This window comes from Urocitellus parryii, chromosome 6 (assembly GCF_045843805.1).
Source record: "Urocitellus parryii isolate mUroPar1 chromosome 6, mUroPar1.hap1, whole genome shotgun sequence".
In the NCBI taxonomy this organism is placed as follows: domain Eukaryota; kingdom Metazoa; phylum Chordata; class Mammalia; order Rodentia; family Sciuridae; genus Urocitellus; species Urocitellus parryii.
The window spans coordinates 184,448,809-184,664,082 of record NC_135536.1 but is presented as its reverse complement, the minus strand read 5'-3'; the positions used below and the strand labels follow the sequence as shown (position 1 = coordinate 184,664,082).

General features: G+C 50.1%; 1 protein-coding gene across 4 annotated transcripts; it reads right to left on the bottom strand.

The window, feature by feature from the left end:
- Window positions 1–10,387: 10,387 nt before the first annotated feature.
- Window positions 10,388–135,134, bottom strand: Tox2 (TOX high mobility group box family member 2). 4 transcript variants are annotated; one of them, XM_077800044.1, is made up of 9 exons: window positions 135,021–135,134; window positions 87,348–87,413; window positions 56,518–56,763; window positions 18,756–18,995; window positions 16,357–16,584; window positions 13,975–14,055; window positions 12,891–13,286; window positions 12,192–12,319; window positions 10,388–10,454 (listed from the first exon to the last, which is right to left on the bottom strand). In XM_077800044.1, exons 1-9 carry the CDS (start codon window positions 135,132–135,134, stop codon window positions 10,388–10,390), a joined length of 1,566 nt encoding a protein of 521 aa, XP_077656170.1. The 4 variants fall into 4 exon arrangements, with proteins under 4 accessions (XP_077656170.1, XP_026239057.1, XP_077656171.1 ...); XM_026383272.2 differs by having other exon boundaries at window positions 135,036–135,134; XM_077800045.1 differs by lacking the exon at window positions 10,388–10,454 and adding an exon at window positions 10,615–10,651.
- Between the last annotated feature and the right edge of the window lie 80,140 nt (window positions 135,135–215,274).

Genomic DNA, 215,274 nt, shown 5'->3' with positions numbered 1-215,274 from the left:
ACACACACAACTGGCTGCATTTATTAGGATGCACTGGTGTTGGTGGAATTTTTGTTCATTTCTGATCGGTCTGAGGGGGCTACTGGGATAGATCTTAGTCAATCAGAGAAATAGCTGCAGCCACCTGGATTTGGGAGTGGAAGGGGTGCCTCTTTGTTGGACAAATACCAACCACAGAGAAGAGTTAGCCTTGGACTGCTTGCTTCCCACCCAGGCTCCCCCACTATCTAGCCCTGGGCAAATCACTCACCTTGGGGAGCCTCAGTGTTCTCACCTGTGAAATTCAGATAATCATTTACCTATGACACAGGGATGGCCAGATGAATAGGTGAGATGATTGGTTTATAGTGCCCAGCCCAGGAGCCAACTGGAGGTAATGACAAGAGTGTCCCCCATCCCCAGTGACTCCGGGCCCTCCTCTCTGGGGGGGGGGGAATAGATGATGAATTCACCCTTTCTTGGTCTTTGTGACTAATACAGGCATCCTTGTAGGGAACTTTCTTTTATTTATTTATTTATTTTTTGAGACAGAGTTTGGCTATGTTGCCCAGACTGGCCTCAAAATTGTGATGGCCTCCTGTGTTATTTGGATCCCAGGCATTTTTAATTTAAAAAAGAAGCACTGATAGGGCAATCCAAAGGAATATCTTGCTCCATTGAAGCTCCAGGTGCCTTCAGGGGCTCTATATTTTAGGTCAGGGGCTCCAATCCAGAGTGAGCCCTCTCTGCTATCTCCCAATAAATTAATAATAACTGGATGCCCACCCGATTCACCTGCTCAGCAGAGGAAGGGACATTGGTAGTGAGGGACCAGGGAAATTCTGAGCCTAGGAACATGCTGGAGGCCTGCTAAGGTCAGGTTAGGATCGTAGCTAGCACTTATTAAGGGCTCACTGCGTGTCATGTGATATAATCCTGTCATGTTAAATTGTCAGTGTCACTTAATGAGGCCATAATCATTGGTAAGGGTGAATATGGAGGCTGAGTATGGAGGTGTTGCTTGCTTGTGTCAGATCTGGATACAAACCCATAGTTTGACCTTGAAGGTTTATTGGGCTACTAACCTGTTAGGCCAGCTGCACTGCCCTGCAGTTCTCACCTCTGACCACCAAGAGGTGCCACTGCTTCACACATGAGCGCTGTCATAAATTTGCACTAGAAGAGACGACTTCTTCAAAATCATTGTCACTACTTCCTGATTTCTCACAACAATAATAGCTACTATTCATTTAAGTGTTTGCCTGCATGCCGGACCCTGCACCCTGTATTTCACACACTTCATTTCATATCTTCCTCACTATAGTTCTAGGAGTTGAGACAGGACTGCATCACACAGATAAGAAGCTAAGGTTCAAAACCAGGTCTGAGTGTCTGTCTTCAAAGCCCACCCCTCACCAGACACTTGTGGGGGATCACAATGGAGATGCTCAGAGGCGGCATCTAGCTGGCCCGTGTGGGCTTTTGTCTGTTTGTGGTGAGGAGGGTGGTTTTGAGCACACTTTGTTCCTGTCACCTGCCCGGCACCGATGACATTTGAATTTGCAACTCTACTTGGGCTGATAATAGTTTCCTGGTTCCATTTATACTAATGACATTTTGTGGACTGGAGTCAAAGGAGCTAAGGAAAATACCTGAGGGGAAGCTTGGAGGTACGGGAAGGCACCTGGGAAAGGTGACACAGGGGTAGGGGTGTGGGCAGGTGGCCCTCCTTGCACTGCCCACACTTGATCTACCAGGGGATGCCGTTTCTGCTCTGGAAAGCATGCACAGCCCCTGACCAGATGCATGGATTCCCTGGGATGAGCAGTGGCGGGCTGGAGGTGTGGCACATTCTATTTCACAGGATCCTCCCAGAAGAGGGACCCGGTGACTCTTTGCACCCATACAGAGCCTATCCGTCCTGTTAAAATGAGGCTGTTAGAATAGGCTGAGTCCAAGCTGCATGGTTTCCTTGTGAGAGGAAATTTGGACACACAGCCACCAGGGGTAGGTGCCCAGATGGATGACCAAGTGAGGACACAGTGAGAGGGTGTCATCGGCAAGCCGAGGAGAGAGACCTTAGAAGGAACCGACCCTGATTGGCACCATGATCTTGAACTTGCAGCCTCTGGAACTGAAAGGAAAGAAAGGAAATTCCTTTAGTTGAAGCCCAGAGGGTGCGGCATTTCCTGACGACAGCTCGAGTAGATGAATAATGCACTGTCTTCATGAAAGATGGACTGGGCTGGGTGTCAGCAGGACTGAGCTGGGAGTCTGGGGCCTGGAGCCAGCCTGAGGCAGGAAGATGCAGGGGTCTGGGCACCTCCCATGCCCCCTTCTCCCCAGGGTGAGACAGGAGCCCAGAGGGAGGTACTGATGCCCTAGTTTCCTCGAACGCTTACTCTTAGGGATGAGGACTATGGCTTCTTCATGAACAAGAGCACACAGAAGCCAGACTCTTGGTTTTTAAGTTCTCAGCTATGGTCTAGGAGTAAAGCAGCTGGGCGGGAGCAGCCATCGGAGGGGAAGAGGCTGCGTGTCCCTGTAAGGCTTGAAGGCAGAGAGGATAGACAGGAAACCCAGAAGTTCCCAGAGAAGGGGAAGAAAGCCACGTGCCAGGAAATAGGAAAGATAGGACCTTCGACACTTGGCGGCCACCTGGAGCCTGGAGCACAGTGGAGCCGTCTGTGAGGGTCCAGACATGGCCCAGTCAAGCCGGCCATTGGCACAAGGGAGGGAAGAGGCATCTGCAGAGCCCGGCACTGATTCCCTGCGCGCCCTTTCTCATCCACCACAACGAAGAAGCACAGCAAGAGAGAGGAAGAGATGGACCCCGAGAAGAGAGGACCCCTCACCACAGAAGGCAGAGGACTTTGCTCAGTAACAATGAGGGAGGCTGGCAGGTGGCAGCTGGGATGCCCAGAGAGGAGACCTGCCCACCTTCCCCCATTGCTGACTCGGCCACCCATTCTGCTCACAGTCCTCGTGTGGCCCTTGACATTGCTACAACTTGCAGTCTTAAGTGTATTTTCTTGGTTAATGTTTGTGTCTCCTGCTAAGAGCAGGTCCAAGGGGGTGGGGACCGGCCTGCTCTCTTCTTTCTCCCTTTGTCTCGGCATTAAGTACAGCTATTATCAAACACCTGTTGAGTGAATGCCAACGAACCCCTGTCCATATTGAATGCCATCCTCTGGGGGGCAGCCTTCCTCCATGGCTCTCATGGCAGAAGGGCAAGCCCCGGAAATCCAGGGATTAGAGACAGACAGGTGGGTGGTGGGGTGGGGGGCTTTCTAGAGCAAGACCACAGGAGAGGGCAGAGGCACCTCCACTCCCGTGTGCAGAGCGAAGCAGGCCAGAGAGACTCAGGGTTACAGCAGTCTCTGATGCTCAGCCCAGGATCTTAAAAAAAAAAAAAACGACGACATAATAGTCAACAAGCATTGGGTTGTTGACCCTCTGCACATGCCATCCCTTGGCAATCCTAATGCCCATTGTGTGTGGTATGTAATAGTATCCCCATTCTTCAGATGGGAAGAGCAAGGCCTGGAGAAAGACAAGCACACAGCACTGATTAAATCGTTCCATTTAGCTCGTCCCGTTCCCCCACTCGTTTAATTGTTAGGCTGAACTGTGGTTATGACCAATACAGGTTTTCACATGAAGAGAACCGATCTTCAAGCAGACGGTTTCCCAGGTGTCACAGCCAGGAAGTGAACCCACAGTCTGTGCCACAGTCTGGGCTTCTTCCCAGACACTGTGCAACCTCCATTGTGTTTAAAGCCTCTCTGGTCCTGCCCTGCTGGAATTCACAGTGAAAACGAAGCCATCCTGTCTAGAACTGTGCCCACAGCCCACCACCCTTGATTTCCTTCATTTAAAGGACAGTGATCGTGCCCCAGGTCCACTTTACGGGGTAGAAATCATTTTGCAGAAATAAATATGCCCAACAATTCACCATGTTCTGTATAAACATTGATACTTTGGCTCAGGAGGCTGAGGCAGGAGGATTGGGAGTTCAAAGCTAGCCTGAGCAACTTAGGGAGGCCCTAAGCAACTCAGTGAGGTTCTGTCTCTAAATAAAATACAAAAAAAAAAAAAAAGGGGGCTGGGGATGTGGCTCAGTGGTTAAGTGTCCCTGAGTTCAATCCCCAGTACCAAAAATACCAACCCCCCCCCAAAAAAAAACAAATCTTAATACCTAGAAAACTGATAAGCAGGTGGGACAAAATCCTTTCCCAAATGCTGCATGTCCCTAAGGTACATGGAGCCAAAGTCATTGCGTCGATGCCTGAGGGGCGGCCATTGTGTGTAGGACACTTTGGCCCTGCACCAAGCATCCCCAGGCCTCCAAGTTTCCCAAAGTCTCACCAAGGCCTCAAATCTGCTCCTCCCCATCTCCCTGCCTCCCCCCACTGTCCAGCCTAGTGTTTCCTGACCTTCCTGAGATGCGGGAGCCTGGGGGATGAGGACTTCGGGGCTGTGGGTAGAAGGCAGATCCGGGCTCCTGTGAGTCCAGGCCCGGAGCTCTGGTGCCCGAGAGCTCGGCCTCAGGGTCTCGTTTCCTGTGTGTGTAAGAAACTTGGGAGGGAGGCCATCGGGTTCCGACAGGTGTCTCCTTAATTCTCAGCGCCGTGCAAATGATGTAACCTCCGGCAGGTACCCCACCTCTCTGGCCATGTGTGGCAGGAAACTTTGCCCTGGTGAGTGCCACCCACTTGCATTTCCCCCAGGTGCATTTTCTCTGGGAAATTCTATCTCCTCACCCTGCAGACTCTCAACGGCCACCAGAAAGTGGGAAGCAGGGACCTGTGAACCTCCAGGCCTTGCTCCCCAGAACTTCCACATGATCCTTTGCTCACTCGCCACTGGCTGACTGGCCGTTGGGGACCCAGCGGGGACTCCAAGGCCTGAGGGGTGGCAGAGCCACTAGGGAGCAGAGCCCTGGTTCTGAGTTTCCTGGGGCTTTGGAAATGGACCGACCAGGAGCACCAGTACCAGGGTGAGCCAGGTGCAAACTTCCACGAGGTGGAGGAACTGGTGCTGCCACGTGGCCTGGCCCCTCCTGTCCAGGGCACCGCACCCGGAAAGGGCTTCGGTGTGGAGAGGACATGGTGGTAATGAGGGTTGTGGGGGAACCATCTAAGGACCCAGGTTCATTGGCTCCCGGTGCCTACTCTCCCTGAAGAAGAGACATGATGGCCACGGCCATCCCCCTGTGAGGGCAACACCCTCCCGCCCCGCCCACTGCACCCTCCCTCTGCACCCACCCTCCAGCCTCTGGTGGGCTCCTGGTTTGGGACAATTTGAGAAGCAGAGTCGAGTAATACCTGGCATGTAGAGTGATTTTTTAAAAAATCCCAGCTCTATGCTAGCATGTCAGAGCTTTTTCTCAAATGAGTTCTTTCAAACTCTTAAGGCCTGAGAATCCCCTTGTTGACACGTGTGTGCGCGTGTGCTGTACACCAGTACGTACGGCTGTGTGGAGCGTGTGTGGGCATGTGTGTGTGCACATGATGGGCATGTTTGTGCAAGATGCACTTATGTGTCCTGTGGGTGGGTGTGTAGGGCATGTGTGCACGTGGGATGTGTGTTTACACACGTAGTGCAGGTGTGAACACAGTGTGCATGTGTATGACGCCTGTGCATGCAGCTACGTGTGTGGTGAGCCAGTGCAAGGTGTATGCGTGGAACACATGCCACCGTGAGCTACATACACATGTGTACTTGTGTGTGGTGTGAGTGTGTGTAATGTGCCCTTGTGTGGGTTTGATGTGAGTGTGTTTGTGTGGTGTGTGCATTCATCTGTACATGCCTTGGGTGGTATCTGTGTTATCACACATGCACACCAACCACACCTGTGCACCAACACACACGTACATACAGACATGTACCTTGCACCCCCTGAACACACCGTGCACAGCCATGAACACCATGCACATGGAGAGGTACCCACCACACACGTATGCACACGTGCTACTCACAAACACAGGCATGCCACATGTATGCACCCCATCCCACACTCGTGGGCACTTTACAAACCCCCGCCACTCTCATGCTGTCCGCACATGCGCCATTTCACTCCATCTGTGCTGGGCGAGGGGACAGGGCAGGCTGGGTGTGGGAGAGGGATGTCGAGGTGGTGTTTGGATAAGCATCATGCATGAACCTCACCTTCAACCTGGCGACAACCAGTCCTGCTCCAGATTACAGAGGTCCTCACGCAACCACTGTGGGGGTTCTTTGTCTCTCAGATTCTTCCAGGAGAATCCTCCAACATTCTTCAGGAGCTGCAGTCAGAGTGCCAAATGCTCTGGGGGTCCTGGGAATGGGGAAGCCTGGCGTGCTGGGGTCAAGTGTCAACCCCAATCTTGACCCCAACCCTGACCTCTACACTGACCCCAACCACGACTGTAACATTAACCCAACTCTAACCACCGATGGGGCACAGCCCAGGTGTCACCTGCCCCAGGAAGCCTTTGAGACCCCGGCTAGATCGGGTGCCCCTCTTCTGCATCTCTTGGCTCCCTTTTGGCAAGGTCTCGTGGTATTTTTAAGTTTATATGTTTATGGTTTAGAAAATAAAGTTATAGTCTATAATTAATTAAATATTACTGCTTTCTTTCCCAACCTCCTCAATGACCTTCAGCTCCCAGGGGCAGACTCTGCCCGACTCCGCCTGGCCTCCCCAGGGCTCAGCCAGGGCCTGGAGGACAGTAGCCCTTCAGTTTCATGTTCTTGCTGAATGAACAAGTTGAATTTTTGCATCTTGGGCTCTGTCTGCAAATCCACTGAACATCTATCTGTGCCTTTTTACCCCAGGTGTGCTCCCTGCTAGGACTTCCGCATGTCTGCGGGGGAGGAGTGGGTGGAGGAGTTGGAGAAGGACCTAGGGGGGAAGGGTGGTGCTGGTTCCTGGACCAGCTCTGTGGACAGTGGAGGGGGCTGCAGGCAGCAGTTGAAGGTTTTCACAATGTCAGGCCACTGCTCAAGGTCCAGGCCATAGACTGGGCCTGGTGGATGGAGGGAACTGCAGCTGCAGGACTCTCGAGCCCATGGCAAGGCTGTGGGGTGCAGGCTTGGCAGATTCAGGCACAGAGACGGGGGGGGGGTGTGCATCCAGGGCAAAGACACTAGGGCTGCCTCTCGGGCTCCATGGCGGAGGCCGTCACTGCCGGATGAAATAGAAAGATGTGGATACCAACTGCCCTTGGGTGAGGCTGGGGTTGGTGTTCAGCGACTGAAAGTCTTGCATTTGCAGTTGGGCCTCAGCTGTCAGCTGAGGTGCGTTTCCCTAGAGACGTGCAGAACCTGAGGGGGGATTCTGGCCAAGTGGTTTATTGAGTGGGGGCTTTCTGAGGGGTGGGGAGTGGCCAGGGCAGGCAGGAGTGAGCGAGACCTATGGGCTGGAGATTTGCCCACGCCTGATCTCCCGGGGAGATCTGAAACGCAGATGGGGCTTTTCCATGTTGGTCACCAGCAGTGGGCAGCTCTGGGGGATGGGACCTAACCTCCCAAACAGGGGAATGACAGGGCAGGGTGGCAGCTGTGTCTGAGAGCAGAGCAGCCACCACTCCCACGGTGGGGAATGGGATCTGGCCACTACAGGAGACCTGGGTGGGGCATGACCATGTCTGGAGACCAAACATATGTCCCCCCAAATTCATGTGTTGGAATCCTAAATCCAAAGTGATTTGGAAGATGCTCAGATCTTGAAGGTGGAGCCTTGATTATAGGGTTTCAGATCCTTTAAAGAGACCCTCTGCTATGGGAGGACACGGCAAGAAGATAGAGATCCGTGAACCAGGAAGGAGGCTCCTTCTGGACTCAGGAATGGCCAGCACCTTGATCTTGGATCTCCCAGCTCCACAGCTGTGAGAAAGACTCCCGTTGCTTATAAGCTGCCCAGCCTCTGGTGTTCTATTATGGTCACCCAATGGAAGAGGACAGTTGGTGTCCACTCCATGGCCTGTCACTCAGCCTTTTGCACCTGACCCACTGACTCTGTTCCCATTCTCTGGGGCCACACGTCACACCCATGCCAGAGCCCCCTGATATCATCGGGCAGTTGCTTAGACTCTGTGTGGGGGTTTCGGAGCAGCCTGGACAGTCAAGAGGCGGCTTGGGCAGTGGTTGCTTCCAGATGACCCTGAGCAGCTGGCGCGGTGGGTGATGGCATGGCAGGAGGGGCTCTCCCAGGAAGAAACCAATGACCTGTCATTCCTTATTTCGGGCTGTCTGCGTGGATCTCCACAACGCTGTTCTCTCCGTGGTGAAAGCGAGAGCGGAATATTAAACCACCCAAGCCGTCGCTGTGTTTCCGACAAGCTCCATGCAGGGGAGGAAATTGGAACCACATGAAATATTTACGCTCCATGTTGCGGAGCCGCTGCTGATGCGACAGGCAGCGTGTTGTTTTGGTTTGTTTGGGGTTTGCTTTTTGCCTTTTCCAGAGTGGATTACCATATGCCTTCCAGGGAGGACACTGCACACGGTGAGACTGTCCCTCCGGGGCATCATCTGGAAGGAGGAGGCCACTGTGATGGACAGGAAGAGGCCCTAAGAGCCCAATGTCTAGGTTGTGGGCCTGAGCCAGAGCAGGGAGCACCAGCTCCCACCTTGAGAGCCGTGTCACAGGGGGTGACAGCCTCAGCCTCCCAATCTGCACCCCCCCAACCAGGTAGACTTAACCTAGTCACATCACTCTTCCTTTTGGTTTTAAGGACTGCCGCCTCCCAATGTCTGCTGGGAAACCTGGTTTAAGGGGTCCTTGGCCTTGGTGCTGCCTGCAGACAGTATTGAAGACCCCCGTCCCCATTCCCACCACTCACCTCCATCACCTGCTCATGAGTGCCCTCCCCAGAGTGGACTGCACACCAGAGCCCCACGCCGTGGGTCCACACTGTTATTGTCTCACTAATTTTCTCCCTAGGCCTTATGTTGGCTTGCACACCACACAATCAGTTCTATTTGAAGACTTTTTCTTTTCTTTTCCTTTCTTTGTTGGAAAAGAATCAAACCTAGGGCTTTATAGATTCGAGGAAAGCGCTCAACCCTGAGCTACAACTCCAGCCCCATACTGAATTCTTATTTTAAAAAATCTGATTGTACGAGTGTTTCCTAAGGATGTACTTACATGTGGGTACTCTTCGGGGCAGCAGGAATTTGATGGACACTTTTCAATTTCTGGAGGGGCAAGTTTTACATGGTAAGGCCTGTTTAGCTTCCCATGTAGCCACAATTTGGGTGTGGTATCCCCCACACAGCCAACACATGTTTATCGAGCATTTATTATGTGTCATGAACTGGGCTAAGTTTTGTGTCTTCCTCCTATCATCCACATACAGAGCTTGCTTTTCTCTTTCTCTTCTCTTCTTTTTTTTTTCTTTCTTGGTTACTAGGGATTGGATCCAGGGTGTTTTACCACGGAGCCACATCCCAGCCCTTTTTAATTTTGTGACAGGGTCTCACCAAGCTGCTGAGGCTGGCCTGGAACTTGCGATCCTCCTGCCTCAGTTTCCTGAGTCTCTGGGATTGCAGACATGTGTCCTCACGCCCGGCCCAATGAGCTGCTAAGGAGCAGATAGAACTTTTACCAGAGTCTCTCCTCACAGGGCTCATTCCTGCTGGCCAAGCCACCACCGAATGCCACCTCACAGGAGGCCCAGACTGGCTTAACAAAGTGCAAGAAGACACAGACTTATCTGCAACTTTTCAGAAGTTTTATTATAAAGAGAGTTTGAGAGAAGGACCGGGCACCAAGACAGACATTTGCCGGGCCAGGATACAGCTGCAAACAACGCCAAGAACCAAAACCAAAACCAAACCCCAAACCACGCACACGTTAGGATAAACTGCAACTTTGTTCTCAAGTTTTCTTCATAAATAGCTAGACAAAAAGAAATAAAATTGCTGCTGGCAATTTGAAATAGGTGGACATATGGTTTACAAAAAAATCAAGGGGAATGCTTCCCGGTGGGGCTAGACATTGTCCGGTTCTCGGGTGCGCATGGAGAGACCCTGTGACAGCTGCTGTGTGCACGTCTCCCTCAAGAGAAAACTGAAAAACGATGCGCTAAGGGTCATATAAAACGCTTTGTACCTTAAAGGAAACTACTTTTCTTCCCCACAAAATAATCTTACAGATGTCTTCAGCACAGTTCTAAAACACTTAGTAGACTACTTACACGGAGCCCACAGTTCGTGGGGCTCGGGATCTTTAGTTCACACTGGAAAACCTGCGCGTCTGTGGCTGGGCCGGACCCTGGCCGCGCATCTTGGGGCGAGTTTCTGTTGGTCAGTGACCCCGGCAGGGCGGCCCAGTGAGCTTGGGCCGGGGTCAGACGTCCAGACAGAGGGGACTGTGTGCAGGGCGAGGAGCGGGGTCCGCGGTGACCCTGGAGCAAGCAGGTCAGCGGGCAGAAGGTTCCTGCAGGTTCTTCCGGCGGGCGCCGGGCAGCGGGCTGCCTCTGCAGAGTCTGGCGGGAGGTCGGGGAAGAGACTCAGCCCAGGGCAGGGGTGTGTCACTGCTATGCTGGCCGGTCACCCTGCCTCCTGCCACGGCCTCTCTGCTGTGGGCAGCCCTCCTGGCTCTGACATGCCCTTCCAGCCAGCCTCGGGGAGGGGAGGGAGGCGGGATTAGGTGAGGTAGAGCGATTTGTCTCTGGGGAGCAGGCTGTGGAGAGAGAGGGGCCGTCAGAGCTGCTGGATGGCCCCCTGGCACTGTGACACGGGCCAGGGAACCCCAGGGCCCTGGGCTCTGGCCCTTCGCCCCTCACCCTGACCAGCTGCCCCTCTGAGGTCAAATCGGGGATGGCCAGGGTCCTCCTGGCTGTCCACCCAGCTGGACCAAAGGGCCCTCCTGGATCCTCCCCGGGGGGTGCCATCCTCAGCTCCAGGAAGAGGGCAGCGTGCGTCTGCCCTTCAAGGAAGCCCATCCCAACGTCCCCAGGGCTCTCATGGCAGCCTGTGACCACCATGTTCCATTTGTATGCTTCCAAACAGAAGTACAGGCGGCAGGTGGTTTTTACGGATTTAGAACAGGGACCAACATCTGTGCTGGGCACAGGGTGGGCCCGGGGGAGGCTCGGACAGGGTCACATCCCTGAAGGACCTCCTGCCCCCGGCACCCTGACATCGGGGAAGGGAACTGCGGTGAGGGGAAGGGGCTGATGAGAGGCGGTCCAGGGGAAGGGCCACCCATGCAGAAGCCGTCCTGGGTGTGTGGGGTCACTAGTGCCCGGCAGTGCCCCACCTTTCACCGCGTGGGGCTCTGCAGGGCATCTGCCTGGGCCCAGTCCCCCCAAGACCTGCGGATTCGCTTTTGCTAAGGGCACGGGGACCGGCTGGCAGGGTGGGGGCTGAAGCTCCCCGTCCTGTCCCGGCTTTCCCTCTTGCTGGCTGAAACCAAGTTCCTCCACCTTAGAGTTGGTGTGGCCTGGCTCCAAGGGGGCTTTCTGGAGGAGGGGCAGTTAGCGAGGTGGACCAGAGAGAGCCGCGTGGTTCTGGGGAGAGGATGCGGCTGCAGGACTGGGGGGTTTCTAAGGTGGAGGCTTCATGGGTTGGACAGTTGGCCCTTTCTCCCAGGGGACCGCATCCAGCTCCTGCACACCCCGACGTCCCCTTCTCTAGGGAATGGCCCATGGCAAATAAGACCTGCCTTCCACAGGGGGCCCCCTGGGGCCTGTGGGCAGCCCAAAGCCGAGGGCTGACTGACAGGGGCTCTTGGTGGGACCTGCATTGTGCCACCAATCCTGCTTCAGGGTTCCCCTGGGATCAGGCAGTATGGAGTGTCCAGCTGAGGGTGTGTCCTCACCGACCCCTTCCCCTGCCCCGTCTTGCCTTTCTCACCCACTTCTCCCATAAGCCCTCCAGGCATCTCCAAGGACCACCTTAGGCTCTGCTTCTAGGGAGCCTGGCCTAAGGCATGGGGCCTACCTGGGAATGTCATATGGAAGAATTTTTGGAAAAAACAGGACAGAAGGAATAAAGGTGGCCTCGGTGTGCCCAGTGGGCCGGGGCGTCAGGCTGGCTGAGTGTGCTGGGCCCCTGCTTTGCTCTGCACTACCTGCAGGCTCCAAGTGTCCCCTGGGCAGGGCTGATGACACAGCTCCACGTCTTCCTGAGCCACTCCTCTGCCCCTGGCTGTCCCTATTCCCATTTTCCCTGGGTGGGTGGACAAAGGCAGGACCCATGGAGGCTGACCGGACACTGACCTGCAGGTGCCGACGCCACACTCCCCGCTGGGGTAGCTGCTGTCCCAGTCCCCGCTGCTCGTGGAGTTGGATGGCCCAGGTGAGCGGGGTCCCGAGCCGCTGGGGAACTCAGAGATGTGCGGGAAGTCCTACGGGGAAGGAGGGATGGTGAGTAGAGAGAGGCCCAGGGGAGGCCTGACTCAGGAGGCCAGGGCGGTGCAGTCACCCTGTGTCTGAGGGCATCCCCTCTGCAGAGGCACCTCCTGGGGGTCACAGGAGGTCCACTCTGCTCCCGCGGGGCACCTTTGGAAAAGTACCTCCGTCTTAGCTGAACCAGGGGGTGACTTTCCTGTCCTGAGCCTCAGCTTCCCCATCTGTCAATGCAGGGACCGGGCTGAGCGTGAGCCTTGGAACAGACTCTGGGGCACTCAGTGGGGCTCAGGCCTCGAGGGCTTGCAGGGGAGCCAGGGGCTGGGCTGATCTGGCAGAAGCAGCGGTGGCCCCCTCAGGCTAGGAAGCTCAAGTGGACGGAGGGTGAGAGGGGCCGTGGGAGAGCCGAGGGATCTAACTGGCAATGTTCACTGCATCCCACGCCTTGCAGGCACGGCACAGGAGACCCATTTCAGATATGGGAAAACCGAGGCCAGTACTGGAATTCTGCAACCACCTCCCCTCTTCTGAGGGGTCACAGAAGACGGGGCCATACTCAGCCCTGCTTACCTGTGGCCCTGGAGGCGAGGGGCTCATGGCTAGCTGCACCTGGAGCGCCATGGGTGTGGGCAGGACGGGAGGCTGGGGGGCCGGGGACATGCTGACAGGTGGGCTGAGGAGGGCACCCTGTGCATGGGGTGGCAGGGGCAGCTGCTGGTGCAGGGGGGGGCTGAGCGGGAAGGAAGGCGGTGGCGGTGAGGACGCGCTGAGCCCGGGCAGCAGGGACTTGGAGCCCAGTGTCCGGGCGAGGCTGGCGGGAGAGGCCCCACTCCGGAAGGCCTGCAGGTCAGAGGGCGTGAGGAAGGAGGCCAGGCCCGGCATGGAGTACATGGGCTGCTTGGGGGGCAGCAGCTTGGCGGGGGGGTTTGCCTGAGTGCTCTTGGTCTCGCCTTGGTCTGGGGGGCTCTGGAAGGAGAGGAAAACCAGTTACTTTGGAGAAGAGGTGATGACAAGCCAGGACTTGGGCTATGAGACCAGGGTGTCCTGGTTGGCCTTTGGGGAGAGCTGTGAGCTGTGGACTAGCCAGCCACAGCTTTGACCAGGCCACCTGCCACCTCCCCCACTTTTGTTTGGATGCTGGGGATTGAGCCAGGTGGAGTTCAACAAGTACATCTCCAGCCCTTTTTAGTTTTTATTTAGAGACAGATCTCACTAAGTTGTTTTTTAGGGCCTTGCTAAGTTGCTGAGGCTGGCCTTGAACTTGGCAATCCTCTTGCCTCAGCCTCCGGAGCCCCTGGGATTACAGGCATGCACCATCAGCTCCTGCCCACACGTTTATCCCTGCATGGCCCCCCGCCCCTGGGGGAGTTCCATGGTCCTGGGTCTTGCAGCCAAGCCAGGGTTGTGGCAAGCATCCTCTGGCTATGGCCCTCCCCAGCCTCTACGCCCCTGCATGGGCCCCTCCCTCTGCTGGGCTCTGGCTGGAAGAACTACGCAGAACACAATGCACATGAGGCGTGGGCCGGGTGCACTGTGGTGCACTACAGGTGTGACCTAGAGGTCTCACCCAGCCTTTCCAAGCCCCTGGAGCCAGCCGTTCCCATGGGCCCCAGTTCTGGGTCATCCCTCGTCAGTCACCTAGGCATCCTGTTACCTTGGAGACGAGGCTAGCCCTGTAGGCTGCCAGAGCTTTCAGATACTCCTTCTTGGCTGCTTCAGTCTTCCTCTTGTAGGCCTGGAAAATCCAAGACATGGGCAACACCCGGGAGAATGTCACAGAGGGGTCACCATGCAGAGCCCAGGTTGAGAAGGCATGGATTCTAGGGCCATGTGTGGATGAGGGCAATGTGATCAGAAGATGGGTCAGTCACTTGCTGGCCCCTCTCTGGGCTGTACAGAGAGTGTGGAGGACAGGGAAACATGCTTCACCTCTCTGGACATCGGTACCATTGGCTTCAGAAAGACGAAGCTTCTGGAAGCCCTCTCTTCTGACCCAGACTGATGCACATTTCTTAATGCTGCATGCTGGCATGAACCCTGCTTGTTCAGTGTCTTAGTCTGGATTTATATTTGCTCATGTTGTTATTAGGAATTTTGGACCTAGGTTCACATGGAGTATTGAGGCTTGGCCAGTGGTAATGCTCAGCTGATAGAGCACTGGCCTAGCATGTGCAAGGACCTGGAGTCAATCCCCATCACTGAAACAAATAAACAAATAAATACAAATAAACAGGACAGGGTGGGAGGTCAGACTCTCAACAACCTTCACTTGCCCCTGGGCTGCACTGGATGGGTCGGAGTAGTGGGCGGAGCCTTCAGAGACAGGGGACCTGAGATCCCTATCCCCCTAAGACGGCTCAAAAGGGAGAGGGCCCACTCCCCCTCACAAAGTGGCACCATAGGAAGGGAGACGCAGGCCAGAGTGTGCCAAATGGAAACTATGGTCCCTATGGCAGAAGTGGGCAGGGCCTGCCATGCCTCTGGTCCTCGGCATTGCAGAAAAGCCCAGTTAACGCCCAGCGCCACCAAGCATCCCCTGGCCCCAGGGCTCTCGAGCAGCAGGAGCCTCATCGGCCACTTGTGTGGAGGTGGTGGCTAGAGAGCTGGAGAGTCCTGTCCCCTGGAGCTGCTCCCACCCAGTGATTGACAGGCTGGCGCCCCGCAGCCTTGCCGTTAGCCAGTTCACCCTGCAGGTTCTACACTGGCCAGAGTTCTGGGGCAGGACTGTGCTCCAGGAGCCACGGCGGGATCCCCGATGACAGCCCTTTGTCACTGCCTTCCTCTCCCTGTTTCACCTCCCAAATAAACTTCTGCCACTGCCCTGGCCTATAGCCCAAAGGTGTTTTAAATTTTAGAGTCTGATAGAGAAAGCATTTCAAATAAATTCATCGACGGTCTCTCTCTCCGGCCCAGGCTGCTGCTCCTCTCCCCATGTCCCTGTCTCAGCGTATGGCGTCTCCACCCACCCAGAAAGCAGAACAGAATCCCCAAAACAAGTCCCCACAAAGCTCTGCATCCACCGCCCCATCTGTCTGGTCCCAGCCATTGTCATCTCCCACCTAGTTGACAGGGGCCTGCCACGTCCACTCTACCAGCCTTCATGAAGCCAGACAAGGACCTGATCCCTTCCCTGGCCCCGCCCACCTCCCAGCTCCATCTCTGCATTTAGCCACCCTGGACTCCCAGGGCCAGGCACTTGCTGGACCAGGCTTTGTCAGTACGGCTCCCCCTGCTGGAAAGCTCCCCTGGCCAAGGGAGCCCACCCTCCAGGTCTCACCTGGCAACGTAGTCCCTGCCCCAGGTCTAAGTCTGTTCCCTCCCTTTTTGTTCTCAGGTACCCTCCTGGCCTGTGACACAGTCACCATTGTCATTTTACATTTACTTATCTGATTATTGGATTAATTGCTCTTAGGCCAACAACCCAACGGAGCCTCCTGGTTCTACAGACCTGGGTGTGAGTCCTGGCTCCAACCTGACTCAGGACAGGTCAGCCTCTGGTGTCTCCATCTCCTCATATCATAAGAGGCAAGCGATGGCCACTCCAAGGGATGTTGCAAGGATGCAGTGAGGTCATGGGCAAGGGGCCCAGTAGAGAGCTCAGCCCAGACATGCTCAGAGAATGGGAGCCATCTTCCTTGTTTTACAGCTCAGAGAGGTTAGGTAGTCACTCTGAGGTTGCACAGCTGGTAACTGCTCTGCTTATAAGCTAGCTCTGTGCCCTGTTCTCCAGAGGCCTTTAGAGGGGGCCATAGGTACATGGCTAGGGGTACAGGAAGCTCTGGCCTGGACTTCAGACTTGAGTTGGATGGTCAACTCTGACCCTTTCATGGACAGGAAGTAGAGTATAGAATGGTTAAATCATTGGTGAATACAACTGCAAAATAGTAGAGCTGGAAGGGACCATGCTTCCTGGCTTACAGATGGGCAAGCTGAGCCCAAGTGCCTTCTGCAGGAGCCTCTGGTCCCAAAGGCTGGTTCTGGCCTCACACCTTCAAAGTCTGCCCTGAGTGTGGCCCGGAAAGGGATGGTGGCTCACCTGCTTTTGCTCCTCTCCCAAACTGTCCCACATGGAGGCCACGATTTTGGACACATCTCCGAAGGTGGCACTGGGGTTCTGCCCCTTGATGGCAGCCTGAGTGTCTCTGAAGAAGAGTGCATAGGCCGACACGGGCTTCTGGGGCTCATTGGGGTCCTTCTTCTTCTTTTTCTTTGGGTTCTTGGCCTTTTTTCCTGGGTCTGCAGAAGGTCTCTTCTCTCCTGAGATCTGCCCAGGTGACAGGAGTCAGGTTCACACCAGCTGAACCTCCTGCCCGCGGCCGCCCCACCCAGCTCCAGGGGCTGGACCCTGCTCAGCATCCCACCGTGGGCCAGTCCAGCCTGGCTCACACCCGGGGAGCGACAGACAGACAGAGACACACAGCCTGGGTAGGAGGCTGGGTATTGGTTTAACTCATCAAAGAGAACCAGGACAAGTGGAAAGTTGATTTGGAGAAATCTAGACACCTCTGTGGTCCCTGCAAAATTGACTGCTGATCCAGGTGACTAAATCGCATGGGAAACTGGCTAGTGACCTGGAGACTTTTAATTTTGATGGATTTTTAATCTCTTCTGTTGATCAGAAATCATTTGTGTTCTTTTTATTTTTTATTTTAAGACAGGGTCTTGCTAAGTTCCTTAGCGCCTCGCTAAGTTGCTGAGGCTGGCTTTGAACTTGCGATCCTCCTGCCTCAGCCTCCCGAGCTGCTGGGATTGCCCACGGCACCTGCTTTTCTGTCCCTCCCCCTCCCCCAATTAATGTCTTTCTTTGCAAAATTCCCTCATCAGCAAGGAACAGGAGTCAAAGCAAAGACACATTCTGCTGGAGAAGCAGGGGTTCCTGAGTGGCCTGTTAGACCACGTTTGGGTCTGACCCTGTAAGGCTGTGCTGTCTTTGGGGCCATCTCCAAGTTTCAGATGTGTTTTTTCCTTAACTGCTCTCCTTCTGCAGCCCCCTCCCGGGTGTGATCACGAACACTCTCCAAAGATTCCCTTGATCATAAAAGGTCAGTCTCCCCCACCTGTAGCTGCTGTGCAACTCTGGGCCGGTGGCTCTCCCCTGGCCCCCGGGAGGTGGTAGGAAGGGATGAAGCTAATGGGACATCATCAGGCCAGCCTGGAGCTGGGGACCATCCAGAGAGGCTGTAGGATCACAATCCCACTTAGGGTTTCCAGGGTGGGGAGGGGTGGAGATGCTCGCCACAGACCTAAGTGGATCAGTTAGGACCCTCAGGCCACACCAGGACAGGAGCCTTGGGTCCACGGTCCTGGCTCCTGCTGCAAAGTCTGTGACTCAGTGGGTCAAGAAGATGACAGTGACACCATGAGCAGGTAAGAAAACCGGAGGCCAGAGGATGAGACTTGGACCTTCATGTCTGAAGGTCAGGGAGGGAAGGAACAGAACACAGCTTCTGTCCTGGAGTCCCCTCTGCAGCCACCCACCACGCCAAGCCTCCGTCCTTCAGCACTATGTGGAGAGGTCCTTATGAGGAAGAGAGGCACAGGGCCATGGAGGCAGGGTCACGGGCCAACTCTTCATTCTGGGAGATTCTGGATACAAACTCCTGCCTCTGACCCTCCTGGGCCTCTGTGCCTAGCAAAAAAAGAAGCTCTCTAACCAGGAGGAGGCTTGGGGTCCCTGCAAAGGACCAGGGCGTGGGCAGGTGGCGGCTCTCATTGGTGATATTTTGAAGAGGCCTACCACCTGTGGACTTGAGGGGTGCTGGGAGAGGGTGCATCCCCACCATGGGACCACCGATTTTGTGCCCCATCCTCAGTCAGTGTGGAATGCCCTAGGCCCAGAGGACCTCTGTTGGACGACACATTTTTGTCAGAATAAATGAGGGCTATGTTAATTAGCTTGATTCAATCATTCCATGTCACATATCCACACGACTGTGCACCCCATAAAAATATACGATTAATATCTCTCCAAATATCTAAAGGTTTTTGTGAGCAATATTTAACAAAAAGTTCCCTCAAAGGCCAAAGTGGCATGAGACCAGGCCCTGAGGCTCTTGCTGATGTCATCGATGCCACGGAAAAGACGCGCTGGCCATCAGGAATGAGACTTGGCCCTGTTTCCGCGACATCTCCTCCCGCCATCCTTCAACACGGTTAGAGGGGTCTCTGCTGCGTGAGTGAGGGTTGGGATTGAGGCTGAGCTTGCCAACAGTGCCTGGGAGATCTAGCACCTGAAGCCTGGTGTCCCTAGGTCCCCTGGGTGCTCCCCAAAGACTAACTGCTCCTGTCCACCTGACCCATCTGCTGATCTCTTCCTCCTTGGTTTCCAGCAAAGGGCACGGCCCCCCTTCCTGTCTTTTCCAGAGTGAAGTCCCCACAGGGCCCGTCCCCACAGATGGGAGGGCATCTGACAGCATTGCTGTCCACCCCGCCTACCTTGAAATGTGCTTCAGACTCCTCCTCCTGCGTGGAGCTGGAGGGAGAGGGGGTCGCCGACTTGCTCCCTGGGGGTGACGGGGAGCTGTGGGTGATGCTGCTCCGGATGCCCATCTGGGAGATGAGCTGGGACTGGCTGAGGGCGCTCATGTGGCTGGCCAGCATCGCGGGGCGACCCAGCAGAGGTCCTGGCCGGCTGGAGTCATAGGCAGCGACCTCCGAGTGCACCATCTCCTGGATCTAAGAAGGACAGGGCATCTGTGTTAGAAGGACCTGGCCTGCGACACCCTCACATCTGCCCTGCAGGACTCGGAGGGCATTCAGATGAGATGGTGGGGGTCCCGGCTCTGTGCGGAGGGGGAGTTCCGTTCTGCTTGGACCTCTGCATGATTTGGAGCACGTGTGGGGGAACGAGGGCTCCCTGGCAGCTGGCCATTTTGTTGACATTCACCCTGGACAGACAGCACTTGAGCCCTTGCCAGAGAGTTCCGCCCAGCTGTGAATGATCATTTTACGGTATGGATCTTCCCTCCTGGAATGCATCTCTGCATCAATTCACTGTGCAACATAATAGCAAGGAGTGCAAATGTTGGATGCCATTGTCTCAGCCTGGCCCTAGCCCTGACCAGCAGTTAAGTGACTTTGACCGACTAACTTAACCTCTCTGTGCCTCAGTTGTTTTCAACCGTACAATGTAGATAAAATCAAACCTATCTTCTCAGGTGGTTGAGGATCAAATATGTCTGGCATGTCATAAGCCCTGGGTTACAGAAGCATTTGTTCAATTCTTTGAATTAATAAATCTCATGGTAATGTTTAGCACTTTTCTTCCTCTAGCTAATTTTCCTATTAGCTTCATTTCTAGTGATATTTTCCAACTGGTTGTTTTCAGAATTCAAGAAGCCACTGAGGGTACATATGAGAATTTCTCAATACTAAACACAGATCGGTGGGTCCTCTCCCCCCATGCATCGTATAGACACCTGAGCTTCCGTGAAGCTGGCCGTTCGCACACTCATAATTAGGTTTATTTCCTCTGCATCTGCGATTGTTTCCTCTTTCTAGTTTCTAATGTTAAATATCTGCATTTTCTGTATTAGGCAAACTAAACAGGCTTTCAGGTTCAGGTATATCGTTCCCCGCCTCAAAATAACCAGATCTCAAATTCATCCCTCTGATTCTCTGTCTTCTGATGAATCTTAATATCCATTTTATCTTTATTAATCCCCCCCATCTGCTTTTTAACAGTCTGTTAATTTAAAATCATCTCTTCCCATTCTTTATTTTTAGTAATATGTTTAATGCTGTGAATTTTCCTTGGAGCATGGTTTTAACATCTCTCACAGACTTCATCATGTAAGGATTGTGTTGTTGTTCTTTATTTTATGTACAGGTATTTATTTTATGATTTTTTTCTTTGACTCAACAGTTGTTGAAGAAGAGTTCTGAGATGTCTAAGTGGTTTATTTCATTTTGCTACTAATTAAGTGAATTATTTGCCCTTTTAAGAATTGGTTAAGGGGCTGGGGATGTGGCTCAAGCGGTAGCGCGCTCGCCTGGCATGCGTGCGGCCCGGGTTCGATCCTCAGCACCACATACAAAGATGCTGTGTCCGCCAAATACTGAAAAATAAATATTAAAGTTTAAAAAAAAAAAAAAGAATTGGTTAAGGTTTTACTTGGGATCCAAATACAGTGAAATTTCACACATGTCCCATAGTTCTTGTAAGCTGAGCGTGGGCTATGTTGGCAGATGAACATAGCAGAATAACATTGCCCATTTGGTCAGCAGTGATTATTATTTAGACTCCTTTCTTACTTTTTGGCTCTAATCTGACACAGGCTTGCCTAGTTTGCCCCTGAGTTTTCTGCATCCATCAGAATCTCCCTTTAGGGGCTGGGGATGTGGCTCAAGCGGTAGCGCACTCGCCTGGCATGTGTGCAGCCCGGGTTCGATCCTCAGCACCACAGACAAAGATGTTGTGTCTGCCGAAAACTAAAAAATAAATATTAAAATTCTCTCTCTCTCTCTCTTTAAAAAAAATCTCCCTTTAATATTTAAAGTTTTTGTTTTGGTAGAAGTTGGGTCTTATTGTAAGAAGATGGCTAATTGCATCTTCCTTATGCATCAAATTTCTTTATGATTATAATGTATCTAATTTTTGGTCTCACTTTTTCCTTGAATTCAGTGGAGTCTGATATTGCTATTGCTGCCCTTGCCTATATATTCTGTGAATCTGGAATGTCTTTATTTCTGAGAGAATGTCTTTTACATATCTCTTAGTTTTTATTTGTTAGGATTATCTGTATCATATGTTGGTGTTTGTATTTTGGTCAGCTTTAAAAAGACAGCTGAGACAATATTTCCCTTTTTCTTTATACCTTGGGAAAATATATAGCATAGATATTATATTTGCCGTAGAGAAACGTTAAGTGTTGTTTAGATATAAAACCATCTGAGGGGGGCTGGGTTGTGGCTCAGCAGTAGAGTACTCGCCTAGCATGTGTTGGGTGCTGGGTGCAATCTTTAGCACCAAATACAAATAAAATAAAGGGATTGTGTCCAACCACAACTAAAAAAATTTTTTAAATATTAACAATATTAAAAGCCATGGGAGGCCCAGTGTTTTTGTTTGTGTGTTTTTGCAATATTTTCCATGGATAATAGGTCTATTGTAGTTTCCATTTTTTCTTGAGTCAGTTTTGGTCATGTGTGTGTGTGTGTGTGTGTGTGTGGACACACACACACACACATATCTCTCTAATATATAATTATCCATTTCATTCAGATTTTAACACTAGACTATTATATTTTTAGTCCACTTTATGGTTTTGTAGTTAGATCCCTCAATATTACAATATTACAATTATAATTCTAAAGTATACTACTGTCAAGGTACACTGCTTTTTCAATTTTTCTTTCTCAAAAGTTTGTATATCTTAACTGTCAATCAAAAGAACCAGTTCTTAATATTTAAAAAAATAAATTTGGCAACTTCTTAATCATTATCAGTTGGACTCTGTTTGGATCTCAGGTGTCCTTTGCTGTTTGTTTTTTATCTAGCTTTTTCAAATGAAGCAGTTTATTTCTTTGCTCGTTGATTTTGTGGTACAGAGGCATCTGGGGCAGGGTTTCAAACAGGAACCAGGGTACCACACAGGGGAGGCTGGACAATGTCTGCAGACACTTTTGGTTCTCACAACTGAGGCTGCTCCTGGCATCTGGTGGTGGTGGCCACGGATGCTGCTCCTCTCTAACCTGCCCCTGAACACAGAACTCTGTACCCCCAAATGTCAACAGCACTGAGGCAAGAAGCCCTGCTCTCAGGCCATGATTTTTCACAGGAGGAAAAATTTAGCTGCATCATATCAATATTTTAAAAATATTCTACAACTGAAAAGTTGGTTTTCTTTTTCTTTTCTTTTTGTTCCAAGTTTATTTGGAAGAATGTTTTTCATTTAATGTCTCCTTTGGTTATTGTGGTCAGAAAATGTAAATTTTAGAAATTTTATTTTATTTTTTTTTGAAAATAGCTTCCATTATTGCTTAGAAGATGGCCAATTTCTGTAAAATTTTCATGCACATCTGAAATGATGTTCCCTCAGTCACATACGAATTTCTCCGTATGCCTACTCAGTGCAGTTTTGACTACTCTAGCTGTGAAATCTCAAGAAAAACGAGGGAAAGCCTACCATTTCCATTGTGTTCCCATTAGTATCTCCACCGAATTTAAATAGGTTTTGTTCTTATATATTGATATAAAATTATTCATCCCTTTAATATATGAGAACATTGTGCCTTCGTTAAGCCTTCCCCTTGTTTATTAAAAAAAAAAAAATCTTTGTCTCAATTCATCTTTGTCTTAAATCCCACTTTATCTGTTGTCATTACCACTTCCCCCCCACTGTTTTATTTTTGTCCTGCATGATTTGAAGAGTGCCTTTGGTAAACAGCATCTAGGTAGATGTTGATTTCTAACATAGTTCTTAAAACATTGTGTCATACATATTTTATTATCAACCATAAAAAGACCTGAAAGTCAGACTTTAAAGTGAACTGTTTTAAAAGGTAGAGGTTTTGAAATCTTCTTTCCTCCCTAACATGCAACGCACTTTTCCTTCCTTAAATCTTGCATAAGAGACTGGCATTACTTCCTCAAGGGAGGATTGGCAGTAGGGCTCTGTGGTAGGATTTGCTGTATTTTCTTCCAAGCCGAATGCTTTAGAATTCTTCAGTGAGGTACTCCTGACTCTAATTTAATATCCTGCCAACTCTTGATAATGGCAGATTTTTGAATTTCTGCAAAACTGTTAAGGGTGAAATGCTCTTAAAGTCATTCCAATTTGCACTGTTCTGATTACGAGCGAGGCTGAACACCTTTTTATAAGTTTACTGGGCCATTTGGGTTTCTGCTTCTGCTGCTGTTTCGAGTGTAAAGTAGCAGAGTTCTCACTTCAGCAAACAATTTGACAGCATCCAGAATATCAAAGGCATACACATCTGCAACCTGGCAGTTCCCCTCCAAGGTATAAAGAACTTTCCTACATGCACAAGAAGAGAAATACACTGGAGTAAACGTTGGGAAAGGCTTTGAAATGGGCAGATGAGTGTCCTTTCAAAGCACTGCAGGGCATTGTCTAGGGGACTTCGGGCGTCATCAGATTCTGTCAGAGTGCTGTCTTTGACTAGGTTATTTTACAATTTTGTCAGCTGTAGAAAAATGATAGTAATGCAATTGGTTTTGTATTATTTAAACACATTTCAATTCTGGTGAAATGTGGATCACAAAATTTTCCATCTTAACCATTTTTAAGTACAGTTCAGTGGCATCAAATGCATTCAACCATCACCACCACAGAATTCTTTTCCTCTTGCAAAACCGAAAGTCTGTACCTGTTCAATAATAACTCCCCATTCCTCCCTGGTCCTGTCCCTCCAAGTCACTGTTCTGCTTTGTGTCTCTATAAATTGACCACCCTAAGGGCCTCGTCTAAATGGAATCATATCATATTTTTTTTTGTGACTCCTGTATTTCACTTGGCATGATGTCCTTAAGATTCACCCACGTTGAAACATAAGTCAGAATTTCTTTTCCTTTTTAAAAGTTGAATTATATGCCACTGTGTGCATATTCTCAGGAGTGGAACTGATAGATTATACAGTATTTCTAGTTTTAATTTTTGAGACATCGCTACACTGTTTTCCCTAGTGGCTGTCCTGTTTTACATTCCCACTATTAGAGTTTGGATATGGACGTCCCTCAAAGACTGAAGGACTGAAGGCTTGGTCCTCAGCTGGTGGCACTCCTGGGAGGTGGTGGAAACTTTTTTGCAGGGATAGGTGTCCTGGTTGGAAGAGATGGGTCACTGGGGGCCTTGCCTTTGGAGGGTATATTTTGTCCTTCTCCCCTTTACTCTCTCTCTCTCTTTTTCTCTCTCTCCTCTCTCTGCTTTTCTGGCTGCCATGCGGTGACAGCTGTGTCTCATGACACCCGCGATCACTCCATTCCTCACCACAAGCCCACAGTGATAGGGCCAATAGACTGTAGACTGAGACCTCTGAAACTTCGAGCCAAAGTAACTCACTCTTCCTTTTAGATGTTTTTCTGCCTCAGTGGCAGAAAGGTAACAAACACCCACCAATAGTGTGCAGGAGTTGTAACTTTTCCACATCCTCACCAACACTTGTTGGCTTTCTCTCTCTTTGCTGGAAGTCATCCAAATGAACGTGAGGTAGAGCGTAACTTATTCTTGTCCACAAAAATGCAAATAAAGGGCTGGGGTTGTGGCTCAGTGGCGGAGCACTTGCCTAACAGGTGTGAGGCCCTGGGTTCAATCCCCAGCACCACATTAAAAAATAAATAAAATAAGTAAATGAATTTATGATGTCCATCTACAACTAAAAAATATTTTTTTAAAAAATGCAAATAAATTTTTTCTGGTAGAGATATAATTGACCCCACTCTATTCTATTGCTGAATAGATATTAATCAGTTTGGCATTGACTAGAAAATTTCTTGCAACATTCCTGATTATTTATGTACATGTCTATTCTTTAGCTTCCTCTCTGAAAACAAATTGTAATATTGTACAGACTTCTTCATTAATAATGAGTTGAATAAAATGTTGACGTTTTCATTTTATATTTGTCTGAGAATCATGATATTTTGAAAATTACACATTACAACAAAGATGATCATGGCAGCAATTTTTTTTTTAAATTCTAGAAAAACTGGAAATAATCTAAATGCCAACTGGGAAATAGTGAAAACCTGGTACTCACAAAATGGAATTCTGTTCAAAGGGAGCTAGTGACCTGGAGCCACATCTACCCAGCAGATGCACTTGGAAATAGCAATGCGTGGAATGTTCCAGAAGGACACACACAGTCCAGTACGTTTATGTGCAAGTTTGAAACACACAACATTTCTTTAAAGTGCTTAAGGGTATATAAAAATTCAGTAGAAGCATAAAAACACCTACTCCAGAGTAGAGGCAGTTTCCTTCTGAGAAAGAAAGAGAGACGGAAAGGGGGGTGAACTCGCATCTATAATATTTATTTCTTCAAAAGCAAAAAAATCTAATCACAGATGGGGGTGGGGGCAGCTCTTCAAAGCGAAGCGCAGAACTCAAACACGAGGGCTCTGGGGAGTCGGGGTGGGGACGCGCTGCCTGCCTCATCACTTACACGCCCACATTATGCACCATGAAATGTCTCAAATAAGGCAAGAATGATCCGTGCATCGCCTGCCCGGGCTCCAGGCTCCATACTCAACGGCCTAATTGACATCGTCACCTGATGCCCCACAAGCATATCAGACGAACATGCTGAAAGGGAACCCTTCATTCTCCCCTCCTCCGGCCCACTGTTTTCACCCAAACTGCAAAGGGCATGTTCATTCCTGCAGCTGCCAAAGCCACAAACTGGGGCACCTGCCTCGGTTCCTTCCTTTCCCTGACACCCCCTGCCCAGCCTGGATGCGCCCTGGATGGCCCCTCAGAAAATTGTGGAGTTTCCCCACAACTCTCCCTGCAGGTCATTGTCACCCTCTAAAATATGTAAATCAGCTCAGACTACTCCCCCCCCACACACACACACACTCCTTGAAATCCTTCATGGGCTTCCTGACCTTCTTAGAATAAAATCTTGTCTATAAAACCAAAAATAACAATAATAATGGCTTTCTAAACCTCAAAGTTCCTTTGAAATAAAAAATTGCACAAAGGTATTTTTACATGGAGGCAATACTTGACCCTCACAGGTTCCTGTGAGCCGAACACTTTCTACTTTCTTCAGGTAACTGACATTTTCTATTGCCATTTATTTAACTGTTGCCTTTTTTTCTCACCTCCCATTGAAAACATACCAAGTTCTCAGAACTGAATCTTTTCCGTAGTGCTTTTGAACTCTTAAAACTTCTTTCTTGGAGTTTTGGGAGACAAATCTTGGGCTGATCATCTTGGCTTGGCTGGTTCTCAATATTGTCGCTCACAATTTTCACTGCATTTTAAAATCCAATAATCACAAATTTGATCAGTCTTTCCCCATTTTGAATTTTCCTCATCATGTGGACACCTATGTCATCGAAGTTTGTTAAGAACGAGGTTTTTTTTTTCCTCCTTTGGGGGAGCCGCAGCAGGCACTTTCTTTACAACTCCGGGTTTTGTACCATTGTCCAGTGACAGTTCTTTATAATCCTAATTCCTGGACGAGGACCTTCACATGGCAAGAGCAAATGCGTGCTGGATCTCAAATAAAAGCAGCACCGCAGGCCACCCAGGAAGGAGGCCGAATTCTCCACGCAGGTGCCTAGCTCCCGCCATCATCAAAACTGTATCTTCCACAACTCTTGCCAGACCTTGAGGAGCCTCTGCGTGATGACAGACATGATTCTGGGGACCAGAAGCCCTCAGGGTCTCTGGGTCAACTAAGAAGACAGAGCCCTGCGTAAGACAGTATGTGACCACTAAGTCAGGGGTACTGCCACTCTGAGTCCCAGATGTGCCAGGGCATTTTAACAAACTGGGTTCTAATTTCCTCTAAGTGAAAACTAGGCCCTGAGTCGGGGGCCTGCTATCCAAGGCTACCTTAGACCCATCTGTGTGGACACTGCCGGTGCCCAACCCCCACTCCCTGTACCATGAGGCTGGATCCATCCCTCATGTGCTGGGAACATTGGAACCTGTCCCTTTCTCCAGAGAAGTGTCATTGGCCAAATGGGAGCTGCTGTCCCCTCAGGAGCTAGGACACCCCACCAACCCCAGGCCTGCAGCAGAGCACATCATGGCTGGACTTGTGATGGCAGAACCAGACCTGGCTGTGATCTCTAAATATTGCAAGAAACTGTGGACCAGGGCTCAGAATTTGGAGTTTTTTATTTCCCAGAGGCGGAGAAGAAAGTTTGGCTTTCTCCTCTCCGGGTGCTGCTGGCTGCTGCTCGCCCAGTCTGTTTCCCGCGACAAACTGGCACAGGGCTGCAAAGGCGGCCCTTGGTGTGTGGTGCAGCTGGGCTCTGGGGCTCCGGCTGAGGCCACATCTCGGCTCACCCCTGTACACCGGTGTCCCACAGCTGCTTCTCCAGAGGGAGCCTTCAAGAACCAGTCTCTCAGTGGTCCCTGTGACCCAGTTTTCACTTCCAAGGAGCCTCACCTAAGCTCCTCCTGGTGATACTGAGCAGCAGAAGGTCACCAGCAGTGACCTCAACCTGGGAGGGACAGGAGTTTGTGGAGAAATCCTCCGCCCCTCTCTGGGTCGGCTGCCACAGGTCTCTCCAGGGCCCCGCAGGCTCGGCTTCTCGGGGGCCCCAGGAGTTACCGCCAGGAGCCCACCCTCAAGTGGCTCTCTCCAGTCTCCCTCTCTCCCTCCCTCAAGGGGCTTCCTGGGTTCAACCCCCAGCCAAACCACTTGCACCCAAACCCCTGCGTCAGGACCACATTTATTTATTTATTTTTGTGGGGGGTGGGTACTGAGGATTGAACTCAGGGGCACTCGACCACTTTTTGGGGCACCCAAACAATGATGCCAGTCTCCTCCGAGTCCCAGGTGGCTTCCTCAACTCCAGGGGCCATGCTGGCCGCTAGCTAGAGCCAGCCTCCTGGAGTAGAAGCTGCCCCTCCTGCAGACTCCCAGCACTCCCACGGGCCTGCTTAGCAATGGCCTCGCCTTTAAAACGCCACACCAAGACCTGCGCCACGTCGCTCCTGACCTCTCCAGCCTCTTCCCAGAGCTCCCTGGGGACACAGGGCTTCTCTCCACATGGGGTCTTCCCTCTGTGTCATCAGCCCCAGAGGCTTCCCAGATATGTCACATCAGAGAAACCTTCCCGGCCTTGGCTTTCCTCCCCACCCCTAGCTGTCCCTCTTCGTGGGACACCAACTTACACCAACTGATAATAAAGGCACTGCAACTCAGAAAGATCAAGTGGCTTTCCCAGGATCACAGAGTCGGGAAGCGGGACAGCCCAAATTCTGCCTGTCTTCCCACCTGAGATCCTCTCTGCACCACGCAGACTCAACGGCTCTGATCGAAGCCCAGGGCAATAATGAACCTGCCCTGGAGCGGGCAGCAGGAGGATCAAAGGGAAAGAATTTTTTGCAGTGCTAGGCGCATAGTAGGTACTCAGCAGAAGTCTCCCTTCATCCTCCATGAACTCGCCCAAGGTGTGAGTTTGTATGGTATCTCACCTGGGATAAAAAGAGGCTAGAAAGAAGAGAAGGTTCTGAAATAGGAGAGGAGATGGGAGGCAGGAGGGGACTCCCAAGGCCTGGCCCAGGGCTGCTTCAAGAGTTGGCAAACTTCTGTAAAGGGTTGGATATTAAATATTTTAAGTTTTGTAGGCCAGATGGTGTCTGTTGTCACTACCCAACTCTGCGATTCTAGCAAGAAAGCAGCCTCAGATACTATGCAAATCAATACCTGTGCCAATAAAACTTTATTTACAAAAAGATCTGGAGGGCTTCTGACCCATGGCCCTAGATTGCCAAGCACAGTGTTAATCGATGTTGATAAAGATAACGGTAAAAGCCTAGGAGCCTTCATTTGGCAGTTACCACTTGCTGTGTGCCAACTGGCTTTCACATTGAACTTGTACCAAGACATGGGAGGAGGGTGTTTATCGTGAACGTTTTGCAGATGAGGAAGCTGAGGCTCAGAGTGGGAGTCATTCAGTTGCAGGTGGTAGAGCTGGGACCACGTCAAGGTCTGTGTGGTTCCCAGGCCTGTGTCCTGAGCCTGAGGTCGCCAGCCCTCCACCTGCTCAGGTGCTCTCCCACCACTGAGCCCTGCCCTGGCAGCCACCGGGGCTCTTGCTCTGACCTTGCACTGCAGACTGTCTCTGAAATGAGCATAGCCCTGGCCCCTGCAGGACCACTGCACTCTGTTCCCCGGAGGCTGGGTCTGCTGATCCTGAGGCTACAACTCTGTCCCTCTCTAGGAACTGCCTTTGGCTGATGGAGCTGCCCCCCTCAAGACCACAGCCCTTCCCAAGGGGTGGCTTTGCATCCGGTGAAGTGGGACTTCAAAGGCCCAGTCCCCTTGACTCAATTTGGGACATCTCAAACAGGAACATCTAGCTTCAGAGTTCACTTGGGACTGGCTGAGACTTCTGCAGCAATACCTTCCGGTTCATGATCTTTCTCTCACCAACTCTGCTTTCTGTACTCCTGGGGGTGATGCTTCTGAGAATGCTCCCCACTAAACTTGTAAATAAACTCCACTTTGGAGTCTGCTTCTAGAAGCCTGACCGGCAACAGCCCCTGGGCAGCCCCATCTCTCTGCACCTCCTGCACTGGGCTGGTCCTACAGAGGACACAGCCAGCCTGTCCCTATGCACTGTCCATGCCTCTCTCCAGCCTTCAGCAAGCCTAGGTGGCAAGTGCAGACAGTGGGTCAGAGGACACAGGGGTGGCCGCAACTCAGTCTTTCCTTCAGGATGATCCGTGCACACCCATCCCCAGCCAGGAGGTTGGGAAGAGGGGCAGACTCTGAACTGGGCCTTGCAGCTGGCCTGGGGAGAGCTGGTGGAGAAGGGGTGATGTCCAGGAGGAGGGGAGCCTGGGCAAAGCCCTGCCGCTGAGATAGGCCTGGTCTGGCCTCAGTGGTGAGGAGGGTTGGACTGTGGGGGACCTGAGGGCCAGGTTGGAATGCTTCTCCCAGGCCAGTGGAGAGCTGCCGAAGGGATTTAAACAGGGGAGGGGTGTGCTCAGGACTTCCCTTTGGAAAGACCATCCTGGCTGCACACGGATGGCTCAGGAGGGGGACAGTGTGGTGGGGTCCATGGCAGTGACCGGTCTACCAAGTGCCTGAGAGGTACTGAGGAAGGTTGGTAGGTGACCGAGAGGGATGTGGGGGAGGAACAGTGTCCCAGAGTCAAGTGACACTCTTCGGTTGAAACAGTGGTAAGTCCCTGAGGTGAGGCACAGGAGTAGGAGCAAGACGGAGAGGGTGTGAGCACAGGTGGAGAGCCCCCAGGGTATTTATGGGCTTAACCTGTTCCCAGGTTGTGTAGATTGAGCGGTGGGCACTTTTGTGGTATTATTCACCCTACCACCCTTGGATTGAGGATGTGAGAAGTCACAGCCACAGCTCCCCCAGGCCGATCTAGGAGGGAGAAGAAGAGGTCACAGATCCAGGGTCCAGCCCACATGTCTGAGGCCTGGACTGGTGCCAGAGGTCTGGAAGTTAGCCACGGTCCTCTAAGCCTGAGCCTTCACTGCTGCCTGGAGCCTCTTCCTCGGAGAATGCTGGCTGAGGGAGTAGATGGATAGCACGAGCAGGGGTGGACATCCAGAGGACCAGACAGCAAGTGACCCCAGAAGCAGTTCTGATGAGCAACTCCAGGCAGAGATCTGCCTCCATTCCCATCTCCCTCTGATAAGGAATCGTAATCACATGGTTGGATCCATCCAGATAACCTAGAGCCAATCTCCCCATTTTAAGATCTTTGACTTAATCACGTCTGCAAAGTCCCTTCTGCTATACAAGGTCCCATATTCATGGTTCCCGGGGGATTGGAATGTGGAAGTCTTGGGGTGAGAGAGGCATTGTTCACCTGGGAATTAGCGATATAGAAGTCACCACCAAAGCCCCCCCACACCAACTTTCCCATGGACACTCTGCTGTTGGAAATATCCTCAGATTTTAAGAGCCAAATATTTCGAAAATTATCTCCTTTTAGAACAAAAAATTCTAAGACAAAAGAGAAGAAAAGGCAGCCAATGGAGAGCCCGCTTCACTGGCAAGCCTCATTGGTAAGTATTTCTAATAAACTTTCACGCTTGGCGGGAGATCCTTTGCATGCTGACAAATTTCTCCTGAAATTTAGATGTCTTGTTCAGAGTAATAGCTATAGCACACAGGTGCCCAGCTGCTATTGTAAAATCAGTAAGCATTTAATTGAAACAAACGACTATAATAATAGTACATTATCCCTGCAGGCCGAGCGCCATCACAGTTTTAATTATTGAGTTAAGAGTCAGACTAATTTATCCTTTAAAGCAACAGCCCCGTGCCTGGTTAGACTGATCATCCTGTTATGAATATGGTGTCTCCAGCAGAGAAGAATGTGAATGGAAGGCAATTTGTTCCCTACAAAGATGGTTTCGTCTTTGAAGGCAGATTTGTAGACACAGCCTGCTGAGCTGCTGGACCTGGGACTGCCCAGGTGAAGGTGTGAGGTTTCTGTTCAGGAGAGGATGGGGCCATGGTCCTTACACCTCTCTGGGATAGAGGCCCTGCCTCCTCTGTTGGCTCCCTGCTTCATTCCAAGTGGAAGCCAAAGTCCTGACTGAGCACAAACCCCTCTAACACTCCCTGCTCCCCACCTGGTACCTCTCTTTCTCCTCCCCCTGATACTCTGCCCTCACCCACCCAGCACATTCATCTCCTGCTGTTCCTTGGATGCCCAGGTGGGCCTTTCTATAGTTTGGTGCCTTTTTGCCCCCAGGAGACATTTGACATATTTGGAGATATTTTTGGTTGTTAAAATTAGGAACATGACTGGCATAGACTATAGTTGGGGCACCTGGTGAGAGGAGGCCAGGGAAGCAGAGAACCACCTTCAATGAGAGGACAGCCCCCCATGGCCTACAGTGACCCACCTCCAATGTCAATCAAGCCGAGGCTGGACGAAGCTGCTAAGTCAGTGATGGGCACTCTGTGGAATCTTCTCCCCATCCAGAGAACACTCATCCTGCACACCTTCTCTACAAGTGGTGTTCAAGCCTCGCCTCTCCCAGGAAGCCTTAGCTGCACCCCAAGCTCAACACACAGCAGGCCAGCATCCCGGTCCCTGCTCACATGCTGCGGGACTTGCTCTAGTGTGTTGTCCACTGTCTTGCTCCCCTGGGGCGGAGGCCACCCCTGTTGCCACACTTAGTAAGTGCCACCTGGACACAGGTCTTAGTTGTGTTCACAGAATCGCTGCCCCAACTGGGACAGCACTGGACACCTAGCCGCTCAGTGAATGCCTGCTGAGTGAACGTCCACAGACTCCTGCCCTCCCCTCTCCTGTCCATGCCTTGGCCGCCACACAGAGCACATGCAGCCTCCTTGTGGCCCCCAGCCCATCCCTACTGCCAAGGTTGGCAGCCGTTTCTTTTTCCTGGACAACAGCAGCAAGTCTCTTCATGGTGCTCAGGCATTTCTCCAAGGAGATTTCTGCCCGACTCCCTCGTGTTCCTGGCTCATTCTCAGCTACTTCGGGACAGAAACGGGGGCCTGTGAACAGTCCCAGTTGTGGGGTCCACACCGACAGCCACAGGTCCCATACAGAAAGGACCACCACACTGCACACAGCACACAGGCCGGTGAGTGGACCAAGGCTATGCAGAGTGACAGGCACCGATGGCTGGCTGGGTTCCCTGTGGAACTCCCCGGCTGAGCAGACCGCGGGCTCCCTGGACTCCGTCCTGCCTGGGGATGGGTGAGGTCACTGCTCTTGGGAGTCCTGTTCCTGCATGAGATGGACCCAGCAGGCGCCAAGACAGTGAGACTCAGCAGGCAGTGGAGGGATCAGGCCACCCCTGTTGCCACACAGCGGCCTCCTCCTCCTGATCAGCGTCCTACGAGGCTACATGTTCCGGTGACCACAGGCTTCTCCCAGTCCCTGTGCCTTTTGCCCGGATTCAATAACCCAGGGCAGGAGGGAGGTCCTCAACAGCCCGAGTTTCTTGGTAAGCAGTTGACGTCACCGGTGCTGGCACACGCTGAAGGACAGTCAAGGCTGTCTGTGCGTGCTCTGCTGGTGTAGGCAGAGTAGTTCACCCCAGATCTCTTTTTCTTGTAAATTCTGCTACTTTTAGGAGTTAGCAGGGTTTTCAGGAAGGGGACTGTCCCATTAGAGTAGACACCTCCATAGTCATCTGCTATGTGCCAGGTACTGGGCTGAGCATGGGGGTTCACTGTGACTGACAGGTGGCCCTGCCAGTGGAGCCAACTCCACAGCCACAGCAATCCACTGCACTGAGGATGTAAGATGGAGGGTCAAGGGTGGGACAGGGGATCAGCAAGGCCTGTGACTGGCTGGAGTGGACGACAGCGCGGAGGGGTGAGCAGGGCTGGGGCCCAGGCAGGGTCCAGGCTGGGTGGGCCTCGAGTGCCGGGCAAAGGCCCTGGCCTTCATCCTGAAGGTCGCAGACGTGTAGACAGGAAGACCAGCTTGGTGCTGAGGGCAGGTGAGGCTCGGTTAGATGACGGGGGCATGGCGGATGCCAGGGGAGGGAGGCAGGATTGGGGACTGGCCAGGGAGCCGGGCCAAGGATGACAGCAGACCGCTGCTGGTACTCACAGGCTGGTCGCATGGGAGAAGACGCTTGTCTGAAAGGTGGGGAGGGGTGGTCTGCTGTGAGCAGACTGGGCTCAGGAATCTCCAGGTGGGGACAGGCTGACCCTGGAGAACTGGTCTAGTGCCCAGAAGACGGGACTGTGCAGTGGAAACTGGCCTGGGCTTCCCATAGTACCCAGCCAAAAGTGAAGACGCAGGGGAGGGAGGGAGGGAGGGAGGGAGGAGGGGAGGGAGGGGGAGAGAGAACACAAGTAATTACTGGTGCACATGTGGGGAGGGAGTTTCAGGGCAGCGAGGAGTGGCCAGCTGGTCCAATACAGCCCAGATCAAGTATGATAAGGAGGCCCGTACCCAGGGGATCTGGCCATGTGGGCCACCAGCTCCCCTAACCAGAGCAGCCGAGGAGCTCCAAGGGGGCAGAGGCCCAAGTGAGCGGGAGGGTGGGTGACCCCGTCCTGGGACTGTGAGGGGAAGACCGTAGGCAGGTGGCAGAGGACGGCTTTTAATTGGATGTGGAGGGAGATTGCTAGTGTGGAGGGTGTTGTCCCCATCCTGGCAATGACCCTCAATGCAGAACTGATTGACAATAGCAGGGACCACGTTCTCGCCTTCTGTCCCGAGCCACCCTTTTAACAACCCTGTGAGACGGACGCCGCTATTTCCACTTTCCAGTGGAGTCTCAGAGAGGCTAGATCCAGCAGTCTGTCTAAGCTCATACGGAGCAGGGCTGGGGTCTGAATCCAGGTCTGGCTGACCCCTGTGTGAGCTCTGGCCACTGCTGAGGGCAGAGGGGTCAGCGTGGGCTGGGCCGGCCCCGCCACATCCTCTCACCCACAGCCACAGACTGCCTCAAAGGGTCTGGGTCTTGTTATCGCTGAGCTGGGAGTCAGCACAGAATTATCAGTCTTGTTTTGACTAATCTTTGCAGCTAATCTTTCTGTATCTTTAGGAGGGAACTGCTGGACACAAACAATGACGGATCTCCTTGGAACCGCAGAGACTGCAGCAGACCTCAAGGGCAGGTTTGGTGTCAGGGACCACACTGCCAGGGCCAGGGCACTTTTAGGACCCTGTAGTTCACTGAGGCCACCATGGCTACAAAGCTGGGGGAGCCAAAGACAGATCACCAAGGGGTGAGGGCTCTGTCCTGCGGGCCTCGGGGAGCCAGGGTACTATGGAGGATGGCCCCGCCATCTCCTTTGCTCAGGGTGAGGGGCTAGAGGCGGAGTCAGGAGGCACCTGGGGCAGAATGATGGGCAGGGCCGGGCAGAGCAGAGGAGATGGACCACTGTCCTTGGTCAAGGGTGCCAATAACTGAAAATGTCCCATCCAATAGAAATCCTCCATCTTCCTGAACATGGTCTTCAGTTCCCATTTGGAAGGGGGCCTAATGCTCCTGCCCACGACCCGGGGCTGGAAGGCTGTGTCGTGGGATGGCAGGGAGCCTTCGTTCCCGTCTGAGGACAGGGCACACTGTACTTCTTCAGCTGTCTGCCTGTCTGTCTGTCCCACTGGAATAAGTAAGCTCTGGGACCAGGGGTGGCCACCTTCTCTGCTCCCTGCACAGGGCGTGGCGAGGGCCTGGTGCACAGGAGGCCTCCTGGATACGCTGGATGAACAAGTGCACAGAGGAATCCTAGTGGAACGCTGGGCAGCCCCACGGGTCTTCCATCAGAGTCAGGGTGACGTCCCCTTGCAGTGACGAGATGCCCGTGAACTTCAGCCTGTTCCCAATACCAGCCCAGCTGCTATGGGGGCTCTGCGGACCCCATCCTCGGCTCCTCCCTGTGGGAATGTGGCAGCTCCTGGCCCAGCCCTCCCCCGGGGCCAGTCCACCTCCCTCACCCTGACTGCTTTTCTGCTTAACTGTCCCTGCCTCCAAGGGGCCGTCCCTGGTTCTCCCACCTGAATCAAGGTCCCTGTTGATTCCTCTGGTGGCACCTGTTACAACTGTAATGGCACGTTCACACAGGTGTACACAGGGTCGTATTGGACGTGCGGATGGCGGCCACTTTGCTCTGAACCATCTCCCTGCTCCTGACTCCCAGGCCCCGCATACAGCAGGTACTCAGTAAATGTCCAGGGTTGAGCCAGTGAGCCCAGGAGCTCTGAGCCCCAGACTGGCAGCTTCCCCACACCCAGATGTCGTTCCTCTCTAAGCACTAGAGGGACAACACACCCCAGTCCTGCTTCCCCTGTCCTGCTGGTCACCAGAGGCCCCACACTGTGTTCCTGCCTGAATTTGCACCTAGATGCTGGCCCAAGTCAGCTGGCCCTGGTGGCCTTGGGGACCCACAGGAGCTGGACTGGCCACTCATCTCTCTGGGTTCCCTCACTGAAGGGGCAGAGATGGAATCAGCCCTGCATTTAGAAAGCTCGCCCTGGGGATGGGCGAGAGCAGGGGACAGGTCAGGCGGCCAGGTCTGCCCCTGCCTAGGCCCCAGGGGAGCTGGGAGTGGGCAGGGTCTGCAGGGTGGGCGGAGGCTGGCTGAGCATGCTCAGAGGCTCCTGGCAGGTGGTGGGACCCCCATGTGAGAGAGAGACAGGAGAGGGCGACCCGCCCCCTCCTCCTCAATGCCGAATGCTCCACACTCAGAATCAGCACGTGGGCTAATTAAAACCATCTTTCCAAAGAATTTATTACAGGATATTCTGAGCTAATTATAAATTCTCTGAGGCCGATCCCGAGCCGTTTGCTAATGCAGTGTTGAAATCTCTTTGGCCACCCTCGTTTCAATTATTCATCAGGCCCCACAACAGTTGTGAACTGTAATTTAAACAGTCAGCTCATGAATATTCAATTAACACAACAAACACTCGTGTGTTTTACTGCCTCCCCGCTCAATATTTTGTCTCCTCGTCCGTGTTTACATGTTTTTATGAACTCTCTAGGAAAGTACTGCTGCTGGAAGTCCCTAGTGAAGCGGGGACTGAAGTGCCAGGAGGCGGAGGAGGCAGAGGCTCCCACGCCCCTTCTTCCAGCAGCAGTGGGTGGTCAGGCTGGAGGTGCTCTGCCAGAGCACAGAGAGGGCAAGGACGAGCCCTGAGGCCACACAGTGGATCCCAGGCTCAGAGAGGACTTGTAGTTCTGGGGAGGTTCCCACTGCCAACTCTGCCACAAATTAATTGGCAAAGGGGGATGGGGGACATCTGGCCTCTGAGACCATGTCCAGAAGGCAGAGCCAGCCAGGCGTTCCTTGATCCCCAGCCTCCGTGGGCAACAGCCAAATGGTGCCTGACCAGGTGGTGCTGTTCAAGGCTGGTTCTGGTCCCCTCCGCAGCCACGTGTCCCGTCCTCCCCCTGAGCTTTCGGCCTCCCAACCCACGGGAAGCTCTGAGGCCCCCAGGACAGCGCCTTCCGCCCTGGCCAGGTGACAGTCACCAGGGTGACTCCCACTTCTCCAGATGGGGAAACCGAGGCTCTGAAGGACGAGCAGTGGCCCTGGGTACAGCTGGGCTGGGGCCGGGCTCCTGGCCCCGTGGCCCCTCTTCTCCTCACTGGATCCAACTACTCCTCCACTGAGGACGGACGTGCTGTCACTCATTCCTCGTGAGGATCCAGAAATGTGGGTGTGGGAAAGAGGGACATTTTCCAGCCATGACGTTGATCGTAAAAACTTCTGCAATCTACACAATCCAGTGGTGACACGGCTGGGGAACGCGGTGTCTGGGTGCTGTTGGTCAAGGGTGAGTGACGAGCCCCCTTGCTGGGCAGTGTGGAGGGAGTGGAGCAGCGACACTGGACAGACAGACAGACCTGGCTGGAGCACTTCCCCACTCATCGGGTAGTCCATGACCTTGAGTAGTCCATGACCTTGAGTCACGTCACCTTAAGCCAGGGCCTGGCTCAGGTGGCTGTTTGAAAATTCAGTAATGCATAAGGATGCCCCCTGCCCAGAACATACCACAACGGTCCCCGTCACTACCACGTCACCCTAATCTAAAATACCTGCCAACGTGCATCAAAATGCGCAAGCCTCCCAGCCAGCCCCCCCATTCAAATTTATTAAACACGGTTATTGAGCACCTACTATGCGTCAGGCACTGACTAGGTGCTGGGGATGCAGCAGGGAATAAAGCAGACCGGGCCCGCTCTCAGGGCACACAGAGGAACATGTCACAGTGACACAGAGGAAAAGAAAGCAGGGAAGATGAGTGAGAAGGTCCAGAGGAGGTGGATGCAATTTTAGAAACTGGGGCCAGAAAAGGCCACATGGAGAAGGTGACATCGGCCTCCCTGTCTAAGACTCAAAAGAAGTATGGGAACATGCTATTCAGACACCGGAGAAGAGCATTCCAGGCAGAGGGAAAGAAGTGCAAATGGCCTGGGGTCAGGCACATCCTGGCCCAGGGAGGAGGCCAGGCATAAGCAGGGCAGGTGAGGGGCAGGCTGTGCAGAGGAGGTGGGCCTCCTTCTGAGACAGGCGTGAAGGCACCGAACGGCCCCGAGCCAGAGCCTCACTGAGACTCAAAGGAGTCGAGGAGGACCCCAGCGTAACCCAGATGAATCTGAGAGAAGGGAGCGGTCACACATGGAGACCAGGAGCAGGCAGTGGAGGACGTACCTGGCCCTGGGTTGGTTGGTTATTTATTTATTTATTTATGATCATGGAGACTGAACCCAGAGGTAGGGGCTCTACCCCGGAGCCACATCCCCAGCACTTTTATTTTTTTATTTTGAGACAGGGTCTTGCTAAATTGCTGAGGCTGGCCTTGAACTTGCCATCCTTCTGCCTTGGTTTCCCCTGTTGCTGGAATTCCAGGCTGCGCTACCATGGCCGGCCCAGGCCCTGGGTTTTGAAGAGTTACATATCCGTAGAGACCTTCGTGCTGGAGATGAAAGCCTGGAAGTTATCGGTGCCTATGGGGCACTTAACGCCACCAGCCTGGATCCGACGGTGACATGAAGGATCCTGAGGGCGTGAATGGAGAAGCCCAAGGTCTGGGCTTTGGTGCTCTTAGGGGCTTCCTCGTGAATGGAGAAGCCCGAGGCGGAGGGAGGGGAGAAGCCAGGAGAGGGCACATTCTGGAAGCCAGTGAAGAGCTGAGCGAGGATGAAGAGTGACCGCGTGACGGGCTGATGACCAGGCGAGTGAGACGAGGGCTCAGGACTGCACAGAGTCAGCCCCAGAGCCACAGCCGACCACACGGAGGGCCATTTCCACCCAGAAGGGGCGAGAGGGGGACGTGGGAGGAGGACGGCCAGACGACTATTTCGAGGAGTTCCAGAGCCCTGAAGGAAATGGCCCAGAGACACAGAACCTGGAAAGGCGAACCCACCGGATCTTGATTTGAAGACTTTGCTGAGTTGCTGTGGCAGAGGGTCTCTCCACCGGGGCTCTGATATTCTGGGATGATTCTCAGTTGTGCGGGGCTCACCCGGCCTTTACCAACTCCAGTTACGACATTCAAAAAAAAAAAAAAAAAACCTCCAGAAGTCACCAAACGTCTCCTGGAAGACAAAACTGTTCCAGTTCAGAACCTCTGATGTAGTAGAAGCTCTTGGGGCCCTGCCCAGGTCTCCTTCACTGGGCCGGCTCCCCACCCCCCAGCCCCTGGGAATGCCGGCTGGGAAAGTCTCCCAGCTGTCCCCTTCCCCAGAACACTGGTCAACTGATGCCACTGACCCCAGGGGGCTACTCAGCCCCCAACCTATGGCCAGGGACCAACCAACACTGGACCCCTGGAGGTCAACCCCTTTGCCCTAAGAAGCCAGGGGCTGGGGCCATTCATGCTCCAGAGCTCCCTGTGGGTCAGGCTGAGGCTCCTCTCCAGCTGAGGGACACGTGATCCCCTGTCCTAACACACTTCCCACTCCCTCTCCCGAGACCCCATGCCAAGGGAGAGGAGAGAAGAATCCGCATTTGGCCAAATGTCCGTCAACAGAAGGTTAAGTTCAGAATGCAACACCCAGACAACGGCAAGAAGAAGAAAAGGACCTACGGTTATGGACAGAGACCCGTTACACTCTGTCACAGGAAACCAGCCATAGAACAGCTCGACAGAACAGACTAGAAATAGAAGAAGGCACCGTACCATGTTCCCCTTCATGTGCCTAAATGCAAGGAAGATATGACTGAAAAGAGACTCAGCCAATGGTAGGTGGACAGTAGTTATTTGTGCATAGTGCAATTTTAATGAATTTATTTTTCCTTTGTATTTGCTTGTGCAAAATACAAAAGATAATGAAATATACATAAAATCCACAAAGCTGTGCTTTGGGAAGAAAGAAGAAAAAGATGTGAGAACATTTCATTTCAAAATTTACAAGACACAAAGCCATACTTGGGGAAAAAAAGTACAGCAATAAACTTTTTATTATTAAACAATAAACAATAAAAGTAAATGAGTTAAAGAATCGAAAATGAAAAATTTAAACTTCTACAGAAAGAAAGAGGAAGAGATTAATAAACACAAAAGGGAAAAATGAATAGATTAAGAGAAAGAAAAGTCATAGAATTGAAACATAACTCTTGAGAGGTCTCTCAAGAAAATGCATAAATAAAAATAGATAAGCCAATAACATGGGTAGGCCTCCAGGAGAGATGAGGCTGAGGAAAGAAAGAACCAGATGCATACAGCTGCAGGGTGGGAAGGGGTGTGATTACAGGGATCAAGCCTACAAAAATGGTAAGAGAATAACATATACAATCAATGGTAATAATTGTCTAGATATTGGTGTAATAAGCTGTGTATTTAAGAAGATGCTGTAACCTTAATACAGAAGGATGTGGAAAATGTCGTGGTTTAGATGTGGTACCCCCCAAATGCTCACATGTGAGGCAATACAAGAGGTTTGGAGGAGAAATGATTGGGCCCTTGCCTTAACCTAATCAATGAATTGATCCCTGATGGGATTAACTGGGTGGTAACTGGCAAGAGGAGTGTGGCTGGAGGAGGTGGTTCACTGGGGGCGTGGCTATGGGGTATATATTTTGTATTTGGTGAGTAGTTTCTCTCTGCTTTCTGATCACCATGTGAGCTGCTTCCCTCTGCCACACTCTTCCGCCATGATGTCCTGCCTCACCTTGAGCCCTGAGGAATGGAGTCTGCTGTCTATGGACTGAGACCTCTGAATAAACTTTTCCTCCTCTACAGTTGTTCTGGTTGGGTCTTTTAGTCACAGCTGTGAAAAAAAGCTGACTAAAACAGAAAGCCACAGACCCGTGTTATTATAAAAAAGGCATTTTATTAAAGAAAAATCCTAAGTAAAACAGTAAATTAAATCCAGCTTCATTAAAACATCCGTGTTTGTCTGTATGTTCACGTACGCCAGTATCCACACACACGGTCACTAGCACTGGGGAAACGATCGATAAATTCATCCCCTCCCTGTACCAAGGAAGGAGAACCATTTGAGTGTTTCAGTGCAAAGTTAGTAGGACCTGATAAAACTCCACAGAAATTATGAGTAAATGGAAAAATGAAGAATTTTTTAGAAATATGCTAAAGAAGGGCTGGGGTTGTTGCTCAGCAGGAGAGCACTGGCCTAGCACATGCGAGGCCCTGGGTTTGATCCCCAGCACCACATAAAAAGTAAGTAAATAAATAAAGTAAAGGTATTGATCCAACTACAACTAAAAAATAAATATTTAAAAAATATATGCTAAAGAAAATGACTTCATGCCAACTGTGAATGGCAGTGCTGATAAACTGGGGAGAAGACAAAAGACAAAGGTCACTTGTCCCTGCTATCCATCACTCCAAGTGACAGTTCAACTCAATGCAAGGCAAGAAACTGGAAAGCAGTTTCTTGGTGGATGTGAAAGACATTCAGAAATCCCCAAACCTCAAATGCTAAGAAATTCTAATTCGAGGCAGTCAGACAAAAATTAAGGCAAGAGCTGGACGCAGTGGTGCATGCCTGTAATCCCAGTGGCTCCGGAGGCTGAGGCAGGAGGATTGCAAGTTCAAAGCAACTTGGCGAGGCCCTAAGCGACTTAGTGAGACCCTGTCTCTAAATAAAAAATAAAAAGGGCTGGGGATGTGGTGCAGTAGCTAGGCGCCCCTGGGGTTCTATCCTCATTACTGAAGGAATAATAATAACAATGATTCTACAAGAGAGACTATGACAGTTCAGAGTGGCTGCTTCTGTGACGTTCTTTGGGGCACAGTAGAAGTGAATGACAGATGTCTGCATCTTGCTTCCCCTACCGCAACGACCTCCCACTTACCAGCGAACAAGTTAGCGAGCGTAAGGCTCTAATCGTGACGGCAATTCAAGCATATGAAACTGTAAAGAAAGTGTGAAGAACGGTGTGTGGGGGGGTGTGGCTCAGTGGCAACTGCCAGCATGAGCCAGGCCCTGGCCCCTTCCCCAGCACTACCAAAAATTTTTTTTTAAATTAAAAAAAAAGGAAAAAAAAAAACACAAGAAATATGTTGGATCCACATACACGTGCAAATATCTATAATATATCTATAATATATAAAACTAGCAGGAGAGCCAAGCATTAGTTATACAAGTGGAAATTCACATGAATAATACAATATAAAGATATAAATTGTCCCCATCTTAATTTGTTGATGAAATTCCAATAGTCTCATAAAAGCGACTTAAGAATACATGTGGAAGAAGAAATGGATGCACTTCACCGGGGGGAAAAAAAAAGAACTGTGGGCAAACTGTGTTGCCAGATGTTAAAACGTACCATAAAGCCAAAGTAATTTTAAAAGTGTGGTAAGTGCTACCGTCATTCTCTCTAAACAGAACTAATAAGAAAGAAAGTGCGGCAAGGACGTGGGGGCAAACAGCGACTAACAGACGGGGAAGAAGCCCCTCTGTCCTTGGTCCCCCCCAGGGCCAGCCCTGCACTGAAGCCTACAGTTAGTTGCCCCCACAGATCTCTTCCTGGGCCCAATCCTATTCGCAGGCTGCTTCCTGGTGGACTTGAACTCAAACCACCAGACTCCTCTGGGAGAAAGCTGTACTTATTTGATAGAAATATATTGACAGTTTGCTGAGGGTTGGGGGACCCCAAGGATGCTCAGTCAGACCCGAGGGTCCCTGTTATGGTTTGGAGGCGAGGTGTCCCCCAAAACTCATGTGTGAGACGATGCAAGAAGGTTCAGGGGAGAGATGACTGGATGGCGTAGTCGTGACCCAGCAGTGAACTGATCCCTGAAGGGATCAACCTGTCACTAAAGGCAGGTGGGGTGTGGTGGAGAAGTGGTTAACCGGGGGCGCGGCTGGGGGCATGGCTTTGGTTTCTGGAGCTCCAGCCCTCTCTCTGCTTCATGGTCACCGTGATCACTGGGAGCCGCTTCCCTCTGCCTCACTCTTCCACCACGGGGTTCAGCCTCACCCCCAGCCCCGAGGGAAGGAGCCGGCCTTCTCTGGACTAAGAGATCTGAAACTGTGAGCCCTCAATAAACTCTCCCTCCCCTGCAGTTGTGCTGGTCAGATTCCTTTAGTCACAGCAGTAGAAAAAGCTGACTAAAATAGTCCCTCAACCAACTTCTAAGTCAGGGGGTCCTGTAAATGGGGGTCCTTAGCTTTCCAGGGGGAAGTCTGGATCCTAGGTCCAGAGACCCCCAGGCTGTGGGATCACCACGGGCAACAGAACCTACAGGAGCCCCACCAGGCCCAGGCCATGGGCAGTGACGGGAGATGGTTGCCATGACAACCACAAAGAGTCTTGGAGACACAGGAGCGTGCAGACGGAGGGGGACACCCCACCACTTAGCTTACCAACACTTGGGCAGGGGGGTGTTCTGGGAGAGCCAGAAAGATGGAGTCTTCCGTGTGGGTTAGCAGAGAGAGAGAGAGAGAGAGAGAGAGAGAGAGAGAGAGAGAGAGAGAGAGAAGAGGCTCACACAGAGAGCGCTTGGAGACAAGCGGCAGCATTTTTATGACCACCGAGCTGAGCACTTTATAAGCATTTAATTTTCCAAACGACCCCATGCGATATGGATTGTTAACACACTCATTTTCCACCCAAGCAAATTAAAGTTCCACCCGAGCACCTGTTCCTCACGGCAGGTGGCTACACAACGCCGGTCTACACCCAGGTCTGTCCAAGTCCAAAGCCAGGGAGGTGAGTCAAGGCCGTGTGGCAGCCCCTCTGGGCAGGGCAGGGCACAGAGACACAGAGGGAGTGTTGAGGTTAAGGGGCTGTAGCGGAGGCCAAGCTCCCGTCCCCAGAGGACAGTTCTGACCCAGTGTAGCTGGCTGGTCACTGCTCACTCGTGCCGTCGACGCCTATCTGGGGAGCAGGTCTCCCATTGTGTGCAGGGGAGGGGGCTGCTCCCTCCTGCATTTGGGGACCCCTCTGCAGGTAGTTATGGGAAGACAGCTCCAGTTTAATGTGACCAGGGTCACCCCAGTAGGCGCATGCCAAAGGACAGGGGCCATCTGCCTGCTGGAGGTGATTTACTTCCACGCGGGGACACAGGAGCAGTGAGTAAGAACAGTCAAGCTCACAGGCAGACAACAGGCAGGGCTGACGGGAGTCTTGTGTGCTCAGACGTAGGGTCCTGAGCCCTGGGGTTCCCAAGGGAGAGGAGGGGTGCCATGGGAGGGGCTGGTAACCATTTCGGGCTGACCCTGTGGTTCAAGGATCTTAGCTGAAGGTCCTGCCATTTGTTGTCACTCTGTGCTTTTGACCAAGTCCTGATTCTCCTGGTCCAGCTGCTGCCAGTGCTACAGATGTCCAGCTCGAGTCCTTCTGTCCATCTGCTCCTGCTCTGTCCTCCCATGATCCTGAAGGTGGGCTTTGCTGAGACGCCCCACCGGAGCCCCACACACGGCCCTCAGGAGGAGCCAGGGGAACTTGCCTCCTGCTGGTACAGAGGCCCCTGGCCCCCCCACCTGGTGGGGAGGGGCGCTGGCCCAGCCCAGAGTCCAAGGCCCTGGGTGTCCGAGGGCCTGAGGATCTGCATCTCTAACGAGGGCCTGAGGATCTGCATCTCTAACAAGCTCCGGGGATGCTGGAGCCCCCGGGCGGAGCAGCACCTTTAAGAGCCAGTGGGTGGTGAGGGCTGCTGGAGCCCCATCCAGACACACCCTGGCCGTGCTGCCCGCCCAGGGCCCGTGCTGCCCTCTCATTGGGGAAACGGCCCCTAGCCATGGGAGTCTCGTTGCCCAGAAGTTATGCACTAGCTCTTCCCCCTCCTTGTCTGCAACCAAACACTGACTCACCCTCCTGCGGTGATGCACATGTCAGCCACACGGTGGTCTGGTTCACACTCCAGCGCTCCCAGTGGGACCAGGCAGAAGCCCTTCAGCACAGATTGGATACATCTAGAATATCTCATTCACTCCTCATAACAACCCGTGAAGAAACTGTGGCACAGAGAGGTTAAGGAGTTTGGCTGAGGTCACACAGACCCATGACTGATCTTCAACCTGAAGGACAACAGCCTCTCTCTGGCCCATTCACTCATTGACTTAGAGATGCACTCTCCCTCCACCCTGGCCACAATGCCCCCGGGGTAACTTGGGTTCTGTCCATTCTGCAGAAGAAAAAAAGAGAGGCTGGGAGAAAAGTGACCTGCCTCAGGCAGTCCATCCTAGTGCCAGGGACAGGAAGAGGACCCAGGCTTCCCGCCTGCTGGCCTGGGTATCAGTTTCTGGGGTGAGGAGAGGAGGCTGCTGGCCTGGGTATCAGTTTCTGGGGTGAGGAGAGGAGGCACTAAGAACGCCTCCCTCACTGGGAGAGAGCTCCCTCAGAACACACGCTGCTCACCCACTTCCTTTCCTTTTCCTCTACCTCTGGGCTCCAGTCCCAGCCTGTTTTATTTCTTATTTTATTTTTTCACTGTTGCTCAGCCTGTCCCTGAACTTGACAATCCACCCGACTCAGCCTTCCAAATAGCTGAGAGTATACACATGGGTCAACATGCACGGGCACCCCCTGCCCGTCTGAATCCCGGGTATATATATGAAAAACGAGGATAATTCAATCTCCCCCCAAAGTCGGGATGAGACACAGTGGACCACACTGTTAGAACAGGCCACGGGGCCCCATCTGACTTATTCTCCAGCAACGATGAACTCAGCACTCTAAATTTGAGAGGTGTTTACCCAGCACTCAATCTTCATTTCATTCATACAGTCAATCAACAAACCCTCTCCAGACACCTGCTGTACCCCACCCGGGAAGCTAGGCACCAGGAACTGGCCCACTGGATTCTCACAGTCACCTCCTGCGGCAGCCGACATTGGCTCCATCTTACTGGGGGCTCAGAGCAAGTGCCCAAGGTCACCCACCAGGCAGAGCAGGGACGGCAGGACTCCAGGCTCTCAGCTCAGTGCTGCGCGTGGGCACCAGGGTGCCACCAGAGCAGCTCACGGCCCGCGGTCACCTCACAGGGAGCTTTTCCTGGACCAGCCCCGCGCCCTCCCGGAGCGTGAATATTTAGATGAGTTTTATTTGTCTTTCCGTCCTTTATGAAGACTCCGCCGGGTTCTAAATGGACAAAGCCACAAGACAGAGAAGCCGCCCGAGAGGGACTTTTGATTATCCAGCCGGAGCCCGGGGAAATGACTCCAATGAATCTCCCGCTTTATGGGCTCCCGACATTCCGCGGAGCCAGAGACGGCTTCTCAGAAAGCCGCCGGTCCATTAAAAGCTCATTTTCCCCAACATGGCTCTGAATATGCGCTGGGAGGAAAGGGCCATTAGAGGAGTCGCGGGAGCCGGGCTGACGAATGGGCTGCGCCTCCCCAGCCCTCCCTCCCTCCTGACTGGGAGCAGCCAGGAGCTCCGCTGCCAGGCTTGGCCCCCTGCCTGGAGTGACGTTAAACACCTGGCCCCTGCACTCCCGGAGGCGGGAGGTCAGGGCACCGATTAGCAGCCTGGCAGCGGGTGGAGAGGGCGGTTCCGAGGGCAGCCAAGGGGCCATAAAACATGACAAACTGTTTCATGAATTCTAGCAGAAGAGGTAGATGGCTCTGAACAGGAAGGTCCGTACAGGGGTGGGGATTACTTATTTCTGGTTTGGGCCACTGTCCTCTGGTCCCCAGGGCTCAGCCCCAAGGCCACCACCTCCAGGAAGCCCTCTCTGCCTTCACTCACCTCTGAGCCCCGCAGAACTTCCACTGTGAGCTCTGAGCCGCTCAGCTTCACGCTGTGGTCGCTGATGAACGTGACTGTCTCGGTTGGGGCTCGATACGGCCCGCCCGTGGGGCTCAGGCCTGGCTCATTGTCTCACCCTTGCTCATTCGCTCACTCCCTCACTCATCGGAAGCCCTCGTAGGTGAGATTCGGAGCCCAGGCTCCTTCCCAGGGCGGAGGATTACAGCGGAGACAAATATAGAGCGCTTAAGTGGAGGCCAGGCACACAGTAGGTGTTAACTAAGTGTCAGCAGACCACAGTTACAGGAAATGCATCCATTCATTAAGAAAAGTTCCCTAGAGGGTCAAATGAAGTGTGGCCCATGCTGTCCAGAGGCCAAGACAAGACGTCTGGCCACATGCGTGTGCAGGGGCAGTGCACCAGGGCTGGCTGTCCCGGTTCTGCCATGGAGGACGCTTCACCATGGTGGGTTGTCGTGCCAGCCCCTGCCTACCATAGAAGATGCGAAGCCCTTGGCTCCAGAGGAAGTCCACTGGCTGCCATTCTCTGCTCCCCTTCCCTGTCCAGACGGAGCACCGAGGGCCTCCTCCAACCTCCCCTGGCCCAGGTGTCACTCACAAGCATTCTGCACACCCTCTACAGGGCCAAGAGCACGGGGCTGGAGTCAAGACCTGGCTGCATGTTCTGGCTCGGCCCTGTTTCTAACCAGGGTCAAGTTAATCTCTCCTTCTGTTCATTCAGAACCAAACAGATATCGAAGCTGGGCCCCTGGCTAGGTGCTGGTGCCAGAGAACGGTGCAAAGCCCAGGCCTGGCCTTCAGGCTGTCTCAGGCTGACGGAGAAGATGAGCACATAAATGGGCAGCCACAGACATTCATGAATTTAGACTGTTCCCACATTTAGGTAAATTTTTGATACATTGTTTATCATGTTTTTTTCTTTTGTGTGTGTTAATTGGGTTCTTAAAATGAACTGCTGCATTAAGCCAGGTTTGGTGGCACTCACCTACAACCCCAGCAACTCGGGAGGCTGAAGCATGAGGATTGCAAGTTGGAGGCCAGTCTCTGCAACTTAGCGAGGCCCTAAGCAATTTAGTAAGACCCTGTCTTGAAATAAAAAATCAGAAGGGTTAGGGATGTTATTTAATGGTTAAGTGCCCTGGGTTTAGTCCCTGGTGCCCCAAACAAAAACCAAACAAACAAAACTATTGCATTAAAATATTATTTACTAAGTTTTGGGGCACTACCTTAACTTTGATGATTGAGGTAAGAACCGCACATGCCTCTTCCTCGTTTCAGCCAGGAGGGTCCAGAAAATCCCAGGGAGAAGACTTCTGAACTGGGTTCTAATGCAGGAATATGAGTTCCCCAGGATGAGGCGGGAAGAACCTTTTAAGCAGAGGGGAGAGCATGCAGTGGTGCCCGACCAGGGTTGATTCTGTCCCCTAGTAGACATTTGGCAGTATCTAGAGAGATTTTTTTTTTCTGGGCGGGGATACCAGAGATTGAACTTTTGGTCTCACTGAGTCGCTTAGCACCTCGCCATTGCTGAGGCTGGCTTTGAACTCGAGATTCTCCTGCCTCAGTTTTCCTGAGCTGCTGAGATTACAGGTGTGCGTCACCATGGCCTGGCTACAAAGATTTTTAAATTTTGATTTTGACTAGGGAAGAAGGACTAGAAGCCAGGAATAATGAGTGGAGGCCAGGGATGTGGCTAGACACCTGCCAATGCCCAGGACAGCCACCTGCAACGGAGAGTCATCCATTGTCAGTGTGCGGAAGTTGAGAACCAAGGTGGCCACGTCACGGCACACAGAGCTGCCTCAGGCCGACCTCATAGCCCTTCTAGGCCTCAGTTTCTGCTTCTGAAAAATGGGAATCATAATGATGCCTTGTCACAAGGCCACCAGGAGGAGGCAAGGGCTCCATTTTTGCATAATAAATAAACATGTATGTGCTCCATAAACGTCCAGGCCCACATTGGAAACCTCTCGAACTTCAGAGCAAATGGTTCTCAAAAGAGACAACGCCCCCAGGTTCCAAAGAAAACTTCCACACAGAAGAGAACATGTTTTGTTCTTTTCTGACCTTCCTTCTGGAGAAAACCATGAATCTTATCTCCCAACCAATGTGATCCGGAGCGTGGAGAGCCAGCCCGCGCGGAGTCTTATCACTGGCTTGAGTTTTAACAGGGAGTGAATTTTTATGACCGAGTTGTAAACCTTTGCAGAAATCATTTTTAAACTAAAAAACGCTGACAGATTCTTAACTACCATAGCTGCTAAATTAAGCATGAGGGATGGGGTGGGAGGGGTGTGTGTATGTGTGGAAGAAAATAAAAGTGGCCTAAAAGAGTTAGTGGAGGTAAAATAATGTTCATTAAAAATAGAAAAACAAACACACGCGCAAAAATCTTTTGTGTTCAACTTCACACTCGTACATCATAATGTTCCAGTAAAGGGCCATTTCCCCTGAGATAATAAAAGAATTGAATTTTTCCTTATCGGTCATCTATTTTTCTAGCCCATGCTATTACTCCCGCTCTGGGGTTGCTAGGCAACAAGAAATATTAATAGCAGCTTTTATTAGCTTAGCTTTTGCAGCCGAGTACCAGAATGAGAAAATGGGGAACATAAATGTGTTACATAAATCTTTCAACCTTTCAGAGCTGGTGTTAGTCTCTGTTTTCATAATGATTTATTGAAGTGATGGTTCATTTATAAGAAAAAGGAGTGCAGGATAAGAAAACGAAGCAGCCCCGGCAGGAGTGTTGGAAAATAAATAATTATAGCAGGAGAGCCAAAGCTGTTTAAAGCCATTTTTCTGAGTTTTATAAAATGTAAAAAGACATATTTCTTTTGCTTACTGCCTCTGAAAAACAGGGGGAGGGGTTTTTATCCGTACACTGATGCTTACAAAGGAACCTTGAGCCTCTAGTCACCCCACTGAAGACCGTCGGAGGCCCATTGCGGAGATCTCCCACACCCAGAGGGAAATGAGACAAAACATGGCACCCCTGTTTTTACTCTGATAGATCCATCCCCTGGTCACAAGGCCAAGAGGAGTTGCCTTGGGGCCCTGCTCTTTGGCAAGTTGTGGAACTGTCACTTTTCTGTTGCTATTAAGCTCCAAGTCCTGACCAAGGTCCCAGTGTAAGTGATATGCTCTCCCCTGCCGGCCCCCAGCTGCCCCGTCTCCACCCACCAGGGCCTTTGATCTGTCTTCCCAATGCCCACTTCTCGGACCCACCTGTGTGGGCAAAGCTCATGCCCAGCAAGTCAGAGTGGACAAACAGAGAGACGAGGCTGAAGCCACAAACCCTGTCAATAAAATGAATGCGTGAACAAACACAGCGGCTTGCACTTCTAGAAAGCCTTCTGTGCCCCACGTCACCTACAGCTGTCACTGAGACTTCCTAAGTTCCTATGAGCAAGGAATCTTACCTCTGTTGTGCAGATGAGGAAACCGAGGCTGAGGGAGGCGGGCTCCTTGACTCTGGGCACAGGGTGGGGAGGTAACGAGTCGGGGGCAGCTGGGTTTGAACTTGGGTTGGCCTGAGCGCAGAGCCTATGCTTCTCAGTACTGGATGATACTAAATGTCACAACAAAAGCTCACAGACAAACAGAACGTCACCACAGCAGATGCCAAAAGGGGCCACACAGTCCCGCCTCCTTGCATCCACCCCTTCCACAGTGTGACTGCCAACTCTCCCTTCAAGGGGCAGGGTCTATTTCGACACCATGGACTCTGGTCACATGGTGTGGGTTCATGGTCACATGGACTCTGGCTTTGGCGCATAGGACCGCAGCAAATGTGATGCCGACAGAGGTTAAAAAGTGCCTGTGCACTGGGGCTCACCGAGCTGCCACCATCACCGCCTGAACAAGCCCAGGTCCCCGTGTGATGAGAGACCCGTGGCCAAGTCACTCCATGAGTCCCAGCTGACATTGGGCCAAGTACTGAGATGTCCACAAGAATCTTGGACCATATAGTCCCAGGTGAGCTGCAAGCTGACCCCAGAAATCACCTGAGCCATGGAGATCAAAAGAACTACCCCGCTGGCTCACAGAGAACTAATAAGAATTCATTGCGCTAAGCCACCAAGTGTGGGGTGGTTTGTTACACAGCAAAGCTGACTGATGCAATCATAAAACAAAGACACTTATGCATTGAGAATTATAAAAAGAACCCATTGGACTAGGGGATCTCTACTGCCCCCCCTCTGTGGCTTCGAAGTCCAGAGGAACAAAGGTTGGGGGGCCTTTGGTCCCTGTGTTTCAATTCATGTGAATCCAACAGGGACAGATCAAGCCTCCTCGGGGGAGGAGGGAACAAGCAGGGCAGGGTTGGCAGGAAGGGAGATTGGAGGGGAAGAGGGGAAGAGCTCCGAGCAGGAAGAGCAGGCGGGAGGGGTCAGGAGGTCTCTGAAGGACCCCCCAGAGTCAATACACAGGCCCTGCCCCTGAGCTGTGGACTAGCTCATGGAAACCATCTTTCCAGCCAGTTGCAAGTGGTCACTAAGGTACTGTCCCCCAACAGCCCACCCCAGAACACTAGCCCAGGACTTAGGGTGGGGGGTCCCTGGGCCTGGCCCCAGCCCTGGGTGTGCTGGGAGAAGGACGCGTTCTGGCAGGATGCTTTGAGACAGGGATCTGAATTCAGCATCAAGATCTAAAACTCAGCACAAGGGACTTTGATCCAAGTTCACAGGATGTGAGCCTCTGGTCAGTGGCCTGGGTGGCGACGGCGGTGGGGAAGTTTACTGAACCTCAAACCCATAAGCTTGTCCTGTGTGGCTCAGCTGACAAAGTGATGTGCCCATTTTCCTGCTGGTGATTTCCCTGGAGCTGGGGTCCCCATCTCCATTTCACAGATGGGAAAACTGAGGTTGAGAGAGAAGCCATCACCTAAGTTCCCCAAGAAAGCTGGGGGCAGAATGTTTGAATGACCCCTGTGTCCACCTCTGTGTTCCCTGGGGCCTGCGACTGGACCACAAAGCCCCAGGGATCCAGAGAAGTCAGCCTGGGAAACCCAGATTCCTGGGCCACCAGGAGCCACTGCAAGGGGGACCTGAGCTTTTCAGGAACCCATTGCCCCTTGGCTCCGGCCTCTACGCGCCCAAGCCCCTTCCAGGAGCTTCTCTGGCTTGAGGGAAGGTCCAGGCTCCCCGGGGAACTCGTCTGAGAGCATCAGGCTCCATCCCTTCCCAGGACAACCCTCCCCCGGGAATCCAGGCCCGTCAGCGGCGACGTTTCCCAAGGACGACTCCCAAATAAATGATTTCAGACTTAACAGAAGCCGCTTAATAAATTCCACTCTTGGAGTTTCTTTGGGTATTTTAGAAACTGATTTATACATGCACTATCTCTCTCAAAATGAGACAATCAACACGGGATGAAATTATTGAGTTATGAAAATAGGGGTCAGATGGAGGTGCCGCGCTTTAAATTAAACCGGCAAAATATATCTTTCATACTAAATTGACTCTTTTTGTCTTGGAAATGAATGTTTAATCAGTTAAGACGCCCAAGTCGAGGGAGAAGCCTTGAGCATATTTAATTTTGTAGAGGGACCCGATTCCAGTACTGCGCATGAGTCCTGCTGGCAGCCATATCTTTAAGGGAGAAGGGCCGACGTCACATGGGCCAGTGAGGCCGAGCCAGTGGGCAGGGGACCGGAAGGAATGGGTGGCCTCTGCGGTCTGAGCCAAAGGGGGTCCTGGCATTTATGAGATGACTGGCCTTGTCCCTCTCTGCAGGAACAACATCTCTGGCACATGGCACTCTGTGTCATACTACCTGGCACACCTTAGCATCAGGGCGTCCTCTGAGCCACCTGCAGCAGGACTGCACCATCCCTCAGACACCTGGTGAAATTAGAAAGTGGCCAGGAGGGGACCCAGCTGGGCTGGAATTCAGGTTTTACTGTTTAAGAACCCGATGGCATTAAATCACTCATAAAGTACTTCCAGAACCCATTCTGTGTCAGGCGTCACCTCCTGTATGGAGTGATAATGACAGTTTCTAAGGGGTACCTGCTGACCCTTGACTATGCTAAGCACTCCCAGGGCCTACTAGTACTCATGGTACTGAGTGTTCCCACTGTACAGATGAGGTGGTAGAGGCACGGATTAGATTTTGTATCCTTGAACTCATTAGAATACTTGTACTCCTTTGATCATGTTTCCTCCCTGCAAAAGGCAGAGCCTCCAGTTAGGAAGCGATAACCCCACATCTGAGCTGGCACCCAGAGCACCGTACCCTGACCCTAGTACAACATTGCTTCATTTTTTAGAAACAGGGTGTATTAGTCAGCTTTGCATCACTATAACAAAATACCAGACACAGGTGACTTACGAAGAAAAAAGAGATTTATTTTAGTTCACAGTTCTGGAGGCTCAAATCCAAGATGGAGGGGCCACATTGGTTAGGTCTCTGGCAAGGGCAGCCCCTCAAAGTGGGAGGGGGCACAAGAGCAGTGGTTACATCTTGAGCCAGGAAACAGAGAAAGAGAGGAAGAGACCAGGGTCCCACAATCCCTTTGGAGGGCACACCCCCAAGAATGTAAGGACCTCCCACTAGGTTCCTTCTCTTCAAAGCCCATAGCACCTCCTAATATGCCATCTTGGGGACCAAGCTGGATACTGCCTGGGGCCACCATCCATACTCAAACCATAGGGTAGCCTTCGCTTCATCTACACAGAGTTCCTCTGACGTCTTATAATAGCTCCTGAGCCCAGAGCACTGGCTAGTACCTTGTAGGTGCTCAATATGGAACAATGGCTGGTACCAACCTAGTAGGTGCTCAATAAAGGAGCCTGTATTAGGTTTAAAAAAAGTTCCACTTCCACTAAGATAACAGGCCCTAATCCTGGGAACCCATAAGTGTCACTGTATTGGAAAAAAAGGGTCTTTGCAAAGGTGACTAAGTCAAGGATCTTGAGATGGAAAGATGATTTTGGCCTAGCCCTAAATGTCATCACAAGTGTTCTTAGAAGAGGGGCAGAAGGGCATCCACTGACAGAAAAGAAGGCAGTGTGGGGTGGAGGCCGGGACCGGAGAGACCTGGCTGCAAGCCAGGAGTTACAAGAGGCGAGGACAGATTCTCCCCCAGAGCCTCTGGAGGAAGTGTGGCCCTCCTGGTACTTCATTGCAGCCCAGGGTCCTGATTTGGGAGCCTGTGGATTTGCAGTCATTTGAGCAGCTACAGAAAACACACTCCCCTGCCTCCTCCGAGCCTCCGTCCCCTGGGCTGAGCCCTCCCGGCTCCCCGCTCTCAGTGGAGCAGGCCTGCACTGGCTCTTGACACCCAGCAGGTGCTAACACAAATCCCACATCACCCGGGCAGCAGGCGTGACACCCAGGGACATCCCCTTCACCCTGCAGTTCCCACGAGTTTAACAGTCTGTCATGAGGGGCCTCTCGCCTCTTGGCCAGACAGACCCAGCGTTCAGCCCCATGTTCTTATCTGGCTTCCCAGTTGGCGCAGGCCTCTCCCGGTAATAGGGTCGGCTTATCTTTCATTACATAACGAGCGAGTATAAAATCCAGCGAACCCTTGCAAAGTCAGGCTAATGGAAGAATTAAGGCCATCTGAATGGAGGAAGCATCCGAAACGTGAACTCGTTATGGAGAAATCTGGAAACGACTACCAAGTGCCTGTTTGGATGGAGCCCAACACAAGCATTTCTCGAAGGAGGGGTTATCTTTGATAAATAGATGACATGCTTTGTAATTATCTGAGCTTCTATTACCTGGGGTCCTACAAGTGCACCTGGGAGTTTCTGCAACCTGTTCCTTTGGGTAAAGGAGATTAAAGAGGGCTGGGGCCACTCCACTACAGCAGGAGCTTGTTTTTATTACTAATAATAACAATAGCAAATACTCCCTGACTCTTCACTCCCCCCAGACATTTACTAAGACTTTGCAAAGTACATTATCTCAGATGGGCTTCAGTAGGACCTGGGGGCAGGGCTGTGATCATTCGGCCCAGAGGTGCAGCCAGGATTGATCTTCTGTCCACGCACTAACCACACCCCACGCCGTCTCCCTGAGCCACCAGCACGTGAGCCGGCAACCAGGACTGCAGCCGTCCCCACCCCTGCACCGCAGCTCTCCTAACAAAGGTGTCCACCTGCTTCTGTCCTTGTTTGTGTGACCATAAATCCTGAACAGAGGTGGTCTGGAGGAGTGAGGGTCTTGTGGGTAAGTCAGCTGGACAGCAGCTGAGGTGTCCACCTGCGGCTGAGGTGGAATTAAGGTTGTGGACCATGGAGTCTGAATGGGAAGGTCTCTTAGAAGCAGCAGCCGAGGAGCTGCATTATGGAAAGTCCCCAAAGGAGAGTGTCCCCTGAGAACAGAGCATCAGTTTTCACTGAGCTCTTTAGGGAGAGCGGACCCAGAACACGTGGGTCTTGAGGGGGCTCCCCCTTCTCCTTTTACCTCTCACCTGGCGTCACGAACCAAACCAAACCAAACCGTGAGTGGCTTCAACCCAGAGTCCACCGGGAATTTGTTGGCAATAAAAGAGTCAACGATTAAGAAATGCAAGAGAGTTCAGATGGTCAGCCAACGAGCGGAGTCTAGAGGTCCTAGACCACACTGAGCCACAAACTGGGCTGTGGCTTCTGAGCAGCCACTACAGAGGTGGACCCATCCCACCCGACACCGCGGGGCTCTGAGGGGAAAGTCAAGCAAGCAGCCCCTCCTCCTGCCCCCGGGGTGTGCGTGCGTGCGTGACCCAAGCTGACAAAAGCCTCCCAGGACACAGTGGCAGGTCAGTGTCGCTCGGTCATGGCGGTCCCTGGGAGACAGGGGCCTTCCGGAGACATGAGGACTGTGCTGGAAGCCATCAGGCCTGCTGTGTGGACGCAGGCATGCAACGGGGCCCTAAGGACACAGCTGGAGTTCCTGGATTGAGCCATGCCTGAAACCCTTTGTCCACCCTTGGGTAGTTCAGGCTTTTTTTTTTTTCTTCAGTTAGTATGAATTTGGTTCCTGTTGCTTAAAAATGAATATACAAGAGTTCTGACTAATATATAGATATACCTACTGTTAGCTGTGAAATGGGGGGAAAAAGCAAAAACAGACTCAAATAAGTTGTTCAGGAAAAGTCCTAGAATTCCCTTATGGAGACTTTTCCATTGGACCAAAAAAGACCTAGTGACATTCTATCCACCTGGATGGGTGAAGGCAGCATTCATGCTAAGGAGACACAACCCCAGAATCCAGGCCATGGAGACCCAGGCTCTGCTCAGCCTTCACCTCCTCTTTCCCTCCTCGACTTCAGGCCTTGCCCTCCACCCTGAGGAAGAGAAGGAGCCACAGGCTGCCCCCGCACAGCACACGCACCTAGTCATCTTCTCTGGTGCGTGCTGTTCCCCCAGCCTGGGAGACCCCTTCCTGCTAAGACTTTGCGTATATGAACTTTACTTTGGTAATCACCCTCTTTCCTGGCTGCTTAAGCAAGATACAATTAAAAAAAAAAAACACAAACACCAAAACCTGATTCCACTTACATAAAATGTCCAAACTGGGCAAATCTATTGAAATAGAAAGTAATCAGTGGTTCTCAAGGACTGGGGGTACAGCTTTCTTTTGGAGGGTGATTGTCTAGATAGTTCTATGACCATATACACAGGAAGAGCTACACTTTAAATGGGTAGATGATATGGTATGTGAAATGTACTCCAGTAAAGGCTGTTAAAAATTGTTAAATGAGATCATAGTATTAACGAATAATAAAACAGATCCCAAGGTGTTATAAACAGAGCCCAGAAGTGAGCCGAGTGATGAGTAAGTTTCCCTCGGTGCCGCCCCGGCTTCTGCAGACTCCCATAGACGACCAACGGCACCCACACCCTGCCAGGGAGCAGGACTCTCATCACAGCTGGATATTCTGCTTCTCTCGACCGGTGTCCCTGCCATGAGTGAAGGAAGCATGGCAGGAGGTAGGACTCACCGTGGGCAGCTGGCCTGAGAGCAGGTGGCCGTCCTGGGCCAGCATGTTGGACACCATGATAGCCGGGAGGTCCATGGCCTGGTAGGAGTAGGCAGGGAGAAGACCGTTGGGTGTAAGCCCGTGGCACAGCGAGTGGTAGCTGGCTTCGTGGTCCCCCAGGTGCAGGAGAGATGGCTCAGGGAGGTTGGGAGGTGTTATCGGAGGGATCTCATAGTCTTCGTTGCTCTCACTCTGGCTGTTATAGGTCTAAAACATCAAAAGGGCACGTTGGCGGGGGGTCAGTGTCTTAAAACTGCAGAACACACTCAACACCACCATAATAACAACCCCTTGGCAGAGAGAAGGGATGATTCTTCTGCAAGGCAGAGGGTCTAGGTGGCCCCCTGACTTGGAAAGACTCCTGCTCCATCCCAAGCAGATGCTCCCTCCCACCAGAGGTTCCACACACAAAAGCCTGCTCTCCTGGAGAACAAGACTGGCTCCTGTCACCTGCTTCCTTCTGTTTGCCCCTCAGAACCAGCCACCACAGCCCACCCAAGATCTACCTTTCCACAGTCACCCATTTTACAGACTGGGACCCCAGGCTAAGAAGGAAAACGGACCATCCAAGTCAGCAGAAGAGCTGGGAATGGAGCTGAAGCACCCAAGCCCTGTCCAGTGGGCTTTCCAGGCAGCTGGATGCTTTTCTCTTACAAGTTCCCAACAGCCAGCCCAACCCCGGCCTCTCTCACGTGCCCCTGTCTTAGCAAATGGGACAAATGTTCCTCTAGAAGAACAAAGGTGGAGACTAGGGGCAATGCTGGCCACCTTCTTTCCAGTCCTTATTTGTGTATTTTTCTGGCCTTGCCGAGCTGACCAGGGACACCCAGGACACTGGTGAACAGAAAGGCTGAGCGTGGACATGCTTGCTTCTCCCTTGTCGTTATGGTCGCGATATTTTACTGAAAAGTACGATGAGTTTGCACTTCTGTTTTTTAACTTTGAGACGAGGTCTTGCTAAGTTGCCGAGGCTGGCCTCTGACTTGCCATCCTCTTGCCTCACCTCCTGGGTCACTGGGATCATGGACATGTGCCACCGTGCCCAGTCTAGCTGAGTTTTTTTTTTTTTTTTTTAATTGTGCATTGCTTTTTAAATTTTATCAAATTCTTTCCCTCTGCCTCCACTGAAAGGCCCAAGTGACCCTCCTTTTTAAATTCAGTTAACTTGGCTGGCAAATGACTTTTTCTCCTTCGTTCCTCTTAGGTCAGGAAGCAGTATTCTTTCTATGCACTTTAGATTTTGTTGGCTGACAATCTGTTTAGGACTGTTGCATCTGGTTCACAAGTAAAATTGGCCTCCATTGTCCTGTCTCATGATGCCCTTGGTGGGTTTGGGTGTCCTAGTTGGTCTGGGGATTTATTCTCCCTTTTCCATTTTTTTTTTAAATATATTTTTCTATTCTTAGACTTAGCAGAAAAGGGATGTCTGAGTTGGAAGACAGATCCCGGAACCATCCAGAATTCAGCATGGAGGGACAAAGAAGACACGCATGTCACAGAGATCACATGCAGACATGACAGGTAAGAGTGGGTATGGTCATCCGTTCAATTGACATTCTGGAGAGAAGAGAATGAGAAAATGAGCCAGAGGAATAGCTGAAGAGGCATGAGAATATTCTGGAACCAAGGAAGGACACCAAAGGTACTGGTGAAGGTGAGGATGAACCTCAGTCAAAAAATATACATTTAGAGAAAGAAAAACTACAACAGCATGTAAGGAATAACATTTCTAACGTCTTGTGTGGTTAGATGCATCAAGTAAGTGTGCTCCCCTGGTGAGGTTACTGGAGTCGAACGCCGTGCCTGGTTCCCGGTAGGTGAGTCCTCCCTGTTTGATGGATGACGTCATGCGCGGTGATGTCATGAGCGGTGACGTCATGAGCGGGGACTGGTGGGTTTGGGCAGAGCCAAGCGAAGAGCAGAGAGCACAGGACGCCCACACGCCTGATCAGTGTCCAGGGCTTTCTCCTCGGGAACCCTCACAACCCCATGGGGAAGAGCCCTAGATTGCCCTTCAGAGCCACAGGAACCAGCTCTGAGAGGGCAAGGCCCTTGCCACACTGGTACCCACCTCGGGACCCAGAACCCACCAGAGTCTTGCTCACTGGCCCCCTCTGCAGGGCTATCGTGGGATTATCCCACAGCTGGGCAGACTGCGCCGGGGCAAGAGGCCACCTGCCTGCCTTCTTGCTTCACCACCTTCTTCTAGGTTCCCCTGTTGACATTTTATGGGCTCAGGCCTGAGCTCTCCTCTCTTCCTGCCCTACACTCTCTCCCCAGGTGGACCAATGGGTCTCAGCTCCAAGTCCCATTCAGCAGCCATGTGTACACCTCCAGCCTCGGTCACTCATTGGAGCTCCACAGGTGGGCATCTCAACACCACTCCACATTCCCTCTGATGGCCAGGGTGCCCCTTCTCCTACCTGCATCGGTGTCCTTCTGTCCCCCAAAATGACACTCTTCTCCAACTGTTAATAAAACCACAAATTTGGGACTCACACTGTCACCTCTCAAATCCAACGTAACTCCTCCAAAATGTCTTTAAAATCTGCCTGTTTTCCTCCGTCTCCACTGTGACTATCTCATCCCAGCCACATGCACACTCCTGTCCTGCCATCTTCTACCTTGACAATGACAAGGGCCTCTCTTACTGGTCTCCTGTGGCTCTTTTTTTGTCCCTCTATTCCCTTCCTGTAGTCAGAGTGGTCTTTAAAAAGATGAACATCTCACAATGTTACTCCCATTCTTGAAATGCTGATGGCTCTCCCTGCATTCAGGATCAAATTTCTAGCTCCAAATATAACTCTGTATGTCCTCCATGGCTGACCCATTCATTACCTCTATAATCACAGTGACCATTCCTGGCTCCAGGCCCTTACATATGTGTCCCCTCTGCAGTACTGCTCTCTGCCTGCCCCACACTTTCCCTTCATCTGATTCATTGCTGCTCATCCCTCACCAAGAGGTTGGTTTCAATGTCAGAAAGAAATCATGAAAGCAATCCCATTTATAATAGCCTAAAAAATAAACTAGTCATGAATCTAATCAAAGAGATGAAAGACTTCTACAATGAAAATCACAGAAAATTAAAGAAAAAAGATTGAAGATACAAGAAGATGGAAAGACCTCCCATGTTCATGGATAGGCAGAATTAGTATTGTTAAAATGGCCATATTATCCAAAGCCACTTACAGATTCAATGCAGTCCTCATCAAAACACCTACAACATTCTTCACAGAACTAGGAAAAACAGTCCTAAAATTCATTTGGAAGGATAAAAGACCCAGAATAGCCAAAGCAATTCTAAGCCAAAGAAACAATGCTGGAGGCATCACACTATGACTTCAAATTATTACTAGTGAGCTACAGCAATAAAAAGTGCATGGTACGGGCATAAAAACAGACACACAGACCAATGGTACAGAATAGAGGACAGAGACAAACCCACACATCTACATACACTGGAGAAAAAGCAGCCTCTTTAACAAATGGTACTGGGAAAACTGTTTATCCATATGTTCAAGAATGAAACTGGATCCCTATCTTAAGCCTTGCATGCAAATCAACTCAAAATGGATCAAAAACCTTGGCATTGGGCCAGAAACTATCCAACTCCTAGAAGAAAACATAGGGTCAACACTCCAGCATATAGGCACTGCAGTGCACCAACTTTCTCAGTAGGGCCTCCGAAGCTCAGGAAATAATGCCAAGAGTTAATAAATGGATGGCGTCAGATTGAAAAGGTTCTGTATGGCAAAGGAAACAAGTGGGAGTGTGATGAGAGAACCTTCAGAGTGGGAGAAAAATCTTTGCTAGCTACTCTTCTGACAGAGGCGTAATATCAAGAATATATAAAGAACTCAAAAACCAACACCAAATAACCAAATAACCCAGCCTGAAAAAATGGGCTAATGAATTAAACAGATACTTCTCCAAAGAAGACACACAAATGGTCAACAAATATATGAAAAAATGTTCAATATCATTAGCAATTAGGGAAATGCAAATCAAAACTCCACTGAAATCTCATCTCATACCAGCCAGAATGGCAGTCATCAACAATACAAATAATAATAAATGCTGGAGAGGATGTGGAGAAAGGATCACTTTTTACACTGTTGGTGGAATTGTCTGTTGGTATAACCACCATGGAAATCAGTATGGAAGCTCCGCAGAACACTAGGCATGGAACCACCATACGACCCAGCTATTCTGCTCCTCAATATTACACTAAAGAATTAAAATCATCGTGCTATAGCAATATGCGAATACCCATGTTTATAGCAGCACAATTCACAACAGCCAAACTAGGGAACCAGGCTGGGTGTCCACCGATAGATGAATGGATAAAGAAAATGTGGTCTATATACACAATGGAGTTTTATTCAGCCATAAAGAAAAATGAAATTATGTCATTTGCTGGAACATGGATGGGACTTGAGACCATTATATGAAGCAAAATAAGCCAAACTCAGAAGGTCAAGGGTCATGTGTTTCCTCTCATATGTGGAAGCTAGAGAGGAAAAAGGAAAAGGAAGGCGGGCGGTTATTGCATGAAAAGCAAAGGGAGATCAGTAGCATAGAGAAAAGGGACCAGCGGGTGGGAGGAGGGGAAGGAGGGCAAAGTGCCAAGGGGAATACTGGGCGAGTCATATTGTGGCATGTACGATGTGCCATCACAAATCCCACCAGCCATAATGCACCAATTAAAACAATCGAAAGTAAAAACAGAATTAAAAAAATAAAAGAGGTTGGTTGAACTGTCTTCCCTGATACTCTAGAGTAGGTCAGACCCTATACGGCACCCCAAGATTTCCCAGGATTTCCCCCTGGAAGTGCTCGTCAAACTTGTAGTTCACTGACTTCTGATGAACCTGTTTGTCACGAAATGTGACTTCTGCTTGCTGTACCCCATGCTGAGGCCAGAACCCAGGGTAAAGTCTGGCACCAAGATGAGCTCAAAGGCAATTCATTGATGAGAAGGCAAGGCCAAGGGCTGACCTTCAGGACCGCCCGGGGCAGGGGGACTGTGGTCTCTATCACACAGGAGGCAGGGCTGGGTGGTGGTTAGAGCCGTCTGAATCCCTGCTCTGGCACTTACTACCTGTGTGATCCGGGGCACATAACTCACCCTCCCTTTGCCTGGGTTTCCTCATCTGTGAAAAAGAGGGTAAGGACAGTAGTACCTAGAGGGTTGTTGCAAAGAGTGAGCAAACGAACAGTAAATGTGCAGGACAGGGCCTCCCCACAGTGAGCCATCTCCTGTTAGTTATCGCCACTGTCCTGACGTCCTCGCCTGGAGTTCAGGAGATGTCAAGTGGTATCCCAGGTACACAGGGAGTACAGAGCAGCTCACTGGCTCAGCACCCTCTCTGTGAATATCCCTGAGCAGGTGCCCCGGGTCTGTGCACAAGGGTTGATGTCTCTCTTCAGCAACTGGCTGCAGGTGAGAATCAGCTGTGGTGTCATGTTCCCCATAAAGCAGAGTCTCCCTGCCAGCCTTCCTGTCCAGAGTCACCTCCTCCTGGAAGCCTTCCCCAGTCCCCTGCCTATGCTAAATGACTCCCCTCCAGCGACTTCCCCTCCACTCCCAAGTAGCTTTGACTCCTTGACCTTTTGCTGCCTCCCTCCCCCTAGATCCCGGGTTTTGTGAGGGTAGGGGACGATCTGCTCCTAGTGCCTAGCACAGTGCTTGGCACCTGGCAAGTGCTCGGTCACATGCAGTAAGTGAGATGGAACGGCCCGGGCTGGGTGAGTGGCAGTCAGCAGATCTGAACAATGGGTAGCAGAGGGACTTACAATCTGTTCATCTGTTGACTGCCACCTCCCTCCCTGTCCCTCAGCATCCAGAACAGGTGCTGGCATGTGGCAGGTGCCCAAGGAATGCCAAGTGACTGCCCAAGTCCATTCTTTTCAGTCAAAATCTGAAACCTCCATCCACTGGAACTGGCCCAAGCAACCAGAAGCTTTTTGAAAAAATAAGCATATGTTGTATCAAAATATTGAAATAACACAATTATGACAATTCATTTAAAGAGGCAATTAGCACACTTAAAAATAAGCATGCAAACACACACATGCCTCCTCCAAGTGCAATCAAATCCTAAGCCCCTGAACACCCACCAACCTGTCCTGCTACTGACTCACCCTGAGTACCTACTGTGTGCCAGCCACTGCATCCAGCACTTGCATGCTCTTCCCATTTTATTATGAGTTCTACAAATCAGTGCCAATCATCTCCGTATTGCAGACACGGAAGATGGAGCTCAGAGAGAGGAGGTGTCACATAGCTAGTGAGACTAGAGACCCAGGACTTGTGACTCAGAATCCAGCATCTTCCCAGTCATCTCCAGGATTCCTATTTTCAGAGCTTGGCCACTCAACGGGGCCTCATGTGCTCTACAGAAGGATGCTGAGTTGTCCAGCTGCCAGAGCTCTGGTGTGTCCACAAGGACGGAGCATCTGTCGTGTTTTTCACACAGCAGTTCCAGGAGGGGAAGAAGGCTGAGGGACCGCTCTTGGGTCAGAGGAGGGCCAAGCCCCTCTCCTGGAACTCCTGGGAGGAGGCCACAGAAAGCACTGAATACAGTAACTTTCCAACGCAGCAGAGCAAAGGGGCAGAGGCAAGGCCTCTGGGCTTGAGGGTGAGCCTCCCCTCAGGAGGAGGGGAGCTGGAGAAGGTCCAGCGGGTCAGCAGCCAGCAGAGCCAGGAGCTCACGATCCGGCAAACAATCAGCATGAACTCAACCCTTACCACGGGAATGTACCATGTCAGATTAGTGAAGAATCCAATCACAAAAAGTAAAAACAAAAACATTCCTTTAAATAATCCTTAGTGGGAAAGTACTCATAGCTAGAACCTAGAGAATGAAGAGTGAATCTGAGAGTGGGATTCTAGAAAGAGCAGCAAGGTGCAAAACCTCCGTGGTGTATAGACTCCAAAATGGTCACACATGAAGTAACTGCAGAACAAGGATTCCTAAAAGAGAAGAGGTACCGGGCTGTCATGTTCACACTGACCCCAAACTAAGAATGGCAGAGTTTCAGCTAGAAAATGTGTCTTTCTGAGCAGATACAGCTTCATTATTTACTTAGAAGGAGATATAAGCATATTTGCTATAATATAACAAAAATATTTAATATTTATATTTGCTATAATATTTTAAAATAATGCATTGAGGTTTTCACATAACATTGATCATTTTAAAGAGAACAATTTGGTGGCAATTATTACATTCATTGTTGTGCAACACCACACCTCTATCTAATTTCCAAATATTTTCATTATCCCAAAAGAAGACCCTATACCCATTGAGCCGTTTCCCTGTGTTCCCTCAACCTCTGGTGACCACTGGCTTTCACTGCCCCTTTGAACTTACTTATTCTGGATATTTTCATGTAAATAGATTTTTTTTTAAGCACTGGGGACTGAATTCAGGGTTGCTTTACTATTGAGCTACATCCCTGGCCTCTTTTATTTATTTATTTATTTTTATTTTGAGACAGGGTCTCACTAAGTTGCCCAGGGCAACTTAGCAACAACTTGCTAAGTTGTTGAGGCTGGCCTCCAGCTTGTGGTCTTCCTGTCTCGGCCTCCTGAGTCACTAGGATTATAGGCAGGTGCCACTGTGCCTGACAGACGGAATCCTTGAATACAGGCCCTTTTGTATCTGGCTTCTTTCACTTAGCATATTTTCAAGGTTGATTGACATTCTCCTTAGTGTAATGTACATAAGGTTCAAGTGGCATAATATTTCTGAGATTTATAGCATGTATAATACTCCATTCCTTTTTATGGTCACGAAGTAGTCCCCTGTATGGAGAGAACATAATTTGTTTATTCATCCTCTGGGGACCATTAGGGCTGTTTCCATCTTTTGGCTCTCGTGAATGGGGCTGCTGTGAACACCGGTGGCCATGTATTTGTCTGAGTCCCTGTTTTCAATTCTTTGGGGTATATACCTGTGGCTGGAATTACTGTCAGGATAATTCGATGTTTAACTTTTTGAGAACCGGCCAAGCTGCTTTCCACAGTGCTGCCCAGTGTTACAGTCCCCCTGGCAAAGCCTGAGTGTTCCGACGTCTCCATATCCTCACGGCCAGCATTTATTCTCAGTTCTAGTGTGAAGTGATATCGTGTTGTAGTTTTCATTTGTATTTTCTGAAGTCCTAATGACATTGTGCGTCTTTTCAGGTGATCCTTGGCCATTTGCATATCCTCTTTGAAGAAATGTCTCCTCCAGTTTCTGTCCTTGCTTTCAATGGGGTTGTCTTTCTGTTCCTGACTGTGGCAGTTCTTTATGTCTTCTAGGTACTAGGCTTTGCAATTATCTTCTCCCATTCTCCTTTTCTTGATAACATCCTTGGATGCACAAAACATTTTAATTTTGATGAAGTCCAACTCATCTACTTTTTATTGCTCATGCTTCTAACAACATATCCAAGAAGGTATTGACAAATCCAGGATAATGAAAAGTTACCCCTAAGTCTTCATTGAAGAATTTCATATTTATGCTGTGGGTCCGTTTTTAAAAATATTTTTTATTTATACATGGACACAATATCTTTATTTTGCTTATATATTTTTATATGGTGCTGAGGAGGGAACCCAGTGCCTCACATGTCCAAGGCAAGCGCTCTGCCACTGAGCCACAATCCCAGCCTCCGTGGGTCCATTTTCAATGAACTCTTGGATATGGCATGAGGTAGTCTAATTTCTCTTTTCTTTAAAAGCATGGGCTCTTCAGTTGTCTTAGTGCCATTCGGTGGAGAGACTCTTCTTTCCCTACGATTGTTTCTTGGCACCTTTGTCAAAAGCCAACCAGCCTTAGATGTATGGGTTTATTTCTGGACACTCAGCTCTAATTGTCCATATGTCCGTATGCCAGTACATACAGTAATTAAGTGCCAAAGCTTTATAAAAATCGGGAAATGTGAGTCTTTTGACTTGTTCTTTAAGATTATTGCTGCTATTTAGGGCCTCTTGCAATTCCATATGAACTTGTGGATCAGCTTTTCCGTTTCTGCAATAAAGGTGAGTGGAAATTCGGCAGGGACTGCGCTGCAGCTATAGATCTCTAGAGCAGTAGTGCCATCTGAACAACATTAAGTCTTCCAATCCACAAGCACAAGGTGGCCTTCCAACGACTACTTAGGCCTTCTTGAGTTCCTTTCAGTCATGTTTTATAATTTCCAGGGTTTTGTCTCCTTGGGTAAATTTATCCCTTCACATTTCCTTCTTTTAGGTACTCCTGTATACAGGATCGTTTTCCTAGTGTCCTTTCTGGCACTGATCAATGTTGGTTTGTAGAAACGCACCTGATTTTTCCATGTCCATCTTATGCCTTGAAACGTTGCTAAATTCATTTGTGAAGCATTTGTCATAATTTTAAGGGGATGCAGAAATTACAAACCATTAAAGAAACAAAAGATAAAATAAAATGAAAGGAAAAAAGACTTTGACCAGACTTACAAAAACCATGAAAAAACAGGAATGAGCTATGAAACATGTTACTAAAGAACTTCTTAAACATGGCAGTATTAAGACCAAATATTAGGAGTTGCAATATATATGATTTCAATTGCATATTAAAAATAAAGATTTATATTTTGATTAAAATAAATGAATCCAAGCTGGGCACAGTAGCATATGCCTGTATGTAATCCCAGTGGCTCAGGAGGCTGAGGCAGGAAGATCATGATTACAAAAGCAGCCTCAGCAACTTAGCAAGGTTCTGAAGCAACCCATTGAGACCCTGTCTCTAAATAAAATATAAAAAAGGGCTTGGGGTGGCTCAGTGGTTAAGTACCCCTGTATTCAATCCCTGGTAGCAAAAATAAATAAACAAACAAATAAAAGAATCCAGTATATAACATTTACAATAGACATGCTGGGAATAAAATGTCATGGGAGGTTAAAGATAAACATGTTAATAAACAGCAGAGTAGCAAAATTAATAACAAATTAAATATAATTTAGGGGAAAAGGCACTAAAGAGACAAGGAGGAATACTTAAGTTGATAAATTATGTAACCTACTGTGAAGAAATGACAGACATCAACTTTTATGTAGATTGCTAAACCAGAGAAATTCAGAATGTAAAAAAATATCAGAAGTACAAAATCATAAGCCAAGTGAGACACGTTAACGTGTCTCTTCAAAAATCGACAAGTCCGTCCGATAGAAATAAGAATAGCAGATTTGAATGGAATAATTGACCTTGACTCATCCTAATATTTAAAGGATACACATCTGTCCCAAGTATCCACCAACACTACCAACACGGTCATGCATTAACTGCAAAGATGATCTCTAGCTTTCCAAAAGGTAGAAATGATGCAGACCACATGCCAAGATCTAAAGGCACTGACCTAGTTATTAACAAAAACAAACGAAGGAAACAAAGATGGACCAGAGCAAAGGCTGGGCGGCAAGGAGCCCCTCCCAAACACCAGGACACTAAGAGCCACCGTCTAAGTGACTTCTGGGCTAATGAGGAACCCACAGCTGAAATTTTATGAGAATAAGAGCTGACAAACCCAGGAGGAGAACAATGGAAAATGTATACCTTTTACCTAAATAAGTTTATTAGGAGACAAGAAAGACAAAATAAATGAACTTGGGAGTCAACTCAAGAAGGTAGAAATAGAATAACAAAATAAGCCAACAGTCAGTAGAAGAATCATAAAATAGAAAATGCGTTTTAGGTAAGAAATATAAAGTAGAGCTTTTTTTAAAAAAAAAAAAAGTTGGCAAAATAGCTAGCCACCAACAAGAAAAAAGAAGATACCAAAAAGGAATGACAAAAATATTGATTCTTTAAAAGCCATTGAGAATTCTTCTGTGACCCAGTATAAGACTGATTTTGAAAATGATTGTAATTTCCAATTTATTAATGCTATTGTTTAGTTCTTCTGAAGAACTCTTACTCTTCTTTTTCTGCTTAACCATTGGTTTCTGAGAGAAGTGGGTTAAAATTTTCCACTGTGATTTACCAACTTCTTGTATTTCTGTCTATTTTGCTTTATGTATTTCAAAGCTATGTTGTTAAGTATTTACATATTGACTGAGCACATCTGCTTGGTGAAACGTCCCCTTCATTATCTGACGGTTCCCTAGGTTAGCCCACTTCATGCTTGCTCAAGAGTCTCCGGCTTCCGTTTCTGACTACCATCTCCACTCCCACCCCAGCGAGGCATAGAGAAAGGCAAAGATTCGCTGAGGGGGCAAAAGGAGATATCACTATTTTCCAAAGCTTTTGGGACTCAAGATTCCAGCATGAAGAAGGACACAGCACCCTTCTCCCTGGAGAAGAGATGAGAAAGTTCTGAGAAAACCCCACGTGTATCCCCAGAGTTGAGAAGTTTAGAAGGACACTTACTAGTATTTGCCTGTCACTGAAAGATTTGGGGAGATGAAAGGGACACTACACTTAGTGTCCTGGACTGGCAGGGAAAGGAAACAGAGACAGAGAGAGGGGGAGAGAAATAGAGGGAGAGGGAGGGAGGGAGGGAGAGAACAAGAGAGAGATTATAGAGGGACTGGAGGAGCAACCTGCACTACATGGTTCGGCAAGGCAAGGCAATATGGGTTCTGGGAGGTCAAGAGAAGCCTAAAGACAGCGGCTGCCAAAGGGGTCTCACCGCGGTCTGATAGGACAAGGAGACCTCAGCAGGTGGTGTGACGACAGGTGAACCAGCTGCCGCGCGCACGGGCCACAGAGGTGAGCTGCAGGGTGATTCCCAGCTCACCTCACCTCCACCTCACCCTGTCCTGATCCGAGTCTCGGGCAGCCGCAGAGGAAATGGGCCCAGACCACCCCCCTCCCCACTGTAGGTTCCGGGGGCCATGAGCTACGGGGAAAGGTAGGGGCTCGGCCCTGAGACTGAAGTTATGATTCTCGTAACTGAAAATGCTCAAAAAGCTGCAGGATGGGGTGTGTGTGTGGGGGGGGGGGTTAGCCCTTGTTTCCTTGCCCCCCGTGGGGCCACCTGCTGAACCAACCCAGTCACAGCAATAGTACCTGATGCTGAGCCGGGACTCCTGGGTTCCAAATGCCCTCAATCTCCCACTCACTCCCAACACCCAAGGGAGACAAGGAAGGATACAAAGGCTTCGAGAAGGAAGCAGACCGTGTTTAAAGCAGCATTTCCATTTACAGAGGGGGAGACCGAGGTTCCAAAGGGCAAAATAACTTTAAAGTCCCACCGTTGACATTTACAAACTGAGCAGTACTGATGGCCTGAACCAGACCTTGCCCTACAATGTCCATGTCCATCCAGAGACCACACCCGTGAACCCTGGTCAGCCCGGGACGGTACTACCTCACCTCCTGTCCCAGGGTAATGTCTACTTTAGTGTGCTCTTTCACTCTATCACCTTTTTTTCCAGTGCTGGGGACTGAACCCAGGTCACCACACGTGCCAGGCCAGCACTCGACAACCGAGCTACACCCCCATTTTAACAAGAAAAACCCACGCCCTTTGAAGAACATTTCCACTGAAGGACAGCGGTACAGTTCAGTGTTCCCCAAGTCTGTCTTCAAAACAAGGACGACGGTATCCCACCCCAAACCCCAAACCCCGTCAACTGGAGCAGGGCTCCCAACTTATCACGTGGGCAGGGGTTTTATGAATTCTTCCAGGAATGAAATGCAATTCTGTCAGACTTGTCTGAGTCCATAATGACCGAGTCACATTAATCATCTTGGATAACACCCCTGTGTCACCCGTCCCAGAGACGTTTAATAGAATCTTTCTGATTCCAGTCGCGCAGTGCATGGGATCGGGAGGATTGCTACCCTCCTGACAATCAGCACAGTGACACTTCCTGATTGGCTTGGCCTTTGCCTGGACTGAAAATGCTTCTTAAAAAAATAATAAAATAGTAAGAGCCCGGACCTGGATAAACCCAGCAGGAGTGGGAAAAGCCATGGATAAAATCAAACTTGGGCTCTGGGGAGGGTGGGGGAGGGGCCGTGATCTTTCTACGCCCTTCTTTACAGGCAGAACCTCCAAGCCAGCAGGGGAAGCCCTCCTCGGGGGTCTGCCGGCCACGCTGCCAGCGGCGGTTGCTCTCTGGTGGCCCTTATCAGGGCAGAAGCTTCGTAGTGAGCCAAGGACAGCAGTCACGTTCGATATGAGCTTTGTTTACCAAAACCACATCTGGGAATAAACTCCGTAATCCCCACGTGTTCTTGCTCGGGACAATATCAGACTCACTCCAGGGCTCTGGCAGCTTTCTGGGGCATTCCTCTTGGGGGAGGAGAAGGTTCTAGAAAGATGAAGGCCTGGTGAGTGGGCTTTTGGGGGTCCTTGTTCATCAGGAAGGAGCAGTCCCAGAAGAAGTCTGGAGGTGACCAGGGGCTGTGGCGTCGGGATGTGACGGGATGCCGCGACCCAGGCCTCCCCATCCTGCAGTGGGGGGAGCGCCTTTTCCAGCTCATGGGGGGGTCGCTGTATTGGTTTGTTAAACAACATTTTGAAAACCACATATCCAGCTGCCTCTTGGACACTTTCCTGGGGCAACCCTCCTAGAGGAGGGCTCAGCAACCTTTTTCTGCAAAGACCCAGACAATAAACAGTTCTGGCTCTGTCTCGGCGACTCAGCTTTGCCACTGAAACATGAAAGTGACCGTCTGAGGTGTTGGCGCTAAGAGCACACCGGTGCGCAATGAAGCTTTATCTGTCAAAGAGGAAGGGGGTGGGGCGGGAGGCGGACTTAGCCTCCAGGCCATGACTTTCTGACCTGTCCCAACTGAAGGAGGAAAGTTAAAATGTCCCAAACCCTGTTCGCCACCATTGTTTCTCCACCTGGTGACTCAAGCAGAATCCTAGAAGGAGATTCATTCCGCTCTCGCCCTCAACTCCAGCCCCAATCAGCCGAAGTCCTGCCGGCCCTACCTGCCAACTGTGACCTGCCCACAGGCACAAATGACACTTCCCCCCAAGGACGTCCCCTTGGCCCTCAGGACACAGCGTGCAACCCTCAAGACCCTGTGTGAAGCACCCTGCCGCCCCCCAGCCTCGCTGACACCCCTTCACCTTCCCACTCCTGACCAGGCACAAGTCCCAGGACTCCGCTGACCCCTCCTCATCTTGCAGGTGGCAGCTGCAGCATCAACTCCCAGAGGGGCTTCCTGGCCCACCACAGGAACAACCCCTTTTTCCCATCACAACACTCTGTCCCCCTTGGGGCACTGCTCACTCCCGTGGTTGGTTTGCCTGATCCATACCTATCTCCTAGACCAGAGTGAAGGGTCCAGGAGGGTGGGACATTGTTCCATGCTGAGCCTGCAGGGCCTAGAGAGGTGCCCTGCCCAGCGCGTGGCAGAAAATAAAAAATATTTGTAGTGTGAAGAAGCAGGCATCGTCTGCAGCCACGCTCCCCTTGGCCCACTAGAGCCAGTGACAAGGACTCCCTCCCTGACATACTCAGCCAGGCTCCTGGAGTCCTCTTCTCTGCACCCATCCTCAGAGTGCCGCCTTTGGCCTGATAAGCCTGGGTCAGCATCCCCTCTGCTGACACCTGACCAAGTACCTCTAGGCAACTTCCCACCCTGACTCCCTTTTCCTGCCTTTGGCCATAATTCCCCAGCTGCCCTGGAGGAGCTGAGTTCAGCCCCCTCCCCCATTGCAACAGTCCCCACTGAGTGCAATGTCCTCCTGCGGGTTTAACTCCCCATGGTGCTATTCAGACTCCTGTCCCTCTGGGGCCCCAGTTCCTCTGAGGCTCCAAGGGCATCATTGCAAACTCAGGGTCTTTGCGGGAGGCTGTTCCCTCTGCCCAAGGTGCTTGGTTTCCCGGGCAACTTCTCATCTTCAGTCTCAGCCAGAGACTGTCCCTGAACGCCCAAACAAAGCAGGTCCATGGTAAGTTGTGCTTACCCAGGCGGGTACTTCTCAGTCATGGCACTTAGCACAGCCGGAATTATTTGTGAAATAGGTGTATATGTGTATGCACATGCAATTTGTGTGTGTGTGTGTGGTCTCGGGGATTGGACTCAGGGGCACTCCACCACTGAGCTACATCTCCAGGCCTCTTTTATTTCAAGGCAGGGCTTCACCAACTTGCTGAGGCTGGCCTCGAACATGCACTGCTCCTGCCTCAGCCTCCCAGGGAGCTGGGATTACAGGCGTGCACCACCACATCTGACCCTGTAAGATTATATTTTTAATGCTTACCTTCTCCACCCGACAGGAAGATAAAATTTTTATATCTCCAGGACATAGCCTAGTGCTGGGTACAGAGAGGAACCAAGTGACACTACTACAATTTAATTATTTAGCTTATTTATTCAGCTGATCTGCAGTGGTGGACGTTCTGCTTGTCTTGTCCAGTTTTTCACTTTGCAAACCCTGCAATGAATATTCTTGCTCTTACATCTTTGCACACTGCCAAGGGCTCCGGAGGGTCTATTGCTAGAGCAGAAGTGCTAGGTAACCACACATTACCCAGTTTTGAGCATTTAGCCCATCTGAGGGAAGCAGCTCTGGCTCGAGTCACCAGTGTCAGCCCTCTAGTTTTTAATGAAGCTGTACACGGGCTCCTGTTTTTATGCACAATACATATTCTGTGTTCTGAAGCGGGCATCCCTTTTGCCATTGTTCTATTGTCTTATTCTATGTATTTGAAAGTATGTTTTGCGTAGCATGTGCTACAAGTGTTTCTGCAGTTTGTTACTTGATCTTATGTTTTTTGGTTTTTTTTCCATACTAAGGGTTTCACATTTCAGTTAAAATTAAGTGTTATTATTGGATGATTTCCAGCTGTCATATCATGCTGAGAACTTGGCTTCCCCGTGCTGGTATTACCAAGATATTCAGCCATCACTTTTCCAGATATGGGCTTTGAACTTGGGACTGGCCGTGAGCCATCCTGGTACCACAGTGATTCCCTGTGGCAGCTTGGGAACAAGATCTGCTTTGGCTAACGTGCTCTAAGATGCTGGGATTTCCCTTTAGTCACTGAGGACAGTCAGGTCATGTGCAGCCAGAGGCACCCCTCCTGCCCACGCCTCAGGGCTGGGACCTTATGAAGGAAGGTGGCTGTCCTGCCTCATACACACTAACCCTTGACCCCGGCTGGGCTGCCCTGTCCGTCCACTCCCCATGTGGCTGGGAGCTGCTCTGGACCATCCAGGCCCTCACAATCTCTCCCTCCCTCTATTCCAGCCACATTCCTCAAACATGCCAGGCACAGCGCCCCCCCCCCCCCAGGCCTTGCTCCGGCTGTTCTGTCTATGGGAATGGTCGTCCCCCGACTTCCTCCCTCACCCCTTCAAGTCTTTGCTCACATATTCCCTTCTCGGCAGGGTTTTCCCATCACCTGTATTTGCAACTGTCCCTTGCAGGTAAGCTGTCACACCTGGTCCCTCTAGCCTGCTCTGTTGGTTTCCCCATAGAACTCTGACTTCCTAACATACAAGAGACTTGACCCTTTGAAAATAATCATTGAAGTTGGGCACGTTGTGCAAGCTCTAATCCCAGCATCTGGGGAGGCTGAGGCAGGAGGATCCCAAGTTCGAATCTGGCAAGAATCTGTCTCAAAAGTTTAGGAAGTTGAAAGAGGACTGTGAGTGCAGCTCAGAGGTAGAGTGTCCCTATGTTCGATCCCTAGTGCTACAAAAACAAACAAACCAAGAAATAAACGACAATTTTTTAAAATTATTACTTTTGCTAGAAACTAAGTTTCAGCATTTGGTCACTGACAGTGACCTTGCCCGTAGTAGGCCCTTAACAAACAGTTGCTGAACACAAGAATACGAGGCTGAACAAGGACTGGTTTCTTCCTGGCTCCATCTCAGCACCTACGCCATTGCTCAGCACACAGTAGGTTCTTAGTAAATATGTTTTCCAATGAAGACAGGTATGGATGAGTTCACTGACCAAGGTGCTGGGCCCAGCTCCGCACCTCCCTCCCTGCAAGCTCCAGGAAGTCAGCAACAGCCTTCCCTGAGAGCTGCTGCTCAGCACATCATTCTTGCTCAGTCCAGGAAGGTTTCCTGGCTCCTTGTCCTTATCTTGGAAATTGTCTTCCCATGAAGGTTTGAGCCCCAGCTCTGCCCCTGACAGGCTGTGCAGCCTTGGCCGAGGCGCTGACCCTTGCTGGGCCTCTGTATACCACCTGTAGAAAGAGGAAGTTGGGCCAATGGACTTTCAGACCCACATTGGACTCCAGCCCATGCCACCGGTTGGCAGGTACACCGGCAGACACCAGGCGGTGCTGCTTTTAAGAAATTTCCAAATTGATGAGTAGGCTCTCAGTGGTTTTTGTGCTAAAATAGCTTCTGGGAAAATTATGTCTATTTACAGCTTTTTTTTCTTTTCCATTTCTACCTTTGAAATCTACAGAAGGGGCATTGCCTAAAAACGGGCCACGCCAGCCGTCCCTGGAGGCCGCACTGAGGTTCTCAGAGAGTGGCTCTCATGAGGGCCCTGAAACAGCTCGGCAGGGAAGTCCCTTGGTCTGGGATGCTCTGGGGACACTGCCCTGCTCAGATTCTTCCTTTTGGAGCAGGGTCTCAGCACTGGTCTGGCATCAAGGTCTCCTGGGCCAGAGCCTGCAACCTCATCTGACACCAGCCACAGGGAGCCCCCAACAGCCCCCAGACACCACCTGCCCCTGAGTGTGCTGGCCCCTCTGCTCAGGCCACTGTTCCCCCAAGTGACCCTTGCATATCAACGGGACCTCCACAATACACTCCTGCCTTGCCAGGTGGTGGCACCAAGGATTGGGCCCAGCATGCCAGGTCTGCTCTGAGCAGCATGGAGCAAGGCCTGCTCCTTCTGCAGCATGGACCTGGTGCTCCCACTAATATGACCCAAACATCATCCCACCAGGGGGCTGTGACTCAGAGCTCATCCCCTCCCACAAGGTTATTGGGCACACACCCTCAGCCAGGCTTGTGCCAGGACTTGGAAAGTTCCCAGTGAGAAGAGGGTTCAGCCCCAGCCTCACATTGGTCTGTCCTGCTTTTCTACAGCTTTGTTCCAAAGACAACAGCAGCAACGCTGTGTAGCACTTACCACACTTAACACGTGTTCTATGCACATTTATGCATGAATGTGTCAGCCTACGATGCAGATGCATTATTAAACCCAGTTAGTGGAGGAAGAAACAGAGACGCCTCACTGTGGGCAGCAAGGCCTGGGGCATGAACAGCCCAGACTTCAACCCAGACAGACCATGGTCCAAATCCCAGTTCTGTCACATCCCAGCTGCGAGCCCTTGACCCCTGAGAGGAGGGGAGACTTCCCAAAGGTCACATAATAAGTTAGATTTACCTGGAGCCTCACACAGAACTTGTGTTCTGACTTCCAGTCCAGAGCCCCCAAACTGCAGCCACGTCCACCCTCCTGAGCACCAGGTCTGGCTGTGTCTGCATGGGCTGGGGTGTGCATCCCTGTACCTGTCCACACACAGTGCATGTGCTGTAAACGTGCACAAGTGCCTGTACAAACCTGTTTGTGACTGTGTCTCAGCATCTGTCTGTGTGTCTGTGGTTCATAGGAGCTGTTCACTCCCCCACTCAGTCCCCCGCTCCCTACTCCCACAAGACCCTCAGGGGCTTCCTAACCAACTGCGAAAACTCCATGAACATCACTAAGCAAATGCAGAGAAAATATTCCATTCGTATGCATGCACACACATGTGGGTATTGCCACAAAAGTCCAGGAACCAGGTGTGACTATTATCTCCATTTCTTCCCAGAGTCACACTGACATGCTTAATGTGTGGAGAGTGCACGTCACTAGGCATGCCCACGTGAGCACAGGGGCTCTTATACTTGTGTTTGTGCAAGAATGTGTCTGCAATAGTCTGTGTGTGTGTGTGTGTGTGTGTGTGCGTGCTGGGAGAAACTTTCACAGGCATCTTCAAGTTGACTATTAATAAGACTTTCTGGCACCAGAGCACAGCAGCACCCAAGCCACATGCACATGCACACATAGGCACGCACGCAAGCATGCACGCAGGCACGGGCTTGGAGATGCTTATGTTCTAACCATTTCCTAAAACTGCCCACAGGGGAATGGGAGTGAAGGCTGGAGCCTGCAGCTCGGAGCAGACCTGGGGAAGCCCCTGCACCTGATCCCCTGGTGCAAGCCACCGCCACTGCCACCGCACTCTCACCGCTCTCCACCCATTATGGAGCCAAAACAGTCCTTCCCCTCCCAGGAAGTTAAATGAATAGCTTCAAGCCCTAAAAGGCTGCTGCATCCACACTCCCAGGGAGAACACACTTCCCTGGTGATCTGATTAACACGAGATACAAATGGGACCTGGCTAGGCTCCTCTCCCTCCCCACCATGGCCTGGCTCTAAAAATGGAGACATCTGTGCAAACATGACAGCATGAATTTTTTCTCTCTTTATTGAAACAGAAGAAACCAACAGAAACATGCATGTCCTAAGAGTACAGCTCAATACATGTTCGCAAAGCAAACAGATTTGTGTAACCCTCTCAAAAGAAGAGAGAAAACCTTCCAGGACCCCCGAGGACCCTCAAAGCCCCTTTGTCACTACCCATCTCCTCCCAGTGAAACTGCAGTTCACACTTCTATCACTACCGATCAGCTGTGCCTGTTTGTGTGTGGTGTGTAAGGAGCATCATATAAAATGCCCTTTACTGTCCGGCTCCTTTTGCTAAAGAAAACGTTTGGGAGATGGACCTGAATTATTGCAGGTAGTTCCAAGTTGTTCACTGTTGTGGCTGGAGAGTATCCTGCCAGGTAGGGCTAATCTGCAACATTTATCCAGTCTACTACTGGTGGACATTTGGACCATTTCCAGTTTTGTTCTTTTGTGGGGGAAAAAAAAAAAGCTGCAAAGAACATTCTTTGACATGTCTTGGTGAACACATGAAGGTGTGTGTGTGGAGTGGAATTGCTGGTTGGAGACATAAATATTCAGCTTTTGATACCGAGCATTGGTTTTCTAAAATGGTTGTACCGATCTATGCAGCCCTGTATCAGGAACCAGTTCCTCCAGATGTTCACTTGATTTTTTTTTTTTTTGTCTTTTTTATTTTCTCCATCTGGTTGGAAAATTTTTAAAATGTTTCCCTCCCCCTCCCCCTGCTGTAGTCCTTCTCGCTATCTCCAACAATTATTTCTTCAAGTCAGCAGCAAGACATCACACAGTTAAACCACCAGCCACAACCCATCCACCCACGGGGCCATTGCAAAACGGAGCCTCATCTAAACGCCCTTCTGGTTTCTCTTCAGATTGTATAAACCTTTCACCTTTTACTAAAAGCCCTTGAGCAATTACGAGGGACCTTGACCGCAGGTTTTCCTGTGGTACTTTGAAGAGGAAGGTTCCATCTCATGATGCACAGCAAGATTTTCTCCAATCCCTCCCATCCATTTGCTCTCCAACGCCAACCTTGGCTCACTCGGCCCCCCCTGCCCTTCCTCTTCTCCAGGACCTACACCCCTTCCCCTGACCTGGGAGCTGCCCTCGACATGGAGCTTGGTGCCCCTGGGCATTTGTGTGGCACAGACTCTGCCACCTGGGAAAAGTACACATCTGTTGAGGCCCACGGTGCTGAGGGCTGGACTTCTGTTTGCCCAAAACACCAGCCTCACCTCCTCTCTCCATCCCACCCCAATTACAGGCACAAATATTCACAGAAAATGGAGTGAACGTTCCCCTAGCTCCTTTGCTACTTCGCCTTTCTTCCCTAAACTTCAAAGTCTAACAAAATCGCTTTATCATGCTCCGGTCCTCACCCACACAGGCCCAGCCAGGCCCCTCGCCCCTACTTCTGGGTGTGTGCACTGACCTATAAGGTGATATTACCACTCCCACTTTTCAGAGGTGGAAAGCAAGGCTAAGAGGGGTTTAGCCATCTGGCCAAGGTCACACAGGCAGAACGGGGCAGAAGCAGGAGCACTGGAGCCCAGAACCACCATCGACTCACCAGAGCCCTGCAGAGCCAGGAGGAGGATGCCAGGCCTGGCAGGGCACTGCACCATCAGGGCCTTGGGCAAAGTGGGTGAGACATGGAGACTGTCTGTGTGGACCCCAGAAGGCCTGTTAGTGTTGTGAGCCGTTGAGTCAAGAGCCTGGGCAAACCAGGCTGGTCAGAAGGTGGCCGTTGCTGGGTGAGGAGGCTTGCTGGTCTCCAACAGGCTAGAAATGATCCAGAGGCATCTGTCACTAGTTTTGTGATTTCATGGGTTTTTTTTTTTTTTTTTTAATATTTATTTTTTAGTTCTCGGCGGACACAACATCTTTGTTGGTATGTGGTGCTGAGGATCGAACCCGGGCCGCACGCATGCCAGGAGAGCGCGCTACCGCTTGAGCCACTTCCCCAGCCCCTTCATGGGTTTTTTATTGGCACATTTTAAAGCAAGATAGTCCCTTTTCAATCTCAACCCTCAACCATCTGATTTTCATTGGCTAAGATTGCTGATTGCACGTGACATCTGACTCCTGGGCCCACCAAGTCCTGGGCGTGTGACCTGGGTTTTTCCATCTGTAGCAAGGGTATTAACAGCACCTCGGGCTAACTGCCATTTGCCATGTACCAAGCACCCAAATAATCACTTTGGGTATAAATGCATCTTATTTACTCTAACCTGAATCACTGCGAGGGATTTCTAAAGTGAAATTGAAGTCTCAGGAAAGGGGGATTAACTTGCCCAAGCTCTCCCAGCCATGAAGGGTCGACGAGACTAGATTTTCTATTTTCTCAGGTCATTCCCCATACCCAGCCAACCAACAGCATTTTCTTGTGACTCTGGTTGACTGGAAGGTCACTCAGTCATTGTCCCCACCTCCGGGCTTCTTCTTTACTGGTGGGACTCAGTCAGGTGAGGAAGGTCAGTCTCTGGCCTTTTGAGAGGTTAAACAATCTGGTCAAGGTCATACAGGCACTTGGGCAGGGGTGGAGGAGGCCAGCCCTGGGCCACCAGCCGTAATCTGGAAGGTCCCTCAGAGATACCTGTAAGAGCCCATCGACAGACACAGAATCCTGGACCCAGAGAGAAGAAATGACCTGATCAAGGGCACACAATGGGAAGGGCTGCAGAAGGCAAGACTCAGCCTCCTGACCCTCCAGAAGCCAAGAGCCAGTGCCATTCTAGAAAGTTCCTCGTGTCAACTCATTTCTTCTTAGTTATGGCTGTGAGCTCACAAATATTGATGGACAGATGTGTGAATTCAGGGCTCTCTGACTCTCCCCAGCCAAGAGCCAGGCCGCACAGAGGATGCGGAGTTCAAGGTGGCCAGGAGAGGGGGAGGGATGCTGGATGCTGTTTTTACAAAAATCCTTGAAATTGTGTTTCCAACCCAGGGCTGGCTCCTCCCCCAGCACGTACACTTCCCGCACTATCCTCATTGTTTCCATCCCTTCCAGAGAGAGTGAATGTTTCCTGGGATTCAATTTCTCTTATAATAGTTGGAAGGAAACAAAACTATAGGCTGTAAACACGCAGGGCATTGTATGAGAAACATCTTTATTACGCAGGAGGCACAATAAATGCAGACCAAGGTCCTCCCCCAAGTCTGCCCTCAGTGCCTCCGTGACTTCTCGCAGGCAGGAATCCGGGGTTCGACAATAAAATACGCTTTTAGCCCCTGGGATGCAAAACTTAAGATCGGGGAGATGGAAGTACCAATTCCTCAGCGGTTTTCTCACAATGAAAACAAGAGAGACTTGTGCGTGTTTTTTCTGAGCGTGCTTTTAGGCAGGTGGGGAGGGCTCATTAGTGCAGTGTGACATGTCCCCGACTCTCCATGTACACGGACGGGGTAGGGTTTTCCCCCCACTTTGCATTTTATTCTCCAGCTGTGAAATGATATTAAATTTCATCAGATTTGAACAAAATCTGTGGTCTTGAAGCAGGTTCCTTTAGGGCCCCTCATATTTATGCAGAATTCATGAATCATGTTCCGATAACACAACCATAATTATTTTTAAAGTGTGATGTTTGTGGCTTTAATAGGAAATGCTTGCAAAAGGCCTTTTCTCTTTGATTGTTTGTAATCTTAGCAGTAATCGCTGCTCTTGCCTTCTCCGCACCACAGCAGGCGAAACAATTTCATTTTCATATGAATCGCAAGCTCTTCACTCAGGTTTTAATTAAAGCAATAAAAGCCATGTCATCTTTGCCCTTTACAATGTACACAGACTCAGAGGCCAGAGTTACTAAAGCCTAGAGTCTTGGATTCCAGGAATGGTCTCCTGCCTCCCATGCATTTATTGGAGAGAGGTTTTGTTTTGAGAAGCTTCAACCACCTGCCTCTCCAATTTACAGTTTCCTCATCTGCAAAATGGGGACAGCAACAGTTCCCACCTGAGAGTCGGTGAGACAGAAATGAGACTAGCCAGGCAAAACATTTGGACCTGGTGCCTGCGCCCCAGGAAGTGCAGTGCATGGGAACTAAAAAATATAATCAATGTCATCGTTGAGGTTGTTTAGGGAAAACCCAACAATCCTTCCTGATTATTAGTGTAGGGAAACTGAGGTTCAACAAGACACCAACTGACCCAAGAAAAGAGTGGGACACAACTTCAGACTCAGCTTCTGGCTCATCCCTCCTCCCCCTATGTTCTAGGCATCCCACACTGCCCCCTCCTGGAGGGAGGCCAGCAGTTCACGATCATAAGGACTTCAGTGTCCAGAGACTGCAGGTCCCAGCTCCCTCCTTCACAGGCTGGCCAGCCCCATATCTGGCCTCCTGACTGTGCTATCCACCCACCCTAGGTCTATACCTGATCTGAATGGCAAGGAAGACCAAGCATCCTTGGGGATTTACAAAGGGATCTGCTGAGCTGACCTCAGGGGTGCTGGGAACCAGGAGCAAGAATCTGCTGAGTCAAAGTTCTTGCAGCCTAGTGAATGCAGGTGTGTGTGAGGCACAGGAAGCCTTTGCCATGAGGCGTACTGAGCAAGGTGCCGGAGGAGCCATGGTGTGGTGGGCGGGGCTGCTCCTACTGGGTGATGCTTGCACCTGGCTGCGCTCATATTTGGTGGTACTCACCTAGCTCTGGAGACCCCAGGACTCCTCTGTGAGCACCTCAAGTTGAAAGCACCTCCCCCACAACCTCCATGCCCTACTGTGCAGTCTCTGTCTTGCAAATAGTTCCTGGGTCACTTTTGCTCTTGCTGTCGAGAGAATAAAATCCCCTATTTCCCATGGGTCTTAGAACACCCCTTCCACCCACCTCCATCCACCTTCCATCCCTCCCTCTCCACTGCCCCATCCAGACCACCATCCAGGTCCCTACGGATCCCCAGCTCCTTGCTCACTGGCTCTGGCAGCACCAGCCCCTCATGCTGCACCTCCAGCTCCCAGGCTTCAGCTCCCAGCTCCAGCTTCCCATCCACCCCGCCCAGCAGCCTCCCAGGTCCCTTCAGCTCAGCCACCCCATGGACGCTGGGTTCTGGGCTCTTGTCTTCCCAGCTGCCTCAGCTCTCTGCTCCCAGAATGCACCCAGGAGCCTGTCAAAGCACCTGGTCGCTCACCTTCAAGACCATGGGCCCCCTTTCCCCTCTGACTAGGCGTCTCCACTGCCCGGTTGGTCCCTGTGCCCAGCACTCTCTGAACCCCGGCTCTCTCATCTTCTCTCAGTACCCAGCTTAGATTTCTGGTCCTTCATGTCTCTCCTTGGGGGTGGGTGGGAATCAAGTGTCCTTCTGCCTGTCTGTCCACCTACCTGCCTGGTCAACTCCTTGTCCTGGTTTACCCGTCTCTGTGTCCATCCCACAGCAGTGCATTCTCCCATGTCCCAGGACAAATACCCCAGACCCTGTGCCCCTCTTCAGACCACCCCTCCAGGCTCTGACCCTCCAGAACCCTGCCCACCAGCCCTCCATGAGGACAGAAGCCTCCAGGCTCCGGGTGCCCAGCCAACCCATTTACAAAGCCACTCTTCTTTCTCCTCTGAGCCTCGATTTCATGGCTCCCAGCTAAGGCCTGGTCTCCCCCTCTGGGCAGGATCCTCCCCACCCCCCACCACCATCAGCTCTGAAAACTTAAAGCCTGGATTCACATTCCCTCTCTGAGCCGTGAACTCCACTCTCCCCCGGACACCGTCCACTGATGTCTGGACACTCTGAAGACTTTCATCTTTTGAAAAGTCCCTCTCTGAAGTCCTCATCTCATTGAGCTCTGGCCCTTGGCCTGGCCCTGCCCGGCTAGACTCACAGGTGTTGTCTGTACTCAGTGTTGACACATCCTCACCGCCAGCTCCCTCCTAGGGCCACCCATGGGACCCGCAGCACGTCCCCTCCCATCAACACCACTTCTTACTGAGGTCCACAATGGCTTTCTTTTTTCCTAGAACTATTGGACCCATTTCAACTTTTATCTCCACCCGTCCCCCGGAGGCACGTGACTTGATGGGCCTCCCCTTCTTGTCTGGGCTCCATTGAACTTTTTGAAGTTATAAAAGGTTTAAAGCCCCTATAGTTTGCTAGAGTTTGGATCTTGAATGTCCCTCAAAGACCCATGTGCTAAATACTTGGTCAACAGCCTGAGGTAAATTGGGAGGTGGCCAACCTCGAGGGGGTGGAGCCTAGTGGAAGGACATTAGGTCGTTAGGCCAACCCTTGAAGGGGATATTGGGACCCTTCCTGTCTATCTTTGCTTTCCAGCACCATGAGGTGACCAGGCCTCCTCTGCCATATGCTCCACCAAAGCAACAGGGCCAAGCAGCCATGAACTGAAATTTCTAGAACTATGAGCCAAAATAAACCTTTCTTCCCTTTAAGTCTATTATCTCAGGTATTTGTTACAAAGATGGAAAATGATTCACATACCCCTAAATATTAAAAGGAACAGTGAAAAGTCTCTGTTGCCCCTCTATAACACATACACACATGTGCGCGTGCACATGTACAAATGCCACACACACACACAGTGCACAAAATCACTTGTACTGGTTTCCATATCTTTCCAGAGTTACTTTAATCAAATATAAGCACCTAGAAATATGCCTTTTTTTAATAAATAGTAACCCACTGAACCTACTGTTTTATACCTTGCTTTTTTCCATAAGTAATGCGTCTCAAGAACTTCTACGTCACTTCAGGGTCCTCGTTCTTTCACTGGGCTGTATGGTGTACTACTTGATAGATGCACATATTTTATTTAACTAGATCCATATTGTTGGCCATTTGAGTTGTTTCCAATCTTGTATCAAAATAACAAAATGAATGATCTTGAATATGTCATTTTTTTTAATGGATGCACATATATTAGTGGGACATGTTTCTCAAAAGAGAATTGCTGGGCTAAAGGTCAGTGCATTTGTAACTTTGATAGATGTTGCCAATTTGCCCTCCTTCGGTGTTACATTAGTTTATTCTCCATAGAGCAGTGTGGAGAATCAGTTTTCCCACAAGAACTCTGACAGAGTGTGTTAACAAACCTTTCGCTTTTTATAGGTGAAAAATGGCCGTTTTAATTTGTTTCTCTTATGCACTATTCTTCACACCTATTCATGTATGTAAGTTCCATCAACATCACCTTCACTGTAAACTATTGAATGTCTTCTTCCCATTTTTCTACCAGGGTCTTGAATTGATTTCTAGTAGCTCTTTGTATGTTAAGGAAGTTAGTCCTCCAACTATGTTGTGAGTTGAAAATATTCTTGTCCAATTTTCCATTTTTATTTTACTCATGCTGCTTGGGCCATACAAAAGCTATTTTATATTAGTTTATGGTCCAATTTTTAAGCTTTTTCTTCTAAGGTTTATAGTCATAGAAACGTCTTCCCTGCTCAAAAACTGTAAAGTATATTAAAGCTTGTTTTGCTGGTGCCTTTACATTTTCTTTGAGTACATTTGAATCTTTGATCTACTTAAAATTTATCTTTTGATAAAAACTGGATCCCCTGTCATTTTTTACCCAGTTTCATCTTTCTTGAATTACTCTGCCCTTGGCTTTCAAACTTCGTGTTCTACCACTTTCCAAACCTCTCCTTCTCAAGCTATGTCAGACTCCCCTTCTTCTGTTTGCCTTCAGATGTTGGAGATCAGCTTTTAATGGTCACTGATCCTCTGCTCTTCTCACTCTTCCTCCGGTCCCTGTACCTCCCATTCACTACCAGAGCTTTGATGCCTGGTCGGAGGACTTCCAATTTACATCTCCCCTGAGCTCCAGACTTGGACCACCATCCACCCATTTGGATTTTTCCACTTAAATGAGAATCTCAAAGGCCAATTGTCCAAGTCTGACCTCATACACCTCTCCAGCTCTTCCCCAGCTCAGAAAATGCTGGAAAATGGGCTCGTGTGAGAAGCCTGGGGGGCAGCACCACTCCCCCATTTCTCCTTTCCTCCACGTCCATCATCATCAAGACCTGCTGACTTTGTTTCCAAAACACACCTCAGATCATGCACTTCTCTCCATCTCCTCTGGCTCTGCCACAATCTAGGACAACATAGTCTTCCAGTGGGCCAACGAGCACACCCTCCCAGCTGTCTCTCGTGTCCACTCCTGCCACGGGGAACTTCTAAAACTGTAAATCTGATCACATCATTCAATCCCAATCTCCCCAACTCTGTTACACACACACACACACACACACACACACACACACACGTTCTTTCAATAATCCTTAGGAAAAGACATGAGATCTTTAGCAGAAACGGTTTTTAGAGCCATGAGTGGAAAATTACCCGTGGCAGGAAGATACATGAGGAGCTGACATTTGCAGTGCCCCCGAAAGGAACAAATAGGCATTTACTGGGTGAAAAGGGCTCGGGGGTTCCCACCGGAGGAAAGAGTGTCTGCAGACACACAGGGGTGAGCAGAAACTCATCTTGTGTGACCAAAGAATTATTTATGGTAATAAAAACAATAAGAATGAGTCACAGCTAGGTTTTCTGAACAGTGGTGCCTTGCACACTCGGAGGCCCTAGAACTGAAGTCTGGGGTGGGGATTCCTGCAAAGGTGACAGGGAAGAAGGGCTCTCAGGCGAGGGGAGAGAAGGGAGCAGAACAGGCCAGGACGGGGCCGAGCACGGACACTGTCTCAGCTGGGCTCCATGGGGAGTTGCAAAGTCGGTCCCCCTCTGAGGAAATGGGGTGGGCTTCCAGACCACTATCTCTGCTTCCTCTGGTTCATGGATCCCATGGGCAGAGGCCTCTATTCCAGAAAAGAGGCAGCTACAAGTAGTTGGCAGTCAGCCCTCACAATAGCTGGACATGGGTGCCCTGGCCTGCTAAAGAATCTACTGAGTCACCCACAGAAGCCCTGCCTGCACCTCGTTTCCTTCTCCTAGCACCCCAAGAGGCAGGCTGACTCTCTTCTTAACAGGAAGGTGACAGCATTTGCATGCAATATCTATTCCATGCTGGGGCATGACAGAGCTAGAATTTGAATCCAGGTCTGCAGAGGTCCAAGCCTCCTTCCTTTCCTCTTCATCTCTTCCCAGGAAATCTCCTTCTTCCTGAGCCAAACGAACAGGAAATAACAATTCCTGCAACTCCCGGATATGGCTGCTCTCAGCAGGAGGAGAGCTGGTCTCTAACAAGCCCTCCAGCCCCGAAGGCTGTTGGTGGGGCTGCAGCCTTAGTGAAGGACCAACCATCTCATTCTCAGGTCACCTGGGAAAGATGGCACAAAAGAAATGCAAGGTCCAGGGATGGGGGAAGTGATAATTTATGAAAGTGAAGGCAGCTATGCAGGAATTTTGTGGAGACTTGCAAAAACCAAACAATGGAGTGTGCGTTTGCAAAAGCAAGTTCAAGCCCACAAGGGCTGGCTTGAAAATTTTTAAAAAGGGGGACAGTTGGCTAATACACACCCAGGGGAGCCTCAGTCCAGGCTGAATTTTCCAAGTAAACAAGATGTTATTTCAGGAAAAGTTTTACATTAAAAAAGCAAGTCTTTAATGTAAAATGATAAAATAGGACTTTCTAGAAGGAAATGTTTTCCAGAAAAGGCTTCCTACTCACATCCAGAGCCTCGTCCATCACAGATGCCTGACATACATTTGCTGGATGGGTGGATCTACTAATTAACAATATCTATAAAACAATATCTATAAAATAAAATACATTTTATGGCATTTAGCGGGTTCAGTCTCTGGACCTGCTATTGGCTACGAGAGCTGTATTTTACCCACACATTTGTCACCTTCAGTAACTGGGACAGTTTAATTCCTGCAGTCAGTGAGACGGCGCACAGAGAAAGGGTGCCTGTGTTTGTGTGAGTTCAAGTAGACGCTTCAGAGAAAATACTGGAAGGCAATACACAGAACTCCTGCCATTAAAGAGTAGAGGCTGGTGGAGTACCCCTGAGCCACAGGGCACTGTAGGTCTGGGAAGAGTCGGAGATATTCTTTAGCAAAATCAGCATGAACTAATCCCCTATGTCTCCTAGATGAGCAATTTTATATAAAGACCACAAGGCTTGGCACCCCTCCCATCAACAGGTGGAGTCTACTTCACCATTCCTTGAATCCAGACAAGACTGTGTCTGGCTCTGGTCAATAGAAAGAGCTGGTGGTACAGAGGTGCCACTTCAAGTCTAGGCCTCAAGAGGTCTTACCACTCTGCCCTGGTTGCTCTGGGAACCCTTCCCCTGCTTTGTGAGTGACCTCAGGCTAGCCTGCTGGAGGATGAGAGGCCCCATGGAGCAGAAGCAGACGCCATACCAACCAGTCCTTGGGGCTTAAAAGATCCTAGGCAAAACAGAACAGCCACCCAGCTGAACCCAGCCAAATTGCCAACCCATGGAACCAGAAGCTACATAAATATTTGTGGTTTTGAGTCACTACATTTCAAGGAGTGTGTACAGCAAAACTGATTCCGTGTAAGATATCGAGAATGCATTTGCCAAAGTTGCTCACATAAGGTTGCCTCGTGCCACTGGACGGATTTAGTTAATCTCAGAGGATCTTGATGTCTTCATCATAAAGTCTCTGGATCCTGAGAGTCTCCCTAACTTGAGACTGGGTGGCTCTTCTGGTCTTGCCTAGAATCTTTTAAGTGAGCTGCATAGACAGAGCGGGGAGGTCAGCTCCAGGGCCAGGCTGTCCTCCAGCTCCCCAAGTCTGTCAGCAGCCAGGAAACTCCAGCACCCTGAGCGAGTGCCACCCTGAAGGCACCACTGCCTTAGGGAACATCCTCTGTGATACCACAGCCTGTGGTGAGGACTCTCCCTGGGGTCACAGTCCCCAGCATCCTGGCCTTTAGTGAGGACAGTCCCCAGAGTCCCACTTGGCAGTAGGGACGTTCCCAGGGAGGAGAAATGTTAGTTTTCAGCTCTCAGTGGAAACTCTGACTCCAGCAGGCATGTGAGACCCCTGGAGGACTGGGCATGGGTTAGGACAGCCGTGCCCAAGGAGTGCCCCACAGGAAGCCTCTGCTCTCCTCCCTTTGTGCCACATCACAAGCCTCTCCAGTGGCCTTAGACAACTCACAGGGGGTGAGTCAGCCTTGCCACCCTGTGCCTGGGCTTGGGCACGTCCATACACAGCAAGTCCCCCGGGAGCCGAGCCCCAGGCAGGCAGCACCAAAAACAGCCACTCACTGAGCGGACATTTGCCATGCGCATGCGGAATGTGGGAAGTGCACTTGATTTCCAGCAAGTTCTCGATGATGTCCATTTCAAGTCAACAGTCACCAGGAGGTTGATTTACAGCAAACACTACGGTCCCAGTTTGCCCCTTGTAAGGACTCAACTGGTATCTGTAAAGATTCCGAGAGGGGACGGTAGAGAGCCAGGCCCCCCAGCTCTGTACCGCTCCAGCCTCTGTACCCCAGGAGCAGCTGGGCTCCAGCCAGCCCAAGGTTGAGACCCCCACTCAAGGGGGACGCGCACCCACCTGGCTGGTTGACAGGAGCTCTGGGTTTCCGTCACTCATCCCCACGTAGGCACTGTCACCATCAAACTAGAACAGAGAGAGAGAAGCAGCTCTGATTAACATGTTCTCAGGTGGCACCCGGAGAAGCAGCCAGAGGAGGTGGGGGGACGGTGACCAGTGGAGGGGCTGTGGAGCCTGCAGGTGCAAACCCTGGAGCCCAGGACACCCCAGGCCTCGTTCCAGCTGGGCTCTCTGGGGCGGAAGGAGCAGCCCCTGCTCTGTGGCCCCTGGAGGTCAGTTAGCCAGTAATCACCAGGAGAATCCAGGCAGGAAAAGCTCTCCGCCCTCCAGACCTTGTCCACAGGCACAGGGGCCGCCTGGCCAGGCTCCAGCCTCCCAGCCCTAGAAATCCACAGGAGTCTCTCTCTGGGCAGGCGACCAGCTAGGTCTGGAGTCCTGGGTCCCAGGTCGAGGCCAAGATCTCCAGAGCTTTTGGGTCCTGACAGCCTGCTCCAGACAGGCCCCCAAGTCATCCCATCCAAAGTGACTCTGCCCCTTCCCCCTAAGGCCACTAGAGGCTGCAGGCAGCGAGGGCTGAAACCATGCAGAGGAACAACAATCCCAAGTCAAGGAAGCTGCAATAGAGAGCAGGTGCCGGGGGAGAACCCTGACCTTGAGCTGGCTTCTGAACCTCTAAGGTCCTGTGCACACATGGGTGGCAGTCCCCTCCTCACAGGGTGTGGCCATTCAGAGCACGGGACACATATGGCGCTTCACTGAATTCCAAGTGCTTCCCCACCTCCAGGGGGTGTCTTCCCAAGAAGCAGAGCCTGAGGCAAGGGTTCAAAGCCCTCACCTGTGAGGCTGGGAGGGAAGGGGACAGGGCATGGTGGAGCTAAGTGAGGTCAGAAGGGGCTGGAGACTCACTTCAACTTGATCCCTGGGCAGCTCTGGGCTGTGGACTGCACTGCAGAGTTAGGGGTGGCCTTTTGTGGCCTCTGCAAATTGGTCACTGGCTGTGGGCTGCCCTTGGGGAACATGGGGAAGTATAACCTTCTGAGCAAGGTGGCCCCCACTGGGCCAGGGACAATATTCAGAGGACCCACTGTGAGCCATTTGCAGTCAGCAATCATAGCACTGGGGATAGCTGGCCATTTTTTAAAAATTGAGCAATTTATTAGGATATATTCACACGGTCAGAAATTCCAAAAGTACAAACGGCAACACAGTGAAACGCCTCCTTCTTCCTCCACCCCATCACCTGCTGCCCTCCCCAGAGAGTCCCCTCAGAGACCCTCTGCAGTCTGCAGGCATACTGCTCATCCCTGACTTTGTGTGTAGCAGTGCGTCCTGGAAAGTGCTTTATGTCGGGACGCCGGGACCTGGAGTGCCGTAGTTGGGAGGCAGCGCACCCCTGGCGGGCAGAGCACAGGGCAGCCGCGTGTCCTAGCCTTTGCTAGTCCAGCGCGGTGGCTGTGAGTATTCCTGTGCCCTCGTCAGTGTGCGGGAGTGTGAGTTTATCTGCAGGATCCACTTGTGCAATCTCTGAGTCCAACAGCATGAGCCATGGTGCCTGTGACAGACACCACCAAGTGGCCCTCGTGGAGGCCGTGAAAGGAGCTGTCCGTGGCCGCCTTCCCTCAGAGGCCTCGATGCCAGCCCGGCCTCGGCCGCCACCAGGCTCTGAGCGCCCACCTGCTGCCCCCACTCCCCATGCTTGGCCTTGCCCTGCCTGACCTTGCTCTTTCTTCCACAGCCCCTGGCCTTCTAGCATTCTCTGTGACTATTTACCAGGTGATGGGGCTTGGCTATGAGGTGTCCCCCCAAAGCTCATGGATGAGGCAATGCCAGAAAGCTCGGCGGTGCAATGATTGGGTTACGAAACGCGCGGCCCCAACCAAGGGCTTTATCCATGATATGGACTAAGTGGGTGGTAACTGCAGCAGGTGGGGAGTGGCTGGAGGAGATGGGTCACTGGGGACATGCCTTTGGGGGTTGTATTTGTCCCTGGTGAGCAGAGCTCTGCTTCCTGATTACCCTGTCCTGAGCGGCTTTCCTTCTCCACGTCCTCCATGATGTTCTGCCTCACATCTTGCGCCCAGAGCAAAGAAGCCGACTATCCACAGACTGAAACCTCTGAGCCCCAAATAAACTTTTCCTCCTCTAAAATTGTTCTTGTCAGTTCTTTTGGTCACAGAGGAAAAAAAAAAAAAAGACTAACTACCACGTTCATTACTTAAAGTTGGATTCCCCTTTTAAATTAGAGACTCCCGAGAGTCAGGAATCTTAGTCCGTCTGCACACTGATGCCTCCCAAGCTCTGAGAAGAGTGCCTGGCCTGCAGTAGATGCTCAATGAATGCGTAAAGGAGTCAATTCGGAGGTTCGGATGGTTTCTGACAGGCCAGGCTTCCAACTAGGCAGTGGGACTGGCTGTCTCTCAGCAGCACAGATGGGCAATGTTCCTTGGTGACTGCTGGATTATCCAAGGGAAAGATTGGGTCATTCCTAGAGTCTGGGCACTGGCCCCAGGTGCAGGGCTCCGCCCACCACATTGCTCCCAGAGCTCAGACTCCAAGGCACTGCTCACAGGCTGCCTCCAGCTGTCCCTCTCACAGCCCAGTCTGTCCCACATCTGTCACATGCCCCAGAGTAGAAGCAACATGGGGGTTGGAGCTGAGTCCTGGTCATCTCTGAACATCAATGATGGATAGAGGCTGGCATCAGGAAAGGCACTAGGAATTTGGCAGGGTAGAAAAACTTCCAACAAAAACTACTGGCTAACACTTGATTCATCACCATGGCCACTGAGCACTTTGATAAAAGCAAAATCTTTTCAAAAAAGATACATAATGTGTGGGCTGGGGATGTGTCTCAAGCCGTAGCGTGCTTGCCTGGCATGTGTGGGGCGTCGGATTCGATCCTCAACACCACATAAAAATAAAATGAAGATGTTGTGTCCACCTAAAACTAAAAAATAAATATATATATATATTTTAAAAAAGATAGATAATGCATAACTCTATCCTAACAGAATAACTGGAAATGGAGGAGGACGAAGTTTAACTCAGCACGGGAAACATTTCATATAGCAGTAGCAACCAAATGGTAAGGTCTGGCTAGAAGCATAACATGAAGTGACACAGGAACAGAGGAGAAAGGTGTCCTCAAAACCTGTGACAGTCACCACCTGTAAATACTCCGGACATGCACAGAGGGCCGTGGACACGTAGCCGGCGAGTGCGTGAACACACCTGGCGATGAGAGTCGGGCTTCACATGGAAGAGCTCATCTAACCTGTGCGACAGCCCAGGGGAGAAAGTTCTTTTCCCTGGAGGAGGGTCGCCTTGTCAAAAGTCACACAGTTGCGGGAGACTCGAGCAACATTTCAGGTTTTGCTTTGTCCTTACTCTACCTCCCCAGGAGGCTGTGAGCCCCTTCACAGCAGAGACAGAGGCCTTTCTAGATCCTTCCATGTAGTCAACCATTAGCTCAGGGCCTGGCACACAGCAGATGCTTGACAATGCAGGAAGCTCAGGAGAGGGAGGAACTGCCCACAGTGAGCCGTCTGGGCTGTGGTCTCTCAAGAAGACCCTGATGGGGGGTTGCAGGAGCCAGCGGGTGGAACAGGCGAGGCCAGTGGATTCCCAGAGGTCTCCAGGGCATGACCCAAGTGCTGATCCACTCACTTGTTTATCCAGCTGTCATCTAAGAAGGAGTTGCTACGGGCCAGAGCCAAGCTCGCTTCTGGCTTTCTGTGAGGACTTGGTGGAGGTCCCAGGCCAGGCCCACGGGATCCTTGCCCAGTGCCCTGGAGCACGCTGGGCTGAGCCCTGTGAGCAGAGGCCCTGAGGTAAGAGGTGGCCTGTTGTCTGTCCTCTGCTGTCTGTGCTCCACTGTGGCAGAGCCCCTGGGGTGGGGAAGGGAGGAAGGAGGGGACCCCACTCACAGGGTCCGTGCTCCCTCTGGCTTGGCCTCCAGGGCACCGTGGCCTGAGGATTATGCCCTTAGCCCTCCCCGCATGGGACTCTTTCTGGGAAAGAACTTGTAACCAAGGAGGAGGTCACAGAGTGGCCTCTTCCTGCAGACACAACAGGGCGGCCCCCCTGCACACGTGCACAGATGGAAAGCAGGTCGACACCCACCACCCAGTGGATGCTGAGGAGAACACTGCGACCTCCTCAGTGTGCACGAGCGTGGGCACACGCACCACAGACCTGTGTTCTTGTGGACTCATGTCAAGCAGAGCCCTGTGTTCCAGAGAGCACTCAGGCACACATGTCCCTCGTCCACAGGCGGCACCAACCAGCACATACCAATGCCAGAGCAGAACAGGTGTGCACCAGAGACGCTGTGCACACGCAGGAAGGGTCAGCAGGCACCCGGAGGTGCACCAGGCATCCGAACTGCACGGGGTAACTCACACCGTCGTGGACACAAACGCACACCTCACGTCCACACAAGAGATGGGCAAAGCCAGGGCACAAGGGACTGAAACCCTGCGCCTATTCACAGTGTATCAATCCCTCAGCCAAAAGTCTTCCACGCCACACGTATTTTAAAACGTGAAGAAAAAACTGTAGGAAGAAACAACAGCTTAAGAATTGCCACAAAACGTCAGGAGAACATCCTCTTACCACTGACTGGAATAGATTAATTTTCCCCATTTCATATTCTAATTATAATTCCTTTTCCCATTGCCATCTTCAGTCCTCATTACAGCTGGAAGATTGTTCTGCAAAAGCCAGGCCTTCATCTTCTCTTCCCAAGAGTTTTGTCATGGAAATGAGTTTTGGAATCTGAAAGAACCCACATTTTTGCAAATATCGAATGTGTGAGGATAACCCTTTCATGACGGCCACCAAGGACACGGCTCACAGAGACTTCTAAAACATCTGTCTCCGCCACATTGTGTGGCTCCCCTCAGCGAGAGGGGCTCCGGGCCCCTATTCCAACAGTCACCCTCCAACTTAAGCACCATGTTCTCCCTGCCCCCAAGAATTTGTTGTTGTTTTTTTGTTTTGTTTTGTTTTGTTTTTATCTTAAAGGAAACTTAACAAATACATGGCCTAAGTGAAGAGTGAGGAGCCCTCATCTTAGAGTCAGATCCCAGCTCCCTCTGTTCCCCGTCTGGCCAGTTCCTTAGTGGCTCCAGGCCTCCGTTTCCCTGTTCTTCTCACCCACAGAGCCACTGATTCAAGATGGATTTAAACTGAGTATCTATGGGATGAACACACGGTAAGTGGTGGGATGAAAGGGATGATGGGAATAGATGACGGGATAAATGAGAGGGTGGACAGGTTGACAAATACGTGGATGAATGATGGGTGGATGGATGGATGATGGATGGATAGATGACGGATGGATGGATGACGGATGGATGGATGGATGGATGGATGGATGATAGATGGTATAAATCAGCACTGTCCAACAGAAATGTAATGCAAGTCATAAACGTAAGCTATGTGAAATTTGAAGTCTTCTAGTATTTATAGTTTTAAAAGGAAATATAAACAAATGAAGTTATTTTTAATGATGTATTCTATTCATCCAACATATTTACAATATTATGATTTCAACATGTAATCAACATCAACTACTAATTATGAATGGGATAGTTTATGAATGGGATGAAGGATTGGATGGATGGATGGATGGATAAATGGATGGATGGATGGATGGATGGATGGATGGATGAGTAGATGGAGGGCTGGATCAGATGGTTGGGATGAGAGGAAGGAATAGATGAATGGATGGATGTCAGGAGGGCTGAATGAGTGTGAAGTGACGTGTACAGGAAGACGACTGGGACGGTGGATGAGATCAACAAGTGAATGGCTGGGCTGGGCATTGGGATGCGTGGGGAGATGCCCGGATGGGCAGGTGACTGGGTAGATAGAGCGGGATGCATGAATGAGTGGGATGGTGGGCAGATAAGTGGGTCTGGTATTTTCTCTTACTCTATTTACACTTTCCCTGGAAAAGGTCATGGCTTTTCAGGGTTGCCACATGTCACCAACCCTTAAATCTTCATCTCTAGGTAAGTTATTTCCAAATTTCAATGTGCAATTTTCCCCCAGACATTCCCCCATTTGGCTTATGAGCACCTCAAATTTAACACATCCCACCCTGAATTCCTGACCCGTGCAGGGACTTGCTTCTTCTCCTGCACTCCCTCGTCCTAACAGAAGGTCAGGACACCCACACGACTCTGGACTCCTTTCCTCCTGCATCCCCAGATCCAATCACCTGCAAGAGCTTTCTGCTCAGCTCCCCCACCACCCCACCCTCACCCCGACTTTGGCCCGTGGTCTTTGGGAAGTTGCCTCACTCCTCAGATCCTAACCCCACCTGGGACTGTGCAGTCACTTAGCCTTGTCTCCAGGACCCTCCAGGGCAACCGGTCCTGAGCCTCGGCTCCCAGAGTCCTCAGCGTGGCCCTTTCCCTGGCCCACTGTCCTTCACCGGCCCAGAACACTCTCCCCCAGTTCTCTACGCACTGAAATCCAACTCTTCCGAGGTTTTTTTTTTTTTTTCCCCTGGCAAAGCATTCTACCTCACAGTCTTGCTTTTATAAATCCACATTCTTGGGTCCATCTAAGATCGGCTTTGGACTTAATCCACTTCTGCGTGGTGTGACTGACCACATCCCATGTGGACTCCCGAGTCTGAGCTTTGGTTCCACCACGTCCTGGCTGTGTGACCTTCCTGCCTCAGTTTCCTCACCTATGAGGCAGTGACGATGGCAGGCACTCTTCCTAACTCCCGGGTTCTCAGTCTCTGTTTTCAGACATCTGACGTGAGTTGATGTCTGTAACAACCTCTCACAGAGTTAACTATTTTGACAAGTGCTGAGTGTTATCTATTTTATTTATTATTTGCTAAACTCATGTCCCCTTACAGCCCCCATCCCCTCCATCTGTCAGGCAACCTTGTCTCCCATGTCACTGAGAAACCCAGGCCACCGGCCGTCCCCCTCCGCCCCTCAGCCTTCCCCAGCAATCAGCCTCACACCCGCCTGACGTCCTTTTCCTTCGTTTGAAAGGTGCAACGTCTCCCTCCGGTTGGAGGTCAGCCCCTCTGCCTTCACCTCCTCCGACTCGTCCTCCTTCTGGCCTGGGCCTAAGATCTAACTTGAACATGCTGAGGCACAGTGAGACCAGCCGGTGCCTTTGTTGGATCATGTACAAGGACCCGTATGTGCCAAGGAGCAGGTTCCCAAACACCGGGCATTTATAATAAGTGAATCTGCCCCCCTCCCCCGAATCCAAAACTTTGAGTAAATAACCACAAGGCACTAAAAAGAGAGAGAAGCAAAGGGATTAGGAGGCCACAGAGTGGACAACAGCCGTCCGTCGAGTGGTATCTAGTGGGTGCTGGGCCAGGTGTTGCGCTAGATGCCAGGTGCACCATAGAGTTTGGGACATAGCCCTGCCTTCACGGAGCGCCCAGTCCTGCAGCGACGCCGACAGCCCCCAGCTTTCTGCCTGTTCTCTAAATCTGCAGGAGAAGATGGGCCTTTCTTTGTCCACTGTCCTAAGTGACAAACAAATGATCCCCAAACCAGGTTAAGGTCCATTTTGGCCAGCAGGAACAGCTTTCAATCACGCAACCTCTGAAAATCAAGAGATCTTCCATAGTCCCACTCCAATAGCCACAGGTGCTCAGCTGGGGACAGCCAGCCCCAGAGCCTCCGGCTTCTGGATGTCCTATCTCAGGGCTCAGGCTTCCAAGACCCTGCAAAGACCAGCTCGTGCTTGATTTAGAAAGACACGCTGTGTGACCTACAGCAACGAATCCAGCTTCTTGATCCCGACCCTAAACGTGGCCTCATCTGACAGTCGTGACAGCAGCCAGGATGGGCTAGCACAGCAGACGGTGACTTGGAGGCTCCATGACCTAGGACGTACAGAGAGTGGACAGCAAAGAGCAGGGACCATGACCTCAAAGGCTGCTGTGAGATGGGCCAGTGAGCACCTACTGTATACCAGCCCTGATCCCGGAGCTGTGCCCTGTCATCTTGTTGAAACCCCAAGGCTACCACGACCAGCCCCACAGTAGAGATGAGCAAGGCAAGACTCAGGGTGGTGGGGAGCTGCCAAAAGCCAGTCAGTCCTTCTGAACTTGGCCTTGACCCCAGGTACCAAAGCAACAGTTGTTCTGAAGAAGCTGCTGCTCCTCCCCTCTGCACAGAGACCTAGATCAAAGACCAACGATGCACAGCCCTCAGCCCAGCCCTCAGCCCAGCGGGTCATAGACACAGAGAGATGCACCTCACAGAGATCTAAAGAGGAAACAATCAAAGCAGCGGGCCCTGCTCCTGCCGGCCCCTGGTGGGCCGTGAGAACACTCCCTCTGCACAGATAAAGCGCGGCTCAAAAGACAGAGGCAGTGAATGTGGCAGCTGCAGCGTGGGCCCCGCTGAGAGTGCGGTTTCACGTGAAAGTCTCACGTGAGATACGCATCAGGACCGGGGAGCCGCTGGGGGCGGGCGGGGCGAGAGGCTGCGGGATGAAGAGGACCAGAGTAAGGCACAGGCCTGGGACAACTCAGGCTCCAACAGACCAGCCCCACGTGCCCAGCTCCAGGCCCACCACCACCGGCCAAGTGCGAGAACACCCTGGTCACAAGCTCAGCCCGGGGCCAGGCTGCCAGGTTCCAATCCTGGGCTTGTTGCTTTCATCCTCTGGAATTATTTTTTTAACTAAGTGACAGCGTCTCACTTTCCTCATCAGGAAAATGGGTATGGCAGCCTATGGGAACAATTTCTTACTTTATTATTTAATCCTCACAACAAGCCTGTCAAGTTGCTAGAACTCTCTCTCTCTTCTGTGGATGAAGAAACTGAGGGGCTTCCCATAAGTCCCTGAGGTCTTAAGCCTAGGAAAGGGACCTGGGCCCTCTGCCCACGCTATGAGAAGGTTTGAAATTCAGTGAAGGTCGGTAAGAACGTCCAACTGAGGGTTTCTTGTATCCCATGCCGAAGGCTTTCATGCTTTGTTTCCAAAATATCAAATATAATTTTCTCTCCAATAATGTCTTTTCTCCTGATGAATGTTCTTGCTGTGCTGAGCATAATGCTGGCATAAGTCTGTCCACTGGGAAATCTAGCACCTAGCACTCTGGCTGAGGCTCAGAGAGGTTAAGGAATCTGCCCAGGACCACACAGACAAGCCGTGCCCAGGCTGTCTGAGGCCCAGGATGCTGGCCCCCAAAAGCCCACATTGGATTCCCACCCTGGCTACATACAGGCTGTAGGACTCAGAGCAGTGACCTCCCCACCCTTGGGCCTGGAGCCTTATCCACCCACAGGGCCTGCCAGAGGGGCTAGGAATGTGCCTTGTGAGCAAGCCCAGTGCTGTGGGCCGCTGCAGGACCCTGGACCCCACTGCTGACAGGAGCTGATGTCACTTGTTTCTAGTCAATAAAAGACATCAAGAAGTAATACAAAAATAGACACGATCACCACAACTAACAGGGACAAATGCACCAGGCTCCTGGCCTCTCTGGAAGGCAGTGGTCACCACGCCCACTCCACAGAAGAGAGGCAACGTCCTTGCCTGGCTCTGGCTGTGCTCTTTCTAGACCTGAGCTGTCCAGAATGATGGGCACCAGTCACGTGGCCACTGAGCTCTTGAAACAGGGCCCGTCCACGCTAAGACGTGCATCAGTGTACAGGGCCCAGAGGAGCTCCGACTCAGAGCAACAGAAAGGCGCTAAACACTGTTGAAGTGGCCCTGCAGGTGCCCTGTGTTAACCAAAAGGTGTGACTAAGGCTATTTCTTGTGTTTCTTTTTACGGTTCTTTGGCTGCGGGCTGAGGAAATGGATAAGCACAAGTGGTTTGCATTCTATTTCTATTGGACGGTGATTGATGGTCTAGATGTAGCCCCAGCCACTGTCCATTCCAGATCCAACCACAGACACAGAAGAGCCAACATCAGCAACAGCCAAGTCCAGTCCTCTGCGTGCCTGCGGGGAAAATGAGGCCCAAGGAAGGAGAAGGACTTGTTGCAGGCCACAGTCTGGTAAAGAGGAATTCATTCATTCATTCAGTGAATGTTGACTGACATCCACTGCACTCTCAGTGATGGGGTAGAGCAGGGAACAAAATAGGGGCCACCTCCCAGTCCAGGGCTCTTCCCTGCTGCCAGCTTGCAGGCCAGCATGAGTGTACCTGGGGTTCCTGGCTTGGAAGTCACCTGGGGCCAGGGCAGTGGGACTCAGCACCAGGTAGTTCAACCAGAGCTCTGAGCCTGCGGGTACGAGCTCCGGCTCCAACCCAGAGCAGATCCACTCCCAAGGCCACCAGGGAGTCCCACCACAGGGCACTGGCCAGCCGCAGCCGCCAATAGAGCCCCTGGGCAGGGCTTCCCAGTGGTCACAGCCTGGTGGCCTGGCAGGCCTGTGCTCCTTTCCTGGTGCTGCCACTGGTAACACACATCAACTGCATTACGGTAGATTTATGGCGAAAATTATCCTCTCTCTCAGCTCCATTTAAAGCCATTTGGAGCTAGCTCCCATCCCCGATTATAAATCTAATTGCACATTCCAAACAGACAAGCGCTCATTAAGCTTTAATTATGCACATGTTGTTTTCAACAAACATTTTCATTTGGCCGCTGCGAGGGGAATGGATCCAAGGGGGCTGCAGGCCGTGCTGGCGGAGCGGGGCTGCGAGGCCGGCAGGGCTTCTGCCCTGAAGAAGCCGCCACGGGGCAGGGCCAGGACCTGTCAGATTGGGTTCGTGACTCTGTGGCCTTCCGCCTGGCTTCTGATCCCCACATGGGTGCTCTCAGCGGGTCCCCTGGCCTCGTCTACATGGGCAGCAACAGCCTTGCTGGAGCTGGGGAGGAAGGATGGTGGGTTCCACAGACCTGCTCCCACTAGTGCCCCAGGTGACAGCCAGCACCCCACGATCCAGCACCATCTCCCTGCCCTACTCGTCCACCTACTGAACCCACAATTATTCACGGAGCATCAGCTGGGCCCGTGAGGGGCAGAGGGGCCAGGACGCACAAGGCCTCCATGTGGGTCTGCCCAGGCCACTCTGCCAAGCCCCATCTCTCCCACCCGGGAGGAGTCCAAAGTCCTCGCTGTGGCCTTCAAGGCATTTGAGAATCTGCCCCACCGGCCCGGCTGGCTGGGGGCTCCCTCCCTCCCATGCACGTTCCCACTCCTGCCCTTCCAAGACGGCTCGAGCAGCGTCCCACCTGCGCCACGTCACAGCCAGGGCCGCCCCTGCGCGGCCAGATCTCCTCTGAAACTCCTTTCCCCTCCCTTTCCATGCAGCTAATGCCCACTCAATCTCATGCTGTCCCCCTCCGGGAAGCCATTGGTGATGGCCATGGCGGGACAGCCTGGCTGCCCCCATGCTGGGGACACTCACTAGAACATTGACAGAACCAAAATGCCATAAGAGATTGCCCCGAGTATGTCTCCTAGGCCAGCCTGTCCTGAGGTCCCAAGGGTGAAAGGAGGGTCCCGAACCTGTTTCCTCATTTGCACCCAGAGGGACTGACTGCAGTCCCCTGAGTTTCCATTTTGAGCTTCACCCAGGAGCCGGGCCTCCTGCTTCCCACCTGGAGAACGGGAGGAGCCCACAGAGATCACCAAGACAGGCAGAATGTGCAGAGATGGGGGGAGGGTGGGAACCCCGAGGCCACTCTTCTAAAAGCTCTGGAAACGCAGCATATGAAATAAACATGTGTTTTAAAATGGAAATCAGAATCCTCTCAGCAACAGAGGGTTACCTGTTGTTTTAGGGCAGGTTCCCCAGAGACAGACTGTGAGGGCAAAATCTAGAGGCAGAAGCTTATTGGGGACCCCCACAGGCAATACCTGGGGAGAGCCTCAGCTGTGGGCACCAGCAGGCACCAGCTGGCAGAACAAGTGTTGAGGCCCGAGGAAGAGCTGGCGCCGTGCCACGGCCCCCACCCAGCTATGATGGATGAGTCAGGGTAATGAACTTGTGCAACCTGGATGGGCACAGACCTTGCTGCATGCCAGGCACTCTGCATTGACTGAGAAGATGCATTCAGGTAAGCCGTGCAGCCCTGTGGGGGAAGTTGTCATTGTAAGGCTCCCATTTCACAGATGGGGAAACGGAGGTCAAACGAACGGGGAGGGTCAGCAGCTCACCCAAGGCCACACAGCTGGTAAGTGGCAGCATTGGGATGCAGAACCCAGGAAGTCCAACTGCAGAGCTCCTGCCCCAGGACAGGGCTAAGCCCTTTCTGTAGTCCTGCCTGGTTCCTTCCCATGTGAGGAGCTGTCCAACTCCCGGCCGCTTCCCCAGAGGCTGCGGTCAGTGGTCTAGAGCCCTGGATTGCCCAGAGCTACTGATATTTATGCCTAACAATGATCTATCTTCCAAGCAGTTGGGAACAAGTCCCAAAACTGATTCTTGCCAAAGACAATTAACTAAAAGCCTCCTGAGCATAAGTCGAGTGGGACTGTGGCACCGGGGCAGCAAGAGCGAGCGAGACAATGAACAGCAGGTGACCTGGCGGATATTTTCTCCCCAGCACTACAAACAAGACCTCAGTCACGCACAAAGGGCTTGCATTGTTGGAAGGGAAATATGTCAACGACAGTGTTGGATCGTGGGGCGGTTTAAACAGAGAAGAAAAGGGGGAAAAAAAATCTTTTGAAATTGTCATTTGACCTAGAAAGGTTTTTCTAGGTCACCCGAACTTGGCACTTCTGCCTCTAACCCCAAAACCTAACACAGACAAAGTGCCCGGCTCACTTCCTTCTGTGAGTATCAGATAACACAGGAAACGGCATTTGTAAACACTGCTGATACATTTCTCAGTGCCACGTTAAAATCAGCCTTTGGAGCAGCAGCGGAGAGAACACTGGCATCACGCCACCCTGTAAGCAACCCTGGGTTCAAGTTCAGACTCTGCGCTCAGCTTCTGTGTGGCCGTGTGCCAAAAAGGCCAGTCCCCCTGCCCTGTCACCCCAGGTACCCTCCCAGGCTCAGAGCCACCTATCTCTGGTTTTGACCTCTGAGCCTTTATGCCCAAGATCTGGGTTCTGTCTTGGAGACCCAGTGTGGGGGTGGTCTCTGTTCTAAACAGCAGATTGCATTCTGAGGCACAGCCAATGAGTTATTGTAATTCACCTTCATTATAGAGCCACCCAGTTTAAGGTCAATCACGCAGGGTCAAGGCTGGCCAGGCTTCGGGGACTTTCCACTGGGGAAACAGAAGCCAGGACTAGTAGATGGCCCACGGTTATTGACAACCACAGGTCAGGAGTTACAACCATCGCCCTGTTGGGTCCCCTAAGCCGATGCCTCCAGGAGAAGCAGGTGGGGCCCGGTTACTGCCAAAGCTCAAGGACGTGGAGAGCATCCCCGTTCTCCCCGGTCCTGGTCCTGGACACCATGACGTCCCCAGCCAGGAGTCAGGCTCTGAGGGGGACCTGGAAACACAGGACAAGTTCCCAGGGAAACTCGGAGTCCAGAGGGGTACAGGCTCTGGCATGAAGACAGGGTGACCCAGCACAAGGAGGAGATAGGCCAGTGACAGCAGGTGCCACCCAGCTGTTCAGCAGAGGGGTGGAGGGCGCCAAGGCCAGGCAGCCCGGAGGTGCGAATCCTGGCCTGCGTGCTGGGGAAGAGGAGCATCTCCAAGTCCCCAAGGAGAGGGACAGTGAGGAAGGGGAAGGAGGAACCAACAGGCCCTAAAAACCCCCTAGGTGACAATGTAAAGCCACATTCCAAGAGTGAAATGGAAGAGGTGCCTGGTTTGGCCAGAAGGTAAAACGTTCTCTGAAGCAACAATGAGATCCATGACGTGGTGACATAAAACGAGAACTCCGAATCACCGAAACAAGATCAGACCCAACGAGGGGATGGAGCTACCATCAGTCCCCACTAGCCATGGACACAAATGGCACAACGAACTTCACATGTGGCATTTCATTCTGTCTTTACAACAACCCTGGGAAGGAGCAGGTAGCACCCCATTTCACGTGCTCACAGGTCACCCAGCTAAAAAGTGGCCAGGCCAGACACATTAACAACGGCTCTATTTTATCTCTCCTTGAAGAAAGAAAGAGACAAAGACCAATTATTTACTAAACAGACGGAGGACAACAGGGTTATCCTATCTAGGACCATTGCCCTAGATACCGGTGACAAGACACCCACCCAATCACACTCCAACCGGATTAAAGAGTTAAGTGTAAAAAAAAATCAAGTTAGAGGGAAACAATCAGAAAACAGAAGGGAATGTTTATCAGATCTGTGGAGGCAGGATAACTTCCTCAGCCCTTGAAGCAATCGCGGAGGAAGAGAGATTGACAGATTCAAATATATATGCATTAATATCTTCTGTGGAAGGAAACATAATAAAACCAAAATGAAAAGGACATCAGACTAAGAAAATATCAGCACCGACTCTAAGACAGCTAATATATACGATGTAGAAATGGCTCTGTCAAATTAAACAGAAAGCAAGATGCCCACAGACAAGAAGACACAAGATGCAAACAGAAAAGTCACACGAGAAGCAATATCCCGAGAAATGAATGCATGTGGAGGGGCGGGGAGTGTACACTTGATTCAATGGCAAATGGAGAAACGCACACGCAATCAGCCCATTATGAAATAGGATGCTTCACCCCACTTCCAATATGGAAGCCAGCTTCCAGCTTCCAGGAAAGCAAGATGGCGGCCACTGCTGGGCAAAGAGCCAGCCAGGAGCAGGGGAGACAGGATCCATGCCACTTCCTGCTGCGGAGAGGTCCCTGCCTCACCACGCCGCCCTTTTGTCTCAAGTCCACCGAGTCTTGTTGAAAAGAGCATTCTGCTCTTGGTGCTGGGGATAGAACCCAGGACGTGAGACGTGGTCTGTACCTCCTGAAGCCTGTGGCCTGGCAGGGGACAGGAGCAGGAATTGGAACCTGGGTGAGTGACAAGTACATGCTGGGACTGTGAAAAGGGCCATGTATGAACGACTTCCCAGGGGAGGTGTCTTCTAGGCTGCCCTCCCTGCAGGATGAGCAGAATTAGCTGAGTGAGGGGACAGGGCCCAGGCGGAAGGGAGAGGCAGGGGAATAGCATTGAAGGCCTGGGAGTGGGAAGACCAGGCCCGTGTGTTGAGTGGGGAGGTGGGGAGGTGGGGAGGTGGGGAGAGGCAAGACAAGAGGCCAACGGGGCCACACGGGAGGCGGAGGCCTGGAACCTGAGCTGGAGTGTGGATGGTGGCTTCTGGACGGCGGGTGGAGAACGGTTTGGATGAGACCAGAGCCAGGCAGAGGCGGCTGTTAGGATCAGGGAACAGAACCAGGAAACAGGATTCCAGGCAGAGGGTGGGCAGAAAAGACGCCCTGGGCAAAGCCATGAGGAACAAAACAGCAGGGCAGCAACTCAAAATCAGGAATTTTTGAGGTGGAAAGCAGGTTTGGAGCCAGAGTAAAACCACAGCAGCCCCAGAGTGTTTTGCAGAATCTGGCACCGAGAGGAGATGAATGAACATTGTCAAGAGCAAGGGATCACCCAGGAGTCAGAAAGGGGGGTGACTCACACAGGTCACAAACCCTAATTTCCTCTCCTTGGTCGCACACTTCCTTCAGATTTCTTTTTCTGATGATTCATAAGAAAAAGTCTCTTGTAAATTCAGAGCAGACACGTTTCGGGACCCAGGCTCCCCTCGCCCCAGGTCTTAACCCCTGTCCCTGGGCCAGCAGAACCCAGCTTAACCCCAGTTGACTAACAGGATGTGTGCTGCAGAGAAATCCACCAGGAGGGAGCAAGAGGAGGCAGGCCCTGGGCGGCCAGGGCTCCAGGGCGGACTTCAGGTGCAGCTCGCCTCAGCCAGAAGCCAGGCTGTTGTGGAATTCAGAAACTTGTGGATTTTTAAAAAGCAATGATGTAGAGACTCTGCAGGTGACCTGGTAGCTTCAGTGGGGTCTGGGGCAATCAAATACATTCATCCTACAAGGGAAGGGTCACACGAACATTCACACGGGGACACAAAGAGCCATGCAGCAGGTCAGGTCAGGCTTTGGGCCAAATGAGTTAACAGTGTGTTTACAAAACAGCTTTTGGTTGTGGCGCTCTCTAGATTTTGGATTCAGGAATGTTGTTCTTCTTTTATTTTTCTTGCGTGTGCATGCACATGTGCACCTGTGTACTGTTGGGTCTCATTCATTCAAGCTAGGTCAGAGAAGAGAGTTTTGAGTTGAGATGGTCTAAATGTGCTAGTCCCTCCCTGGGAGACCACCCCTCCAGATGCCTCTACGGATGAAGAAACAGGCTCAGAGAGGGAAAGGAAACTGCCCAGGATGTCACAGCTCTAAGTGGCTGACCCTAGGAGGCGAACGCACGTCTGACATCTCTCCCCACCCCCTCAGGGATTCCTGGGGAGGCCGAGACGCCAGGCAGAGTGCTCAGCATGACAGGGAACATGGGGGCACTGCAAGTGGGTCAAGAGCGGGTGTAACCAGCACGGCGCCATTCAGGTGCCTGCAGGACCGCCCTCCCCACAGGCAGGACGTCTGTCTCCCGAGGCAGGTCCAGGAGCACCCAGGCATCCTCGGCGATCCTGGGCTCCGCACGTCCCCTGCACCCATCCTTCCTTCTTCTGCAAGTGTTGACTGGGTGCCCAGTATGTGCCTGGCCCCACCCGCAGGGCTGGGACACAGAGGGTCCAGGCAGACGTGGTTCTTGTCCGCAGGGCTCAGGGCCCACTGCAGCAGGCAGGCACTGAACACACAGATACACAGTGGCTGCGATCTGAGATGAATGCTCTCTAGAGGTGGGCACCAAAGGGAAGTCAGGTGCCTCGGGCAGTAAGAGGGGCAGGGGCACTTCAGGCACCAGGTGGGGAGCAGCAAATGCAAAGGCCCTGAGGCCACATGGGAGAGGAACAGGCTGGAGCTCCGTAGGCAGAGGCTCAGGGTGGAGGATGAGAGGAAAGGTCCCTAGATCATGCTAAGGCCCTTGGATTTTATCCCAGGGGAAAGCCCTCGGAGGGACTTCGCAGGGGCGTCATGTGCTCTGATTGATATTTTGAAAGACAGTTCAGGCAGCCACATGGAGGAAGGAGGCCATGAGACTCCCTCTTAGTCTCTGTTTTCTTGTCTATAAAATGGGTTCATGAGCAACATGACGAGAAAGCAGAGCCAAGGGGTGTCTAGCTCAGGGCTGACTCCCAGAAGGTAGGAGGACGAAGACCCAGTTTTCCTACCTGATCACAAGCCAGGAGAACCCAGTGTTAAGTCCTCCACAGGTGGTTTCCCTGCTGAAAATCCTTCCCAGGCTTCCAACGGCCCTCAGGAGCACTGTCCTTGGTCCTGAGGTCCTGCCGATGTGCCCAGCCCCGTCCCTCACCCACTGGGTCTCTCCTGAGGGTGCCAGGCCCTTTACCCAGAGCAAAGCCTTACCACTACAGAAGGCAGGGGAGGGCCTGGGGCTGGATGGGCACCCCCGGGGCTGGCCCTGTCCCAAGCAACCAGAGGCCCAGGAAGTGGCTGGGATCAGTGGGCGGGTGGGGACCGAGCTCAGGGGGGACTCTGCACAGAGGGAGTGACAGAGGGATGTAAAAAAGAAGACCAAGGAGGACGGAGCCTGCTGTTGGGCGGACGGAGGCGGCTTCTGGGCTTTCTGATTCACGGCTGCAGCAGGTCACCACAAACTCGGTGGCTTAAAATAACCCCAATCATTCCCTCACCGTTCTGGAGGGCAGAAGTTCAAAAGTGGTCCCTGGGCTCCCATCAGAGTGGCTCCGGAGGCTCCAGGAGAAGCTGCGTCCTTCTCTCCCAGCTTCCTGTGGCTGCCTTTACCCCTTGATCCATGGCCCCTTCCTCCACCACCCACCCTGAGGCCACCTTGCCCCGGCTCTGAGGCCTCCTGGTCCCTCTGGTCAGGACCCTTGTGATTGCACCCAGAGAGCCCAGATGGTCTCCCCACCTCCGGACCCTTGACCTCACCGCATCTGGAAAGCCTCCTCTGCACATAAAGATGACGCTCACGGTTTCCAGCGGTTAGGAGCTGGATACATCCAGGGCCACCATGCAGCCTGCTGCAGGCGGGTTGAGGCTATTGGTTTACTGTGTCTCACTTTCCCCACGTTTCCCTCTCTTCCCGGAGAGGGCAGGGTGGGCTTGCTGTGGTAGGGTTTCTGCTGCTGCTCCCCAATGTCTCGTTCTCCTCCCTAGTACATGGGACACTTGCTCTGGGCTTCCTAGCCATTGGGCCAATGGGCTCTGAGCAGAAGCCATGTGGCCTTTTCTAGGTGGACGCACAGAAAAGCAACCGTGAGATCTTCAGGCTGCCTCTGTAAGACCAGTATGTTCCAGAAGGTGAAGATCTGACCAATCTACGGCTCTGAGTGACTCCACAGAGCACAGCCCAACCTCCCACTTCTCTGCTGATTGACATAGGACACGTAGAAGAGCAAAAGGAAACCTTCCTTGTGACAAACAAGTGCTATTGGGGGGGGCTGTTTGTTACTGGAGCAGACCCAGCCTAACCTGACTAATACACTCAAGGAATGAGTTTAACAAACAGCCACTTACTGACCGCCTACCAAGACCCAAACACGCTACATCCTTGACACACAGTCCTCAGAATCACTCAAGCGTGGTCAGAATAATCTAGTCCATTTTATAGGTGAGGAAGCTGAAACAGGGAGGGGTGGAGGTCACAGCTGGAATTCAAGCCCAGAATAACGTGTTTCCAAAGATAAGCTGAGCTGCTGCAAGGTCCCTCCTACAAGGAGGGGCTAGAGAGGCTTCTAGAACCTTCTCTAGCCCCAGAAAACTGCTACTTCAAGGGTCAGTAGGAGCTTCTAGACAGGGCAGATGAACCCTGGTGCCAGAATCCCCAGTGACAACGTGTGTCCATGGCTGAGTCTTGCAGGCCTGAAGAGGACCCCTCAAGTCCAGCTGAAACCCCTTGTGAGGGGCCGACCAGCTCCTATTCACAGCCTCTCGCATCCCGGTGCTGGGAGAAGGTTTGTGGAGCACCTGTTTGTAGCCCGCTGTTCTGGGCACCTGGGAGAGGGCAGTGAACAAGATCTCCCGGGCTGACCCTCACATCGGGAGAACAGGCAGCGCTCTGAGCGAGTGAGTCGCAGGTGTAAGCACCGTGGGGAGAGGAGAGTGGACGGGTGGGGCATCGGAGGACCTGCAGGCTGAACAGGTGGCGGGGGTGGCCTCAGGAAGGGATCCCAGGAACAGCCTGGAGTGAGCCCAGGAGACCCGATGGCCTGTGCCAAGTCCCTACCGCGGGAGGGGCCTGCCCTCCCGTCAGCAAGGACAGGTCGGGGAGGCAGAGCAGTGAGGGGGCAGGGGGACCAGGGAGGCAGCTGGGGACGCTGCAGCCCGCAGATGGCACCGCGATTACCCCTCCCCAGAGGGAGGAAGCCGGCGCTTTTTCCACCCGCTTATCTGATGCTGTGGTTGGAGGAGCCAGCGGGGACGGGGAGGGGCTGCTGGGCGCGGCACATCTGAGGAACCTCAGCGGGGACCTGAGGCGGCTGACATCCGCTCGGCCTGCGGCTTCTTCCGTGGCTTCCGCATCTCAGGTGGCCCTGACGCCTGCTATTTTCGCTCCTGTTTGGGGTTCTGTGGAGTGTTCCTCCTTGCAGGGCACTGGAGGCTGCTGGGCCCGGCCCCTCTTTGTGTTTGCTTTGCTTGGAGTAAGTGGGAGAGGGGTCACTCCAGTGTTCCAACTGGGGGACACTTGTCGTCCACCACGGGGAAGAGGAAATTGATTATACGGTGTCCTCTGGTCAGATGTCATGACCCTCCAAGCTCAGAGAGGTTAGGTGGCTTATTCCAGGTCACACAGCCAAATCAAACCACAGACCAAGGATTCTCACCCTAAGTCTAAAGGGACTTAATTTGCATTTGCTGCCTGCATTAGTTTTCCCCAGTGGACACACTGTGCTCTCTGGCTTTCTAGTAGGCATGAGAATAAAGGGGCACTGCCCATGGGTGACATCCTCCAAAATGTCACCACAGATGGGAAGGACGATGACATGGACGGAGGGGGCCATCAGAGCAGGCTTCTGGGAAGCCACAAAGCTCCCCCACACCTGCAGGAACCAACAGAGGGAGGAAGATAAAGGAAGCACATTCTGGACAAAGAGAGGCCCAGCAGTTGGTCAGGGAGCGCAAGGCAGGTCCTGGAGGAGGCCAGACCTGCCAAAGTGAGATCAGCCTGGTGCCCCGCCCCCAGGGAGCAGCTGCAGGTCGAAGCAGAGCCCCCCACCCTGCGGGTTAGAAGGACATCTAGGGAGGACTGAGCTCAGAAGCTCACGCAGATCCCCTCGCTGCGGTGAGAGCAGACTCTAGGGGGAGAGGTGGAGGCAGGGAGGCCTGGGAAGAGGTTCCTGCAGCCTCCCGGGTGACAGGAGGACAGGTGAAGACACAGCAGGTAGCTCTGATGAGGGAGAAGGCAGAGAAGGGTCAAGCCTGCCTCTGGAGGTGTGGCCAAAGCCTTGGGAGTGAGGAATGGGGATCAGACAAGGCCATTTAGGGTCCCTGCCTCCTTTAAGAGGAGCCCTCTGGGTGTGGGGACAGGCTCCAGGGCCTCAGCCATTCTTCAGGGTCAGGGTGAGTGAGCTGCCTCACTCTCCGCTGCAAATCTAAAGACAGAGGACCCAGGCCCAGGGTTCCCTTCCCAGGGCTCGTCTCCACAGACACCAACCGCAGTGGCCTCCGGGCTCTCCCCAGAAAACAGACCCAGGCCTGGGAGAAGCTGGAGGCCCCCCCCACTGTGGCTGCAGACCTTCCACCTCGACGGCCCCCATGTGTGAGCACTAACGGCCTCCAGCCCCACAGAGACAGGGCTCCTGGGCAGCCCCGAGTGCCCTGTGCCTGGGCTGCCTCTAGGGACAGGACTCCATGACCACTGGTTAGTTATGGAGAGGACAGCGGGCAGTCACCAGGGACGCCCCAGGCGAGGCAAGGAGACTAAGGTGGAGAAGGAGTCTGCCTTCCTCCGGGGGCTCCCCACACCCGGTTTCCAACACAGTAGAACACAAGGAGCTGCTGGGACCAGCCGGAATCACCTTCCCCAGGAAGTCAGAGCCCAGTGAGAGCAAAGACCTAGCCTCAGTCACCTAGCAATGACACAATGGCCGGAAGGACCCCCAGCTCAGGCTTCCCGCCCCTGGGCACCTTCATCTTCCCAGAAGTATTCAGTGGGTGCCTACTATGTGCCAGCCCATTTGCAGAAGACTCCCTGAACTCCAATCATGAGCTCCCCAGGAAGGGAGAACACTTTTATTTACTAAGCACCAACAATGTGCTTTCTGTATCTGGTCCCGTGTGATCCTAACCACCTGCCGTTTTGTAGACTCAGAAAGGTAAGGCAACTGGTTCAAGGTCACACAGCAAGCAAGGAACAGAGCCATGGTTCAAAGCCTGGACTTAAACCTGGGTTCAACTTCTGTTCTCTGGGTGGGGGCAGAAAGAGGTGGCAGCCCTCCAGCCACAGTGTCCCTCCCAAGGCCATCCCTCCCCTCCCTAGACTATCCTCCTGGGTCAGTAGTAAGTGCTTTTGAGGAATTCCTTTCCCAGTGGAGACCCCTTGGAAGTGAGCGGAGACCCCGAGAAACTGCTCTCAGCCAGGCCCTAAACAGAACTCAGAGCCTCTGACTCCAGGCACAAGGTGGGGGTCCCCAGGCCACACACACCTCTAAACCAACCCCCTGCCATGAGCCTCAGCCTCCTCCCGGCCTGAGCCAGTGTGAGGGCCATTGGCACAGCTGACCAGGTGACATGAACAGAGGTCCTTCTACATACTGGAAAAAGTGTGAGGCAGAGTGTGTGTGTCTGTGCACACACCACACACGATCATCATCACAACACCAGGAGACAACTATCAGGTCCCCATTTTATGGATGAGGAGACCGAGACTGGGAAGGAGTTTTCTCATGCCACAGACTGTATTTACGTCACAGTGGAGATGTGAGGGCTGGCCCTGACCCAGACCCTGGCACACAGCGGGCTCTGAGGACCACCTCCTCCATGGCCAGCTGCATGGGGCGCCCTCTGGCAGCCCTGGGCCTGCTGCCTCCCAGACCCAGATACAGAGGGGACCCTCACAGGGCAGATGCCGTTTCCTGGTGTCTCTGGGCTCCCAAGCGAGGGGAAGCAGGCCCTGGCAGGTGGCTTCCGTTCCTGGGATCTCCAACAGTGACTGTGACCAATCCGAGCACCAGAAGAGGTCAGGCCTCCTGGGCAGCTGGCCCCGAGCTGTCCACAGAAACAAGTCCCCCAAGGACAGCTGGAAAGTGCCACTAGGTGTCTGCATTCACGACTTCCCATGCTCCCTGTGTGCCCCAGTCTGCCCTTAAGTCTGCGACTGTCCTTCCTCACCTGTTGCTGTCTGCACCAGGAGGGCGAGTGGCCACCCATCTGGTGGTCTGTCAACATCCTTACTCAACAAAAGAGGAGCTGGCGGTCACCAAATTGGGGGGAGGAATCTGTATCGATTCCCCCCGTCTCCAAATCCCGACGGCAGAGCCACCCCGACTTGGTTCCTGGCGATGTCCCGCTCCTCCTCTCCCTCCCGCTCCCCAGCCCAGGTGTCCTCTGGGCTGCATCCTCGGGCTGGGCTGTCCCCATCTCTACTCTCATTGCTTCTGGTCCGAGTCGTGCAGACTCCCGGGCACAGCCGGCCAGGCCTCCGTGGGGTGTGCTGGGTGGAGGAAAGAATGAATGAACCTTCCTGGGCACCCTGGGCACCCTGGGCGCCGCGGCAGGAAGAGGCTGAGCCTGCTCCGAGGAGTCCATCCCACCCACCTCCAGAATTCGTCTTCGGGGGAGAGCGGCCAGCCGCAGGTTCTGGACTGGCCAGTGCCTCCTGCTCCCAGAATGTGCTGGGCACCAGTCGGTCCCTTCTGTCCCCACCCAGCCTGGCCCGTCTCCACCCCGCGGCAGTGGCCTGACCGCGGCCACCCCGCAAGGCGGCGGGCACTGCCGCTTACCTTCCGCAGAAACACCTGCAATGCACCAGCGACTCGCTGGGAGAAGGAGCCGGAGCCTCGCTCCACAGACGCCCAGGCAGCGGGAGCGAGCCCGCCACAGCCTCGGTGCGATTCTGCTGCATAATCAGCAGAGAAAGAGAAGGAATCCAGGAATAGCAAGCCTTCCGAGCCTCCCCACAACTCTGGGTCCTCTATTGGCTGGAGGCCCGGCACCCCCGCCCCCCATCCCATCCCTACAAGGTGAAATGGAAGAACCTGTTATTTAACCTCCTGTACCAAAACCCATCTTCTCTCTCAATCTGGGCCCGTGCGTGGGGAGCTCCTGGTGGGGTCTGCATGGGGCCTCAGGGAGCAGGAGGCAGCCCTGGACACGGCCGGCCGCATCTCCTGGCTGGAGAGGCTTCCCCACTGGCACCCGCTGCCTGGGAGCAGGCGTGGTCCTGGGAGGGCTGGGAAGGGGCCCGCAGCACCTGTCAGCCTGGGAGCCTGGCCTCCCTCTCATTCAGACTCCCAGCGGCCGTCCTGCAGGACACTGTCCTGGGCGCCGATGCTCGCCCAGGGACTGCTCCTTTCGGAGGGAAGCCAGGCCAGCTAAGGGTCCAAAGCAGGCTCTGGTTGGTCGGCAGAAGCTCATCCTGGAGCAGGACGGGGCGAGGGGGGTCTGTGGTGCCGGCTCGGAGTGGTTGGGACAAAAAGTCAAGGATGTGGTCTTCCTTTTGCAAAAATAAGGACCGTGTGTGTGTGTGTGTGTGTGTGTGTGTGTGTGTGTGTGTGTGTGTGTCTGGGAGGGCATGGTAAAAGGCACACAGTTGTTACCGTGGCTGCCCCAGGAAGCAGGAGAAGGAGGTATTGTCAGTTCTACTTTTTTCTTTCTTGTCTTGTTTTATTTTTTTTTTCCTTCTACACAGACATGTATTATATTTGCAATTTAAAACAAACGTAGCCTGGTGCGGTGGCCCACGCCTGTGATCCCAGCGGCTCAGAAGGCTGAGGCAGGAGGATCGCAGGTTCGAAGCCAGCCTCAGCAACTTAGCGAGACTGTGAGCAACCTGGTTAGACCCTGTCTCAAAATAAAAAAGGAAAAGGGCTGGGGATGTGGCTCAGGGGTTAAGCGCCCTCCGTTCAATCCCGGGTACCAAAAACCAAACAAATAACAGCAACAAAAAGAGAACGTGGGCACCGTTCCTGTCTCCTTACCACTCCCTGAAGCCCCCGGTGCAGGGCAAGGTCACTCACCATAAGACCAGGTAGGGCTGGGGACAGTGCTGGCCCCAGGCCCGTGGACCCCAGGAGTCTCATCAGCTTTCACAAAATGCCGTTCAATTAAGCCTCCATGAGAGGAGGGAACTCCGCGTGAGGGTACTGGGTGCAAACTCTGGCTCTGCCTGCTGGGACCCCTGCTCCCCCTGAGCCTCGGGGACAGTGGTGCCTGTTAAGTGTCCTGTTCTGGGCTGAGTGCTGTCAAGCCAGGTGACTGAGAAGCAAAACAACAGGCTCCTGGGGGCCCCTCAGAGCGCTGAGAGCACATCCAGGACGGGCAAGGGGAGTTCCAGGGAGTCCCTCTGTCACGGAACCTTGGAAGGGACTGGGAGACAGAAAAGGGCCAGGGAAGAGCAGGCACCGTGTCATGGGGCGGTCCCCAGCATGTCACAGGAGGGGGGTGGGTGGAGGGCGGCTGGAGGAGCTTCTGGAAGGGGCTCTGCGCCCTTCTCCTCCTCACGCTGTCCCCTCTGCCCGCAGAGCCCCCCACCTGCCCTTCCCACAGCGGCCTTCCCCTCCGCCTGGCCCTGCCCAAAGCTCTCCCTCCCCAGAGCAGGCTCCTCTGAGCCCAGTGGCGCCGGCACCGCCTTCTCCACCTCGCGCTCCTCCAGCCGCGGGTTCTGCTGGACCTGGGTGGGCTGTGCCTGGGTGTACCGCTCATCTTCCTCACTCGGCTCTGAGCTCCCTGAGGCTGGGACTGTGACCTCCGGGTCCCAGCACCTAGCACAAGGCCTGACACACAGTAGTTGCTCAACAAACAGAACATGCAGCCCACAAAGCCAAGGCCAAACCCAAGCACACAGAGCTCTTCTGAAGGAAAAAGAGGGGCAGATTTTGCACCAGGATCCAAAAATGGATAAGAACTTCAGAAATACTGGGGATTTGAAAGCCCACACAAAGTTGTAAGAATGCTAGAAGAAATGCTCCATGAATATTTATAAAAGCTTAGGATGAGAAAGAAATTTCTAGATCCAAATTCATATGAACAAGGATGTTTACTGCATCATCATTTGTAAGAAAAGTGGAAATGACAATATAGTCCATCGATACAGGATTAGTTAAATAAATCATGGCTCTCTTTTCAAAGGAGTACTATGCAGCCAGGAAAGCAAATGGCCCTTGTTGATGTGGAAAGAAGCCCATACAGAAAGCTTTCTGAATGTTAAACTTGCTAATCACAAACCAGAGATCCTGATAAATTAAAGGTATAGCTGACTGTCACAGAGAAAGCATGAAGGTAACAATCCCTCCTTCATCCTTTATTTAGTTATTCATTCATTTCTTACCCTCTGTCTTCTCTCTATCCCACAGGGGTCCTGTTTCCAGATGACAGAGCAATGCATGAACAGGACACTGTCCCTGCCTTCAAAGGCATCCTGCTCACCCACGCAGGTGACAAATTATGACATAAGGGAGATGGTACTCACAGCTGGGGGCCTCAGGGCCATCCACTGGGTAAGGGGTTTCATGGAAAAGGTGTGGTTTGAGCTAGGAGGTGAGGAGGGGCAAACTTGGGGTGTGCAGTTGCACCTCAACTCATGACTGGGATCAGTAGCACTAAGTGCCTGGAAGTCTGAAGATATTATGTGTAAACTGGAAAATGCAGTGACACACACCTCTAATCCCAGTGACTCGGGAGGCTGAGGCAGGAGGATCGTGAGCTAGAGGCCAGCATCAGCATCTTAGTGAGGCCCCAAGCAACTTGATGAGACCCTGTCTCAAGGAAAAACAAAACAAAACAAAAAAGGCTGGGGATGTAGTTCAGTAGAAAAGTGCACCTGGGTTCAATCCCCAGTACCCAAAATAAAGTCAAATAAAACCACATTTATCACACCTACCCTCCAGAATGTCGTTGGTCTACCTCAAACATGCTCAGAACACGGAAATTCACTGATGGTTGGGGGAAATCATCTCATGCAAGGCCTGTTTTATAACAAAGTATTGAAACTTCCATGTCACCTATTGAATACTGAAAGTGAAAATCACCAGAGCTGTGTGGCGACCCCAAGTCCCCAGTGCATGTTATTCTCAGGGTCAAAAAAAAAAAAAAACCCTAAATGGAGCCACCCAAAGTCCAGGGCTGTCTGGACAGAGGGGAGGAGGCCTTTTCAGAGGCAGAGGTGGGCCGCTGTGGGCCAGGACGGGAAGTCCCTGGTTCCCCACCCGAGGCTGCGCCCAGCCGATCATCCATAGGAAAGGCCTCATCTGCAGGAGCTGAGCCTGGGGACAGAGGGGTCTGGACTTGGTCCTGCCCCCTGTGCTGGGAGGCAGCACCCCAGGCTGCCGTGATACAGTGATCAACAGCTCCCAGCCGTGACTCGGGCACCGTGACAGCACCGGCCCCAGAGGCGGGCAGGGCAGGGGCAGGTGCCTGAACTGAGGCCCAGCAAGGCCACCCGGGACCTGGCAGTGTCCCGGACACAGTCCCCTCTGCTCTGCACTGAACACTTGGGCCAAGGCACCCAGCTGGAGGGGTCCCCTCTCTGCAGACCCTCTGCTCAGCTGCTCCCGGGGGAGGGGAGCACCCGGGCAGCCTGCGGTTCTGGCTCGGAGCTCGGAGCTCGTTATGGTTCCCAACAAAGAGAAATGACTCAGCTTCCTGCCCAGGAGCCGCAGCCTTTCAGAAAAGAGATTTCTGCTTTAAAGCTCTCTCCTCTCTGCCATGGAGGCAGCTTATCTGGGCTGCCTTGTCTTCTCAGTGTTCAGCTGTCCCCAGACTGAGGGACGGACAAGGACCAGGGCCAGGTCTGGGGCCAGACCGCCTGGGTCTGAACTGGGACCCGTACCCTTCCTTGTCTGGACCAAGCTGCACCCTCTCTGAGCCTCTGTTGGCTCCTCTGAAGGTGGAACTAGCAGTTAGTTCCCTCCTGGGGTCGTCACACACACAGCAGCTGTCACCAAGGGAGAGGGTCTGGTCCAGTGCCCGGCACAGAGTAGGTGGTCCATAGATCCCACGGTCAGGAATGACAGCCGCCCTGCTCTCCTGGAGGGCCTGGCGACCTCGTTTCATCCGGAGGCTGCACAGCGCCAGTCCTCACAGCAACAGCTGGTTCAAGTTTCTCTGTGTGCTCTCGAGGGTCGCTGCACACAGCCCAGCCAACTTACAATCAAGTCTCAAGAAGCTTCCTCCTCGGCCACCCTCTGGCCAGCACCCTGACCCCCTCCCTGTCTTTATCTGCAAAATGAGGACAGAGATTCTGAGGCTGTGGAGACCCATCTCCAAGAGTTGATAAAAGCAGTTTCATGGAGGCTGAGGAACCACCAGCCACCGCACACCATTCCTTCCCCAGGGCCAAGGACGAGTCACCAAGTGCTGTGCCTCGGGCATCCCAAGGGGAGGCCAGGTGTGGAGGAACCCCCCTGGGCAGGTCTGGAGCAAACACCAAAGCTGAGACAGAGGGTGCGAGCTCCGCAAGTAACCAGAGCAGCCCTGGAAAATGACCATCAGAGCCGGCGCGGTGGCGCACGCCCGTAATCCCAGTGACTCAGGAGGCCGAGGCAGGAGGATCGCAAATTCAAGGCCAGCCTCAGCAGTTTAGCCAGACCTTGTCTCAAAATAAAATAAGAAGGACTGGGGCTGTCGGCCAGTGGGAAAGCACCCCTGGGTTCCATCCCAAGTATCGCAAAAAATAAATAAATAAAATACATAAATCGACCATGGGCCACGACATTAATGCTGGTTCTCTCAACCCTTCATCCTGGAATTAAGTAAAAAAAAAAAAAAAGCCCAGGGCAGGTGAAACAGGACCCCAAGCCGGCCCCCTACCGGAGTCCCGCCCTCCCCTGCCTCCCCAGGCCTCGGTGACAGAGCAACCGTAATAGTAAGTGACTGATTTAAACCCTGTGATTACCAGGGCTGATCTCCCTGGAACCCTGCCTCCACAGCACGGAGCACCTCTCCGGAGCAGTAATTGCCAAGTTCAATTTTAGCTCTGTCATGCCCGACCATCGCGCTGCGGCGGCTGCTCCTCGCCAGGTAAGCTGGTAACGAGGCGGCTCCGGGGCCTCACGTCACAATATTGTGATGCCCGTCAGCGCCTGTAGGAGCTGAGAAGCTGCGTTTCCCCAGCAGCGCATCCCACCCTGGGAAACGACCAGGGCCGTGCCTCCCGGGGGCCACCTAGCTGCCCGGCCCTGGGCTGCTGCAGGGCTCCCAGCACAGGCCCTGTGCACACCAGGGTGCCAGGTCCCTCCACCCTCCCCCACTGCTGGCACCTGTCGGCCGGGCCCCCAGACCCTCTCTTACTCATCCCAAGTCAAGCAGCAGAGTTTTCTTGCAGAAAAAGAAAAGGGGACTCTACACCTTCTGCTCCCAAGTAAAAGCCTTCCGTGACCCCCACTGTCCTCAAGGTCAAAGTCCTCACAGAGTCCTCTGCTCACAGGCTGTCCCTAACGCTCTCCAGGAGGGAGCCCTGGCCAAGCTCTGGGACTCCCTGTCCCCATCCCTCAGGCCCCCTGACCTGGCTCTCCATGACCTGGCCCTGGCCCCGGAACACAGAAGGACAAAACCCCCCTAAGGCGCTCAGTAGACGCATTGGCCGAATCTTTGGGCTGCATCATGTAAATGCCCCACCTAACACTCTGGGCATTTAGTAAGCACCTACGGAATGCCAAGCACTGGCACTTTCTATCTCCCCTTGAATCCTCGAACGACCCAGCAAGGTGAGATGGGTGAGTGCACACCTCTAATCACAGGGTCAGAAAGCAAAGTCAAATAGGGCCAGACTCAGGCAGAACTCTCCCGGCTGATCTGCATGGTATCTCAGGGGATGAGCCCTCACTAGGCCCCCGGCCCCACACCCCCACACCCCCACACCCCCACCCCCACCCCCGCCCCACCGCCAGGGCTCATCCAGGGACCTAGGCACAATGCCACATTCCAGCCCCATTTTGTTAAAAGCCCCACCCCCTGACCTTGTATCTTTCATCTGTCCCCAGCCCCTCCATGAACAGGCCCTCCCTGGCCAGGGTCCATAGCAGAACTGCACTGTGGGCCTGGCTGAGTGTGCAGGGGCCAACTCTGGGCTGACACCGGCTTCAGGAGCCTGGGTTTTGTTCTTTCTTCTTGCCCAACCCTTCCCCGTCCTGATGTGAAGAGACCCCTGCCCAGAACACCCACAAATTAAGTGGGTGCAGGAACTGTCCCCATCTCACAGAGGGAGAAACTGAGGCACAGAGAGGGTAAGCAACTTACTAGATGCACAGAGCAAAAAACTGGCAGAGACAGGATTAGAACAAAAGTCTCAGGCCTGTCCAGCAAGCTCACTTCCACCACGCTACACTGTCCACTGAGTCACAGACCCTCCTGGGATTGTCACACACAGCAGGACAAGTCTAAAACCTAAAATAAAGTAAAAATAAAACCTGAAGTTGAGTGTCCTGCCTCGGGTGGGAAGGAGGGCCTCGGGGTGCCCGGGGGTGGAGTCCGAGTGGCCCATCCGTGTGACAGGCCCTTCTCCTGCCATCCCTGGGCACATCCGGTTTTCCAAGGTCCCTGTTTGTTCTGGGGGAGACAACTTCACCAGCATCTGGGCCCTGGGAGGAGCACTTCTCTGCAGCCACCAGGGTCCCCAATTGTCCTCAGCTGTGCACTGTGCTGGCTACCAGGCAGGCCCCGGGCTCCTCCTCACCTGCCTGGGAAGCAGGGACCGCCCCATTTCCAGGTGAAAAACCCAAGGCCTGGGCTGGGCAGCAACCACCCAGAGTTTCCCGGTGACCTAAGTGGGAAGCAGGGATTCACAGTCAGATTTGTTGACGCTTCTTGTTTTTCTGATCCGTTCTGGGCCATTTAGGATCATGATTCTGACCCCCAGGGACCCTGGCCTTCTGCATGGCTAAGGTCCCAATAGGCTGGGAGAGACCCTGCTGAAACTGTAGGGACATCAAAGGCAGCCCAGGGGACACAGCAGGCAGCTCCCAGGGGACACAGCAGGAATCTCCCAGGGGACTCCATGCTCAGGTGCCCAGGCACAATGGGCTGGCTTAGGGCTGGGGGCTCGAGGTTTGGCTAGGGAGGTGATGCCCCGGGAATGCGCCCCTTCTGGACACCATCCCCAGGTCTCCCACCCAGATCTGATTCATCCTTCTCAGCTCGTGGTCACTGATCTACAGGACTAAATCCAAGCCCCCAGCCCAGGGCCTGGTCCTCACATATCTCAATCACTGTCCTCCTCATCCCTGTGCATCTGACCCCCTTTGCTCCCTCCCAGTCCTTGTCCAAGCCAACAACCCCTGTGCCATTGATGCCCCATGCATCTTCCACGGAGATTGCCAGGGCCCCCCCGTGAGCAGCTGCCTCCCCAAGCCACCCATAATAAGGGAAGGTCTCTCCACTCCCCACTGAGCCTGCATCACCGGCAGCTGCTTGGGGGCATCTGCGATCCAAAAGTTCCTTTCTCAGTTCCAGGCTGGGGGAACTGGCACTTGATTGGGTGTTCAAATGTGCCACAGGGTCTTTGCACATGCTGCTCTCTCTGACTGAAGTCCCCACCACCTCGCAGCCCCTAGCCTTCCTGCAGGTCTCCCCTTAACAATCAGAGCCATCCTCCCAGCCCCGTCTCCCAGCCTGAGCAGCCGTCCTGCATCTCACCAGCCCTGCTCCCATCATGTGCTTCAACTCTTCAGTGGCTAGTCTAGAAGCCACCAAGTCCAGCACTGGGTTTGTCCTGTTCACCCCCAGAGTCCTGCCACAGTGCCTGGCACACGGTAGGGGTTCATCGAACATTTGTGGTCTGAAAGAGCGAGGGCAGAGAGGACCCCAGATCTCTGCCCTGCAGGCACATGCACTGGGATGCCAGTGCTCCTCTCAGGAAGAAAAGGGATCCATCTCTTCTAGCCTTGAATCTGGGCTTGGCTTTGTGACCTTATTTGACCTCTAGGACAGCAGCACACACGGCTAAGTAGAGGCTCCGAAATGCTTATGTGGGGGGCGGGGGTGAAGGGCTCCCTCCTGCTCGCCAGGAAGCCCGGGAGCCCCCGGCACACACCGGCTGGGCAGCGAGAGACCACAGGAGCGCCATGCCAACCCCGCCAGACACGTGAGTCAGGGTACCCTGGGTCACCAGCCCCCAGAGGTGGCACAGTGCCTGCAGAGTCAACCAGCTCAGCCAGAAAACCTCCCAGCCAACCCCCAGCACCACGAGCAAAGTCAAATTGTTGCTGTTCTAAGCCACTAATTTTGGGGTGGCTTGTGAGACAGCAGCACACAACCATAGGAACTCACAGAAGAACACTTGCCATCATGTGCCCCCAGCCAAGAACATGGGCCTGGTCTACGCAGCCTCAAGCTGAAAACAACAAAAAGCCTCTGGGATCCTGGAAAACAGCAGCGACCTGGAGGCTCAGCTCATCTCGGTGCCTAGCTCTGTGCCTGTCTCCGCAGCAGGAATGGCGCATCCCACACCAAGACCTCTCAGGTCCAAATGGGGAACGTATGTGAAAGGAGCTCCAAAAAGAAGCTGAAGACCCGCATGTGTGAGGACAGGGTGCAGAGCGAAGAGCAGACCTCAGAGCTAAGCAGACCCAGGTGCACCATCTGCTCTGCTCCTCACAGGCTGCGTGACCTTGGGCAAGGTTCTCAACCTCTCCGAGCTTCAGGTATCCTGTCGGTGAGAATAATGCATAACTTGCAGAGCTATGGTGGGGGTTGAATAAGACAGTATGCAAAGGACACCCACGGCCTGGCACGTATTAGGTATTCAATAAACAGCACCCTCCCCCACTCCACCCAGCACGGCAGCTACCATCTCATGTTTGATATCAGCATCGTGCGCCAAGTGCCAAGTTGTGACTGCAGCTTACATAACACCCTGCGTGAGAGGTTTGTAGGGAAGATGAAGAGGGAGTGGGACATTGTCAGCTGTGACTGGGAGAGAAAACACCCTTAGAGGCGGGAAACAGCGGACCCCTGAAGACATGCAGACGGAATCCTCACCCCCGGGGTCTCGCACACCCAGGCCCACGTCTGTCTTCATTTAGAACAATCTGGGACTCTTCCTTCATTCACCTCCCATGCACCAGCACACAGCACGAGGCACACAGGATGGAGGGGGCAGGAAAGGGGTCTCGTCACAGCGGCAAGGCACCCAGCTGTCAGTCAGGTCCCTGGACAGCAGCATGGCTCAGGGACTCTGTCCTGCAAAGCACCTGCTGAGAAAGCACATGCCCACCTGTCCAAGTGGAGGGGTCCAGTGGGACTCCACCCACCCAAAGCAAGCGCACACACGCACACGCACACCCAGACACACACTGAAGAAAGAGTTCTGAGTGCAGGGAGGGCAGACAAGATGGCAGAGTGGGGGCAGCAGGGACCCCCTGAGCCGAGGGGCATGGCACTGGGAGGTCCCAGGCTCCCAGCTGCCCCCCACTAAGGGATCCCAACCCTAAAGCCTGGAGCTCGGCGACCTCCGCCCTTCCTCGCCAGCCTCCGTCCATCCAAGCAGGTCTGCGCCCTACCCTAGCGGCACGCCCACCCCCAACATCTCCTCCCCACATGGTCTGGAAGGAGAACGGGTGCTCCTGACAAGCAGGCTGGGTCCCAGTCCCATGTCCCACTGTGCCCTTGGCCCCGTCACCTCCCCTCCGGGGTCTCAGCTCCTATTGGCACAGTGGAGGCAGCTGCCCATTCCCAGGGGTGGGTACCCATTAAGTAAATCACACGATGAGATATCCATCCAAGGACATGGAGTAAATGACTTCCCCCTCCCTTTGTCCCCATCCCACCCTTTGGGAGGTCCTGCCTCCGTGGCTCCCTCAGCAGGTCTCAGGGAGGGTCCCTCATATGCCCCACCCCCACCACCTTGGGCTCTGATATAAGAGTGCAGACCCCCACGTCCCTCTGTCGGGTTCATGCCAATGTTTCCAGGTGCCTGTCCTCTGGGGAACTGCCCTTGGCTTATGGGACCAAGCACAGGGGACATCACACCTTCCTACCCTTCTCCAGCAGCCCACAGCCGATGACTGACAGGCAGGGGGGACAGGAAGGCCCCCGCCCTGGCCTCAAGATGGGACCCACGCTGGGGTATCTTTCCTGCTCTGGGGCTCCCATGGGATCAGGCTGACACAGGGTCCCAGGGAGGCCACATCCTGCTCACTCCCTCCAGTCTGACCTGGCTCCCAGCCCCTGTCCTGAGAGCACACCCCACTGAGTCTCCCATAGGAATCCTGGGCTGGGCTCTGCACCCAGGCCCCCCTCTCTCTCTCTCTCTCTCTCTCTCTCCACACACACACACACACACACACACACACACACACACACACACGTGCGTGCACTGATGCTCAGTCAGGACCTCTGCCCAGCATCACCTAGTCCTTTTTAAAAATGCAGCATCTCTGTCCAGGCCTGACCTACGCATCAGAATCTGCACTGGACAAGACGCCCCAGGATTCCCATGCACCTGGGCGCTGGAGAGGTCCTGGTTACCAGCCTGCCGCGATTAACTGGTGAACTAAGTACCACCCGAACCTTCCATCGGTCATGGGAGTCATTTAACGATCGCGGCTGTCATCTGCTGTGGTCTGAATGTTTGTGTCTCCCAGATTCCTGTGTTCTTCGGTGAGTTCCTACCAGAGTAAGTCATGGGGACAGAACACGGTGACTGGGATCAGTGCCCTCGTACAGCCCCAGGGAGCCAGAGTGAGAAGACAGCTGTCTTCAGCAATGCAGGCCCTCAACAGCACCTAGTCTGCTGGCCCTTGATCTTGACTTCCCAGCCTCCAGAACTCTATACCTTTCTGTTGTTATAAGCCACCTGATCTCTGGGGTTTTGTTATCAGCCTGAAGGGAGTAAGACATCATCCAACTCCAGTCAGCAGCTGCAGAGCTGAGCCAGTGGGTGACCACCAGCGGGGGGCCACTCTCTGCCCTGGGCCAGGGCGAATCCCAAAGCTGCAGATGGCTTGAGCTCTAACCCCGTATGCTTTACTTGGCCACCAGAATTCTGTTTCTTTTTGGTGACAGAGAAACTAGTCCCAGCATTTGCACTTGTCAATTAAAGCCTTTGCCCCTTCTTCCTTCTTGAAGGGAACTCAGGGCCCCACCAGACAGCCAGGAAGGGGTTCCCAAAAGCACCCTGAGGGCAGATGCTAGAAATACGGCAAATGCATTCCCCAGGGCCCTGCAGCAGAGGAGGGGAGTCAGGCCCAGAGATGTCTCCGCTAGAGGAAGAAGCCCCGGCCTTCCCCAGTCAAGGTGGGGGTGGGGGAGGGCAGCAACCCCTCTTCAGAGACCCCCAGGGTGTGAACCCCCCATCCGAGGGGATGCCCGTGACCTTTGCGAAACTGAATGCAATAACCCAGTCCTCTGTGCTGAGCGGACCCCAGGGCCAGCCCCGGAGGCGGCAATAATCCAGACTTGTGTTTGGACAGGAGGCACCCTGCAAAGCTCAAAGTCAACGCTGCCTGTCGCCGCAGGAGGGAAACGGCTCACCTTTTGCTAATCGCCCTAATTCATTTTTTATTACTAACTTTCCTGTTTTCTATTTGCCGTCCGATTGGAGATATTAATATCAAAGGCATTTAAGAAGCATCAGATCCCGGCCCAATGGCAAACATAACTCTGTCCACTGAATCTGCATTAATATATATATAATTCCCTGATCACAAAGACCTCACGGTCCACATGCGTGCGAGACCCTAAATGAAGGCAGAGGTGGCAGAGCCAGAAACCCAACCAAGATTTTTCAAAACACTATGAGGTCCACCGAGAAGGCACCCGGAAAGGGGCACCTCAGCTCAGGCTCCTGGAGAATGCGGTTGACTCTCTTAGAAAATGACTTGCTGGCATCAGTCAGGAGCCACAAAAATGCCCACTCCTTCTGACTCACGAATTCTGTGTTGGCCACAGCCAACAACCTGGTCTTGTCTTTGTCAGCCATCCACTCCGTCACCCCTCATCCCACCTACCCACAAGTCCCCACCTTCTGCCTCCTCCTCTCTCCCCTGCTCCTCCCCTTTCCCTCCCACCAGAGTAGAGCCACAGAACGGTCTGCGTGATGGAGATTTTCCGTATCAGCCCTGCCCCAGGCCAGCTACCCCTATGTGGCCACAGAGCACTTGAAATGAGGCTCGTGTGGCCAGAGAAGGAAAACTTACTTTATTTTAAATATTAACAGTCACCTGTGGCTAGCCGCTACCATGTCGGACAGCACGGCCACAAGCCAACACTGATGCTCTCCTGGGCCACAGAAGTCACCCCCATCTGCTCTCCTGGGTCGTCGGCTTTTACCCTTTGTCCAGTTCCCCCCACAAAACAGCAGCAAAGATTCTTCTAAGATGCCACACCTGTCCACAGCCCCCACTGCCCTCGAGTGAAATCCAAGTTCCCAGACTTGGGGACATCGTGCTGCCCAGCTCCGGGGAGCTCACGGCTTCAGGAAGGCTGCATGGGGCAAGGACAGCAGCAGAGGCCTCCTGGAGGGGTGGCACTGGAGCAGAACCTGAGAGGTGTCCCCAGGAGATGGCCGTGGTCAGGAATGGCAACAGGGAGGCAGGGCCACGGGGCGCTGGGACAGGGCACACAACAGAGCCCCCTCCTGAAGCCCAAGTCCTGGGGGGGGTGGGGAGGGGAGGAGGGAGGGTAGTGACCCGACAACAGAATAAACAGGTAAAGAACACACCATTGCAAGGGGAAAGAAAAAGACCAGGTGGGCCCCGGGAGGTGACCCATTCAGGGGGGGCTCCAATCTGCACAGCCGCCCGCCACAGGGCAGGTGACTTCTCCCTATTTCCTACACAGTGGGGCAGGTAATGCGGTATTTAGAATCTACAGCTTAATAAAAAGGGGTAGTCACTCAGGAGAGAGGCCACCCCAAAGTCCTGCTTGGTCACCAGAAGCACTCCCGTGGGCTGGAGAGAGACGGTGCTATCTCTCAAGGCCAGGCCTGTGCGCCCGATGCCCCAGCCCAAGCGACGGGAGGGAAGCCTCCCTCCTGAAGGCAAGGTCACCCGGCACAGAGATGGGAGTGTTCAAAACAGGGGCTGCCACCTCTGCCCCAGAGTCAAGATCACAAGGACCAGGATCTCCAACATCCCAGCTCTTGATTCCAGCTTTCCCTCCGGGGCGCCGCCGCTGGAGATGAGCCTGACGTGACGCTACAAGACTCAACGTTCAACTCGCCAGACCCAAACACTGTGCCCCTCACCTGGATGTGTTCCATCCTCCTGGAAACAAGGTCCAAACAAGGTATGTGGGGCCCAGAGAGGGCAAGTGGGTTTTTCTTGGAAACACAGCCTGGGATATGTTATGGTGATTTTCTCTGGAGAACAGGATCTGCCACATTCATTCATTCTTTCAACAAGGATCTATTGAGCACCGCTCCACAGCAGACCCTCAGCAGACCTGGGCCTACCCCAGGAAGAACAAAACGAACACCAGCCCGGCGGTTTTTAAAATCATTTCACAGATATGCTGTACCATGGGGGAAAAAATACACTAGACCCAGGATCAAGAGCAGGGAAGGTAATGGCATCAAGAGGTCAAAGTCTGAGAAAGTGGGGATAAAGCTGAGACCAGAGGATGAGCAGGAGCCAGTCATGTGAAGAATGAAGGCAAGATGCTCCAGGCAGGAGGCAGCATGGCAAGGCCCCTGTCCCAGGCAGACGGCCGGGGACCCGGGATGCAAGCCATGAGGGGAGACAGCCTGTGTGAAGCCTGGTACCTGGTACAGAGCCCTGGGAGTGACGGCTGGGGAAGCTTGGGGGTGTCAGACCCCACAGGGACTTACAGGCCAAGAGGGGAGTCTGATGTTATCTGCAAGTCCGGGGAAGGTGCTGGAAGGTTCTAAACTGAGGCAATTTGCACAGAGAAGAGGTGGGGTCCACTCCAGCCTCAGAAAGGTCTCCGTGTCCCATCCTGGCCCATGCCTTTTGGTCCCTGGAAAGTAAATGTCTCAACTCCACTGAAAGTTACGGTCCCAGGCTGGTCTGCAGGAGGCAGCCACCTTTCAGAAAAGCAAGACAAAACAGCAACCAGATGTGGGCACAGAGCATCAGACAGAAGCTGGCTGCTAGCAGCTGGAAAACTTGCCCAGCTCTCTAGAAAGACCGTGGCTCCTCAGGGCCAGGACCAGGACCGACTCCCTGACCCACGCCTGGCACCTACCACCGGGCACAGTAGGCAGCGGACGCTCTGTGGGCGGCGAATGAACAAGTGAGTAAATGAACTCTTCAGAGGCAAAGCCAGGACTCGATTCCAGGCCTGTGTGATGAGGCCCATCTCCTGGCCAGAGGGAGAGGGAGCAGGGGAGAGAGAGAGAGAGAGAGAGAGAGAGAGAGAGAGAGAGAGAGAGAGAGAGGAACAGAGAGAGAGAGAGGGAGGAACAGAGAGGGAGAGAGAGGGAGGAAGGGAGGACATTTAGATCAACCAGAATCTGGGCACAGTGTGCGTGGAATATCCCAAAACACTCCTCCATCTTCCAAAAGAGACACCAGAGTGCCACTCCCTGGGGATACGGGCTGACGCCCGTGTGAAGGGTCAGCCACCCCTGGCTCCTCCACGGAAGACAGTCCCTCCCTTGTTGACCGCCCGGCCCGACTCCACAGGAAACCTGGGGACAGGAGGCCGCTCAGTACCTGACCAGACAACTCCAGAAACGACCAGGCAGCAGGAGGCACGTGGATGGGGAGGAGCTGCACATGAATTACAAACATCGGATAAGGAAGCCACACTCAGAGTCCTGGGTGCAGCACACTGGCAACTGCCGTGTCCCCGTGGGCCCTTGGAGCGAAGCCCAGGGACTGGAGGGAGAGCTGTGCTGTGGGGGGTGGGCTTCCCAGCCAGGGAGGACGGGGACCACCCTCTGGGGGCTCGTCCTCTGCACCTGAACCAAAGCCCAAAGGGGCAGCATGGAGAAGAGCCCCTGGTCCTGGCCACGCCACGGACACTGCAGAGAGGGGCGGTTTCTGGGCCCCGCTGGGGGGCCGTGGCTCCTCTCCAAATGCTCCCAGAGACGGTGCCAAGGGTCACCTGTGCCAGCCCCGTGAGTCTCAATGTGTACTTGATCCTTAAAGGCTCCTGCAGTGAGGAAGAAGGGAGCAGCCACTCTCCCTGCCCAAAGAAGCCTCAACCCTTTTAAGCCCCCGAGATTCTGTAATGAAAACAAACATAAAATCCCAGGGTGGAACCTGCGTTCACTGTTTTTTGGAGGAACCTGAGGACGTGAAGGGCACTCAGCAGGAGGAATGAAGAAAGGGATGACGGACTGGATCTCCTGGATGCTCACCAACAACCTGAGGTTCAAGTGTGGCTATGTGGAGAAAGTGGGGCTCAGAGAGGCTAAGCAAGAGGCCCAAAGTTACACAGCTTATAAGTGCCAGGATACGATCCCAGGCACTTTAATCAAACTCAAGTCATATGCAAATTCACTCTCTGGCTTTGTGTAAAAATTAACTTTCATCTCAAGTGGATGAGAGAATGAGAAAATAAGGCGGGGGGGGGGTGTGCTCCTGAAATAATACAAGTTAACATCCAACAGGCACTCCGAAAAATATCTGCAGAATAGTCGAGCAACACCAGGCTGAAGATCCACCTAAGACATTGCAAAGTTCAGTTCAAGTCAAAACACAGCACATGGAACAATAAAATTTATGCATGAGATTGACCCTGGGTTATACTGCCAAGTCGGATTCATTTCTAACAAGTTTCTAAATCATTCCTACAAATCAGGCCCAACTTCGAGATAAGCACGTTTAAATTAGCTGTAATGTGAAGGCATCTTAATGGCAAATGGTGTCTGAAGTTGAAAACCCAGGCAAGGAGGCCCAGCAGGGAACCCCAGGTCCCAGAAGAGAAGAGTGCATCAGCAGTCAACGCCAGGGGCAGGTAGGGTAATAGAGGGACAGCCAACATGCCCCAGGCTTTGCCCTGGAGGAAAACCAATGAAACTGTGGTGCAGGCAAAGCAGAAGACGGTGGGGGAAGGAGTGGCCGAGCTTTGGGGCTGCACTTTCTGTCCAGCTTCTCAGTCCCGAGGCTCCCTGTCATTGTGTCCACATGGTTGACAGTCATCTTATTTACATGGACCCAAACCTACAGGGAGATTTTTCAGCATGGCTGGGGAGCCGCAGCAAAAACATATGGTAGGTAATTATTAACTCAATGAGTCATGGTAAATTGTGATTTTATATCTTGGCGTCAAGACGTTGTGTAACGCAGGATAATAAATTTTGATCCATTACCCTGATGCTTAGAACTGGCTACTGTACCACTGGGATTTCTGGTGCCTGCTAGAAAGAGCAAGCCGAGTGTGGATGAGTGGCCTGGTTAAAGACCTGGGGACCGCCGATGTTCAACAGGTTGTTGTTGAGTGCCCACTGTGTGCAAGGCGCAGGGAACTGAGCTCTGACTTGAAAGCTCAGCGTCTCAGAAGAGAGAGTTTCATTCACCAGTTGAAAGCCTACGGGGAACTGTGGCCTGTGGCTCAAAAGGCAGAGGAATAATTAAACCTGAAAATGTTGGGAACAGTGACGGTGCCCCGCGTGTGGGAAGATGTCCAAGTCAGAGCCCTACGGGAAACGTCAGGGGGGCGTACACAGTGGTGGCAGGTGTCCCATGCAGAGGACACAGCCCCTCCCAGGAGGGAGGCCTGGCTGTGGGAGCAGAGGTCACACGGCACACTGCCCCCACCTGCCCAGCCTGCCCAGCCTGCGGGGCCTCCCCGGGAAGCGCCTGGGAGCCGCAGGTGCAGCGCACAGCACAGGTTTCCCTGGCTGATGGACACTGCTCTCCGAGACTGTCTTGGTCGGCCGCCGAGTGGAAAGTTGGATGGTGTGGGGGGTTTGATCCCAGGCACCAGGAACACTCTGCTTTCAAACACTCGTCGGACAGACAAACCGCTAAACAGAGATGGCTGGCCATCGCCGCCAGAGATCAGCTCCTGGAGGCCAGGGAAAGAGCTGGGAGCCGACCTGGCTAACAAGCTAACAGGTGGGGTGGCGCTGAGGGGACCCCATGGTTTCAGAGGAGAATATAAAGAGGCGTGCCCGCCTTGGCCTGGACACGCAGCTGGCGCTCAGTCCGGTGGCCTTCTCCAGCCTCTGGGAGATCTGGGGGTTTCCCTTGCCTTGGGGACAGTGTGGCATGGCATTCCCTTCGACAGCACTCTGAGATGGAGCGCTGCTCTCGAAGGGAGAAGGCCAGGGTCGGGTCACACGGAAGAGAGTGAGGGGAGCACACCTGGGCAGAGAGAGGGGCTGGCCCTGGCACGTGACAGCTCTTCAAGTTGACCCAAGGAGGCAAGGAGGCTGCCTGGCCTCTGCCTCCGGCACCCTCCTGTCACTGACTGTAGGCAGGCGCCTGGGTCCACAGTCTTTGCTACAGAGCAGTTCCCAGCGCAGCAGCCCGTGAGCCAGCCCCTGCGGTCCCTGAGGGGATTCACCCTGGTACACACAAGAAAACTGAGACCCGCCGTGGCTCAGCGATATGCACAGTCACCTGCCCAAGCCAAAGAAAAGCGCAGCTGTGATGGGAACCGAGTCTCTTTGCGAGTGAAACCCACTTTCTCTCCTCTCTGTAGAGGGAAGGGCTCAGGGTCAGGAAAGCTAGGTCTGTCCATCACAGGGCAGGGCGGTGCTGCAGCAGGAGGGGACGGCCAGGCCTCCAGCAGCCCCTCAGGCTCCTCTCACATTCCAACTTGTGCTGCTGGCTTCCTACAGAGGCCCAGGCTGTGGAGTGTGACATCCAGCCCTCGGGACCACTCCAGGGGCAGGTGTGCATGTGCCATCCTGCAGGTGGGGACACTGAAGCACTTGAAAACTTTGCCTGTGCTGATGATGGTGACAGCAGCGCTCAAGCCCAGGACTGCCGGTTCCAGAGCCACCTGCCCTGGGATCCAGAGACCCGCTGCAGTCCAACAGGCTGCGCCATGGGAACACCGGGCACACAGCCTGGGATCCAGGGAACACCAGGGCAGGGGGAGAGCCCTCCCGGGGGCAGACCCTGCAGCTCTTACACCCTGCGGGCTGCTCCCCCTGTGGGGCCTACTAGGGGAGTCCCTCTAGGGACAGCCAATTACCCAGAGTCCTGCCTGGACTTGTGCACTCACCACAAGGTCTTCAGATTACAGGAGCCACAGAAGCTAAGTTCCTCAAGCCCAGGGGACAACGGGCCAGCCCCAAAGTCACTCATTCATTTGTTCATTTGTTCACCAAATACCCATTGAGCACCTGCCAGCTCTGGGAATCCAAGTCCCCCCTTATCTGAGGGGGATCCATGCCAAGACCCCCGTGACTGTACCAAACACTCTATATACTGTGTTTTTCCCTAAACAGACCTATGTTAAAGTTTAGTCTATAAACTTGGCACACTAAGAACACTGATCCTAATAGCTAATAAGAAGATAGAATAACTATAAAAATACACTGTGATCAAAGTTATTTTTAACTAATAGTTTATTTCTGGAATTTCCTACTGAATTCTTCCAGACCAGGGTTGACTGTAACTGAAACCAGAGGCAATAAAACCTCAGATAAGGGTTTTGCCTGTTCAAAAGTAAAGGCACAGACAGGGGTTCCTGCGTCTCCTGTGTGCGCTGGCCATCTCCTGGCTATGGCTGGGAAATGGCTTCATTGGGCCCCCTTACCCCACCCCAGGGATGTGATTGGAGGCTTGGTCCCCAGGGCAGCAGTATGGGGAGGTGGTGGGACCTTCAAGAGGCAGGGCCCAGTGGGAGGTCCTCAGGTCACTGCTGGCATGAGTAGTTCTCTGGGACCCCTGGGAGTTTCCATGAGAGGTCACCATCAGACAGCAAGCCTGCCCCCTCCCTGCCCCCCAGCCTCTGCTCCTGGTTTGAGATGTGACCTCTGCTCCTGTGCCTGCCACCGTTGTCAGTGGCCTGCGGTGATGCAGCCTCAGGGGCAGGCCTCAGCCTGCACTGTCTCCTTGTGATTTTCAGCCTCCACTCTGAGCTCTTTGGCAGAGTGAGTCTGTCTCAGGCAGCTCATTCTGGTACTGAGGAGCTGACCCATGCACTCCCCAGAAAGTATCCTCCTCATCCTCCTGATGCCAGTTACGAAGGACATCCCAGTCTTTCGGTCACTACGTCACACCACCCTGTGGTTCGAGGTTGACAGTCGCTGATCTGCTTCCCCTTTACACAGAGTGGAACAGAGATCCAGAGAAGAGCCCCGAAGTGCTCAAGGTCACCCAGCCGGCAGGGCTAAGCAGTGTCTGGCCTGGGCTGCTGGCGCTGATGTAACAAGGCATGCCCCTACAGGCCCCTCCTGGGTAGGTGTTCAGATGGAAGCTAAAGAAGAGCTTCCCAACAGAGGTGCATGCACCTTCCAGAGCCCCCTGGTTCTAGCCAGCTCAGCTCACAGCCCACCCAGGTCAGGGCTCCTTCCACAGGACCCAGCCCCCTGCAGCACCTGCCCCCTGCACAAGAAAGCTCAGGACCTCCCCCAGGCTGCCGAGCAGGCCTCACAGATTTCTGGTTCAGGTGAGGCAGAAACAGCAACCCCTGCTTCATGGGTTTTTGTCAAAACATGACTCCAATCATTCACCAGCAGGTTTGTCCAGATCCCCATCCTGACAGTGCTGTACCCAGCGTGGTGTGGGAAGAGAGTGGGACCATGCACCCTCGTGGGCAGCCGTGGGCAGGCATCATGCCAGATGCTGGGCATAATCTCTGCCTGCCAGGAGCCCACAGAAAACCAGACGCAGCCCACCAAGCCACGGACACACCAAGTGTGGCCCTTGGACCAGCAGAAGCAGCACCTCGGCTCACCAGACATGCAAATCCTCAGGGTCCTACCTCAGGCCAAATGATCCAGAATCTCTAGGGGTGGAGCCCAGGAATCTGTTTTTAAAAGCTTGCTGGATGATTCTTAATGTGTTCGTTCATCTGGGGACACCAGTCTAGATCAGAAGGCCTTCCCCAATCTTCCTATTTGAAACTGCAAACCAGCCCCAGGACGTGACTCCCCAACCTTCTTCCCTGCTTCATAGTTCTCCAAAGTTGCATCACCGTCACCTATAATACCGTATACTCCATCCATACACTGACAACTTCCCATACTGACATTAAGCTTCTGAAGGCAGCAATTTGAGTCACTTTTGGTCTCTGTTGTACCATTAGTTGCCCAGAACTAATCACAAAGAAGTGATCAATAAATATTTGTCAGTTGAATGATGGATGACAGAACATGCCACAACCCACATAGAACCAGTTCTTGGGGGTGCCTAGAGAAAGACAAGGTTAATGGCCATGGAGCATGGCATAGGGACAGAGGTACCCAGGTTGGCCTGGAAGGAGGTTTAGACCAGGAATGAAGGATGCTGAGAACACAGATGCTAAGCCTCTTGCCAGAATAGATCTCAGATGGTTGACACCACTCTTGTCTAATTAGTAGTTTGTATGTGCCAAGAACTGTCCTAGCCTGTATCACCTGCTGCATGAACCTCAGTGGTAGGTTCAGTGACATTAAATAACTTGCCCCAACCACAAAGAAGACTTGTATAAGAATGTTCATAGCAGCTTTATTTTGTTTATTTATTTATTTGGTACCTGTGATTGAACTCAGGGGCAGTTAACCATGGAGCCATATCCGCAGCCCTTTTTTTTTTTTGTATTTTATTTAGAGACAGGGTCTCACGAAGTTGTTTAAGACCTTGCCAAGTTGCTGAGGCTGGCTTTGAACTCGTGATCCTCCTGCCTCAGCTTCCCAAGCCACTGGGATTACAGACATGCACCACAATGCCCAGCCAGCTTTATTTATAGTAGCATCAACCAAAAAATAAATCCAAATATCCATCATCCACTGTGAGATATTCATACAATATAATAGTACTTAGCAATAAAATGGAATAAACTATAGATACAACAGATGAATTCTCAGACATTATAAGGAAAAATAAGGCAGATGCAAAGATGCATTTGGCTGCATTTGAAGTTCTAGAACTTAAATATAGTTACATACCTAAACTGCATTTAAATAAAGCATTGTAATAGAAATCAGATAAGAAGCCACTGCTGAAGGAAGGGACGGGGAGAGTGCTGATTCAGAAGAGTCATGAGGGGGCTTTCTGGGCTGGTGGACCATGTTCTACCTCTAGATTGGAGTGGTGAGAGTGTGGGTGTTTACATTCACCTAAACTCAGAACCAAGCACTTGAAATCTGCATTTGATGGTACTAAATCACATTCAGTTTAAAAAAAAAAGCTAAAAATCATTGGCCCTAAGTCACAAAGTCACAAATGGAGATGTGAACCCAGGTTCCCCCAATGCCAGTGACCAGTGGACAGAGTTGAGTGAGGAGTTCCCAGCGACCCCCCCCCCCCAGCCTGGTAAAGCCCTTGCCAAAACCCTGAATGAAAGGAATTCACAGTTCCTCTAGGAAGGAAGCCACAGGCTCCCAACCCCCAAATCCTGACAGGGAGGCTCCAGAGGAGGCCAGAAGAGCATCTGGCGGGGAGTCAAGAAACCTGCGTTCAGGCCTCAGCTGTGCTCTCCACGTGCCCAGGTACCTGTGAGCCACTCCGTGACTCAGTTACCCCTCTGGGAAGCAAAGAAGGAGGGATCAGTGGTTGCCCAGAGGCCACCAGGCCACAAGCCCCTATGGTCACCACGCACTGTGACACTAAAAACGTCATGTGCCGGCCTTGGAGCCGGTAGGCTATTTTTCTAACGCATGCTAATATCATGATTAATAAACACACGTCTATTCCAACGCAAAAATGAAACCACAGCTGCTTTTTGTCATTGTGCAGTTTCTCAAACAAAAGACACCAAAAGAACAACCACTGCTAAATGACTTTGGTTTAAAGAGGCTGGGAATCTCTGTGTAGAGGATTGCTAAGGGGACAGTCACCAAGGGGATGGTCTCCAAGGGGACGGTCGCCAAGGGCCCTTCCAGGTCATCTGCCCCATGATTGTCTGGCATCACTTGGGCAAATGCCTGTCCTTGTGTTCCTAAGGCCTGGGTCCCCTGAGGAACAAGCCACAGTGTGGGCTGTGTCCTGGCTCTGCAGCACAGCCTGTAGGCACAAAGTGCCATTACTGCTGCACCTCAGGCCTCAGTTTCCCCTCCAGCTCTGATAGTGACCAGTCATAAGAGTGGAGCCTGGGCATTTCTCTCCCCGATCCTTCACTCTCAGCTTCCAGTGCCAAAAAAGGAGAGCTTCTGGCCACAGTGGTACCCCATCCTCCCAACCACCACACTTAAGGCCACAGCCCAGTAGGGATCTGCTACCAATGCTGAGACCCTGCTGAGCCAAGTGCCATCCCCAGCCTTAGTCCGGAGAACTGAGCAGCACATCTCACATCCAAGCACAAGCACAGACCTTCCTTTCACACATCCTGAGTGGCCCAGCTGGACCCTCCACTCTGGACACATCCTTAGCTGTGGGCCAGGGGCCCTAGATTCCAGATAGAATCACCCACTTGTCACCACTCACCCCCACCTCCACCTCCACCCCCACCCCCGACCCTCCATGCCAGTTTCACATGGGTCCTGGTGCTGAGTCAGAGGTTTAGAGAGCCTCCGGATAAATCAGGGGCCTCGGCAGAGTCCCGCCTCCCAAAGGCCCAGAATCGGGGCCACCCCAGTCTGGCAGGGCTTACAGAAAACACCACCCCCAAGGCAGAGCGCTGGTCTAAGACCCCACCCACCGACTCACCCAGACTTTAGCCTACAAATCCCTAATCTCCACTCATCCCCCCAAAGCAAAGAAGGAATCTACCTTGCCCACTTTATGTTTTAAAATAACAAAGCCAAGGGCAGAAGACAGACCAGCTGCCCCCACATCCAATCTTCCTCTCCCAGAAAACTCCACTTGCTACTTCTAATGTTTTCCCTCCATCAGACTGAAAGCAGCTCGTGAACCTGCCTTATCTTCAGGACACCATCCCCCTCTCCGCTTGCTAACTTCCCGGGTCACTGGACAAAAGATAATCACCCCTACCCTTCCCAAGAACTCGCTTGCCGCCCACCATGACGTCCCAGGTCCCAGTGCAGTCCCAGATCCTTCCCAGCCAGGCCCCAGCCCGCCGCCCGGGACGAATCCTGAGGGCTGTGCCAGAAGCGGTTCCCCTAGGGCCTGAGGACGCACTTGGAAAGGCCCAGCCCAGGAGGCCCAGCGATCCACGCTGGACACCCTCTACCCACAACATCCCCATGGCCAGGGGCTGGGCGAAAAGCCTGTGGGGAAGGGGAGAGATCCCAAGCGGCGGATCCAGCCACCCCACGCGCACTCACCAGGCAGAGCCGCCGAGCCCGCGCGTCTGCGCCGGGGCAGCGGGAGAACCCACGCGCGCTCTTCAATCCGGGCTCCGAATGACGAAAAGCCTCGCTCGGCTCCAGCCGGCCCTGGACCAACGCACCGACCCGCGGACGCACGATGGTCTGGCTTCCCAACTAAGTTTGAAAGTTCCCTCCACCGCAAGGGAGGAGGACGTGGACCGCGCAGCTGCCCCTAACCATCCCGGCTGAGCTCAGAGGGGAAGCGGGGATCCGAAGCTTCTGGGGCTGGGGGTTCGGGACAAGCGAGCTTCCTTAGCGCAGGGACGCGCTCTGGCGCCGCGCAGAAAATATCTGGCTGGGGGTGGGGGCGGCGATTTTGCAAAACTGGGAGAGGGTTGTCCCCTACTGCAGCGCCCGCCTGCAGGGACCCCGTTCTAGGTCCCCGAGAGGGTATAGGCCTTGATTGGCCACTGCAACTCGGAATCTGAGGCCCCGCCAGGCAGCGATGGCCAATTAGTAAATGGCCCAATTAACGCGCGGTGGCGCGGTGAAGTTAAACCCCCGCGTGAGAGTGTAGATGGCCAAGGTGTGGGGGTGGGAGTTAAGGGCAGTGCGGAGCCTGTGGCTGTTCCTAGGTGTGACCGCGTGTGACTGTGTGGACGTCAGTGTGATCTGTGTCTGAGGTTCACCGTCCGGGGGTGGCTGTGTGTGACAAGTGTGCGCTTGTGTGAGTCTTAGTATGAGCTTGTGACTGTCGAAGCGACTTCTTTGTGTGGCTGTCCCTAGTTGTGACTGGGTGTGACAGCGGATGGGGGCATGTAACGGGGTGTGTGTGGCATGTAGTGTGCGTGGATGGGTGACCTTATGTGGCGGCATGACAATGTACGTGGGCGAGTGACTGAGTGTTGTTGTGTATAAATGACTTGTCAGGGTGACTTGTGCGGGACGGTACGCCAATGCGAGCCGTTCATGGCTGTCTGTGACAGTGGGTCACTGTGTGTCTGCTTGTGAATGAATGTCCTGCTGTCGGGTGATGAGTGAGAGACCCTGTGTCGTCGTGCGGATGGCTGTCGGGGTGACTTCGGCGGTGATCCGCAAAACTCAGGGCGTGTGTGTGACCGCGAGGGTATCGATGTGAGCGGCACGTGCCCCTCAGCGGGGTCCAAGTGTATGTGTCCCCCCGTGTGCACCCCAAAGTGCCCACGTCGCGAATCACCAGGTGACTCCCGCCACCGCTCGGGCCCGGGGCGCTCGGGCCCGGGCCAGGTCCGAAGGCGCGGGCAGGCCGCGCCCGCCTGGCCGCGCACCCCACCCCCGCCTACCTTGCCGCAGTGGTAGTAGTCCAGGTGCGCCAGGCCGGCCGGCTCGGCCCCGGGCCGCGCGCCCACCGCGGGCGCGGAGGGGTACAGGCGGACGTCCATGGCGGGCGCGGCGGCGGCGGCGGCTCCCGCGGGCAGTGCCTGGGCGGGCGGCGGTGGGAGACGGGTGCGAGCGGGTGTGCGAGCGCGGGGGCGGGCCGGGGGCGGCGCCCGGCGGAGCGCCCCGCCCCCGCCCCGCCCCGCCCGCACGCGCTATTGTTCCGGCCTCGGGCGCCGCCGGGGGCAGGGGGCCCGGGCCGAGGCCGCGAGGTCCCTCCTCCGGGATGGGGTTCCGCTGGTTCCCGGCCCGGCCCTCGGCCCCTGAGGGTCTGTAGGGTTGTGCGCCTGTCCAAACGGCCCTTTCCCGTCCCGCCTTTTGCCACCAAGGGTGTAGGGAAGGAGAAGCCCGCAGACACCCCTCTCCAGAAGCGGGACGATCTCCGCCCTAAATATCTGGAGCGGCGCCAACCCCGAGGCGGCGTAGGGGACAGGGGAGGAAGGCAGTGACGGGAACTCAGAGGATGAGGGCTGCTCTATCTGGGGACGCGGCCCAGCGCGGGAGGCTGATCTTAGGAAGTCCTCCCTCCTGGTCCCGCTGACCTGAGTTACCGCGAGCCCCCCCCCCCCGAGGGAAATCAGTGGCCTTAAACTTTAATTTTACGTGTGGGGAGACTGAGGCACGGACTTTCGGCTTCAGTAACGGAGCACCGGCCCGGTGGGCTTCACTGACCCCAAAGGATCCAGAACTGAAAACACTTGGAGAAAGCGCAGGAACTCTGCGCCCTTTGATAATAGGGAGGAGAAGGGCTAGAGGAATGGCCTAGAGTTCCAAGCTCTGAGTCAGGGTCTGGAGTCTACCCCACTCACGTTCTCCTGGGGTGAGAAAGGGAAGGAAATGCATCAGAGGTGACTGCGAAACGGGTCCCTCCCTCTAAAAAAAAAGAAAGAAAGAAAGAAAAGTGATAATTTCTCACAACACTTTAGATCTGCGAAACTGTTGCATCTCCCTTTTTCATTGGAGAATTGTCTACGCCTGGGGTCTACTCCCTCGCCTCCCACTCCACACACTGCCCTCTCAGTATCTCCCACCTCTGCCCTCCCATGATCCCTACCCTCCCATGATCTCTGCCTGGGAAAGACCAGGAGGAGCAGGAGGCAGAAGTGGATTCTCCTGTGGTGGTAGAACGAATGCTGCTTGAGCCTCTTGACCACCCAAGAGCCAGCTTGAAACCTATCTCCCAACTGCTGCTTGGACTTCACTATTTGTGACCATCAAAACCCAGGAACACAAGATAGGTGTGGGAAACAGCTTTTCACTAAAGGTTTGGGAACAACAGAGGGAAATTACAGCTCAGAAAGGAAAGAATTTCTAAATTAATTTCAGCAGTCATTGTTTCTAGAAATAAGGTGCCACACCTTATCAAAAGGAATTTCCCACTGGCCCCTCTCTTTTTATTGCAACTGGTTACCAGACTGACCCAGCACTACTTGTTGAACCCACACACTCTCTCTTCTCTGCAATGCTTTGTCATAAATCAAATAGTCCATATATGCATGAGACTACTCCAGAACTCTCTATCTTGTTCAATTAGCCTATTTTTTCTTTGTGCAAACATCACACTGTCTAGATTACTGCATCTTTGTAATGTCTTAATGTCCCACAGAATTAAGTCCGCCCACTTTGTTCTTTCAGACTGTTGGTTATTAACCTTCGCACCTTTATAGAAATGTTAAAACCAGCTTATTTTTTACACACACACAATATTACTAGGATTTTGATTGATATCACATTGAATCTAGAAATCAATTTGGATAAAACTGACATTTTTGATATGAATGTTTCTTATTCATGAACATGGTATGTTGCACCATTTATTTAAGGATTTTTTTCTTAAAAAAGTTCTCTCAGCTATGTTTTGTGGGTTTTGTATGTAGAGATCTTGCACATCTTTTATTAGTTTTAGACCTAGATATTTTATGGTTTGGGTGCTATTATAAATAATTTCTTTATTTTATGTTTTGTTTGTGGCCAGTGCAATGTAATGGTTGTACAAGCCCACGGATCCTTGACACCACTCGCAAGGGGTGGCATCTAACCTTGCCCTTGAAAAGTATTGGTTTTAGTAAATGGTTTTTACCAAGTGTGGCAGAAGTGATGGTGTGTGGGCTGGGGATGTGGCTCAAGCGGTAGTGCGCTCACCTGGCATACGTGCGTGCGGCCCGGGTTCGATCCTCAGCACCACATGCAAAGATGTTGTGTCCGCAGAAAACTAAATAAATAAATAAATAAATATTAAAGTTCTAAAAAAAAAAAGAAAGAAAGAAATGCTTTAAAAAAAAAGAAGAAGAAGAAGTGATGGTGTGTGACTTCAGAGTCCAGGCGTAGAAGCTGATATAGCCTCTGCTGACCTCCCTCTCTGTGATCTTTGTCTTCAGAGATCTAGGCCACTATATAGGAGGTCTTAGGCTGCCAAGCTTTAAAGCATTCCAAATTAACCCATATAGACAAACCGTAAGCAGAGATCTTCAAACTAAATGAAGAGGGGAAGTTGCCTAGTTGGTCTCTGACTTAGCTGTCCCCTGCTGTTCCAATTCTGGCCATTGCTTCGCTGCAACCACATGAAAAAAATCTGAAATGTACAACTTAGCCCTTTTTCAATCCAAAATGTGCAGAAACCATGAGAGATAATAAGTGCTTACTGTTATTTTAAGCCACGAATTTTTGGAGTTACTCATCAATATAGATCTGGAATTTAGTAGAAATGGATTTTTACAGAATGCCCTTATACCGAGCAATATCACTAAACTTATTAATTCTAACAATTTATCTGTAGATTTTCTGACTATATATATATATATATATATATATATATATACATATATATATATACCATTTTCTACCTCATTTCATCCTTATACATTTCACTTCTTTTTCTTGCCTTGTTTCACTGACTAGTATCACAGTGTAATGTGGAAAGAGTAATAAGGGCCATCTTTGTCTCTTACCTGATCTCAGAAGGAATAATCTCTCATCATTAATCATAGTGCTTTTTTGTTTTTGTTTCATTTTGTTTGGGGCTTTTGTTTTGTTTTTTTGTTTTTTTAAATATTTATTCATTTATTTTTTAGTTTTCGGCGGACACAACATCTTTGTTTGTATGTGGTGCTGAGGATCGAACCCGGGCCGCACGCATGCCAGGCGAGCGCGCTACCGCTTGAGCCACATCCCCAGCCCCTTGTTTTGTTTTTTGTAGATACCTCTGTTGCAGGTTGGGGAGGTTGGTCTTCAAAAAGACCCTCTGGGTCAGAAAATAAGGCTCCGGTGACCACTTTACAGATGGGAAGAAAGGGGCCGGTGAGAAATGTTCGACACCCAGAGTTAAGAGCAGAGCCACGATGCTAGCTAAGCCTGGGACTCTCTCCTGGACCGCTCCCTGAGGAGTCCCACCAGCTCAGCCCACACCTGGGGAAGGATGTCTGCCAGAGTCCAGTCCAAGGGGTGAGCCGCATCAGCCACTGGGCTCCCTGAGCATGCCAGCAGCAGCAACCATTAACCTGGCTGGTCACCAAGTTAGCCAGTAACTTCCACTCACAATGTCTGCTGGACAGGTCAAATTAGCCAATGTATGGGGCAGTGACTTTGTCATGAGATGATATGTTCACGCCCTGAACAGGAGAACACTAAGTAACTCTGGATTCAAGTCCCAAGCTCTGCTTAACTCCCTATTTAACCTCAACCAAGTCGCCGTACTTCTTTGAGCCTGTTTCTGTTTCTGCAAAGCTGGGTGATGCTGCCTACCTGTGTATTCCTATGTACTATTTATACAGGGAGAGAAATTTTCAAAGTTAAATGTGAATGAACTATACTCTAAAAAGTAATAGGAATTACAATGTGTTGCTATCTATAGGGAAACAAAAAGAAGCACTAATAACAACTAAGCATTATTGAATGCCAGATGTGTGTGAGGTACTCTGCTAAGCACTCACTGGTCATCTACTCCCTCTTTCAATCTTGACAATGGGATTAATGAAATAGACACTACTATTATACCTATTTTCCAAATGGGGAAACCAAGGCACAGAGCAGCCAAGTAACTTACTTATAGTTAGTACACCATGGAGGCAGGAGTAAAGTTAATACATGGAGTAATGGGATTTGCAACTATCAGTTTGGCTGCAAGATCTCTATTCATAGCCACTTGACCTCACTGCATCTCTGATCTTTCATATAAATTTCAGGTTTTCTTAAGACAAAAAGAAAGCCTTGCTAGTGTTTTGATTGGAATTATATTAAATTATTAAATTAAGTTGGGAGAATTAAAATCTTTAATGAAAAACATATTTTAATGTATAAGAATAGTATTAAAGTGTTAGATATTTATCTTGTATCCAGAAAACTTACCAAGGTCTAGTATTTGTCCTAATACTTTTTTTTTTTTTTGGTAGATCCTCTTTTATTTTCTGTATTGATGATCATGTTATTGCCAGAAAGAGACACAGACAGAAATTGCACTCTTCCCTCTAACCATCTTGTCACTTCTTTGTCTTTTCTTCCTCCATTCCCAGCTTTATTAAGATAAAATTGATCCAAAAAAAAGTATATACTTACAGTGTACAATGTGATATTTTGATATATGTATAAATTGTGAAATGATTAAATTGAGCTAAACTAATTAGTATATCTCATTATTATCACTTTTTTTTTGTAGTGAAAACATTTCAGATTTACTCTCTTTGCAAACTTCAAGCCTAAAATGCATCATTATTAATATTTATCTTGTCTTATTACATTGTCCAGCACCCCTAGAATCAATGTTAAATAGTACTGGTGATATTGGCATTGTTTTCTGTTTCCTGGGTTGTGGCTCAGTGGTAGAGTGCTTGCCTAGCATGTGTGAGGCACTGGGTTCAAATCTCAGCACCACATATAAATAAAGTCCATTGATCACACACAAAAAAAATTTTTTTAAATCATCTGGGTTTTAACTTTTAACCTATTAATATTATGCAGTACGCTAATAGTACATTGAGCCATCCTTGAATTCATGAGTTTCTGAGATAACTCCTGAGACTTCTATTTGACCATAATTTATTTTTAAATACACTTCTACATTTCATGGGCATCTATAATAATGTCTGAAATTGATCTAACATTTTTTTGTGCTGCTATTGACAAACTGAATCCTATATCAGGATTACACTGGTTTTAAAGGCTAAAAATGTGGCTCAGTGATAGAGCCCTTAATTACCATGTGCAAGGCTCTAAATCTGATCCCCAGCTCTGTAAAATACCAAAATAAAAAATAAACAAAATTTTAAAAAGTCATACCAAAAAAGTATATTATACTGATTTTGTCTCATGAGTTGAAGAATTTTGGTAACTAATTTAACTTCTTAAATTATGATTTAATCAATATGTCTTAGATTTTTTATTAAGTAATTTTGGGAAATTATACTTCTATCAAATTTTTAAATTTCCCTTAACTTTTCAAATGTATTGGTGTAAAGGTTTTTTAATATTACCTTGTAATTTTTTTGGGTGGGAGGGTGGATTACTGGGGATGGAACACAGGGCTTTGCTCATGCTAGGCAAGCACTCTACCACTGAGCTACATCCACAACCTCTTAAACTTATTGTTTTTGAGGCAGAGTCTCATAGTTGCCCAGGTGGCTTTGAACTCCCAATTCTTTTGATTTAGCCTCCCAAATAGCTTGGGTTACAAGAGTATGCCACTATACTTGGCTTATTTTATGAATTTAAAAACTCTACTGTATTTATTATCTCTGGTTATTTTTATTTCCTTAACCAATCATATTCAAAATTTCTCTATGTCATTAGGCCATATTTTATTCTATATTTTTATTTTTTTATATTCTCTCCATATTTCCTACTCTAAAAGCATTTTAGAAATGAATGCTTTAAAAAAAAACAAAGATAATATGTATCACTTACCTGGATTTAGAAAGTGTTTGGCCAATATTTGTTCAATTAAGATATGAAAAATGTTTTGGAGCATATGTTAGGAACAAGACATTCAGCTGTGACAGGGACACAATTTGTGCTCACAGCTGAGTAGCAGGCAGGTGGGTAAATAGTCAACTAAAATAAACAAGATAAACCGATAAACATGACAAAGGTGAATACAGGGCAGAATGGAAACACAGAGGAGGGCTTCCTGGGGGCGGTGGCACTGAGCTGGGTGCTGTTGGATGAGTAGGAGTTAGGCAGGGGAAGCAGATGGGTGTGCTTGGCCCTGCCCTGCGGCTCATCATTGGCTGGCTCAGCTCTGAGCAGGGGCAGGCAGCCTGGACTCAGAATTCAGTGATCTAAGTCTCCTTCGCCTCCCCTGAGGCTGTCTGCGACATTTCCCCTTCTAAGGATAAAGACATTCCACTTTGTTCTCAGACACCCCCCTGGCCCCATGTTCTCTGTCACCTGCAGGGACCTCAATGATGCCCAGGCTTAGGCAAAGGAGAATAAAGGTACAGTTGGCTGCTACTTCTTGGCTGGCCTCCTGCGTAATGATCAACCTCCAAGGGCTGGTGGTTTTTGCAAACAGGCACACCTTAGGGGGGACACCAGGACCAGAACACAAAAATAAAAGGTGTACAACTCTCCGTTCATTCCAAGTCACCTCTGGACCTCGGCAAATCGTTCTGTAACTGCCTGTATTTCCCAATCCAAAAACATTCAGAGGAGTGGGCTTTTAATGGTCAAGAGGCAGCAGTTAATGACTCTGAGGAAGACAAGGGAGTGTTGACAGCAGCCATTCAGCTGTGGCCTCCCTTGAGACAAACGTTTATGGAGCACTTACTATTTACTAAGATTCTGGCATGTATTGTTTCACGGCACTCAACCACAAACCTGTGAGTTTGGTGCTGATGTCACTGTCCCCAGTCCATAGGCAGGAAAGAGCAGCTTAGAGAATTTAGGTGACTCTCCCAAGAAAATGCTGGTCCTAAGTATGCCACTATACTTGGCTTATTTTATGAATTTAAAAACTCTACTGTATTTAGTAAGATTCACACCAGACCACGTGGCCCCAGGGAACTTACACACCATCTCATGTGGGTTCACAAGCCCGGTGCCTGGGACGGTAGAGACGCTGGTGACTGAAGAACAAATTGAGGGAGAAAAAAGAAAAGTGAATTTGTCAAGGTGCGTCATCGGGGGGTGGGACTGATTGGAAAGGAGCACGAGGAGGGAACTTTCTGGGGTGATCTTAACGTTTGACGTCTTGAGGAAGGTTGGGGTCAGAACAGGTGGTTCCATTTGTCAAGATTCAGCAAAGGCACAGTTAAAATTTTGCTGGATGTAGATTTCTCATCCAAAGGAAAATGGAAAAACTCTGACAACCACACTGATATATTTCCAGGGGGAAGAAAAAGGTGTCTGAAATTTGAAATGTACCCTCCCGTGGCTGGATGGAGAACGGGGCTAAGTGGGGATGTAGGTGACATATCCGCAAGGGACATATCCCAAGGCTGGAGTCCGGGTGGCGGACAGACAAGTGTTCGCTGCAACATTCTTTCAACACTGTTTATTAAGCTGCGGTGATAACATGTGAAGGGACAACATCATGTGGGACGGTGGTGATTGTGTAACTGTATGTGTTCCTGCCACTTTGACATGCACCCTGCTGTTGACCATGCTTTCCCCTTTAAAAGAATGCGGAGATAGCCCCGTCCACCCTGTCTTCCCTCCTTCCCTTCCTTCCCTCCCTTCCTCCCGCATTTCAAATAGCAAGAAGCAGCAAAGCACCGAGGCTGTGCTGGCCGCAGATCCCAGGTCCCACCCTCCCCTCCTCCCTCAGGCCTGCTCACCTCTCTGTCTCTGTGCAGGATGGTCACTGCCTCTCGTGGGCAACTGCCCATGCCTTAGCCAAAGGCCCTGTAGAGTGAAGCGGAGAGGGGAGCCAGGACACCCTCCACCCTGGACAGTGAGAACCCGATGCCTTTGGTGCCTCCCCCAGCCCCGGGCCCTTTGTGCCCCGGGGGCCACCGGCAGCAGCATTACTGGCGAACACAGTCAGAGCCACGGGAAAAGTATCCTGTGTCCAGAGGGTGAAATTCCAGATGATTTTTTTTTTCTATTTCATGATCTCCAATTACCTTTAGGATAAGAGTAATTTATCCTAAATTACTGCTACTCACCCACGGCCTGCAATGTCCCCTCCACCAAGGCTGTCCCCCAACTTTCTCATGCACAGAAGAGGGACCAGTGAGTTAAAATGCAAGGCCGTTGGCTGGCGTGGCTATGGGTGCATTGTTGGCTTATTTATTTTTTCTTTCGTTTGCTACGCGGGTCCCTTAAAACATCCGGAGAAGGAAACCACTCTACATAAAGAAACGTGAATTTTTGAATGCCCATTTCCCATCTGAAATGTCACTTGCACGTTAAGTCTGTGTCCCTGAGTTGCTGTGGCAACCTCGGCAGCACTCTTTGCCCAGGGTGACAAAGGGGCCCTTTGTTCGCTGGGAGGCCAGGTCTGGGTACAGGGACATCCTATTCACCCCATCGTAACAAAGGCGCACACGTCCCTCTGCCTGAGCAGGCCAGTTGCTGGCCCGATTATTCCTGTCCTGTGGACAACCTTCTGCGGGGAGACTGGGAAAAGGAGCCCCCCATTATTGGCATCTTTGAACCAAAGTTGTTTTTTTCTTCTCTCTCTGTTACTTGCTGTACAAAAACCCCTGAATGGGGCCCCACTCACTCCCTTGCAAAGAAAAACACCGACTCTGAGGCCTCCCTGGAAGAGATGAGGCTCCCAATCTTAATCGAATCTCCTAAACTCTGTTATTAAAATGGCAACTCTAGCGGCCCTGGGTGAGCAGATGAATTCTTCAAATTTTAGCAATCAAGCCAGGCACGGTGGCGCACACCTGAAATCCCAGCAGCTCAGGAGGCTGATGCAGGAGGATCACAAGTTCAAAGCCAGCCTCCACAACTTAGCGAGGCCCTAAGCAATTTAGCAAGACCCCTGTCTCAAAAAATTAAAAAATGAAAACAGCTGGGGGTGTGGCTCAGAGATTGTACATCAGTTCAATCCCTGATACAAAAAAAAAAATAAAATTAAAAAATTAAAAAATTAGCAATCAAGACCAAGCCCTGATCTGGAAAGAGGTCTTGGCTACCCCGGGCTCTATAGTGTTTTCGGTACCCAAGGGTAAAGGGTTTGTGCTAAGGGCAGGTGCCCCCATCCTCAGTTTCATTAAGCCTTGGGCCTCTTTCTCCCAAGTTGAAGGGACTTGCCCAAGCTGTGGGAACTGGTCCCCTGAGCACAGGCCAGGGGTCCACCAGCCTGATCTCTGTGCCTAGTTCTCCAAGGCCTCAGGTGAGTGGGGCACTGCCCTCGGGCCTTGACTGCAGCCGTGGCCTCCCTTCAGCCCCCAGAGTCATGGGCCTCCACCCCAACACCTGCCAGGTTAGGTCCATTTAGGCTCCTGTAGCCCTCTCCTGCGTCACTTCTCCCACCAGAATCGTCATTTCCCTTTTCTCTTTCTGAACCATGATGGATGTGGAAGCTAAGACAGAGAGCTCCAATGGCCAGAAACAGTGTCTGTCTTGCTCACTGTGCCCAGCACTGGGCACCGCCTGCGTATCAGAAAGTGTCTGTGACCCCGTGCATGGTGAGGGAGCATGTTTCTCAGGAGGGACTCTGTATCCCACCAGGCAATCGGAGATTGAGTGAAGGTTTCCTCTTTTGCCCCATTTCCTCCTGTCCTGTTTGTGGGTCCAGATCTGAGGCAGGCTACCAACGTGGCAGAGGGGTCCTGCTGAGAAGGGCTGTGTTCAGACAAATGTTTAGACAGATGCTATCATGGAGGGCAGTGAGTGTCAATGGGGGTATCCAGGGGATTATAGGAGGCAAGAAGGCAGGCACCCAGAAGGACTTCCAAGGTCAGGACACTGGTAACAAAGTCACAGGAATGACCAGGAGATGGCTGAGTGGAGAAGAGGGCTTCATCTAGTGACCCCGCAAGAGCAAAGGCAGGATGGAATGAAGTGGTCTGCTCTATGCAGGGCTCCCCATAATGCTGTCTATTAAAGGAGGGGATAGAGAAGGAAGTAGAGATGGCCTTGGATGTAGCTGGGGAGGCAAGTCAGAGAAGGATCCCATAAATTAGGCTTAGGAACTCAAAGCCAAGCCAACCATGCATGGTTGTATAGGTTGTTTACTGTACAAAAGCAGTGAGTAGAACTGAAATCCAGCCTGTGGTCTGGTGGCCAAGCCCTGAATCTTTCTAGTTAAAGAGAAAGCAAGGTACACTTCCAAAGGCATCAGTAACCCATATATTTATTCCCTGGTACAGTAGTGTACTCAGTCCGAGCTTATGGCAGTGTGTGTGTGTGTGTGTGTGTGTGTGTGTGTGTGTGTGTATGTGTGTGTGTGTTGTCAAGTTCAAAGAGAGGCCAGACAAGAATCAGGATCAATAAGTAGGCCCATTAGGAGTTTCCAGGGATGTCTGCACACACATCTGCCATTCACCAGGTTCTCTTCTGCATCAAAGGGTGGGGCATCTGCAAGGGAGCAACAGAAACCCACAGACTTCAGGGTGTTCTAGGTTGAGAGAGAAGGGAGGGCAGGGAGGTGGGGTGTCGGGGGCAGATGGTTGAAGAGAGGAGGTTCTGGTTTGGGAAGTCTCCATAGAGACCCAGGTCCCCAGGTAAGAAGGCTGAAGATGGCATGGTGGGGGCCTTCAAGTTGGACTTGAAGGTCATTAAAGATGGGGGAGTGGTAGTCCTTAAGGGTGACAATCTCTAGGGTGTGTACTCCAGAGTGAGCAGGGGCTGGTCTTTGGAGAAGAGGAAGTCCAGGACCAGGAAGCCAGGGTGGGCTGGATCCCCAGGTGGCAGAGTGAGAGCCTCATGTCTCAGCCCAGCAGCTAGATTGAGGACACAACCAGACCATCATCTCCTCCAGGAAGGGTGTGGTGGAATATGTGGTGTGTTGGGGGTGCCTAGCCCGGCTCTTTGCACATAGTAGATGAGCTCTAAATATTCGTTCAATCAATGACTAAATTGATAAATTATTGATCCAGTTTCCCCAGATCTATGTGGGTGTCATCTGTGAATGTCTGAGAGCTTGGAAAGGATGGACGCAGGGGCACTTGTGCCAGGGAAGGTAAGTCTTTGAGTACATGGACAGTGTATATCTGTTAGGGTAACATTAGCTGCTATAACAAATAAACCCCACATTACAGTGACTTACCTTCAAAATAGAAGTCTTTTCCTATTCACTGAAGAGACCAATCTAGGTGTGCCTTGTTGATTGACAGCTTTCCTCCATGTGATGATTCGGGGATCCAAGCTTCTTCTATCAGGCTCTAATGTCCTTCTGGGCCTTGCAGTCCTCTGCATCCAACTGGCAGGTAAAGGCCAGGAGAGTTGAGAAGCCTGAGCTGCTTCACATAAACCTAGCCCAGGAGTGTGATGCATCCCTGCTGCTCCCCTTCCCTTGCTGAAAACTAGTCATATGGCGAATTAAATGCAAGGCAGCCTGGGAAATGTAGTCCCAGGCTGGAAGACAGCTTCTCAAAATGACTGCACCATTTAAGGGTCAGCACAGATTCTTGGTGCACCAACATAGGAGGTGACAGGAAGGAGAAAGATGGGGTCTCAAGGCACACACTTGTGGCAATGCCAGGACATGCACAGCCACCAGTTGCCCCTGAATTCAGCTCTTGGCTTTGCCTGAGTTCCTAACCTGAACATGGAGACGACTTGTGTTTGTGGGGGTAGGAGCTGGGGAGAGTGCCAAAGGCATGAGTGACAGTGTCCCCCACTGATGGCTACACTCGATCCTCATGTAGAGTTGGGAAGTGGAGTTCATTAGTCTGCTTTTACAGGTGAGCAAACAGGTTCAAAGACAGGGAGCCCTGGGCGAGGTCACACAGGACGAAGGCAGACCTGGAACCAGGACCTGGGTTCCTGGTCTTGGGATGGCTCATTTCATCCCAGGGACTTAAATGATGCTCCAGAACACCAAAGGGATTTCTGTGCGCTTCCAGAAAACCAGTGCAGCAAGGCACATCACAATTTTGTTCCCAAGCACGGAGAATGGCACGTGGCCACCAGGCTGGGCCATTCTTTCCATGACAGCCCAGGGGAGGGGCTTTTATTGCCCAGGCCCTAGGGGCGGGGCTTGGTCTGGCTGGCCCTGCTGCTGTGTCAGGGATTCTTCCATTATTGCTCAGCAACTCTGTTACAAAGTATAGATCTGTTAACATATTTATAAACACTATCAACTCTGCTCTATCTGTTACATTTCCCTTTGTCCTGAAGCTGGGCCCAGACAAAAGCATCTTTTCCATTAAAAAAAAAAAAAAAGCATTGGGATTCTTACAAAAGGACAGCAGATTAAATAGCTGCATTTATGATAAGACGCCCACCACCACCACCACCACCACACACACCTTTTTCTGGCACAGAACCAAAAATCAAACGCCAAAAAGGCAACAGATTTCAGCAGCTTCTATATAGGCTGTATTGGTCTGAAGGCAATTTCATTTTGGAAGCTCTCTGCCCCCGGGTGCGGGCCTCATATTAGCTAAATGAATGCATGCCATTGTCAGCCCGGTACCCAGGCGCCTGGCATGGTGCCTGGTCCAAGGCAAGCTCAGTAAATGTAGGAAACCCACACCCTGGGTTTCTCTGACCTTGCTGAAAAGCAGTGGATTAGAGTTGGCAGGGAAAGCTGTTATTTGTGGTTTCCCATTTTAAACCGAAGCTTTCTCAAGATGCCTTAAAACTTGCAAACCTGCATGTGTGGACAGTGTTCCCAGCATTCCCAGTGCCCAGGGATGGAACGAACCAGATAAGTCAAGGTGCACTTTCACGCAGCGCATCACATTACTTGCTGAAAACGCGGACATGAGGGAGGCAGCGACTCTGGGGCCAGGAGGGAGACACCCCTCGGCTGCTGCGCCTCTGCCCTGGCCCCGCATTCTAGCTGCCTGTGACCCCTCCTCCTTCTCCGCTCCTCACCTCTCCTTCTGCTCTTAACCTTAGGATCTGCCTTCCATCCTCTGACTTGCCCCCCCACCTCCCCCACCAGTCCTAGCTCCTGCTTCCTGCTCCGAAGCCCAGCGTGGCCTCATGATTCCTGGTTTGTCCTCAGGGGGAAGGGCCCTATCATGGCTCCTCCTGACCAGCATCGCCTGACTGGTGCAGAGGAGGGGATGGGAGGGTCCGGGGTGGGCCATCTGCAGGAGGAATGGTGGGGGGTTTGGTTCCTGGTACTGAGGAAGCCAGCCTGGCCTAGTGGGTGTGGGGGTCAGGGAGGAGGGTAGCTGGGGACTCGGGGAGGGGACAAGGCTAAGAGTCTTCCTCTCCACCAAAGTATTCACTTGGCCTGGTCTTTATCGCTACCCCAAAATTAATATTAGTGAATCTGGGTACACTGCTACATGCTTGTCATCCACTGGCTTGGAGGCTGAGGCAGGAGGATTGCAAGTTCAAAACCAGCCTCAGCAACTTAGGGAGCCCTTAAACAATTTAGTGAAACCCTGTCTCAAAATAAAAAAAAAAAATAAGGGCTGGGATTGTGGCTCAGCTGTAGAGCCCTTGCCTAGCATGGGCGGGACCGGGTTCGATTCTTAGCACCACATAAAAGAATAAAGGCATTGTGTTGTGTCCATCTACAAAAAAAAAAAAAAAGATTCTCTCTCTCTTTAAAAAAATAAAAATAAAAATAAAAAGGACTGGGGGTGTGGCTCTGTGGTTAAGTATCCTTGGGTTCAATCCTTGGAACCAAATAATAATAATAATAATAATAATAATGACATTTAACCTTTCATATGTATTTAAATTTTTTTCTTCCGTGATAGTAAGCATCTTTTAACTTTATGGTTTCTTTTCTCCATAGAACTTTTCTCTTTTTGTACAACAAAATTGGTCCATCTTTTCCTTTCATTTTTTTAAAGATTTCTAAAATATTATTTTGTTTTCTTCTATATTAGGTGGATCACTTTTTTTTCTTTTTCTTTTCATCTTGATCTATCTGGAGTGTATTTTGGAGAAAGACTGGACATTTTCTAGCCTCACCTTTGATCCAAATGGCCAGCCAATTCAGATACAATTTAATGAATAAATTATCATTTCCTCCTCGAATATGAAATACCACATGGTGTTGTTGAAAGACCCTAGCCCAGTTACCTAAGGCCAAGATATGAAATCAAGATACTGGGCTTGTCATAAACAGGCTCAGGCGCCGTAACTTGGGGTTCGTATTTACATTCTGAGGCCACTTTTGCCCATCGCTCCTGGCCCCCTCCACTTGGTTTCATACTGAAAGGGTAAAGTTTCTAAGCTGCAAAGCCTGAATTAAAAAGTGAAAGACCAGGTATTGTTAAGTTCCTCTGCTACAACCCAGAACCTGAAATTCCTGAGATAGTTAAGACAACGCCCTACTGGCCATTTAGCCTAGGGCCCTGTGCAGTTTGTCACATAAGCATACAGGGCCCTAACCAATCAGTTTGAATGTGTACCCCGCTTAGGAGTGACCAATCACACCCCCCCACACCTGTTCCCGCCAATGAATGTGCTAATCATGTATGAGAGTTGTTGTTCAATTTTCCCCCGCGCCTCATGCTGATTTGTTCTGATGTATACAAAGCCCCCCCCCCTCCCCAAAAAGTGTACTTAAGTACTGCTTAACCTCTGCTCTGGGCTCTGGGCTGCTCTCTCTTCTTGAGTGAGCCTGGAGCCTCAGCGCGCTGAATTGGATCCTCAATAAATCCCCTTCTGCATTGCATAAGTCAGTCTCTTGGTGGTCTCTTTCTCTGACGCTTCGCCGGACCCTTACAATATTTTACAATGTATTTTGGTAAATTGGTTGGGCAAATACTCGTGGTTGTTTTTCAGGAAGTTCCATTATTTTCTTTCATATCCATTCCATTGTTTAGGATTTATGATAATTTTGTTAAGTTCCATTGATTCTGGTGGAGTGTTTTAAAAGAATTACATTGAATTAAAGACTAAGAAGAATGGGCATGCTTACTACGCTAAATCTTCCTATCCAAGATAGGCCTACACTTATTAAAAGTCCTATTTTATTTCCTTCCATCAAGATTCACTCTTTCTTTCTAAAGACCATTTCCTGATCTTTTTTTCCTAGCGTGCTAGGTCAATGCTCTACCACTGAGCTACACCCCCAGCCCCTAGATCCCCATCTCTTAAAATATCATAAGGTTGAGTCCCCACATTGACCAATGAGCAGAGCAGTCTAGATTTGGAACGCAAGTGACCTAGAGCAGGACGTTGTGGTAGATTGCAAACAGCCCCTCCTCCACACATGCAGGAAAATGACCTCTGGAGTGGTTCAGGCCTGGGGTGGTGTGTGTGTGTGTGTGTGTGTGTGTGTGTGTGTGTCTCGGGGGGGGGGGGTGTCTTAGTCCTATTTTCCTATCTGTAAAATGAAGAAAATGATACTGAGATGTCGTGAAGATGTGTGTATTATTTGTATATGTATGTGTGTGTAGATGTATAGACCATTTAAAAACTATTCATATATACATATATATGCATATGTGTGTGTATATATACATATATGCACGTGCACACACACATATGTATGAGATATATATATATATATATATATATATATATATATATAACTGTCATAAATTGGCACTATTTTTTAAACATGGGGAGTCTGCACTGTTAAAACAGACAAAAACCATGCCTTACATGATTTCCACTCCAGGATAAGACAAATGACATAGATAGATAGATAGATAGATAGATAGATAAGTAAGAGGAAAAATTATAAGACCTAATAGCATGTGCTGAAAAGAAAAAAAAAATCAAGTGGAAATGGAATGGGTAAGAGGGCGGCATCAAAGTGGAGCATCCAGGAAGGACTCTTGTGATGCTGACATTTGACTATAATCGTAGGTCACTGGTGGAAGTAGAGACATCGTTTAGACACCATGGCAATTATTCAGGAGAGAGATCACAGTGGCTTCAGACAGAATGGCAGCCATAGTATGGTAAGAAATTTTTGGATTCTGGGCATCTTGCAAGAGTAGAGTCAATGGTGTTTGCTCATGAATAGGATATAGGGGGTATGGTGCGAGAAAGAGAACAGTTAAGGATATCTTCAAACTACCCAGGAAACTTTAAGGCCTTGAATTGCCATTAAGGAGGTTGGCATTAAGGTTTTGGATGGAGCAGTTGTAGGAAGAGATCGAGAGTTCAATTGGCACTAGTGACACTGGCCCAACTGGCTGTCTGTCCCTGTCCAAGCAGAGAAAGATCCTGCAGCTATGGTCAGCAGAGTGGCCCAGACCAGCAATACAAATTTAGGATTAAATAAGATAATAATACACTTCTGAAGCCAGATTTAAAATTAGGTAGTCAGTATAGTTAGGTAAATCGGGTCTAATATATAGTGAAATCTAAAATGGAGGCCATGCTGAGAATGAATTTCCGGAAAAGCTGAGCAACTCTCCTGGAATGTTAATGAAGCCCAGGAAACAGCCCAAGGCCAAAGTCCATCCCAAAGAAATGTTAATGAACAGCAAACTTGAAGATGCCCAGATTACTTCTTTGGCCCACCTGTGTCCCAACCCTTGGGGCCTTCCCACCAACATTCCATCACCGAAAACTATAAAATAGAGAGACAACCGCACTTACACGGATTCCATCTCTTGGGTCCCCTTCTTCCTCCTCCAGGAGAAGTCTTTTCTGCTGTCCTTTAATAAACTTCTAATTTTCCACTCTGACCTGGCCTCGGCGTGCTTCTCTGGTGTTATTCTTCAACATTGGGGAAGCAAGGATTCATCACCGGTCAAAAGCGGTAACACTTCCAAACCTTGGAAAGGAGACAGACATATATGTCCTGGGTTCTTATCTAGGCTCACTTCCTGCTAACTCCCCCCCTCCAACGTCTCTGTGTGTACAATTTAAATTGGTGCTTCTACAGAATCACACATTTTAAAAAACATGTTCCAGTTCTCCCAGGCCTCTCTCAAACGGGTTTGAATAAACAGTGCACAGGAGGAAGACTTGGAGATCTTTCTGCAAATACCACGTTCCTCAGTTGTGCCCTCCTGGATGCCAGCTCAATGGCTTTAGGTCTCTATTATGCCAAAGCCCCCAAGGTGATTTTCATGTCCCTCCTAGGCATGAGTCATCAGTCAAAACTGAATTCTAAACTCTCAGAGCTAAGAATATTATAAGAGAAAAAAAATGGAAAAATCTGAATTGTCAAATAGTAGGGATGGGTATTCTTATCCTCACGTTTCATAGGCGGGGAAAATGCAGCCCAGACACGAAAAGATCCTAGGATCACATCACTAGTGATGGGCAGCCAGGATCTGATACAGGTTTTAGGGCCAAATGCATGTTCTCACACCATGCTGCTTCCAGAGCTGGGTCACTCATAATCCCACTGAGAAGGCAGAAAGTTATTGTGATAGGCTGAGTGACAGATACTGTCAGGGAAAAGTCCCTTGCCCTTTTAGCCAGCTCTTGGGCCTGAAAGAGGTAAGGATCGGTCAGTGCCTCTCCAATCCTAGTACAATCAGAATCCTCAGGAGGATGGCTGAGCTTCCACCCCATAAGTTATGCTTGGTCAGGTCTGAGCAAGAAATTCAGTCTTAAGCGCAAAGTGCAAGCTGCCCCAAATATTCATTCACTCCATAATTCCTTTTCCCACTTGCCCTAGACGCCTGGCCTCAGATTCTGTGCTGCCCAACCCACTGTCTGAGCGCTGGTCTTGGGGCCCCGGCAGGAGAGGGTTAAAGCTCTGAGAATTTGGGGCACTTTTCTCATGAGATTGGAATGTGGAGGGGGTGAGCTGAGCGGGGATGCTGGTGGTCCAGGGCTCAGCAGGGCCATTGTTGCAGAACAATTGACCCCCGGGAACAGAACAGCAGACACTAATTAGGGGACACTTGTGTTGTCCTGTAATTATGAGACCTTTGTGACCATTACCATAAGAAACGAAGCTCACTGGCTTGTTTTGGTCCTAACTTTCCCCACACTGCTCGGCTCAGGCGCCTGGAAAAGGAAAACCATTAACTCTGGGTATCCGAAGAAGAGACTTGGCCTGGAGATTCTCCCAATTTGGCCACATTGGTATCAGCTGGATATTTTTAAAATATGCAGATTCTCGGGCTCTACTGTCAGAAACTTTGATTCGGTGTTTTATGAGTGGAAATGAAGGCGTATTTAGCCACTGTCTTTCAGAGACGTTCACATTCAGGCCTCTAGAAGCTGGTGGAAGTCCCAGCAAGGATGCTGACATTTCCTAAGTACCTTGGCTCCCGGGGAGCCTGGCTCAGGCACAGGCTCTACATGCCCTGCGGTCGTTGCCAGAGCCCTGTGAGTCAATCAACTCGTCCTTGAACACGGACTGAGCCCCAAACCAGCTTGGCAGGGGACCGAGGAGGATGATTACTTCCCTGTGCCACAGATCCCCGGACCTGGCAGGGATGGTAAGAACCACACACAGAAAGTGAACTGCAAATCTGGTATGAGGTGGGAAAGAATAAGAAGAAAAATAATCTTACCTGGGGGTCCCTGAACTCCCACCCCTGGTACCCCACGTGAGGGTCAGAAACCTACCTGAATCCGTCTCTGGCAAAAAGAGAAACCAATGGGTGGGCTTGCTTCCTGTGGGTGGGGCTGCAGCTGGTTGCAGAAATCATCGGAAGTCAAGGGGCTCCATGTCCAGGCTTCCTTCTTACACACTGTCTTTCCGTGTCACATGGACACCACCAACTCTCTGCCACACCTCTTCCAGGCTCTTCCATTTGAAAGAGGCTACCCTTCTTCCTTTAACCCCTCTTTGAAAGTTCCCACCTGTGTGTCCAGGAAAGAAGACCTCCATGATTGACAGCCTGCAGAATGAAAAGTGGGAAACAGGAAAGGAATCCCTTCCCCCAGCAAAAATGAGCTCTCCAAAGCTCATCCCATGCTCTGTCCAAATCTCATGGCTGTCACGGGGCTGGAGCTGTCTGGGAAACCGAGGCAGCCCGAAGACCCCCTCCTTCAGCCCCTGATTCTTGTGATCCCGTCAGGAAGATTTCCGACATGTCACTCAGAGTAACAGGCTTGAGTTTATTGAGGGGATAGGAAAAGCGAAAGGGGATGTTCTCCAGGTAGAGAGTGGGTCTTTCAGAGAGGAGAAGGACAACGGTCCTCTCTCCAGTTTTATTGGGAGTCCCAGAGAAGTTTCCAGAGAGTCTCACCCAGGTCCATGTCTTAACTTTTGACTGACAGCAGGATGACATCAGATTTTCAAGTCCCCACTGCCATGACAATTCTAGGTTACCTTGGCCCATGCTGAACAGTTCTAATTGGATTCTTAACCATAAATTCTTACAGATTTTATGGTTAGGAGGAACTATCCTTATCTCCCGAGTCTCAGGATCTGGTCTGTGAAAAGAATCACAAAAGTCTCCCCCTGAAGGACATTTTGGGCACCTTTTATCAACTTTATTTGGGGCCAGCATTTCTCCTGCAGATAACAGTTTGCTGAGGAATGGGACTTACCCTCTCCACTCAAGCCAGGCAGGGCTGTAGGTCAATTGCTTTTCTGGAAAAGGAAGCACGTGGGGGTCAGCACAGTGGGCCCATTTTATAGAATGAGTCCCTTCGCCTCATGTTCCCACCACTTGCCTCTGTCTATACACCTTCAAATGATTGAAGCAGAAAAAAAAATATTCAAAGGAAAACCATTTTGTGAAACAAGAAAATCACACGAAATGTGAGACAGATGGGCTCATTCCTCATTTTGACACATAAGGAAACCAAGACTCGGGAAGTTGAAGTGACTTTCCCAAAGTCACCAGCTAGTCAGTGGCAGAGCTAGACTTCCTGGCCAGGTCTCCCAGCATCCCCAGACCATGCCATCAGCTGTGCCCTGCTGAGTGGCACGTTGGATACATGAAGAGGTAGTCCAGGTTTACTGGAGGGTCCCATCTAGAGGACACTAATATCAGAGAAGGGACAGAAGAGCCGTGGAATACTGCTTAGAAGACTGGACAGGTATATTGGGATTGTACTCTAGAAAGACCTAAATGCTAGACTAAGACACAGGCTTTTGTTCAGAATGCAACGGGGAATCAATGAAGGCCTTGGAGCAGAGGTGTAATATCAGACTTTTATATGGTCTTTAATGAGCTGGGCAGGTGCCGTCGGAGTGGAAAGGGACAAGGTTCTCAGGTCACAGCTGCTCACAGACCTTGGCTTCTCAGCTTCTCCATCTCAGCAGCTGTCTGCCCGTCACGTTCCCTGGACATCCTCAGTCCCAGACTGGCCAGGTTCTGAGCTCAAGGGCTTTATACATACTCTCTCTCTCTAATTCCTCTCAACTGGGAGGAATTAGGGCTGCTGATGCTTGTTGTGGGATCTGTTAAGGTTTGGATATGAAGTGTCCCCCAGGACTCGTAGACGTGGTCACCAATGCAACCGTGTTCAGAAGTGGGATTGGGGGGAATGATTGGCTCATGAGGCTCTGACCTCATTACTGGGTTAATCCACTGTAGCTGAGTGGACTGCTGTGGGTGGGGGGTGGGGGGTGGGAACTACAGCAGGCGGGGCGTGGTTGGAGGAAGCAGGTCACTGGAGATGTGCCCTTAGGGACTCTATCCTGTCCTCCCCCCACCCCAGGCTTCCTGGATGCCAAGGGCTAAGCACCTTGGCTCTGCCACACCATCCGTGATGTTCTGCCTCACCTCCAGCCCAAAGCAATGCAACCAACTGACTGAAACTCAAACTCTGAGCCCGAATACTCTTTCCTCTTCTAAGTTTCCTCAAGTATTTGTTACAGCGACAGAAAGCTGTTAACACGAGATCCTAACTAGTGTGTGGAGGGTAAAGATTAGAGACCCCAAAGGGCATAAAAAGGGGCAGGTGGGGTGGAGGGCTGGCCTCTCTCTGTATCTATAAGTCTATCCCCCTCTTTATCCACATCCATATCCATATCAATATCCAGTGGGGGGCCTGGGGTTGTGGCTCATCAGAGAGTGCTCGCCTAGCACGTGCAAGGCCCTGGGTTTGATCCTCAGCATCACACAGAAATAAATAAATAAAATAAAGGTATTGTGTCCAACTACAACTAAAAAATAAATATTAAAAAAATATCCAATGGGTCTGTTTCTCTGGAGAACCCTAATAAAGGGACCAAGAGCCCCGCCCCCCCTTCGGGACCTTTCCAGATCTTGCACACAAATGGAATCATACAACACGTGATTTGTGTCTGGATTCTCTCATTTAGTATAATGCTTTCAAGTTTCTTCCATGTTGTAGTAGGCATCATTGTTTATCCATCCATCAGCTAATAGATACTTGGGTATCATTTTTGACTACTATAAATGTTGCTATAAACATTCATGTACAAGGTTTTGTGGGGGGCGGGGACAGGTACATGGACAGGTACGTGCCTAGGAATGGAATTGCTGAATTCTATGGCAACTGTGTTAGGAACTGTCAGACTGTTTTTCAAAGCAGCTACACCATTTTAAAATCCTACCAGAAGTGTGTAATTGTCCCAGTTTTCCCAAATCCTCACCAACTCTTATTATTGTCTATTAATTTTATTATAATCATCCTAATAAATCTGAAATACCACCTCATTATTGTTTTGATTTGCATTTCCCCAACGGCTAATGATGTTTAGGTTCTCATTGCCATTCATTGATCTCCTTTAGAGAAATGTCTAATCAAATCTTTTGAAAAAATTTTTAAATTGGGTGATTTGCCTTATAACTGTTGAACCGTAGGTGATCTTTATATACTCTAAATATAAGTTCCTCTTCAGATGTAGGATTTGCAAGCTTTTCTCCTCATTTTATACCTTGTCTTTCACTTTCTTGATGATGACTATTGAAGCAGAGACGTTTTTTGTTTAGACTCTAGAATCCCATGTAATTACTAAAAGGGTAGAATCTATATCTGCCATTCCTCCGTTTGTTTTTCATATGTATCATATCTTTTATAAAAAAAAAAATTGTGTGGGGCTGGAGATGTGGCTCAGCGGTAGCGCGCTCGCCTGGCATGCGTGCGGCCCGGGTTCGATCCTCAGCACCACATACCAACAAAGATGTTGTGTCCGCCGAGAACTAAAAAAAAATAAATAAATATTAAAAATTCTCTCTCTCTCTCTCTCTCTCTCTCTCTCCCCCCCTCTCTCACTCTCTCTTTAAAAAAAAAAAAAAAATTGTGATGCTGCAGATTGAATCCAGAGATGCTCTACCACTGAGCTTCACCCCCAGCGGACATTGGCTTTGAACTTGCAATCCTGTCTCAGGGTCCCAGATTGCTGGGATTAGAGGTGTGGGCTACCACACACAGCTGCATAATCTCCTGTTGCTAATTTTTTACTTCTTTTGTGATAAACATATATTTTCTAATATTTCCTTGTTATTTGATTAGATATGTATTAGTTATTTTCTTAGTGGTTGCCCTGAGGATTATAGTTAGCTTCTTAGTTTACAGTCATCTTAGAATGGATTAATTCCATTTCCACTTCGATTGTATGCAAAAGCTTTTCTCCTACATTCACCCCCATCTCTGTACTATTTTTTTTTGTCAAACAATTATATATTTACACACTGTATGACCATCAACATAGATTTACAATTTTGCTTCATGCTGTTGTATTTTAAAACAAATTGGGGAAAAAAAGAGTCATAAGAAAAAATTAATGTATCTTGCCCTTCCTATTTACCTATGTGGTTATATATATATTGGTACTTTGTATTTCTTTATGTGAATTTGAGTTTCTATCTAGTGTCCTGTCACTTCAGCCTGAAGAAATGAACGTCTTTTAATGCTTCTTGGTGTCCAGCAAACCTTCTAGGAACAAATTGTCTCAGGTTTTGTTTGTCTGGAAATGTCTTCATGTCTCCTTCATTTTGAGGACAGTTTTGCTGGGTATAGAATTCTTGGCTGAGAGCCGGTTTTTCAGGGCTCTGAATGGGCCTTCCCACTGCCTTCTGCTCTTCCTGATTTCTGGTGAAAAGTCAGCTGTTCAGCCCCTAGCAGATCCCTTTTATGCGATGAGTCATTCCTCTCTTTCTGACTTTGCCTTTCAACAGGGTGGCTAGGATGTGTCTGGGTGTGGATCTTTTCAAGTTTATCCTGCTTGCAATAAGTTGAGCTTCTTGGATGTGTAGATGAATGCTTTGCATCAAGTTTGGGAAGTGTGGGCCACCATTTTACTCTATATTCTCTCCTCCCTTCTCCCTCCAACCAACGGCTAGGACTCCCGTTATACATATCTTCATATTCTTGATAGTGACTCTTAGGTCTCTGTTCATTTTTCTTCATTTTTTTTTTCTTTCTGTTCCCCAGACTGTCTCCTTGGGTCTATCATCAATATTACTGATTCTTCCTTCTTCTGCTTGTTGGAACTTTCTGGTGAGCTTCTCTGAGTGAATATCTTGTTTCAGGAATTATTCCTTCAACTCCAGAATTTCCTGTGGTTCTGTTTTATAAATTCTCCTTATGGGTATTCTGTATTTGGTGAGGCAGTATTCTCTCATTTTTATGACTCGCTTGGTTTTCTGAGTATACTTTAAAGTCTTTGTCTAATAAGTCCACCATCTGGGCTTTTTCAGAGAAGTTTCTACGGATTACTTTTTTGTTTTGTTTTGTTTTGTTTTCTATTTATGGGCCCTATTTTCCAGTCTCTTTGTATGCCTTGTATTTTTGTCATTATCGTTTAAAAAGTGAACCTTTAAAATATTTTTTTTTTAAAGAGAGAGTGAGAGAGGGGGAGAGAGAGAGAGAATTTTTTTAATATTTATTTTTTTAGTTATCGGCGGACACAACATCTTTGTTGGTATGTGGTGCTGAGGATTGAACCTGGGCCGCACGCATGCCAGGCGAGCACGCTACCACTTGAGCCACATCCCCAGCCCCAAAAGTGAACCTTTAAAATATTGATGTGGCAATTCTGGAAATCAGATTTTTTTTTTTCTTGCCCCTTCAGAGCTTGTTGCTATTGATGTTTGTTTAGGGTCTTTTCTAAATTACTGTTTGCTGTTACTATATCACAATACCACAGAACCAGTAATTTATAAAGTTCAGAGATGTATTCCTTGCAGTTCTAGAGTCTGAGAAATCCAAGAGCATGGTACTGGCAGCTGGCAAGGTCTTCATGTGTGACATACATGGGAAGGTCAGGTGTGCATATTCAAGACAGGGACATATAGCTCAGGCCTCTGTTCCTCTCCTTATAAACCACTAATCCTCCTAGAGTCCTCACCCTCAGACCTTGTCTAATCCTAGTTTCCTCCCAAAGGCTCCAGCTTCGAATATCATCAACATATGAATCTGTGGATTAAGTTTCCAACGCATGAATCTGGAGGACACATTCCGACTCTGCCATTCTGTGAAATCTAGAGTCTTTGTTACACGTCATCGCCCGAAGTTTCTGTTTGGTTAGCGCAGCCACTAATGATGGGACAGGGTTCCTTAAATGCCCTGGACCAATAATTCTCTGACCCTTTGCCTTGGGGCTCCATGTGGACACAAGTTCAACACTGTCACATCAAAAAAAAAAAAAAATCTTCTGAGGCAAAAAAAAAAAAAAAAAAAAAGTTTACTAAAAGTTAAATTAAGGCCCAAATTAAAAAAAAAATTAATGAGGAACCTCTGAAGTGAGAAATGATAATGCAGTATCATGAGATAAACAGAAGCCCAGTTGAGATTTGTTCTTACTGTGAGAAATTCATGACTTTAGACATGAAAAATGAAACAGCCAGAAGTAACAAAGTACTGAAAGTGAGAAAAGAGCCCATCAAATCGTCAGTGTTGAGGTGTCAGGAACACAGTGACAAAAGGAGGACAAGACGAGAGGGGAGGCTTGTGTGGAGACCCAAACACGCCATCCCCCATATGGAGAACGGGGGTTTCCAGGGAAGGTGTGCAACAACCCAGGCTGCAACCCAGGCTCGGCACGGGGTGCTGAGCATCAAGTGCGAACCCAGCCTGCTTTCTGCCTTGGAGCCACCCACGCTCTGGAGGGCACGAAGACAAGGGACAGGTAAGGACCATGTATCGGGGACTAGAAGGACATTCTCCTTCAAAGATTAGCCTGACAGCCCCCTGGGAGACATCCTGCCCCGAAAGGCATCCTGCAGCTACCTATCTCCCTGGAACATCCTGCGGTTATCAGGATCATCAGACATCTTGCAGCTGGCAGTTTTACCACCCACATCCAGCAATTGCGGAGACCTTCCCCATCCCCAGCATATGAATACCCACCTACATCCAGCAATTGCTGATTAGAGAGCTTCCCCATTCCCCAGCATATAAATACCCCTGTGTGAACAATAAAAGTTTGCAGCTTGATCAGAACTTTTGTCTTGCTGTCACCTTTCGTGTCTCTTGTCCCTTCATTCCTCCCCATCTAGGTTCGCTGCCCACGTTGATGTGTCCTGCCGGACGGGACAACCATGTAAGTAATAAACAAATACATTGCACCAAGATGCAGTCTTGGGATGGCAAATGCTGTGTGAATGAGGGCCACAGAGAACCTGGCGTGTGTGTTGGGGACTTGGAGCTCAGAAGAAGATACCTAAATCAAGTGATGGAGAGTCCTGGGGGTATCTGCGGGGAGAATGTTCCAGAAAGAGGGACTAATGCTTTCCAAAGAAAGTAAGCTTGGCATTTTCAAGGAAGGAGAAAGCCAAGTGGCCAGTGTGAGTTGAGGAGGAGGGACAGTGTGGGAGGAGTGAAATCAGAGAGGCACGGGTCAGACTGACCGGCCTCAAAGGTCATCACTGTTCTAAGTGCACTCTGTGGGCCAGCAGCACCCGTGTCACCTGGTGCTCCTGCAAAAGTCACAGGCCCCTCTGTGAACATTCGGAAGCAGCATTCAACAAATCTCCTGGTGGTCACATTGGCCATCAGAAGACTGAGAGGCCCTGCTGTGGGCCACATGAGGACTTTGGATTTTATTCTACATGCAAAGAGAATCCACTGGACAGATTTGAGCTGAGGATTTAGGTCTTAAAAGGATCCCCCTGGCTGTTGTTTAAAGAACAGGCTGTGTGGAGTCCAGAGGGAACACAGGGAGATAAGCTGTGCATGCAGCTTTTACCAACAGAGAGAGACAGAGAGGGAGGGGGAGGGGGAGGGGGAGGGGGAGAGAGGAAGAGATTCCTAGCTGGACCAGCGGAGAGTGGCAGAGGATCAAATGAATGGCAAATTTTGAAAGAAGAGTTAAAGGAACATGGAATGAATCAGGGGTGGGAATTGATGAGGGAAAGAGAAGACTCTAGAATCTGGAATGGCTCTCAGGGTTCTTGGCCTGAGCAGCAAGATGAACAGCTGAGCAGGTAGCTGAGGTGGGGTCAAGTGAGGCCGGAAGAGGCTGGGGGTGTCAATCCACTCTCCTGTATTCCATGTCAGTTGGTCCGCCTGAGGTGTTGAGATGCCAGACACACGTATAAACTGAAGATCCACGCAGATGTCAAGGCCTGAGGTAGAAAACCAAGAGGCAGCAGCAGGTGAGTGATGTTTACAGAGCCCACCGGCTGCCAGGTAGAAGTGCTGGACCCAGAAAAGAGAAGATCATGGTGAGCCGGGCTTGGCAGTGCAGGCCTGTGATCCCAGCCACTGGGGAGGCTGAGGCAGGAGGATTGCAAGTTCACAGATAGCCTCAGCAACTTAGTAAGACCCTGTCGTCTCAAAAAATACAAAGGACTGGGGTAAAGCGCCCCTGGGTTCAGTCCCCAGTACCAAAAACACAAAGAAAAATCATGACAAAAAGGGTCAGACAATGAGCAATAAAATCAGCTTTTGTGGAATTTACCCCAGATCGAATATATTTCTAAAATCTTAATTTTGGGGGAAATAAAAAATAAACTGCCCTGAATTTGAGTCCTTAATAAAAATCTCTCCCACTATGAGAATGCACCCTGGATTTCTTTATTTCGGGCAAAAAAACTCTTGTTTGGAGAAGAAACCTCAGGCTGAAATGACCTCAATCAATGCTGGTTTGTGATGATTAGAGATGTCACCTGACAGAGCCAGTAAACAAAGAAGGCAAAGAAATTTGACACAGATTTGGTAATTATTGCTGAAGGTATCGCACCACGGCAAGTGTCAGATGTCTTTGTAAACAAGCCTTTTAAAGCTCCCTTTAAGATCGATACAGGAAATGGTTGTCTGAAAATCATGTACACGCTCTGCCAGGACAAATCCAACACCCAAACCCTGTCCTGACAGCGTGGGTCCCGTGGCTTGGAATCAAAATGTCTGTGATGGCCAAAGTATAGATTCAAACACAAAATGTACCTTGACGCCGCGAATGGAAAGGAAGACACTGACGTCCAGGATGCACCTAGGGGGTGAATGAAATCATGCGGTTGAGATGGGAGTGGGAAAACAGCCGTAAGTTAGGTTTTTATGATATGGTGTTTACGTGTAATGAACTTGATCCAATAAAATGTATAAGCAAACATCTATTTCAACGATGTCCTAAAGTTTGTTTTATGTTTAAATTGGTCCAAATTTTGGAATGCGTCCTCAGTTAGAGAACAGACGGAGGTGCCTATGTCCTGGGTGGCTCATCTAGACCCCTGTACTGCTGGGGGTCACTTCAAAGGAGGAGGAACATGTGTGTGCATGCCTGTGTGTACACGTGTGCACACAGTTGTCCTGAGGCTGAGCAAGAATCCCAGCTGGGAGAGATCATTCTGGAACTATTTTCCACAGCTTCAGAACAACCTCCTCCAACCTATTGGGGGCGGGGACGACACCCTAGTGGCCTTTAAAACAGTCTATGGTTCCAAACTTTTCCCTTAGCTTAGTGTCTCTGATATGGTTGGTGCACCCCAAAATAGAAAATTTCGAATCAGAAAGGGTGGAACAAGGCCCTTTCTCAGCTCTGTTTTGCACAGCGGGCTCAATGAATCTGGGGGGAAAGTGCCCTTTAGAAGCCCCATTAAAGCAACAGCAAAGAAATGAACCATACAGAAGGCACAATCACAGACCAACAGGAGAAAGAAGTCACAACAAAAATTTGGAAGCTGGTAAGCACACAATGACAGCTGAGATCAAAGGAAGCTGATATCTAACAGCGAAGAGGATCAATCCAAGAACCCACTGAATTCACACGGAAGACTCCCCAAATAACTCTCCAATTGTTATCCAGTGTTTCTGGAAACCTCCGCGGGGATTCCACTGAACACTCAAGGATTGGTTGGAAATCTGTTTAGGCAACCCTGCCTCATCCCTTCCTCCCCAGGTCTTCCCACCCAGGTCGAAGACGAACAAGGGACAGCAGGCAGAGATGAGGGACGCAGGAGAATCAAGTAAAGAGGCGCATGCACCCTGGATCCTGAACTCCTAAGCCCCTCCCCTGCTCAGCCCACACGGTTAGGGTCAGACCTTCTTTCCCTAGGCTGGAGACTGAAAAGTCTTCTCTGAAGAATGTTCCAGCACAACAGGAAAGACCCCAAAGTACTGACATGGGGTCACCCAAGGAAAAAATCAGTCACAGTCCCCCCTGGAGCCTGTGGATTAGCTCCGCACTGTTCAGGGCTTCCAACACCCTTTTTAAAGTTCTGCCTTCTCACAGGTGTGTGAATGAGTAACCGCGGACACGCATGGGAGGAAAACCTGACATGAAAATCAGAAAAGAAAATAGTAGGCAGAACCCACCTCCCCACGGCCCCCCTCCCCCAATGTCCAGGTCTTAATCCCAAGTACCACGGTACTTTTGCAGGCTTAGAGTTGGAAATGCAATTGAAGTCGCTAATGAGCTGATTCTGAAGTGAGATTACCCAGGATTATCCGGGTGATCTTCAGCTAATGTGCACCTACTTAGATGATAAGAACTTTCCTTTGCCAGGGACTCAGACTGTAGCAGAGTCAGAGATGTGAGGTTCTGGCTTTGAAGGTGGAGGGAAAGGGCCCTGAGGCAGGGACTGCAGATGGTCTCTACAGACTGGAAAGGCAAGGGAGTGAATTCTCCCGAGAGAGACTGCAGAAGGAGAGGGTCCCTCCACACCTGACCACAGCTCTGGGTACCACATCCAACTTCCAACCTCCAGAACTGGAAGCTGACACATTTGTGTTGCATTTGTATTTTACAGCAGTAATGAGAACCAGACTCGGGTGTTAAGGCTCCAGGACTCGGGGAGAGGAAAATCTCTTTTAAAAAAAAAGTATTAGTTTCCTCAAAGGGATGAAGTATTATTGCAAACACGAAATAGGAACAGGATTCTATTTCAGGAAAAGCAATATTCTGCGACCAAAAACGTGCTCTTAAAGTTAAAAATATGGTAGGAGAAATGCTTAAAAGTCAGTAACAGGCTTGGAAGATAGAGAAGAGGAAGGCTCCCAGAAATCAGCAAAAGACAAAGAGCTGCAAAACAGGTGTGAAAAGAAAACTAGAGAAAGACCCAGAAGCAGCCGCCCAAAGGAGCTTCCACTTACCAAGGGCTTTCTGTGCATCTGCCTATTGTTGCTTCCCACATTTTTAGCATATTTTAGGTGCACATAAGTTTGTGTTGACTATATTTTCTTGCTGTATTCTTCCTTTCATTCCTATACAACTTTTTGCTGCATTCATGATGCTATTTTTACATTAACTGGTATTTTGTTGAATGTCAAAATTGCCAGCCTAAGGATCTCTGTTCCCCGCTGTCTTTTAGATACTGGGGATTGAATCCAGGGCCTCCTGCACACTGACTGGGCAAGGGCTCCAGCACTGAGCTACACCCTCATCCCCTTTTATTTTTTATCTTGAGGCAGGGTCTCACTAATTTGCCCAGGTTGGCCTCAAACTTGCAATCCTCCTGTCTCAGCCTCCTTAGTAGCTGGGATCACGGGCACCATTATACTAATATTTGTATGGAATCTAGTCTTTGGTTTTTCCAATGTTCTTTGCTTTTCTGTATTGTTTAAGTCTCATTTAAAAAAAATCATATTGACTCTTTTAAAACTTGAATGGGTAGTGTCTTAATGATGGAATCTATCTCGTTTGCTTTGATTGTGATTCTTGTTCTGTTGGAATGCATCTCACAATATACACTTGAGGGACTTCTTGCTGTTTTACTTTTCTCTCCCCTTCCCCTCTTTCCTTTGGATAGAGAGAATTTTCTTTTGCTGGTTCAAAAGTTACATATTTGTTCTTGTGTTGGTTGCCACTAATTTAAGAATCAGATGCAAGTTTACTGACCCTTATTCATTTTTTGAACTTGACAATTTCTATATCTAGTACCCCTTGTTCTCCATATTACTTGTAGCATCTTCTTGACATTAATGATTCTTCTTTCATGGCCATCTGCTTCATCTCCAAAAATATCTAGAATTTGCCTTCGATGTTTTTGTCTTACTTTAACGTAGGTGTGGGGTTTCCCTTATTTCTTGTTTGGTGTTCTGTAAGCCTTTACAAGTCAGACTCTTTTTTAAAAAGCCTTTACAAGTCAGGGGCTGGGGTTGTGGCTCAGCGGTAGAGCGCTCCCCTAGCACATGCAAGGCCCTGAGTTCGATCCTCAGCACCACATAAAAATCAATAAATAAAATAATCATATAAAAAATTATGAATCCTTTAAAAAAATTGAGTCTTCACTGTTTCTTCAAATATTCCATCTTCTCCATTTTCCTCTTGACCTGGGGTCTTATTTTCTGAATATTGGTACTTCTAGGTCTATCCTCCATATTTCAGAGTATTTTAAAAACAGACATTTTTCTCCCTCTCCGACCTTTCCTGCTGCCTCTTGGCAGAATCCCTCAGCCTGGTCCTCCCTTTCATTCATTTGTTCTTCGGCTCGTCCGCTCCACCAGCAATCCACCTCTTGTGTTCTTTACCTCTACTATTATGCTTTTACACTTAATATTGCCACTTAATTCTTATCAATGATTAAAAATCCTTCCTTATTTCCTTATTTTTATAATGCTTCTTTTAAATTATGGCTCCACCTCTTCATTACTCTGCCTCAGGTTGAATATGTTAAGCGTCTTGTCCTTCTTTGCAGGTGAGGTACTTAGTTTAGCCTGTGAGTTCATGTTCCCATATAGATATCAGCGGCTTTGTCTGGGGACGTGCATGTGTGAGATTCCAAGGGCCAGGTTCCCATCTGTTAACCTGCGGTGGGCATCAGTTAAGTCGAGGGAGGAGCTTCAGGGCTGAGAAGCTCACACTCCACAGAACAAGGTCCCCGCTCCTGTCCTCTGCGCGGTAACCAACCTGTCATTGGTATTGCTGGTTCATCAAATCTTTGCCCAGCAGAGTACCCCAGCTCTCTTGTGTGTACTCTACCAACACTGGAGACCTGGGCTCGCTCTTAGAATTTCTATGTTGAAGTGGAAATCAAAGATGGAATCAAGTCATTTCAGGAGGAGCAGTTAGAGCAGAACTTTTAACTTCCCACCAACACAGTGGGGTTTAATCCTGATTCTGCATTAAAATTACACATGCAGCACTTTTAGAAGGCCGCTCCACCGCAGACCAAGAGAATCACAATACATGGGTTGAGGCCGGGAGGTGAGTATCAAGTTTCTCCACATTGTGTTTTGGGGGGAAAAAAAGAAGAAAGAAGAAAAAAAAAACATGCAAAATAGACCAAAAAAATAGTGCAATAAACACTTCTATAGTTGTCACTCTTACGCACCATAAGTTGCTTGTTTTCTTTGTATAGTTGTCTGTCTGTCTGTCTCTCTATCTCTCTCTGTTTGGGGGTGTTTGTTTTGCTGAAGCATTTGAAAGTAAGTTGCAAACATCTAGTACTTGAACATGAATGTCCTGGGAACAAGGACATTCTCCTACACATTATTGTTATCTGGTGTGAATATTTTTAAAAGCTTCCAGAGATTTTAATGTACAGCAGGACTGAGAGTCACTGCTGTAACCTACCTTCCCACCATGGCCTTTGGTCACCCCATTCCTTACCCTCCAGCATGCATGAGTATGTGCATGCGTGTGAACACACACACACATACACACACACACACACACACACACACACACACACCCTCCGCCTCAAAGCTGCCTTCAGACTCCCCAGGGACTTCTAACAGCTTGATTCTTCATATTCATGTTTCCTCCCATTTCTGGGTTTTTTCCAGAGAAGAAGTTGGGATGAGAGCCATAGACATAGGCTATGAGGTCACCTTGACAGGAACTTGAAGCCCCCAGGCTCTGTGTGTTTATATTATAATGCTGATATACTTGGTCAAGTCTAGCTCTTGATAAGGCAGTGGAGAAATCAGCACTTTAGGCAAAACATAAGAGGGCAGGAAAAAGTGAAGGCAATCCTAATGCAAAATAAAGTCTGATCTTGGCTTTGTTCATAAGTGATCTTAAAAGTGTTAGAAATATTTCTTTAGTGAAAACAAAATACACAAAGACTAACTAACCTCTGTTGTCCACACCCGTTTCTGCCCAAAATGCTATTTGAAATCGCGAGATCCAGTCTTCGAGTTACCTTCTAAAAAGATTCATGAAAGAGTGCATCTTTCCCGACACCCTTACAATAGGAGATGTTATAAATAGAAATCTTTTCCAGTCTGATATGCAAGAAATAATGTCTCGTTGTGACTTAATTTCCATTCCACTGGCCATCAGCAAGGTCAAGTATTATTTAACATGGGCATTTAATCACTTATACATTTTTTATCTGTTCAAAGTGTTTTAAAATAGAAAGGTGATAGTCTCTCTTACCTTCCAGCCCTACCTTGAAGTAACCAATATTTTCGGATGGTTTTGTAGCCTTCCAGATCTTTCTCTAAGACACACACACACACACACATGCACGCACACACGCTCTCCACTTGCCCCCTGTCTGATGTCCTCATTCCTCCGTGCACTAAGGGCTCGTCCTAAACTCTGAGAAGAAAGTTCAATCCCAACTAGGCTCACTTTTCGAGGGATCCCCATCTTTCTAGTCTGCTGCTCTCTGAGAGTCTAGAGCCAGACACCAGGTTCTCTCAGGGGTTGTTGCAAAGCCATCTCAGGTTCAGCAGCCTCCCTCCCCATCCCAGAGACAGCTCCTTCTCCCATGAGGTCCCCTCGTCCCTGTTCAGACACCCAGGACACGAACCTGCTGCGCATCCTGGGTTCTCCCACCTTCTCCAGCATCACCGCCCACTGAGTACCCTGGCTAGTCCTGGCTCTGCCCCCAAACAGCTCGATACATTTTAACACATCCCCTGGTCTCTCTGGGCTCCAGGAAGGAAAAAAAAATAAACAAATAAAAAATAAAGGGACAGAAAGCTAAGAATAAGGAAACATTCACTGAGCTCCTTCTTTTTGCCTAAAAAATCAGAAATTTGATATCAAACAGATCGGATCAAATCCAACTTTGCTACTTCTCAGCTTTGTGTCCTTGGCCAAGTAACACATTCCCTTTCTGAGCCCATTTCCTCATCTCTAAATTGGGGGTGACAATTTGTGTTTTGGGGATGGGGGGAGACGGTGGGCTGGCACAGAGCAAGCATGATAGGTTGACCTGGATGCCTGTCGTCCTCCCTGGCTCCCTCCTCCTCCCTCGCCTGGGCTGGGTGAGAGGCTGGCTGGGGAGCTGTATTTTTCCACCCAGGCAACCGCTCCCCTCCTAGGAGTGAGCACATCATTTGGGAACGGGTGGGGTGGGGGGACGGTGAGCCAGGGCTGTGCACTGCAAAGACATGGGTTCCTCCAGCTTTTGTCCCTGGCCTACAAATGTCACGTTCATCCAAATAGCAGTTTCAGGGCAGACGTCTTTTCTGATTTGTTGGTGCTTTTGAAAAATTAAATGGAGAGAACACTGAGGTGCCAGGGAACACGATGAACTCTGCAGAGGCAGTCAGCCCTTCCCCACCCCCAGGCTCTGAAATCAAGACTCTGTACAGCCCCAGAGGAGGGCTAGGTCTGCTCTCCCCCCAGAGCAAAGGGGGACTCTTCCGCCCTAAGGGTCTGGGCAGCCCAGATCCCCAAGCCTGACCCATGGTCTGTGGCAGCTCTCCCCTCCCTTCATCCAGAACCAGGTGGAGGAGATGCTAACACTGATGCTGACCAGCATCTCGCTGAGTTCTCTCTTTTAGAAGCAACTTTACCACCATTTACATCTGACAAATGGCACCCATTTCACGTATCCAGTTGGTTGAAGGTGGCTGAAGTTCATATTCCTGTATCACCACCATCAAGGTGGAGAACATTTCCATCCCCTCAATAATTTATATTTTAGGTCCAAAAATATTATAGTCACCTGGAAAAAAAATCAGAGATTAATATTGCAAAACAATTCTGACAACTCCATCGCCAGGATCCAGCAAATGTTACATTTTGGCCACATTGGCTTCAGTGTGTCCTCATTTCTTACTCTCTTCCTCCCCGTAGAGGAACAAAATTCTTTTAAAGAGACTAAACATAGGGGCTATAACTGGAGCCATGCTCATCCCAATCCCCACGGGTGACCACTGTCACTGCCATGTTTGAGGTGGACGGGCCTCACCCATGGTCTAAAACTTTTACTGCATTTTGGATGATCACAAATAATGCAGCGTTGCTGGGTAAGGCTCTTGATATTTGCATAAGATGATGCCTACTCTATGTGTCTTTTTGCAACATAGCTTAACTCAACATGAGCTTTTAAGATTTGTTTACCTCTTCCAAGTAGATCTAGTTCATTTGCTTAAGTAGAGTGTTCTAGTGTAAGAAAGTTTCAAATTTACTTGTCCAATCCCCTGCTGATAGGCATTTAGGCTTCTTCCTGTTTTATTCCTAATAATATCAGCACTGCGCTGAACATCCTCAAGCTCACGTGCAGGAATTCCTCTGGGGAGTCCACCCAGTGATGGGCTCAGGGCTCAGAGCCAGGGAGCGTCGTGACGCCCACCTCACCAGAGGTGGTTGCGCTGGGATCTCTTTCTTCATCTTTTTTAAATGTCTCTTCTCATTCTATCAAAAGTAGAATGTAAATTTGTCCAAAAATTTCATCTGTCTTATGGGTCCCATTTTCAAAAACATATTCTTCATCTCTCCATGCAGCTGTGTTCATTTTCTCCTCTTTAGTTGCAAAGTTTTCCTCTCTCTCTCTCTCTCTCTCTCTCTCTCTCTCTCTCTCTCTCTCTCCATCTTTGAATAGCACTATTTAGAACTTGTAGTTGTCTCAGACAAGCATGGTTAGTACTCCACACCCTACCCTTATGCACGGGTAGCTTCAGAATCATATTAGAACTCTTTAAGGATATACAGAATCTATATATGCATCTGTAACACCTGGTATCGTATCCCTCAATCACGCTTATATTCATAATGATGATCCTTTGCACCAGTAAAATTAAATAAGGCAGGACATCTAACCCTGTGGACTTCCACTCAATATCAAACCAAAATGATTCTTAAAGGAGTAAGTTTTCATTTCTAAGAAGTTTCACCCAGGGGAGGCTGAATGGGAAGGAATATCTCAGAACAATTTTTTTTTTTCTTGTTTGTTACCAATGGAACATGTTTTGCAAAGACAACCCTTCCCCGGAGGTCTGCTGTGCCAAGCACATGCTTGGTCTTTCTGTTTCCTCCTTGACAGTTCCTAGGGTTCCTTGGAAGACAGTTTGAAAACCACCGTGTTTATGTAACAAGGATACTTGCAAGAGGGGCAAATCGAGAAACGTGCACAGGGTCATCCAACAGTATAGAAGCTCTGGAGGCTACAGCTCTGGCCTGGGGTCAATTTGAACTTGCAAACTTGAAGGCAGGAAGAGTCTATGACTCTATACTTTCCATTCCAAGCAGAGAGGTGAAGCCCAGGGAAGTTAAGTGACTTGCTATGGGTCACACAGCCAAGCTGAGGATCACAGCGTTCTGTCCTCTGCACAACTAGAATGAAGAGGTCCATCCCACAGAAGAACCGAAAACAAGTAAAAGCTGAAAACCAAACTGTGAGAAATCAATAGCATGGTTAGATTTCTTTCATTTCTAATAAACAGAGCAGAAAACCAATTCATTTGTAACTGCACTTCTATTAACACCTGCTTTTAATGATGTTGAGATTTTGCAGTTACTTAACAGTGAGATAGAAAAAAAATAATAATAACAATTTAAAACCCTGGGTAGTTGTTGCAATTAAGTCCGATTAAATATGCCCTTAGGTAGAGTAGATATGGTGAGCGACGTCTTGCAGAATCTAATTTCTCTGACAAATACACTCTCCAGGATACAAGGAGGTTATTATTTCATTGGTTGGAAAGGAGAGCAGTACAGTCGAAAAGACACAAAATATAGAGTTGAACAGATCTAAACTGCACCAGCTCAGCCGCCACAGGTGAGTGAAAGTCACCACGAGATGGGCCTGATAATACCTATTCACCACTGCCAGCGAATTAAATGAGATAATGCACAGGAAAGGCTGATTGGCAAATGTGCCCCAGATAGGAATGACAGCCACTTCTGAAATGAGAAATTGAAATGACTGAATTATTATGTGCGATTTTCTTTAAAATGATCTGAAACCTCCAATGGTAGACGGGAAGGCAGATACAAGCTTCCCTAATGTCCTTCTCCCCACACTGAATAGAATGACAATAATAAATAAAAATAAGTTTAATATAACCAAGAATTAGGAGAACAGATTTAAAACTAGGGATGAGCCCCTACGCTTGGAATGTGTGTTCATGTGCTGGAATTAACCATTCGGGTGACATGTTTGGAGACACAGCCTTGGTTGCTAATTAAGTCAGAGGGCTCCCCCTTAGAATGGGAAGGACCCCGATAACAGGACCTGAGGAACTGGCCAGTGGTTCCTTGTGCCCTCCAGCCCTTCACTGTGTTGCTCCCTTATATCCTCTTGTTCTTTCCACCTGAGGATGCAGCAAGAAGTCCCTCACCAGATATGAAACGCCCATACTTTTGTCTTCGACTGCACAGTCTCCAGAGTTGTAAGAAATAAATATTTGTTCTTTATAAACTCCGCAGTCTCAGGTTTTTTGTTATAGCAGCAAAAACAGACTTAGGCAGGGCTCACTACATGGGTCAAAGTTTGCAAAGTATCTCCCTGAAAAAAAGGAAAGTTTGGATCAAATTGAAAGGGGGCTCTGATAATTGATTATGGATCATCTCTATGATGGTAAAATGTGGCATGAATGAAATTCAGAAGGACCTCAGGATGGAATTCAAATGGACCTCACTCCATTTGGTGGGCAGAGACAGGGAGATTGCCCCATGCAAAAGAGAGGGTAGGGAACGGCGATCTGGATCAGGGCTTCTGCACTGTTGACACTTTGGACCAGAGAAGTCTCTGTTGCTGGGGCCTGTCCTGCGCAGTGTGGAATGTTCAACAGCACCCCAGCTTCTGCTCAGGGGGGCCAGGAGTAGCCTTTCCGGACTGTGCCAACTGGAGATGTCTCTAGCTTTTGCCAAGGGCCCCAGATGACCCTCCCTCACTCTAAGAAGAAGCCAAACCCTGAAGACCCACAGTACCTGTCTGTCTCTGAGACAGAGGCAGAACTCTTTCAAGGGTCTAAACACCAAGAAAACACAGACAGCAAACAAAGCCGCCCGCCGCAGGAGGGGGGAAAACAGAATCTTTGGGGGGATGGGGTAGGAGGTGAGTGTGAGAATAAGCCCTGGCCCCTCCCTGACCCCCTGAAATCCCATTTCCTGAGGAGCAGACCAGCTGCAGATGGCCTGAACCATTGTTCTTACAGCAAAACCGCATCCTCAGAAGGTGCCTCTTTCTGAAGCTGGAACCACCCGAAACTGAGTGTCCCTCCTTGCACCACCCCTGCTGCACCCCAGCTCCCCCGCAGGGCTGCAGCGCATCCCCCCACACAACGCCTTCAGAGCCTCAGAAGAGCGGCCTTGCCACCCAAGGCCGCAGGGGCGCAGAGAAGCCGGGGGACAGGGAAGGGGATGGGGGACTCCAGTGTTCTGTGTTGGGAAAATTATACTCAATAAAATCACCCCGAGGCAGAGATAAAAACAGCTACAGCAAAATCACATCGAGGCTGCAGAAATTTTCAAACAAAACCTGGGAGGGAAGGAAGGAAGAGATCATGCTGAAGATAGAGTCCATCATGGAAAAGAAAGAAAGAAAGAAAGGGAAAAAAAAAAAAAAAAAGAGTCCATTTTTGGAAAAGCTCTGGCCCAGGAAATAGGAAAAAATAGATCATAAATGCATGATTATCTCAAAAAAACTAAAGAAGAGATGGCAGCTCAACAAGAGATTACCAGAGAGCCAGAGCCAACGTAAGAATTTATGGACTGGAGAATTACCACCATGAGCCCATCCAACAGATGGGAACCAGTGAGGTTCTGCAGAGCCTGTGGCAGACAAACTGGGAGTGCCAAAAACAGGGTATGGCAAAATGGAAAGGGAAGAGTCAGAGTAGAGACAATTTAAAGGTAATTGTTATGGGTGACAGACCATGAGATACTGAGAGGAGCCGCAACCCCAAAGGAGAGGAATATCTTTTATTATCATTACTATTATTAGTTGTTCAAAACATTACAAACATTGACATATCATATTTCATACATTTGATTCAAATGAAGGAGTATCTTAAAAATAATTCATCATACAAAATAACACAGCATAAAATAGAGGAAAAAGCCAAATATGAACAGTTCAAGAGTAAATGGCATTCAAAAAATATCAGAGAAAGATGAAAATCAGATCTAATTTGACAAAGAGGTTCAGCTTAATGGACTTGAGAAGGAATTAGAAAAGCTCCTGCCCAGGAACCCGAGTCACCAGCCACAGACAGAGCGTCTCACTGCCCTTGTTCATTTTCCACATTGACATGTGCTGTCAAAAACCTGAGGAATATCCACCAAGCTAGAGGGAATCAAGGGGTGACCTCCCTTGGCACCAGTGAAATTTGCCTTCACATGCATTCAGGACTGTGCAATCCGTCGGTTCTTTTTTAAAAGTGTTCTTTTTTTTTTTTTAATTTATTGTGAAACTCAGATAACCAAAAGATAGTTCAAAACAAAAAGGGAACCGAGAGACTATTTCAAAAGTGAGTCTTAGATCCTTCTAAATGTAAAAATAATCCTCGATAACTGTGAAGCTCAAGTTTGACTCGAAATTATAATTCCTAAAAGAAAATCTACATTATGTAAAAAAGAAACAGTAAAATACGTACGGTGGACAAGGATAAAAATCTTGGATCATAACAAAATCAGGATAGAGAAGAAGTATGAACCCACAGATTCTGTAACTTCTCTTAGTCGCTGCTGTGTTCTGTCAGACGCTGTTTTGTTTCTTGAGCCGACAAATCAAGAAAGATTTAAACATGTCTTTTTAGAAAATCACTTGTCGATGGTATTGGGGCAAGAGGGAGAGGGAGGGAAGGAAAAGGACTGAAAAGGGATTGAAAACAAAATCTGTATTCAAACTAAAAGATCCAGATCCACAATATTAACAGTGAGCAAGGTTGACTTGAAACCAAAAATTTGTAAGTTAAACAAAGTATCAACCATCACAATAAAGGACATAAAACACAATAATTGTCATGACACTTTATGTTCTAGATAATGTAGCTTCAAAATACATGAAGCAAAATCTCCAAAGAAAACACAATGTGAAATCAGTCAAAAGTCAAGAGTAGAAACTTAGCCTCCCTTCTCTGTTTTCAACAGTGTAATAATGAAGGACAAAAATAATTTAAATAGTGTAATTAATTGATTGGATATGTGTGTCTGGTATATTAAACTCTGTACCTCACGAACAAGGACATTCCATTGTTCACAAACTCTGACCTTGATGCGATAAAAACCTAAATTAATGATAAAGGCAAACCAAAAACTAGAAATTGAAACACTCTCTCCTTCCTGACTCCTGGGCTCAAAGAAGAAATCAGCTTAAATAGCTAAAGCTGTATTCAGAAGAAAATTCGTAGACTTAAACAGTTGTAGCCTGAATAACTGTGAGCTGATATATTCTCTCTCCAAAAGTCTGGGACCACAAATTTATTTCAGGATCCAAATTACTATGACTTTCTGGTTCCCATCCTACTAATGAATTTTAAACTATAGTTGATATTTGTTATTTACCATGTAGTTGGGACATTTCCATGAAAGAGTTACTATTTTTATCTTTATATGAAAAATGAGGAGACTAGGGCTCAGAGAAGTGAAGTCACCTACCTAGCCATTGTCAAACAGCTTGTGAATGACAGGTTGTCCTGTTCCAAAGCTCATAGGTTTAACCATCAGCATGTACCTCCTCCCAGGACACTTCCACATGGACAAATAATAAATAGCTCATTAGGAAATATAATGGGAAAAGACTCGGAATTTCCAATAGCAACCAAAACAAATAAATACTTAGGAACAAGCTAAACAGGAAATGTGTAGAGCCTACAGTCCAGAGAAATATAAAATACCACTTAAGGATGTAAAATATAACAAAAAAAAAAACTTGCATGAATAGTGATATCTTCTGTGTACATCTAATATAAAAATATAAATTTTCCTTAAAATAATCTAAAATTTCACGCGATCCCAAATTAAAGCCTCAAAACTATTTGGAGGTAGGGAGCGGATCTCAGTAAAATAATTCTAAATTCGCCAAGAAAAAATAAATGCATAGACCTGTAAAAATGCTTTAAAAATAAAAGTGTAGGGGAATTTTCTCCACCAGGTATCCAGATATGTTGTAAAACCAGACTAATCAACGCCTCAGAATATTGCCCAAGGAGTCGGACCAAGGAGTGAAATGGAATGGAGGATCCAAATTAGATCCAAATATTTATCGAAGCTTAATTTATAATAAAGGTAACAGTTTGAGTTAGTCAGAACATTATGGATTATACAAAAAAATATATTGGGATAACTGTCTAGCTATTTGGGGGAGGGAAGAAATCTCAAATTTCCATTTAATATGACAATACATTCTAGAGAGCTTAATGGCTTATATATTTTCAATGATTAAATGCTAGGGAAGGATTTTCAATAAAAATTGGGGAATGTGAAACCCTAAAAAAAAGTTTTATTTTATTGTGTAATTTTTTGGAGGGCTGGAGATCAAATCCAGGCCTCTCATATGCTAAGCAGGAGCTCTGCCACTGAGCTACACCCCCAGGGTACCTGTCAACTTTTTAAATGGAATGAACATATAGGCACAATCAAAAGGCCAACTGTGGCATGTGACCAAGATCCAAGGCCTCTCCTGTACAAAGGGCCCTTTCCTATAGATAAGAAAATGACTGAACTCCTTAGAAAAATAAGCCAAATAAGTGAACAACCTACTGAATGAGAAGAAATAACACAAAGAGATTCTCATCCTCACAATCGAGTAAAGATTCATTACGTATGCTTTCAACTGTAACCCAAAAATATTAAATGGAAAATTCTAGAAATAAATGATCAATAGTACAGGGCCTGTGGGCCTGATGATGGAGGGAACTGGGTGGTGAGGAGGGTTCAAGGGTTGCATGGCGGTATGGCACAGTCACTGGCACAGGAGCTCTGTGTTCTTGGAGAGCCTCCCACCTGCCAAATCTGGGAAAACCCCAGCATCAAAACAGATACTGGTAGAAAGGGATTCTAAAGTGGGCATGCACCAACTCCTGCTGATAGAGGTGTATATGCAAACACACACACACACACATAAAGGAAAAGCTTTTCCTTGAATAAAATATTAACTACTAAATGTGGAAGGGATAATGGGAGTAGAAATTTGCCATTTGGAGACCCATCACAAAGGGGGTTTCTCCAGCAGGAGCCACCCCTGGAGGAGCCTTAATAAGAATAGGACATCAGTATCATCTCCGAAAACCTGCCTGTAACATGTCAATGGATTACGAAAGGGGACCAGTGAGTCTAAGGCAGGGAGACCTGGCAGACACCCACAAGACCAGATGATCGGGGTTAATATCTTGGGTAGGCTGGGTCACCTTGCTGAGCCTCCTGGATGATGCACTGAAAGAAAAGAGCATCGTCCCCAGGGTCCTCCACCCAGGAAGCAGGACAGGAGGAAACATGGCCAGGACCCGGGTTGAGAGTCGTGCTGGGGAATGCACAGCCCACACCCTTCAAGACTGTCGAGGATGGAAAAGAGGTGGGAACGGAAGAAACCGAAAACAGTTAAGAACTGAATGTAATGCATATTCTTGGAGAAGACTCTAGACCCATTGTTGGGACAATTGAAGGGGCCCGGGGATTGGCTGGTGGTGTTTGCACTGATGTTGAGTTCTTCATTAGGAGGGTTGCAGGGGTTTACGTAGAGAAGGGACTTGGCTTGGAGAAATGCACATGCAGTGTTTAGAGATGATGGGATGTTATGTCTGCCACTTGCCCTCCCAAGATTCAGAAGAAGAAGAATGGAGAAATAGAACACACACATAGAAATGTGATAACAAATAAACAATCTGAGTGTGGACATATGAAAGTTCTTCATATGGTTCTAGCCACTTTTTCTGTAAGCCCAGATTTATTTTGAAATATACTATCTTTTAAAATATTCGAAAGAACAAGAATCCCATCAGAAGTCTTAGTGGAATTGTAGAAGCACTTTTGGTATATACTAAATAAATTTAATTTTTGTTGCATAGAGTATGCTTACATTTGCCAAATAAATGCTCGATGCTAGTGAGAGAGCATACACACAAAAATTGTGGTGATAGACGGTAATTTGGCAAAAGGTTGCAATTTGGCACAACCCATATAGAAAGGGTCATTTGGCAACGTCTTTCTCTGAGTCTAAAAGATACCTAAAGAGGTATGCAAAGATATGTGTTTTACAAAGCTGATTGGTGCAAAATGGAAATAAACTTGGAAACTAGAAACAACCAAGTCCCCGTTCGTGGTTATTGAAGAAGTTCGTCACGTCGCTACAACTTAGTTCTCAATGACCTGCAGCAATCAAGTGGTGGATATACCCAGGCGTTTATGATACATCTTTGAAAATAAATTCACGTATTCATTTACTTAGTTCAGCAGACGTACATATGGAATCCTGTTATGAATCCATTACTGGGTAAGCATGAGGTGTATAAAGATGAATAAAGTACCATACTCAATCCTAGCTGAGGAGACAGATGCATAGACAAGTAGCATTTTTGACCTCTTAGGTGCAAGGGGCCAGGTGCAGCCTAATCCCTTAGGGGTTCTCTTTGGGGAATAAATTGAAATGGGGGGAGTTGACGTTCTGTAGTGTTTTGAAATGTTTTGAAATGTTTACAACATGGATTGCCTGTGTACTCCAGGAGGAGAAAAGCAATAAAAAATATCTATGACTAAGAGGAAATAATCAATGTAATGTTACCCGAACACAAAACAAGGAAAAGATCGCAGCTTCGCCTCGGGGAAAAATTGACCTAAATTATTATTAATTGCAGTTGTAGCCACAGCGCTTTGCCGTGTCTGCAGTTTTACAAAGTAAACAAACATCTTGTTCTGAAGATAATCCCCACTGTTTATATTTGGTCTTCCTGAGAAAGGACGGTTTGTGACTCACCAGGCCGCAGGGGGGAAGGGGCAGGCCCTCCTGGGGCCTCAGGTCGGATGCTCTGGCCAGGGCCTGGGTTGGGGACTAGCTACCACTGCCCGGGGTTCAGCCATGGAGGGTGCACGGGTCACGGGACCTTCCTTTGCTGAAACATCCTGGGGTCCCCCGCTCACCTGAGACAAGGGGTCTTAGCAGGGGAGGTTGGTAAAGCTTGAAGGAAGAAAAAACATTAGATTTGTCCCTTTAGGAACTTCTGGCAGAGATTCAGCATTTCCTTCTCTTGTGAATGTCACCTCAAACCACAGTCACCTTAGCGGGGCCCTTGGCTTTGTCAAGAAATCACACATATGGGGCTGGGGATGTGGCTCAAGCGGTAGCGCGCTCGCCTGGCATGCGTGCGGCCCGGGTTCGATCCTCAGCACCACATACCAACAAAGATGTTGTGTCTGCCGAGAACTAGAAAATTAAAAAAAAAAAAAAAAAAAATTCTAAAAGTTTAAAAAAAAAAAAAGAAATCACACATATTTTAGTATCAATCACTGAGGCTAACTCAAAAGATCATTGACCCTCCTCACCGATTCAAAATGATGATACTAGAGCTGTCCCTAACTCTTGTTATTTACAATGTTAATAAAAGGCCCATTACTCCATCAGACCTAGAGCTTTCAGATTTTGATAACTATATTCCATACAATTGGAATCCTTTATAATATACGGTACTTTATTTTGTGTGTGTATGTTTAAAAGATTTGCTGGGAGAAGATGTCCACAGCTCAGAAAGGTTAGGAATCTTTGATCTGGAAGACTCTGCCATGCCCCACCCAGGGCTACAGGCCCTGTTTTTTCATGAAAGGTCAGATTCGTGAACTAGCAGGGTCTCCCTGCATGTCTCCTGGGCCCCTGGTAGGCATTTCTTTGGTGACCCCTCATCTAAATCCACCCCCCCCCCACTCTACAGATGCCCTAAGGTGGCCTGAAATGCAGACAGCCAGGATCACATCATTAAGTCCTGATACCTTCCGGAATCCCCCACCTCCGGCTCTCACTGTGCTCTCTCCGGAGCACCCCAGCCTGCCTCGGCCTCCTTCACCCTCCAAGGGGTCCCTGGGGAGGGGACCCAGCTTCAGATCCCTACAGACCTGCTGTGGAATCTCGGATGATCAGGGTGCTGCCCAGGCCTGAGTTACCTCCTCTGCAAGGGGGAGTGGTCTTACCAGGTCAGGAACCAGGCGCATGCTGGCCTCGCCCTGGGTGTCCCCTCTTATCCAGGGACGAAGGAGGCCCACAGGAGAAAGAGAATGGGAACCCCGTCTACGTGGGTGTGGGAGAGGCACTGTCCTCTCTGCTGCCCGACTCAACTTACTCCAGCCCCAGAATTCTTTCTGCCAAGCTGAACGCATCCCGTTCCTCCCAAGCAGCCCTGTTCCTTCCTCTTCACCCACTTCCCTGCCCCTGGACCACAGCCACATGTCCACCCACATGGGGTGGGACTGTGACTTGCTGCAATCATACTAGAACACTCTCTGTTGATATAAAATGCTTTTAAGTTTTTATTTATTTATTTTTGGGGCACTGGGGCTTGAACCCAGCTGGCTCTACCACTGAACCACATCCCCAGGCCTTTTTATATTTTTGAGACAGGGTCCTGCTAAGTTGCCCAGGCTGGCCTTGAACTTGCCATCCTCCCCAGACTCTGGAATTACAGGCGTGAACCACGGTGCCAGGCTCAGAATACTTTTGAGTGTGGCAGCAGCATCTGTGAGAATTTTAAATGCTCTCGCCCTGGACCCAGCAACTTCAGACCTCTAGGAATTTACCTAGACCAATAAAAGCTTGGGGTACAAAGGTACTTATCCTGGGATGTCGTCTGAACCACCTACGATCTCTCTCCAAGAGAGAAGCTGAGCACCCCTGGGCCTGCTGACCATGGAGTCCCACTTAGCCCTGCCTAGGATGAGCAGAGCTGCACTCTCCCGTGGGTGCTCCCACAGGGGCTGCCAAGTGGGAGGAGCCAGAGGGAGGCTGCTATTGAAGCAGGACGCCATCCCCTGCACCAGCAAGGAATTCTGTGTCCTGCAGGAGAAGTGGGAACACACCTGACCCAGCCCACCCTCCCCATCAGGCTCCTTCCCTGCTCCTGGGCTTCTGCGGAGGAGGGGAGGGGCCAAGGGGACCCGCAGGGCGTGGCTAAAGGAGAGGGTCTGAGGGCTGGAGGGCCCCAGCCCGTTTACAAAGATGCATCCAAGGGACTGTAGGTCCAAGACCTGGCAAACCCAGAAGTGTACCCAGAGACGGTCTCGACAGTTGCCCCAGTAGGGTGAGATGGTCTCACGTTTCTCATTTTGTATTTTCCTAAAGTGGTGGGGACATGACACGGATCTTTCAATAATGACACGGGAAGACATCTATAGGTCACTTCCCGGGCCGGGGGTAGTTATAGAGAGACAAGATTGAAATAATGTCACTTTTTAAATGACACAGTTCTGCGTCATCATCACGTATATGGACAGATCATTCTAGCTGCTCCCTGGGGATGGGACAGGCAAAGGGTGAAGGGGCTGCCCTTGTCACCCACCTCCCCTCTGGGGAAAGGATTGGTGCCAAAATCCCAGCAAGAATCTCCGAGCCCAGGGCATGGCCTCTAGTAAGCGCTCAGAGAATGTGGAGCTACAGAACGGGGCGTTTTGTTGAATTAATATTGTGACTCACAACAGCGTATGCCATGATTAGTTTGCAGAAAAAGTTGTTCTATGACCCCCACTTTTCATTTGAGCTTAGAACAGTGCCTGGCATGTAATAAGTCCTCAATAAATGTCTGTTGAATGAATCACTGAGGGTGGGATTAAAGAGGAGGCAAGAGAGCTGAATAACTCCCAGGAGTCTAAACTACCCCCTGCCCCGCACCCACCCCCCCCCCAGCCCTCTGTCTCCAAGGAGAGGATGGGGCAGGGCAGGGCAGGGAGCTGGGCTTGAGGGTGCTGTGTTTGACCTGCAAGGGAGACTACAGGGCAGCTGGCTTGCTGGGACAAGAGCTCAGAGATCTGACTGTGCAGGAGCCTGGCCTAAATGGTCAACGAGAACAAAACTTGCCCCTCCACCTCCAGCCGGACTCCGACAGGTGGGGGTTTGAACCCGGCTCCTCCCATTACTGAGACTTGAGCAGGTTCTTTCTCCTCGCTGAGCTGTTTCCTCACCTACAACATGGACGGTCACTGTGCGGCCTCCCCGGGGGCTCATTTAGAGGATTAACTGAGATAATATGGAGAGCACTGACCATGTGCAGGACACACCTGTCCTCCTTCCAGGGGCCAGGTGACAGGGTGGGCTGCAGACCCAGGAAGCTGGCCCGGGGCTCCAGTTCACCTCCAAGCCCTGGTCCCCTCAGTCTTCCCAGAGTCCTCGCCTCTCAGAGTCCCACGAGCCAGCTCGGCCACATCGGGGACCCACTGAGAGCCGGCTTTGGGCCCCAGGTGACCCGTTTCCCAGCAGACTCAGGAACTCAGATTCAGCTTTGAAGACGTGGGCAGCTGGCAGCTGGTGGGCAGGGAAGTGTCCGCAGGGGGCCGGGTGGGATCGGGGTCACTGCTCAGAGCTCATGAACGGGGAACTCTGCAGCTGAGGTCCCAGTCAGGGCAGGCCTGACCCGGGAAGTTACCGTCCTTGGGCCTGGCCCGGCTTCCAGTGTCCCACGGCAGATACCAGGACGGGGCAGTGGCCAGGAGGTCAGGGGCTGCGGCAGACCTGACCCGCACGGGGGCTGGGCTGGGTCCCCCCTGGAAAATGGGGACCTGGATGCCTCCACAGTCCCCAGAGCTGTCCTGCCCCCTCCGGGCCTCAGTGTCCCCACCTGTTGAATGGCAGGTCAGAGGAAATAATCCCCAGGGGTGCTCTCTACTCGGGTGGCCGCCAGGTGCCTGTGGCTTCTGAGCACCCGAAACGTGGCTGGTCTTGTCCTGGGAAAATGCACACCAGACTTATGACCCTTGGCACCCAGACGACAAGGACATAAAAGACCTCGTCAACAAATGTCTCTCTGATCACCCGTGGAAAGATGATGATATTTGGGATGTATTGGACTAAATAAAATATGGTATGAACATGAACTTCATTTTTCTTGGTACTTTTAATACGGCCACAGGAACTGCGGGATCACCCTGTGGTCACTCTGTCGTTTTGAGGGCCAGCAGGCGCTGCCCGGAGACCCCCGAGCGTGTGGATGTGGGACTCTTCCCACCAGCCTCTGGTGGACCTGGCTTGTTTGCCCTGACCCTACGGGTGGCCCTCCCCTGGCAGAGAACTCCCCACTTCTGTCACCTTCCAGGGTCTCACAGAAGCCCGTGGGCAGGGCTCTGGGCCCCATTTGGGAGATGAGGAAAATGAGACCCAGAACTTAGGCACGGGTGACCCCGTCCACAGAGCAAAAGGCAGCTCCCGTGGGGTGAGCCCAGGGCAAGAGGGTAGCTCGGGGGAGTCTGAGCGTGCAAATGGGGAAACCGAGGCTCAGAGGGCGAAGTGAGCCTGTCCCCCACAATCCGCCCCATCCTAATGCAAAACTAAGAGGCACCGTCCCTGCCTCCCTCCTCTCCCTCTCTTTACATCTGCCCAAAGGCCAGCCCCTGTGGGTCCACCTCTGGGCCTCTCTCTGCAATCTTCTCTCTGTCCCTACCAGCCCCCCCCCCACACATCCTGGCCGCCAGGAGCCATCCCTACTCCTCCTCCCCAAAGCCACTAGAGGGAGATTTTCAAATTGCCAACCAGATGCTCATGGGTACTTTCTGCTCTCGGGACAAAGACCACAGCCCTAATAAAGGCTCCAGGTCCTAGGTCCTGGAACCCCAGCATGTCTCTCTGCTCTCAATTCCCATGATGTTCCCCTTGACTTCCTGCTCCAGTCCCACCAGCCTTGTTCAGTTCCCCAAATGTGGCATGGTCCTTCTCACCACAGGACTTTTGCACATGCTGTTCCTTCAGCCTGGAATGCTTGTCCCTCCCACTGTTGCCTAGCGACTGCTGACTGTCTTTCATAGTCACTCCTCTGGGAAGCCTCCGGTGACTCATCATGACAGTAACCATGATGACTGTATAAAATGATGCTGATTTTTTTTCTTTTTCTTTTTTCTTTTTTTTTTTTTCCGGTACTGGGGATTGAACCCCAGGGTGCCTAACCACTGACCCTTTTGGAGACAGGATCTCCCTACATTGCTGAGGCTGGTCTCAAATTTGCAATCCTCCTACCTCAGCTTCCAGAGTCATTGGGATTAGAGGCGTGTGACACTCCGCCCAGATTTTTGCTTTTTCAATTCTGGGGGGTGGGTTTCAATCCTGGGGACTGAATCTGAGTCCCACCAATGGGAGGCAAGCACTGTACCCCCCGAGCCAAGTCCCCAGCCCTGGGTGCTTTTTCAAAGTAACATTCAGGAACCCTCACCTTGTGCCTCAAAGGCCCCAAAGCATGATAATACTTCGATTAAACCTCATAACAAATGTCTGGGGAAAGCACCTTAAGATGAAGAAAGTGAAGCACAGAAAGGGTAAGCAGTTTGTTCATGATCACACAGCAGTTCAGCTGCGGAGCCCGCTCTCTCTGGGTGGTTTCACATCCACTCAGCACCGCCTGCTTCTCCTTCCCTGTGTTAATCGCGGCCTGCTTAACCTACCCTGGCACCTGCTGCGGCCCAGGCAGAGTGAAAAGAAGCCTTGGAGCCTCGCCCCGGCTGCAATTCTGCTCTTATCCGTAGAACACCGGCCGGGGACCCTGGAGTCGTTGGCGCCCTTTGATTTCCGTCCACGTCAGAGTTCTGGTTAGGACAGGAAGCCTGAGGACCGTGAAGATAAAACACAAGATAACGAGCATCGACCAAAGGATGATGATTGGCTGTGTCCCTCGTGTACCTCTGCCATCTGACCAGAGTCCTTAAAAAGCTCACCATGTGCCTCCAGCCTCGACCCTCAGTTAGACCCAGGAAGCACAGGCTCACCAGCCAGCGCGGCCTGGCACCTGGTGGGGGGAGAGGCCCACCCGGCCTGGAGCCTTCTCCCCTGTTTAGAGTTGATCTGAAACAAAACCCCAGAATGAACCAATAGCCAGAGGCTTGGTTTGGGGGAGGAAATGGAAAATCCTGCCAGGAGCCGGGAGGCAGCGTCTCTCCATATGGATGGTGGCCTGGGTTGTCACATGCCAAACACCATATCGCCACTCAAAGACGTCCTTGTCACAGGCCGTGCGATGTGTGACAACATTGATTCAGGATAAAGGAACCGCATCTCCTCCTCGGTTCTGACATAGACCCTGGGACAGAAGTGGGATGTGGGCCACCGAGGTAGAGAGGCCGGGGACCCTGTTTCCACGGGCGTCCCCTCCCAGGGTCGCTCCGGCTCAGCTGGGGGAGGACATGGCAGGAGACGGAGGGGTCACTTCATGCAGCTGGTCATCCAGGAGAGGATCAGAGCCCCGGCCTGCTTCCCACCTCCAGCCTGGACGGGCTCCTTCCTCCATCCCCAAGTCCCCCTGCCCACCTCCCACCTGGGGGTCTCTGCCGCCCGCCCACACCAGCCCCGCTCTCCCGGCACCTCCCACCCCGCTGGCCACACCTGTGGTCCTAGGGTTCCCTGACACCTGTCCCCATCGGAGCCCATCTGTCCTCAGCTCTGGCTGAGTGTGGCTTGGGGACCTGTCATGATGGGACCTCTTGTCCCCAGCCCCATGAGGCCGTGGTTTCCTCCAGATACTGGGTCCAGCCCCTGCCTCTCAGGAGGCCCCTCAGTGCAGCCCGGGAAGGGCTCCGCTGTCAGTGGAGGCTGTGGGGCCTCAGCGCCTGCTGGGCTGGGCGTCTGAACTGGGCTCTCTGCTCCCCAGGGAGGGTCCCCGAGGGATGGTCCCGGGGCTGCCAGACCACAGGGGTGAGCAGACCCTGGTCAGAGCTGCAGGTGGTGGAGAGAACTCGGCAGGTGGTTCCCCCCCCCCCAGGCCACAGCGTTCCACTAAGAGATGGGGAAAGCCCTGGCCCAGGGGGAGCCAGCCTCCACCCGGCCTCCCCTAGACGGAGGGCCAGCACCCCGCCCCTCAGTTCCTGGGGCCAGCCCGCTCCGCCTTGGGTCTTCCCTTCTGACCCTGTCGCTTTACCTGGAGCTAAAGCGTCCTTTTCCCTCCCAGGGCTGCTGGCCCCCGGCCCCGTGCTCCGTCCCACTCCCCAGGACCTCCTGTTCCCGTTAGTGCCACGGTCAGTGAGCGTCATCTCTCCCCCTGAGCCTTAGCACCCTCTGCTCTCCCCCCATCCTTCAGCTCTCCATCTCTAATGTCCGTCCCTCACAAAGGCCTCCCTGACCACCTATCTAAAGTCCCCAACACCCCAGGGCACAGCCACCGGTGTTACCTCCAACCCAAGGGTCACGAGAGGGAGAGGGAGAAGTTAATTAACTTGTTTGCGGATTTTGTGTCTCATCACCCCCAGGGTCCCTGTTGTTCCCAGGGCCTGAGACAGTGCAGGCACATAGTAGGTGCTCAGTAAATATTTGCTGAGTGAATGAATGAACAGCTGGGGTGGTCTGCATCTTCCCCCATGAAAATCTTAATGGAGGAGACGGCCAGTTACTTTTTTTTTTTTTTTTTAAGAGAGAGAGAGGAGAGAGAGAGAGTGAGAGAGGAGAGAGAGAGAGAGAATTTATTTTTATTTATTTTTTAGTTCTCGGCGGACACAACATCTTTGTTGGTATGTGGTGCTGAGGATCGAACCCGGGCCGCACGCATGCCAGGCGAGAGCGCTGCCGCTTGAGCCACATCCCCAGCCCGGCCAGTTACTTATAAAGGCACAAAATAGACTCACCAGGGCCCAGTCACCAGAGGAGGGCCTCTGGACTTGGCCCCTCACCCCAGACCCCAGCTCTGCAGACACTGTACCCTTCATGGCCCCTCCCAGACACACGGGCTCCACCTCCCCACCAAGCTGCTCAGGGTCTGGCTGAGCCAACAGCCCCCAACGAATCACTACCCAACCCCAGTTTGTGGGACTGAGATGACTCTGTGACCCAGATTCTCCACCCACCCACATGCCACCGTGCTGAGGAGGTGGCTGGGATTGGAGATGCTGGTGCCCAGATTTGTAAAATGGGGGTGATCCCACCCACTGGAGCTGTGCAGCCGGCATGTGAGAACGGATGGGGAGAGCAGTGCACACGCCGGTGCCTGGCAGCCCTGGGGACCCACGTTCCTCTCACTCTGGTCCCACTCCCTCCTTGTTCAATCAGGGAGTTCTGGAATGCAGACCATGAGCCTCAGTACTCAGAACCAATTACCGAGTTTCTGTGGGTGTGTGGCTACCTCTCTGGGACACAGAGAGTCTTAATTAATTATGATTTGAAAGGGTTTGATGTTCCAGGAATAAAAAAAGGCATAAGGGGGCCCAGACTATTTTCAGGAACATTAATTATTTAATGGACACTATTTGTAGAAAATTGGGACTGTTAAATATAAGCTTAGGGTTGGGAGCACTAGGATGATTCTCTTACGAAATCCCATTCTCTTGCACCATCATCACGATCCAGCAGCAGAAAGAGAAGCTTCTAATCTGAGCTCTCCTGTGTTCATGCTGTGTGACCTTGAGCATGTTGCTGTCCCCCTCTGACCTCAGTCTCATCATCAGTTGAAGTCTGTATTAGATGGTTTCTGGGATGCCTAAACTGTGACAAGAGAATTTAGAAATGTCCCATCCTGCGCCCCACTTCTAAGGTTCTCGTTCAGTGGGGCTGGGTGGCTCCTGATACCTGCATTTTAACAAAGCTCATGAAACTGTCCCATGAGCTGCTGGACCATACTCCAAAGAAAGCTGTCTGTGACCTATGACATCCACAGAGGACCCTTCAGTGGCCATGAAAAATATCCACTTTATTATCTGTTCACATGCTGAAGGGGCATATTAAACCCTATGAATTGACCTACTCCTTGGTATTCCTCTTCTCAGAGTTCACGTGGTTAATTCTGAGGTTGAAACCTAAAAATTTCCTCTTGTAATTAGCTCTTAATCAGCTCACCACGGTGACTTCCTGGGGAGAAGTCACAATCCTCATCCATGGGTCCTGGAGACAAAACAGCACAGCTGGGTGCTCTGCAGGGGAGCAAGGGCAGAAGCTGGCACCCGAAAATGGGGGCTGAGGTCATCCATCCATCCCTCTCTCCATCCATCCACTCACCCACCCACCTGTCCATCTACACATTGGTCCTTCACTCATCTCTCCATCTCTTCACCCATTCACCCTCCCACCCACCCACCCATCCATCCATCCATCCATCCTTCCACCCACCCATCCATTCTTCCAACCATCCATCCTTCCACCATCCATCCATGCTTCTATCCATCCATCCATCCTTCAACCCACCCACCCACCCATCCATTTTGCCTATCTTTCCATCCACCCATCTATTCATCCATCCACCCATCCATCCACCCATCCTTCCATCCCCCCATCCCCAACCCACCCATCCATCCATCCTTCCACCCACCACCCATGCACTCACCATCCACGCACTCATCCACCCATTAGTCCATCTATGCATTCATCCATCATTCATCTCTCCATCCATCCATCCATCCATCCATCCATCCATCATTCATCTCTCCATCCATCCATCCATCCATCCATCTATCCAAGAAGTATTTATTAAGGACCTACTATGTGCTGGGCACTGGAGACAGTCAATGTAGCAACCCCGACTCTACCCTCCTGCATCTGCAGTCTTCCAAGGATACACACCACACACATCACACAAGTAAAACAAACTAAATGGCTACAAATGGTGAACATAATCCAATTGGCCTCTGAAATAGAGGCTGATGGGAGTGCAGAGGGGACCCACCTTCAGAGAGTGGCCAAGCGGCTCCCTGAGGGGGCCAGGGTGAGAAGGCAGAGCGTGAGCGCCTTCCAGGCAGGAGGAGCAGTCTGCAGAGGCCTGGGCCTGAGCTGCAGGGAGCCCAAAGCCCTCCTGGCTCCCCGCCCTCCCGAGTGCCCAGGTAAGGACAGGGAACTCCCTGCCTCTAGTGACTGTCCCCTCCTTCCTGAGGACTCTGACAGGGCAAATGTCATTGTCCTATGAACCCCATCGTGTCCACTGGTCCCTGTGATGGTCTTCAGGCCACCCATTCTCAGCTAGTCCACAGGACACCCTTGGGCAAATGACGCCTAGGTGAGCTGCCTCCTTGACGGAGAGACCATGACCCGCAGGCCGTCCTACCTACTGATGATGGCACCTCTTCCAGTGATCCCAAGGTTTTCTGACACTGCAGGGACATGACTAATGAGGTCTGACCTCACTGTAAGCAGCAGGGCTCTCACCTCCTTTATTTTGAGCATTATACCTCTTTAATGCAGCCCAGGGCATGGCGATCTTTTCTTTCTCCTTTGACAAAAATGAAGCATGTCCTCAAAAAATTAAAAATAGGATTATTCTATGGTCCAGCAATTGCACTTTGGAGTATATAATCAAAAGAATTAAAAGATCTCCCAGAGATATTGGTTCATCCACATTCACAGGAGCCTTACAATAGCCAAGAGGTAGAAGCCATCTAGGTGCCCTGGCACAGATGAATGCATGAATGAATTACGGTAGGTACATTCAGTGAAATATTATTCAGCCTTGAAAAGGAAGGAAATCCCGACACATGCTACAATACTGACAGACGGTAGATAGGTGGTCTCCAGGGACATGGAGATTGGGGGATCACTATTTCACGGGGACAGAGTTTCGGTTTTGTAAGGTAAGAAGTGTTCAGGAGATCAGTCGTACAAAGATAGGAATGTACTGAACTGAACCACACATTTTTAAAAAGGGTCAAACAGTCAATTTTATATTATGTGGACTTGACCTCAGTTTTTAAAAAATGAAGCAGGACTCGACCTGGATGTTTGACTCGGAATTTCTACATTCACAGAAACATCACAAACCGCTACCAAAAGCCAAGCGTGCCTCCTAGTCGCGATCGTCAATGAGAAGAGGCATCATTAGATATCTAATGATTGATTTTAGGATTCCTATTGAGAGGGCTGATACGTATTCAGATCCGGCTTGCCCTGCAATCCACTGAAAATGACTTACGACGGGAATTCATACACAATTGCTACCAGAGGAGTCAGCTCGTAAGAATATTCCAAGCATTTAATTGACTTTTAAAAGAATAGCTCTAGCCGGCTAATTAAATATCAAGTTAGGGAATGTGTTAATTGATATTTAATAAGGATGTCAATTGATGTCTGACTAGCCAATATGTCTCTTAAAATATGTCAATTAGATGCTTAAAGATCCTTTCAAGGGGATCAGGAGCTGGGTGCACCGAGGATGTCATTTGTTAATTTTCTTTTAATTACACATCGCAGCTTTCCCTGCCGACTCTGATGGTAGAACCGCTGTGAGCCACTTGGCCTGATCCCCAGGCTGTCTTGACTCACCGACCCACAGAGCTGCGGGACACTTGCTGGCGCTGGCTTCACATCTGGGTAAAAGCAGAGCCCAGAGAGGGAGAGGGAGCCCTAGCCACGCTCCCCAGCCAGCCAGGGAGGGCCCGCCCACGCTGGCCATGGCTGATTCTGGATGGGCATGTGCCCGCTCAGGAAGGGCTCACCCCGCCTGACCTGCCCCATCCTTTCCTTCCCTGGGACAGGAGGAGGGGCTTCCAAGGCACAGTTGCCACACCCCTTCTCCAGGGAGACTCTTCTCCCCCCTGGATAACACCGTACCTGAAACCGACACAGGCCAGCACCTTTCCTTCCTGTCCGCTCCCTGCTCACAGTAGGAAGTTCAATCAGGGGAGCCCTGTGCAATCTAAACCAAAGAGCAGGAGCTTCCCAGAGAACGTGACCAAGTAGAACCTTCCTCCATTCTCCCATTCGTCCAACGCTCACTGCTTGACGGGGTGTGCCAGGCAGCAGGCCAGGAGCTGGGACCAGCTGAGGGCCCTGGCTCCGAGGACCTGACAGTCCAGGGAAAGATCCAGACACGAGGTTCAAAGGTCACCGGGGTCACACTCACGAGGAGTCTGGCAGGTGACGGAAACCCACGAGGGGCCTGACCTGGACTCCAGGGCCTGTAGGAAGGGACGGTTGAGATTGAAAGGGTTGTCCGTGGGGGCCAGCCGGGGAAGGAAGAATGTTCCAGACCCAGGGGAACAAGTCCAGAGGTGCTGAGATGAGAGGATGCAGGAGTGTCCGGGCGGAAGGTGCCCGAAGGCCATCGGCCAGATTTGGATCTCCGTCTAGGTACCTGCTCTGCCGACCAAGCCCCGGAGTGACCGCCACCTCCCACGTCCACACTGTCTATGAGTCAGGATTTCAGACAGGGGACAACAGGGTGGGCCTGCCCTGCGTCTCCATGTGTCCAGGGCTGTGCCTGGGAGGACATGAATGACCGGGAGGGACTCAATGGCTGGGGCAGGAGGCTCGGAGACACAGAGGGGCTTCTTCACCCACACTCATGACTTCTGGCTCACAGGGTGGGCTCAGCTGTGCCTGTCGATCAAAGCCCGGCTACAGGGCTCCCCTGGGGCTTGGGCTTCTTCACGGCCAGTTGCCCATGGTGACCAGATGTCTTGTGTGGAACTCAGGGGTCAAGGACCCCCATCCCACCCGACAGGAGAGCCTCTGAGTGGCCTTTAGCCTCGGGAGTCTGGCGGACCCTTTCTGCCAGGGTGGAGGAACGGCCGAGCTGCAGAGCAGAGACCAGAGTGCTCCTGGGTGGGTCCAGCAGCGTCCACCACGCGGGTAGGATGGAGGCCGGGAAGCCGGGAGAGCTGGTTTGTATTCAAGGCCTTCTGACTAGAGGAGGGGAGAGATCATCTGGCAGAGTGCAGGTGGACATGGGAAGGAGGAAGGTTCCGGAGACGCTGTGGGAGATGGCGGTAATAGGACTTGGTGGCTGTGTCAAGAGTGCTGCCCGCTCCTGCCTCCAGGGCTGTCCCCCAAAACAGGAGACGCTGCTCGGGGGGAGACAGGTTGGGATGAGCCCGTGGTCAGCTTCCTGTCGCCGTGACGAAGCTCCTGGAGGAGGCTGGGGCCGTGGCTCAGAGGCCGGGCACTTGCCTGGCACCTGTGAGGCTCTGGGTTCATGGAAATAAGTGAAATAAAGGTCCATCAACAATGGAAAAATCTTAACAGAATGAGGAAAGGGTCCCTGTGGCTCGCTGTTTGGGAGGGTCCGGTCCCCGAGTGGGTCCCATTCTTTGGGCCTGAGGCGGGGTGGCTCAGGATGGCAGAGGTCCACACTGAGCAAAGCCACCCACCTCCTGGCCAAGAAGAAACAGGGGGAAGAAAAGGGTCCAATATCCCTTTCAGGGTCACATCCCTCAGGACCCAGGGGCCTCCCACCAGGCCCCACCTGCTCCACTGTCTCCCAGTAGCACCCCCCAGGGGACCAAGCCATTAACATGGGGCTGCTGGGGACATTCAAGACCCGCTAGAGCAGGGAGGGAGAGCGCGTTTGGTTATGAAGGACTCTGAGAGGCCCTGGGGACACCCAGGAGGTGAAGAGTGTCCCTGAGAAGCAGAGAGCTGGGAAGAGAGGTGTCCGCTGCAGCCATCCCTGAGTGCCTGAGGAGCCCTGGGAGGAGATGACGTCACCGTCACCTAGGGTGAGACCTCGGGCCACAGTGACCTGCAGAGGTCTGAGGTACAGCCAGAGAGACAGAGGCAAACCCAGAGGTGGGGCCCAGGAGCCGCGGGCCGGGTGCCTTCAGGATGGAGCAGCAGCTGGGTCCCCCAGAGGCCACCGAGAGCTCAAGATGAGGGTCCCTCTTCAGGGGACCCAAGGAGCCGGACACGATGGCCGTGGGCCGGATCCGGATCCCTCCTGGCTTCCAGGAGGCACGGCCTGCGCAGACCCCTCGGTCCCAGCTGCTGGGCTCCGAGTCCTGACAAAATCTATTTTAAACTTCATCCAGGAAAACCAGAGGGTGGAGATGGGCTGGAACGTTGTGGAAAACAAGGGAAGTCAAAGAGCAGGCGGGCAGGGGTGACTCCACGGCCCAGCCCCCGCAGGAGTGGCCAGGTCCACTCTGAGGGGGAGGGACGGCGGGCGAGGGAGCAGGGAGCCTGAGGCCATGGCTGGGGGGCAGGCCTCCCCGCCTCAGGACGATCCAGGGAGACACCTCCAAGATGGCCTGTGTGGACCGTGAGTCGCTGCCAGGCGCCACCTGTCCCCAGAAGTAATCAGACCTCCGGGTGGTGTCACGGGGGAGGGCTGACAGGCTTCCTGGGACCCCTGAGGTGCAGGACGGAGGCAGGACATCCCCAGGGTCACAGGCACGGGTTTCGGAGTCAGACAGGTGGGGATCCAAGGTCTACCTCTTACTGGCTGGCTGTCCCTGAGCGAATTTCCCTGAGAAAGCTGGAAAAGAGACCCTGCGTCAGTCTGTCCCACCCCCTGCAGCGGCAGAGGTCAGCGGGGAAAGAGAGAGTGGCTCTAGCTTCCCCACGTCCAGGGAAGATCCCCAAAGGAGGCAAGGAGCGGGCTCTCGCATCAGTCAGCCAGGAGCCTGGCCTCCCTCACTCTCAGCCAGAAAGGAAAACCCCCAGCGCCCAGCTGCTGAGCTCCGAGAGGCTGATTCGGTTACCAGTCACGACGGTCGCCATGGAAACGGGCGGTCCAGCCCGCCAGCCCGGAATGACTCTCGGGCCAGGGCCAGACTAGCCACCTCCACACCCTTTCCCAACCAAAAAGGCAGCCTGAGCCCCGGATCTCCCTCCACGACCCCGACAGAGGGACCCAGCCTCCGTCGCCTTTCTCCCCCACGTCCCCACGTCCCCACGTCCCCACGTCCCACCTTTTAAAAGTTGACTGAGAAATAGCAAAGTCAAAGGACGGCCCGTGTCAGGGTGGGCGGCGTCACAGGGGTGGATGGAGCAGATGCGTGGGGAGCTACAAGACGTCGCTGTCCTGCAAGAGGAGATGGGAACCCCGGAGGGGGGCGCCAGCACTGCTCCCCTCATGTCACCCCAGGAGCCTCGTCCCCCAGCTGGGGTTCTCCCCATCGCTGTAGAAATCCAGGTGGTTCCCTGAAAGTCAGTCAAGGTCAGTGGAGCTCTTAACAATGAGCACCCGCCGTGGTCCCTGTCATGGGGGGACACAAGGACCCAGGACACCGCTGGGTGGAGCATCTGGGGAAGGGCTTCTTGGCAGGCATTCAAGGCTCGATGACCTTGGGGGCCTGTCTTCCGTGAACCCCACGGGTCTATAATAACGGGGAGGTGTCGCCCACTCCTTCCAGGGCCAACAGGGGAGGCCCAGGCCTTCGGCTGTCTTCCTCCCAAAACGGGGAGAAGAAAGTCTTCTCCCACAAAGTGACGATCAGAAGTGCTCCCGAAAGCAGCGTCTGCTGGTTCTTGGTCTGGCAGCCGGAACAGGCTGGGCCCAGAGGGGTACCGGGAAGAACACCCAGGTGAAAGGCAGAAGAGGACAAGGGTCTTTCCCCAGCTCCGGTGGGACAAAGGCACAGTCCGGCGGCAGCCCCAGAAGCTCCAAGCCAAGCTGTGTCATGAAGCTCACTGGGCACCCCCCTGAGCCCTTGGGCTCCAGTGCATGAACTCAGGGGAACCTCCTCACGTCCCCAGGCCCAGCTCCCTCACAGGAACAAACCAGACACTCCTTCTACCAATAAAGCAGAAGACACGGGAGAGCACGCTCCACGTGCCGGCAACCACCCACACTGCGGTTAGGGTTTGCTTCAGGATACCTGGGAGGGGTGGAGGAGAAGGGAGACCAGAAGCGAGGCTGCCCTGAGTCGATCCTCAGAGCCCAGGATGGCAACTACTGTTTTCCTAATATCAAGTCACCATGAGCCTCACATGAGCGAGGCAAGCGCTTTGCTTGTTCCTCAGATCCTTTTACTTATTACATGAAAATATAAGTAAAACAAAGGTATTGTGTCCATTTACAACTAAAAAAATCTTAAAAATTTATTTAACACCTATTTGGATTTAAACACACACACACACACACACACACACACACAGAAATCAGAAGCCTTTTGCATCATTGGTGGGAATGTAAAATGAAGCAGTCCCTGGAAGACAGCCCAGAGGTCCTCACCCAATGAAAGAGAACTACCAAATGATCCAGCAAATCCACTTGTGGATACAGACACAGGAAAGATTTGGAGCAAGGTCTCAAACACATATCTGTACACCAGGGCCACAGTAGCATTCACTATATCCAGAGGATGAAGCCAACCCAAATGTCCATCAACAAATAAATGGCCAGGATATATGCACACTGGAATATTACTCAGCCTTTAAAAAGGAGGGAAACTCTGACACATGCCACAATGTGGTGAACTTCAAGAACACCATGACAAGTGAAGTAAGCCAGTCACAAGAGGGCAAAAACTGTATTATTCTACTTCTTTTTAAAAATTTTTTAATTTGTTTTAATTAGTTATACATGACAGTAGCCTACAGTTATATACTTTGATATATATAGATGGGATATAATTTCTCATTTTTCTGAATTTATATGTGTTATAGAATCACATTGGTCATGTGGTCACATATATACATAAGCAATAATGTCTGTTTCATTCTACCATCCTTCCTATCCCCACGTCCCCTCCCCTCCCCTCTCTTCACTTCCTCTACCTAATCTAAGGTAACTCTATTATTCGCTTAGTATGATATTCTCCAACTCCATTTACAACTAAAAAATATTTAGCTTACTAAATATTTACCTGCAAATGCCATAATTTCATTCTTCTTTAAAGCTGAGTAATATTCCATATGTATACCACAGTTTCTTTATCCATTCGTCTATTGAAGGACACCTAGGTTGGTTCCATCATTTAGCTATTGTGAATTGAGCTGCTGTCAGCATTGATCTTGCTGCATCACTGTACTATGCTGATTTTAAGTCCTTTGGGTATAAACTGAGGAGTAGGAGAGCTGGGTCAAATGGTGGTTCCATTCCCAATTTTCTGAAGAATCTCCATACTGCTTTCCATAGCGGTTGCACCAATTTGCAGTCCCACCAGCAATGTATGAGTGTGCCTTTTCCCCCACATCCTCGTCAACATTTATTGTTGCCTTATTCTTGGTGATTGCCATTCTGATAGGAGTGAGATGAAATCTCAGTGTCGTTTTGATTTGCATTTCTCTAATTGCCAGAGATGTTGAACACTTTTTCATATATTTGTTGATCAATTATATTTCTTCTTCTGTGAAGTGTCTGTTCAGTTCCTTGGCCCATTTATTGATTGGGTTATTTTGTTTATTTATTTATTTGTTGGTGTTAGGTTTTTTGAGTTCTTTTTATATATCCTAAAGATTAATGCTTTATCAGAGGTGAATGTGGTAAAGATTTTCTCCCAATCTGTGGGTTCTCTCCTCACATTATTGATTGTTTCCTTTGCTGAGAAGCTTTTTAATTTGAATTTATCCCATTTATTGATTTTTTTTCTTTTTTTAAAGTTGTAGATAGACATAATATCTCCATTTGTATTTATTTATTTATTTTTATGTGGTGCTGAGGATTGAACCCAGGGCCTCACACATGCGAGGCAAGCTCTCTACCACTGAGCCATAACCCCAACCCCCAATTATTGATTCTTGATTTTACTTCTTGCATTTTAGGAGTCTTGTTAAGGAAGTCAAGTCCTAGGCCAACATGGTAAAGATTTGGGTCTACTTTTTCTTCTATTAGGTGCAGGGTCTCTGTTCTAGTGCCTAAGTCTTTGATCCACTTTGAGTTGACTTTTGTGCAGGGTGAGAGACAGAGGTTTATTAGTAGTAGCAAAATTTCATTTTGCTACTAATAAATGAATTCAGCAAAGTAGCAGGATATAAAATCATCACTCATAAATCAAATGCATTCCTATACAACAGTGATGAATCCACTGAAAGAGAATTAGGAAAAGTATCCCATTCACAATAGCCTCAAAAAAATAAAATAAAATAACTGGGAATCAATCTCACAAAAGAGATGAAATACCTCTACAATGAAAACAACAGAACACTAAAGAAAGAAATTAAAGAAAACCTCAGAAGATGAAAAGATCTTCATGCTCCTGAATAGGCAGAATTAATATTGTCAAAATGGCCATACTACCAAAAGTGTTGTACAAATTCAAAGCAATTCCTATTAAAATCCCAATGACATTCTTCATAGAAATAGAAAAAGCAATCATGAAATTTATTTGGAAAAATAAGAGACCCAGAGTAGCCAAAGCCATCCTTAGCAAGAAGAGTGAAGCAGGAGGCATCCTAATACCAGACCTTAAACTATACTACAGAGCTATAGGAACAAAAACTGCATGGTATTGGCACCAAAATCGACTTGTAGACCAATGGTAGAGAATAGAGGACCCAGAGACAAACCCACATAGATAACAGTTATCTCATACTAGACAAGGGTGCCAAAAACATTCACTGGAGAAAAGGCAGCCTCTTCCACAAATGGTGCTGAAAACTGGAAATCCATATGTATTATTCTGCTTCTATGACATACTCTGAGTAGAGAAAAATCATAGAGACAGAGGAAGTCACAAAGGCCAGGGGGAGGGACAGGTGGGGACATGTCCTCTAAGGGACACAGTGCTGGCAACGAGGTACAACAATGGGGAAGTACTTAGCGATTTCGGCTTAAGGATGTGTGGATAAAGAAAATGTGGCTCTCGTACACAGTGGAGCTGGACTTGTTATTTGCAGGAAAATGGATGGAACAAATCCCACTGTTATGTATGATCTTAATGGCCAAGGAGAAGGGAAATAAAAGAAAATGAACAGAAGTTGAGAACACGTTGTTAAGTAAAATAAGCCAAACTCAGAAGGTCAAGGGTCATATGCCTTCTCTCATCTTTGGGGGTGGATCTCATGAAGACCAAAGGGAGACCAGCAGAGTGAAATAAAAAGACCAGGGGGAGGGAGGAAGAGGGGGGAAAGGAAAATACTGGGCAATGATATTGGCCACGTTATACTGTTAAATCGTGTGCACTCACAAATATGTCACAACAAGTCCCACCATTATGTACAATTAAAATGCACCAATTTAAAAATATAGGAAAAATGGTTAAAATGATAAGCTTTATGGTAGTCTTTCCTTCCTGTTGGGGCAAATTGCTTAATTTTCCAGATGAAAACGTTTTTACATCAAACTTTAGTAATAATTGATCAGTCTTTTCTTCCTATTTTGGTAAATTGCTTAATCTTGATGGATGGATGGATGAGGTTGTGGCTCAGTGGTAGAGTGGTAGGGCGCTCGCCTAGCATGCATGGGGCACTGGATTTGATCGTCAGCACCACATAAAAATAAAGATATGTGTCCACTTTAAAAAAAAAAAGAACTAAAAAATGATTTTTAAAAAAGTGTCAAAAACAACCAAGTTGTTAGTGTTGATGTGCAAGGGGATCATTGTTACTTTTAAATGAGTTCATACATAAACATTTTCAAGGGTCTGACTTTTAATGTCTGATATAGGAAATATCAATAGATGATACTGATATCATCCCAGTTAAGAAAAAACTCCTTAAGGTCCTCAATAAGTATTTAAGGGTATAAAACATGCCCGAGGCCAAAATGTTTGAAAACAGCTGCCATAGGGCTCTCTCTCAATGTAGGCAAATGTTTTTAATTTTCCAGATGAAAAAGTTTTAGAGTCAGACTGTAATAATAATCGGTCACTCTTTCCTTCCTGTTTGGGCACATTGCTTACTCCTGATGGACTTTTGCATCCTTGTCTGTCTCAGGGGCAGGGACCCCAAGTCACCCAGCACCTGGCGGCGATCCTCCGCCCGCGCAAGCCTCAGCGGAGAGCGGAGCCTCCCCACGTGGAGGAAGGGGACCGCGCTCCGTATTAACCAGCTCCATTAATTTTTCAAAGTAGACAACAGCCCACTGACTCGTCTCCCGTTGAGCCTCATCCATAATTGATCCTGCGCTGCACTTACCCAAATAGACCACCGAGAGCGGGTTGCGGGTGGGGCTCTGGGCGGACTTGGCGCTGAGGCGCGGGCACAGGAGGAGCAGGGTCCCCGAGAGCCAGGACCGTCCTGACTTAGGGGCTGGCACGCCTCCTGCCTCCAAGAGGAGACCAGACAAGGGACTGAGTCCCCGGTGCCCTGGGTGATGGCTCTGGGTGATTTCTATGGACGAACCAGCCCGAGAGGAATTAGCAATGGTCAGTCTGAGCCAGCCTGTTCCCTGTGTCCCTTTGGGCTGCCATGACAACCTATGGTAAAGGAGATGGCTGATGAGAACAGAAATTCATTTCTTACACTTCGGGAAACTGGGAAGTTCAAGATGGAGACGCTGGCAGATGGGGTGTCTATTGAGCACCTACTTCCTAATGCATAGAGCGCACCCTCACTTGGTGGGAAGGGCCAGGGGTCTCTTAGGCGTCTTTGATAAGGGCTCCTGCCCCGTGTCCTAATCACCTCCTGCAAACATCCCCAGGGGTGTAAGGATTTCAACGTGGGACTCTTGGGAGAGCATATATATTCAGACCATAGTAACCAAAGAGATCCACAATAAAGATCTGGGAAGACCTGGGTAATCACTTCTATCCCCCTGCCCTCTACCTGAGATCATCGCCTGTCAGCCGTCCCCCATGCCAAAATGAATACCAAGTGACTGAGGTTGTAAATGTTCCTAGAAGAATTAGTTAGAATCTTTAAAATGAGGGCTGGGGTTATAGCTCAGGGGTGGAATGCCTGCCTAGCATGTGTGAGGCACTGGGTTCGATCCTCAGCACCACATACAAATAAATAAAGATCCATCGATTACTAAAAAGGAGTACATCTATCAGATGTTCAAGATTAAATGAGTAAGGAAGGACTTTATTATGAGAAAGAGAAGCAACAGCCCTGACGTTGGGGGTTTGCCTGGCACTCACAGCTGAGCCCTGGTGTTTTCCTGCTGAACACAGAATTTCATAGGACGCGAACATCAATATCTTTATTTCATTTTTTTATGTGCCGCTGAGAATCGAACCCAGTGCTTCACGCATGCTAGGCGAGCGCGCTACCATCAGACGGGGCCCCCTTGGACCGTGTTTGAGGAAGACAAAAGCTAGACTTCGCCCTGGTCCCATCTGGGCTGCACTGGGCTGCTGGGATGCTGTAACAAATGGCCACACACCGAGCACCTTATGTAACAGGAATTTAACTTCCTGCCTCCGATTTGGAGGCTGGAAGTCTGAGCTCAGGTTCTGCAGGGCCAGCTTCCTCTGAGTGGCAGGCAAGGGTCTGCCCCAGACCTGGCTCCTGGGTTCTGATGCCTCCTCAGCTTTACCTTCAGTGGTCACCACGTGTTCTCCCTCTCTGCTGGTCTCCATGTCCAGACTCCCCCGCTTTTAAAGGAGACCAGTCATATGGGATCAGGGTTCCAACTTTATGACCTCATCTCAGCTAACTACATCTGAGACAACTGCATTTCCAGATAAGGTCACATAAGTACTGGGGGCTAAGACTTCAACATAAGGATTTAGGGGGCAGGGAGTGCAGTTCAACCCCTCCTTCACAAACTTGGAATGAAAATAAGGGCAATGGCCAAACCAAACAATGACTAGATATCCCTATATTAGTTACCTATAGCTCTATCAAATCGTCACACAATGGGTGGCTTAGTGCAATAGAAACTTATCCTCTCACAATTCTGAAGGCCAGCATCTGGTTCAGGGTCACCAGGTGGTAATCAAGGTGTCTGCAGGGCTGCGCTCTCTCTGCAGGGACTCCAGGGAGAAATCCAGCCCTTTCCAGCCTCTGCATACCTTGGTTTGTGATCACATTTCTCCAGTCTTCAAGGTCAGCATCTTCAAATCCCGCTCAGCTCTGTCTTCACCCCCACCTTCTCCTGGGAGAGAAGGCAGAGAGATGGTATGCAGGTGCCTGAAATGTCCTTCTCTCTCTCTCTCTCTTATCAGCACACTTGAGATGGTGGTATTCAGGCCCCACCTGGATGATCCTAGATAATCTCCCTAATCTTGATATCCTTCATTTCATCAGGTTTGCAAAGCCTATTTTTCCTTGTAAGGTCCCCTTCACAGTCTCCAGGGAGTCGGATCTGATTTCTGTGGCAGTTATCACTCACCCGGCTACACTCCCCATCCTAGCTAATGAGGGTACTTGCTATTTCTTTACCAGTTACAACTTTAATCTCACTTCATCGCCCCCACAATCAAATAGATCCTTGAGATCTGCACACACATTCAACCACAGAGTCGCTTCCACTACCAGGGAGCATCCAGTTCAGAGAAAAGTTCTGCTTTCTTCTAACCTCCTCAAAGAAAGCCCAGCTCCTGGAATCTTTCCTTCTCAATGCCTCCCAGGTGGTGTTTGCCATTGTGAACAGGCATTTTTTTTTCCTCTTGGGGGACATTTGTCAAAAACAATAAGCAGAATTATTTAACACTGTAGTGGCCTGAGGGGAGATAACAGTTGGGCAAGCAACTACCCAATTAAAAAATAAAAAATAAAAAGCCCTTTAAAAAGCTGGAGAAAGGAATTGCAAAGGGGTTTTTAAAAAGAAGACCACACACATGAGTGGGGGCTGAACATGATGAGGAGAGACGTGACAAGATCCTAAGCACCCACCTCTGGCTAATCATGAGGCTCCCTGCAAGCATGAGGTGAAGCCTCAGTCGGAGTTGCAAACCGCTAAGTTGAATACTAAAGACACACCCCAACGTGCATAAGGAGCCCTGTAAGAAAGACTGGAAGACTCGGGGAATCCAGGGGTTTCAGAAAATTCCCATCTAATCAATGGCTGGCACTAAACTAACCCAAATAGAGACTTCAGTGGTCACCTACAACAAAAAATAGCACCAATACAGAATTAGTCTGGGAAAGTCACTACACAAACAATAAAAATTATAACAACAAACAACAAAAACAATAGGCCTAGGAAGAAGGGAGAATCCATTGTTATTTAGATTGCCCACTATTTTATGAAAAAAAAAATATATAAGACATGTGAGGAAACAGGGAAACAGAACCCATAGATGGGGTGGGGAGCAGTCAATCAAAACTGAGGAAGTATCTGAAGAAGCACAGACATCGGGCTTCCTAGGCAAAACCTCAAAATCAATTCTTTTGAAATATATTTTTCAAAAAAAAAGAATGAAACCATGTCTAAAGAACTAAAGGAAAGTTTAAGGTGTTTCATCAAATATAAAATATCAATAAAGAACCAATGGAAATTCTAGAACTGAAAAGCACAATGACTGAAATGAAAAGTTCATATGGAATGAAAATCCACTTCAAGAGATTTGAGCAGGTGGAAAATAAAAATAAAGCCAATTTTAAGATATTTGAGATTATCCAGTCTGAGGAGCAGAGAGAAAATAATTAAGAAAATGTACAGAGCTTTAAGGACTTGTAAGACACCATCAAGTGTACTGATGTATGCACAATGGGAGTCCCAGAAGGAGAGGAATGAAGAGGGAAGGATAGAGAGAATATTGAATAAAGAACAGGAACTACCAAAATTTGATGACAGACATTAACCTGCACACGCAAGAAGCTCAGTAGGATAAACTCAAATATTCATGACTAGAAGCACCATAATTAAGTGGCCAAATCCAAAGACAATAAGAAAGCTTGAGAGCACTAAGAGAAAAATAATTAATCACATTTTTAAAAATTCTCAATAAGGGTAACAGCTTATTAGAAACTATGAAGGTCAAAATCAATGTGAAGATGTATTTGAAACACTGGAAGGTAAAGCTTGTAACTTTTTTCCCCTATTTTTTTTTTAAAAAAACAACTTCGAAAAGCAGTAATGGCAGGACTGGGGTTGTGGCTCAGTGATAGAGCATTCTCCTTGTATGTGTGAAGCACTGGGTTCGATCCTCAGCACCACATAAAAATAAGTAAATAAAATAAAAAGGTATTGTGTCCATCTACAACTAAAAAAAATTTTTAAAAAGTAATAATGGCAAAACTGTGTTGATAGGCATATAATATATAAAGATATCGTTTGTATGATAAAGCAGCACAGAGTAGGAGAAAGGGAATACAGATACATCCAAGTTTTTGAATACTATCAAACTTGAGTGGATATTAATCTGAACTACATTGTTATAAACTGAGGTATTAATTATAATCCCTAGGACAACCACTGAGAAATTCACTGCAAAAAAAAAAAACAACACACACACAATAAAGGAAATGACAAATCAATCAAAATTGTATACTTGAAAATGCCCGCTTAATACAAAAGAAGGAATAATGGAGAAATAGAGAAACAAAAAGATCTAAGATATGGAGAAAACAAATAGCAAATGACAAATGTAAATCCTATTTTATCGTTAATCACAGTAAATACAAATTTAGTATCCAACAAGAGGCAGATACAGGCAGGACAGATTTGAAAACATGATCTGACTATGTGTTATCTATGAGAGACACACTTGATAATCAAAAATAAAAATAAGATGAAAGTAGAAAAAATCTACCATAATCAAAGGGATGTTTGTATTCCTATGTTTTTTTCAACCCTCTTCATAATAGCCAAGATATGGAAATCAACCCACCTATTTATTGGCAGTGAAAGAAAGAAACTGTATTATATTTACCCAGAGGAACATTATTTAGTGATTTAGAAAGGAATGAAATCCTTTCATTTCATGTCAACATGAATAGAACTAGAGGACATTATGTCAAGAAAAATAAGGTAGGCACAGAAAGATAAAACCCCATGTTCTCATTTGTAGGAGAACCTAAAAAGGCTGATCTCATGGAAGTAGAAAATACAACAGTGGTTACTAGAGGCTGGGAAGGACAAGGGACAAACAGTGGCTGACGAGCAGATGGTTATTGGTATAGGGATGCAGCTATATAGGAGGAACAACTCTTGTTTTATAGCATAGTAGATGAACCATAGTTGTAATGATTAATTGTATATTTCAATATAGCTAGTTAAGAGGATACTGAGTGCTCTCTAAACAACGAAATGATAAAATGTTTGAGATGCTAGTTATACCAACTACCCTGATGTGGTCATTATTCTATGTTGTATACATGTATTGAAACATCACACTATACCCCCATAAATATGCATAATTATTATGTATCAATAAAAAATGAAATAATCATAAAATTAAAAAGCTATACTATGAAAACAGTAGCCAGAAGAGAGCTGGAGTGGCTATACTTATATCAGACTGTAAGACACCAATTTTTAATAGAGACAAGGAAGGATATTTTATAATGATAAAATATTACAATTATAAATAAGTATGAACCTAATAACAGGGCCTCAAAATACATAAAGCCAAAACTGACAGAATTGAAGGATGAAATAAATAATTAAATAATAACAGTTGGAGATTTCAATAACCCACTTTCAATAATGGATGGAGAAACTGTGCAAAAGACCAGTAAGAAAATATAAATCTGAACAATACCATAAACAACATGATCTAACATCTACAGAACATCCCACTCAACACCATCAGCATACATGTTCCTCTCAGGTGCACACCAAACATTCTCGAGAATAAACTATAAGCTATAAAATAAGTCTTAATAAATGAAAAGTGCTAGGAATCAGACAAAGTATCTCCTCTGACCAAAATGTTATAAAATTAGTAATCGACATGGAAGAAAATTGGGGAAATTAACAAAAATGTGAATATTAAACAATTTGCTCCTAAATGACCAATGATTCAAAGAAAAAAATCTCAAAGATATAGAAATGCTTTCACAAAAACACTGTGCACAAAACTTATGTGATGCAGCTAAAGGAATGTTTAGAGGAAAATTTACAACTTTAAACTCTTATATGAACAAACTAAAAGATTTCAAATCAGTCTAAATATCAACCTCAAGAAACTAAAAAAATAAGAGTAAACTGCACACAAAATAGGAAGGAAGAAAATAATAAATATTAGAGTAGAAATAAATTAGAGAATAGAAAACTATACAGAAAAATCAATAAAACCAAAAGTAGGTTCTTTGAAAAGATCAATAAAATTGTCAAACCTATAGTTAGACTGACCAAGAAAAAAGAGGGAAGACTTAAATTACTAAAACCAGGAAGAGAACAAATAACATTAAGATCAACTTTACCAAAAAAATAAAAATGACTATAAAGGAACACTATGAATAATTGTATCCCGAAAGTTAGATAACCTCGGTAAAATGGGAAAATTCCTAGAAAGACATAAACTACCAAAACTGATGCAAAAGAAATAGAAAAATCTAAATCAACCTATAACAAATAAAACAATTGAATTTGTGATCAAAAAACTTCCCACAGAGCAAAGTCCAGGACCAGATGGCTTCACTGGTGAATTCTACCCAATACTTACAGAAAAAAAATTAACATAAATCCTTCAAAAATATAGAAAATGTAACACCTAGTAAGTCATTCTATTAGATATTATCCTGATATTAAGGCTCTCACTACCCAATGATTTCACTTCTAAAGTTTTCTTGCATTTTCTCACACATGAGCTTTTGGGGACCACCTAATGTCAAAACCATATCATCACTTCTATCCAGCATTGAATTGGAAGTTCTAGCCAGGACAATCAGGCAAGAAAAGGAAATAAAGGCATCCATACTGCCAAAGTACAAGTAAAGATTTCTCTATCTACAGAAGAGAGAATTTTACATATAGAAAAATCTTAAATAAAAATCACAAAATAACTGTTGGAGGTGATGAACAAGTTCATCTAGGTTACAGGATCCAAGATAAACATACAAAATCAATCCATATCTACACACTTACAATGGATAACCAGAAAATATAATTAGGAAAAATTCCATTTAGGATAGCAACAAAGTAAAATAAAATACTTAGAAATAAATTTAATCAAAGAAGTATAACACATACACTGAAATTAGAGAGCAACATTGAAAGGATTTAAAGAAGACCTAAAAGAAAGGAAAGACATCCATGTTCATAGATTCAAAGACTTACTCTTACTAACACAGAAAAATTCCCTCCCCCCAAATTATCCTACAGATTCAATGCAATTCTTATCAGAGACCCAGGTTATTTTATTTTATTTTATTTTTTGCAAAATTGACAGGCTAATCCTAATCCTGATATAAATATATGAGACCTAGAATAGTCAGAGTAACCTTCAACAAGAACAAAGTAAGGGCACACACTTCCCAATTACAAAACACATTATAAAGCTACAGTCGTCAAAATAGTATGAAACTGCCATAAAGATAAAACAATGGAATAAAGGTCATCCACCAGAAATAAACCCTGTATTTATGGATTTATGGTTCATTAATTTTTTTGGCTATGCTAGGGATTGAACCCAGGAGTACTCTAACACTCAGCTACATACCCATCCCTTTCGATCTTTTATTTTTGAGACAAGGTGTTGCTACCTTGCTCAGGCTGGCCTAGAATTTATGATCCTCTTGCCTCAGCCTAGCAAATAGCTGGGATTATAGGCATGTCCCACCATGTCCCATGAACCTTTGATTTTTGTCAATTTGTCAGAACAATTCCACAGGGGAAAGTTTGTCTTTTCAACAAAAATGTGCTAGGATAACCAGATGCCCGCGTGTTTTCGTCAGCTCTCCGTTGCTGTGACCATAAGACTTTATAAGAATAACTCAGAAGAGGAAAGGTTTATTTGGGTTCACGGTTTCAGAGGTTCAGTCCTTGATTAGCTGGCTTCATTTCTCTGGGGCTGAGGTGAGGCAGAACTTCTTGGCAGAAGGGCACAACAGAGGAAATCTACTCAGTTCATGATGGCCAGGAAGCAGAAAGAAAGCTTTGCTCACCAGGGAGAAAATATAAACCCCAAAGGCATGTCCACAGTAACCTTCTTCCTCCAGCCACAGTTACCATGCAGGTGATCCAGTTAGCTCCCATAATCTAACCATTTTGCCTCTGAACATTCTTGCATTGTCTCACACAGGAGCTTGTGGGTGACACCTCATATTGAAACCATAACATCATATGCAAAACCCCCTGCTTTACTCCATATACAAAAAAATGAACTTCACATAGGTGAAAGATCTAAATTTTAAGAGCTAAAACTATAAAACCCTTAAAAGAAAGTTAGGCTGAAATTTTTGCAACCTTGGATTAGGAAACAGTTTCTTAGACATGATAGCAACAGCACAAGGCAACAAAAGAAAAAACAAAAAAAAATTTATCAACATTGAAAACTCTTAGGCTTCCATGGATACATCAAGAAAGCAAAAAGACAAACTACAGAAGAGAAGAAAATGCTTCCAAGTCATCTGTCTGCTAAGGGACAGGGATTCAGAGTATATCACATATTCTTACAACTCAACAGTAAAAAAAAAATAATCCAATTTAAAAATGGGCAAAGGATTTGAACATCTCCAAGATCTACGAATGGCCAAGAAGCTCGTGAGAAGATGCTCAGCCTCATTAATTACCAGGGAAACATCAACTGAAACCCTAGTGAGACAGGCAGTCCCCACTAAGATGGCTATAATCAAGAAGGTGGCGAATGCTAAGGGTGGCCAAGGATGGGGAGGAAATGGACCACTCGTCACTGCTGGTGGGAGGGAAACTCGTGCCCCTGCTGTGGAAAACAGCTGGGCAGCTCCTCAGAAAGCTAAGCGCAGAGCTGTCCTGTGAGTGAGCAATCCCACACCTACCTTTATAGCCAAGAGAAGTGAAAACGTATGTTGAAACAAAAACAAGTTTACAAATCGTCACAGCAGCATAGTTATAATAATCAAAAAAAAAAAATGGAACTCTCCGTTGATGAATGGATGCAGTACGGTATGTCCGTCCGATGGAATAGTGCCATTCATAAAAAGGAACTTAGTTTTGGGTTCTACTATAGCGCGAAGGAACATGAGGGCACATGGATAGAGCCAGATGCAAAAAAGTCCACATAGATGAAATGTCCAGAAGAGGCTGCCAGAAAGCAGGTCAGTGAGGAGGAGAGACTGCTATTTCTGACCGGGTGGTCGGAGAAAGCCTCTCCAGGTTGGCACTGGAAGAGACAGGAGCAGCCTTGCAGGTTCCCTTGGAAGCCCTTCCCGGCAGAGGGAACTCCCAGCACAAGGCTCTGAGCTGGAGGAAGCTGGCTGCGGGGGGAGTGGCAGCCGGGCAGGTGGCAGAGCTCTGTGCTCTAGGGCCCGGGGTGCAGCCAGGGGAGGTTGAAGCTGCTCCTAAGACAGAAGGAAGGTTTGGGGGCCCCGATGGTGTTTGGAGAGCTGGGTTGATTCGCGTTTTGAAAAGACCTCTCTGGCTGCCAAATGCATATGGCAAATGAACTGCAAGAACAGCCGGGCAGAACTGAGCAGCTCAGACCAACAAGGAGAGAAGAAGTGCCTGTGGTTTTGTTCCGGTGTGGGCGAGGGACACAGAGACCAGTGGACACCTGTGAGAACCATCTTGGAGCGAGAACTGAAGAGACTTGCTCCCCCACTCCATTCCTTTTCAGAGGCTTTTACTCTTTCCTCATCCATTTGCAGAGAGAGCAAATGAAGTTATTTTTAGAAAGTCATCAGGAGACAGAGCTGAAGAGTGGAAATGAAAGATTCCCTTACCACATGGACTGTCCCAACTGAAGGGAAAGAATGGCCCAGGAACATTGGCAGCAGCTCTATCCATGACAGTCCCGACCAGACACAACCCAAATGTCCCTCAGTGGTAGAAAGAGTGGATGCATTGGGTGCCGTCGGACAGCAGAACACTGGACCACCACAGGAAGAGCAATCTACTGCTACCAGCAACAACAAGGATACAGCTCAAAAACATCATGGTATCCAGCTGGGAGTGGTGGCTCACGCCTGTAATCCCAGCAACTCAAGAGGCTGAGACAGGAGGATTGCAAGTTTGAGACCAGCCTCAACAATCTAACAGGACCCTGTCTCAAAATTTCAAATTAAAAGGGCTGGGGATGTAGTGCCCCTAGGTTCAATCTCCAGTACTGAAAAAAAAAAAAAATGCTGTGCATAAAAAAGCCAGCTAAGCTAAGAGTCCATACTTAGGATTCCTCCATGTGCAGTTCAAGCACAGGCACCATGGAGCTAACTGATCATGATAGAAATCCACACAAGGGGTGCCTAAGGGTGGGGGGTAGAGGTTGGATGGAGAAGGGCACCCAGGGAATCTGGATATGTTCTAGATTTGGGGGTGTCAAGCAGGTATATGCACTTTTAAAAGCGTCATCAATCACCAGTGGTAAGCCATGTGGACATCCCACGATACCCCGGAGAACACTGTGACAAGAGCTCTCGCCTCTGTGGTCTTCCCCCAAACCCATGACCCTGATCACGAGCAAGACACCAGAGAAACCCAAACTGAGGGATGATCTACAACTTACCCGGCTGTCAAGATCACAAAAGACAAGGAAAAACCGGGAAACTGTCATAGAGCAGAGGAGGCAAAGGAGACATGACAATTAAGGGGCTTTGGGACCCTGGGACAGGAAGAGACTGAATGGAAAGGCTAGGGAAACCACAAGAAAACCCCAAGTTCTGCTCATAGTGATGCCAAGCGCTGGTTCTGGCTTTGACAACAGGACCACAATGCTAACATTAGGGAAAGCCAAGTGCGGGGTACATATCTGTACTAGGTACATATCTGTACTAGGTACATATCTGTACTAGGTTTGCAATATTTTTGAAAACATAAAATCATTCCCAAATAGTTGGTTTGGGAGGGGGGAGAAAAGAAAAGTCCTCAGGCTGAATATTTAGACCTGTGCATTTCCGTGTCTGTAAATGGTGTCTCCACAACACTGGGAACATGAAAACCAGCAATGGAGGTGCGGAGCCTCGTGGTTGCACACCCGCCCCCCAGGCCTGGCACTGCGGGAAGAATGGCTGAATTCCGCCCTTGCGCTTGTTTCCCCAACATGGGTAGAAATGCAGCTGCTGCTGCAGAGCTCAGGTTGTTCTCTCAAAGGAGGCTGAAATCCCTTTTCAAAGATCCTGTTTCTATCTTGAATGTTATCATTGAAAATTCTAATTTTCCCACGGCTATCACAGCTCCCACCTCCCCAGCGCCTCCCAGGAGCAGGCTCTGAGCAGGTGTGGGCTGCTGAGACGGGCGAAGAGGAATGGCCAGCTCCAGCCCAGGGTGGATGGTACTGCCATTCAAAGCCTGGACTCCAGAGCTGCCCACTGGGGTTCAAAACCCAGCTCCCACGCACCAGCTGAAAGACCACAGGCATAGAAGTTAGTCATTTGGAACCTCGAATTCTGCATCTGTGAAATGGGAAGGTCTGCCTGCTCATGGGCCCTAAATTTACCTATGTGCTCTGTAAATTCCAGGACACACCTCATCACCTGTTTCTAATCCTAGAGATTACCATATCCTGTGCCCTTCCATACTGCCTCTTTACCCCCGATACCCTACATGGCCCCCACTAACCCTCTAGGTGTGGCCTTTAATTTCACCAGCAAATGCCTAGTAAGTGCTGCTTGGAAACACACCCGCACTGCCGGGAGGTGGGCAGAACCCTACCCTAACACACTCGCCAGCCCTTCCTTTCCCAGCCCTCACCTCTTCTGTGGCTACACACCCTTCAGATCACCCCAAGGGCCACTCCTTCTAGAAAGTGACTCCCTGTGCCCTCTAGGGATCTCCTGGCATCTTCCTGTCATGAGGCTGTCTGAGGAGCCCAGCATGAGACGTGGTTCCTGCAAGCTCTCAGCGTGCACCAGTTACATAAGCAAAGGAGCAAGGCCCACAATTCAGCTGGGGAGTTGGGGAAGGCTTCAGAGAGGAGGTGATATGTCATTGGGTCTTAACAGAAGTGTGGGAGTTAACCAGGGAAGAGGTGAGAGTGGAGAGGGAAGTCAGGATGGCCAAGCCTGAAGTTTTTGGAGCCCAAACGGGAGACGGCAGATGAGGCAAGATTTTAGGGCTTGATCCTGTAAGCCACAGGCGTTGCCCAACAGAGCAGTCAAATTACCAGGGCCCTAATGGTGTGACTCTGGTCCAACTAGTGTGGGTCCCCAAGATTCTAATAAGCAGCCAAGGTCAGGAGGCCTTGCTAGGCCACCAAGGAGAAAGCTAGGGACACTTCCAAGCAGAGCGGGAACAGGATCACCCCTGCAGATCCTTTGCTGTGCAGGGCACGAGGCGGGCAGAAGACAGAGTCCAGGTCACAGCTGAGGGCCAGATGGGGGCAGCCTGGTTAGGAAGGCAGAAGCAAGAAAGTCAAGGGCAATGCGGGCTCCCTCCAGTGAAGGACCCCCAGGGATACAGGGCTGAGGTTGAGCGAAGGAGATGGTGAGTTGTGTGACGTGACTTTCAAAGTCACAAAAAGTCTGAGGGAAGCAGGTGTGGCTGACCCGCGAGCATCACTGCACGCTCGGGTGTGCTCCGTGCACCCTGCATGTCCTCCCTGGAGCCAGAGTCCAGCACCATGGAGCACACACACGCACACGCACACACACAGGCACAACCCACACACATGCCTGCACATACATGTGCAAAGCGCACACACGCACACACACAGGCACAACCCACACACATGCCTGCACATACATGTGCAAAGCGCACACACGCACACACACAGGCACAACCCACACACATGCCTGCACATACATGTGCAAAGCGCACACACACACACACACAGCACACAAAGTCTGGCAGAGAGACCTCCAACCTCATTGGAAACATGCCCATTGCACACACTGACCAGGCGAGGCCCAGCCCAGCTCCAGATTCCATCGTATCTGCTTCCACGGAACAAGACAAGCGGTGGCTTCTAGAAGGGGCTTCAGGCTCCAGCAGTTTTGCCTTTTCTCAGAAGTAATTGCTACTTTCATAAACACCGGTGGGATCCCCCGGGGGAGACGCCGCAGACGGGCAGGGGCTAAGCGGTTGCTCATTACAGGCGCATCCTGATACAGAGAGAGGGAAAAAAGCCAGTCTGTGCCATCTTCAAATATCCCAGTGTTGTGACTTCTAACAGCATCACTGGATCTCGCTTCATTACAACTGCCAAAAGGGGTGGGGGGGAAATTGAATTACCATGCTAATGTCTTCTCTTTCAGTGAAATCTGTGATTCAGGTACATGGATATAAAATACATCATTAGTTGCTTTTAAACTTGTCGCTAATACTGAAACATAGAGTGGGACATGAAGGGGAGATGTAGCTAAACCCAGCCCAGCGGCGGCTCGGGGAGCCTCATGAAAGCCCTAATGTGACAATGCAGTTTCTTTCTCCCTCTGAGATGACAGTTAATTCCAGACCAGGAAGGCTGTCAAAAATGCTTAGTTCTGCTCCACTTGAGTTAATTACCGGCCCCAGGGCAGGCTGCCCTCCACTCTTCTGCTAATGGGGCTGGGCTCCAGGTAAAAAATCCATTTGCAAGAATGTTTTCTTTGCTCCAGATCTAATTTATTGAATATCAAATATTTATGCCAATGCAATTAAAGTGACAACATTGCTCTCCCTTCTCTCTGCCCCCCCCCGTCTTAGGCAAGCCCGCGCTGGCTGGCCGAATGCTTTCTCCAGTCCACACAGGGGGAGAGTTTTCTTGGAGATTGAAAGCAAGAGCCTGGAGACCACTTGGACTCACAGAGTCACCTGGAGTCCTATTCTTCTTCCTTTGGAGGCAGCCCCATAGCAGGCTACGCACAGGGGCCGAGGAGCCGAGGCCAGAGGCCGATCTGTGGTTTCACCGGCTGCAGCCCGCCATGTACCAGGCTGCAGACGAGGCCCTGTGGGTGAGCCAGGCGGGGTAGACTGAGTTCCTATCCCCAACAGCCACCCAGTCTGACAATGAACTCGGGGTACGTGTAGGAGTGACAAACACTGACAGTGTGCACAAGCTGGGAAGGTTCCAGAAACGAATCCTTGTAGGTAGATTTGGGATTTGGGGTCTCCAAGGCTTGAAGGCCACCTAAGGTCCACTCCCACCCAACCAAACCTAAGTGCAGAAAACACCAACCATGTGCATGTCATTTGTTTGTTTCCAAAACAGAGGACCTTCGAGTGTCCAGACCCTGGAGCTTTGAGGTGTCTCCACTTGGACAGCCCCAGACTCCAGATTCATCCTTGTGGGTTTCTCAAGTCACAAGAGACATGATTGGACATCTCTCCCAAATGGAGAGGTGACCAGTGAAGACGGTCAATTGACAAGCCAATGTGTACCCTCCTCCAGGACACTCTGAAAATGTAGAAAGGAAATGCATTTGGCCAAAGAAGAGGCTTTTCCTTTTCTTTTATTCCCTGAAGCAAGAAGCTTAGCAAAGCCTGGGCCAGCAGGTGACACTGTGTCAAATACAGTAGACACCGGAGGTCTTGCTTTGCCCTCCGGCTACCTGAGATTCCTCCAGGGACTGGCTGCTACCTTCCTTGCTCCCTTCTCATCGTGCAATTAAGGTCTTTCCTTGGGTCTGAGTGGGACTTTGAAGGACAAACAGACATCGCAAGGTGAGTGGCACATACCAAGGCTCAGGAGAGCAGCTGAAGGAGGCTGTGTCAAAGAACAACAGTTGATTTTTTTAAATATTTATTTTTTAGTTGTAGTTGGACACAGTATCTTTATTTATTTATTTTTATGTGGTGCTGAGGATCGAACCCAGGGCCTCGCACGTCCTAGGCAAGCAATGTACAGCTGAGCCACAACCCCAGCCCGACAATTGATTTTTAATGGTGCCTAAATTGCAAGGGAGGAAACCCTGGGAATATCAGTGTGTTAGAGAATGCCATGTCCTGGATAAATGGGAATTATCACCCACATCACAAGAGCATTTTGGAACCAGAGGTACGTTACATGTACACTTGCTTTCCGTTCGTTAACCGTAGTAGTAGGAAGATATTTTGGGAGAAAATGGTTTAAGCTACAATCAAGAGATAGATCAGAAATATACACATATGTTTCTTTGGATCCCACCTTTTTAGAACTGTATAAACTGAGAATTTTGATAAAGTTCTTTTGTGTTCTAGTTTTCAGATGGATGCACTATAGCCAACTTTAACATTTATTGCTTAGATATTCTTTGTTTTCTGTTGATCCAACCATTGTGCTCCAGGTTTAGAGCTTTGTGATCATATTTTATGGCCAGACAATTCTTGCCTGAGTATATGGTGGTAGGGGGGGATGGTTGGTATCTCTTCCCTTTTTATGTCATTAGTTATGCTATTCAAAGACCTTCTCACATCACACCTAAACTATTGCCATAATTTCTTAACTGTATATTCTGTCTCTAGCTTCCTTTGTCCCCAAAATAATCTTCCTCTTGGCTGCTCAATTATCAGCATCACTTCACCTCTAAAACTAATTATAACAGAGCCTTTACTGTAGCCAATGTGATAGGACAAGAAGAATATTAAGAAAGAAAACTTTCAGGAAGGAAGAGGCAAATTTATCATTTTTGCAGGATATCCCCCAAAGTCACAGAATAGCCATTCAAACTAATGATAGAGATCTTTAAAACACAAAGTTATTTATATCAAATAGTGATTTTCCTGTATATAGTAATAGTCAATAATATAATAGAGAAGTCTAGCTCATGATATATATTATCTACTGTGTTAACATCTCCATGAGAATGTATCACAGAAACTTCAGTGCAAAAGCAAATTTGAATTTTGCACTCAAATTTGCTGCTTCTCCCTAGTTCAATGAAGGGATTTTTCCAGCCACCCATCTGCACCAGGTGGAACTCAAGGATGCATCCTTTCCTCCTCCTGGTACCATTCATACACAAATCTGAGGGTATCACCGTATGCAGCCATCTGCTTGTCTCTCCAACCCTACTGCCCGTATCACAGTCTAAGTGCCATGACCCTCACCTGGATGGCTGCAGTAGCTCCTCACTGTCCTTCTCCTGCCTTCTCTGATCTGTCTCCACAAAGCAATTGCAAGGATTGTCTGAGCTTTGAAGCTAAATTATACCCTGGCCCTGCTGGTAACACTAGTTGCAGACCCCCATATCTTTGTCAGGGTCTGTACTGCTTGACTGACTGTGGTCCTTGGCCACCCCTTTGGCTTTGGCTCAAATGATTCACCTCCTCGTTCCCCAACTCGAGCCACACTGGCCTGCTTGAGGTTCCTCCAGTGCCCCCAATCTCTTTCTCACCTCGAGACCTTCGCTCTGTATTCCCTGTGAGAAGAAGGATCACTGATCTTTCAGGCAGGCTGGGTAGAACCAGGAGAGACTTACTCCTTGTCAGAGAGCTCCTTGGATCCCTGGCCTCAGTTTTCCCATCTGCAATGTGGGTTGTTTGACTAGATGTTCCCTCGGGCATCCTATGAGCTAACTTTCCGTCAGAGGTGTCAGCAGTTTGAACTGATGGAGAAAGAGAATGGGAAGTGGCGAGAGGGGAGACTGTCCTGGGGGAGACAGTCTGGAAAACTCCAGGTAACCACTTTCAGAGTATTTAAAACACTATCACTTTTTTTTTTATTATTATTAGCAGAAAAACTCATTAAACCTTAACAGGATTTGGTAGCATCATCATAATCTTATCACGAGGAGAGACAAAGCCAGCTAACTCGTGGTATTTAAATATTAAATACATGCACTATATTGAAAACTTGATTCCACTCCATGAAAATCATTCACATCATCTATGGCCAAGAGAGAGGAAGCGGATTCATCTATGCAAACAGCTTCTTGTTCGCCAAGAAAGGGCTGCTCTGGCCCTGGCTTCCAGAGACTCCTGGTGCCTCCCCAAATCTGTCTTCCTCACAGAACTTGGGTTTCACTCATGGAAGCCACATGCCCAGTTCGAATGCTGCGTTTACCAGCTTCCCTGGCCTAGGCGGGTGGCCACATCATGTTGTCTGGCAAGTGACTGTCAGAAGGAATAGCTGGGTGAACTTCAGAGAAATGTCACTATGACCTTTTGATCTTGAGGTGACCATAAGGGACAGGTCAAGAGAATCCAAGACCTCCTTTTAAATCCAAGCTCTGCCAACTGCAAACCTGATGCACTTCATGTAACCTCTCTGAGCCTTATTCT

What these genes read in the sequence shown, in the direction of transcription:
- Tox2 (XM_077800044.1), bottom strand. Translation starts at nt 135,134, where the DNA reads ATGGACGTCCGCCTGTACCCCTCCGCGCCCGCGGTGGGCGCGCGGCCC. An exon ending in AGCTCCTGTCAACCAGCCAG is followed by an intron (nt 56,764 to 87,347) that starts GTGGGTGCGCGT and finishes TTGATGTTTTAG; the next exon opens with ACCTATAACAGCCAGAGTGA. An exon ending in TCTCAGGCCAGCTGCCCACG is followed by an intron (nt 18,996 to 56,517) that starts GTGAGTCCTACC and finishes TGTCCTTCTTAG; the next exon opens with ATCCAGGAGATGGTGCACTC.